Source organism: Papio anubis, chromosome 2, assembly GCF_008728515.1.
Source record: "Papio anubis isolate 15944 chromosome 2, Panubis1.0, whole genome shotgun sequence".
Classification (NCBI taxonomy): domain Eukaryota; kingdom Metazoa; phylum Chordata; class Mammalia; order Primates; family Cercopithecidae; genus Papio; species Papio anubis.
In genome coordinates, this window is record NC_044977.1 from 91,489,817 (window position 1) to 91,734,548 (window position 244,732).

Sequence of the window (244,732 nt, forward strand, 5' to 3'; positions counted from 1 at the left end):
CCCCCTGGAGCTGTGCTTCGGGCTGGGTATGCACTTTCGCCATCTCTTCCCCAGCCCAATCCTGTCCCGTCCCTGAGACTACCCGAGAGTCCTCCACAGCCCTGAAGAGGGGAATTTGGTGCTCCTGCTTGTGCCCTCCAGTCTCTCTGTTGATGCTGGAGCCTTGGGATCAAGCGGCTGAGTTGATGGTAATTTCCACGGCGCCCATGACGCTGAGGGGAAAAGGCTATAGGCTCCTTGGTCCAGAGTTGGATACCCGAAGATCAGATCTCTCTCATTTGCTTCTGCCATGCACCCAACTTCGTGAGCCCCCTTCCAATGATAGTTTAAAGCACCAAATCTCTTACCTTTCCCTGGCCCTCGTATAGGTGTGGGATTGGGGGCACAATAAATATTTGTGGGTGAAGTGATCTGTGTCTGGTTCCTGGGGCGAAGGCAGTTTCCGGGGGGCAGGAGTAGGGTTGGGGTGGGGGCGCTCTCCGCCCGGTGTTGCGCTCCTGCCCAGAGTCCGCTCCGGCCTTTCCTTCCTGCCGCGATTCCCAACTTTGCTCAAAGTCGCGAAGACTCTAAGCTGTTGGGGGGACTGCTGGACAGACCTGGGGACTGACAGAGGGCCTGGAGAGAAACGGGCCAAAGACCCACAGGCAGAGTTGACACGGAACCCCAAAGGAAGGAGGAGGGCTCGGGCCCGAGACCGTTCACCTCCCCTTATCCCTTGTTCTCCTCTTCAGGATGGAGCTGACCTCAAGGGAAGGAGGGAGGGGACAGCCTCTGCCCTGGGAACTTCGACTCGGCCTACTGCTAAGCGGTGAGAGGACCTGGTGGGGACTGGGGGTTGTGGAATGTGATGGTAGGTCCTGGTAGTTGCCCTTGGGGCACATGAGGTGCGGCCACCGGATAGGAACTCAGCAGAACTGGCTGAACTACTGTCCCCAGTGCTGGCTGCCACACTGGCACAGGCCCCTGCCCCGGATGTGCCTGGCTGTTCGAGGGGAAGCTGCTACCCCGCCACGGGCGACCTGCTGGTGGGCCGAGCTGACAGACTGACTGCCTCATCCACCTGTGGCCTGAATGGTCCCCAGCCCTACTGCATCGTCAGTCACTTGCAGGTGTGGCTGGGGACAGGGTGAGAGGCTGAGTCAGGGTGGGGCTGGCACTACCTGAGGCACTGATTCTAACTCCCATCCAACCCAGGATGAAAAGAAGTGCTTCCTTTGCGACTCCCGGCACCCCTTCTCTGCTAGAGACAACCCACACAGCCATCGCATCCAGAATGTAGTCACCAGCTTTGCGCCACAGCGGCGGGCAGCCTGGTGGCAGTCAGAGAATGGTGAGGCCATGGGTGGGGCAAAAGTGAGCAGGCTGCCCACCAGTAACTTTGAGTCCTTGACTTTAGACTCCTGTCCCAGGTATCCCTGCAGTCACCATCCAACTGGACCTGGAGGCTGAGTTTCATTTCACACACCTCATTATGACCTTCAAGGTGCCTGCATATCTGGGAGCCTGCCCGAACCACCCTGCTTGGCTCTCCATTGCCCCTGGACAGAGTCTCAGCTCCTTAACCCAGCCTCCTTGAGTGTGGATGCAGGAGGCTCCTTCATCCCTTCACACCTTCCATTTGCCTCCAGGCCTTTGCACATGATCTTCTGCCTTTCCAATCCCAGGCTGGGTCAGGTGCTGTCTCCTTGAGCCCCATGAACCCTGAGTCTCCCCATTAGAGGTGGCCACCCTTGCTGGTCATTATCTGGCTTCCACCAGTTACCCCCACTCTCTGTGAGCTGTTTGAGGGCAGTCTTGGGCTGAGCAGGGCTCTTGATAGTCCTAGATTGGGCTTGGGTCCTGGTGCCTGCTGATCAGCTATGCCCCTCTACCCAGACATTTCGCCCTGCTGCCATGCTGGTGGAACGCTCAGCAGACTTTGGCCGCACCTGGCATGTGTACCGATATTTCTCCTATGACTGTGGGGCTGACTTCCCAGGAGTCCCACTAGCCCCTCCACGGCACTGGGATGATGTAGTCTGTGAGTCCCGCTACTCAGAGATTGAGCCATCCACTGAAGGCGAGGTGAGGACTGGCATCTGGGCTGGGGGCCGGAAGCTGGGGATGATGGGCCTGAGGCAAGGTTCAGTGTCACTATGAACTCCCTGCCTCTGCAGGTCATCTATCGTGTGTTGGACCCTGCCATCCCTATCCCAGACCCCTACAGCTCACGGATTCAGAGTGAGTGCTCCACCCTTTGAGCCTGGCACAGTCCGTGTCCGGCTAGGGACTATTTGGGGCCTCAGTAACTATTTTGGGTGCTTCCTAGGGCAGGTGCCAAGCCCAGTTTAGCTCGGGTGGCAGTATACAGGAGGTCTTTCAAGGTGACCTTGGCAGCTGAGCCCCTAGGTGGGCAGGGGGCAGCAGGGGCCTGCCTGGTCAGTTGGCCCCCGTTGCCCCCACCTCAGACCTGTTGAAGATCACCAACTTACGAGTGAACCTGACTCGTCTACACACATTGGGAGACAACCTACTTGACCCACGGAGGGAGATCCGAGAGAAGTACTACTATGCCCTCTATGAGCTGGTTGTACGTGGCAACTGCTTCTGCTATGGACACGCCTCAGAGTGTGCACCCGCCCCAGGGGCACCAGCCCATGCTGAGGGCATGGTGAGGGGCTTCAGACGGTTGGGATAGGGCTAGGGGCAGGGGCGGACATGGCTGAGCAGTGCTGACAACCTGCCTGCCAACCTCCATAGGTGCACGGAGCTTGCATCTGCAAACACAACACACGTGGCCTCAACTGCGAACAGTGTCAGGATTTCTATCATGACCTGCCCTGGCATCCGGCTGAGGACGGCCATAGTCATGCCTGTAGGAGTGAGTGAGATCTTGGCCTCCATAGCTCCAGCACTGCAGCCTGGCTGTGCCCTGGGTAGAACCTAGAGCTGGTTGGTCAAGCCCCTAAAACCCAGGCTGTATCCAAAGAGTATGCAGGCCTTGATGCCCCTTGGGACCCCCTCAATACTCCTCTACAGTCTGCTCTGGGTAGGGAACCATTATGATGCTGAAGCCTTGAAGTCCCTGAGCCCCTACCCACAAATTCTGGCCTGTGATAGGGATCTAAGGTGGCCTACTCCTTACCCTTGTGACCTGATTCCTCAAGTGGCCTTTGCCTTGCCCTTCCTCCCCTGCCAGAGTGTGAGTGCCATGGGCACACCCACAGCTGCCACTTCGACATGGCTGTATACCTGGCATCTGGCAATGTGAGTGGAGGTGTATGTGATGGATGTCAGCATAACACAGCTGGGCGCCACTGTGAGCTCTGTCGGCCCTTCTTCTACCGTGACCCAACCAAAGACCTGCGGGATCCAGCTGTGTGCCGCTGTGAGGCTGGGATTGGGCAGCGGGAGAGAAAGCTGAGCCTGGGGCAGGAATTAGAGAGCTGGACTGCTGTCTAGATTGCAGGGAATTGGGGTTAGGGGCTTGGGATAGAGCTAGACCAGGGATCCAGGGTGGGATCCCTTAGGCTTAGGAGAGGACTGGTAATGAGCTAGTTGAGATAGGGTGAGTGACCTTGTATCTCTTTTTGCCATCAGCCTGTGATTGTGACCCCATGGGTTCTCAAGACGGCGGTCGCTGTGATTCCCATGATGACCCTGCACTGGGACTGGTCTCGGGCCAGTGTCGCTGCAAAGAACATGTAGTGGGCACTCGCTGCCAACAATGCCGTGATGGCTTCTTTGGGCTCAGCATCAGTGACCCTCTGGGCTGCCGGCGTATGTGTCTCTTGCCCTAACTTCTATGCTGACCTTTAACCCCTGTCCTCTTACTCCTGACTCAGCTGAACATGAGCACTGTCACAGTTCCCCAAAGTGCTGATGGTCCTTCTTCCCTGCAGGATGTCAATGTAATGCACGGGGCACAGTGCCTGGGAGTACTCCTTGTGACCCCAACAGTGGATCCTGTTATTGCAAACGTCTGGTGACTGGACGTGGATGTGACCGCTGCCTGGTGCGATTGGAGGGGGCTGGAGTTCTAGGGGCATGATTTGTCCTTAGAGCACAGGGCTGGGGTGTGATATCTATGCCAGTGGATGGGTGCTGAGAGCTTAGGATCCAGTTCTGGCTGAGAAGCCTCAGGTCTGGGACGCCAAGGGTATGGGCCAGTGGTCTGGGGGGCATGTTTTCACTGAGGAGTGATTGAGGCTAAGATGTGTGGTTGGGATTTCCTGCTGGGTGGCGAGGGGGTCTGGAGGTCTGTTTCTGGCCCCCAGCAACTCCTTTCGCGCAGCCTGGCCACTGGGGCCTGAGCCACGACCTACTCGGCTGCCGCCCCTGTGACTGCGACGTGGGTGGTGCCTTGGATCCCCAGTAAGTGTTGTAAAGGGAGCCTGGGAAGGGATGGGGAAAGATCCTGAGCAGGAGAGGAGGTCCTTTTTGAGTAACCACAGAGTTCCTTCCAGGTGTGATGAGGCCACAGGTCAATGCCACTGCCGCCAGCACATGGTCGGGCGACGCTGTGAGCAGGTGCAACCTGGCTACTTCCGGCCCTTCCTGGACCACCTAACTTGGGAGGCTGAGGACACCCGAGGGCAGGTGTGGGGCCTCCCGCTAAGCAGAGGGCTGGATGTGGGTGGACACATCTATGACTGGAGAGGTAGGGTTATGGGCAGTACCTTGTTGGGGGATAGGGGTGATATCTAGCTTTGGCAGGAGGAATGGGGCTTGGGGCTGGCTGTGGCAGAAGAGGCAAAGCCTCACCTGAGCCTCCATCCCTGGCTGCATTATCTCCCAGGTGCTCGATGTGGTGGAGCGCCTGGTTACTCCTGGGGAAACTCCATCCTGGACTGGCTCAGGCTTTGTGCGGCTACGGGAAGGTCAGGCCCTGGAGTTCCTCGTGGCCTCTGTGCCGAAGGCCATGGACTATGATCTGCTGCTGCGCTTAGAACCCCAGGTTAGACACTGTTATCTAATCTGGAGCTGAACCTCTGGATGTGGAAGCATCTCCTCCATCATCCCGTTTTCCCAGGTCCCTGAGCAATGGGCAGAGTTGGAACTGACTGTGCAGCGTCCAGGGCCTGTGCCTGCTCACAGCCTGTGTGGGCATGTGCTGCCCAAGGATGACCGCATCCAAGGGACTCTGCAACCACACACCAGGTGAGAGCACTGGTGGTAGCACTCACAATGGCAGGGAGTTGTGGGGCCAGCCCTAAGCTCCCTGCAGGGCACCTGGAAGACCCCACAGCTCATTCATCTGTTCCTTCTTTCAAATACCTCCAGAATGCTGGTTGCCAGGCTCTGTTGGGCATGGCTCTGTTCACAGAAAGGAAGCAGACAGATCAAGGCCTGCTCCCTCAGGGGTCTAAGGCCCAGAGGCCAAGGCAGGAATTAATGGGAAATCACCTGGTGTCACTATCAGGAGGGCTCACAATGGTGGTGGTAGAGTGGTAGTGGTGGGGCTGTGGCATCACAGCACTCTAGGCAGTGATGTGCCTGGTCTGATTAATGTTTTATTACACTTTGGGTAGTATTTGTTTCATGTTTCATGTTTCTTTTTTTTTTTTTTTGAGATGGAGTCTTGCTCTGTCACCAGGCTGGAGTGCAGTGGTGCAATATCGGCTCACTGCAACCTCCACCTTCCGGGTTCAAGCAATTCTCATGTGTCAGCATCCCGAGTAGCTGGGACTACAGGCGCATGCCACCACGCCCAGCTAATTTTTTGTATTTTAGTAGAGATGGGGTTTCACCATGTTGGTCAGAATGGCCTCAATCTCCTGACCTTGTGATCTGCCCGCCTCGGCCTCCCAAAGTGTTGGGATTACAGGTGTGAGCCACCGCGCCCAGCCCTGTTTCATTGTTTCATGTTTTGTTTATTTGTTTGTTTGTTTGTTTTTGAGACCGAGTCTTGCTCTGTCACCCAGGCTGGAGTGCAGTGGCGTAATCTTGGCTCATTGCAAGCTCCACCTCCCGGGTTCACACCATTCTCCTGCCTCAGCCTCCCAAGTAGCCGGGACCACAGGCGCCCACCACCACGCCCACCTAATTTTTTGTATATTTAGTAGAGACAGAGTTTCACCGTGTTAGCCAGGATGGTCTCGATCTCCTGACCTTGTGATCCACCTGCCTTGGCCTCGTAAAGTGCTGGGATTACAGGCATGAGCCACCGCACTCAGCCTATTGCTTTTAGTTTTTGACCATGTAAATATTCAAACAGAAGGAAAAAGAATAACATACTGAACCTGGCTGTGCCCATTATAGACATTTTGCCAACTGTGACTTGTGTTTTTTTTTTTTGTTTTTTTTTTTTTTTTGAGACGGAGTCTCGCTCTGTCGCCCAGGCTGGAGTGCAGTGGCCGGATCTCAGCTCACTGCAAGCTCCGCCTCCCAGGTTCCCGCCATTCTCCTGCCTCAGCCTCCCGAGTAGCTGGGACTACAGGTGCCCACAACCGCGCCCGGCTAATTTTTTTTTGTATTTTTAGTAGAGACGAGGTTTCACCGTGGTCTCGATCTCCTGACCTTGTGATCCGCCCGCCTCGGCCTCCCACAGTGCTGGGATTACAGGCGTGAGCCACCGCGCCCGGCCGTGACTTGTGTTTAGAAAAAAAATTCCTCTAGACCAGGCATAGTGGCTCATGCCGGTAATCCCAGCACTTTGGGACACTGAGGCAGGAGGATCACTTTAGCCCAGGAATTCAAGACCAGCCTAGGGAACATGGCGAGACCTTGTCTCTACAAAAAATAAAATCAGCTAGGCATGGTGTTTTGTGCTTGTGGTTCCAGCTACTTGGGAGGCTGAGGTGAGAGGATCTCTTGAACCTAGGAGGTCAAGGCTGCAGTGAGCCGAGGTTGCGCCACTGCACTCCATCCATCCTGGGCAAGAGAGACTGCATCTCAAGTAAATAAATAAATAAATAAGAAAAGAAAAAGAAAAAAGATGAGGGATTGAAGAACAATTTTTGGGATGGGATAAAAAATCCCAAGTATGAGTTTGCAGCACAATGGGAAAGGAAAGCCTTGGAGACAGAGAGAGGGGGTGATGTAGTGTTGATGAAGAGGAGCAGCTGTTGTTGGCTGTAGATTGGGGTCAGAGGAAGTGTGAAGTGGTTATTGAGGAGAATTGGCAAGTTCCTGGGGTTTCCAGGCTTTATGAGTATTTCCAGTGAGTCTGCACAGGTGGATGTATGATTCTAGAGGGCCACCTTTACGGGACTATTCTGTGCAGATTCTTTGTTGGGGTGCCCAGCTGTTTGTTGGCCTAGCGCAGCCCAACCCAACCCACTCATAGTCTCTGCTTTGGCTGATGGTCTGGTTGCTGGGAGTAGGATGGGAGAGGCCCAGATGATTTGTACAGGGCCCCTAGATGACCCACTGCACCTGTCCCCACTTGCCCCCAGGTACATGGTGTTTCCCAATCCTGTCTGCCTTGAGCCTGCTATCTCCTACAAGCTGCATCTGAAGCTGGTACGCACAGGGGGAAGTGCCCAGCCTGAGACTCCCTACTCTGGACCCGGCCTGCTCATTGACTCGGTGAATAATCTCCTCTTCCCCACACCAACCAAGATGGCAGAGCCTGTGGTGTGGGACTTGTGGGATAGCAGGGATCTGTGGCAGAAGAGGCAGGCCCATGGTGGTGCCAGGGTGGGCAGGCTTGTGGCAGTGCTAAGGCAATGCCTATGTGGTCCCAGGTCTGAACTGCGATCTTCCTTGCTCACTCCTTCAGCTGGTGCTGCTGCCCCGTGCCCTGGTGCTAGAGATGTTTAGTGGGGGTAATGCTGCTGCCCTGGAGCGCCGGGCCACCTTTGAACGCTACCAATGCCATGAGGAGGGTCTGGTGCCCAGCAAGATTTCTCCCTCTGAGGCCTGCGCGCCGCTCCTCCTCAGCCTGTCCACCCTCATCTACAATGGTGCCCTGTGTGAGTGTCTGTGATGTGGGTTGATGGGGCAGAGGTGGGGACCCAGCCTGACTTGGCCCAACCCTCCTCCCCACAGCATGTCAGTGCAACCCTCAAGGTTCACTGAGTTCTGAGTGCAACCCTCATGGCGGTCAGTGCCTGTGCAAGCCTGGAGTGGTTGGGCGCCGCTGTGACCTCTGTGCCCCTGGCTACTATGGCTTTGGCCCCACAGGCTGTCAAGGTACTCTCCTGCCTCTTGTTCCCTCCTATGCTTCTCTCTCTTTCCCATTACTGTTCTCTTTCTTCTTCTGGACCTGCTGCTTCTTTCCTCAAACTAAGTCTTGGACCCTCTACTCTCAACCTGGGTCAGTTGCAGTTCTCTTCCATTTCTTGACCTTCCCACCTAGACTCCCACTACCCACATTCCCCTGAGACCCTCCCCAACCCACACTCCCCTCCGACCCCGTCCCCTGGCTCTGTCTCTGCCTTGCTCCTAGCCTGCCAGTGCAGCCCCGAGGGGGCGCTCAGCAGTCTCTGTGAAAAGACCAGTGGGCAATGTCCCTGTCGAACTGGTGCCTTTGGGCTTCACTGTGACCGCTGCCAGCGTGGCCAGTGGGGATTCCCTAGCTGCCGGCCATGTGTCTGCAATGGGCATGCAGATGAGTGCGACACCCACACAGGCGCTTGCCTGGGCTGCCGTGATCACACAGGGGGTGAGCACTGTGAAAGGTGAGCCTGGAGTAGCTATGAGTGGGTTGGTTGGTGGACAGGCTTCCCATGAATGACACATTTCTTCTTCCTCCTCCCTGCAGGTGCATTGCTGGTTTCCACGGGGACCCACAACTGCCATATGGGGGCCAGTGCCGGCCCTGTCCATGTCCTGAAGGCCCTGGGAGCCAACGGCACTTTGCTACTTCTTGCCACCGGGATGAATATTCCCAGAAGATTGTGTGCCACTGCCGGGCAGGCTACACGGGTAAGTGGATAGGGGGCAGGCGTAGGATCAGGGTGAGTTGGCTGGACTGAGCAATCACAGCTTCCTCTTGACTGTGGGCAGGGCTGCGATGTGAAGCTTGTGCCCCTGGGCACTTTGGGGACCCATCAAGGCCAGGTGGCCGGTGCCAACTGTGTGAGTGCAGTGGGAACATTGACCTAATGGATCCTGATGCCTGTGACCCCCACACGGGGCAATGCCTGCGCTGTTTACACCACACAGAGGGTCCACACTGTGCCCACTGCAAGCCTGGCTTCCACGGGCAGGCTACCCGACAGAGCTGTCACCGTGAGTATGAGTGTGGGAGGGCATGGCTGAGTTGGGGTTCTGCTTCTTGGCCTCCTCTTGACTACTGTGCTCGTCTTGGTTGGCATAGGCTGCACCTGCAACCTGCTGGGCACAAATCCCCAGCAGTGCCCGTCTCCTGACCAGTGCCACTGTGATCGAAGCAATGGGCAGTGCCCATGCCTCCCCAATGTCCAGGGCCCTAGTTGTGACCACTGTGCCCCCAACTTCTGGAACTTCACCAGTGGCCATGGTTGCCATCCTTGTGCCTGCCACCCAAGACAGGCCAGAGGCCCCACCTGCAATGAGGTATGGGACCCTCCTGCAGATCCCTGGTTAGATGGGGTCAGGTGTCTTTCTTGTCTCGTGGGCTCAGCCTCTGATAGAGGCTCTGACCCTGCCTTGTTCCCACCCCAGTTCACAGGGCAGTGCTACTGCCGTGCCGGCTTTGGAGGGCGGACTTGTTCTGAGTGCCAAGAGCTCCACTGGGGAGACCCTGGGTTGCAGTGTCGTGGTGAGGGAGCCAGCAGGGCCAGGGTGGATGGAGGGCTTCCCAGAATGCCCCACAGTGGCCCTAACTCTGTCCTCTGCTCTTTCTTGCAGCCTGTGACTGTGACCCTCGTGGAACAGATACACCTCAGTGTCACCGCTCCACAGGTCACTGCAGCTGCCGCCCAGGCGTGTCTGGTGTGCGCTGTGACCAGTGTGCCCGTGGCTTCTCAGGATTCTTTCCTGCCTGCCATCCCTGCCATGCATGCTTCGGGGATTGGGACCGAGTGGTGCAGGACTTGGCTGCCCGTACACGGCGCCTAGAGCAGCGGGCACAGGAGTTGCAGCAGACGGGTGTGCTGGGTGCCTTTGAGAGCAGCTTCTGGCATATGCAGGAGAAGCTGGGCATTGTGCAGGGCATCGTAGGTGCCCGCAACACCTCAGCTGCCTCCACTGCACAGCTTGTGGAGGCCACAGAGGAGCTGCGGTGCGGAAGGACCTAAGAATACATGGTGGGATGGGGCAGAGGCCCAGTGGACCAGGGCTGAAGCCTGTCTAAACAGTCCCCTCTCCATCATCGCAGGCGTGAAATTGGGGAGGCCACTGAGCACCTGACTCAACTGGAAGCAGAGTTGACAGATGTGCAGGATGAGAACTTCAATGCCAACCATGCACTAAGTGGTCTGGAGCGAGACAGGCTTGCACTTAATCTCACACTGCGGCAGCTGGACCAGCATCTTGACTTGCTCAAACATTCAAACTTCCTGGGTGAGTTGTTAGCCAACTAGGCAGGTGGACCAGGGTCAGTCTTCAGCTGACTGTCTGCCTTTGCCCAATTTAGGTGCCTATGACAGCATCCGGCATGCCCATAGCCAGTCTGCAGAGGCAGAACGTTGTGCCAACACCTCGGCCCTGGCAGTACCTAGCCCTGTGAGCAACTCGGCAAGTGCTCGGCATCGGACAGAGGCACTGATGGATGCCCAGAATGAGGACTTCAACAGCAAACACATGGCCAACCAGCGGGCCCTGCGCAAGCTCTCTGCCCATACCCACACCCTGAGCCTGACAGGCATAAACGAGCTGGTGAGGTACAAGTGTTGGGTGAGACAGGTGGGTGTAGATGTTCCTCCCACAGGGCCCTGACTTGTTCTGTGCCTGGCAGGTGTGTGGGGTACCAGGGGATGCACCCTGTGCTACAAGCCCTTGTGGGGGTGCCGGCTGTCGAGATGAGGATGGGCAGCCCCGCTGTGGGGGCCTCAGCTGCAATGGGGCAGTGGCTACAGCAGACCTAGCACTGGGCCGGGCCCGGCACACACAGGCAGAGCTGCAGCGGGCACTGGCAGAAGGTGGTAGCATCCTCAGCAGAGTGGCTGAGACTCGTCGGCAGGCAAGCGAGGCACAGCAGCGGGCCCAGGCAGCCCTGGACAAGGCTAATGCTTCCAGGGGACAGGTGGAACAGGCCAACCAGGAACTTCGAGAACTTGTCCAGAGTGTGAAGGACTTCCTCAACCGTGAGCCTCCCATGTGTCCCAGGCCATGTGGTTGTTCCTTTGGCAACTCCCTGTGTCTGTATCTCCCTTGGTTCATACTTGAGCCTTAGGGCCTACACTGGATTAGTGTTTATGATCCCTTGACTGGCTCCTGAGTCCTTGCCCATATGTGGTCCCAGGTCCATGTTCTTGAGTCTGAGCCCCTTGTATAGTCCCTGTCCTTGTGATTACATCCTTATGGCTGGTAACAAACCCCTATCCCATGTACATGTCCTGAGTCCACACCCCAAAGCTATATCCTCATGCCCATGCTGGAGAATCTATGTTCTTAAGCTCTTGCTGTGTCCCTATAGAGGAGGGGGCTGATCCTGATAGCATTGAGATGGTGGCCACACGGGTGCTAGAGCTCTCCATCCCAGCTTCAGCTGAGCAGATCCAGCACCTGGCGGGTGCGATTGCAGAGCGAGTCCGGAGCCTGGCGGATGTAGACGCGATCCTGGCACGTACTGTAGGAGATGTGCGTCGTGCCGAGCAGTTATTGCAGGATGCACGGCGGGCAAGGTCTGACCCCATCCCTGGCCCCTGACACCTGGTTTTGATACCTCCAGGTTCTGATTTCCCCTTTTCCCCAGGAGCCGGGCTGAGGGTGAGAAACAGAAGGCAGAGACAGTACAGGCAGCACTGGAGGAGGCCCAGCGGGCACAGGGTGTTGCCCAGGGTGCCATCCGGGGGGCAGTGGCTGACACACGGGACACAGAGCAGACCCTATACCAGGTGAGGTCTTCCTAGGACATCAGTGGGATAAGGTTATGGGCATGCACCGTAGATCTGTGTAACCTTTGGCTCACCCATGGCAGGTACAGGAGAGGATGGCAGGTGCAGAGCAGGCACTGAGCTCTGCAGGTGAAAGGGCTCGGCAGTTGGATGCTCTCCTGGAGGCTCTGAAGTTGAAACGGGCGGGAAATAGTCTGGCAGCCTCTACAGCAGAAGAAACGGCAGGCAGTGCCCAGGGTCGTGCCCAGGAGGCTGAGCAGGTGGGTTGAGGCAGAGCCAGCTAGAGAAGGTAGGGGTGGAAGATGGGCCTCCACTGAGCTACCACTCTAACCTAACCCTCTACATCTGCAGCTGCTACGGGGTCCTCTGGGTGATCAGTACCAGACGGTGAAGGCCCTGGCTGAGCGCAAGGCCCAGGGTGTGCTAGCTGCACAGGCAAGGGCAGAGCAACTGCGGGATGAGGCTCGGGACCTGTTGCAGGCTGCTCAGGACAAGCTGCAGCGGCTACAGGGTGAGATATGGGGCAGGTGGGCACCAGAGACACAGGACTGCAGGAGACCCCTCTAAACTGACACCTGCCCTTCCTAGAACTGGAAGGCACCTATGAGGAGAATGAGCGGGCACTGGAGGGTAAGGCAGCCCAGCTGGACGGGCTGGAGGCCAGGATGCGCAGCGTGCTTCAAGCCATCAACTTGCAGGTGCAGATCTACAACACCTGCCAGTGACCCCTGCCTAAGGCCTACCCCAGTTCCTGGCACCGCCCCACATGCATATCTGCCTATGCACTGAAGAGCTCTTGGCCCGGCAGGGCCCCCAATAAACCAGTGTGAACCCCCACTGTGTTGTCTGGACTCTGATTTGGGGCGGGTGGGGGAGTCTCCAGGGGAACCTCCAGGTTGCCCCTAGCAGGGCCCATGCAAGGCTAACCCATCCGAGCACCGCCCCCTTCCGCTCGGGCCCGCCCCGGAGCTGCCTGCCAGTCTCCCCGAGCCCATTCCCGCCGGAAGTGCGTCAGCAGCTTGGCGCTCCGCCTCCCGCGGCCTTAACTAGAAGTCGAAACAAAACAAGCCGCTAAGGCGGTGGCGGCGGCGCCGGGACGGGGGAGGGGCGCGCCGGAACCGGAACCGACCTGACGCCGGAACCGGAACGGAGAGCGGGTTGCCAGGGCCCGAAGAGGGCTGGCTGCGGCGGTCTCGCTCGGTGAGTGGAGCGGGCTGCAACTCGCCTGCTTGGCCGCAGCGGGGAGGCCGCAACGCGCTGCCGCGGCGGCCTGTTCAAGGTCACGGGCCGTGCCAGCCCCTACCCCTAGTGTCCCGCAGCGTGCCAGCCCACTGATGCCGGCGGGGCCGTTACGCTATGCCTGTGGCCAGCCTCCCACCTGGGAGAGGACTGGCGGCCAGCGAGGGCAGCTTCCTGGAAGTGGTGGTGGCGGGCTCGGGGTTCAGAGGCTGAAGCTGGGTTGCAACTCGACCGGGGCGCTGGTCTGTGGTCAGTAACCCCGCGCTGCCATTTCAGGCCGGCTCGGGTCTCTAGACAGCCCCTTTCCCGCCTCGACGTCTCCGGGGCATGGGGGAGGGACGCGACCTTCGGCTGGGGCCTGGGTGAGAGAAGGAGGCGTCGGTAGCAGGTGTCATTAAAGATCCAGTCCACCAGTACCACATCTGACCTGTAGAAAGGTATCCTTCCATCCCTCCTTCCTCCTTTACACACTTAGGGGAACACAGACTAGTCATTATCTGTCCTGCTACTGGTTCAGGCCAGGCTTGAGGCTGCCAGGGGTCCTGGATCCATGGTCCTCCCCAGCCTCATCTCAGTATCTAGCTTCAAGACCTTCATTTCGGAGGGGGAAACAGTCCGGAATCTACTGGTGGGTCTGTGGGAAATTGTAGTGGTCCCTGTGTCTCAGAGCTCATGAGTGAAGGCATCTGGGAAGGAAGGTGATGATTTCTGTTCCAGTCTCAAACTGGATTCCCATCCTGCCTTAGTACTGGAGCAGGGTTGTTGCTGAAGAGGTAGTGTGACATCTAGATACACTTTTCAGTCACTTTGTGCTTGGGACAGCAGCTGGGGAGAGGACTTTCTCTTAAAATGAAGAAGAACCAAGCAGTACATAGGAGCAGGTTCTTGCTAAGGGTGGGAGCTGGCAGGAGGCAGGTGGAGTGCCTTAGCCCCAGGACTTTTTCTGGGCAATGGCAGAACCTGGGTTGAGCCTGTTTTCAGCCACAGAGCCTGGTCCTCTTGTGGCTTGTCTCCTTTCCTGCCTTCCTCCTCCACCTTCTATTTCTCCAGTGGTGACTAAGCAGCCAGTGAGAGTGAAGGAAAAGTGAACACCCTGCTCGGAGTGCCAGCCTTGTGAGCTGGAGCCATGGCTCCTCTCCAGATTGGTGGAGTAGCCTGGTCCCAGGCCATGACTTCCCTTGACCTGGTGCCCCCTCAGTGAGGCTTCCAGCTGTGTGGGACTATTATGGTGGGTATCTGTGAAGCTTGGCCAGAAGTGGTTGCTGCTACTTGCATTATTTATTACCTCTTCAAAATAGCCTGAGAGTGTCCAGGGATTCTTCAGAGATGAGAAGATACAGCTCTGTAGCATTAGCAGTGTCCTGGGTTGCTGAGCCCTGGCTGTAGCTAAAGAGCAAGTTGTTGGGTCTTGGCAGTGATCACTGGCTCTTTTCCATTAGGCTGTTGGTTCCTTGCTGGAGAATTTGGCCACGAAGAGTTGCCAAGATAGCTGGGCCAGGAAGAAAGCGCCGCAGCCCTGACCCAGACGCTGTTGCCGGCCCCGGGGCACTCTGGCTGTCGACCAAGCGGCTCAAGATGTCTGGCGGGGCCAGTGCCACAGGCCCAAGGAGAGGGCCCCCAGGACTGGAGGACGCAACTAGTAAGAAGCAGCAGAAGGATCGAGCAAACCAGGAGAGCAAGGATGGAGATCCTAGGAAAGGTGGGAGTGGCATTCCCAGAGTGCTTGTGGCTTTCTTTCCGTCCCATTTTATTAAGTATACAGATTGGGGTTTGGGAGATGACTTTTTTGCTCTTCTCTCTGTCCTGGTCTGATGATGAGAGAAGAAGGACCCATGATAGGCTCAGTAGAGCTTCAGCTTTGAAGCCTGAGTACTTGGCTAAGATCCAGAAGATGGTGCTGTTGGGGGGCTTGCCTTCTTTCTTTTTTAAATTTTTTTTCTTTCTTTTTAACCTGTTCTTTCTTTATTTCCTTGTTTTTTTTTTCTGAGATGGAGTCTTATTCTGTTGCCCAGGCTGGAGTGCAGTGGTGCAATATCGGCTCACTGCAACCTCCACCTCCTGGTTCAAGTGATTCTTCTGCCTCAGCCTCCCAAGTAGCTGGGATTACAGGTGCATGCCACCATGCATGGTTTTTTTTTTTTTTTTTTTTTGAGATGGAGTCTCACTCTGTCTTCCAGGCTAGAGTGCAGTGGCGTGGTCTTGGCTCACTGTGGGCTCCGCCTCCTGGGTTCGAGCGATTCTCCTGCCTCAGCCTCCCAAGTAGCTGGGATTACAGGCACGCACCACCACGCCCAGCTAATTTTTGTATTTTTAGTAGAGATGGGGTTTCACCGTGTTTGCCAGACTGGTCACAAACTCCTGACCTCAGGTGATCTGCCCACCTCGGCCTCTCAAAGTGCTGGGATTACAGGCATGAGCAACTGTGCCTGGCCCCCTCCTTTTTTTTTTTTAAAGAGGCAGGGTCTCACTCTTGCACAGACTGGAGTGCAGTGCAGGTGTGATCGTAGCTTACTGCATCCTCAAAGTCCTGGACTCAAGTAATCCTCCTATGTCAGCCTCCCTACCATGCTTGGCTAATTTTTCTTATTTTTTTTTTAGAGACAGGGTCTCGATATGTTGCCCAGGCTGGTCTTGAACTTCTGGCCTCAGGTGATCCTTCTGCCTCAGCCTCCTGCGCAGCTGGGATCACAGGCTCACGCCACCATTCCCGGCTGTTCTTTCCTTCATTGTCAGGGTCAGCATCCACTCCTCGGGAGGAGCAGACCAAAGAGGGTCAGTTATGAGTGAGCTTTTTGGGTGCTAGTGAAGGGGAGGGATCACTTACAATTTGGCTCCCATCTGAAGCAGTTTCATTAGGGCTGGGTCTCTGTTACCTGCTTATCACCATCAGGAGCTTGTGAAGACCCTCATGATCTCTTGGCTACTCCCCCTCCAGAGTTGTTGCTCGATTGGAGGCAGAGTGCAGAAGAGGTGATTGTCAAGCTTCATGTGGGAGTAGGTCCCCTGCAGCTGGAGGATGTAGATGCTGCTTTCACAGATACGGACTGTGTGGTGCGGTTTGCAGGTGTGTCCATCTGCCCTGAGCACAATAGTATGTTTGAATCTTTTGATATCTCCTATCCTACCTCACGGACCCTGCTCTGTCTCCAGGTGGTCAGCAGTGGGGTGGTGTCTTCTATGCTGAGATAAAAAGCTCTTGTGCTAAAGTGCAAACCCGCAAGGGCAGTCTCCTGCACCTGACACTGCCCAAAAAGGTGCCTATGCTCACGTGGCCCTCCCTCCTGGTGAGTTCTAGTAGTACAGGGTTGGGTAGGGATAGCCAGTGTAGTCGACAGGGCCTGACTGCTGTATCTTTGGCAGAAGAAACCTCTAGGGACCCAGGAGCTGGTGCCGGGGCTGCAGTGCCAGGAGAATGGGCAAGAACTGTCTCCCACTGCCCTGGAGCCAGGCCCTGAGCCCCACCGGGCTAAGCAGGAGGCCCGGAACCAGAAGCGGGCCCAGGGCCGTGGTGAGGTAGGCTCAGGGGCTGGCCCCGGGGCCCAGGCAGGGCCCAGCGCCAAGAGGGCTGTGCATCTCTGCAGAGGGCCAGAGGGGGAGGGGTCCAGGGATGACCCTGGACCCCGGGGTGATGCCCCACCCTTCGTGGCTGACCCGGCCACCCAGGTGAGAGTTGGGCACCTGTATGGGTGTTAGGAAATGGGGGGAAAGAGTGTGCACTGGAGTGGGGGCCACCTGGCAGAGCCCAGGCTGATTCTGCCCACAATCTTGCCATTGATAGGTTGAGGCTGATGAACAGCTTTGCATACCACCGGTGAACCCCCAAACCTGCCTCCTGGGCTCAGAGGAGAATTTAGCCCTTTTGGCAGGAGAGAAAGCAGTGTCTCCTGGGAATGACCCAGTCTCTCCAGCCATGGTCCGGAGCAGAAACTCTGGGAAAGATGACCGTGCCAAGGAGGAGATGGCAGTGGCAGCAGATGCTGCAACCTTGGTGGATGGTAAAGGTGGGGGTGGGCAGGCCTAGGTTGGGTTGCAAAGCTTGTAGGTGGTTAGGGAGTAGAGTAGCAATAGGCTGGAACCTGTCCTGGTTGGAGCTGAGCCATGGTCTCAATATAGAGCCCGAGTCGATGGTGAACCTGGCATTTGTCAAGAATGACTCGTATGAGAAGGGCCCGGATTCAGTGGTGGTGCACGTGTACGTGAAGGAGATCTGCAGGGACACCTCGAGAGTACTTTTTCGTGAGCAGGACTTCACACTCATCTTCCAGACCAGGTGGGTGGGCAGATGATGGGGCAAACAATGCCTCAGGTGGGACAGTATGTCTCATGCTCCTCCTCTTGTCCTTCCTCCTATCCTGCTGTGCCTCTGCAGGGATGGAAACTTCCTGAGGCTGCACCCAGGCTGTGGGCCCCACACCATCTTCCGTTGGCAGGTGAAGCTCAGGTGGGTGGTGCCCGGCCCCACCACTGTGCCTGTCCTACTCCCCCAGGCTCCATCTCCCTGGCTTATCTATCCTGATGCCCATTCCTCCTAAGTCCCTGAGTTCAGCCTTTTCCCACAGGAATCTGATTGAGCCAGAGCAGTGCACCTTCTGTTTCACGGCTTCTCGCATCGACATCTGCCTTCGTAAGAGGCAGAGTCAGCGCTGGGGGGGCCTGGAGGCCCCGGCTACACGAGGTCTGCACACGAGCTCCCTTCATTGCCCAGTTCCACGTGATCAGGACCCAAACCCCTGTCACATGCTGCTAACCACCAGCCCTCTCATTCCCCCTTTTTAAGGTGCAGTGGGTGGTGCAAAGGTTGCCGTGCCGACAGGTCCAACCCCTCTGGATTCAACCCCACCAGGAGGTGCTCCCCACCCCCTGACAGGCCAGGAGGAGGCCCGGGCTATGGAGAAGGATAAATCCAAGGCACGATCTGAGGACACAGGGCTAGAGAGTGTGGCAACCCGCACACCTATGGAGCATGTAACCCCAAAGCCAGAGACACACCTGGCGTCGGTGAGAATTCTGGGATGAGAAGGACGAAGAATGGAGGTTGGAGAGTCTTGGAGCTGTTCTCTCATGTCCTCTTTGCTCCCCCAGCCCAAGCCTACATGTATGGTGCCTCCCATGCCCCACAGCCCGGTTAGTGGAGATAGTGTGGAGGAGGAGGAAGAGGAAGAGAAGAAAGTGTGTCTGCCAGGCTTCACTGGCCTTGTCAATTTAGGCAACACCTGCTTCATGAACAGCGTCATTCAGTCTCTGTCCAACACTCGGGAACTCCGGGACTTCTTCCATGGTGAGGGCAGGGCCTGGAGTCTGGGGAATGGGCAGAGAGGGTGCCTTTGTCCCTCACACCTTTGCTCCGCTACTATTCCTAGACCGCTCCTTTGAGGCTGAGATAAACTACAACAACCCACTAGGGACTGGTGGGCGTCTGGCCATTGGCTTTGCTGTGCTGCTTCGGGCGCTGTGGAAGGGCACCCACCATGCCTTCCAGCCTTCCAAGTTGAAGGTGATCTGTGACCACTGTCACCCTTGGCTGCAGGGGGCGGGGAGGGCCAGCCAACCGGGTGTGCAGTGGGTGCTAGGGCTTTGTGTTCACACTTTGGCTCCTGTATCCAGGCCATTGTGGCGAGTAAGGCCAGCCAGTTCACAGGCTATGCGCAGCATGATGCCCAGGAGTTCATGGCTTTCCTGCTGGATGGGCTGCACGAGGACCTGAATCGCATTCAGAACAAGCCCTACACAGAGACCGTGGACTCAGATGGGCGGCCCGATGAGGTCAGGGTTAGGGACAGAGGGTGGGCATGTCTCATGAGCATCCCAGCCCCCAGGCCTCTTTGGTTCTCACCACTCTGCCTCTCAGGTGGTAGCTGAGGAAGCATGGCAGCGGCACAAGATGAGGAATGACTCTTTCATCGTGGACCTATTTCAGGGGCAGTACAAGTCGAAGCTGGTGTGCCCTGTGTGTGCCAAGGTGTGATGGGCTCCCCTGGAAAGAGGCGCTCTATTCTGGTCATGTTAGGTTCAGAGGCATGTGCATCTTAAGGTTTGGGCAAAGAAGTTGGCAGGGAGGCCTTAGGATTCTATACGGGCTGAAGAGCCCACTTAGGTAGGCTTCCTGACTGAGGGAAAAGTGATGTTAGAGCTCAGAGGTGTTGTGGCAGGGTTGTGGGCACATGGGGTGCAAGTGTGAGGCAAATTCGTAAAGTGGCTAAGCTGAGTAGGGCTTTGAGTGCCAGAAAGGAGGATTGTTATCTCCTGGTGGTCCTCCTGCCCCATCTAGTGTCCTGAAGCCTGAGAGTTTGCTGGTTGGCTGTGGAGGCCTTGAGAGCCATCAGAAGCCCTGGAATGGGCTCTTTGGGCATGAACATTTTGTCTCCCACTCTGTGTGCAGCTACCCAGTGCCACCTCTACATCCACAGGTCTCCATCACTTTCGACCCGTTTCTTTATCTGCCGGTGCCCTTGCCACAAAAGCAAAAGGTTCTCCCTGTCTTTTATTTCGCCCGAGAGCCCCACAGCAAGCCCATTAAGGTGAGAAGTAAGCCCCTACCCTCTGGGCTGTTCTAGAGAACGTGGCCCACCTCCCTCACTGACTGCCCTTTTTGCCACAGTTCCTGGTGAGCGTCAGCAAGGAGAACTCCACTGCCAGTGAAGTATTGGACTCCCTCTCTCAAAGCGTTCGTGTGAAGCCTGAGAATCTGCGTTTGGCGGAGGTACCTTTGTCTTTCCTTGGGCTATTATATATATGGATGTGTGTGTGTACTCACCATAGACACGTGTGTATAGTCATTGGCATCTACAGACATACACATGGGCTGGGCACAGTGGCTCACGCCTGTAATCCCAGCACTTTGTGAGGCTGAGGTGGGCAGATCACTTGAACCCAGGAGTTTGGGACCAGCCTGGGCAACTTGGTGAAACACTGTCTCTACAAGAAATTAAAAAAGCAGCTGGGCGTGGTGGTACATGCTTATAGTGCCAGCTACTTGGGAGGCTGAGGCAAGAGGCTCACTTGAGCCCGGGAGGTGGAGGTTGCAGTGAGCAGAGATTGCACCACAGCACTCCAGCCTGGGTGACAGAGTGAGACTCTGTCTCAAAAATAAATAAATAGATAAAAAATAAAAATAGGGCTGGGCATGGTGGCTCATGCCTGTAATCCCAGCACTTTGGGAGGACAAGGCGGGTGGATCACGAGGTCAGGAGATCCAGACCATCCTGGCTAACGTGGTGAAACCCCACCTCTACTAAAAATACAAAAAAAAAAAAAAAATTAGCCGGGCATGTTGGCACATGTCTGTAGTCCCAGCTACTCAGGAGGCTGAGGCAGGAGAATCGCTTGAACCTGGGAGGCGGAGGTTGTAGTGAGCTGAGATTGTGCCACTGCACTCCAGCCTGGGCGACAGAGCAAGACTCAAAAATAAAAATAAAATAAAAATAGACATACAAATGAGTATGCCTGTGACTGTACAAAAACAGGTGATGTGCTGTTATTTTGTCTGTGCAACAGAAGTGCCTTCAGTTCCTAGCCATTATCAGGGTTTATTCCCCTTTGTGGTGGTGGATCCCAACTGCATTTCCCTTTTTAGACAAGGAGCTTGAACTGCAGGACTATACCTATGTTCGCTCTGCTTCTCCCTCTATCCTGCTGCTCTCTCCTTTTATCCCAGTTGTGTGTGCTAGCTCTCCCCAGGGGTTCCTAGCCTTTAGCCGATTTTTTCAGGGGTAAGAGTTGGGAGGAGGCTCTTTGAATATGGACCCTCCGTGATAGTATGTTACAGTCTTATAAGGCTATTCTAGTTATAGCAGGGCAGAGTCCCTCAGTGTGGAGAGCTGGTGTGGTTGATATCTGCCTCATACCCGGTCTTTCAGGCCCTCTGATGCATCAGGCTCCTTATGGCATTGGACACTGAGATGGGTGCCAGTAGAGGCTAAGCCTATTTGGGCCTACAGACCTCACCACTGCCCACATAGACCCACGGCCGGGCCAAGCCTTCTTAAACTCTGGGGCAGGGCTAGGGAAAGGGCTTATCCTCATGTGGGATCTGTGTGTTCTGTGTCCTCAGGTAATTAAGAATCGTTTCCATCGTGTGTTCCTGCCCTCCCACTCACTGGACACTGTGTCCCCATCTGATATGCTCCTCTGCTTTGAGCTGCTATCCCCAGAGTTGGCTAAGGAGCGGGTAGTGGTGCTAGAGGTGCAACAGGTGAGTGGGGGCCAACCTGATGGCATAGGGCCCTGGTGGGTGGGGTACTCCTGCCTGGTCTTGCTGAGCCAGACGACCCACCCTAGCGCCCCCAGGTGCCCAGCGTCCCCATCTCCAAGTGTGCAGCCTGCCAGCGGAAGCAACAGTCGGAGGATGAAAAGCTGAAGCGCTGTACCCGGTGCTACCGTGTGGGCTACTGCAACCAGTGAGGACCCCCATCGTCTCCCCAACCCTTTATTTCCACCTTCCATGTGCCACCCTGCTCCTTCCCTTCACACCAAGGCACATGTGCTTAAGCTTTCTTTTTTTTTTTTTTTTTTTTGAGACGGAGTCTCGCTGTGCTCCCAGGCTGGAGTGCAGTGGCCTGATCTCGGCTCACTGCAAGCTCCGCCTCCCGGGTTCACGCCATTCTCCCGCCTCAGCCTCCCAAGTAGCTGAGACTACAGGCGCCCGCCACCACGCCCGGCTAGTTTTTTGTATTTTCAGTAGAGACGGGGTTTCACCATGTTAGCCAGGATAGTCTCGATCTCCTGACCTCGTGATCCACCCGCCTCGGCCTCCCAAAGTGCTGGGATTACAGGCTTGAGCCACCGCGCCCGGCCTGTGCTTAAGCTTTCTACTTGCCTACTTTACCAGGTTCTGGGGGAGGCAGGGCTGGCATACCCAGTTCCCAGGGACTATGACTAGCCCCCATTATGGAGTTATAGGAGATGGGGCTAAGGGCCTTATCCTTGTCTTCCTCTTCCCCTCAGGCTCTGCCAGAAAACCCACTGGCCTGACCACAAGGGCCTCTGCCGACCTGAGAACATTGGCTACCCCTTCCTGGTCAGTGTACCTGCCTCACGCCTCACTTATGCCCGCCTTGCTCAGCTGCTAGAGGGCTATGCCCGGTAAGTGCCTAGTGGTTGGACTAGAGTGGTGTAGGTGGGAGCAGAGGTGCTAGATGGGCTGGTCAGAAGTCCTACTTGCCTTGCTGTCTGTTGCCAGGTACTCTGTGAGTGTATTCCAGCCACCCTTTCAGCCTGGCCGCATGGCCTTGGAGTCTCAGAGCCCTGGCTGCACCACACTGCTCTCCACTGGCTCCCTGGAGGCTGGGGACAGTGAGAGGGACCCCATTCAGCCACCTGAGCTCCAGCTGGTGACCCCTATGGCTGAGGGGGACACAGGGCTTCCCCGGGTGTGGGCAGCCCCTGACCGGGGTCCTGTGCCCAGCACCAGTGGAATTTCTTCTGAGATACTGGCCAGTGGGCCCACTGAGGTTGGCTCCTTGCCTGCTGGCGAGAGGGTGTCCCGACCCGAAGGTAAGATCCAGTGAAAAGCTCTGGGAGCTGGGGAGGAAGGTAGGGGAGGATGGGGGTGGGGCTGTTTAGGACCTCGTGGGCCTGGTGAGGCCCTGATGGGCAGGGAAGCTTTGATTATCATGTTCTCACACAGCCGCTGTGCCTGGGTACCAGCACCCAAGTGAAGCTATGAATGCCCACACACCACAGTTCTTCATCTATAAAATTGACTCATCCAACCGAGAGCAGCGGCTAGAGGACAAAGGTGTCTGAGGCTGTGGGTGAGAGCCATGGGGTGGGTTGAGCTGGCTGTTCTCCACAGCTGCATGACCTGTCTCCCTGCCAATCTCCAGGAGACACCCCACTGGAGCTGGGTGACGATTGTAGCCTGGCTCTCGTCTGGAGGAACAATGAGCGTTTGCAGGAGTTTGTGTTGGTAGCCTCCAAGGAGCTGGAATGTGCTGAGGATCCAGGCTCTGCCGGTGAGGCTGCCCGGGCCGGCCACTTCACTCTGGACCAGTGCCTCAACCTCTTCACACGGCCTGAGGTGCTGGCACCCGAGGAGGCCTGGTGAGAACAGAGCAGCAAGCAGATAAGGGGGCAGGATGGAGAAGAGAGAGACTTGCTGGTCCTGACCCAACCTCTGTTCCCACCAGGTACTGCCCACAGTGCAAACAGCACCGTGAGGCCTCCAAGCAGCTGTTGCTATGGCGCCTGCCAAATGTTCTCATCGTGCAGCTCAAGCGCTTCTCCTTTCGTAGTTTTATCTGGCGTGACAAGATCAATGACTTAGTGGAGTTCCCTGTTCGGTAAGCAATGGACCTTGGTAACTGTGGGTGGGGTGTGAGGACCAAGGTGGGCATCCTGAGCACCTGCTGCCTGTCTCACCCCTCCCTGACTGGACCTGACCTGCAGGAACCTGGACCTGAGCAAGTTCTGCATTGGTCAGAAAGAGGAGCAGCTGCCCAGCTATGATCTGTATGCTGTCATCAACCACTATGGAGGCATGATTGGTGGCCACTACACTGCCTGTGCACGCCTGCCCAATGATCGTAGCAGTCAGCGCAGTGACGTGGGTGAGGGCACACACAGCCAGCAGGATAGATGGTAGGGGTGGTGGTGCAGACTTCGTTCACACTCTTCCCACCCTGCCTTAGGCTGGCGCTTGTTTGATGACAGCACGGTGACAACGGTAGACGAGAGCCAGGTTGTGACGCGTTATGCCTATGTACTCTTCTACCGCCGGCGGAACTCTCCTGTGGAGAGGCCCCCCAGGGCAGGTCACTCTGAGCACCACCCAGACCTAGGCCCTGCAGCTGAGGCTGCTGCCAGCCAGGTGAGGCATGTGGGTGGCTTTACAGAATAGTGGGGGACAGCTTACAGACTGCGGGGCAGGGTTGGGGATATAGCTTCCTCTCCTCCAGCCACAGGCTCCTTGAGCCTTGGGATTCATGAGAATTGCAGAGTTCCCTTAACATCAAAGCTTTATCCAGAGGCATCCCCATGCCCTGGGGACACTAACATACAGGTACACTAACATGATGCCACTGGCAAGCACATTGGCACCCAGTTGGCACAGGTCAGGCAACTGCTCTGAACCTCACTGGGCACTGTGCTATGAATGGACTATAACTGATACTCTCTAGATTTCCTCTGCACATTCCCCACATGCTAGCCCACACACCCTCACTTGTGATGTCCCTGAGTTCTATTGTGCACTCAAGACAAGGCCTATTTGGGCTGGCCATGGCTTCTGGTGGCTGTTATACTCTCTGAGGTAAGCATCTGTCTTTGCTGAGCCTTCAGGATCTTCTGTCTCTTTTAGTGACATTATGTGCCATAGGCCCAGTTGGTGGGCGTAGGCACATCTCTTTTCTGGACTGGCCGCCTCCTTTCTGGCTCCATCCTCTCTTAAGCCTTCTCTGTCAAGGATTAGAGAAGTCCCTGCAGAAGACTGGTCAGGATCTGGGGTGTGGGTGGGAAGGAGCAAGGAGATTGCTCTGGGATTGGCACCCTGTTTCCTATAAATCAGTGTCCTCTGGAGAGGCCTGGACTGAAATACTAACCAGATAACTCCCCTCCCACCTCCATGCGGAGCTGCACGTGGATTGAAAGCTGTTTAGGGTAGGCCAAAATGCTGTCAAGATTTACTTATACTTGTGCTCTTAGTCTGGACAACCCTGAGGTTGGCTGCCTGCCTTCTTCCTTGCTGCTTGATCTAGAATGCAGAGTGTTAGCCCCAGTCACCCCAGGTGGGACTATCATGGCTAAGGGTCTCAGGGACACTGGGTCCTCCCCACCCCTGGGGTGCTGATGGCCGTTTCCACATACCCTAGGCTTCCCGGATTTGGCAGGAGCTGGAGGCTGAGGAGGAGCCGGTGCCTGAGGGGCCTGGGCCCCTGGGTCCCTGGGGGCCCCAAGACTGGGTGGGCCCCCCGCCACGTGGCCCTACCACACCAGATGAGGGCTGCCTCCGGTACTTTGTCCTGGGCACCGTGGCGGCTTTGGTGGCCCTCGTGCTCAACGTGTTCTATCCTCTGGTATCCCAGAGTCGCTGGAGATGAGCTCGCCTGCAGGCAGCTGCTGTGAGCTGGCCTACCTGCCTGCCCCAGGCCATGCCTGCCTTTGTTGTGGGGAACACCTCTGGGCTTTGGGCCTCAGCTTGTGCATCTGGTGGGAGAGGGTGGGGAGGCTGTGGCCCCTGCACGGGCAGAGCATCGTAGGGTGTGTATCCATCCAGCTGTTTGTCCATTCATCCTGCTGCTCTGACCCTTGGCCTCGGGCTTGGCCTTGCCCAAGCTACTTCCTGTACTTAAAGTGTTAATAAAGCCAGACTATTCAGGCCCAATCTTGTCTCTCTGTCTGAACGCCGCTGCTGTCTGCGCCTGCCTTGGGACCCTCCCTTGGGTGCCAGGGCTCCAAGCCAGCACCCCCGGGATGCCAGGCGGCATGCTGGGCAGCCCCCAACCCCTGTCCTCGTATTCTGTTGCAGGGACTAGGCCCTGGCCAGGCCCCCGAGGTGGCCCCCACGCGGACAGCCCCTGAACGCTTCGCCCCCCCTGTGGATCGGCCAGCCCCCACCTACAGCAACATGGAGGAGGTGGATTAGCAGGTCCCTGGCTGATGGGGGGGACTGGGTTTGGGACACCCACCACAGAGGGCCAGCTCCTTGCCGCTTCTTCTCTAACCCAGAGGACACTGGCTCTGTCAACAGGAAGCTGTGGGGTATGATTTGGGTGTGGAGACCTCTCAGGTTGGGACTTCTTGTTAGCTTGGACCCCTGACCAGTGGGCTTTGGCTTCTCCAGCCACCTCCAGTGCTGTGTGATTTGATTCTGTTGTACCTTCAATTCTTTCTGACCCGCATTATAAACATTATAATTTTATTCTAAAAATTGTAATTTTTTTTTGCATTTTGGAAGTGATTGCTGCTGTTTAAATATATTTTAAAAATAAATAATAAATAAGTAGACTTAGTGACTGTGATCCACCACGTGCTGGGGCCACCTCCCCTCCCCATCATTTGGAGAGAGAGAGTGTGTGTGTGTGTGTGTGTGTGTGTGTTTATATATGAGAAACCCTGAAGGTGCTCTAGTCTGAAGGGAGATGATGGGGTCCCAGCTCATGTCATGAAGCCCCCAGTGCTATCAGCTCTTTGGAGTCTACCTGCTGTTCTTTGATCCCACATAAGAGGCAGCTGTGGTAAGCATTGTCAGGATCTCAATATGGCCAAGGGACAGAGTAGTATATGAAACACTGGAGCTGACGGTATGGAGTAAAAGGTGCATTAACCACAGCAGCCTGGGGCTGAAAGCCAGACAAGTCAGGGAGGACTTGGGGGCAGAAGTACTGGGAGATCTTCCTCCTCCTCTCCTGTTCTCAGCTTTTTCTTTGCTGTAACTTGAATACCATCTGCATCCCTGCGGGTAACAGAGCAGGAGGAAAACTGCTGTGGGGTAGATATTGCTGCCCTGAAGAGGACAAGCAGAGAGGACCAGAGTGAATCTTGTCTGACTTCTATTGGAGGCAGGGTGCTGGGGCCTGCCAGCCTTAAGAGTCTTCCCTTAAGAGTCCCTGAAGCCTTCTTTCTTTGGCCAGGCGTGGTGGCTCACGCTTGTAATCCCAGCACTTTGAGAGGCCGAGGCGGGTGAGTCATGAGGTCAGGAGTTCGAGACCAGCCTGGCCAAGATGGTGAAACCCCGTCTTTACTAAATATATAAATATTAGTCGGGTGCAGTAATTCCAGCTACTCTGGAGGCTGAGGCAGGAGAATCATTTGAACTTGGGAGGTGGAGGTTGCAGTAAGCCAAGATTGCGCCACTGCACTCTAGCCTGGGCGACAGAACAAGACTCCATCTCAAAAGAAAAAAAAGTTTCTGAAACTGGCCAAGTGTGGTGACTTATGCCTGTAATCCTAGCACTTTAGGGTGAGGTGGGAGGATAGCTTGAGCCTAGGAGTTCAGAACCAGCCTGGGCAACATGGTGAAACCATCTACTAAAAATATAAAAATTAGCTGGGTGTTATGGTATGCACCTGTAGTCCCAAATATTTCAGAGGCTGAGATGGGAGGATTGTTTGAGCCCAGGAGGTTGCTGGACCCTACCTCTGTCCATTCCACGACTAGGCCTTGCTGGCTGCTGCCTGGTTTTTTCCACTTGGTCATCTTTCTCTTGACTTTCCTGGAAGGAGTGCCAGGGGCTCATGCAGGTAGGCTAACCTCCAGACTGGGCCCATACAATTTAACATTTCTGCTCTGTGCAAGTCATAGACATCTAGGGGACTAGCTGGACATCCACTGGTACTACCACTTGTGGCATTCTTGGTGGCACTGGTGGGGCTACTGCCTCATCCTATGACTTGTAGCCATGGGGTCCACAGTGTATCATGAAGTAACCAGAGAAGGGAGTGCAGATCTTGATCTCATTGAGGGGGCCATCACCAGACCTGTAGGACTTGGTGATGGTGCTACAGTTAATCTTTTGGCAGCATCAGCTACTGAGAAAATGGTGGCAGTGGCAGGCACTCTGCATGGGTTTGCTCATCACCTTTATGGTGGGCTGGGCACTTGCAGCTTCAAATTTGGTGAAAGGCTGGTGTGGCTATGGCTCTGCTTCTTGGTACCTGTCCTTAGCACCACTAATCTGCATCCCTGCTTAACTCCTGCACCTGGCCTTTCTCATGCAGTGCACTGTAGGGCTAGGCATCTGGCTGGGGCCACCGGAACATGGAGATGTGGGAAGCCCCAAGACAGCATTGGACCTGGATAGTGTTACAGCATGTGGCCCTGGTCAGCACCTGCTATGTGATCATTAGGTGGTGTCCAGATGTAGGCCCAGACTTGGAGCTTGGTCATTAATGGGATGTGGGCACAAAAGACACAATATAGATACAGACTAGTCAGGATCCTGCCTATTCCTTGAAGGTCCATAAGTATGAGCATCACCAATTCCTGCAAGAGCTCTAATCTCAAATTTGGGGATTTCCACCATCCCACCACCAGCTGCTCATTCTCTGCAACCCCGTACCTCAGTCCCTTTTTACACACACAAAGTCTCTGTTCTGTTTTAGCCAGCAGATCCTGAAAGTCCAGTGAGACTGTGGGGAGATTCCCAAGCACAACAGCTATAATCATGAAGATTCCATCTCGTTTGTCCCACCCTCTCCCAACTTCAATAAAATATCCTCTCTCAAAGGCTTGCAGAGGGATTTCAAGGTCTAATTTGCTTGGGGTTTCCCTGATAATGCTTTGGCAAGAGGCAAGAGGGTAAGTGTGGGATGATATTTTTTTTTCTGTTTTTCTTTTTTTTTTTTTTGAGACAAGAGTCTTACTCTGTCCACCAGGCTGGAGTGCAGTGGTACAATCTCAGCTCACTGCAACCTCCTCCTCCCAGGTTCAAGCAATTCTTCAGCCTCTCCCTCCTGAGTAGCTGGGATTACAGGCGTGCACCACTATGTCCAGCTAATTTTGTATTTTTAGTAGAGACGGGGTTTCACCATGTTGGCCAGGCTGATCTGGAACTCCTGGCCTCAAGTGATCTGCCCACCTCGGCCTCCCAAAGTGCTGGGATTACAGGCCTGAGCCACTGCGCCAGGCCAAGATTTTAAACCAAATCATCACAGAACTTATGTGAGGTCCCTCCTGGCCCAGACCCATCCCTTCCCTTTCCTGGCCAGCTGTGTCCAAGTGGGCACGTGAAAACGGGCGGACTTATGGGGTCCCTGGATCGGTCATTCCACACATTCTCTGCGATGGAGTGTGGATCAGGGATTTCCCGGGCTTCATTTTGCTCAACTGTTTCCATGACAACCCCAAAGTTGTGGCGTCAAAAGCGCGACAGGGACTCGCATTTGCCCCCGAGGACAATTACTATATTGAGATGGAGTTCCCAGGGCTGAAGTAGAAAAGTCAGAGCAAAACCACGCCTGTGTCTTCCTCCTGCCTCGGGGCCGAGCACCTTCCTCCCAGGTACGTGGCAAATATCTCCGAAAGCCCTGCCGCCCGCCAACACCCCTTCAAGTGCCCAGTTCCACGGAGGCGGAAGCGAAGCCCCCGGAAAGGCCGGTTTGTCCGCCCTGTGTTCTTTAAATGGGGTAGACGACCTTGGAGCGCCCCGCCCCCTACCGCCAAGGAAGGACACCATTGGCTCTTCCCGGAGGCTTCGCTCTCATTGGTCAGCGAGTGAATGCCGACCTGCAGACGCGGTCCTAAGTTTCTTTTGGTTTCCGGTGTCTCTGCGATGGCGGCTCTGGACTCCCTGTCGCTCTTCACTGGCCTCGGCCTGAGCGAGCAGAAGGCCCGCGAGACGCTCAAGAACACGGCTCTGAGCGCGCAGCTGCGCGAGGCCGCTACTCAGGTGCGAGCCCCTCTGCCTCCGGCCTGGTTTGCGTACCAGGCTGCAACGCAGCGCGGGGCGGGGTCCAGATCCCGACCTGCCCCACTTGTCCCGCTCTTTCACTGAGCGCTGGGCTTCTCTCTTGACCCCTCTGACCCCAGGCTCAGCAGACCCTGGGTTCCACCATTGACAAGGCTACCGGGACCCTGTTATATGGCTTGGCCTCCCGACTCAGGGATACTCGGCGTCTCTCCTTCCTTGTAAGCTACATAGCCAGTAAGAAGATCCACACTGAGCCCCAGCTAAGCGGTGAGACCCCTACCTGTCCTGCCAGTTCGCACCAATGCCTCCCTTCAGCCAAGACCCCTGTCTTCCCTTTTTGCCAAGTCCTCCAGTTTCTTTCTAGACACCTGGTTCTGCACAGGCACTGAGGCATGGAGGGGGTGGCCTATGGTGAGACTGACAAGGAAACTGTCTGGGTCTGAGGGGGATCCACTCTCGACACGTGCTTCTTTCTTCCCTGTGTCCTCTAGGGTAGTGGTGCCAGGGCTTAACTTTTCAGGAGGCCAGACTGTCCTTCGAGTTTCATGAGATTACGACCCTGTCTGTCCACTTCTTGGAGCAGAGATGCCACAAACTCACGGGCTCTTTTTTCTCAGCTGCCCTTGAGTATGTGCGGAGTCACCCCTTGGACCCCATCGACACTGTGGACTTTGAGCAGGAATGTGGCGTGGGTGTCATTGTGACCCCAGAGCAGATTGAGGAGGCTGTGAGTCTTTCCCCAGGCATCGTCTGCCTCCCCAGTCCTGGCCATGGAAAGGAGTGGCTCAGTTTCCCTCCCCAGGAAGACCCAGAGTGAGGGTGTGGGTTCCCAGAATATCTCTAAAGGTGGCTTTCCTGAACCACATGGTTTGGCTTTCTGCAGGTGGAGGCTGCCATTAACAGGCACCAGCCCCAGCTCCTGGTGGAACGTTACCATTTCAACATGGGGCTGCTGATGGGTGAGCAGGGCCTGGAAGGGGGCTATATTGTTCTCTGTGGTCATGCCTTTTCTTCTGGGCACAAGTGAGAGGGAGGTGGGGGAAGGAACAGGAGTGACTTAAAGTGGTCTGGCTGGGCTCAGGCTCTGGTTCTCGCAGTCAGCCAGGACCTTTCCTTGGAAAGGAGGTCGGGGGAGAGTACTCTTTGCTTTTCTGCAGCTCCTTGTGCCTATGCTTCTAGGAGAGGCTCGGGCTGTGCTCAAATGGGCAGATGGCAAAATGATCAAGAATGAAGTGGACATGCAGGTGGGCATGCTTCATTAAGCTGAAGCTGGCAAAGACTGGCATGAACAGGGCCTGGAATCCACTAAGGGATAAAAGGCAGGAGGGCTGGGCACGGTGGCTCACGCTTACGATCCCGGGACTTTGGGAGGCCAAGGCAGGAGGATTACTTGAGCCCAGGAGTTCAAGACCAGCCTGAGCAACATAGTGAGAACCCATCTCTACAGAAAATTTAAAAATTAGCCAGACATGGTGGTGTATACCTGTAGTCCCAGCAACTTGTGGGGCTGAAGTGGAAGAATTCCTTGAACCTAAGAGGTCAAGGCTGCATTAAGCTCTGATTGCACCACTGCACTCCTTCCTGGGGTACAGAGTGAGACCCTGTCTCAAAATCAACAACAATAAAAAAGGTGGGAGGGGGCTGGGCATGGTGGCTCACGCCTGTAATCCCAGCACTATTGGGAGGCTGAGGTGGGCGTATCACCTGAGGTCAGGAGTTCGAGACCAGCCTGGCCAACATGGTAAAAGCCCATCTGTACAAAAAGTACAAAAATTAGCTGGGCGTGCTGGCGGGCACTTGTAGTCCCCGCTACTCAGGAGGGTTGAGAGGGGAGAATTGCTTGAATCCAGGAGGCAGAGGTTGCAGTGAGCTGAGACCGCGCCATTGCACCTCCACCCTGGGCAACAAGAGCAAGACTCCAGCCTGGGCAACAAGAGCAAGAGCATTTTAAACTAGCAGACCCACATGAGAAGTGGTGGGCTGGGCTAGGTAGGATCTTTCAGTCAGTGCTGGTAGATAGGCCAGGAAGCCTTGGGTGGGTGGGTAGGATCAGTCAGGGGCTCCTTGAAAGAGGATACTCCTGTCCCTGCCTGACTCTGGTCTTTGCTCAGGTCCTCCACCTTCTGGGCCCCAAGCTGGAGGCTGATTTGGAGAAGAAGCCGAAGGTAGGGCTGGGCATGGCCCTGAGTCCCTGAGGGTGAGGTGAGGTATGGTGAGACTTCAGGCTGGGGAAGGAAGTGTCTGACCACAGTGATTCCAAGACCCTGTCCAAGAGAAAATTTGATGCCATTTTCTGAAGCACCTGGGGCTTCTTTCAGGTGGCAAAAGCTCGGCTGGAAGAAACAGACCGGAGGACAGCGAAAGATGTGATGGAGAATGGTGAGAAGCTTGAGGCTCCTGTCACGGCATTCAGCTCCCTGACTTCTGAACCTCCTCAGAAGAGTCCTTACAGGCTCCTCAGGCCCTTGGCTTACTCAGTACCCTGACTTCTGTCTCAAGACTGGGATTCCTGGTGTTTCCTTTGTTCCCTTTGCCCAGAGACTGGCATGAGAGGCCTCAGATGTCTGGCTCTAGATCTCTTGTCTCTGGAATTGAGGGAAGAGGGGTCTACTCAGTTCTGTTCTGGCTGTAGGATATGGTAAATATATCCAGAGGACAAGTTTTCCTTGTTTTGTTCCCCACAGGTGAGACTGCTGACCAGACCCTGTCTCTGATGGAGCAGCTCCGGGGCGAGGCCCTTAAGTTCCACAAGCCTGGTTAGTGGGCATGTCAAAACCCTAGGGAGGGCTGGATCTTGGCAGCAGCTCCTATAGTCAGGCCCCTAGGGTCGGAGGCTTTGGCTGCAGCCTGGTCCTTAGGCTTATTCTGGTTCTGGCAGGTGAGAACTACAAGACCCCAGGCTATGTGGTCACTCCACGTACCATGAGTCTACTAAAGCAGCACCTGGAGATTACTGGTGGGCAGGTATGTGGGAATGTGGTCATGTGAGCTTGTGCCATCAAACACCTGCCTGAGTGCCTGGGCTGCCTCCATACTGCCCCATCTTACCCATTACCATGGCCTTCCTAGGAGGGAACTTCTGTTTCTTTAGGGTCATCTGAGCTCTGACTTTATTTCTCTTTTCCCATCCCCCTTATTTTAGGTACGTACCCGGTTCCCACCAGAACCCAATGGAATCCTGCATATTGGACATGCCAAAGCCATCAATTTCAACTTTGGCTATGCCAAGGTATGCATGTGTCTAGGCACCTGGCAAGCAAGATGACCACTAGAGGTTCCCATGAGTGGATACCATGTCCCTACCTTGCTGTCTGCTCCCAATAATGTACCCAGGTGGACAGAGACCACGGAAAGGAACCACATGTGTGACAGATACCTAGGAATCTATTGAGCTTATTGGAATAAATAGCTCCCTCCCTCTGAGGAGTCAGTGAGTTCAAATTTGGGGGAGTTGCCAGTGCAGTCCGTAGGCCTAGAAAGATGCTATGCTGTCTGTCCCAAGTTGGTGTAAGAGATGCCTTATCTAGACATTTAGATGCAGGAAGGTGAGAGAAGCTCTTGAAGGCATTTTAAATTCTGACATGAGGCCAGCTGGGGTGGCTCACGCCTGTAATCCCAACACTTTGGGAGGCTAAAGTGGGTGGATCGCTTGAGGTCAGGAGTTTGAGACCAACCTGGCCAACACGGTGAAACCTCACCTCTACTAAAAATACAAAAATTAGCTGGCCATGGTGGCACATGCTTGTAGTCTCAGCTACTGGGAGGCTGCAGGAGAAACCCAGGAGGTGGAGGCTGCAGTGAGCCAAGATCGTGCCACTGCATTCCAGCCTGGGCGAGAGAGTGAGACTTCATCTCAGAAAAAAAAAAAAAAAAAGATCTGACATGAGAGTGCTCTGTGAATATCCTAGTTTGATGAACAGGATTGTGGGGCTAATGGATGATATGGGAGTTCACAGGTGGTGCAACTTTCCTAGGCCAACAATGGCATCTGTTTTCTGCGTTTTGATGACACCAACCCTGAGAAGGAGGAAGCAAAGTTCTTCAGTGCCATCTGTGATATGGTGGCCTGGCTGGGTATGGACTGGACAAAGCCTAGAAGAGCTGGTGGTTAGTGGGCCTCTCCTTGGACCATGGCCTGCCACTGGGTGTTTCTGGCTGGCTGCTCATACTTTGTCTCATTTTGCTCCAGGCTACACACCTTACAAAGTGACGTATGCCTCTGACTATTTTGACCAGCTATATGCGTGGGCTGTGGAGCTCATCCGCAGGTAAGGCCAGGGCCATGACGTAGAGCCAGGCAGGCTGACTAGGTCACAGCCATGCTGGGCACTCACACCCCTTCCCCACAGGGGTCTGGCTTATGTGTGCCACCAGCGAGTAGAGGAGCTCAAAGGCCATAATACTCTGCCCTCACCCTGGAGAGACCGTCCCACGGAGGAGTCACTGCTGCTCTTTGAGGTGGGGTCCTAGAGGAACATCTGGGTTTGGGTGGGCCAAGGTGCTCAGAATGAAATGCCCCTGTGCTTAGAGACAGCCTGAGTCCTTGTTCTCCTCAGGCAATGCGCAAGGGCAAGTTTTCAGAGGGCGAGGCCACACTACGGATGAAGCTGGTGATGGAGGATGGCAAGATGGACCCTGTAGCCTACCGAGTCAAGTATATACCACACCACCGCACAGGGGACAAATGGTGGGTGTAGAATGGGGTGGGATGGGGGGGCTGCGGAGCAGGACGATGGGCCATGGGATAGGGCAGAGTAGGGCTGGATGGTAGGGCCCACTGCCTATGCCCCACAGGTGCATCTATCCCACCTACGACTACACACACTGCCTCTGTGACTCCATCGAGCACATCACTCACTCACTCTGCACCAAGGAATTCCAGGCCCGGTGAGGGAGCTGGGTCCATGGGGTGGTAGGGCCAATGGAATTCCAGCAGCCCTTCCTGTGGTCTCTGCCTGGTTCCAGAGCTGGCCAGTCCTAACCCTACTCTCCCACCCCAGACGCTCTTCCTATTTCTGGCTTTGCAATGCACTGGACATCTATTGCCCTGTGCAGTGGGAGTATGGCCGTCTCAACCTGCACTATGCTGTTGTCTCTAAGAGGAAGATCCTCCAGCTTGTAGCAACTGGTGCTGTGCGGTAGGTGTGGCTGTTTGGCTTATGAAAGGTTAATGGCATGCACTCCCAAAGGCCTTCTCACCAACCTTCTTATCCACAGGGATTGGGACGACCCACGGCTCTTTACACTCACGGCCCTGCGACGGCGGGGCTTCCCACCTGAGGCCATCAACAGCTTCTGTGCCCGGGTATAGCCCAGCAGGTTGGGTGGACAGATTGAGGGTTAAGTGTGGCAGTTTGTGATTGTAGCTGTGACTGATGCTGAACTTTCCTGCCAGGTGGGAGTGACTGTGGCACAGACCACAATGGAGCCACATCTTCTAGAAGCCTGTGTGCGTGATGTGCTGAATGACACAGCCCCACGAGCCATGGCTGTGCTGGAGTCACTACGGGTCATCATCACCAACTTTCCTGCTGCCAAGGTGGGCCTGCCTCAACATGTGTACTACACGTGTGTGTATGTGTATGTGTGTAGCTGGGGATACACTTGGCTCTGGGCATGGGGGTCCTCATGCCGAGTATGACTCATACCTGTCTCCTGCTATAGTCCTTGGACATCCAGGTGCCCAACTTCCCAGCTGATGAGACCAAAGGCTTCCATCAGGTTCCGTTTGCACCCATTGTCTTCATTGAGAGGACTGACTTCAAGGAGGTAAATGGTGGGGGTGGAGGGTCCCGTTTGCTGCTGAGTCTGGTCCTGGGAACCTTTCATCTCCTTATCTCTGTCAGTCCATCTACTTCCTGCTTCAGATGAACCAATCCTTGCCAGACATGGGGGTAGGGAAGCTTCACCACTTGTTTGACCCTTGCAGCCTCTTGTGTTTACCCCACTTCCTATGTCTAGGAGCCAGAGCCAGGATTTAAGCGCCTGGCTTGGGGCCAGCCTGTGGGCCTGAGGCATACAGGCTACGTCATTGAGCTGCAGCGTGTTGTCAAGGTGAGAGCCAGCTGCAGCCTTCCTACTGCAGTGCCTGCTGGGGCCAGGATGTGAGTGTAGCCTGCAATCCTGGTTGTGGTTCCCAGATCTAATTGCTGCTCCCCTCCCCCTACTTCTAGGGCCCCAGTGGTTCTGTAGAGAGTCTGGAGGTGACCTGCAGACGGGCAGATGCTGGAGAGAAGCCAAAGGCCTTTATTCACTGGGTGTCACAGCCTTTGATGTGTGAGGTTCGCCTCTATGAGCGACTGTGAGTGAACAGAGATGGGGTAGGGGCAGGTACCAGATGCACATTGCCTGCTGTGGCTGTCCAGCTGGGGGTATGACCTTCACTCTGGCTGCAGATTCCGGCACAAGAACCCTGAAGATCCTACTGAGGTGCCTGGTGGATTCTTAAGTGACCTGAACCTGGTAGGTTCATGAGGTTTAGGGTTTGGGAGGTAGGCCTTCCTGGTTGGATGGTTGCCTGAGTTCCCTGCCTGCAGGCATCACTACACGTGGTGGAGGCAGCATTAGTGGACTGCTCTGTGGCCCTGGCAAGACCCTTCGACAAGTTCCAGTTTGAGCGTCTTGGATACTTCTCCGTGGATCCAGACAGCCGTCAGGGAAAGGTGCTTGACTTTACCCATTTGCCCTCATCTACAGCAGTGACAGTGGCTGCCATTCACTGCGCCAAGTGCTCTGCATATATTCCCTTAGTTAATCTACACCACCTGAGGGAGTTGGTATTCATATTCTACTAATGGGAAACTGGTACTGAGGATAAGTCTATGCACAAAATTTTGTATGAAGGCTGCCTTTTTTTTTTTTTTTTTTTTTTTGAGACAGAGTCTTGCACTGTTGTTGCCCAGGGCTGGAGTGCAATGGCGCTATCTCGGCTCACTGCAACCTCTGCCTCCCAGGTTCAAGTGATTCTCCTGCCTCAGCCTCCTGAGTAGCTGGGATTACAGGCGCCTGCCACCATGCCTGGCTAATGTTTTATATTTTTAGTAGAGACGGGGTTTCACCATGTTGGCCAGGATGGTCTGAAATTCCTGACCTCATGATCTGTCCGCCTCGGCCTCCCAAAGTGCTGGGATCACAGGCATGAGCCACTGTGCCCGACTTTTTTTTTTTTTTTTTTTTTTAATTATTATTTTTTGGGGCCTGGCATGGTGGCTCACACCTATAATCCCAGCACTTTGGGAGGCCAAGGCGGGCTGATCACCGGAGTCAGGAATTCGAGACCACCCTGGCCAACATGGTGAAACACCCATGCCTACAAAAAAAAAAAAATATATATATATATATATAAAATAATTATTTTTAATATCTTTCATTAAGGGAGCTAATAACCTTTCTTTTTATTTACTTTAGAGACGGGGTCTTACTCTTGCCCAGGGTGGTGTGAAGTGCTGCAATCATAGCTCACCGTGGCCTCGAACTACTGGGCTCAAGCTATCCTCCTGCCTAAGTCTCCTGAGTAGCTTGAGACTACATGTGCACACTACCATGCCTGGCTAATTTTAAAATTTTTTGTAGAGGCGAGTTCTCACTACGTTGCCCAGGCTGGTCTTGAACTACTGGCTTCAAGCAGTCCTCCTGTGTCAGCCTCCCAGAGTACTGGGATTATAGGCATGAGCCACTGTGCCCAGCCACACTGCCATCCTTTTTTTTTTCCTTTTTAATGGAGTCTTGCCCTGTTTCCCAGGCTGGAGTACAGTGGCACCATCTTGGCCCACTGCAACCTCCACCTCCTAGGCTCAAGCCATTCTCCTGCCTCAGCCTTCCAAGTAGCTGGGATTACAGGCACATGTCACCATGCCCAGCTAATTTTTTTTTTCTTTTTTTTTTTTTTGAGATGGAATCTTAACTCTTTTGCCCAGGCTGCAGTGTAGTGGCACAATCTCCGCCCACTGCAACCTCCGCCTCCCTGGCTCAAGCCATTCTCTTGCCTCAGCCTTCCTAGTAGCTGGGATTATAGGCACATGCCACCGTGCCCGGCTAATTTTTTTTTTTTTTTAGACGGAGTCTTACTCTGTCACCCAGGCTGGAGTGTAATGGCACAATCTCGGCTTACTGCAAGCTCTGCCTCCTGGGTTCACGCCATTCTCCTGCCTCAGCCTCCGGCGTAGGTGGGACTACAGGCACTCGCCACCATGTCCGGCTAATTTTTTCTGTTTTTTAGCAGAGACGGGGTTTCACTGTGTTAGCCAGGCTGGTCTCGATCTGCTAACCTCGTGATCCGCCTGCCTCCCAAAGTGCTGGAATTACAGGCGTGAGCCACCGCGCCCGGCCTAATTTTTGTATTTTTAGTAGAGATGGGGTTTGGCCATGTTGGCCAGGCTGGTCTCGAACTGCTGACCTCAGATGATATGCCTGTCTCAGCCTCCAAAAGTGCTGAGATTACAGGTGTGAGCCACTGCACCAGCCCACCCTGTCTTTCTTACTCCTTAAAGTAGGGGGCAAACATGGTGGTTGTTATAATCCATATAAAACTACACCCTAGACCCCCACGGTGGTTGTTATAGTCCATATAATACTACAGCCTAGAGCCCCATCCAGTCCCTTACCCAAAGTCACAAAGTTATTGAGGACCTGGGTCTCCTGACCCTTAGTCCCTTGGCTTCTTTGGCTTAAGAAGGAAGTTAGGGGGAGGTGTCTGGGGTGAAACCTGCCCAGGCCTCCCTGGCCTTGTTCTGGGTTGATGGTCATCCTTTCCCTCTGTCCTCCAGCTTGTTTTTAACCGAACTGTCACACTGAAGGAAGACCCAGGAAAGGTGTGAGCTGGAAGCACTGAACCTACCTCATCCTGGAGGTTGGGGCTACCTTCGCCACCCCAAATTCTATGTCAATAAAGAACAGCTAAATTCTCCTAGAGTCTGTGTGTTACCTCTGCGCTTCTAGCATCTGAGGGCCCTGGAGACATGCTGGGGGTGGTGGTGGTATGGTTGGGGGACGGAGTTGTGCCTTTTGCACATTTTGTCTGTGAGAATGGGCTTTCCCAGAACAGAGTGGTACTGACAGCTCTGAAAGGACTGGTGCACTTTTTGGTGCTTAAAGGCAGCGGGGGCCTGGGTGGGATTCATACCCTCCGCACCTGATCTGAGGGAATGGAGGGCTCTGGGGTGTTTGTCCATGGTTAGGACCTCTGTGCCAGAGGGATCTAAAAGGTTTGTTTCTGCTGGTTGAAGAAGAGAGTCCTAGCTCCCAGTGTGATCATTCAGCATATAATTCTTTTTTTCTTTTCTTTTTTTTTTTTTTTTTGATGTGGAGTTCCACTCTGTAGCCCAGGCTGGAGTGCAGTAGCTCGATCTCGGCTCACTGCAACCTCTGCCTCCTGGGTTCAAACGATTCTCATTCCTCAGCCTCCCAAGTAGCTGGGATTACAGGTGGGCGCCACCACTCACGAGTAATTTTTGTAATTTTAGTAGAGAAGGGGTTTCACCAAGTTAGCCAGACTGGTCTGGAATTCCTGACCTCAGGTTATCCACCCAGCTTGGCCTCCCAAAGTGCTGGGATTGCAGGCGTGAGCCCCTGCGCCCAATTAGCATATAATTCTTTTTTACTTTTGAGACAGAGTCTCACTCTGTTGCCCAGGCTGGAGTGCAATAGCGTGATCTCAGCTCACTGCAACCTCCGCCTCCCAGGTTCAAGCAGTTTTCCTGCCTCAGCCTCTTAAGTGGCTGGGATCACAGGCATGCATCGCCACACTCGGCTAATTCTGTATTTTTAGTAGAGACGGGGTTTCACCATGTTGGCCAGGCTGGTCTCGAACTCCTGATCTTAGGTGATCCACCCGCCTCGGCCTCCCAAAGTGTTGGGATTACAGGCGTCAGCCACCGCGCCCGGCCCATTCAGCATATAATTTTTGAGTGCCTACTACGTGCCAGACACAGATGAGGCATACGTGCTGTGGTGCCCTTCCAAGTTCACGGGAGGGGAAATGGGTGACCATGCACTGTATGGGAGAGGTCTCCCTGGGGCTTGTGCAAGACTGGAAGAGGTTCCTGACCCAGCCTGGGCCTCAGAAAAGATTACTCTAACGAAGTGACTTCTGAAGGGAATCACGAAAGACTACGGGGAGTTTGCCAGGATAAGAGGAACAAGGGCAAAAGCTCCGAGGCAAAAAGAGTCTGGCTGGAAGCCCTCTGGGGGCAGTGTGGGCTGCTGCTGAGGCCTGAGTGTGCCTGCAGCTTTAACGCCTTCCACATTTTCCCTGTATACAAACACTAGGCTACCCGGGGGCCCGCTTTAAGGTGGACCCAACTGCTGAAGGCTGAACTCAGATGGCAGCAGATGGCGGGAGTTCCAGATGCTGAGTCCTCCAGGAGGTGAGCAACCTAGAGGCTTTCCAGGCAGGGCACGCCTGGGGACGCCAGGCCCAGGACAGAAGTTTGTGGGGTCCACCTTAAGCGAGAGGCCGAGCCTGGCCAGGCCCCGCCCCGCGTGGGGGTGCTCGACCAAAGGAGGCTCTGGCGGGCGACGGAAGGTGGGTCCAAGGAGCTAGCTTGGAGCCCTAGCCTTCCGAGGCTCCACTACTAGGCCAAGTCACGGCCCTAGCTCCACCCCACATGGAGGGACGTCCATGGGCGGAGCGAGCCGTCCATACTCTATGATCCACCATCCGCTCTAGCAGCCAGAGGCGCGGCCAGCCTCCCCTGCTGAAGCGTTCACTTTAAGTCTGGCCGGGAGGCAGTCCCAGATCTCGCGGGACCGACGCCCCGATTCTCGCGAGAGGAGCAATCGACTCCTATTGGCTGTGAGGGTTGAATGTAAGATGGCGCCCAGGGAGCTGTGAGGAGAAAACCCTGTCGGTCTTGGAGCGACGACGGCAGAACCAGGGTCCCTGGCGGTGCGGCGGGGCCGGCGGGTAGAGCGGAGGCGGCGGCGGCGGTGACGTCGCCGGGTGAGGGCTCCAGTGCGGGCGGGGATGCGGCGAGGCTGTGGGCCTGAGTCGGGGAGCCCACCCCACACAACGGCGGGCGGGGGCGGGCGGGCCGCTACCGCTGGGCCCTGGAGAACTCGGGGCGGCTCCGGAGCCGAAAACGTTCCTGGGCTCGCGCACCCCGCCTTGTGGGTGGGGGAGGGGTGGGCCGGAGATTTGGGTGGGCGCGGCGCGAGATCGCGCGCTGGTGCGGGCGCGCGGCTGAGCCTGTTTTTACGCGCGGGCGCGCGCGCGCTGTGCGGCTCTCGGTGCGCGTGGCCGCCGACGTGCGCGTTCCCGGGCCGGATATCTTTCCTCTAGGAGCTGTGGCCCGTGGGCAAGAGCGGCTTTCCGTGGCGCGCGCCCTTCACAACCCCCCCAGTTTTGGGGCGCGCGCTCTGATGTTGGGTGGCGGTGCCACCTCGAGAGCGCGCAGGAGGCTTCTGCTGAGCCGAGGGCCGGCCGAGGCTCGTTGTGCGGGGAAGGTTGAGGATTGGGTCCTTTCTGGTCTGGTGACGTTCCCGGGCATCCGTGGCCTCGGCCTGGAAAGAAACCAACCAGCTTTGCTGTCTGACTTGCGGCTCCACTCCTCTGTGAGCGGGGCGAGATTGCCCGTTCTCCTCAAAGAATGCCGTTACTTGAGGCCCAAGTACGGTGTGGGTGCTTGGGTAGGGTGCTTCTGCTTCGGAAACCAAGCCCTGTTGGCTTGAGAGGGCAGTGAGCCCCTTCGGATTTCCTCACCTTGTACTGGGCTTTGTGCCGGGCAGGGAAGGTTAATATTAGAAGGCCCTTGAGTGGTAGCTGCTTATCTTTCATTAGAAATTAATACGTCCATAAGCGCAATTCATACACGTCACCACTGTGCGCTCCGGAAGGGAATTCTCTTATGTGGACCATGTGAACTCCGAGCTCTAAAATGCCAATTTAAATCCTTAAACGCAGGCTTTTCTTTTGCGTAGGTGGGAGGGGCTTACTTTAGTCTGTTATACTAAGGGCCCACCTTTGCCTCAGCCAGAAAGTTGACCTTAAAACAAAATTGAACAACCTGAGAATCAGTGCTTTGCCTTTTTTGAAATTGCAGAAATCTCCAACAGAAATTACTAAAATCTGACAGTGTATGACTGTAAAAGTCACTTTTGATGTAGGATTTCAGTCCTTTTCAGTTCTTTTTTTGACCCTGCCACTGTGTTTTAGTGTCAAGGAAGTTCTAGGTTTGTCCTAGAGAAATATGCACCTCTATTTTCTAATACAAAATATCTGCTAGTTTATGATTTACAGTCTTGCTCCATTAAGCTTAAGGAAAAGGAAGCTAACAGGAAGTAAAATTAGCCATCAGATTTGATAATGGTGGGGTAGTTCTTTCTAATGTACTGTATTTTTTTTAAGAACAAAGTTAAAATTATTAATAAAAAGAGGCTGAGGATGGAAGGAACTTTTTTGTTCTATCTTCTTCAGAATATTAGAAGTCTTAAGAACTCAGGACAAGCAGCAGAAATACATGCAACATGGTGACTGGTGAGTTAAAATTGTTCATATGCTGGAAGTATGTGTGCACATTTTTTCTGGTAATACTGAAGCATTACAAATCCTGTCAGTTATTCTGCGTGCTGTCTTCCAGAAACTGTTAGGTGCTGTAAAATGAAGATGTGGGAGAACAGCATCTTTGAACTCAGCCAGTTTGCTACTTGCGCAGTTTTCTCCTGTTAGGATGTAAGTCAGTGGAACCCGCATATTTAAGCATGGCAAGGCATCAGCTTTTAAAAGGACCTAGATGGTTCAAAGAAAAGCTGTAAAGTTTTTCTAGGATACACTTAAAATTTTGATTTTTTTTTTTTTTTGCGACGGAGTCTCGCTCTGTCACCCAGGCTGGAGTGCAGTGGTGTGATCTCGGCTCACTGCAGCCTCCTCCGCCTCCCAAGTTGAAGTGATTCTCCTGCCTCAGCCTCCCGAGTAGCTGGGACTACAGGCTTGTGCCACCATGCCCGGCTAATGTTTGTATTTTTGGTAGAGATGGGGTTTCACCATGTTGATCAGGCTGGCCTCGAACTCCTGACCTCGTGATCCACCCGCCGTCGGCCTCCCAAAGTGTTGGGATTACAGGTGTGAGCCACTGCACCCAGCCAAATTTTGATTAGTTTTTTAGGCTTGCTTGTTCTGGGTTATCTTTGTTTTTAACTATTAAGTTTGAGATCTTCCTTAAATTGGTGTTTATAAATAATGTTTCTCCAAGTTTGTCAACTAAGATTTACTTATTAGATGTCTTCCTTCGGGTCCTCTCTGATGAAGTATTCGTATACCTCTTTGAGAACCTCTGCAGTTCCACATCCTCTCTCCAGCTTATGTTGTCATTTCAAACTAAAGATCAAATAGTGGCTTAATTTTCTTTTAACTTTGAATTGCTCTAGGAAAGTAACCAAAGTCAGGGGCTCTGGACGTGACTGTCTTTCTTTAAGGCAGCTTCAGAATCAGGGATGTCTTTCCTTACTTTGGATATGCTTTTTTTTTTTTTTTTTAATATACTTTCTTTTAGTTTAGTTGTGGTTTATATTTGATGTGCCGTGCTTCTTTCTTGTCTGGTTTTTAAATGACCACTCTTGATTTGTAAGGGTCTCTGATTTCTGAATTCTGAATTAGCTTTAGAATTAGGTGTTACATGAATACCTGTTCTTTTCTTTTTATTGTTGTTATTTTTTTGAGACAGAGTCTCGCTGTGTTGCCTGGGCTGGAGTGCTGTGGTGAGATCTTGGCTCACTGCAAGCTCCGCCCCCTATGTTCACACCATTCTCCTGCTTCAGCCTTCCAAGGAGCTGGGACTACAGGTGTCTGCCACCATGCCCTCCTTATTTTTTGTATTTTTTAGTAGAGACAGGGTTTCACTGTGTTAGTCAGGATGGTCTCGATCTCCAGACCTCGTGATCCGCCCACCTTGGCCTCCTAAAGTATGGGGATTACAGGCGTGAGCCCCTGCGCCCAGCCTAATACCTGTTCTTTTCTGTTATTCTGTTGCCCTACATTTTGTTCCAGATGTTTTAAGTCCTCTCCAGACTTCACTTAAATGCTTCCTTTTTATTTTTTCCTAGTTATTACATTAGATTGTGATTTCTGTTATTAAATTGATGTGGCTGTATGAAGACATGATAGATTAATTTCTTCCTTTGCTGAAAGAGGGAAGGAATGCTCCTTTCGTCTCACTCTTCAGGCAAGGGCCAAACTGTAGGTAGAAATGGTGGCTGTGTCAGAAGGCTGTTTTTCTCTTTTTTTTTTTTTTTTTTGAGATGGAATTTAACTCTTGTCGCCCAGGCTGGAGTGCAATGGCGCGATTTCGGCTCGCTGCAACCTCCACCTCCTGAGTTCATGCCATTCTCCTGCCTCAGCCTCCTGAGTAGCTGGGGCTACCGATGCCTAACACCATGCTCGGCTGATTTTTTTGTATTTATAGTGGGGACGGTGTTTCACTATGTTGGCCAGGCTGGTCTCGAACTCTTGACCTCGTGATCTGCCCACCTCGGCCTACCAAAGTGCTGAGATTACGGGCCTGAGCCATTGTGCCCACCCATGTTTTTCTCTTTCTTAAAATTTGTGAAATATTTACCCATCCATGTAAATTTAGGCGATCTCTGTACAATTTAATGAAAAAGTATAAAGTAAATGCTGGCGAAACTACTACTTTTTCAAGAAATAGAACAATGCCAGTATCCCTGAACCCTTTGTGGGTCCCTTCCTGATCACAGCTTCTCAGGCCTTGCAGACAGCTGTTATTCTGTGATCACATTCTTTTTCTTTTTACCTTTACCATCTCCGTAACCCTTGACATAGTTTAGATTTGTTTCTTTTTGAGTTTTATATAAATGGACTCATACTGTATTATGTTGTCTTAATACAGTGTTTCTGAAATTTGTTCACATTGTGTGCAGCTGTTCATTCCCATTTTTTTATGTAGTATTCTGTTGTATGAATATACCATAATGTATTTATCCATTCCACTATTAATAGATGTCTGGGTTGCTTCCAGGTTTTAGCTATTAACAGTGCTGCTGTGAACATTCTTCTATTAAGTACCCTTGTTAAAAAAAAGTTCCTTCATATACACTGATGGGTAAAATTGCTCGGGTTCATAGAATGGATATTTTCAGCTTCACTAGATAATGCAAGTGGTTGTGCCAGTTTACAGTCCGTCAGTATTTGGAAAAAATACAAATGTTAATTTCCCGATTGAAAATAGAACCATGGCCGGGTGCATTGGCTCACGCCTGTAATCCCAGCACTTTAGCAGGCCAATGCGGGCAGATCACCTGAGATCAGGAGTTCCAGACCAGCCTGGCCAACATGGTGAAACCTCCTCTCTACTAAAAATACAAAAATTAGCAGGCATGGTGATGGGCGCCTGTAATCCCAACTACTCGGGAGGATGAGGCAGGAGAATTGTTTGAACCTGGGAGGCAGAGGTTGCAGTGAACTGAGACTGCGCCATTGCACTCCAGGCTAGGGGACAGAGTGAGAATGTGTTTCAAAAAAAAGAAGAAAAGAAAATAGAACCGTGATGAAAATGCCCCTAAACCAGGGACTCCTCTGGCATGGGGCAGATAAATGGCCTAATGGAATAACTTCTATCACAAACCCTGCAGTTGTCTAGTATCCTTAAAAATAGAAATAGGGGGCTGGGCGTGGTGACTCAAACCTGTAATCCCAGCACTTTGGGAGGCTGAGATGGGCGGATCACAAGGTCAGGAGATCGAGACCATCCTGGCTAACATGGTAAAACCCCATCTCTACTAAAAAAAATACAAAAAACTAGCTGGGCGTGGTGGCAGGCACCTGTAGTACCAGCTACTCAGGAGGCTGAGGCAGGAGAATGGCATAAACCCGGGAGGTGGAGCTTGCAGTGAGCTGAGATCCTGCCACTGCACTCCAGCCTGGGCGACAGAGCAAGACTCCGTCTCAAAAAAAAAAAAAAAAAAAAGAAATGGGGTGGAACACAGTGACTTGTGATTGCAATCCCAGCAGTTTGGGAGGCCAAGGTGGGAGGATTACTTGAGCCTAAGAGTTGGAGACCAGTCTGGGCAAGATAGCAAGACCCTATTTCTGCAAAAAAATAAAAATAGCTAGTTGTGGTAGCATGGGCCTGTAGTCCCAGCTACTCGGGAGGCTGAGACAGGAGGATTGTTTGAGCCAGGAGTGTGAGGCTGCAGCGACCTGTGAACGTACCACTGCATTTTATCCTGGGTAATGGAGCAAGACCCTGTCTTATTAAAAAAAAAAAAAAGACAAAAGGCTGGCTGCAGTGGCTCAGGGCATGTAATCCCAGCACTTTGGGAGGACTAGGGCGGCCGGATCACCTGAGTTCAGGAGCTCAAGAACAGCCTGACCAATATGGTGAAACCCCGATTCTACTAAAAATACAAAAAAAATTAGCTGGGCTTGGTGGTGTGCGCCTGTAGTTCCTGCTACTCGGAAGGGTGAGGCAGGAGAACTGCTTGAACCCAGGAAGCGGAGGTTGCAGTGAACCGAGGTGGTGCCATTGCACTCCAGCCTGGGCAACAAAGTGAGACTTCATCTCAAAAAAATAAAAATACAAACAAACAAAACCCAGGCAAAAGAATAGAAATATGTCAGTCCTGGATGGGCGCGGTAGCTCACGCTTGTAATCCCAGCACTTTGGGAGGCTGAGGCGGGCGGATCACGAGGTCAGGAGACTGAGACCATCCTGGCTAACACGGTGAAACTCTGTCTCTACTAAAAAATACAAAAAAAAAAAAAAAAAAATTAGCTGGGCGTGGTAGCGGTCGCCCGTGTTCCCAGCTATGCGGGAGGCTGAGGCAGGAGACTGGCATAAACCTGGGAGGCGGAACTTGCAGTGAGCTGAGATTGTGCCACTGCACTCCAGTGCAGCTGAGATCACGCCACTGCATTCCAGCCTGGGTGACAGAGTGAGACTCTGTCTCCAAAAAAATAAATAAAATGAATACATTCACATGGAAAAAAAAATCAATTTCCATTGTAAGGAGTCATATTTGTCATATAAACATATGGAGTTATTTCGAAGAAGCATGGAAGACATACTTCTTTTTTTTTTTTTGAGATGAGCCTCCACCTCCTGGGTTCAAGCAATTCTTCTGCCTCAGCCTCCCGACTAGCTGGGACTACAGGCGTATGGTACCCTGCCTGGCTAATTTTCGTATTTTTAGTAGAGACGGGGTTTCACCCCTATTGGCCAGGCTGGTCTTGAACGCCTGACCTCGTGATCTGCCCACCTTGATTTTCCAAAGTGCTGGGATTTACAGGCATGAGCCACTGCACCTCGCCTATTTTATTTTTATTTATTTATTTATCTATTTATTTTTATTATTTTTTGAGACAGAGTCTTGTTCTGTTGCCCAGGCTGGAGTGCAGTGGTGCGATTTCGGTTTACTGCAACTTCTGTCTCCCAGGTTCACACCATTCTCCTGCCTCAGCCTCCCTAGTAGCTAGGACTACAGGCACCATACCTGGCTAATTTTCATATTTTTAGTAGAGATGGGGTTTCACCATATTAGCCAGGCTGGTCTCAAATTCCTGACCTTGTGATCTGCCTGCCTTGGCCTCCCAAACTGGTGGGATTACAGGTGTGAGCCACTGCGCCTGGCCTATTTTATTTTATTTTTTTTGAGACAGAGTTTTGCTCTTGTTGCCTGGGCTGGAGTGCAGTTGCGCAATCTCGGCTCACTGCAATCTCCGCCTGCTAGGTGCAAGCAATTCTCCTGCCTCAGCTTCCCGAGTAGCTGAGGTTACAAGTGCCCGCCACCATGCCTGGCTAATTTTTGTGTTTTTGGTGGAGATAGGATTTCACCATGTTGGCCAGACTAGTCTTGAACTCCCAACCTCAGGTGATCTGCCCACCTCAGCCTCCCAAAGTGCTGGGGATTACAGGCGTTAGCCGCTGCACCGAGCCCCATGTGAATGTGTTCAAACTGGACTAAGCTATGAAGAGCCATTGTTGGAGTAGATGTGAACCTTGAGGGGCCTCAAAGCCTAAGGAAGAGGTAAGGTTCTGAGGCAGCTCAGACTTTCTTCTTTTAATCCATCACGGATTGTTGACTCACTGCAGAGCCATACAGGGGGCCCAAAAGAGGTATCAGGGATAAGAAACCCAAGAAAGCGTGAGGATCTTCCCTTGGTACCTAAACGGAAAAAAGAAAAAAAATTTGCAAACAGACCTATAGAAATGTAATAGACTGTTGTTTTGGAGTAACCTTTGTCCATGGTACCATCTTATGTTCTAGTAATAAAATAATAAAAATAATAACTCATGTAGTGAAGAATTGCCATGCATCAGGCACTATGTTAAGCTCCAGTAGAAGGAAATACAGAGGAGCCAGGCGCAGTGGCTCACTCCTGTAATCCCAGCACTTTGGGAGGCCAAGGATCATGAGGTCAGGAGATGGAGACTGTCCTGGCTAACACGGTGAAAACCCGTGTCTACTAAAAATACAAAAAAATTAGCCAGGCATGGTGGTGGGCGCCTGTAGTCCCAGCTACTTGGGAGGCTGAGGCAGGACAATGGTGTGAACCCGGGAGGCGGAGGTTGCAGTGAGCCCAGATCGCACCACTGCACTCCAGCCTGGGTGACAGCAAGACTCTGTCTCAAAACAGAGAAAGAAGGAAATACAGAGGAGATATCAGTGATGAATTTGAATTTATACCAGCAAAAATGTCCAGGGTCTGTTTAAGGGAGTGCTGGTTTTCCTTTATTTATTTATTTATTTTACAAAGCAGCTATATTTAAAAGCATTTAGAAGTAAATGCTTCTTTACAGACCTCATACACCCCAAGAGCATTAGAGTATGTTCTGTTTTTGTTATTAGTCTCATCAGAGTCCCAGAAATTGGGAACACTCAAATATCCTCATGGCTGCATGTTTTTCAGAAATACTTTATTTAATATCTTGACTGCTTCTCACTAAGTGTTTTACTTGGAGCTAACTAAGAATCTTTTGTCTCTTTTAGAAGTTTCTCTATTTATGTTTATTACAAAGGCTCAACTTTTGTGTCTTATGAGCAGCATCTTGAAGTTAACTCTTCATTATTTTGTACAAGTTTTTGGTATTTTATCATTTAGTTTCTTTTTCTTTTTTTGTTTTTTTTTTTTTTTTGAGATGGAGTTTCGCCGTTGTTGCCCAGGCAGGAGTGCGGTGGCATGGTCTTGGCTTACTGCACCCTCCGCCTCCCGGGTTCAAGCAATTCTCCTGTCTCAGCCTTCCGAGTAGCTGGGAGTGCAGGCGCCCGCCACCACGCCCAGCTCATTTTTTTTTGTATTTTTAGTAGAGACGGGGTTTCACCATGTTGGTTAGGCTGGTTTCAAACTACTGACCTTGGGTGATCCACCCACCTTGGCCAAAGTGCTGGGATTATAGGCATGAGCCACGTCGTTCAGCTGGTTTAGTTTCTCTCAGATTTTGAAAGAAAATCATACTATGATCAACCAGAATTGTTTATGTGTCTGTTACCATTCCTGCACTATAGCCACTGTGTAGAAAAAGATGAGTTAGTTATTTATCTATTCATTTTTTGAGACGGAGTCTCGCCCTGTCACCCAGGCTGAAGTGCAGTGGCACAATCTCACCTCCCGGGTTCATGCCATTCTCCTACCTCAGCCTCCCAAGTAGCTGAGACTACAGGCGTCCAACACCACGCCTGGCTAGTTTTTTTGTATTTTTAGTAGAGATGGGGTTTCTTTTTTTTTTTTTTTTTTTGAGACGGAGTCTCGCTCTGTCACCCAGGCTGGAGTGCAGTGGCGCGATCTCGGCTCACTGCAAGCTCCGCCTTCTGGGTTTACGCCATTCTCCTGCCTCAGCCTCCGGAGTAGCTGGGACTACAGGCGCCTGCCACCTTGCCTGGCTAGTTTTTTGTATTTTTAGTAGAGACGGGGTTTCACCGTGGTCTCGATCTCCTGACCTTGTGATCCGCCCGCCTCGGCCTCCCAAAGTGCTGGGATTACAGGCGTGAGCTACCACGCCCGGCCGAGACGGGGTTTCACTGTGTTAGCCAGAATGGTCTCGATCTCCTGACCTGGTGATCCCCCCGCCTCAGCCTCCTAAAGTGCTGGGATTACAGGCGTGAGTCTTAGATTAATACAACTTGTGGAAAATTCAGAGGAGTATTAAACAGGAAGAAACTTAAATACTCTGGTTCCATCATCCAGGCATAACTACTGTTAGCATTCCTTTTTTTTGTTTTTTGTTTTTTGAGGCGGAGTCTCACTCTTTCCCCAGGCTGAAGTGCAGTGGCGCAATCTCAGCTCCCTGCAACCTCCGCCTCCTGGATTCAAGCGATTCTCCTGCCTCAGCCTCTAGAGTAGCTGGGATTATGGGTGGCTGCCACTATGCCCAATTAGTTTTTGTATTTTTAGTGGAGATGGGGTTTCACCATGGTGGCCAGGCTGGTCTCACAATCTTGGCTGGATGCTATGGCTCATGCCTGTAATCCTAGCACTTTGGGAGACCGATGCTGTGGATCGCTTGAGGTAAGGAGTTCAAGAACATCCTGACCAACATGGCGAAATCCCGTCTCTACTAAAATACAAAAATTAGCTGGGTATGGTGGCGGGTGCCTGTAATCCCAGGTACTTTGGAGGCTGAGGCAGGAGTATTGCTTGAACCCAGGAGGCGGAGGTTTCAGTGAACCAGGATCATGCAACTACACTTCAGCCTGGGCGACAGAGCAAGACTCTGTCTCAAAAAAAAAAAAAAAAGAATTTAGGCTGGGCATAGTGGCTCACGCCTGTAATCTCAGCACTTTGGAAGGTGGAAGCAAGTGGATTACCTGAGGTTAAGAGTTCAAGACCAGCCTAACCAACATGGCGAAACCTCGTCTCTACTAAAAATACAAAAATTAGTCTGGTGTGGGCCAGGTGCAGTGGCTCACGCCTATAATGCCAGCACTTTGGGAGGCTGAGGCGGGTGGAACATGAGGTTAGGAGTTCAAGACCAGCCTGGCCAAGATGGTGAAACGTTGTCTCTACTAAAAATACAAAAATTAGCCAGGCATGATGGCAGGTGCCTGTAATCCCAGCTACTCGGGAGGCTGAGCCAGGAGAATCGCTTGAACCCAGGGGGCGGAGGTTGCAGTGAGCCAAGTTCGTGCTACTGCACTCCAGCCTGGGTGACAGAGTGAGACTCCATCTCAAAAAAAGAAAAAAAATTTAGCCAGGTGTGGTGCTGAGTAGTCCCAGCTACTCAGGAGACTCAGGCAAGAGAATTGCTTGAACCCGGGAAGCAGAGGTTGTGGTGAGCTGAGATCATGCCACTGCACTCCAGCCTGGGTGACAGAGTGAGACTCCATCTCAAAAAAAAAAAAAAAAAAATTAAGATAGTGATGGTTTCCCTATGTTGCCTAGACTGGTCTCAAACTTTTGGGCTCAAATGATCATCTTGGGCTCAAATGATCATCAGCCTTCCAAAGCATTGGGGTTACAGGCTTGAGCCACCATGCCCAGCCTGTTAACTTAATTGCTTGCTTATTTACTTATTATCTATGAATAAATGATAGAGTCTCACTGTCACCCAGGCTGGAGTGCAGTGGCATGATAATAGCTCACTGCAGGCTCAAACTGCTGGGATCAAGCCATCCTTCCGCCTCGGCCTCCCAAGTAACTGGGACTACAGGTGAGAGCCACCATGCTCAGCTTAGTATTGACATTTTCTAATGGTTTTATGGAATGTTTCTTACCTCAAGCTTGTTTGTCTTTTAAATTATTACTATTATTTCTAAGAGATAGGATCTCACTGTGGTGCCCAGGTTGGAATGCAGTGGCTGTCCACAGACAGGATCCTGCTACTGATCAGTATGGAAGTTTTGACCTGCTCCATTTCCAACTTGGGTCGGTTCACCCCTCCTTAGGCAACCTGGTGATTTCCTGCTCCCATGAAGTCACCATATTGATGCTGAACTTAGTGTGGACACCCGATTGACATAGTGCACTACAGCCCAGAACTCCTGGACTACTCAAGCAATCCTCCTGTTTCAGCCTTCTGAGTAGCCGAGACTGCAGGCATGCACCATCATCCCAGCCCCCTTCCCCCCACCTTTTTTTTTTGAGACAGAGTCTCACTCTGTCTCCAGGCTGGAGTTCAGTGGTGCGATCTTGGCTCACTGCAACCTCCACCTCCCAGGTTCAAGCGATTCTCCTGCCTCAGCCTCACGAGTAGCTGGGATTACAGGCATGCTCCACCATGCCCAGCTAATTTTGTATTTTTAGTAGAGACGGGGATTCTCCATGTTGGTCAGGCTGGTCTCAAACACCCAACCTCAGGTTATCTGCCTGCCTTGGCCCCGCAAAGTCCATGGTGTTAGGATTACAGACGTGAGCCACTGCACCCGGCCTTTTTTTGTTTGTTTGTTTGTTTGAGATGGAGTCTTGCTCTGTTGCCCAGGCTGGAGTGCTGTGGTGCAGTGTCGGCTCACTACAAGCTCCGCCTCTCAGGTTCACACCATTCTCCTGCCTCAGCCTCCCAAGTAGCTGGGACTACAGGCACCTGCCACCACGCCTGGCTTATTTTTTGTATTTGTATTTTGTATTAGCCAGGGTGGTCTCGATCTCCTGACCTCATGATCCACCCGCTTTGGCTCCTCCAAAGTGCTGGGATTACAGATGTGATCCACCGCTACCAGGCTTTTTTTTTCTTTTTTCTTTTTTTTTTGAGACGGAGTCTTGCTCTGTCACCCAGGCTGGGAGTGCAGTGGCCGATCTCAGCTCACTGCAAGCTCCGGGCCTCCGGGTTCACTGGGCCCCTCCTGCCTCAGCCTCCCGGAGTAGCTGGGACTACAGGCGCTCACTGGGCCGCTCGGGCAGGTTTTTGTATTTTTTTAGTAGAGACGGGTTTCACCGTTAGCCAGGATGGTCTCGCTGGATCTCCTGACCTCGTGGATCCCACTGGCCTGCCTTCAGTGCTGGGATTACAGGCTTGACATCAAGGCCCGCCTTTTTTTTTTTTTTTAATGAAAGGCTTAAAGAATGATTTTGGCCGGGCGCGTAGGCTCGGGGTTTTTCCGTAATCCCAGCACTTTGGGAGGCCGAGGTGGGTGGATCACCAGGTCAGGAGATCAAGACCATCCTGGCTAACATGGTGAAACCCCCCGGGCTCTACTAAAAAATACAAAAAAAAAAACTAGCCACAGGTGGCGGGCTTCGTAGTCCCAGCTACCGGAGGCTGAGGCGGAGAATGGCGTGATCCGTGGGAGGCGGAGCTTGCAGTGAGCCGGTGATCAGCGCCACTGCACTCCAGCCTGGCGACACAGCCGGTGACTCCTGGCCTCAAAAAAAAAAAAAAAAAAAAAAAAAAAAAAAAGAATGGATTTTGATGGTTTATAGCAAGTAACTTTTTGAAGCTTTTATATTTTCTGACAACCGAATATCTAGCTTATTTGCCTGTTTGCTCAGGAAATAAATTTGTATTTGGACTAGCATTTCTTATAGTAACTTTTTAAAGGTACTATTCTAGAAATACTGACTGGTAGGATTTATTTGGAGATGACATAGGCAGCAGAATGATTTTTATCATATCTTTGGAAACTTGATTGACAAAAAATACGTTCTGGACTTTGGTATGAAATGTTGTATTCTAAAACTAAAATATTGATTAAATAGAAGTTTTTTTCACTTAGCTAAATGTTTGTCTAAAATAGAGGACATGTTGCTGGGGGCAGTGGCTCACGCCTCTAATCTTAGCACTTTGGGAGGGTGGGCAGATTGCTTGAGACGAGGAGTTTGGGACCAGCCTGGCTAACATAGCAAAACTCCATCTCCACTGAAAATACAAAAACTAGCCTGGTGTGGGGGCAGGTGTCTGTAATTCCAGCACTTTGGGAGGCCAAGACGGGCAGATTACAAGGTCAGGAGTTCGAGACCAGCTTAGTCAACGTGGTGATACCCTGTCTCTACTAAAAATACAAAAATTTGGTGGGCATATTGGCGTGTGCCTGTAATCCCAGCTACTTGGGAGACTAAGGCAGGAGAATTGTTGGAACCTGGGAGACAGAGGTTACAGTGAGCAGAAATCATGCCACTGCACTCCTGGGCTACAGAGCAAGACTCTGTCTCCAAAAAAAAAAAAAAGAAGGCTTCGGCCAGGCATCGTGGCCTACGTCTGTAATCCCAGCACTTTGGGAGGCTGAGGTGGGCAGATAGATCTCTTGAGCCCAGGAGTTTGAGAACAACGTGGGCAACATGGCAAAACCCTGTCTCTGCAACAAATACAATAATTAGCTGGGCATGGTGGCACATGCCTGTAGTCCCAGCTGCTTGGGCGGCTGAGGTGGGAGGATCGATAGAGCCTAGGAGGTTGAGGTTGCAGTAAGCCAAGATTTTATACCACTGCACTCCATCCTGGGCGATAGAATAAGACCTTGTCTCAAGAAACCCACAACAGAAAATCGGGGGTGTGGAACTTTAATTTCCTGATCTTACATAGAACTCCATAGATACTCCAATTTTTTTGTTTTTTAAGACGGAATCTCACTCTGTTGCCTAGGCTGGAGGGCAGTGGTGCAGTTTCAGCTCACTGCAACCTCCATCTCCTGGGTTCAAGTGATTCTCCTGTCTCAGTCTCCTGAGTAGCTGGGATTACAGGCATGTGCCATCATGCCTGGCTAATTTTTATATTTTTAGTAGAGGCAGGATTTCACCATGCTGGCCAGGCTATTCTCGATCTCCTCCTGCCCTCAGGTGATCCACCTGGCTCAGCCTCCCAAAAAGTGCTGGCATTAGAGGCCTGAGCCACTGCACCTGGGCAATACTCTACAAGTGAGTCTACAAGTAGAGGCATAAAGGTTTGATGTGATTGGTAGGGTTTGGTGAGAGGAGGGTGATTTTTAGTTTTTTATGTATAATTTGTTTAGGCTTTTTTTTTTTTTTTTTGAGATGGAGTTTCACTCTTGTTGCCCAGACTGGAGTGCAATGGCATGATCAAGAACCAGAGGTCAAAGCATACTTAGCTGCTTTTACTTTTTATTTTATATCTTTTTTTTTTTTTTTTTTTTTGAGACAGAGTCTGGCTCTGTAGCCCAAGCTGGAGTGCAATGGCGCGATCTCGGCTCACTGCAAGTTCTGCCTCCCAGGTTCACACCTTTCTCCTGCCTCAGCCTCCCGAGTACCTTGGACTACAGGCACCTGCCACCACGCCCGGTTAATTTTTCTATTTTTAGTAGAGATGGGGTTTCACCGTGTTAGCCAGGATGGTCTCGATCTCCTGACCTTGTGATCCGCCCGCCTGGGCCTCCCAAAGTGCTGGGATTACAGGAGTGAGCCACCGTGCCCGGCCTTATTTTATATCTTTTTATACTATTAGAACAGTTTTTCTTAGTTAAGTTTCATATCCCTTTCCCCAACCTCTGAATAAACCTTCAAAAACAAAACAAAAACTAGGTGGAATTCTATACTGAGTACTGTAGAAAGCTTGTTTCTAGTAAGAAAAGTTGGTGAAATTATCTTTTACACTTAATATCAGACTTGAGGTGAGGTTTAAGCTGCCCCTTCTGAGTTTCTGAAACTTGAAAGACAAGAGTGAGGAGAAATAGGGTTACTAGGAGGATCATAGACACTGGCTTTACTAGGCAATAGTCATGAAGGTTTTTCAGTTCTGTAAACTTTGTTTGCGGTGTTTTGTTTTTTTTCTTGTTTTTTTTTAAATTATTTTTTGTTGTTTTTTTGTTTTGTTTGATTTTGAATTCCCATCTACTCCATCGGGAAACAGTGTTTCTTTGTATTGGTGTTTACTCATTTGTCTTTTCCCAGACTTGAGACAAAAAAAGGTTTTTGCTGCATGCAAAAACTTTACTTTTGTACCTTAAAAAAAAGAAAATTGCTTTTTGTAGTAGCTTTGACAATTTTATCAATCTCAGTATATTGTGTAAATACAACTGACAGTTGAAGAAAATACATTTTAGGAAATGTAAATTCCAACTGACCTGCTGCTCTTTTGTAATGGAGGTGAAAAACTGAAATTATGTACCAGCATGGTAGAGGACCTGTTAATGGCTGCTCATATAATCTCTCCTTTGTCTCCTTTTGAGCAGAAGGGTATGTGTGATTAGATATTAGAATTTCATAACTTTGTAATGTTACCGGATCTTTATTATGAAAGATGCCTGTTTTTTTTTTAGGTAGAGTGTCACTCTGGTGCCCAAGCTGGAGTACAGAGGCACAATCTTGGCTCACTGCAACCTCTGCCTCCTGGACTCAAGCAATTCTCCCGCCTCGACCTCCTGAGTAGCTGGTATTACAGGTGCCTGCTACCACGCCTGGCTAATTTTTGTATTTTTAGTAGAGACAGGGTTTCACTTTGTTGGCCAGGCTGGTCTTGAACTCCTGACCTCAGGTGATCTGCCCACCTTGGCCTCCCAAAGTGTTGGGATTACAGGTGTGAGCCACCGCACCTGGCTGAAAGATGCCTTCTTAAGGAAATCCCTACTGTGATGCTGTTAACAAAGGGGAACTTTGATACATTTTGTGCAAGTGTGGCAAATGAGTGCTTTCGGATCACCTAAGCCAAGTAGCCTTCTCTGAATCTGTAGTTAGGCAAAGTGTGCTTGGCTTGATGCTCTCCTTCTGTGTGACGTGGACATCAACAACTTTATTATTATTTTATTTTATTATTAGTATTTTTTTTACAGATGAAGGTCTCTCTAGGTTTCCCAGCTCAAAGACCTGGGCTCAAGCAATCCTCCCGCCTCAGCCTCCTGAGTAGCTGAGACTACATATGTGCACCACTGTGACCAGCTGATAACTTAATTTTTTTTTTTTTTTAAGACAGAGTTATGCTCTGTCGCCTAGGCTGGAGTGCATTGGAGTGATCTTGGCTCTCTGCAGCCTAGATCTTTGGACTCAAGCAATCCTTCCACCTTAGCCTCCCTAGTAGCTGGGACTACAGGTGCATGCCACCACACCCAGTTAATTTTTGTATTTTTTTGTAGAGATGGAGTTTCTCCATGTTGCCCAGGCTGAGGTGGAAGGATTGCTTGAGTCCATGAAGCTATGGATATTACAGAGAGAATCGGGTGGCTCACGCCTATAATCCCAGCACTTTGGGAGGCCAAGGCGGGCAGATCACCTGAAGTCAGGAGTTTGAGACCAGCCGGGCCAACACGGCAAAACCTAGTCTCTACTAAAAATACATAAATTAGCTGGGCATGGTGGTGGGCACCTGTAGTCCCAGCTACTTGGGAGGCTGAGGCAGGAAAATCACTTGAACCTGGGAGGATGCAGTGAGCCGAGATCGTGCCACTGCACTCTAGCCTGGGTGACAGAGGGAGACTCCATCTGGGGAAAAAAAAAAAAAGGCTGGGCGTGGTGGTTCATGCCTGTAATCCCAGCACTTTGGGAGGCCGAGGCGGGCAGATCACGAGGTCAGGAGATCGAGACCATCCTGACTAAGATGGCGAAACCCCGTCTCTACTAAAAATACAAAAAAATTAACTGGATGTGGTGGCGGGTGCCTGTAGTCCCAGCTACTCGAGAGGCTGAGGCAGGATAATGGGGTGAACCCAGGAGGTGGAGCTTACAGTGAGCTGAGATTGTGCCACTGCACTCCAGCCTGGACAACAGAATGAGACTCTGTCTCAAAAAAAAAAGGAAAAGAAATCATAATTCTTCCTGTTCCACATTGAATTTCAAATGTAGCAGGTATATATGAAGCAACTAACATGGGTGAGCTGTTCGGAGAGAACCAGGACATAGTCTTGTCTGCCAAGAATTTAGAGCCTAGGTAGAAGAAAGTAGATGCTTAACCCACATATTTTATATCTGTAACGTAAGGTAGAGCATCTGGTCAGTCTAGTATATCTAGCCTGATTGCTCAAGGGAACAAATCACCTTTCCAGACATTCAGAATTATCGGAGAATCCTTTTTGGCAAAAACGTTTGCTTGGTTTCTGTTACTCTTTCATCCTGCTGCTCCTTTTATTCTGAAGGTCTGGCTGATCAAGGGAGGATGGTACAAAGGTAGCAGCGACAGGGGTCAGCAGTCCACAGATTGCACACTTGTCCCTCAGGTAATGAGAGTTAACTGTCTACATCTGCAGGTTAATTCTTAAGGTAAATAAATACCTGATGAAAACTTGTAGAATTTATTTCTGAATTTTAGTAGTGACCTGGATATTTAAAGCACTATATACCTTTTTTTCCCAGAATTATTTTAATAGTATTAGTTACATTTATGTAGTACTATCTATGTGTTAGGTGATTTTCTAAATGCCTTATTAAATCCTCATGTCAACTGTGAGGTAAGTACTATTGTATCCCCATTTTACTCACAAGAAAACTAAGGTTAATTGACTTTTCTAGAGTTAAATAATGAAGGAAACATAAAGTTGGGATTTGAACCCAGGTAGCTCGGCTCCAGAGTCCGTACTCTTAACTAATAAGCTGTGTTGCAAAAGAATGTGAGCAGCATATGGCAAAATAAGATTTTTGGTTTTTCTGATGGGAGATAAAGAACATATCCTCTGCCTCTTGTGTCTTGCCACAACTAGGTGGCATACCTATCTCTGCTATAGGAAATGCTTGGAAATAAAACATATCCATAGGAATCCCTGCCCCTGGCTTCTTCCTCCTTGCTTGGTGTCCTCTCTGTGATGGTCACAGAGCAGTTTTGCATGTGACGTTTACTGTCCAGTGCTTCGTTCTGCACAGAAGATGGGATTGACCTAGTGCTAGGTGGGAAATGTGTTTTCAGCCTGTTTCATCCAGTATTGTGAAGCATGTGTTTGTTTTTTGTTTTCAGTGTGATAGTTTTATTTAAGAAATGTTAATGGAAATAATTTTCAAACATCCATTAATTGAAAAAATAAGGTGGTATAATAAAACTTTATTTTTTTATTGTATATGTATACGGCTGCCCTGAATATATTCCAGTTTTGTGCAAGGGTAATTGTTTCTGGGCATTTCCTGCTAAAAACAGTAACATAATTTTGACTTCTGTTTATTTCTAGGAACCCTAAGGACTCTGCAATATGAATAATTCCCTGGAGAACACCATCTCCTTTGAAGAGTACATCCGAGTAAAGGCACGGTCTGTCCCGCAACACAGGATGAAGGAATTTCTGGACTCACTGGCCTCTAAGGGGCCAGAAGCCCTTCAGGAGTTCCAGCAGACAGCCACCACTACCATGGTGTACCAACAGGGTGGGAACTGCATATACACAGACAGCACCGAAGTGGCTGGGTCTTTGCTTGAACTTGCCTGTCCAGTCACCACCAGTGTTCAGCCACAAACCCAGCAAGAACAGCAGATCCAGGTTCAGCAGCCACAGCAGGTTCAGGTATATGGGAAATGCTGAGGTGTAGCCTGTTTAATGTACTTTATTTGTTGTCAGTGTTTTAGTTAGTGGGATCATCACATGTGTATGGATGTTACAGGTTATTTTCATTAAGGGGGGACTCTGAAACTATTTAACACTAAGATTTTCAAAGTTAATGTGGACTAAAAATTTTTTCCTTTTTCTTTAAGTTTTTTTTTTTTTTTTTTTTAAAAAAACAAACCCCAGTGTTAAGGGCTGACTTTGAATAGATTGCAGCCAGGGATATGCTTAGCTACCTAGGAAACCCCAACCCAGAAGCAGGACATCTATGAATGGTTTAGCATCAGGTTCAACGTGCCTCGCGTGATGAGTGAGGAGGCGACCACCTTTCTGGCAGCACCCCTTTTCCCAGGATGAGGGGCTCTCTGCACCGGAACCCGTTCCCGGCACATGACCCCACTGGCGGCGATGTCAGTGATGGTGGGGGACTGGCTTTCCAAGGCCGACCAACACTCTGTGGTGCTGCCATGTCATTGTACCTGGGTTGTTTTATTTCTTTGTTTCTTCTTTTTTTGAGATGGAGTCTTGCACTGTGGCCCTGGATGGATTCTCCTGCCCCCACCTCCTGAGTAGCTGGGATTCCTGGTGCCCGCCAACACACCCGGCTAATTTTTTATACTTTTAATAGAGATAGGGGTTTCATTGTGTTGGCCAGGCTGGTCTTGAACTCCTGACCTCGTGATCCGCCTGCCTCCTCAACCCAAAGTGCTGGGATTACAGGCATGAGCCACTGCACCTGGCCACACCTGGGTTGGTTTTTTTTTTTTTTTTTTTGAGACAGAGTCTCATTCTGTCACCCAGGCTGGAGTGCATTCTTGCCTCCGCCTCCTGGGTTCAAGCTATTCTCACGCCTCAGCCTCCCAAGTAGCTGGGACTACAGGTGTGCGCTACCACCCTCAGCAATTTTTTTTGTATTTTTAATAGAGGCTGGGTTTCCCCATGTTGGGCTTGAACTCCTGACCTCAAGAGATATGCCTCCCTCCTCGGCCTCCCAAAGTGCTGAGATTACAGGCGTGAGCCACCCCCAGCGTTTTTTTTTTTTTTCTTTTTAAATGGAGTTTCGCTCTTGTTATCCAGGCTACTAGAGTGCAATGGCGTGATCGTGGCTCACTGCAACCTCCACCTCTCGGGTTCAAACGATTTTCCTGCCTTAGCTTCCCGAGTAGCTGGGATTACAAGCATGCACCACCAAGCCTGGCTAATTTTTTGTATTTTTAGTAGAGACAGGGTTTCACCATGTTAGCCAGCATGGTCTTGATCTCCTGACCTCATGATCCGCCCACCTCGGCCTCCCAAAATTCTGGGATTACAGGCGTGAGCCGTGGCACCCGGCTGAGGCTTCCTTTCTATTTGTGTCTTCCTGAGTAGAGACAGAACACAGGAGGGTTGGTCTTGGCTCATTACTGATAGTGTGACATTTGAAATTAATTTAAAAATGGAAAGGCTGATGTATTTCAGTGATCTTCATTAACTTGTGTGATTCCGTAACTCAGATTACCTATAGATTTCTAGGTTTGTGTTTGTTGTTTGTAAGCCACAAAACGGCCAAGTGCATTTGTGGATGCCTGTAATCTCAGCATTTTGGGATGCCAAGGCGGGCGGATCATTGAGTCCAGAAGTTTGAGGCCAGCCTGGGCAATATGGCAAAACTCTGTCTCTACAGAAAATAAAAAAAATTACCCAGGCATGGTGGTATGTACTTGTAGTCCCAGTTACTTGGGAAGCTGAGGTGGGAGGATTGCTTGAGCCCAGGAGGTCAAAACCCGCCTGGGCAACATGGTGAAACCCTGTTTCTACCAAAAATAGAAAAAATTAGCTGGGCGTGGTGATGCATGCCTGTGGTCTTAGCTACTTGAGAGGCTGAGGTGGGAGAGTCCCTTGAGCCTGGGAGGTGGAGGTTGCAGTGACCTGAGATCATGCCACTGCACTCCAGCCTGGGTGACAGAGTGAGATCCCATCTCAAAAAACAAAAAGAATAAAAATTGTAAGGCACAAAAAAATAATGCTAATGGATGATAAGCTTTCTGAAAGAGGAGAAACTACTACATTTGTTGAGAAGATAAAATGTTCTCCTTAATTTTTTGAGACGGAGTCCCACTCTGTCATCCAGGCTGGAGTGCAGTGGCGTGATCTCAGCTCACTGCAACCTCTGCCTCCTGGGTTCAAGCGATTCTCCTGCCTCAACCTCCTGAGTAGGTGGGATTCCAGGCGCCTGCCACTGTGCTGGCTAATTTTTGTATTTTTAGTAGAGACAGGGTTTCACCATGTTGGTCAGTCTGGTCTTAAACTTCTGACGTCAGGTGATCTGGCCTTGGCCTCCCAAAGTGCTGGGATTACAGGCGTGATCCACCGCATCCAGCCAGAGTTTTCCTCTTTAGAGGTCTTTATGTTAGACAACAGGCTCCTCCAGTTGCAAATCCAGTTTTCTTGCCTTTGTCTATTAGGGTCGAATTTCATTGTATTCTGGATGTTTTTTTCACACTAAGAAGACAGGCTTTGCCTCCCGGCCACTGCACTCTAGCCTGGGCAACAGAGCGAGACTCCGTCTCAAAAAAAAAAAAAAAGAAGACAGGAAAGGAACTGGAACGTGCTGGAGAGGCAGGAGTATGGAGAGGTGGGCCTGGTGAGATAGAAGGTTTTCTTTTCCTTCGTATTTTGTTTTTGTTTTTTTAGAGACAGGATTTAACTTGCCCAGGTAGGAGTGCTGTGGCATGATCATGGCTCACTGCAGCCTTGACCTCCTGGGCTCAGGTGATGCTCCCACCTCAGCCTCCCGATTAGCTGGGACTACAGGTGCGTGCCACCATGCTCAGCTAATTTTTTCATTTTTGGTAGAGATGGGCTCTCGTCATGTTGCTCAGGCTGGTGTTGAACTCCTGGCCTCCAGCAGTCCTCATGGCTGAGCCTCCTAAAGTGCTGGGATTACAGACATGAGCCACTGTTCCCAACTGAAGTAGGTTTCACTGTAGCCCCTCAAAAATGCAGCTGAGTATATTGGAAGGACATAGCCTCTCAAGCTTCAGTACTGGGTTTAAATTTGACTTGACCACTCAATTATTGACATGAGCTTAATCTTTACCTCCGGTTTGTTCATCAGTTGAATAGGGATAATACCATTTAATGAGACTGAACCAGATAATAAAGTATCTGGCATATGAAGAGATTTTTTTTGTTTTTTGGAGACAGGGTCTCATTCTGTCACCTAGGTTTGAGTGCAGTGGTGTGATCTTGGCTCACTGCAACCTCAGCCTCCTAGGCTCAAGCTATCCTCTCACCTCAGCCTCCCAAGTACATGGGACCACAGGTGCACACCACCAGCGCCTGGCTAGTTTTGTATTTTTGATAGAAACAGAATTCCACCATGTTATCCAGGCTGGGATTTTACTCTCCCTTTTTGGGCGGAGTCTGGCTCTGCTGCCCAGGCTGGAGTGCCCGGTGGCGGATCTCAAGCTCACTGCAAGCTCCATGCCTCCGGGTTCCACGCCATTCTCCGGCCTCAGCCTCCAGTGGCCTGGGACTACAGAAACATGCCCCTCGCCCGGCTAGTTTTGTATTTCTTAATAGAGGCGGGGTTTCACCGTGTTAGCCAGGATGGTCTCGATCTCCTGACCTCGTGATCCGCCCGTCTCGGCCTCCCAAAGTGCTGGGATTACAGGCTTGAGCCACCGCGCCCGGCCTACTCTCTTTTTTTTAAGATGGAGTCTCACTCTGTCACCCAAGCTGGAGTGCAATGGCACGATCTCGGCTCACTTGCAAGCTCCACTTCCTGGGTTCACGCCATTCTCCTGCCTCAGCCTCCCGAGTAGCTGGGACTACAGGCACCCACCACCACGCCCAGCTAATTTCTTGTATTTTTTGTAGAGATGGGGGTTTTACTGTGTTAGCCAGGATGGTCTCGATCTCCTGACTTCATGATCTGCCCGCCTCTGCCTCCCAAAGTGCTGGGATTACAGGTGTGAGTCACCGTGGCTGGCCTCTTTTATTTTTATATTTATTTACTTATTTTTTGAGATAGAGCCTCACTCTATTGCCCAGACTGGAATGCAGTGGCACGATCTTGTTTCACTACAACCTGCATCTCTGGGGGTTCAAGCTGGCACGCCCAGCTAATTTTTGTATTTTTAGTAGAGATGGGGTTTCACCATGTTGACCAGGATGGTCTTGAACTCCTGACCTTAAGTGATTTGCCCACCTTGGCCTCCCAAAGTGCTGAGATTATAGGCATGAGCCACCACACCCAGCCTTGTTTTGTCTTTGTAAAGAAGAAAAAGTACAGGAAAGGTAAGTAAAAGAAGGCTGGCCCAGGTATGGTGGCTCACACCTATAATTCCAGCACTTTGGGAGGCTGAGGTGAGTGGATTCCTTGAGCCTAGGAGTTTGAGGCCAGCCTGTGCAAGATGGCGAAATCCTGTGTGTAAAAAAGTACAAAAATTAACTAGTTGTGATGGCTCGCTCATGTGGTCCCAGGTACTCAGGAGGCTAAAGTGGGAGGATCACCTAAACCTGGGAGGTCATGGTTGCAGTGAGCTGTGATTGTGCCACTGCACTCCAGCCTTTTACACTAAGGACAGGAAAGGGACTGGATTGAGACACTGTCTCAAAAAAAAAGGAGAAAAGAAGACTGAATTTCTGGCTCAAATTATTCTGCTGTTATTTACACCTTTGACCTCCTCTTTCTTACCACAGCCGGCCAATTTTTGTACTTTTTTTTAGTGGAGATGGGGTTTTATTTGCCATGTTGGACAGACTGGTCTTGAACTCCTGACCCTAAGCAATTCACTTGCCTCAGCCTCCCAAAATTCTGGGATTACAGGCGTGAGCCATCGTACCTGGCCACTAGGCTAGTCTTGGGATTCCTGAGTTCAGGCGAGCCACCCACTTTGTGAGTGTTTGGATTACAAAGTGTTTGAATTATAGGCACAAGCCATTACACCTGGCCCTGCTTTCTTATAAGGTTAAAGAGTTTGGGGCCAGGTGCGGTGGCTCAGCCTGTAATCCCAGCACTTTGGGAGGCCGAGGTGGACGGATCACGAGGTCAGGAGATAGAGACCATCCTGACTAACACGGTGAAACCCCGTCTCTACTAAAAATACAAAAAATTAGCTGGGTGTGGTGGCGGGCACCTGTAGTCCCAGCTACTCGGGAGGCTGAGGCAGGAGAATGGCGTGAACCCGGGAGGTGGAGCTTGCAGAGAGCCGCGGTCACGCCACCGCACTCCAGCCTGGGCAACAGAGCGAGAGTCTGTCTCAAAAAAAAAAAAAAAAGAGACAGGTTGTTAGGGGATTCAAGTTTGGAGTGATTTTTGAGACTTTATGTTCAAGATAAACTGATCAGTGCTTGAACTTGGGAGGCAGAGGTTGCAGTGAATCGAGATCATGCCACTGTACCACAGCCTGGATGACAGAGCAGACTCTGTCTCAGAAAAAAGAAAAGCCACTAATCGAGATCAGTAACATCGTCTTTCTCCCTAAACTCTATGTAAATGAAAGAAGAAACATAAATATAATGACATCCATGAGACAGATTCACTATGATAGAATCATAAGAATATATGTTTTCCCTAAGTGACTAAAAAGATGCTTTTAAAAAATAAAAAATTCTGGCCAGGCCAGGCGTGGTGGCTCACACTTGTAATCCCAGATGTTTGGGAAGCTGAAGTATGTAGATGACTTGAGCCCGGGAGTTTGAGACCAGGCTGGGAAACATGGTAAAACCTCATCTCTACAGAAAAACACGAAAATTAGTTGAGCATGGTGGTGTGCACTTGTAGTCCCAGCTACTCAGAAGGCAGAGCAACTCCTTGGGCCTAGGAGTCCGAAGTAGCAGTGAGCTGTGATCACGCCGCTGCACTCCATCCTGGGCAAAAGTGAAAGACCCTGTCTCTATAAAAAACAGAACAACAAAGCATTTTTAAGTGTGCTGGAAAAAATGAATACCATTTAAAAACTACTAAACCTAAGAAATTGATAAAAGAGTATAAGTAGACAGAATTAGGTGATGAAAGGCCAGGTGTGGTGGCTCATGCTTATTATCCCAGCACCTTGGGGAGGGAGAGGCGGGCGGATCACCTGAGGTCAGGAGTTTGAGATCAGCCTGGCCAACATGGTGAAACCTCATCTCTGCTAAAAACACTAAAATTAGCTGGGCATGTTGGCAGGCGCCTGTAGTCCCAGCTACTCGGAGGCTAAGGCAGGAGAATTGCTTGAACCTGGGAAGCCGAGGTTGCAGTGAGCTGAGATCACGCCATTGCACTCCAGACTGGGCAACAAGAGTGAAACTGTCTCAAAAAGAAAAAACAAAATTTGGTGATGAATACATGTAGGAAAGAACTTTTGGGGAAAGTGGGGCAGTTCTTAGAGTGCCCTAAGCTGAGAAGTAGAGGATACACAGAGTAGAAGTCCACTGGGGTAGCTTTAGAACTAAAGGTTCGGAATTGACTAGAGACTTCAAAATACAGACATAAACCTATGTATACTTGGAGCTCACATTAGCTTGATGAGCAAGTTAGAGATACATTAGTTTGATGATAATTGTTACTGCCCTTTTGGGTACGAATCATAGGCTGAGTGCAGTGACTCATACCTGTAATCTCAACACTTTGGGAGACTGAGGAAAGGAGGATCGTTTGAGTTCAGGAATTCAAGACCAGCCTTGGCAACGTAGTGAGACCTTGTCTCTACTAAAAATAAAATTAGCTGGGTGTAGTGGTACACACCTGTAATCCCAGCTGCTGAAGAGGCTGAGGTGGAAGGATCGCTTGAGAATACTTTATTTCCAAAAAAAAAAAAAATTTTTCCCCTCATGGATCTGTATTTTAGCTAACCTTTTAGAGTGCTCTTTGTGGTCCCTTCGCCCACACAGGTTATCAACTATTAATGGAAGTTATAAGTGTAATTGGAGGAAACGTCCTTTTTTTCTTTAAAAAATAATTTTTGGCTGGGCGTGGTGGCTCATGCCTCTAATCCCAGCACTTTGGGAGGCCGAGGTGGGTGGATCACAAGGGCAGGAGTTCAAGATCAGCCTGTCCAAGATGGTGAAACCCTGTCTCTACTAAAAATGCAAAAAAGTAGCCGGGCATGGTGGTAAGCACCTGTAATCCCAGCTACTCAGGAGGCTAAGGCAAAGAACTGCTTGAACCCGGGAGGCTGAAGTTGCCATGAGCCAAGATCGCGCCACTGCGCTCCAGCCTGGGCGACAAAGCGAGACTCCATGTCAAAAAAATAATAATCATAAATAATAATAGTAATAATTTTCTACTTGAGGCATTTTTGCCTTATTCAAGTAATTCTAAAAGTCTTATCACAAATTTCTAACTTATGGGATGCTAGTGAGATATGGTTTGTGGTATATGGTACCTGCAAGAGTAGTTTTATTCCTTTCTACTTAAAATTTAAATTTTAGGCAAGTTTGGCCGGGTTTGGTTGCTCATGCCTGTAATCCCAACATTTTGGGAGGCCAAGGCGAGTGGATTGCTTGAGCCCAGGAGTTCTAGACCAGCTCGGGCAACATGGCAAAACTCCCATCTCTACCAGAAATACAAAAAATTAGCCAGGCATAGTGGTGCATGCCTGTGTTCCCAGCTACTCAGGAGACTGAGGCTGGAGGATCACTTGGAGCCCAGGAGGTGGAGGTTGCAGTGAGCCGAGATCGTGCCAGTGCACTCTAGCTGGGCAACAGAGCAGAGACCCCATCACACACACAAAAAAAGAAATTTTAGCCAAGCTTGGCTCTGTCATCCATGCTGGAATGCGGTGGCATGATCACGGCTCACTGCGGTCTGAACTTCCTGGGCTCAAGCAATCCTCCTGCTTCAGCCCACTGAGTAGCTTGGACTACAACTACTATGCCGAACTAATTTTTTTTTTTTTTTGAGGCAGAGTCTCGCTCCCTCGCCCAGGCGGATCTTGGCTCACTGCAAGCTCCGCCTCCGGGGTTTACGCCATTCTCCTGCCTCAGCCTCCGGAGTAGCTGGGACTACAGGCGCCCGCCACCTCGCCCGGCTAGTTTTCTTTGTATTTTTCAGTAGAGACGGGGTTTCACCGTGTTAGCCAGGATGGTCTCAAACTCCTGACCTTGTGATCCACCCGTCTCGGCCTCCCAAAGTGCTGGGATTACAGGCTTGAGCCATTGCGCCCGGCCAATGTTTTATTTTTTATTTTTTATTTTTTTGAGATGGAGTATTGCTCTGTCACCCAGGCTGGAGTGCAGTGGTATGATCAGAGGCTCACTGTAACCTCGACCTCCCATGCTTAAGAGATCCTCCCACTTCAGCCTCTTGAGTAGCTGGGACTACAGGCTAGAGAATAGAGTGGCACAATCATAGCTCAGTGAAGCCTTGAACTCCTGGGCGCAAGTGATCCTGCCATTTCACCCTCTGGAGTAGCTGTGACTGTAAGCATGCACCACTATGCCTGGCTAATATTTTTACTTTTTGTGGAGACAGAGGTCTTGCTATGTTGCCTAGGGTAGTCTTTCTCTGTCACTGAAGCTGGAGTGCAGTGGCATGTTCTCAGCTCACTGCAGCCTCTGCCCCACCAGGTTCAAGCTATTGTCCTGCCTCAGCCTCTTGAGTCGTTGGGATTACAGGTGCGCACCACCACATCTGGGTAATATTTGTATTTTTAGTAGATAGGGGGTTTAACCATGTTGGCCAGGCTGGTTTCGAACTCCTTACCTCAGGTGATCCACCTACTTTGGCCTCCCAAAATGCTGGAATTATAGGCATGACCCACCTCACTTGGCCTGATAAATGATTTCTAAGAAAAATGAATTAGTTGATCAGATAACTCATTTTAAAAGAAGAAAAATCAGCTGGGTGCAGTGGCTTCATGCCTGTAATCTCAGCACTTTGGGATGCCTAGGTGGGCATATCACTTAAGGTCAAGAGTTCGAGACCAGCCTGGCCAATGTGGTGAAACCTTGTCTTAACTAAAAATATAAAAATTAGCCAGGCATGGTGGCAGGCGCCAGTAATCCCAGCTACTCAGGAGGCTGAGGCAGGAGAATTGCTTGAACCTGGGAGATGGAGGTTGCAGTGAGCCAAGATTGCGCCACCACATTCCAGCCTAAGTGGCAGAGTGAGACTCATGTCTCAACAAGAAAAAAAGAAAAATCAGTTAAGAAATACAGTAAAGCATGAAGTATACGAGCTGTGATTCAGTGATAGTAACCAGATTTTTGACATTTTGTTTTAAGCAAGCCATATTATAATTTAAAAACATACTATGTGTTTAACACAACAGTAGTGGTTCTTTTTGTTTTTCCTTACCCTTATTTTTTTCTGAGATGGTGGTCTCACTCTGTCACCCATGCCAGAGTACAGTGACACCAATCTTGCCTCACTGCAACCTCTGCCTTTTGAGTTCAAGTAGTTCTCCCACCTTAGCCTCCTGAGTCGCTGGGGCCACAGTTGGCGCACAACCACGTCTGGCTAATTTTTTTGTATTCTTGGTAGAGATGGGGTTTCACTACGTTGCCCAGGCTGGTCTTGAACTCCTGAGTTCAAGCAGTTTGCCCGCTTTAGCCTCCCAAAGTGCTGAGGTTATAGGCATGAGCTACCATTCCTGGCCAGCAGTGATTCACAAATGGTGCTTCAAGAGACTCCTAGGGGCCGGGCGTGGTGGCTCACACCTGAAATCCCAGCACTTTGGGAGGCCAAGGCAGGCGGATCATGAGGTCAGGAGATCGAGACCATCCTGGCTAACATGGTGAAACCCCATCTCTAATAGAAATAAAAAACAAAAATTAGCAGGGCGTGGTGGTGGGTGCCTGTAGTCCCAGCTACTCGGAAGGCTGAGGCAGGAGAATGGTGCCACTGCACTCCAACTTGGGCAACACAGTGAGACTCTGTCTCAAAATAAAAAAAAAAGAGAGAGACTCCTGGTAACCTTCAAGCACCTTTTAGGGTTCCTCAAGGTCAAAGCTGTTTTTATTACAATGCCAATATGTTATTTGCCTTTTTCAGTTTCATTCTCTCCTGACCATGTGCTGGAGTTTTGCAGAGCCATGTGTGATGTATGATAGCACAACAGATTGAGTGCAGAAGCACATAGGAGAATTCAGTTACCTTATATTAAGTCAGCCACTAAAGAGGTTTGCAAAAATAGGTCGGGCGCAGTGGCTCACGCCTGCAATCCTAACACTTTGGGAGGCCAAGGCAGGCAGATCACTTGAGGTGAGGCATTCGAGACTAGCCTGGCCAACATGGTGAATACCCATCTCTACTAAAAATACAAAAACTAACCGGATATGGTGGTGTGCACCTGTAATCCCAGTTACTTGGGAGACTGAGGCAGAAGAATTGCTTGAACTCAGGAGGCAGAGGTTGCGTTGAGCTGAGTGAGCCAAGATCACGTCACTGTACTCCCCCCCAAAAAAAAACAGGTTTCCAAAAATTGTAAAACAATGCAATTCTTATTATAATTATTTTGGCAAATAGTCATTTTTCATAAGAATATGTTATTTATTTCTGTTAACATATAATGGCTTTATGTGTTTTTTTGTTTGTTTGTTTGTTTTCTAGAACGTGTCTTGTTCTGTCCCCCAGGCTGGCATGAGTGATGCGATCTCGGCTCATTGCAACCTCCACCTCGTGGGTTCAAGCGAGTTCTCCTGTCTCAGCCTCCCAATTAGCTGGGATTACAGGCATGCACCACCACACCTGACTAATTTTTGTATTTTTAGTACAGACAGGGTTTCACCATGTTGTCCAGGCAGGCTTCGAACTCCTGACTTCATGTGACCCTGCCTGCCTTGGCCTCCCAAAGTGCTGGGATTACATGCATGAGCCACTGCGTCTGGCTTTATCTGATTTTTAAAAAGACTTACTGTTATTTATTTATTTATTTATTTGACAGAGTCTCACTCTGTCACTTGGGCTGGAGTGCAGTGGCTCTGTCTCGGCTCACTGCAAACTCCGCCTCCTGGGTTCACGCCTTTCTCCTGTCTCAGCCTCGCGAGTAGCTGGGACTACAGGTACCCGCCACCATGCCCAGCTAATTATTATTATTAATTGTTTTTTTTTTTTGGGACGGAGCCTTGCTCAGTTGCCAAGGCTGGAGTGCAGTAGCGTGATCTAGGCTCACTGCAAGCTTCGCCTCCACGCTCACTGCAAGCTTCGCCTCCCGGGTTCATGCCATTCTGCCTCAGCCTCCCGAGTAGCTGGGATTACAGGCGCCCGCCACTATGCCCAGCTAATTTTTTTTTTTATTTTTAGTAGAGACGGGGTTTCACTGTGTTAGCTAGGATGGTCTCGATCTCCTGACCTCGTGATCCACCCACCTCGGCCTCCCGAAGTGCTGAGATTACAGGTGTGAGCCACCGTGCCTGGCTTAATTATTTTTTTTTTGTATTTTTAGTAGAGAGAGAGTTTCACTGTGTTAGCCAGGATGGTCTTAATCTCCTGACTTTGTGAGCCACCCACCTTGGCCTCCCAAAGTGCTGGGATTACAGGCATGAGCCACCGCGCCCAGCATGATTTACTATTTTTAAAATTCCTAGTTTTCGACCAGGCGGATTGGCTCGTGCCTGTAATCTCAGCACTTTGGGAGGCTGCGGTGGGTGGATTGCTTGAGGATACGAGTTCAAGACCAGGTTGGCCAACGTGGGGAAACCCCATCTCTACTAAAAATACAAAAACAAACAAAAAAAACAGCCAGGCATGGTGGTGAGCATCTGTAATCTGAGCTACTCAGGAGGCAGAGGTAGGAAAATCGCTTGAACCTGGGAAGCCAAAGTTGTAATGAGCCAAGATCATACCACTGCACTCCAGCTTAGGCGATAGACTGAGACTCTGTCTCAAAAAAAAAAAAAAAATTAGGGCCGGGCATGGTGGCTCACGCCTATAATCCCAGCACTTTGGGAGGGCGAGGCAGGCGGATAACTTGAGGTTAGGAATTTGAGACCAGCCTGACCAACATGGAGAAACCTCATCTCTACTAAAAATATAAAAAAAAAAGAAAAAAAAAAACCAACCAGGCATAGTGGCACATGCCTGTAATCCCAGCCACTCAGGAGGCTGAGGCAAGAGAATCGCTTGAACCCGGGAGGCAGAGGTTACAGTGAGCCGAGATGGTGCCATTGCACTCCAGCCTGGGCATCAAGAGCAAAACTCAATCTCAAATTAAAAAAAAAATTTTTTTTAAATTAAATTCCTAGTTTTAATTTAAAGTACAAGTAAATATTGCTAGATATAACCTATGTAAACAAGTTCTTTTGGGTCTTCAATAATTTTTTGACCAAATTCAAGTTTTTTGGTGACAGGGTTTCACTTTGTTGCCCAAGCTGGAGTTCAGTGGCACGTTCACAGTTCACTGCAGCCTCAATCTCCTGGGCTCAAGCAATCCGCCTTCCTCAACCTCCCAGGTAGCTAGGACTACAGGTGTGTGTCCATGCCCAGGTAATTAAAAAATTATTTTGTAGACGTAGGGATCTCACTGTGTTGCCCAGGTTGATCTTGAACTCCTGGGCTCAAGCAGTCTTCCTGCCTTGGCCTCCCAAAGTACTGGGATTACAGGCGTGAGCCACAACGCCCAGCCCCAAATTCAAGCTTTGACTAAGAAATCTTGAAAACTGCTGTTCTGCAGTAGTTGGCTACATAGTTTCCTCTTATGTCTTTGGCATATAGCCCTAGTTCTTAAATTTGACCATGTAATTACACTGGAGTACTTGATAAAACCACTTCTAGAATTTCGGAGTTAGTAGGTCTGGAGTGGTACCTGACAATTTGTATTTCTGAGTGCCTGAATGCTGCTGCTGTTGTTGGCATGGAAACTACATTTTGAGAACCACTGGTGCAAGGAAATAATATTTGACTCCATGGAGAGAAATAATAAACCTACTTATTTGAGCACCTATGATCTGTAATTAAATACTATTTTATGTCCACAACACTGTAGGGAAGTAGACATTCTCCCCTTTTATACTATACCTGAAGAAACTGTTTAGAGGTTAAATTTCCCCATGGATTCACAGGCAGAAAAGTGCAGCATCAATGGACGTATTCACATTGAAGTCTGTGATGTCAAAACCTGAGCTTTTTAAAAATTTATTATTATTATTATTATTTTTGAGATGGAGTCTCGCTCTCTCGCCCAGGCTGGAGTGCAGTGGCGTGATCTTGGCTCACTGCAAGCTCCACCACCCGGGTTCACACCATTCTCCTGCCTCAGCCTCCCTGGTAGCTGGGACCACAGGTGCCCACCACCATGCCCGGCTAATTTTTTGTATTTTAGTAGAGATGGGATTTCACCGTGTTAGCCAGGATGGTCTCAGTCTCCTGACCTCGTGATCCACCAGCCTTGGCCTCCCAAAGTGCCAGAATTACAGGTGTGAGCCACAGTGCCTGGCGTTTTTTTTTTTTTTTTGAAATATACTTAGTGACAGCTTTATTGAGATATAAGTTACCCATTTGAAATGTATAATTCAGGCCAGGCACATGTTTTGCATGTGGCTATGCAGTTTCATCTTTGGTTATCTTTTGTCATGTGTTTGCTGTTATTAGATAGAGCCCCTCATTCTCATTTTCTGCCTTCTTTTTTTATTTTTTTAGTGTTAGGGTTTCTGTTTCCCAGGCTGGAATACAGTGACATAATCATACTTCACTGCAATCTCTGCCTCCTGGGTTCAAGCGATTCTCCCACCTCAGCTTCCCGAGTAACTGGGACCACAGACACACGCCACCACACCAGCTAACTTTTGTATTTTTAGTGGAGATGGGGTTTTGCCATGTTATCCAGGCTGGTCTCAGTTTCCTGGGCTCAAGGAATCCACCTGTCTCAGCCTCCCAAAGCACTGGGATTATAGGCATGAGCAACTGTGCCTGGCCTCATTTTCTGCCTTCTTGTTTTCTACCTTTCTAATTCCTACCTGTGATTAGGGTAATTTATCTATGTGTCTGATGGTTAAAGCTGTTTTTAAAACATTGCATGCTGACATAATAAGATAGTAACTGCATTGTTATCAGAAACTTGTCATCCAGGTTATGGTAATATTGCTCAGATTAAATTATTGGGATTCTGTTTATTTAAATGCCTTTCCCATTAAAGCAAACATATGTTAAGTAAGCACTCTAAAGCAGTGGTCCCCAACCTTTTTTGGCACCAGGTACTCGTTTTGTGGAAGACAGTTTTCCACAGACATTGATAGGGGGTGGTTTGGGATGAAACCTTTCACCTCGCATCATTAAGCATTAGTTTTTTGTTTTGTTTTGTTTTGTTTTTAAAGACGGAGGCTCACTCTGTTGTCCAGGCTGTGACGCAGTGGTGCTCTGTCTGCTCACTTCAACCTCCACCTCCTGAGTTGAAGCTCTTCTCCTGCCTCAGTCTCCCGGGTAACTGGGATTACAGGCATGCACCACCATGGCTGGCTAATTTTTTGTATTTTTAAAAGAAGTTGAGATGGAGTTTCACCATGTTGGCCAGGCTGGTCTTGAACTCCTGCCCTCAAGTGATCTGCCCTCCTCTGCCTCCCTAAGTGCTGGGATTACAGGCATGAGCCACTGCGCCTGGCTAGGTATTAGATTCTAATAAGGAACATGCAGCCTAGATCCCCTCACATTTGCAGTTCACAACAGGGTTTGTGCTCCTACAAGAATCTAATGCCACCATTGATCTGACAGGTGGAGCTCAGTCAGTAATGCTCACTTGCTGCTTACCTCTGTGCTGTATCGTTCCGCCCACGAACCAATACTAGTTCTTGGCCCCGGGGTTGGGGACTCCTGTCCAAAAAATCAGGCTGGGGGCTGGGCAGCTCATGGCTGTAATTCCAACACTTTGGGAGGCCGAGGCTGGTGGATCACCTGAGGTCAGAAGTTTGGGACCAGCGTGGCCAACATGGTGAAACCCCTGTCTCTACTAAAAATACAAAAATTAGGGCTGGGCGCAGTGGCTCACGACTGTAATCCCAGCACTTTGGGAGGCTGAGGAGGGTGGATCACGAGATCAGGAGATCGAGACCATCCTAGCTAACACGGTGAGACCCCGTCTCTACTAAAAATACAAAAAATTAGCCGGTCGTGGTGGTGGGCGCCTGTGGTCCCAGCTACTCGAGAGACTGAGGCAGGAGAATGGCATGAACCTGGGAGGCGGAGCTTGCAGTGAGCCGAGATTGCACCACTGCACTCCAGCCTGGGTGACAGAGCGAGACTCAGTCTCAAAAACAAAACAAAACAAAACAAAAAAAATTAGATCTGGGCGTGGTGGCTCATGCCTGTAATCCCAGCACTTTGGGAGGTGGGCGGATAATGAGGTCAGGAGACCAAGAGCATCCTGGCTAACAAGTGAAACGCCATCTCTACTAAAAATACAAAAAATCAGCTGGGTGTGGTGGCACATGCTGGTAGTCCCAGCTACTCGGGAGGCTGAGGCAGGAGAATCACTTGAACCTGGGAGGTGAAGGTTGCATTGAGCTGAGATCGCACCACTGTACTCCAGCCTGGGCGACAGAATAAGACTCTGTCTCAAAAAAAGAAAAATCTCAGCTGGGTGTGGGGCTCATGTACACATGTAATCTCAGCTACTTGGGAGGCTAAGGCCAGAGAATAGCTTGAACCCGGGATGCAGCTGCGACTACCATATCACTCCAGCCTGGGGAACAAGAGCAAAACTCCATCTCAAAGCAGAAAAGAAAAAAAAAAATGGCCAGTCATGGTGGCTTAAGCCTGTACTCCCAGCACTTCGGGAGGCCAAGGCGAGCGGATCACAAGATCAAGAGATCAAGACGATTCTGGCCAACATGGTGAAACCCCAGCTCTACTAAACATACAAAAATTAGCTGGGCATGGTGGCACACGTCTGTAGTCCCAGCTACTCAGGAGGCTGAGGCAGGAGAATAGCTTGAACCCGGGAGGGGGAGCTTGCAATGAGCCGAGATCACACCACTGCACTCCAGCCTGGTGACAGAGTGAGACTGTCTCAAAAAAAACAAAAAATTGGCCGGGCATGGTGGCTCAAGCCTGTAATCCCAGCACTTTGGGAGGCCGAGACGGGCGGATCACGAGGTCGGGAGATCGAGACCATCCTGGCTAACATGGCGAAACCCCGTCTCTACTAAACAAATACAAAAAACTAGCCGGGCGAGGTGGCGGGTGCCTGTAGTCCCAGCTACTCGGGAGGCTGAGGCAGGAGAATGGCATAAACCCGGGAGGCAGAGCTTGCAGTGAGCTGAGATCCGGCCACTGCACTCCAGCCCGGGCAACAGAGTGAGACTCCATCTCAAAAAAAAAAAAAAAAAAAATTTAGCTGGGTGTGGCGGTGGTGTACCTGTAGTCCTAGCTATTTACTATTTAGCAGGCTGAGGTGGGAGAATCACTTGAGGAGTTTGAAGTTTAAAGTGGCCTATCATCTTACCACAGTACTCTAGCCTGGGCAACAGAGCAAGACCCTGTCTTTAGAGGAAAAAAGGGCCCCTTGTGGTGGCTCACGCCTGTAATCCCAGCATTTTGGGAGGCCAAGGAGGTTAGATAGTCTGAGGGCAGGAGTTCGAGACCAGCCTGGCTAAATGGCAAAACCCCGTCTCTAGTAAAAATAGAAAAATTAGCTGGGCATGGTGGTGGGCACCTGTAATCCTAGCTACCCAGGATGCCGAGGCAAGAGAATTGCTTGAATCTGTGAGATGGAGGTTGCGGTGAGCTGAGATCGCATTATTGCACTCCAGCCTGGGCAACAAGAATGAAACTCTGTTTCAAAAAAAATTTTTAAATGCCGGCCGTGGTGGCTCACGCCTGTAATCCCAGCACTTTTGGAGGCCAAGACGGGCAGATCACCTGAGGTCTGTAGTTCGAGACCAGCCTGACCAACATGGTGAAATCCCGTCTCTACTAAAAATACAAAATTAGCTGGGCGTGATGATGCATGCCTGTAATTCTATCTACTCAGGAGACTGAGGCAGGAGAATTGCTTGACCCGGGAGGTTGAGGTTGTGGTGAGCCAGGATCATGCCATCGCCCTCCAGCCTGGGCAACAAGAGCAAAACTCTGTCTCAAAGAAAATAAAAATGTTGGCTGTTTTGGCTCACGCCTGCAATGCTAGCACTTTGGGAGGCCAAGGTGGGTGGAGCAGTTGAGGTCAGGAGTTCAAGATTAGCCTGGCCAACATGGTGAAACCTCATCTCTACTAAAAGTACAAAAATTAGCTGGATGTGGTGGTACATGTCTGTACTCCCAGATACTCGGGAGGCTGAGGCTTCAAGAATTGCTTGAACCTGGGAGGTGGAGGTTGCAGTGAGTGAGCTGAGATCACACCACTGCATTCCAGCCTGGGCGACAGAGTGAGAGTTCGTCTGGAGGAAAAAAAAAAAAAACAAAACAAAGTTTTGATAATAGACTCCAGCATATCTGTAATCCCAGCTACTCTTGGAAGCTGAGGCAGGAGAATCGCTTGAACCTGGCAGGCAGAGGTTGTAGTGAGCTGAGATTGCGCCACTGCATTCCTGCCTGGGCAACAGAGAAAGTCCATCTTTTAAAAAAAAAAAAAAGTTTTGATACTTCCTTGTTAGACCCTAGTTAATTGTCTTGCTTGCTCTCTGGGGTGGATACATGTCCCTATGATTGTAATGTGCTGCTGGACAATTCTGTATTTAGTTTTACGTATTATGTCCTCAGAAGCCTTGAGTATGCCAGTGTTTTCTCACATTGTGCAGGGCCCCTGTCTGGGATCTCTTTTTTTACCTTCCTTGGATGCTGGATTTTCAGTGCTGCCTGGTTCACTCACTGATGAATCTTGTTGCTTACAGGTCCAGGTGCAGGTACAGCAGTCTCCGCAACAGGTCTCGGCTCAGCAGCTCTCGCCACAGCTCACCGTTCACCAGCCTACTGAGCAACCCATCCAGGTCCAGGTGCAGATCCAAGGCCAGGCACCACAGTCAGCAGCCCCCTCCATTCAGACCCCGTCTCTGCAGAGTCCCAGTCCCTCGCAGCTGCAAGCAGCTCAGATCCAGGTGCAGCACGTGCAAGCGGCCCAGCAGATCCAGGCTGCAGAAATCCCGGAGGAGCACATCCCACATCAGCAAATCCAGGCTCAGCTGGTGGCTGGCCAGTCTCTTGCTGGTGGTCAGCAGATCCAAATCCAGACCGTGGGTGCCCTTTCCCCACCACCATCCCAGCAGGGCTCACCCCGGGAAGGGGAGCGGCGGGTTGGCACAGCCAGTGTCCTCCAGCCAGTGAAGAAGCGCAAAGTGGACATGCCCATCACTGTGTCCTACGCCATCTCAGGGCAGCCGGTGGCCACCGTGCTGGCCATTCCACAGGGCCAGCAGCAGAGTTACGTGTCTTTGAGGCCAGACTTACTGACAGTAGACAGTGCCCACCTGTACAGTGCCACTGGGACCATTACTAGCCCTACAGGAGAAACCTGGACCATCCCTGTTTATTCTGCCCAGCCCCGGGGGGACCCTCAGCAGCAGAGCATTACCCACATTGCCATTCCCCAGGAAGCCTACAACGCAGTTCACGTCAGTGGCTCACCCACGGCCCTGGCAGCTGTTAAGCTGGAGGATGACAAGGAGAAGATGGTGGGCACCACATCTGTAGTGAAAAACTCCCATGAAGAGGTAGTGCAGACCCTTGCAAACTCTCTCTTTCCAGCACAGTTCATGAATGGCAACATCCACATTCCAGTGGCTGTGCAGGCTGTGGCAGGCACTTACCAGAATACGGCTCAAACTGTCCATATATGGGACCCCCAACAGCAGCCGCAGCAGCAAACTCCCCAGGAACAGACACCACCACCACAGCAGCAGCAGCAGCAGCTCCAGGTTACTTGTTCAGTAAGTGAAGACTTATCAGTAGGGTAGGCAGCCTGGTCCCTCGGGGCCCAGTGCGCAAAGAGCTTGCCTGGCAACCTCTGGCTTATTTACTGCTGTTACTCTTACAGTGATACAGTATTTAGTATTTGGGAGGAGAGGAGGAGAAACAGCACTTGAGGCAGTGCAACAGAAAAAAAGGTTTATCCTGGTACCTGGAAGTAAATGAGATGACCAGGAATTGCTTTGGAGTTTTGGAGAGATTTTGGGTTTAAGTACCATGGACACTTCTTTGTAATCTCTTCTCAGGAAGAGTAAAGTTATAGGTGTAGATGAATAGGATACCTCAAGTGTGTCCCAGGTGCTGCTTCCTTGTATCATAAGTAAATGGTTCTAGCGAAACACTTGTAGTTTATCACATAGATTACAAATATCACTGGAGAGGCTGTGAGATTGTTCGTTCTGTTTTTCATCTTTGGGCACACAGTGTGGGTGAATTAGAAAAGCTAAAATATCTGTTAATGAGCCTGTTAAAAGTGATAACCATTGGGAGGCTTGAATATGCCGTCTATGCGGTGGAACCTCCCAAGAGTGTTTTTGTGTTACTTGAAAACGGGCAGCCGGGCAAGGTGGCTCACGTCTATAATCCTAGCACTTTGGGAGGCCGAGGCGGGTGGATCGCAAGTCAGCAGTTCGATACCAGCCTGGCCAATATGATGAAACCCCATCTCTACTAAAAATACAAAAATTAGCTGGGCGTGGTGGCAGGCACCTGTAATCCCAGCTACTCAGGAGGCTAAGGCAGGAGAATCACTTGAACCCAGGAGGCAGAGGTTGCAGTGAGCCAAGATTGTACCATTGCACTCCAGCCTGGACAACAAGAGCAAAACTCCGTCAAAAAAAAAAAAAAAAAATATATATATATATATATATATGGGCCAGGCACGGTGGCTCACGCATGTACTTTGGGAGGCCGAGGTGGGTGAATCACTGGAGGCCAGGAGTTTGAGATCAGCTTGGCCAGCATAACCCTGTCTCTACTAAAAGTACAAAATTAGCTGGGTGTGGTGGCACACACCTGTTATCCCAGGTAATCCTACACGGGAGGCTGAAGCAGGAGAATTGCTGGAACCCGGGAAGCAGAGGTTGCAGTGAGCTGAGATCGTGCCACTGCACTCCAACCTGGGGCAACAGAGCAAGACTTTGTCTCAAAACAAACACACAAAAAAACTATTAGTGCTGGGTGCAGTGGCAGTTGCCTATAATCCCAGCAGTTTGGGAGGCTGAGGTGGGAGGAATGCTTGAGCCTAGGAGTTTGAGATCAGCCTGGGCAATATAGGAAGACCCTATCTCTACAAAAAATTAAAAAATATAGTCTAGTGTGGTGGCACACGCCTGTGGTCCCAGCTTAGATGCGAAGGTTGCATGAGCCTGGGAGGTTGATACTACTATGATCATGCTACTGCTTTTCAGCCTAGAGAACAGAGTGAGACCCTGTCTAAAAGAGAACCGATTGGTGAAATATCTGGTCCCGTTAGAGTGGGATATAGCGCCTCTGGTCTTACGGGACTGATGAAGGTTCTGTGCCTCAGTGATCATAGGCTCCTGGGAGTACATATGTATGTGGGAGCTGGCACAAACAAGTTAGATAAGGAACTGCACTTGGAAACATGGGCTGTAAGTGATTAAGCAAAGGTTGACCAGGTGGTTTCATAGAGGCAACATCATATTATCCTAGGTGGCATCGTTAAAGACCTGCTAAATATCTAGCTGTTGGGCCCAGAAATAGAACAAGACAAGATTTTTTGCTTTGTACAACTTAGAGTCTAGTTGCAAAAATAAGAACTTATGGTTTCTTTTCCTTTCAATTATTTATAAGGCAGAATAATTATGACATACAAAGACAAACTGGGAATTTAGAAATTCTAGGTTAAAAAGTCAACAGAGGCGTTTTTGTGGACAAAATGAGGTTTGAACTGTAGTTTGTTTATTTATTTTTGAGACAGTTTGTTGCTTTGTTTCCCAGGTAAGAGTATGGTAGTGATCATAATTCACTGTAGCTTGAAACTCCTGGGCTCATAAAATCCTCCCGCCTCAGCCTCCCAAGTAGCTGGGACTATAAGCAGACTGCCACACTCGGCATATACACACACACACACACACATACACACACGTGTGTGTGTGTATATATACATATATGTGTGTGTGTGTGTATGTATATGTGTATATATATATTTGTAGAGACAGGGTCTCACTATGTTGCCCAGGTTGCTCTTGAACTCCTGGCCTTAAGTGATCCTCTGCCTTGGCCTCCCAGAGTGCTGGGATTACAGGCATGAGCCACTGTACCCTGCCTTGAACTGTTGAACTGTGGTTTATAGTTTAGATAAACAAAAGAATGGGCCGGGCGCGGTGGCTCAAGCCTGTAATCCCAGCACTTTGGGAGGCCGAGGCGGGTGGATCACGAGGTCAGGAGATCGAGACCATCCTGGCTAACATGGTGAAACCCCGTCTCTACTAAAAATACAAAAAAAAAAAAAACTAGCCGGGCGTGGTGGCGGGCGCCTGTAGTCCCAGCTACTCGGAGGCTGAGGCGGGAGAATGGCGTGAACCCGGGAGGTGGAGCTTGCAGTGAGCCGAGATCGTGCCACTGCACTCCAGCCTGGGCGACACAGCGAGACTCCGTCTCAAAAAAAAAAAAAAAGAATGGAACAGCATGAATACAGAACCAAGGATGGACAGAAGGGACATGGCCTAAGGCAACTTGAGAAGGGAACTGTGGGAATGGAGTTAGTGTTGGGGGTGGGGGTGGGGGTGGGGTTGTTGTTTTCCCAAAGCAGAGTTGAGTTTGATCTAATCTGTGATAGGAAATCAGGAATTTCCTAGATTCGTGGTAACAGGAGGAACCAAGCAGATGTATGTAGAATTGACTGCATATAGGAGAAACCAGCCAGTAGATTTGTAATAGGTCTCTGTGCTCAGCTTTTGTTTACAGAGATGGAGCCCATTAGGCCTCCCCTAGCTCTCCTGGACCTGATGGTCCAATTGCAGGTCAGTGCCTCATTTGGTACTTAGTGGTCTCTGTTTATAATTTCCATGTCTGGGTCTTCCAGCAGGAGAAGATCCTTTCTGGAGTTCATTTTAGTGGGCCAGTGTTCTTCAGAGGCTGTATCTGTTTTGGGAAAGTCTTAGAGTGATTTACATGAAGTTATTATTACCAGAAATAGAAAAATTGTGAAGAATCCCAATTTTCCATCCTCAGGGAAAAATGCCAAGGGAAAGATGAGTTTGTCTATATATACCACAGATATCCCTCTGTCCTCCTATGCAGGCTCTGTGCTAGGAACTGGGGAATAGAGATGAGTAAGACAGTCTCTTCCACCCTTGGACCACTTTACAGCATGTGCGGAAGACAGTCAAGTTGAACCCTAAGGGGTGCTGGTGACAAAATGTGTTCCTTCATCTGCCACAGGTCCATACCTTTTATAAAAGCTCTTATATCTCCTGTCTTTAAAACCAGATATATGGTGAAATCTGACTTCCTCACACCCACCTCCATCTATTGCCCCATTTCTCTGTTCTACTTTATTCCCAGCACTCTCAAAAAGCATTATCTACACAACCTGGGCTCCAGACACTGTAAAATTTTCCCTTCAACTCATGACTAAATCTGTTCTTGTCAAGGTCAGCAGTGACCCCCCTACAGCCAGTTCAGACCAGCAAGTATGTATTTATCCTACAGCAACACACAACACAGCAGCCCATTATTGAGTCTTTTTTTTTTTTTTCTTTGAGATGGAGTCTCGCTCTGTCTCCCGGGCTGAAGTGCAGTGGCTCTGTCTTGGCTCACTGCAAGCTCCACCTCCCGGGTTCACGCCATTTTGCTGCCTCAGCCTCCCGAGTAGCTGCGACTACAGGCGCCCGCCACCATGCCCGGCTAATTTTTTGTATTTTTGGTAGAGATGGAATTTCACCGTGTTAACCAAGATGGTCTCAATCTCCTGACCTCGTGATCCACCCGCCTCGGCCTCCCAAAGTGCTGGGATTACAGGCGTGAGCCACCGCGCCCGGCCGAGACTCTTTTTCTTTAGACTTGCATGTTATTACACATTCCTGATTTTCCTCCTACCCATCTGAGTCTTCTTTATTCCCAGGAAACTTACTGGTGCCTTTTCCTGTCTCTGAATCATACATGTTGATGTTCCTTAGGGTTCAGTACTTGGCCCTCTTCTCCCTAAGGGATTTCTTTCCATTGCCATGGTTTCCAGCATCTCCAGATGATTCTTGCTGCTGCTGAAGATGATAATCACTGGTACTATCTGCCAGTACTACTGTTCTTGATATTTAACATATTCTTCTAATTTTCACATTAAATTTACGAAGTTTGTACTAATATCTCTATTTTACAGATGAGGAAACTCAGGCAAAGAGATTAAGTGACAAGGCCAAAGCCATGCTTAAAAAGTGGCAGAAGTGGCCAGGCGTGGTGGCTCACACCTATAATCCCAGCACTTTTGGAGGCCAGAGGCGGGTGGATCACGAGGTCAGGAGTTAAAAGACCAGCCTGGCCAAGATGGTGAAACCCCATCTCTACTAAAAATACAAAAACAAAAAATTAACCAGACGTGGTGGTTGGCAAGTATAATCCCAGCTACCTGGGAGGCTAAGGCACAGAATTGCCTGAACCCAGGAGGCAGAGGTTGCAGTGAGCCAAGATCGTGCCACTGCACTCCAGCCCGGGCGATAGAGTAAGACTCTGCCTCAAAAAAAAAGTGAGGCCAGGCACGGTGGCTCACGCTTGTAATCCCAGCACTCTGGGAGGCCGAGGCGGGCAGATCACGAGGTCAGGAGACTATCCTGGTTGACACAGTGAAACCCCCTCTCTACTAAAAATACAAAAAATTAGCCAGGTGTAGTGGTATGCACCTGAAGTCCCAGCTACTCAGGAGGCTGAGGCAGGAGAATGGCATGAACCCGGGAGGCAGAGCTTGCAATGAGTGGAGATCGTGCCACTGCACTCCAGCCTGGGCGACAGAGCGAGACTCTGTCTCAGAAAAAAAAAAAAAAAGTGGCAGAATTGAGATTCAACCCTGGATGGGCTGGTCCTGAAGCCTGCGTCTTAATCCGTGTGCTGCATTGACACATAAGTCCAAGTCTCTCGGCCATACCTTCCTCTGGAACCTTTTCCACATATTCAGCTGCCTACTTAGCATTTACTTGGATTTATTGACAATGCCTCAGATCTTCATTGGCACCACTTCTAAAACTGTCAAAAACTTCCCTGTCTCAAAAAGTGATGCTGCTCTCCACCCAGTTGTTTCTGGTTTGGAGTCATCTTTGTGTCTGCCTCCTTGCTCCTCACAGCCAGTTCATTAACAAGCCATTGGCTGGGCGCGGTGGCTCAAGCCTGTAATCCCAGCACTTTGGGAGGCCGAGACGGGCGGATCACGAGGTCAGGAGATCGAGACCATCCTGGCTAACACACGGTGAAACCCCGTCTCTACTAAAAAATACAAAAAACTAGCCAGGCGAGGTGGCAGGCGCCTGTAGTCCCAGCTACTCGGGAGGCTAAGGCAGGAGAATGGAGTGAACCCAGGAGGCGGAGCTTGCAGTGAGCTGAGATCCGGCCACTGCGCTCCAGCCTGGGCGACAGAGTGAGACTCCGTCTCAAAAAAAAAAAAAAGCCATGTTGCTTCTACCATCACACCTCTCAAAATCTCTTATATCATCTCCACTGCCACCACTATAGTCTAGGCCACCAGTACTTGCTTCCATTCTTGTTCTTCAATTTATTCTTCATAGAACAATGAGAATAATCATAAAATGTAAGATCATGTCACTTCCTAGCTTAAAACTCTCCAAGGGCTCCCATTATGTGTAGGAACAAATTTACACTACATTGTACAATACTCTGTATGAGTAACTTTCAAGCTGGGTTGCATTATTGCCTCCTCCATCCACTAATAGACATTTGGACACGTTTGGAAGAATTTTTGGAAGATGCTTGGGAATGTTAAATGACATTTAGTGGTTGGAAGCACACAGTAAAGGGGGCCTGCTACAGAAGCACTGCCTCCCATGCTCTGGCCACTGCCTACTTGTTCAGCTAGACTCCTGGATTTCCAGTTTGGGTAAATGGTGTTGCCATTGAACGAGGGAGGGAGGTAACTCAGGAGAATAGATCTGGGCAGGGAAGATAATGAATACTTTGTAGATGTTAGTTGGAGGTGGCTATGAGATGTTCAGTTGGAGATATATAGTACCCACTGGGCATATTAAGCAGGGGGTAGGGGCGGTAAGGGTTCTAGCTTGGAGGTACATAGCGGTCACTTTGACAAATACGGATATCCAAACTGGAAAAGTGGGTGAGACTCACCAGGGAGAACATGTGGTTGAAATTAGAAAGTGGGTCTATAGAGTAGTCCCATAGTTAACAAACACGTAAGGGCCTGGCAGAGATAAACCTAAAGCATACACAGAAAGAGCTGCCAGATGGCTGAGGGAGGTCCAGGAGAGTGACAGGAAGCCAAGCAGAATGCAAAGGACAATGTTGTAAGTGACATTTTTTTTATGTGCCAGAAAGGTCCGGTAGGTTAGGGCCAAAGCATCCATCGCATTTGACCCTTTCATTTCAGGTGTATGCGAGTGGGGAGTACAGGGAGGGTGGTAGTGCTGGTAGTGGTGGCAGCAGCTACTACAGGCCACCAAGAAGAGATTGCTCATTTCTGGGGTAGACAGAATAGTGATTGGAGCCCTGAATACAGCATCCAGATCAAAGGTCTATGGAAATCAGAGAATGAGTCCTCAGGTTAAAAGTAGAAGAAAGGGCAAGAATGTCTGGGCCCAGCTATAGACTTGGCTTTGAGCAAGACAGTAATTCATGACAAACTTTTTAATAAAACAGAGTAGGGGAAAGATGGGTTGCTTCCTGAGCTAAGAAAGTACTTATTGACTAGGTAAAGGGAGGCTTGGGCCTGTGGGTGGCGGGGAGGAGGGGACATCTGTGTGGCTCACTGAGAGGCTTCTGGTGCTATTGGGTCCTCTGGCCCTGAGCTCAGCTGCCCTCCTGGTCTGTGCTAGATGTCTTAGAGGGGCATGATGGTTGGCAGTTCATGGAACTGTTTCAAAGAAATGGTTTGAGTAATTTTTTTTGTGTGTGTGGTGATCATTGGATTAGCCAGTGCAGTTAAGGAGAAAAACTGATGCCAATAATTTTCTTCACAACACTGCAGATTGAAGCAGCTCTTTGCCCTAGACTGTAATTTAATACATGTCAGTATTCTGGGCCTGATGCAAAGCTGTGCACACGTTTTTTGAATTAGTGAGTGAGCGAAACTAGGGCTTTGGGTGATTTGAATTGATTTCTTACTGTTTTATTGCACCTTTGAGAATCCAAGCACATTCTTTTTTTTTTTTTTTTTTTTTTTTTTTTTGAGACAGAGTCTTGCGCTGTGTCACCCAGGCTGGAGTGCAGTGGCGCGATCTCGGCTCACTGCAAGCTCCGCCTCTCAGGTTCACGCCATTCTCCTGCCTCAGCCTCCGAGTAGCTGGGACTACAGGCGCCCGCCACCACGCCCGGCTAGTTTTTTGTATTTTTAGTAGAGACGGGGTTTCACCATGTTAGCCAGGATGGTCTCGATCTCCTGACCTCGTGATCCACCCGCCTCGGCCTCCCAAAGTGCTGGGATTACAGGCTTGAGCCACTGCGCCCGGCTTTTTTTTTTTTTTGAGACAAGAGTCTGGCTCTGTGACCCAGGCTGGAGTGCAGTGGCACCATCTTGGCTCACTGCAACCTCTGCCTTTCAGGTTCAAGCAATTCTCCTGCCTCAGCCTCCCAAGTAGGTGGGATTACAGGCGCATGCTACCTCACCTGGTGGCTAATTTTTTATATTTTTGGTAGAGACAGGGTTTTACCATGTTGGCCAGGCTGGTCTCCAACTCCTGACCTGAAGTGATCTGCCTGCCTCGGCCTCCCAGAGTGCTGGGATTACAGGTGTGAGCCACCTCACCCAGCTCAAGCACATTCTTTGAACATGTGGTGACTCAGTTCTTGCCCTTCAAAATCAGAATCCAAACTAAAAAAATGGAAAATCTTGGAATTTTATTTTTTTAGGGTGTAAGGATCTCTTTAGAATCTCCCCAGGCATGGTGGCTCATGCCTGTAAGCCTAACATTTCGGGAGGCCAAGGCAGACGGATCACCTGAGGTCAGGAGTTTGAGACCAGCTTGGTCAACATGGTGAAACCCCGTCTCTACTAAAAATACAAAAATTAGCCAGGCATGATGGCAGACACCTATAATCCCAGCTACTCGGGAGGCTGAGGCAGGAGAATGCCTTGAACCTGGGAGGCCGAGGTTGTGGTGAGCCAAGATCATGCCACTGCTCTCTAGTCTGGGTGACAGAGCAAGACTTTGCTCAAAAAAAGAATTTCAAAAAGTAGGAAATTGCAAAGTTGGGAGTCAAGACCAGCCTGACCAACTTGGAGAAACCCCATCTCTACTAAAAATACAAAATTAGCCAGGAGTGGTGGCACATGCCTGTAATTCTAGCTAGTTGGGAGGCTGAGGCAGGAGAATCGCTTGAACCTGGGAGACAGAGGTCGAGGTGAGCCGAGATCCTGCCATTGCACTCCAGCATCCAAAGAACAAGAGCGAAACTCTGTCCCTGCCAAAAAAAAAAAAAAAAAGAAATGCTGAGTCTCAGATCCCACCCTTTTCAATCACAATATACATTTTGATATAATCCCCAAGTGATTTGTTTGCACATTAAAGATTGTGGGGGCCGGGTGCAGTGGCTCACGCCTGTAATCCTAGCACTTTGGGAGGCTGAGGCAGGTGGATCACCTGAGGTCAGGAGTTCGAGACCAGCCTGGCCAACATGGAGAAACTCCGTCTCTACTAAAAATAAAAAAATTAGCCAGGTGTGGTGGCACACACCTATAATCCCGGCTACTCGGGAGGCTGAAGAAGGAGAATTGCTTGAACCCGGGAGGTGGAAGTTACAGTGAGCTGAGATTGTGCCACTGCACTCAAGCCTATACTACAGGAGCGAGACTCCATCTCAAAAAAAAAAAAGAAGATCGAGACCATCCTGGCTAACACGGTGAAACCCCGTCTCTACTAAAATACAAAAAATTAGCCGGGCGCGGTGGCGGGCGCCTGTAGTCCCAGCTACTCGGGAGGCTGAGGCAGGAGAATGGCGCGAACCCGGGAGGCGGAGCTTGCAGTGAGCCGAGATGGGAGGCTGAGCCAGACCCCCAGCCTGGGCGGCCAGAGTGAAGATCTCAAAAAAAAAAAAAAAAAAAAAAAAAAAGAAAAAGACTGTGGAAGCAGTGCTTTGAGCCAGTAGTTCTCAGCGGTGACCAAACATTAGAATTACTTTTTTACTCGAGGAGTTCTTTTGTTTTGTTTTGTTTTGTTTTTTATTTTTCCGAGACAGAGTCTCGCTCTGTCACCAGGCTGGAGTGCAGTGGCGCAATCTACTTGAGGAGTTTTTATACGATTGATACTTTGCTCCCCCTCAGAGAGATTCTGGAGTAAGTCTGGCTATTAGTGTTTTTAAATAAAAGATTTGACCGGGCACGGTGGTTCACGCCTGTAATCTCAGCACTTTGGGAGGCCGAGGCGGGCAGATCACCTGAGGACGGGAGTTCAAGACCAGCCTGACCAACATGATGAAACCCTGTCTCGACTAAAATTATAAAATTAGCTGGCCGTGGTGGTGCATGCCTGTAATCCCAGGTACTCGGGAGGCTGAGGCAGGAGAATCACTTGAACCCGGAAGGCGGACATTGCAGTGAGCCGAGATTGCGCCATTGCACTCCAGCCTGAGTGACTAGAGCGAAACTCCGTCTAAAAAAAAAAAACATTTAAAAGTGCAGCCAAAGCTGAGAATCACTGCACTAGCCCAGTTGCAGTGCTGCTTTTGCTGTCCCTGGGGCAGGAGGTAGAACTGCAAAGCTTCTTAAAAGTAGGACAGCAAGGAGTAGAGAAATATTTTCTTAAATAAATGAACTACACTTAACAATTTTCTGGCAATTTTGCTGAAGGATCTAATATAAAACACTATTGACACATTTTCATGGTTTCTTTCCTATAGGCTCAAACTGTCCAGGTTGCTGAAGTTGAACCACAGTCACAGCCACAGCCTTCCCCAGAACTTCTGCTTCCAAATTCTTTGAAGCCAGAAGAAGGGCTTGAAGTATGGAAAAACTGGGCCCAGACCAAGAATGCTGAATTAGAGAAGGATGCTCAGAACAGATTGGCACCCATTGGGAGTGAGTGTCTGGGAAGAAGAGTGGGCTCTGTCTAAAATGCAGTGGTACTGAAGTAACAGGAGGACAAAATGGCAGAAAAGTGGTATCCCCTATCTGGGGGAAAAGAGAGCAACATCTGTAATAGTATGTTGAATTCAGTCCTAGCAACAAGCAGTACTGACCCTGTGTACATAATAAGCAGGATGTGTGGAGTTTGCGCAAAACCAGGCATTTTTAGACATACGGGTTTCAGGAGTTGACCCTACCAGACCTGAACACAGTGGCTTCTGGGAGGAAATGGGAACCAGGTAGTAGGCACTCACTCAAGCCCTTCTTTCTTGGCATTAGGCTCATATACTCACATGATAGGCCAGTTCTGACATTACAGGCGTGAAACATTACAGTAGATACAAGTGACCATTTCTGTCCCAGCACCCTCATGGGCAGTATGTGTTCTGAGCCTTCCAGATATGGACCCCCAGGACCTCTATTCGTCCTGGGTTGCCAGGACCTCCATTCATCTTTGGGGCTTTCGTTGCAGGGCGCCAACTGCTGCGATTCCAGGAAGATCTCATCTCCTCTGCTGTGGCAGAGTTGAATTATGGGCTCTGTCTAATGACACGGGAAGCTCGAAATGGAGAAGGTGAACCCTATGACCCAGATGTGCTCTACTATATTTTCCTGTGTATTCAAAAGGTAGGAAACAGATCTTCATGAGAACATGTTTGAGCTGTGTTCCTGTTGGATGTTTGCTAGTTTAGTTAATAAAATGACAAACAAGAAGTTAAAATAAGGAAGTTCTCTTTCAGGTATATAATGAGTTTTAAAATGCACATTTTTTTAAGTTTTAAAAACCTACATGTTCACTTTAGAAAATAAGAGCCGGGGCCGGGCGCTGGTGGCTCACGCCTGTAATCCCAGCACTTTGGGAAGCCGAGGCAGGTGGATCACTTGAGGTCAGGAGTTGAAGATGACCAGCCCGGCCAACATGGTGAAACCCCTATCCACTAAAAATACAAAAATTCGCCAGGTGTGGTGGTGTACGCCTATAATCCCTGCTACTTGGGAGGCTGAGGCATGATAATCGCTTGAACCCGGGAGATAGAGGTTGCAGTGAGCTGAGATCACAGCATTGCACTCCAGCCTGGGTGACAGAGCGAGACTCTGCCTCAAAAATTTAAAAAAAAAAAAAAAGAGGTCGGGCATGGTGGCTCAAGCCTGTAATCCCAGCACCTTGGGAGGCCGAGATGGGCGGATCACGAGGTCAGGAGTTCGAGACCATCCTGGCAAACACGGTGAAACCCCGTCTCTACTAAAAAATACAAAAATCTAGCCGGGCGAGGTGGCGAGCGCCTGTAGTCCCAGCTACTCGGGAGGCTGAGGCAGGAGAATGGCATAAACCCAGGAGGTGGAGCTTGCAGTGAGCTGAGATCCGGCTACTGCACTCCAGCCTGGGCAACAGAGCGAGACTCCGTCTCAAAAAAAAAAAGAAAAAAAATAAGAGCCAAGCGAGATGTCTCACACCTGTAATCCCAGAACTTTGGGAGGCTCAGGCAGGAGGATCGCTTGAGCCGCAGGAGTTTGAGACCAGCCTAGGCAACATAGTGAAACCCCATCTCTACAAAAAATTAGCTGGGTATGGTAGTGCGTGCCTGTAGTCCCAGCTGCTTGGGAGGCTGAGGTGGGAGGATTGCTTAAGCCCCAGAGGTTGGGGCTGTAGTGAGTCATGATTATGCCACTACACTCCAGCCTGGGTGACAGAGTGAGACCCTGTCTCAAAAATGAAAAGAAAAAAATTAGCCGGGTGTGGTGGTGCACACCTGTAGTCCCAGCTGTTTGGGAGGCTGAGGCAGGAGAATTGCTTGAGCTCAGCAGTTCGAGGCTACAGTCAGCTATGATTGTGCCATTGCACTTCATTCAGTCTGGGCTGCAAAGCAAGACCTTGCCTCTTAAAAAATAAATGCATAAAATTAATAATAAAATAGGAAAACAAACATTATTCATCATCCTACTACCTAGAGAAACTTCTGTTATATTATTGGTAATTACCTTGACCTTTTTTTGTGTGTAATTCACAGAGCATTTATGTAACACTTTTCTTTTTGTTAAAGTAAACCTGATTTTCATGAAAGTAATTTATTCAAAACAAAGTCTTGTGCCAGCATAGAACTTTCCTTCTCATTGTTCCCTGCATTAACACTAAATACTTATTTGAAGGAGTCTAGCTAGAATAATATACCAATATAGTTACGTTTTCAGGACATCTGTGGTGAAGCATAACGGAAATTTGCAGACTGGCAGTTCAAGGGAGCAGAGGTGGATATTTTAGTGCTTGAAGGCTTTTGAGGAGAAATCACAGTATAGTAGAGTAGGGCTTACTGGTTGGGACTCATTCTGTTGGCCTAGTCTTGAGACATGTCTGCCTCCTAGTTTTTTCCTCTCTCGGTGGTCCTAACCTAAGTACTGTGTGAATTGCTTTACATGCTTTCATTCTGTGCTCTCCCCAGTCCTGGAAGGCAGATACCATCATCTCCATTTACAGGCAAGGAAACTGAACCCCAGAAATTAAAAGACTTGCACATGTTATTTAACTTACACAATATCTAATGGAAGACTGACCCTAGAGCCTATTCATGATTTTTGCTAACACAAAACAATGCCTTTCTTGGGTGAAATACCATTCACAACATCTGCCTTATTTACCGAACTCTCAAGAATGTCATGAGAATCAGTCACATGAGCTTAAGCGTACTATGGAAGTGTCACATGCTGGTGCCTTAGTTTGTTGAGGTGTGAATGGGTAGGGAAGGATAGTAGTACTGGTAGAAAAATATATTTATTTCCCCTGAAAGCCTTGTTCAGGAGACTACCAATAACTTCTATTAATTGTTTTTCTTTTAGTATCTTTTTGAAAATGGAAGGGTAGATGACATTTTCTCCGATCTTTATTATGTTCGGTTCACGGAGTGGCTACATGAAGTTCTGAAGGATGTTCAGCCCCGGGTCACTCCACTTGGTAAGAGTCTCCCTTGTCCTTGGATATCTTTCCCACCTGGATTTAAGAAAGATCAACAGCTTCTGTGGTTGGCTGTGAAAAGCATGTGAGTGAGGGGGATATAAATCCCAGACTGCAGCAGCATTGGCCACTGTGCTACTTGCCCTGATAGGGAAGAGGCACTGCTCACCAGAGAACCTTGCTGGTCCCAGTGTGGGAAGGACACAGGAACAAGCAGAACTAGTGGGATAGTTACTATCTTTTTTTTTTCTATTAAAATGTATTGATTAAAGTTAGAATAACAATTAAGAATTGTGGACAGTTTTATCTGTAGAGCATAATTTTTGCTTTACTCACAGGCAGTCTTCTGGACAGCATATTCTGTTGGAACAAAAGCATAGGTTATTCAGTGCTTTTCTTTGTTTGTTCTTAAAAAAAACATGGTCTTGGTATGTTGCTGAGATGGACCTCAAACTCCTGAGCTCAAGCGATCCTCCTGCCTTAGCCTCCTGAGTAGCTGGAGCTATAGGCATGCGCTACCATGCTCAGGTATTTTTGTTTTGTTTTGTTTTGTTTTGTCTGATACAGTCTTGCTCTGTAGCCCAGGATGGAGTGCAGTGCCATGATCTTGGCGCACTGCAGCCTCCGCCTCCTGGGTCCCAGTTCAGGCAGTTCTCCTACCTCAGCCTCCCGAGTAGCTGGGATTACAGGCATGTGCCATCATGCCCAGCTAATTTTTGTATTTTTAGTAGAGGCAGGGTTTTGCCATGTTGGCCAGGCTGGTCTCAAACTCCTGACTTTGTGATCTGCCCGCCTCGGCCTCCCAAAGTGCTGGGATTACAGGCGTGAGCCACTGTGCCTGGTCTATTTTTGTTTTTAATAGACTTTTTTGTTTTGAGACGGAGTTTCGCTCTTGTTGCCCAGGCTGGAGTGCAATGGTGCGATCTTGGCTTACTGCAGCATCCGCCTCCCGGGTTCAAGTGATTCTCCTATCCCAGCCTCCCAAGTAGCTGGGATTACAGGGGCATACCACCACACCCGGCTAATTTTTGTATTTTTAGTAGAGACGGGGTTTCATCATATTGGTCAGGGTGGTCTCGAACTCTTGACCTCAGGTGATCCGCCCACGTCGGCCTCTCCCAAGTGCTGGAATTACAGGCATGAGCCACCACCGTCAACTAATAGACTTTTTTTTTTTTGAGATGGAGTCTTGCTCTGTCATCTAGGCTGGAGTGCAGTGGCGCAATCTTGGCTCACAGCAAGCTCCACCACCTGAGTTCACGCCATTCTCCTGCCTCAGCCTCCCGAGTAGCTGGGACTACAGGCGCCTGCCACCACGCCAGGCTAATTTTTTAAATTTATTTTTAGTAGAGATGGAGTTTCACCGTGTTAGCCAGGATGGTCTCGATCTCCTGACCTTGTGATCCACCCGCCTTGGCCTCCCAAAGTGCTGGGATTACAGGCGCGAGCCACCGTGCCTGGCCTAGACTTTGTTTTTTAGAGTACTTTTAGGTTTCCAGAAAAATTTAGCAATAAGTATAGAGAATTTCCATATAACTCCTTAAGTGTATACCCTCACACGCAGTTTCTCCTATCAGTAACATGTTGCATTAGTGTGGTACATTTGTTACAATTGATAAACCAATATTGATACATTATTGTTAACTATAGTTCATAGTGCTATGAACTATATTATTGTGTTGTACATTCTGGTTTACATTCTGTATCTGCTGTACATTCCGAGTTTTGATAAATGTATGATGACATGTATCACCATCATGATGTCTTATAGAATGTTTCACTGCCCTAAAAAATACCTCTTCTGGGCTGGACATGGTGGCTCACGCCTGTAATCCCAGCACTTTGGGAGGCAGAGATGGACTGATCACTGAACATTGGGAGTTCAAAACCAGCCTGGCCAACACGGTGAAACACTATCTCTATTAAAAATACAAAAATTAGCTGGGTGTGTTGGCAGGCGCCTGTAATCCCAGCTACACGGGAGGCTGAGATAGGAGAATTGCTTGAACCAGGGATTCGGAGGTTATGGTGAGCCAAGATTGTGCCACTGCACTCCAGCCTGGTGATAGAGGAAGACTCCGTCTCAAAAATAAAAAACAAAAACCTTCTCACCTGTTTATCCCTCCCTCCCCCAGATACACTGGGAACCACTGATGTTTTTACTATTTTCATAGTTTTCCTTTTCTAGAATATCGTACATTTGGAATAATTCGGCATGTGGCCTTTTCAGATTTACTCCTTTCACTTTCCAATATGCCTTTAAGATTCCTGTGTGTCTTTGGCTGGGCACGGTGGCTCATGCCTGTAGTCCCAGCACTTTGGGAGGCCAAGGCAGGTGGAGCATGAGGTCGGGAGATGGAGACCACCCTGGCTAACATGGTGAAACCCTGTCTCTACTAAAAACTACAACAAATTAGCCAGGCGTGGTGGTGGGTGCCTGTAGTCCCAGCTGCTTGGGAGGCTGAGGCAGGAGAATGGCGTGAACCCGGGAGGCGGAGTTTGCAGTGAGCTGAGATCACACCACTGCACTCCAGCCTGGGTGATAGAGCGAGACTCCAAGACTCTGTCTCAAAAAAAAAAAAGATTCCTGTGTGTCTTTTTGTGGCTTGATAGATTGTTTCTTTTTCTCACTGAATAATACTCCATTGTATGGATGTACCACAGTTTGTTTACTCATTCACCTATTGAAGGACATCTTATCTTGGTTGCTTCCAAGTTTTAGCAATTATGAATAAAGCTGCTTAAACATTTGTGTACAGGTTTTTGGCAAAGGAATAGACAGATCAATGTTACAGAATAGAAAACCTGGAAATAGAGACACACAAATATAGTAAGTTTGTCATTGACAAAGGAGAAGGGAAATTCAATGGAGAAAGCAGAGAGAATAATCTTTTCAACAAATGGTGCTGGTGCTGGTGCAGGCTCTGCGCAGTGGCTCATGCCTGTAATCCCAGCACTTTGGGAGGTCGAGGAGGGTGAATCACTTGAGATCAGGAGTTCTCAAGTGATGACTGGTGATGACACCAGCCTGGCCAACATGGTGAAACCCTGTGTTTACTAAAACTACAAAAAATTAGCTGGGTGGCTGGGTGCAGTGGCTCAAGCCTGTAATCCCAGCACTTTGGGAGGCCGAGATGGGCGGATCACGAGGTCAGGAGATCGAGACCATCCTGGCTAACATGGTGAAACCCCGTCTCTGGCCAGGCGCGGTGGCTCAAGCCTGTAATCCCAGCACTTTGGGAGGCCGAGACGGGCGGATCACGAGGTCAGGAGATCGAGACCATCCTGGCTAACACGGTGAAACCCTGTCTCTACTAAAAAATACAAAAAACTAGCCGGGCGAGGTGGCGGGCGCCTGTGGTCCCAGCTACTTGGGAGGCTGAGGCAGGAGAATGGCGTGAACCCCGGGAGGCGGAGCTTGCAGTGAGCCGAGATCCAGCCAGTGCACTCCAGCCTGGGCGACAGAGCGAGACTCCGTCTCAAAAAAAACAAAACAAAACCCCGTCTCTACTAAAAACTACAAAAAACCAGCTGGATGTGGTGGCGGGCGCCTGTAGTCCCAGCTACTTGGGAGGCTGAGGCAGGAGAATGGTGTGAACCCGGGAGGCGGAGCTTGCAGTGAGCTGAGATCGCGCCACTGCACTCCAGCCTGGGCGACAGAGTGAGACTCCGTCTCAAAAGAGAAAAAAAAAAAAAATTAGCTGGGTGTGGTGGTGCATGCTTGTCGTCCTAGCTACCGTAGATGCTGAGGCAGGAGGATCGCTTGAACTCGGGAGTTCAAAGGTGCAGTAAGCTATGATCATGCCACTGCACTCTGGCCTGGGTGACAGAGCAAGACCGCAACTTTGAAAAAATAACAGTCTAGCTGGACACGGTGGCTCATGCCTGTAATCCCACCACTTTGGGAGGCCGAGGTGGGCGGATCACAAGGTCAAGAGATCGAGACCAGCCTGGCCAACATGGTGAAACCCCCCCCCTACTAAAATACAAAAAATTAGCCAGGTGTGGTGGTGTGCAGCTGTAGCCCCAGCTACTCAGGAGGCTGAGGCAGGGAAATCGCTTGAACCAGGAAGGCAGATGTTGCAGTGAGCCAGGAGCGCGCCACTGCACTCCATCCTGTCGACAGAGCAAGGGTCCGCCCCTCCTTGGGTGCAGTGGCTCATGCCTGTAATCCCAGCATTTTGGGAGACCGAGTCAGGTGGATGACTTGAGACCAGGAATCCGACATCAGCCTGGCCAACACATAAAACATCTTCTCTACTAAAAATACAAAAAATTGGCCGGGCGCGGTGGTTCACACCTGTAATCCCAGAACTTTGGGAGGCTGAGGCGGGTGGATCATGAGATCAGGAGATTGAGACTATCCTGGCTAACACTGTGAAACCCTGTCTCTACTAAATACAAAAAATTAGCTAGACGTGGTGGCATGTGCCTATAGTCCCAGCTACTCGGGAGGCTGAGGCAGGAGAATCGCTTGAACCAGGCAGGCAGAGGTTGCAATGAGGTGAGACCATGCCACTCCACTCCAGCCTAGGTGACAGAGTGAGACTCCGTCTCAGAAAAAAAAAAAAAAAAAGACTAGCAGCTGGGTGTAGTGGCTCACACCCATAATCCTAGCACTTTGGGAGACCAAGGTGGGAGGATCACTTGAGTCCAGGAGTTTGGGACCAGCCTGGTCAACAAAGTGAGACCCCCATCTCATTCATAATAAACGTCTAGTCTGGGCCTGGCTCACACCTGTAATACCAGCACTTCGGGAGGCCGTGGTAAGAGGATTGCTTGAGCCCAGGAATTCAAGACCAGCCTGGGCAACATGGTGACATCCTATCTCTACCAAAAAATAAAAAACTACACACAAACACATATTAAGTATCTGACCAGATACCTCACCAAAAAAAATATATTGATGGCACATGAGTATATGAAAATATGGGCTGGGTGTGGTGGCTCACACCTGTAATCCTAGCACTTTGGGAGGCCAAATGCAGGTGCATCACTTGAGGTCAGGAGTTCAAGACCAGCCTGACCAATATGGGGAAACCCCATCTCTACTTAGAAAAATAGAAAAATTAGCCGGGTGTGGTGGCACGCGCCCGTAATCCCAGCTACTTGGGAGGCTGAGGCAAGATAATCACTTGAACCCAGGAGGCAGAGGTTGCAGTGAGCCGATATCCTGTGCCACTGCACTCCAGCCTGGGCAACAGAATGAGACTCTGTCTCAAAAAGAAAAAAAAAGATGCTCTCGTCAGGTGTCATCAGAGAGTTGCAAATTGAAGTAATGAAATACTACTGTACATTTATTAGAATGGCTAAAATTCAAAACACCAACAGCACCAAATGCTGACATGGATAGGGAGTAACGTCATTTATTGCTTGTGGAAATGCAAAATGACACAACCACTTTGGAAGACAATTTGGCAGTTTCTTACAAAAGTAAACATTGTTGGCCTTATGATGCAGCAGTTGCATTCCTTGGCATGCAAAGAAGTTTAAAACTTGTCTTCATGCAAATATCCGAGTTTTAATCCCTGTTCTGCCATTTATTAAAATGTGTGCTGCTTAACCCTTAAAAAAGAAACTTACTGGTTAGACAAATTTTTTGAGTGCCTACTATGTGCAAGGCAGTATTCCAGGTGCCAGAGAATATGATTAATACAGCAGTGAAGAAAATGGAGCTTGCACTACAGTAAGGTGAGACAGTGTATAAATAAGTAAGTTAACTCCAGTACTTTGTCTTTTTTTTTTTTTTTCCCCCTTGTTTTTTGTGGAGAGCGAGGTCTCACTATATTGCCCAGGCAGGTCTCCAACTCCTGGGCTCCAGCTATCCTCCCACCTCTGCCTCCCTAAGAGCTGGGATTATGGGCATGAGCTACTGCACCTAGCAACTTAAGTACTTTGGAGAACAGAACACAAAGGAATGGAAAGGGTTAAGACTATTACAAGGGAGGGCTATTGTTGGAACAGAGACATGAGTGACTACATCACTCTACATAATTTAGAAGTTTTCAAGCTAAGTATGGATATGCAGAGTTCACTTTTTAGTCTGTTACTATGGATAAATAAAATAAACAGAATAGATTAATGAATTCCCCCATGTACCCATTTTCCATGGCAAATCTTTTTTTGTTGCTGTTTTTTTGTTTTTGAGACGGAGTCTCACTCTGTCGCCCAGGCTGGAGTGCAGTGGCACCATCTCGGCTCACTACCTCTGCCTCAGGTTCAAGTGATTCTCGTGCCTCAGCCTCCCAAGTAGCTGGAATTACAGGCGTGTGCCACCAAGCCCATCTACTTTTTATATTTTTAGTAGAGACGGGGGTTTCACCATGTTGACCAGGCTGGTCTCAAACTCCTGACCTAAAGTGATCCACCTGCATCAGCCTCCCAAAGTGCTGGGATTACAGGCATGAGCCACTGAGCCTGGCCTGTTGCTGTTTAATTACTTTTTGTTTGTTTTTAAGTTTATTTTTTCCATTTTAACCTTTATGTATACCACCACCTGTTTCCCCTCTCCTGTACTGGAAGTAAATTCCAGATACTTTATCCATACTTTTTTTTGCCTGAAGCCTCCGAATAGCTGGGATTACAGGCACCTGGCCAGGCTGGTCTCGAACTTCTGGCCTCAAGTGATTGGCCCACCTCGGCCTCCCAAAGTGCTGGGATTTCAGGCATGAGCCACGGGACCCAACCTATCATACTTACTTACTTATTTATTTACTTGTTTGTTTATTTGAGACAGATTCTCATTCGCCTAGGCTGGAGTGCAATGACAGGACCTCGGCTCACTACAACCTCTGTCTCCTGGGTTCAAGTGGTTCGCCTGCCTCAGCCTCCCAAGTACCTGGGATTACAGGCATGTACCACAACACCTGGCTAATTTTTGTATTTTTAGTAGAGATGGAGTTTAATTTCACCATGTTGGCCAGGCTGGTCTTGAACTCCTGACCTCAGGTGATCTGCCCGCCTCAGCCTCCCAAAGTGCTGGGATTACAGGCGTGAGCCACCGCTTCTGGCCTGGTTGTGTCTTTTAATATTTACTTTTTATTTATGTATTTATTTGTTTTGAGATAGAGTCTCACTCACTTTGTCGTCCAGCCTGGAGTGCAGTGACATGATCTTGGCTCACTGCAACCTCCGGCTCCTGGGTTCAAGCAATTCTCCTGCCTCAGCCTCCCAAGTAGCTGGGACTACAGGCGCACACTGCCACACCCGGCTAATTTTTTGTAGTTTAGTAGAGACAAGGTTTCACCATGTTGCCCAGGCTGGTCTTGAACTCCTGACCTCAGGTGATCCACCCGCCTCGGCATCTCAAATTGCTGGGATTACAGACGTGGGCTACGGAGCCTGGCTCATACTTTAAAAAATAATTTTAAAAAATGACTGGGCACGGTGGCTCACGCCTGAGTTCCCAGCACTTTGGGAGGCCAAGGCGGGTGGACCACGAGGTCAGGAGTTCGAGACCAGCCTGGCCAATTATGGTGAAACCCTATCTCTACTAAAAAAAATGCAAAAATTAGCTGGATGTGGTGGTGGGAGCCTGTAATTCCAGCTACTCGGGAGGCTGAGGCAGTAGAATCACTTGAACACAGGAGAGGCAGGGGTTGCAGTGAGCCGAGATCGCACCATTGCACTCCAGCCCAGGTGACAGTGCAAGACTCAGTCTCAAAAATAAATAAACAACAAAAAAAGGTAAATCCATAATGTAATTAAAATCTACCCTTTGTTAGGCCGGGTGCAGTGGCTCATGCTTGTAATCCCAGCACTTTGGGAGGCTGAGGCGGGCGGATCATGAGGTCAGGAGATCGAGACGGTCCTGGCTAACACGGTGAAGCCCCATCTCTACTAAAAATACAAAAAATTAGCTGGGTGTGGTAGCGAGTGCCTGTAGTCCCAGCTACTTAGGAGGCTGAGGCAGGAGAATGGCGTGAACACGGGAGGCAGAGCTTGCAGTGAGCCGAGATGGTGCCCCTGCACTCCAGCCTGGGTGACAGCAAGACTCCCTCTTAAAAAAAAACCAAAAAAAATCTACCCTTTATTAAAATGTTTAATAGTCTTACACATTTCATTATTTTGATTTATCTGAATGAAGGTCAAAATTAAGTCTACATATTGAATTTGGCTTTTTTTTTTTCTTGAGACAGAGGCTTGATCTCGGCTCACTGCAACCTCTGCCTTCCAAGTTCAAGCGATTCTCCTGCCTCAGCCTCCTGAGTAGCTGGGATTACAGGCGCGCACCACCACACCCAGCTAATTTTTATATTTTTAGTGGAGACAGGGTTTCACCAGGTTAGGCTGGTATCGAACTGCTGACCTTGTGATCCATCCGCCTTGTCCTCCCAAAGTGTTGGGATTAGAGGGGTCAGCCACCATACCTGGCCTTTTTCTTTTTTTCTTGAGATGGAGTCTTCTCTGTCGCCCAGGTTGGAGTGCAGTGGTGCAATCTCGGCTCACTGTAACCTCCCTCCTGGATTCAAGTGATTCTCCTGCCTCAGCCTCCCGAGTAGCCGGGACTACAGGTGCCTGCCACCACAGCTAGCTAATTTTTGTATTTTTAGTTGATACGGGGTTTCACCATGTTGGCCATGCTGGTCGCGAACTCCTGAGCTCAGGCAATCTGCCTGCCTCAGCCTCCCAAAGTACTAGGGTTACAGATGTGAGCCACCTTGCTTGGCCTTAATATTTACTGTTCATCTTAATTTCCCTCTCCCTTTTGTCTTACAGTATATTCATGAAAGAAACTAGCCTTTGAAATTGTCGCACAGTCTAATTTTTGCTGATTGCTCGCTGTGGTGTAGTTTAACATATTCTTTTTCCCCATGTATCTACAGTTGATTGGTAATTGAATATACAGATTGATTCCAGATTTTTGTTTTGTTTTGTTTTTGGCAAGATTACTTCATAGTTGGCCTTTCTTTGATCACAATGCCCAAATGTCTGAATCCACTGATTCTTTATGGGTCACAGAATAGTATTCTAATGTTATTATTACTTAATAATTACTTGGAATATAATGAAAAACTTTCCCTCGTTTTTTTTTTTGTTGTTTTTTTTAAAGAGACAGGATCTCAATTTATCACCCAGGCTGGATTGCAGTGATGGGAACACGGACGGCTCACTGTAGCCTCAACCTTCTGGGCTCAAGCAGTCCTCCCACCTCAGCCCTCCATGTAGCTGGGGGCTACAGGCATGTGCCACCATGCTTGGCTAATTTTTGTATTTTTTGTAGAGATGGGGTTTTACCACGTTGCCCAGGCTGGTCTCGAACTCCTGAGCTTAGGCGATCCACACACCTCAGCCTCCCAAAGTACTGGGATTACAGGCGTGAGCCACTTCCTGGCCCTAACTTTCCCTGTTTAACTCTTTAGAGTCATAATGGTATAGATTGTATAGAAGAGGCAGAGTTAACGGCTTTTTTTTTTTTCTTTTTTTCTTTGCTTAACCAGTTTTCACAAAAATGAGTTAGTTCATCAGCTTCCCTCAGTGATGTCCAATTAAGGTTTTCTTGTTTACAAGAGTCATTGTGAACTTACAGATTTAAACATATTTAATGAGATTCAGCTGATTGCAGTCATCTCTACTGATGTACAAATGTCCCATCATTGGCGATTAGGAGCCTCTTTAAATTGACCCCTAAGTCCTTTCGACATGACTCTAATAGTCTTTCTTAATTTCTGACTTAACAGAATGTTTCAGTCCCATCTTGGACATTTCTTGTTCTAATGTAGAAACCTTCAGTTCTGGAGCCTGGTTGCTTTTATTGGGGCCTGGTATTTCAGTGCCTTACTTCAGTGGGCAGAACTAGAAATTGTTTTTAAAGATAAAATACATCATTTTGGTGCTTATAGTTCAGATTCAGAATTATAAGGCTACTACCTAGGTTTTTTTAATCTATAGCCCCTTACTTCCATGTAGAGTCAGTAGAGTCTGTTTTATTTTATTTTGATTTATTGTTTTATTTTGAGACAGGGTCTTGCTGTGTTTCCCAGGCTGGAGTGCAGTGGCACAATCTTGCCTCACTGGAACCTCTACCTCCTGGGCTGAAGCAATCCTTCTACCTCTCAGCTTCCCAAGTAGCTGGGACTACAGGTGCACACCACCACACCTGGCTAGTTTTTATATTTTTTCATAGAAATGAGGTTTTGCCATGTTGCCTAGGCTGGTCTGAAATTCCTGGGTTCCAGTGATCCTCCTGCCTTGGCCTCCCAAGGTTACACCCATGAGCCACCATGCCCGTGCCATTTTACTTTTTCTTACAGGGTCTTGCTTTGTCTCCCAGGCTCAAGTACAATGTTGCGATCATAGTTCACTGCTGCCTTGCCCTGTTGGGCTCGAGCTGGGACCCAGGCTCGAGCGGTTGCACTCAGCTTTTTTTTTTTTTTTTTTTTTTTAATTTTTGTATTGACGTGGTCTCCCTGTGTTGCCCAGGCTGGTCTTGAACTCCTGGGTTCAAGCAGTCCTCCTACCTTGGCCTCCCAATGTGCTGAGATTATAGACATGAATAACCACACCCAGCCAAGTTTATTACAAATTGTAGAGAAGAGAATAAAATTAGAGAAGTGACATCAGAGGGAGCAAATGGCAGAGCAAACCCAGAAAAGTGGAACATGCCAAAGTATGGCAATAATTGTTCCCAGGAGAACAGTTATTTAAAAAAAAAAAAAAAAAGAAGGCCAGGTGTGGTGGCTCACGCCTGTAATCCCAGAACTTTGGGAGGCCAAGGTGGGAGAATTGCTTGAGCCCAAGAGTTGAAGACTAGCCTGGGCAACATAGCAAGACCTCATCTCCACTAAAAATCAAAAAAATTAGTCAAGTGTGATCGCGCACACCTGTGATCCCAGCTACTAGGGAGGCTGAGGTGGGAGGATTCCTTGAATCCTTCTTTGCTGAGAAGGGCCGTTTTCTGCTCATCCTGGATCTTGGGGGCTTCAGATACGTCTAAGAGCAGAAAAGCTTTTCCCATTGCCACTGGGTCACAAAATAGCTGAAAAGTATACAAAAAATAGAGTCAGAACTGCCTTGAAGAGATGGACGTGCACTACTCTAGTTAGAGAGCCAGCTTTGTTCTGGCAAGAGCACAGAACACAGAAGAGGAGTGTATTGGGCAGAATGTTCTTTTTTCTGCTTCCAGTAAGTGTCATAACACTGTGCTTGCTTGGAGAATCCCAAAACCCTGCAGGAAAATACTGTTGCCTGCTGCTATTTCATTATGCACTCAGTGCACAAACATGTGCATACTGACTGACTTCAGCACATGAAAGGGGCCTTGGTGGTCATGTCAAATGTTATCTTTCTTTGGTGCAGACCTGGCTGACCAGGGTTCTTGTTCAGATTATTGACCTTTGTCCATGCCTAGCTCTGGGTTCACTTATGAACCAGGGTCTTACAGTAACACCAGCTCTGTGGGGGGATCTTGTAATAGTTCAAATACTGTCATATTGGCTAGGCGTGGTGGTTCACGCCTGTATTTCTAACTGTTCAGGAAACTGGCAGGAGGAGTCTTTGAGCCCAAGAGCTCAAGGCTGCAGTTAGCCATGATTGTGTCACTGTACTCTAGCTGGGGTGACAGAGCAAAACCTCATCTCTTTTTTTTTTTTGGAGACAGGATCTCATTCTGTCACCCAGGCTTAAAGTACAGTGGTGGATCACGGCTAACTACAGCCTTGACCTCCCAGGCCCAAGGAATCCTCCCACCTCAGCCTCCCTAGTAGCTAGGATCACAGGTGTGTGCCATCACACTCGAATAATTTTTTTGATTTTTAGTGGAGATGGGGTCTCGTTATGTTGCCCAGGCTGGTCTTCAACTCTTGGGCTCAAGCAGTTCTCCCACCTCAGCCTCCCAAAGTTCTGGGATTACAGGCGTGAGCCACCATGCCTGGCCTTCCTTTTTTTAAAAGACTGTAGAAGAGACCCTGTATCTTAGCAAAAAATAATAATAATTTTTAAAAAAATCCCCCAAAGAGTATCAATCTCCTGTTTATCTAGAGAATTAATGACAATAGCCTTGCTTTTTTTTTTTTTTTTTTTTTTAATTGAGACGGGAGTCAGGCTCTGTCGCCTAGGCTGGAGTGCAGTGGTGCAATCTCAGCTCACTGCAAGCTCTGCTTCCAGGGTTCACACCATTCTCCTGTCTCAGCCTCCCGAGTAGCTGGGACTACAGGAGCCCGCCACCACACCCAGCTATTTTTTGTATTTTTAGTAGAGACGGGGTTTCACCGTGTTAGCCAGGATGGTCTTGATCTCCTGACCTCATGATCCACCCGCCTCGGCCTCCCAAAGTGCTGGGATTACAGGCGTGAGCCACCGCACCCGGCGGCTGGCCTTGCTTTTTAGAGACGGTTGAAACGAGAGAATACTTGGTAAGGCAAACGGGTGTGCATGCCAGTTCTTTGGGTCCTGGACCACCTTTGAAAATATGCAAAGCTCTGTACACTCTCAGAGAAGTATGCATATATGCAGAGTTTGGTTTATAGTTTTCTGTCCTTCACTGTCTCTGAGGGCAGTCTTTTTGCCCTGTGTTAGCCTTGGATTAGAGGGTAACAACAATCATGTAAGGCTGTGGTTCTCAAATGTGGTGTTAGAAATACTTATCATCAGGTTCCACTTCAGAAACAGGTTGGGACCCAGCTCTCTGTGTTTTAACAAGCTTTCCAGATGATTTTTGCCACACTTTAGGGAGAGTCCCCTGATGAAATTTGTACTCCTATGTGGTCCTTATGCTTCACACCTCCCATATTGTGCCTTTGAGAGATCACCTGCCATCCTCTTGTTGTAACAGTACTCTATTCCTCCTAGGCTATGTCTTGCCCAGCCACGTGACTGAGGAGATGCTGTGGGAGTGCAAGCAGCTTGGGGCTCACTCCCCCTCCACCTTGCTGACCACCCTCATGTTCTTTAATACCAAGTAAGTGTTCTAGAGGCTCCACTGCTGGCATCTGTCCAGTGAAGAGTGTAGAAACTATCCAAGAGGCCTTCTGAATTCCTCTGACATATATTTGAGAAACTGGGCTACTGAAAGCCCTAACCCCACTTGGCTGCATTTTGTTTGGTAACCAGTAAGGCAAACACCCTTGCCAGTCCCCTACCATCCATCTTGATGTAGCTCCTGCACTGGATACTGGTTGGGTACAAGCCTGCCCAGATCTTGGGAATGTGGGTGGTGGCTTCTCTGAAGCACCAGTAGGCAGAGGATGAGTCATGGTATCCTCCTGGCACCCCTCCCTCTGCCTTGCATTTTACTTGTGATCCAGGTACTTCCTATTGAAGACAGTGGACCAGCACATGAAGCTGGCCTTCTCCAAGGTCTTGCGACAGACAAAGAAGAACCCCTCTAATCCCAAGGATAAAAGCACGAGTATCCGGTACTTGAAGGCCCTTGGAATACACCAGACTGGCCAGAAAGGTAGGGAAAGGAGGCAGGGATGGTAAAAACAGGTGCTGCTTGTCCTGCCCTTGTGCCTGTGAGGCTGGTGATAAGTGTAAAGGTTGAGATTTGCTGGATAAAATTCTCCACTCCCTTCTCACCAGCCAAAAATTCCAAACTTCCCTCCTAGAAGCAGAGAAGCCCCAGAGAGAATAGCTGCCTCTTCCCTTAGTAGTCACTGCCCATGCCTCATACCTTCCCTCCCCAGACCCTGTATTTCCTAGTTGGGCTGGCTGAAAGCCTAAGGTTCCTGATTTGGGTCTGAGGTAAGGCAGTCTGATGCCAGGTCTGTGGTGGTGGGGATGTGTGTTTTATAGTTACAGATGACATGTATGCAGAACAGACGGAAAATCCAGAGAATCCATTGAGATGTCCCATCAAGCTCTATGATTTCTACCTCTTCAAATGGTGAGGAGGCTTTATTGTGACTGGCCGTCCATGTGTGTGCATGTGTGTTTATGCATGTGCATGTGTGTTTATGCGTGTGCATGTTCACTTGTGTGATAGCTTATCACACGGGAGAGGCATTCTCTAGTCCCAAACCACATAAAAACACTTCCAGAAAGCTAAATGTAGAAGCACCCTTGCCCTGGCTTTTCAAATGTGTGTGATGTGCCTAGCACTGATAGAAAAAGGGGTACCAGGTCCCTACAGTCAACTTTCATGAAAAGGATATGAAGGTACAGAGAATCTACCTTCATCACATATTGAGCATGGCCCTGCTTCCTGACCTTGACCTTTTGTCACTGCCACCATTAATCTAGGTGAGACTTCTCTCAGCTTTTTCTCCTTTTTGCCCATTCAGTGGTTTCTCATTACATAATAATTCTTTTATGGCAGACAGCTCCTTTCATGCACTCCCCCTTGCTAACCTCGTATCTGTGGAGCTTAGTTCCCCAGCCACACTAGCTCCTCTTCACTCAAGGGCATCATATTATGCCTCTTCTCAACTTAAACACAGCTTATCAGGGAAGCATTTCCACATTCCCCACCTCTTCCTGTGGCTGTTTCCTAGGTAGCACTTATCACTGTTTGTTATTTTGTATTTGTGTAACTTTAATTGCTACCTGTGTCCCCTCCTATCTGTAAGCTCCATGAGGTAGGAAATACTGTTGCTGCCCATTATTTTTTAATATCAGCACCTGGTGCTGACCTGGCACTAGTAATCCTTAAATAAATCTTAAATGGATGGATGAATAACTGTTAGAGTATACAGGATGCCAAGTACTTAATGGAGGTACAGCACGGTTAGGGGGAGGGGAGTGAACCCAAGTTAAGGACCCCAGTGTAATGGCCATCATTAGTGGGTAGAAAACACAACATGAGGCTGGGCACAGTAGCTCACACCTGTAATCCCAGCACTTTGGGAGGCCAAGGTGGGTGGATCACCTGAGGTCAGGAGTTCAAGACTAGCCTGGCCAACATGGCGAAACCCCATCTCTACTAAAAATACAAAAATTAGCTGGGCTTGGTGGCACGTGCCTATAGTCCCAGCTACTCAGGAGGCTGAGGCAGGAGAATCACTTGAACCAAGGAGGCGGAGGTTGCAGTGAGCTGAGATCACCCCCACTGCACTCCAGCCTGGAGACAAGATGCCACCTCAAAAACAAAAAACAAAACACAACATGTGCAAAGACTTGGAGATAGACCCTTTGAGCAGTGAAGTTGGCTTCAAGTAAGATAAGGATGGACTCACATGAGTCCATGGTAGCCATAGGCTGGTGCATTCAGAGATGGATCACAGGTGGTATGTGGGAAGGAGGGGCAGAGGGGAAGCAACCCAACATTTGGGGGATTTGCAGTAGTCCCAAAGGAGGACCAGGATGTAGTGTGTGGTGGCTGCATGGAATTCAGTAGCTGTGCCACAATACCTCGGGACCTTACTGTTTGCAGACAGCATCTGTCTGGGAGGTTCAAGGTGGGAGGGTTGAAGTTGTGTTGGTGGTACCCAACTTTTACTCACATATTCTTCAGCCCCCAGAGTGTGAAAGGCCGGAATGACACCTTTTACCTGACACCTGAGCCGGTGGTGGCCCCCAACAGCCCAATCTGGTACTCAGTCCAGCCTATCAGCAGAGAGCAGATGGGACAAATGCTGACCCGGATCCTGGTGATAAGAGAAATTCAGGAGGCCATCGCAGTGGCCAATGCAAGCACTATGCACTGAGATGCCTTGGCCATAGTGCAAGAGAAAGCAGCCAGGAAAAACCAGAGAGACTTTCACACTAAAGAAGAGGCCTCCATTTTTTCTTTTTTCTTTTTTTTATTGGTGTAGTTATGAAGCCTTTCAGGCTGCTTCTGTTTAAAATGTAAAAGAAAACTTTGCCCCCTTTGCATCTTCATAAACCTGCTGCGGCAGACTCCTCAGCCGATGGTGACTCTGGGTTTCCTTGAGATCATATGTCCTAGAAAGTTGCTGACTGACTCTTTTTTTGTCTGGGGCCTGGGGAAAGGGCTTGGACTGTTAAATGTGGCCCCTTTCCATCTTCAAGAGAGATGGAATTAATGATGAATGGACCCTGCAAGGGAATCTCCCCAGCTGACTTCCACTGGGCTGACAGACTTTGCTGACCACAGGGGAACGATGTTCTTTTCTTTCTTCATGCTCAAACATAAACTTAGCATCTTAATGGAAGAAAAATGAGGGGAACTTCAATTATGATTTATTAAAGACAATTTCTATTACACCCTCCTTTATGACAAGTGACATTTTAGATGTTAAAGTAAAAACTTTACCATGCCTTTTTTTTTTTTTTCTTTTTTCTTTTTTTTTTTTTTTTTTTGGCCTAACATTGAGGCCTTAAAACCTGAGGCTCCTGTGCCTGATGGAATTCTTGTAACATACACTTGTGTATCATATAAAGATACCACTCTGTTTCTCTTAATGTATTCTTACTCTAGTTGTTTATTAAGAATGACAAGCACGTCTTTTCAACATGCTAGTGAACAACGCCTCTTTATTTTGGGGAGGAGCCCGGCGGGACAGTGGAAGTAAAGCCTTGCCTGTTAATTGAACTGGCCGGGGTCCTGCGGGGAGTGGGGTGGGACTTGAAATCAGCTCCTCAGTGAGGAGGCCAGTGTGTGCTGTACGCATGCGCTGTTTCTTCAGCGGCAGCTCCGCCCCTGCCGCAGCGAAGCGGGTCTGTTCCGGCCGCGCGTACTACGACCTGACGTCAGCAACGTGCGCGGCGCAGTGACGAAGTCGGCTGGTTTATATTGGCGCGGCCCAGACGGTAGAGGTCTCTGCGGCGCGGTCCTCGGAGACACGCGGCGGTGTCCTGTGTTGACCATGGCCGACTACCTGATTAGTGGGGGCACGTCCTACGTGCCAGACGACGGACTCACAGCACAGCAGCTCTTCAACTGCGGAGACGGCCTCACCTACAAGTGCGGGCCTATGGGGCTCACCTGGGCGAAGAGAGGGGTGGCATGCTGGGTGAAAAGGCCATATGGGGGCTTCCGTGGAGCCTTCTTGGGCGTAGGCGCGGGGGACAGGTTCCGGGAATTGGCCACCCACCTCCGGGGCTCACTTTGAGACATCGGGAGCGGTGCTTGGGATACGGAGAAACATCTCAATAGTGCTTGGAATTTCAGGCTGGAGACTCCATGCTCCAGACACATGGAATTGCCAGGGTGCCAGGAGCACTGATGACAGCTCGGTGGCATAAAAGGTCCCCTGTCCCCGCTTCCACCTTGTACTATGTCTGTGACACACAGGCTCTGTCAGTGCCACTCTCTGCTCACATGGGTTACGAGTTGATTGATATATGCGGGATGGAGTCTCATGCTACCCTATGCCTGAGAGCTTTACTCCCAATTCACTCCCTTCCCTCGCAGTGACTTTCTCATTCTCCCTGGGTACATCGACTTCACTGCAGACCAGGTGGTAAGTATGATCAGGAATTGAGTCCTGAACATCAAGGTGAGCTAAGGTGCTACTGTCACCTGGTCTCTGGGCTACCTCACCAGATTGGGCTTGGGTGTGGATTTTATGGGATGTTACTGGTTAGCATGCAGGTCATACAAAAGTGCCTTTTTCTGGGGGACTCAGTAACACCTTGAGGAGTAAGAGATGCTTTCCCACACTGGCTGACCTTTGTCTCCTCAGGACCTGACTTCTGCTCTGACCAAGAAAATCACTCTTAAGACCCCACTGGTTTCCTCTCCCATGGACACAGTCACAGAGGCTGGGATGGCCATAGCAATGGCGGTGAGCCCCATGGGGTGTGGGGGAAGGAGCAAGGATGCCATCGCCTTTCCCCAAAGGCATCCAGTCCTGCCTCTTGTCACTTAGTATTTCTCTTTTTATCCTGTAGCTTACAGGTGGTATTGGCTTCATCCACCACAACTGTACACCTGAATTCCAGGCCAATGAAGTTCGGAAAGTGAAGGTCAGAAGGGCAAAGATCATTAGCAAGCACTCCTGGGAATTGCACTGAGGTGGGGTGGGGTGGGAGTAGGGGTTTATTCTATTAATTTAGTATTCTTTCTTCCCACCATGGGGTTCAGTTACTGAGAAGACCCTGAGATTCTGTTTCTTAAAGCAGCAGCAATAGACCAGGTGGACAGTGCCTCCAGCCTACCCATGTCTCCTCTAAGATGTGTTGGTGTGATTTGGTCTTGTGGCATTGCCAAAGGGAGCGTTAAGCAGAGACCCCATGCTTCAGATCAAGAGCCTGATGAAAGTAGTTCAAAGATGCGATACCTTTCTCACCATCCCTTTCCAGAAATACGAACAGGGATTCATCACAGACCCTGTGGTCCTCAGTCCCAAGGATCGTGTGCGGGATGTTTTTGAGGCCAAGGCCCGGCATGGTTTCTGCGGTATCCCAATCACAGACACAGGCCGGATGGGGAGCCGATTGGTGGGCATCATCTCCTCCAGGGATATTGATTTTCTCAAAGAGGAGGAACATGACTGTTTATTGGAAGAGGTGGGTGCCACTGTCAGAGTAGATCCAAGCTCTGGCAGCCCAGGTTGAAGACAAGAGGTTTCTGTTGTCTGTATGACATCTCTGATAGCCTCTCCCCTCTGGGAAAGAGAAGGGTCAGGCCAAGTTTCTGACTCCTTCATTGGGTTTCTGCATCCTTTCTCCACCAGAGGCTTTCAAACTGCCCAAATGCTTGCTAGTATTCATGCTTTGTTTTTTTAAACCCCTAAGGTAGGGGCAGTGCTCGAGGTCTGCCCTCATTTTCTTGCCATTGTTCCTGGGTGGTCCTCCTTATTCCATAGTGTAAGAGGTTGCTCCCTGTGCCATGTTGCCCTTTCTACTCATCCCTCACTTAATACCATACTGCTTAGGAACTATTGGGATCCCTTGAGGAAGGGTGATTTGGATGTGAATGTATGAACGTGGTGGTCCATAGAACTTCACCTCTGAATTAGGCAGGGCATGTAGAGGTGACTGGCCATAGGCCAGGAGCAGTGGCTTACCCCTGTAATCTCAGCACTTTGGGAGGCCGAGGCAGGCGAATCACGAGGTTAGGAGTTCAAGACCAGCCTGGCCCACATCGTGAAACCCTGTCTCTACTAAAAATACAAAAAATTAGTTGGGTGTGGTGGCGCCTGCCTGTAATCCCAGCTACTTGGGAAGGAAAGAAAAAAAGAGTTGACTGACCATAGTCGATGACTGGCCCTTCGCATCTCACCTCCTACGTAGATAATGACAAAGAGGGAAGACTTGGTGGTAGCCCCTGCAGGCATCACACTGAAGGAGGCAAACGAAATTCTGCAGCGCAGCAAGAAGGGTAAGTCCTAGAGCTGGGAAAGGGCCTGGAACTAATGCTCAGGGTCCTGATCCATGTCCTGCCCTGACCACAGGAAAGTTGCCCATTGTAAATGAAGATGATGAGCTTGTGGCCATCATTGCCCGGACGGACCTGAAGAAGAACCGGGACTACCCACTAGCCTCCAAAGATGCCAAGAAACAGCTGCTGTGTGGGGCAGCCATTGGCACTCATGAAGATGACAAGTATAGGCTGGACTTGCTCGCCCAGGCTGGTGTGGATGTAGTGGTTTTGGTGAGCTGCTACACAGGTGGGTTGGGGCAATAGGGGCAGCTGCCACATCACAGTCTGAGACTTAGTTCCTGTCCCAGGACTCTTCCCAGGGAAATTCCATCTTCCAGATCAATATGATCAAGTACATCAAAGAGAAATACCCCAATCTCCAAGTCATTGGAGGCAATGGTAAGGCAAGATTGTGCCCTGAGGGATGTGTGATGGGAGTGGATAAGCTGGGCTCCCACCTTAACCTTCACCTGAGCGTTTTCCTTTCATTCACCTTAGTGGTCACTGCTGCCCAGGCCAAGAACCTCATTGATGCAGGTGTGGATGCCCTGCGGGTGGGCATGGGAAGTGGCTCCATCTGCATTACCCAGGAAGGTAAGAATATAGTTTGATAGGGCCCACATACCTTGGAGCCAAGCACTCTTATGGGAACAAGAGTCCTCCAATAGGGGCAATCCTGGGGCCAAACTGACCTCTTGGATGGGTGACATAGCTGGAAGCAAGACAAGGTCTTGTCATCCTTCACCTGCCACTCCCTTGCCTAGCCTGGCCTTCTTGCTCCTGCTCTGCACCTTCTCTAAACTCTGGTCTGTTTGTTTTATTTAGTGGCTCCCAAGATCCCTCCAGACATAAAGTCCCACAGCCCCAAATGCCCTTCTACTGTCACAGGTTGCTATAGTAAGTCCGGCCCGGCCCACTGGCCCGGCCCAGCTGCCCACTGCCCGGCTGCTTGGTTGACGTAGCTGTAGCTCCCGGGGTTTGTGGTGCTGATGGGTGGGCAGGGCCAACTGATACACAGACCATGGTTTGTGGGGGGTGCTCAAGAACATAGCTCCCCTCTTCCTCCTGGGGTGCTGATAGGGCAGGACTTTCCTAGGCAGGCCCTTTCCTGCCCGCATCTTCTGCAGTAGGCATGGCTCAGGGACCAACTCCTTTGTGTGGTCCTTGCTCTTCCACACAATTGCCTGCTGCACACCACAACCTGCTCTCCCACACAACCACTGCCCTTACCTTGCCTGAGCTGCCCACCATTCAGGAAGGGCTGGGCCGGACTTCAGTGCCTCTGGGGACTAACTGCACGGTCGGGGGCTTTCCCGGCTGCTAAGACTGCATGTGCCTGAGGCTGTCCTGGGCACTGCACACATGCACGCGCACATGTGGGGGTGAGTAGAGGGCAGCACAGCAGTTTGTACTATTTAAGGCACATGGGGTAGCAGCCATCCCAGACATGTCTCTTCCTCATCCAACCTGCAGTCCTGATGCAGATGTAGCCAAAAGCTCCTGGGTCTTAAATGTGGCCACAGGGTCCACTGCCTGTCCCCATTAACCCTATCCACCCATGTGTTCCTCCATCTCAACAGTGCTGGCCTGTGGGCGGCCCCAAGCAACAGCAGTGTACAAGGTGTCAGAGTATGCACGGCGCTTTGGTGTTCCAGTCATCGCTGATGGAGGAATCCAAAATGTGGGTCATATTGCGAAAGCTTTGGCCCTTGGGGCTTCCACAGGTGAGGCCCAGTACCCGTGAAGGCCAGTGGGACGTCTCCCCAGTGCTGCTTAGGCTTTAACCCAGCACTCCATCTGTCCACAGTCATGATGGGCTCTCTCCTGGCTGCCACCACTGAGGCCCCTGGTGAGTACTTCTTTTCCGATGGGATCCGGCTAAAGAAATATCGTGGTATGGGTTCTCTTGATGCCATGGACAAGCACCTCAGCAGCCAGAACAGATATTTCAGGTGGGACAGGCAAGCCAGTTACCTCACCCTAATCCTACACTGACAATCTCATCTCTGCTGTGACCTTGCCCGTGTCTCTGCCTCTCCCTGCAGTGAAGCTGACAAAATCAAAGTGGCCCAGGGGGTGTCTGGTGCTGTGCAGGACAAAGGGTCCATCCACAAATTTGTCCCTTACCTGATTGCTGGCATCCAACACTCATGCCAGGACATTGGTGCCAAGAGCTTGACCCAAGTCCGGTGAGCTTGGGAAGCTGGGACATGGGTAGAGGGGCTGGTCCAGTGCCAGCTACCCACATTTGACCTCTGCCCCTCTTCAGAGCCATGATGTACTCTGGGGAGCTTAAGTTTGAGAAGAGAACGTCCTCAGCCCAGGTGGAAGGTGGTGTCCATAGCCTCCATTCGTAAGTCACCCTGTCCTTGGTGGGGCCTCTGCCATGCCTCATGCCTCCTTTCTCCTGCCCTCACCTCACAGGTCGTCTTTCTGCCTGCAGGTATGAGAAGCGGCTTTTCTGAACAGGGATCCAGCACACCTCCCTCGGTTTTTTCAATAAAAGTTTAGAAAGAAAAAAGTGATGCCTGATCTTTCACCAAACAGGTGGGGCTGTGTAGATGCGACTACCACAGATGCACACAAACACAGCACCCTCATTTCCAGGGGGAGCCTCAGGCCCTGAGATAAATGTGTTCCAGGTTCAAAAAGTTCTTCCTGAGGCTGCTCACAAAACAGCTCTGACCAGCTGTGGCTCCTGGGGTTTCAGTCTCACACTGAGCATCTGACTCTGGCTCCCGAGGGGTCAAAGGGTCAAAGAACAATCCCTGGGACTGGCATACACAGGGCATCCTGCTAGCCCATAGCTTGGCCATATAGGACCAGATCAAGACATATAAATATTCCCTAACTTGAATCTCTCTCAGCCATGCACATTGGCTCACACCTGTAATCCCAGCACTTTGGGAAGCTGAGGTGGGCGGATCACTTGAGGTCAGGAGTTTGAGACCATCCTGGCCAACATGGTGAAACCCCATCTCTACTAAAAATACAAAGATTAGCTGGGCGTGGTGACGCATACCTGTAGTCCCAGATACTCAGGAGGCTGAGGCAGGAGAATCACTGGAACCTGGGAGGGGGAGGTTGCAGTAAGCTGAGACTGCGTGACTGCACTCCACCCTGCGAAAGAGCAAGACTCCTTTTCAAAAAAAAAAAGCAGGGTATGGTGGTAGGGGCCTGTAATCCCAGCTACTCAGGAAGCTGAGGCAGGAGAATCGCTTGAATCCTGGAGGTAGAGGTTGTAGTGGGCCAAGATCACACCACTGCACTGCAGCCTGGGTGACAGAGCCAGACTCCATCTCAAAAAAATAAAGTCAGCTATTTTGTGAGAAAAGTCATTGAGGTCCTCTCAACTCTGCATGTGAGGAAGTAGCTCTAGAACAGGTAAACATACTACTACCTGGCTTCTGAAAAACTAAGGAATCCTAAGTAATCTAGATAAAAAAGTCACTCCTTGGTTTCTTCACATTCCCCTCCAAGAGCCCAGTGAGCCATCAGCTCCTGGCCAGCAACACACCTGATACAAAATGGGAGAAGTGTATAAATTATTACGTTGATAAGCAAGGTAAGTGCCAAAGGGTAGATAAGAGTGAAACCATCGGGAAGCCTGGCAGAGTGCAGTCAGCAGGACAGTTCACGGTGGTTCATTGAGCAGCTTGGCCCAAAGGTTTGAGTGAAGTCCCTCCTGGTGGAGGGATGAGAGCAGCTCCAGTTACTCGGCCTTCATGACACAGGAAGTTGAAGGTGGCACAGGCATTGGGCTGCAAAGAAAAGGCCAGCATCAGCCTGTCTAGCATCAGGCCTGTGCTCCCCGCAGCATGCCCCAGTCCCGGGACTCACCGTGTCCTGCACTTCCACAGCAATGCCCCGCTGCCTCATGGCTTGAAGCACCTGGGACTGCAGCCTCTCGGTCCGGTCTCCAGTCCCCACCACAACAATCTCTAGGGAAGGGAGAATGTGGCTAGTCTACAGTTCTGTTGAGATGCTGGGGTGGGGTCGCCTTTTGGGGCCCAGAACACCTCTGTTCTCCCTCCCCTCCCCCAGTACCTATCCGGGGCTCCAGCATCCAGAAGAGGGAAAAGCTCTCTTCGGTGATGTCCTGGTGGGATCCCACCTGTGCAGGGAGGAGGCACATTTAATACGACAAATCCACGCAGCCTCTCCCCACCTCCATCCACTACAGGACATAGAGGAAAGCCAAGTTTACAGGGACACAAGCAGGGTGAGGCCCTGTGACTCTGGGCCTCAGTTTCCTCACTGCAGGCCAGGACTCACGTTCCATTGCACCACCGAGTGCGGGAGCAGAGCGCAGGGCCCGAGCACGCGGTTTCCGTTTATCATGAAGCCGCGGCTGTTGTAGCTGTCGATGTACATGGCCTGAGCGGCCTCGCGTTGTAGCAGAGAGATGTGAGTCCGCTGATACAGCTCGTCATCCGCCGGCGAGAGTCGATGCCCGCGCCGCGGGGCCCTGCGGAAGAAAAGGGTCAGGGGAGTGGGGCCGGGCTGCGCCGCCCGAGAGGCCGGAAGGTGCGGGGCCGGCGGTCGCCGACCCTACGGGAGGGATGGTCGAGGGCGCGGGGTCCAGGCTCACCAGGGAAGCTCAACGGGCGGACAGCGCAACGAGGGTCGCGCTCGATACAAGCTACGCAGCGCGAGAGCGGTGGCCATGGCTGAGCGACGCGCGGCGAAGTCGTCACCGGTGCCGTTAGTCACCAGGTTGGCGGGGCCCTGCGGAGCCTGACCCAGCGAGGCTGCAGCGCCCCCTGCGTCCTGGAGGGCACCGCACAGCTCGGCCGGCCCAGCAGGCGAGTGTTATCTGTCCGAGGAGGCCGAGTTCCCCGACCTCCGGCGCAGCTCCAGTGTCAGCACCTGCCGCCCTCCCCGTCCCGGGCCCTTGCCCACCGTCCCAGGGGAGTGGAACACCTGGTAGCGTGTCCGCCCTCAGGGCGTTGCCTGGGTCGCAGCCGCGGCCTGGCCCCCGGGCTCTCAGCTATTAAGCCGCGCTCCCGGGGCGGGGCGGTCGCCCACTTAGTCCTGTCCCAAACACCTGGCCAGGCGGTCGGTGCCAGACTTCTAGCCCCTAATCCCAGCCTTTGGGGCTTCGGGCACCGTGGGCGGGTCAGTCGACTCAAGTTTCTCCGGCTCAGCGCCGAAGCACACCCCGCCCTAACCGCCACCCGCGCGACCGTTGGCCTCTCCACCGCCCCCGGAGAGGGGCGTGGCCGAGCGTGGATTGGCTTCTCGGGTGCTCCAGGGGGCGTGGCCAGATGGTTTCTCCTTAAAATGGCTCCAAGTCTGCAGGCAGCCAGAGCAAGCGGAAGGGCAAGCTGTGGTAGTGTTGGGCTGACCGTTCGGCTGGGCCAGACCAGGCCGAACAGGACCAGACTTGAAGTAGAAGCGCGTGGAGCATCACCTTGTCCTCGTTCACTCTGCTCGCGTCCTGGGAGTCCCCCGTCCCCCGTCTTGATCCAAGTCAAGGGCCTACTGGCGCGAGAGTCGCTGGCGCCCGCGCGGGGTTTGGGCTTCTCGGCACGCCGGCTCTGTCGTGGCCTCAGGGGAACATTGTCGCGTTCGCTACCCGCGGGGCCGAGCGAGCGGGAAGCTCGGCTCAGTCGGGGCCTGGTGGTGGGTCCCCTGGGGCCAGTCGCAATGGGTTTCCGGGGGTCCCGCTGCTGCTCTGTGGACCCCTTCGGCTCCTGGTGCTCTGGGCGCTGGCAGCGTCACCGGACAAAGGCCACGAGCGCGGGGGTGTCCCCGAGGCGGACGCGCGGGTTTACTTCCTCTCCGGCCCCACGGGCGCGCTTCCCTCCTGGCGGATTCCGAAGCCCGCCCCACCACCGTCACCGCATCAGTGGCCCAGGCAGGCTTCGTGGGACCAACAGGGCTAATCCTGCCCCGCGGATCTAATCCGGATCGGGACCCGGTCCCAGGGGAGGCCCCCACCTCCCCTTCTATTGTTCTGGGGCCCAGGTGAGCGTCTTGTTCCCTCTAGACTCGGTTTCACAGCCTACTCCCGGGTCTTCCTCCTGGGAGTGGGGATGGGCGGGTTCTGATGTGGCCCCAGGGCGAGTGACCTGGGGGCAGGAGCTCTCCCGCCACCTCCGCCAACGGCTGGACAGCGGGCAACGGAATCCCAAAAGCAGCTGTTGTCTCCAGAGCATTCCAGCTGCGCTTGGATTTCGTCCCCTGCTCTCCTGCCTGAGCAGCGCCCTGGCCCAGATGGGGTGCCCCTGACCCCCAGACATAATTTACTGAGCCGCTTGGATCTCAGTTCCTCTCAGGTGCGCCCTCAGGCTGGAGGTGATGGGTGTAGAGGTGGGAGAGCCGAGGCTGGTGGCCATCTCTGGAACCCTGGGGAGCACTGGCGAGGGAGGGTGGACCCAGGACCTCCGGGTAGGAATGCAATGGTAGTGAGTCCCCGAGGGCTGCCTCAGCCCGCATTTCGCTAAAGATAGCCCTCTACTTCCTGGGGAAAAACCACCCCAACCGTCTTCGTGGATGAGAGTATCTAAAGTCCTCAGTTTGGCTGAGGGTTCCCAACCCTGCCAAGCAGTTGTCTCCAGGTTATGCACCTTCAGAATGGAAAGCGCTTTGGAATGACACGATCACTCCCGTTGAGTGGGCCCCCGAGAAGCCATCGGGAATGTCGTGTCCGCCCAGTGCTCTTTCGGCGCCTCCCAGCAGGGCCTCAGCCCTGGCCCAGAAAAGGGCCTTGCCAAGCTTTTCCTGCCCCTGGGTTTCCCTGCTCTCCGGATTTCCCAACACTCTACTGAGTTAGCTTCTCTATTAAAAGGAATGGGGGTGGGGTGGGTGGGGGGTGAGTATGTTACAGTGAAATGAAAACATTTGGGAATCTTTGTGGGAGAAAGAAAAAAGCTTTCCTATTGGTAGAGGAGTAAGATATTCCAACTGAGGCCTATTTTTCTACTTCTTATGGTCGCATTATTTGGTTGGCCTGTAAATGGCTGTTGCCTAAAACAGGAAGCGTAAGGATCCTTGTTAAAGCACACCAGGTTAAAGGAGTCACATTAAAAGCTGGTCATTCTGGGCCGGGCTTAGGGGCTCACGCCTGTAATCCCAGCACTTTGGGAGGCCGAGGCAGGCGGATCACCTGAGGTCGGGAGTTCGAGGCTTGACAAAACTTGGAGAAACCGTGTCTCTATTAAAAGTATTAAAAATACAAAAGTAGCCGGCCATGGTGGCGCATGCCTGTAATCCCAGCTACTTGGGAGACTGAGGCAGGAGAATCACTTGAACCCGGGAGGGGGAGGTTGCGGTGAGCCAAGATCCCACCACTGCACTCCAGCCTGGGCAACAGGAGCGAAACTCCGTCTCAAAAAAAAAAAAGCTGGTCATTCTGGAAGGCATCATGATGGTTGTAATTTCTCAGGTATCAAAAGAAGAAAACTGGCAGTTGTATCAAGAGTGCGCATTTATTGGGCATAAAGACGACCTGGGCTGGGTGCAGTGGCTGACTCCTGTAATCCCAGCACTTTCGGAGGCCAAGGCGGGCAGATCACGAGGTCAGAAGTTCAAGACCAGCCGGGCCAACACGGCGGAACACGTCTCTACTAAAAATATAAAAATTAGCCGGGGTGGTGGCAGGCGCCTGTAATCCCAGCTACTCGGGAGCCTGAGGCTGGAGAATCGCTTAAACCCGGGAGGCGGAGGCTGCAGTGAACCGAGATCGTGCCACTGCACTCCAGCCTGGAAGATAAGGGCAAGCCTCCGTCTCAAACAAAAGAAAAACACTCATATCTCAAACGAGAAAATGCTTGCAAATAACCTGAAACCGCGGAACACTATTCTTTTTAAAACGATGTTTTAAGTAGATCGTGAAAGTGGCCTTAATGTTATACTGCCTTATTCCAGTGACAAGTATTCATCATGTGTAAAATGGGAGAAATGAAATGTTATTAACACAAAGATGTGAGACATCGATGAGAAGAGACGGTACCCTGTCTGATCCCCCACCGGGTCGCGAGGATCCTTTTCCTGGTTGAGACCTGGCCACAGGGAAAGAACCCTAGGCCCGGGAAGGACTCCCGAGATTTCAGATCTAGGGCCTGGCTGTGCAAGTGGACAGCGCGGAAGGGGCGCTGGGGGTGGTAGGTCGAAAGCAGCCGACACGGCTCCTGCTGGCGGAATCTGTCCTCTTACGCGGACCGCCGCCGCATACCCGCCCCAGCCAGTCGGTCCTTTCCGGAAGTTCACCTCCCTAAATTCTTTTTCCGGTTCCGCTTACTCCTTCCGGTCACCATGGCGACCAGGCGCCTTGGGGTTGGGGAGACGCTGGGGGCCCTCAACGCGGCCCTGGGGCCTGGCAGTCCGGTATGGATCAAGGAGACGCGCACCCGCCACCTGCGTTCCCGAGACTTTCTGGCACCGCACCGCGCGCTGCAGGCGCGCTTCGATGACGGCCAGGTGGGCGTGAGCCGGGCGAGGCCGTGCGGCTGGGAGCTGGGTCCCGTGCCGTGGCGCGCTCACACGCCCATTCTCCCGCAGGTACCCGAGCATTTGCTCCATGCCCTCGCCTGCCTGCAGGGTCCCGGTGTGGCCCCGGTGCTGCGCTGCGCGCCGACTCCCGCGGGTCTGTCTCTCCAACTGCAGCGGCCCGCGGTCTTCGAGCGCGTCCTCAGCGCCGTGGCCGCCTATGCCACGCCCGCCTTGCCTGCCTTGCCGGGCCAGCGCGTCTTACTACACTGCCCAGCCCTGCGCAGCTCCCCTTGCGCACTCCGCTTGAGCCAGCTGCGTACGGTGCTCGTGGCTGATCACCTGGCGCGAGCTCTGCGCGCTCACGGGTGAGCGGGGCCTCAGGGCCGGAATGGAGAAGGTGGGACTACCGGGGACCTAGAGAGCGAGCGGCGTCGCCCTTGGGGACAGCGGCTGGAGGTGGGAAGTCTTGGCGAGCTGGACCAGCTGCTCAGGCTGAGGCGACCGCCCTCCCTTCCCAGGGTGTGCGTGCGCCTAGTGCCAGCTGTGCAGGATCCGCACATGCTGACCTTCCTGCAGCAACTGCGGGTGGACTGGCCCGCTGCCTCGGAGAGAGCTTCCTCCCACAGCCTGAGGAGCCACGCCCTTGAAGAAGTTATCTCTGCTCATGACGGGAGGACACTGTCCCCTGGCATCCTAGGCAGACTGTGTCTGAAGGAGCTGGTGGAAGAACAGGGCCGCACAGCTGGCTATGACTCCAACCTGGACAACTGTCTGGGTAGGACCTGTAGCCTAGCAAGGCCAGAAAAGGCAGGAGCGGGTGGGGGTGGGGACATCTCCGCTTCTTGCCAGCCTCAGCACCTGTCTGTTCTCTTTACAGTGACTGAGGATCTCCTGTCTGTGCTAGCTGAGCTGCAGGAGGCTCTATGGCATTGGCCAGAGGACAGCCACCCAGGCCTGGTTAGTGACTCCCAGCCCTGTAGGTTCTCCCAAACCAAGTATACTGTACTTCCACAGTTATGATTGTCCTCCCTTAGGCTGGGTCCCCAGATACTGGTACAGACAGCTGCCTGGTTGTACATGTTGTTAGCTGTGAGGAGGAGTTCCAGCAACAGAAGTTGGACCTGCTTTGGCGGAAGTTGGTTGACAAGGCTCCACTCAGACAGGTGGGTTAATGATGGAGCTCCCCACCACCTAACCCCTAACCTCAGGGGGCCCTTGAAAACCCACCGAGGGGCTTGTTAGCTGACAGGTCCAGAAACTGACACTTGATCTTGGGGGAGTTGCTGGACTTGAGAGGGCATGTGCAGCAGGTGCGGAAGCTCTGGGGAAGGGGGGGCTCTGTAGACACATCCCAAGAACACCAAAGACCAGGTTGAGAAGGCTGAACCGTGCGTAGCCTGAGGAGCTGGGTAGAAGGAGCCACTCAACCTGGCAGTTCCAATTTGAGAGAATATGGGCTGAGTAGAGGCACCAGATTTGGGCTCCTCAAGGGACTTCCTGGAGAGTAGTGCCAACTAGGCTGAGCCCCTGCCATCTTCCTGACAGAAGCACCTGATCTGTGGCCCTGTGAAAGTAGCTGGTGCACCTGGCCCTCTGATGACTGCCCCTGAGTACTACAAGTGAGTGAGGCTGGGAGGAACACCAACCTTAGCCAGGGTAGTGTGGGGGGACTCTTCACCCACGACCCTGCCCACTGGCCTCTCTTCCAAACACAGGTTCCGGCATGCCCAGGTGTGCAAGGCCTCAGCACTGAAGCATGGTGGGGATCTGGCCCACGGTATGCCTGGGAAACCCTGGCTATGTTCTGGGTTAGGGGCAGGTTTTTTGCATCCCTGCCTTTGCCTGCAGACTGACCAATCCTATACTCCCTCAGATCCAGCCTGGACAGAGATCTTTGGTGTTCTCTCTGTGGCCACCATCAAGTTTGAGATGCTGAGCACAGCCCCACAGAGTCAGGTGAGCCTGGGGGCCTGACAGGGCCAGTGCTGGGGTACCGGGTGTGGTGGCTGCCTTCTCTCTGCAGCTGTGCTCCTATTCCCTAGCTCTTCCTGGCTCTGGCTGACAAGAACATCTCCACAAAGGGCACAAAGAGTGGCACCTTTGTCATGTATAATTGTGCCCGTCTTGCCACACTCTTTGAGAGTTACAAGTGTAGTATGGAACAAGGTCTGTACCCCACTTTTCCTCCTGTGAGCAGTCTGGACTTCTCACTACTACATGATGAGGTGAGTGTCCCTCCCGGTAGCTGGCACAAAGGAAGCCTGGACTTCCCCTCCCAGCACCTTTCTCCCCCACAGGGTGAGTGGTTGTTGCTCTTCAACAATATCCTCCCCTTTCCGGATCTGCTGAGCCAGACAGCAATGCTGGACTGCACAGCCCCAGGGCTCCACATCACTGCACGCACAGAGATGGTGAGGCACAAGCAGGACACTCTACACTCTATTCTTTATTCTGGCCTGGGGCACAAGAGCAAAGAGATGGACCAGTGACTCAGTCTCTGTCTCTAGATATGCAAGTTCCTGGTACAGCTCAGCATGGATTTCAGCTCCTACTACAACCGAGTACACATCCTAGGGGTGAGCGCACAGCAAAACGGGTTTGGGACATGCAGAGAGGTACAGGGTAAAGACAAAGGAAGCAGAGGATGAGACCAGTAGGCCCCTTCTCTTTCAGGAGCCTCGACCACACCGCTTTGGTCAGATGTTCGTCCGCCTGCAGCTTCTGAGGGCTGTGCGTGAGGTGCTCCATACTGGCCTGGCTATGCTGGGTCTCCCTCCACTGAGCCACATCTGAGGCCACAGAGGCTCCAATATTTGGGAATGTTCACAAAGTCATCAACTGGAAAAAAAGCAAAAACCCACGGCCAAAATAAATTGGTACTGTTACAAAGTTCTGTCTTGTCATGGGGAGTGGGGCATATTCTTGGCAGCACTCCACTCACCTTCAGTTCCTGGACCGATGTCAGGAACCCGCGGCCGCCACCTCCTCCCCTCAAGGCATGCTGAGCATGGGCACAGACAGCCCATCCCTGCTCCATGCTGTCTGCGAGCAGGCCCCATGCCCAGCACACCGGCCACCGTGGGATACCTCAGTCATACCAGTTGTAAACCTCAAGCCCCTGACCCCCAAGGGCACAGCGGTGGCCAAACTCAGGGCTCACAGGCCAGCAGTCCATGTCAGCCACATCTGGCACATGGTACACAGTGCTATTCATGAAGGTGGGTTCACCATGCCCCAGACGCCAGAAGGTCAGCCGTTGATCAATGGAGGCTGAGACCATGATACTTGGGCTTAGGATCTTGAGGCCTGTCACATGGGCAGCATGTGCACAGGGGACACAGTATTCCTCTAGCACACGCAGCTGGGGTACCAGCCCACCCTCTCCCACAGCCTCTTCTAGCTCTAGCATCTCCACAGCAAGCACGAAGACATGGAGGGATCCATCTTCACTGCCACTGGCCACAAGATGGTGGCCCTCACGGGTGGGCAACGTGTGCAGGCTGTTGATACCACAGCTGTGGGCCTGCACAGTCAGAGAGGGGGTGCCAAGCCCTGAAGGAAGAGGGTAGTTGTCAGGGCCCCGCCTGTCACATGTGTGAGGGCTATGTGACAGGTGAGGAGGGGTAGCCATGGTTGCACATTAGCTACTCACGGTAGGGAAGCCCAGGATCCACTGGAGGCTCCAGGACAGTGGAGCCATGGTCTAGCACGGTGGTGAGATCCCAGAAAGCCAGGTTGCCATCAGTAGCTGCGCTGCACAGGAGGAGCCTCCTGGAAGCCAGGAAAAGACAGCCTGGTCAATGACAGAGATGAAGCTCAACAGGAACCCCCCCACCCAGCCCATGCAGGACCATCATCCAGCCCCTCTCACCGTCTCTGGTTGGGTGCCTCATGTGTAAAGGAGTGGACCTTGAGGACACATCGCTTATGGTGGAAGGTTTCAGCAAGGAGCTGCAGAATCCGCCCGGAATCCTGCAAGAGAAAGAGCCTGGGGGGCGGGGGGTGGCCTAGCTCAGAATGCATCCTAAACAACCTTACTTCCTTTGTCTCCCGCCCCACTGGGCCCTGTGCTCTCACCTTACAGCCCCATCACTACAGGCTGCAGCCACAAGGGGGCCAAGGCTGGGCTGGTCAAGTTCACACACAGCAAGGGACATGTACCTGCAGGGACAACACGCAGCTGTCAGGTGGAGCCTGCAAGCCTGGGAGCATCTGCATGACCCATACCACACCCTGCCCAGGAGCATATATTACCTGGTCTCTGGATCTGCCTTGACCATTCGATGCCGATTGCGTTGCCGGTCCCAATAGTCATCTAGCCGGTGGGACGAAAGGTGCATGACATGGCAGGCAAGGCGGCTTGGGGTGCTGGGTTCCGGAGTAACCATGATGCTGAAGCAGTGCATCTCAGCCCGTCCCCCCGCAGACACCACATGGGCAGTTAGGCCTGGCTGAGGATCCTGAGGGCCACCTGGGGTGCCAATGCCCCATACAGCCACAGCACGTACAGAGGAGATGTGGTTACAAACAGCTGTGAGTGCATGGGCTGAGCCTGTTGTTGTAGGGAGTGCTAGGACACAGACAGTAGTGTCCTCACTACAGGTGATCACAATGTCAGTCAAGTCAGGTCCCTCACTGCCAGGCTCCAGGTCGTCAGGCTGCATGAAGCTGGGCACTCCATATTCAGGCCCCAGGGTAATGGTGCCCACACGCTTTACACAAGTGATCTCACGGCCATGCAGACCCTCCCGGAGAATCACATGTGGCCGAGTGCAGCCACCCAGAGCCCTGTACAGCATGACATCCCCATCCTTGAGGTAAGCAAAGGCCATGGCCGCCTCAGTATCAGAGAATGCCCACGAACGGTGCCCTCCACCACAGTTGACAATGTGCAGCTTCTCGTGTGACCGGGGGCTCCACACCACAAACTCATTGGCATGGAAACCCAGGATAACCATGCTCCCATCGGGCACTATACGGAGCCCAGCTAGCCAGTTCATGCCTCGACAGGACTTCTGCCTTAGGACTGGCTGGAGCTGGCCATCTCGTACAAATAGCTGGTAGTAGGCGCCATCGCGCCCTGTGGTATACACATAGCCACCATGGCATGTGACTGAGGTCACACCCTGCTTCCCATGCAGAGAGGGCAGGGTAGACACTGGGCCCAACCCAGTGAAAGCATTCCCACCCCCACTGCTACCACTACCCACTCCAGGTGCCCCAGCACCAGCCCCAGTCTTGCCTCCCACCCCAGGGTCCTTGAGCAGACCTGGTCTGGAGGGGAACAGTAGCACAGAGCCCCGGCGGTCACCACACACCAGGAAGTCACCTGGGGGTAGGAAGGCACTGCATGTGTGCCATCTCTGCTTGCTTGGGGGTAGCAGGTACCGACAACGTTCCTTGACAAAGATGGCCTTGCCAGAGGGTGCGGCTGAGATCTCTAGGCAAGCTACTACCCCACCAGGGCCCGATGCCAGCAACAGGAGCTCCTCATAACCACGCAGGGCCCAGCTCAAGCTGTGCACCTTCCCAGGAAACAGGGTCTGGTCCACAGCAGCAGTTGGAGTGTTGATGGGGACAATCTTGACACAACCTTCCCCATTGGCCATAGCACACAATCCAAAGCCCTCAGGACCAGGAGCTGCCTCCAGCAGGCAGTAGGACTGGAAATGTTTATCCTCTAGCAGTTGCTCCCAGCACTTGACCTCGACGTCATAGAGATACAGGGCCCCTGTATCAGTCACTGCCAGCAGTCGCCAAGAGCCAGCCAGCGTCACAGCCTTGAGGGTACCTGGCCTACTACGGGACTTGAAGCAGAGAGCCGAGACCCCCAATCCCCGGTACCCACGCCTTACCAAGTGCCACAGCCGAATGCCTGAGTCATCACCCCCAGTGATCACCCAGGCCTGCCTCTCATGGGCAGCTATGGCCCGGATCCCACGTCCCTGGTGTCCCCGAAAGGCCTGGAGGATCTCACCTTCATGGCTCCACACCAAGCAGACACAGTCCTCTCCTGCACTGATAAGGTAATTCTCTAGGAGCTTGACCTGCCATACACGGGCGCTGTGCCCAAAGCAGTGCCCAATATTCTGCACCCGACCCCCAGGCACTCGCAGGTCGCCCACCTTCCAGATACGAACGCTTCGGTCTTCTGAAGCTGTAGCCAGCAAACCCTTGCTTTCCAGGTATGACATGCTGAAGATGATGCCCACGTGCCCACTGATTCGTCGGTCAGGTGCTACAGGTTTGTTGTCTGCTAAGGCAGTTGCTGGGTACCAGACCAAGAGCTGGTTGGAAACAGCACCTGCCACTATGGTCAGCTCCTTCCAGGCGTCTCCAATCAGGCAGGCTGAAGAGAGGGTGCACCTGTCTGTGCAGGGCACCTCTTGCAGGATGCACCCTACTATAGGATCATATAGGACCACTGAGTTGTGGCCCAGGGCCAAGGCTATATTTCCCTCAAGCCAGCGTGCATCCCAAATCCAGTCAGACATGTTCCACAGGCCAGAGCGCCAAAGCTCCCGGAAGTGGCCCTGTCCCCAGCTAATTTTCACAACTCGGAGTCCCTTGCTTCCAAACACAGCCACCATGGCCTCTAAGTCAAAGTCTCCATTAGGCTCTGGCCGCACCCGGAAGCCATGGATAAGATAGTGGCCAAGCAGGTTCTGTACTCGCTTTATCATCCGCAGATGCCCACCAAAGTCCAAGCTGTACACCAGGACATCGGGACCCTCACCTAGACAGAGGCAAAGAGCCATGTCAGAGCTATGTACCTAACTCTCATGACCTACAGGGAAGAGATGGGGATCAGGGAAACTTCTCGGCATGTAGCCTATGAACGCATCAGGACACACAATCCTGCAGCTTGAATCTTAGAAAATCCTTGGTTGAGAAAATCCTCAGCCGGGTGCGGTGGCTCACGCCTGTAATCCCAGCACTTTGGGAGGCCAAAGAGAGACTCCGTCTCAAAAGAAAAAAAAAGAAAATACTTGATCTCGGCCAGGCGCGGTGGTTCACACCTGTAATCCTAGTACTTTGGGAGGCCAAGGTGGATGAATCACCTGAGGTCAGGAGTTCAGGACCAGCCTGGCCAACAAGGTGAAACCCCATTCTATTAAAAATACAAAAATTAGCTGGGCATGGTAGCAGGTGCCTGTAATCCCAGCTACTCGGGAGGCTGAGGCAGGAGAATCGCTTGAACCCAGCAGGTGGTGGTTGCAGTGAGTCGACATCGTACCACTTCACTCAGCCTGGGTAAAGAGCGAAACTCCGTCTCAAAAAAAAAAGGGAAAAAAGAAAATCCTTGGTCTCAGCTTCAGCTGGACTTTAAGTGCTGACTTTGTGTTTCCCTCATCAGTCACTCTTTTTTTTTTTTTTTGAGACAGAGTCTCACTCTGTCGCTGAGGCTGGAGTGCAGTAGCACTGTGTCGGCTCATTGCAACCTCCATCTCCAGGGTTCAAGCAACTCTCTTGTCTCAGCCTCCCGAGTAGCTTAGCTGGGATTACAGGGGCCCACCGCCATGCCTGGCTAGTTTTTTTTTTTTTTTTGAGACAGAGTCTTGCTGTGTTGCCCACGCTGGAGTGCAGTGGCACGATCTCGGCTCACTGCAAGCTCCGCCTCCCGCGTTCACGCCATTCTCCTGCCTCAGTCTCCCGAGTAGCTGAGACTACACGCGCCTGCCGCCACGCCCGGCTAATTTTTTGTATTTTTAATAGAGACGGGGTTTCACCATGTTAGCCAGGATGATCTCAATCTCCTGACCTCATGATCCGCCCACCTCGGCCTCCCAAAGCGCTGGGATTACAGGCGTGAGCCATGGCACCCAGCCAGTTTTTATATTTTTAGTAGAGACAGGGTTTCACCATGTTGGTCAGGCTGGTCTTGAACTCCTGACCTCAGGTGATCCACCCACGTTGGCCTCCCAAAGTGCTGGGATTACAGGTGTGAGCCGTTGTGGCCGGCCTCATCAGTCACTTTTTTTTTTTTTTTTTTTTTTTTTGAGACAGAGTCTTGCTCTGCCACCCAGGCTGAAGTGCAGTGGCATGATCTTGGCTCTCTGCAAGCTCTGCCTCCTAGGTTCACGCCATTCTCCTGCCTCAGCCTCTCAAGTAGCTGGGGCTACAGGCACCCGCTACCACGCCTGGCTAATCTTTTGCATTTTTAGTAGAGACAGGGTTTCACTGTGTTAGCCAGGATGATCTCAATCTCCTGACCTCATGATCCGCCCGCCTCAGCCTCCCAAAGTGCTAGGATTACAGGAGTGAGCCACCACACCTAGCCTCATCAATCACTCTTGATGTTCAGTTCGACCACAAATTTCTCAAACTCAGAGTCTCCTCCTCACCTCACTTTTTTTTAATTAAAAAAAATAATAATAGAGATGAGGCCTGATACAGTGGCTCACGCCTGTAAACCCAGCACTTTGGAAGGCAGGAGGATCGCTTAAGCCCAGGAGTTTGAGACCAGCCTGGGCAACATGGTAAAACTCCGCCTCTAAAAAAATTATGCAAATTAGCTGGGCATGATGGTGCACGCCTGTAGTCTCAGCTACTTGGGAGGCTGAGGTGAGAGCATCTCTTGAGCCCAAGAGGTGGAAGTTGCAGTGACCTGAGATTACACCACTGCACTCCAGCCTGAGCAACAGAGCAAGACCCTGACTCAAAAAAAAAAAAAAAAGTAAAAATGAGAAAGATTTTGACAATGCAAAAAGAAAATAAAAGACGTAAAATGAGAAAGTCTAATCCAGTGGTTCTCCGCAGGGGGCAGCTTTCCCCACAGGAGACATCTGGCAATAGCTGCAGACAGTTTTGGCTGTCTCCAGGGGTTGTGCTACTGGCAACTAAGGCCAGGGATGATGCTAAACATCGTACAATGCACACACAGCCTTCAAACAAAGAATCATCTGGTCTAAAAGGTCAATAGAGGCAAGACTGAGAAAACCCCGATCTAATCTAACCAGACTGGGTAAGTGTAAGGGGAGGACAACTTGAGGACACAATATTTAGAATTAGGATTCAAGGATAAGCAGCAGTTAGCCAGAGGAAGGCAGGCAGAAGAGGGGGACTGAGAGATGGGGAGGCCGCGGATGGGAGGGTTTGCAGCTTTCTTGGTGGAGAAAACAGCAAGTATGATTATCCTGAGGTAGGCAAGAGCATTGAGTATGGTAGATGGAACAGGAAATGAAGAGCTCAGGAATAGGCTAGAGAGGCCAGGTGTGGTGGCTCATGCCTGTAATTCCAGCATTTTGGGAGGCTGAGGCAGGCAAATCACTTGAGGTCAGGAGTTTGAGACCAGCCTGGCCAACATGGTGAAGCCCCATCTCCACTAAAAATACAACAATTAGCTGGGCATGATGGTGGGCACCTGTAATCCCAGCTACTCTGGAGGCTGAGGCAGGAGAATCACTTGAACCTGGGAGGTGGAGGTTACAGTGAGCCGAGACTGTGCCACTGCACTCCAGCCTGGGTGACAGAGCAAGGCTGTCTCAAAAAAAAAACCCAAAAAAACAGAATTGTAGCTATATAAAAGTCACTCTGGAAGCCACAGAAGTGAATTCACTTGCAGTTTCTTAAACTTCATTTCCCAAGTTATTCCCCACCTTAAAACCCTTCAATAGGTTCTCCCCACTGCCCTTAGGGATAAAGTCAGATCAAGGCCTGAAACAATGTGGCCTCTGCTGGCTTGTCCAGCCTCCTTTCCTCCCAGGCTCCATTCCCGCTCTAACTTCACAAGAATTCCCTCCTTCCCCCATAATGACAGATTCTTCCAGCCTCAAGGCCTTTGGTATGCTTACCCTCTGCCAGGAACTCACCCCTTTTCCTAGTTCACTCTTGTGGTTCTTTGAGTTTCTGCTTAGCTGTTCCCCCTCCAGGGGCCTTAGGAGTTTAGCTTGGGGTAGGAACTCCAAGCTCCAAGAACCCCCACACCAGATCGAAACTGGATCATCCCCATCCCACACACACACCCTCTTAGGACTGGTGACAACTCACTCAAGGCCTGACCGCCAAGGCCCTGCCTCAGGACCCTTATACAACTCAGTAGGACCAACAAAGGTCATTAGCGGCTTCACATAATGACTGTTCGAGACCAGCCTGGACTCTGACACCTCAAGTCCCAGGCCTCGCCTGTCCTTTGCGACCCGGTTCTCCTTGGAGGGACGAACCTCCACACCTGATTTCCTGGACCTCAACCATCTCAGGAGAGGTCTCAGGCCCCGCTTCCCCGGGCACCGCCCCCTACACGTAAAGGTCTCATCCGCCATTTTCCGCGACGCCATCCTCCTCAGAGTATCTCCACCCCCACCTTAGCGGGAAGAGATTCATCCCGCCCTCGAGAGGGCACACCCTTGCCCTCTCCCGGCCCCGCCTTCCCCAAGAGGCCACACCCCCGAGGGGCCTCCTTCTCCACCTCCCGGCTCTGCCTGGTCTCCGTGGGAGAGGCCAAGCCCCCGCCTATCTTCTAGGAGGGAGCACACCCCCTCAACCCTCCGCTCCCGTGCCTCCGCCTCCGCGCGGCCGCGTTCCCCTGCACCATCCCGGGGTTCCACCCGCCCTTTCCATGCGGGCTGAAGTTTATGAAGCGCCGCAGCAGCCACGTCAGCTTTGTCTCTCGGGCCCCGCCGTCCTCAGGTTGGCCCTCGTCCCCGCCGTCTCCTGGGCTCCCTTCTCACCTCCGACCGGCCTCAACCTGCTGCCCGTCCTCTCCTCAGGGCATCCCTTTGTCCCTGTGGCACCGCCCCTGGCAGGCGCTGTTTCTTTCCCCCTTTCCCCCTGGCGTGCCTCAAGCCAAGCCTCACCCGCCAACAGCCGGTCCCCCACGCACTCCAGACCCGTGACTGGGAGGAGTATAAGCTCCGAGGTTGCCAGCGGGCACACGTAGTCCTCGAGAGCGTCCATGTCGATCCTCGAGGTGCTGAGGCAGCCACGGCTAAGAAGGGAACTGAACTCTCGCGAGAACGAGCCTTCCCGGCGCGCCGCGCTGCCCATCAACAGCGCCCTCAGCTACAGGTAGCAGAGACCAGGGCGCCCGCGGCGGTTGTCCAATAACGACCCTTCGTCCCACAAAATCCAGTTCATGATTGGCGGGGCCCGCGGAGGGGCAGCCCTTCCCCCGCCCCCTCACGTGACGCTTGCAGGGCGCTCCTAACTGGCAGCCTGCCGCACCTGGTGCGGACTCCCTCCCGCCGACCCGGAGCTTGTCCGGCCAGGCGGCTCCAACCTTGTTTTTTTATTTGACGGGGCAGATGGGGTCAGTACACAATAAATAACATTAATATAGGAACTGCGCCGTATTGCGGCTGGCGGGGTGGGGCAAAACATTGGCCAGTCTGCAACAGGACAGAGGGACAGTCGGACCCCCGATCTTGGGCAACTGGCGACCTGCGGCTGGGAACCGGGGCTAACTTTTCCCTCAGAGCTCCACGCGCGTATCGCGGTAGGCCCGGTCCAGAGCCCACTCGGGCTGCGATTCGGCGCCCCCTTCTCGGGCCAAGCGGGCCATCTCCTGTTGGAACAGCGCTTGCCGCGCTCGGCTAGGGTCCACATTAATCCAGTTGTTGGCAATCCACTTGGTGCCGCGCGTGACCAGGCAGCCCCCGTGCAGCGAGTAGTCGTCCACGTCACCCACCCAACCTAGAAGAGGAGGGTGACATGAGATCCTAGGCTGGGCTGGCCAAAGCTTGGCCTCATAGGGACCAAGAGCATGACCAAGGTGGGTCCAGCTGTGCATTCCTTGTGTAGCAAACACCCAGACCCAAGGCTTCCTTGGGGGCTCCTCATCTCACCCCACTAATGTGTAGTCAACACCACTGGCCCTCTGAAACCAGCTTTCTTGCTATTGGGCCTGTTCATATCCCTTCCCACCCTGGGTTGGCAAGGGACATGTGTCCCAGGCCCCAGGGAGTAGGAAGTCTGGGGCATCAGGGAATGATAGTGATGGAGATAACCCAACAGGCAGTACAGGTCCTGGGGCGGTCTGCTAAAGCCACTAAGGATGGCCTTTGGGAGGCACCAGGAGCAGAAAACCATTTGGAAAGCAGCCAGAAACAGACCTCCATTGTGGCAGATGGGGACTGGGTAAAGGGAAGCTGTCCTCAGGGCACCCCCCAGGCCTGGCCATAGACCCTCACCTTGCCCATCAGGCAGGTAGTTGTACCAGAAGACTGCTGTGCCCTGTCGGGGCTTGACACGCAGGTTTCCCTTGTCACAGTGCCTCCGTGTGTCACGGAGGTCCACGTCATCCTGAATCAGACTCTGGGGGCAGCAGGGTGGTGGGGTGTTCAACCTGTCCCCACTATGGCCAGGCCAGCCAAGGGTGACCAAAGGGAAACCAACCAGATATGCCCAAGGAATCATTTGGGCCCACATCCTTAGACCTGGAGAGGTGTGTACTTCACTTGCCCAAGCCCCTGCCAGCCCACAAGAGTAATAGCGCGGTCGACCCTTACCATTTCATCGTAGGTTCTGTTATCTGCTACAGGGAAAACAGTCTCACCCCCACCGGTGACGTTGTTCAAATAAAACAGCACTGTCATGTAGCTGTAAGGCAGGGGGGCCACTGAGCAGGTCCCCAGTTGTGGATGCTCCCGGGGGCTTACCTGTGGGCAGGATAAGCTGCCCAGGTTCCTGTTGCCAGGGACCAGGACAGACTAGGATGGGTGACAATAGGGCAGGCCAGTGCCAAAATGTCCCTAGCTCCTCCTTCCCCCAAACCCAGTCTCTTACTGTGAGTTGCAATGGTTTTTTGGCCAAGATCACAGGTGCACTTAGCTAAATGCCATGGCCCTGAGCAAGGGCCTGGCAGGGAAAGGCAGGCTAGCAGAAGCAACAGGGCATGCTGAAGGGCTCCTTGGGAATCAGAAGGGGCTGGTCCAGAACAGCCACCTGAAGAGGAAAGAACTGCCTTGACAGGGGAGGGAGGCACAGCTTCAGCTTCTCTAAGTGGAATCAAGATCCACACCTGGGGGAATGGGCAGGACAAGCTGGGGGCCCAGCCTTGCCCCTTGCTTCAGAACTCTGGGGGCAAGTTTTGGTGTCTGTGGGTACTTCAGTCTGTGTTGACTGTTGACTCCAGTGGACACCATGGCCAGTAGCCACCCCTATCCAGCCATTTGGTAAATAGCTTGTGGGGAGAGGTGAGGGCATCACTGACTGGGATAACCAGGCAATCTCCTGGCCCCATGCCAAGGGGCATGCCCACAGTGCAGGGCTGTGCCTGTGTCATGGGCGTTCCTGGTCTGGGGATTGAAGGCAGCCCCCAGTTGGGAGATACTTGCCGGCAGGAGGTCTCGAAGGGTACAGACTCGTTGGCTACCAGCTTGGTATGGGAGCAGATGGTCTCTGGGTACACAGGCCCACTGTCCACGTGGGCATGGTAGTGGCCCCCCTCACCATATCGAACAACCTGCAGCGGCTCGCTGAGCTCCACGATCTCAGGCGACAGGCGAGTGAGGCGCAGCACCCTGGTGGGCAGCAGGCATTTGGCTGGGCAGCCCAGGCAAGGTGGTGACCTGAAGGAGCTGGCCAAGGTGGACCCTGGGCCTGCCACAAGCTCTGCCCCTACCCACCTCCCCTGGAAGTCCCTTAAGCCATCTCAGACTGGCCCTGTAAGAGCAGGAAGAGGTTACTCATGATGAGTCCTTCTCCCTCAGATGCCAAAGACAGAGACACCTGCTGTGTGGAAATGATGACATTTCCACTAAATAAAGGGGCAGGAGTCCTGAGGTCCTCCTTCCGTGGAAGGAAGTTGTTTATTTAAAAACCCTTGCCTGCTCTGACAGAAGGGGTCCTGTGGGCAAAGATAAGGGGTCATTTATCAGCAGAAAAGAAGTGCTCAGTCTCTCTAATCCCAGTGGCCCACTGTGCGCCTGCGCAGAGGGCTAATTTGCCTTTGTTAATTGCCTGTCTTTCAGTGGGTCCCAATCCTGGTCTAACAAATGGAACTTAATCCCAAATGGGTTAATACATTCTGTCTTCTTGGCCCCAGACAAGGGCTTCTGTGGAGGCCCTGCCCAGTCTTCTCCCCCTGCTCCAGTGAGAACAGTTTCAGGTGCTCACCTCTGGCGGATGGCACGCATGACGTGGTGGGCACCCTCACCCTGGTAGAGCCAGGTATGGTGGCTGTTCCGCACCAGCTCACTGGACTCTGCCTTGTGGCTCCTCATGTACTTGTGGAAGTCTCGAAGGTCCATGTTGGAGAACTCCTGCAGACTCAGCACTCCTGCACAGGGCACCCACCATCAATGCTCGCCAAGCCCATATTGGGACGCCACAGTGACAGGCTGCACTTCCCTACCTACCCCAAAGGCAGCAGCAGCCCCTGACCTCAGGCACTGAGGGGCCATGTACACTTGTCCCCCATCTGGACTTTTGGGTCAGATGAACCTGGTTTCTGTCACAACAGGCTTTACGGGAAGACCCAGAGCAGTTCCTTTTCTCAGTTTAAGCCCTAATTTGGCCCTAAGAAGGAAGAGGCCCACCCCCTATTAGAGTGGCCAGAGAAGGTTCTCCAAAGGAAGCTTGAGCCATATGGCCAGGGCCCTGGCATTCCAGCCTGGCTGTATAGAGTGGTGGCCACTCTCCAGCCTGTGGAGGGTGAGGAGAGAGCAGGCAGTGCTGGGCCTCATCCAGGGCCTTACATACATACGTCAGGGTACAAGTAGGGCCAGTCCCCAGGGAGTTCCTCATGACCTCAGGTCTCATCCTGAGTGGAACCTACCTCACCAGTCCTGCCTGCTGCATTACCAGCCCACATTAGCAATGAAAGTCAGGCCACCCCCTCTCATGAAAACATTCTCCACTGCCCCTGCTCAAACCATTAAGCAGGGGCTCCATCTTCTTGGGGTTCTGGAAGAGTAGCTGGTATCTTTGCTCCATGTTATTCTGGCTGACCTGAGGACGTCACCTTCCACTCTTTGGCCCAGATTCCTCTGAGGGTGGGGGACATTCGAGGGCTGTGAGCCTGTCACCACCTCTGTTCTGGGGCCTGTAGCAGTATGGCAGCCATCCAGCCACAGGTCATGGCCAGATTCTTCACTGGTTCACCAGCCGCAAAGCGACTCTTCCAAGTCCTTTTTAACTGCTGTATCTTCCTTTCTTGGTCCAGAATTTGGGCATGAGAGTGATGATCACACCTCAGAAACCTCCTGAGAGTTATTACCAGAGGGGGCACCACTTGCCTGACAGCTTCCCGGCCCACCCCTCCCCAGCAGTTAGCACAGTTAGCAGCACTACCACTTCAGGCGCTTCAGCATGACTCCAGGTGGACAAGAGGAAGGCAAGGGAGATCTCATTTAGACCAGGGAGGCTGTCTGCTGGGATGGACCTCGTGTCTGGCTGGAGAGATGGATGGAGCAGGGTAAACAGCCAAGCTCTAGCTGGCCTCACTGTTGCCTTGCTCCTGCTCCACCCACTCTGTTTTCTGCCAACTAGCAGCCCTACTTCCTGTCCTCAGGCTCTCAACTCTGCCTGATGTTATCAAAAGGGTCGCTAAGAACTGCCCTCACAAGACCGTCACCAAGGGGAACGGGGGGCCTGGCTGCCTGCCTACTTCCCAGGCAGGGGTAAAAAGCAAGGCTGGGACCTTGCCTCCCCTCTGGCCACTATAAAGGGGTACAGAGAGGCTGCCTGGCTGTGGGGGAAGGGCCCAAGTTTTGAAAATGGTGCACCTGGGAGTGGGCAGGAGTCTCGCAGGGATAGGACTGTGCAGAGGTGTGAGCTCACCGTCACCATCAGGGTCGGCCTTGATCGCGGTGTACATCTCCTGAATGCTCTCTGGAGTCATCCACCATCCATTTCCCAGGCGAGTCTGGGCCAGGACCTAAAGCATAAGAGGGTCCCTCAATGGGTTACCCCAATGATGGAGAGCCAGCAGAGAACAGATGGCCCAGTGCTTGTTGTGGAGCAAAGTGTTCAGGTGAGGGCATGGATGAGGACACAGGGCAGAGCCCATTGGGCTGAAGTGAGTGCAGGTAGAAAGGTACAGAGCAGGCTGGGCGTGGTGGCTCACGCCTGTAATCCCAGCACTTTGGGAGGCCGAGGTGGGTGGATCACGAAGTCAGGAGATCGAGACCACGGTGAAACTCCGTCTCTACTAAAAATACAAAAAAATTAGCCGGGCGTGTTGGTGGGCGCCTGTAGTCCCAGCTACTTGGGTGGCTGAGGCAGAATGGTGTGAACCTGGGAGGCAGAGCTTGCAGTGAGCTGAGATCGCGCCACTGCACTCCAGCCTGGGCGACAGAGCGAGACTCTGTCTCAAAAAAAAAAAAAAAAAAAGAAAAAGAAAGAAAGGTACAGAGCATCTGAGGAGAAGGCTGGGGGCGGGGGTCAAGAGGCATCGGGCCATTTGCGTTCCTGGACTAAGGGCCTGTGGCCTTCATGGAGAGCACTGTTGGGTGGCAGCAGAGTGAAGGACAGGCCTGTGTCCCACTCAGATGCTCCGGGTGAGATGGGGAAAGCCAAGTCCTGGGTGTGAAGGGAGAACAGGCACCAGGGAGAGACCTGGTTAGGGCATGACCACTAGGCCCCTCAGGAAGACCAGGCTCAGTGGGGTGTTCTGTGTGGGCAGTGCCCCCACCACCACTCTGCCAGACTTCTCTCAGAAGCTTGGCCCTCCAGCCTGGCTGTAGAGTGTGTGAGAGGTATGCAGAGAGAGAGGCAGGCTGCTGGCCACCTCAAAGCTGCCACCCCATCCACCATGAGTTCTGTGGGGTCCCCAGCCATGACAGTAAGGAATGCAGGCTACAGAAGGTCCATCCCTTGAAAACTATGGTAATAAATGCCATCAACCTCAGGTGGATTCTCCTGCCACCTTCTGAGGTTCCCAGCATAGCCAGGGGCTCTCTAGAGGGAAAGGGGACCCCCCAGGTCTGGGTATGCCCAGGCAGGTCTGGGTGGTATTTGACTCTTGGGACCAGGTCTGGGTGGTGTCTGACTCTTGGGACCAGGGCTGGGCTGGACAAGTGACCTGGCCACCAGAAAGGTGATTCTGGGCACTCCCACCCTGAGCCTACTCAGGTCCCAGGATTCCAACCTCGCGGAGCTGCAGGTGCCCATCACGGTTCTGGTCCAGCAGCTGGAAGAGGTCCAGCTGGCTGACCTGCATAGTGCTCATTGCCTCTTCATACTCTTCAGTGGGCAGGATCTGGCTGCGCTGTAACCCCTTCATCTGCGCCAGATGGATGATGAGCCGACACTCGTCATCAGTCAGGAAGCCGGGGATTTCTGCCAGAAGAGGAGGTGGGTGAGGCCAAGGACTGAGCCAGCGCGCCGGTGCACCTAGTACCTTCCTCCCTGCAGGGTTCCTGGGGTACTGCATGTCCCTCAATGGCCACCAAGTCTGGAGGATGGAGGACTTTACAGACCCCTTGATTCTGACTTGTCAAGATTGAGTTGTCCTGCAAAGGCTGACTGGCGTTGGAAATGTGGGACCTCTCTTGATGATGAGAGCACACATTTTCCAGGAGAGCCCTGGGAGGTGAGCCAGAGCTAACCTGGATATGGGCTGACCCATCTTTGGGTTGGGACTGAAGGCTAGAGGGTGGTCCTGAAGGGCAGAGGGTTGATTGCTACTTCTTACTGGGTATAAATGTTTAAAATGGGGATATGGTGGCTGCTTCTTGCTTTCATTTTAACTTTTCAGCATTATTCAAATAAAAAAAGCACAAGACGTCCAATGCTTTAGGCCAGTCCAAGGGCCTTCCCCTCCAATTTCCTGCGTAGATGGGTGCTGGCCATCTGACCAGGGCCGAGTTGCCCAATGCTGGAAGATCACTGAGGGTTACTCAGGTTTGGGGCAGATACTGCTCTCTGAAAAGATATCCCAGGGTATCCTTTGCTTCCTCAATTCCTTCCCTGGTACAAATGTTCACTGAGTGCCTACTCTATGCTTCTACACCCCTGAGTAAAGATTAGTCAGGTCTGGGGCTTGGCTTCAGTGGCTGGCTGCCTGCACACCAGGCATAGCTGGTAGGTGGCTTGGTGGAGCTAGAACCTGAGCCTCACATCTAGGGAGCCCACATTCTGGTAGCCCCAGACACTTCCAGAGTGGGAGCATGGGCCCTGCTTCCTTCCCTTGTTGCTGGGAGAGAGGACTTCACTGAGGGACAAGAAGCACACAGAGGAGCTGATTGGAGGAAGGGCGGCACTGCTACCTGCGGAGTGGCCTGCCGCTTCTCTCAGTTACACTTCCAGCACAAAGTTCCAGCCATTGCTAAGAGGAAGGAAAATGGCCGCTCAGCATCAGGGTTGGAGCTTTTAAAATTTTATTTTATTATTTTTTGTAGAGATGGAGTCTCCCTATGTTGCCCAGGCTGGTCTCAATGTCCTGGGCTCAAGCGATCCTTCCACCTCAGGCTCAAAAATGCTGGGATTATAAGCATGAGCCACCACACCTGGCCTGGAGTGGTTTTTAATAGTAATTACAACAGAAAATACTTAGGTAGCACAAACTCTGCCCAAGGCACTGTCCTAAGTACTTCATACATATCAACTCCTCAATCCTTATACTTACCCTAGAAGGCCAGGCCCCATTAATTCAACCGTCCTATCTAAGAGGAAACCCAAGCACAGAGAAATAAGTGCCTTGCCACGGGCCACCCAGCATGCTGTGTTCCAGAAACCATGCTCATGACCAGATTCAGCTACTAGGAGCAGGTGACCCTGATGTGATAACATTGAGGATAGGACAAAGGCCCCCACTAGTGGCCTGCATGATCCTGTTACCCCAGCAAACCCAGAAAGGGTGTGATCCAAGGGGAGACAGCCCTGTGGAACAATGGGTTAGATCAAATTGCAAATCAACAGAGTCACCTCCTGATTGCTTAACTCAAAATTTTAAAAGAAAGAAAAAGGAAGCCAGAAAAAGGAAACACAGGCCCAGGTTTCTTCAGTTTATTAGGTGCCAGTAATCCGCAAGCCCAGTGGAGATGCCTCCAGCCTCTACAGTCCCCTGCTGTGTGCTAATCAAAAACAAACAGCCCAGTCAGCATGTTGGGGCCTCACCAGGTGGGTCCAGGCACCTCGGAGCTGTACAGACCCCTGCAGGATCTCCTCTGTTGGCTCCTGGGGTGCAGGAATAGCCCTATAAAACCCTCAACCTCAGTTCATTAAGACCAAGGCACAGAAGGCAGTGATGAAGCGAGGGCTGTGGCTGCTGGTAACGCTGGTGATGCTGTGGGGTGAAGGCAGGGTCAGGGGCTCCCTGGGGCTGCATGAGGTGCATGCCCATTCCCCAAGCCATGGCCCTATGCCACGATATTGGCTATACAGATGCTGCTGCTCAACTTGCTGGACCACGACACAGCAGCTGAGGCCATCCAGCAGTTGGTCAGCTGGCTGCCCCTGCTTGCCCGGGAGTGCCACACCGATGCCTGCCTCTTCCTCTGCTCTTTGCCCCTGTATGCCTTGACAGGTAGGACAGGGGCTTCCAGGTGCATGACCCTGGAGGGCTCCCTCAGGGCCCTGCTCTGGTGACTCAGGTCTTCAGTAATCCTTGCTGAGCACCTATCAGGGCTGGGCACTGACAGGGACAGGGAGGATAATGGATCGTTTTATTAGAGTGTTCCAGACAGAGGGAACCAGGTGCCCTTAGGCAGGAGACCACCAATGGTGGTCAAGGGCTCTTGAATGTCAAGACAGGGCAGGTGGACAAGTCACTTCAGGCTGGGGGTTGGGGGCAGATGGGCTGGGACCTCCTCTCCATTGAGGTGTGGAAGCTCTGTCTGTCCAAAGAGACCCTGGCAAGAGATGGAGCAGAGGCCCTTTTGGTGGCCTTTTCTCCCAGAGAGTCCAGAGATCCCAAGGCTGTTTCCTCTTCCCCAGCCTAACCTATCCTGTGAACAACAGTTCCCTCCCAGAGCCTCTGGGTGGCCATGTCAGCAGAACTCAGGATCAAGGCCTTGTACTGTTTGCCAACCCCAGCCCTGGCTGCGGTGCCCTGAAGGCCTTTCAGGACAAGAGGGAGGGCCCTGCTTCCTCACTTTAAGATGGAGAGTAAAGGCCCAAGGTGCAGGCTGCCTCTCGCAGACACTGGATGGCCACAGAACTGGAGGGCGAGGTGCACTGGAAAGCTGGCAAGACACTTGAGTGGGAGGAGGCGGAGGAGATAAGACAGAAGCACTGGGAGTGAAGAGGCAGAGCTGAGGACTGAGATGTGGGGAAAGTGGAAAAGCCAGGCTACAGGGCTGTTGCTAGGCGACCAGTGTCGTTGCCCAGCAACCAGAGAATTCCAGGCCACTAGACAGGGGTAGGAACATGGAGAGGTTCCAGATGATCTGGGTGCCCAGCCTGTGGCAGTGCAGCCCCCAACCCTTTCCCCCAAAGGGTCATCTACCCCTCCCACAGCCTGTGCGAGGCCATGCAGGTCAGCTGCGAGCCCATCATGGCCTGCTACGGCTACCCCTGGCCAGCCATCCTGCGCTGTGGACGCTTCCCCTTGGGCCATGATCTCTGCATCACTGCCGTGGCCAACAACAGCTCCCGCCTGGACTGCCCATGTGAGTCTGCACATGGCTGGTCTCCACCTTGCTCTGCCCCACCCCTTTCAAATGATTCCCCAGGGGATCAAGTAAACTGTACTCAATGTCACCTACAGCAGGCATCCCTCTCAAAAAGGGTAAAAAAGAGGGAAAAGTGGGAGGGATCAGCCCCCTCCACTCCCTCCTCACTCCACCCCAACCACAACCACAGGTGCCTCGCCCTGCCCCTCTTCCCAGCACTGCGTGCCAGCTGCAGGGACTGCAAGTTGCAGGATGCAGGCTCCTCCAAGGAGGTCCTGGGCACTCTCTGCACCAGTGACTTTGATGAGTCCTGGGCCTGTAGCTTTACACACCTCTTCCAAGTGCCTCCAATGCAGCTCCTGGCTCGGTGCTGAGGCAATGTAAGAGGGAATACCCAAATGCTATGCCTGGTTACAACGAAAAGAAAAAATTCCTTTACAAGCATAGGACATTGCTAAAACAAAAAAACGAAGCCAAAAATTCTGCTGAGGAAGGTGGCATCCTAAGAGCCTGATTCTAAGGGCAGAGCATCAGACAAGACCAGGTGGAGGGGACTGGTGGATTAAACACTCTTGGGGGTTTAGGGAGGACTCCTAGAGGCCCATCTCCTCACCAGCCCCTCTGTTCCCACTCAGCAGTGAAGGTCAGGTTCTCCAGGCACAACAGTACTTCCTCTGGCCCCTGGGACTGCGACCTGTACTCCAGACTAGAGGTGCTGAAGACAGGACCACTGCCCCCTGCAGAGCTGCAGCCCACCCTGCAACAGTGGCTGCAGCTGGATGTCACATGCGTGTACATTCTTTTCCAAGGAAGGCACACAGGGACCTATGTGTTGAGTGGGAAGATGGAGGGCTGCTGGCTCTTGGTAACGACGGCCTTTGCCTGGAGCCAGGGCCACCAAAATTTTTGGCTGGCTGTGCGCCATTGGCACCCTCACCAGTGCCAAGAATAGGGGCTAACCCTGCCAGGGAGAGCCTGGGACTTTGTAGCCATGGCCTCTGCAGTGGTCATGCAAATTGTGTGTGCTCCCATGGAAACACATACAACCCTCTTTCTGCTGCCTCCCAAGGAGATTTACAAACCAGAATCCAGAGAGGCACAAGTCTCAAACAGGGTGGAAGTACACCTTCCATGGACACAGCTAGGGACTGCTTCTTGAGCAGGTAGTCCTCTGTCCGGCCAAGAGGTCAGACAGGCTCCCTGGCAGCTGTGTATGCTGGGTAGGGAAAACCACCTTCTGTCCTTCCCAGGCCCAGGATGACAGCCTGGCTAGTGACCTGCTACTACTGGCCATGTGCCTCAGAACCCCAAGCTGAGTCTCTGGGCAGTGACATAGCCTTGGGCTATGCTCACCTTGGTCATGATGCTGTTTGTCAAACCCCGGACAGACTCAATTATACCTGATTAATCTTTACTGGGTCCGTAGCTTTGTCAAGCAGCAGGCCTATGAAAAAGCAGGGGTGTGTGTGGCAATGCAGAAGCCTGAGCTTAATTCCTTAAAAACTTGAACTAGCCAGGAGCAATAGCTCACGCCTGTAATCCCAGCACTTTGGAAGGCTGAGGCAGGCAGATCACGAGGTCAAGAGATTGAGTCCATCCTGGCCAACATGGTGAAAACCCATCTCTACTAAAAATACAAAAATTAGCTGGGCGTGGTGGCGGGTGCCTGTAGTTCCAGCTATTTGGAAGGGTGAGGCAGAAGAATCACTTGAACCCAGGAGGCGGAGGTTGCAGTAAGTTGAGATGGTACGCACCTGTAGTCCCAGCTACTTGGGAGGCTAAGGCAGGAGAATTGCTTGAACGCGGGAGGTGGAGGTTGCAGCGGGCTGAGATGGCACCACACTGCACTCCAGCCTGGCGATAGAGAGAGACTCATCTCAAAAAAAAAAAAAAAAAAAAAAAGCAACCTTGAACTGATAGGCACACTAAAATTCTTTCTCTACTTTTGGGCTTCCAGTGTTTATCATGAACACCACAGTCTGATGTAGCTGCCTAATGGTTTTCTTTTTTTTTTTTTTTTTTTTTTTTTTATGCCGGGGCCTCCTTTTGTCCCCCGGGGTGGGTTGTCGGGCGGCTGCCCCCTCCCCCCCCCGCGCTCAAGCAATTCTCCTGCCTTAGCCTCCCAAGTAGGTGGGCGTCTGTGTTCCCGGCTCCTCGCCCGGCTATTTTTTTGTATTTTTAGTAGAGACGGGGTTTCACCATGTTAGCCAGGATGGTCTCGATCTCCTGACCTCGTGATCCACCCGCCTCGGCCTCCCAAAGTGCTGGGATTACAGGCTTGAGCCACCGCGCCCGGCCATGGTTTTCTTAAGCTGAAAAAGAATACATTTAGAAATCCTATGATAAAGCAGTCATGATTTTAAAATAAATTGTTTTGTATACTGGTAGCAATTATTCATTTACCTCAAATCGTTAAGAAAAATGGATTAAAACTCTTGCTGGCGATCGGGCACGGTGGCTCACACCTGTAATCTCAGCACTTTGTGAGGCCGAGGCGGGCGGGTCATGAGGTCAGAAGATCGAGACCATCCTGGCTAACACAGTGAAACCCTGTCTCTACTAAAAAAATACAAAAAAAATTAGCCAGGCGTGGTGGTGGGCGCCTGTAGTCCCAGCTACTCGGGAGGCTGAGGCAGGAGAATGGCGTGAACCTGGGAGGTGGAGCTTGCAGTGAGCCGAGATTGCACCACTGCCCTCCAACCTGGGCGACAGAGCAAGACTCCATCTCAAAAAAAAAAAAAAAAAGAAAGAAAACTCTTGCTGGCCACTAGTAGTATCCCCTGCTGCCTTTGAAGAGAGTGCCAAGTCAGAAGGGTATGTGGAGGATGCTTTAAGCCAGCAGGCAGATGCTGGACTGGGTTGAGAGCACCCAGTGAACTCCTCCAGCCAGCCAAGGATTAGCGGGAGGCTGGCCGCGGTGGCTTACGCCTGTAATCCCAGCACTTTGGGAGGTCGAGGTGGGAGGATCACTTGAGGTCAGGACCAGCCTGGCCAACATGGTGAAACCCTGTCTCTGATAAAAATACAAAAATTAGCTGGGCATGGTGGTGGGCGCCTGTAATTTCAGCTACTCAGGAGGCTCATGCAGGAGGAGAATGGCTTGAGCCCAGGAGGTGGAGGTTGCAGTGAGCCGAGATCACACCACCATACTCCAGCCTGGGCAACAGAGTGAGACTGCATCTCAGAAAAAAAAAAAAAAAAAAAAAATCAGCGGGAGATACAACTCTGGCCATTGGACACATAGCTGGGACAAATCAATCCTCTTACATATGCAGCTCACCTTTGTGGGCAGAGGCACAAATGACACAAATAAATACAGAAAATAGTTTCCAGCAGTCCTAAGCATTTGAGAACAAAACCCAGCAGGTTGATGCAACAGGGTGCCTGGGAACATTGTAAGATGGGTTTGAGGACAAGAGGTCTCTGAGGATGGAATGTGTGAGCAGAGGTCTGCTGGAGCTGAAGGCACTCTCTGTGGGAAGAGCCAGGTCTAAGCCTTTTAGTGAGGGAACAGTACGTACAAAGGCCCTGAAGCAGCAGTGAGCTTATGGTGTCTTAGGATCAGCAGGGAGTAAATGGAGTTGGGGTTGGGGGCAGGAGATGCATCTAAGAGGCGAGAGGGCAGCCAGGCGCGGTGGCTCACGCCTGTAATCCCAGCACTCTGGGAGGCTGAGGTGGGCGGATCATGAGGTCAGGAGATGGAGACCATCCTGGCTAACACGGTGAAACCCCATCTCTACTAAAAATACAAAAAATTAGCCGGGCGTGGTGGCGGGTGCCTGTAGTCCCAGCTACTTGGGAGGCTGAGGCAGGAGAATGGCGTAACCCGGAAGGAGGAACTTGCAGTGAGCTGAGATCGCGCCACCGCACTCCAGCCTGGGCGACAGAGCAAGACTCTGTCTCAAAAAAAAAAAAAGAGGCGAGAGGGCTTTCAGGCATCAAATGAGACTTAGAAGTGAAATGGAAAATGTTGGAGACTTTTAAGAGAGTGATGAGCTGCTGGGCACGGTGGCTCACGTCTGTAATTGGGAGGCCGAGGTGGGCGGATCACCTGAGGTCAGGAGTTTGAGACCAGCCTGGCCAACATGGTGAAATCTTGTCTCTACTAAAAATACAAAAAATTAGCCGGGCGTGGTGGGTGCCTGTAGTTCCAGCTATTTGGAAAGTTGAGGCAGGAGAATCACTGGAACCTGGGAGACAGAGGTTACAGTGAGCCAAGATGGTACCACTGCACTCCAGCCTGGGCGACAAAAGTGAAATTCCGTGTCAAAACAAAAACAAAACAAAGGGAGCGATGAGATCTGACCTGCTATGACAGAATCAGTGTGGAGTGGGGCAGGATGGCGGGAGAAGTAGGCCACATGTAAGAAAGCAATGTCCCCAGAGAGGTGGCAATGGTTTGGAAATGGAGCACTTCTCTTCTGAACAAGATGGTGCCCTCAGCTGACACCCAATATTCCAAATCCTTTATTTCCCTACCAAGGGAAAATGACCTACCAGTCATGGAGGTATTTGCCAGGAGCTCAGTTTGGGCCTTTTGTGGCCCAGGTCCCAGTTGCCAAGTGTCTTTAGGAACAGGGGTGGGAAACAGGAAATATTTCTCAAGGAGAGAGACTGGGGGTTGCATGGGGTCTTCCCTGAGAAGTGCTAGGGTTCCCTTCTACAGAGATGGAGGCACCTTAGGATGGACCCCAGTTCCCTTGCCCCAACTCACATCTTGAGCATCCACTCTTCGATCCCAGGTATCTTGGGTCCCTGAGGCTGGCAGATCACAGGTTTAGATCCAAGAACAGCATGGCAGAGGGGGCAGAATCTATAGCAGGCCCACTCTTCTCGGGCCCTGCTTGACCATTTAGAATGACTGGGTAGCAGACCAATGGACAGAGGGACAGGCAGGCCCAGAAGACAGACACTGCTGCTGCTGGGGATGAGGCATCCTTTTTTGTAGTCATCCAATACCACAGTATTGAGGAACTGCCCCACCATGACCACCCTCTCCCCTCTCACACATCTGGACTTCTTTTTTATTTTTTATTTTTATTTTTTTTTGAGACGGAGTCTCGCTCTGTCGCCCAGGCTGGAGTGCAGTGGCCGGATCTCAGCTCACTGCAAGCTCCGCCTCCCGGGTTTACGCCATTCTCCTGCCTCAGCCTCCCGAGTAGCTGGGACTACAGGCGCCCGCCACCTCGCCGGGCTAGTTTTTTTTTTTTTATTTTTTAGTAGAGACGGGGTTTCACCGTATTAGCCAGGATAGTCTCGATCTCCTGACCTCATGATCCGCCCATCTCGGCCTCCCAAAGTGCTGGGATTACAGGCTTGAGCCACCGTGCCCAGCCACATCTGGACTTCTTGTAATCACTGATTACAATCTCTTGGTTATGCCTTTTGAAATTTGTCTGCAGAAACAGAGATCCATCTGATGGCTTAACCAGAACCAGTTTACCTTTTGTCAAATTTCCTCTGCTTTTTGTAGTTTGCTCTTGGTGACTTCAGATCTGGGTTTCTCATTCTATGCCTTTTTTTTTTTTTTTTTTTTTTTTTTTTTTTTTCTGTGATGGAGTCTCACTGTCACCCAGGCTGGAGTACAGTGGCATGATCTTGGCTCACTGCAACCTCCACCTCCCAGGTTCAAGTGATTCTCCTGCCTCAGCCTCTCGAGTAGCTGGGATTACAGGCATCTGACACCATGCCCAGCTAATTTTTGTATTTTTAGTCGAGACGGGGTTTCACCATGTTGGTCAGGCTGGTTTTGAACTCCTGACCTCAAGTGATCCACCCGCCTCAGCCTCCCAAAGTGCTGGGATTACAAGCATGAACCACCAAGCCGGGCTCATTCTCTGCTTTACAGGACAAGCTGCTTATTAGGGAGACTTTGGCTTCATGGCTCACTTAACCTAACATGAATATGAATTAGATATATACAGATCCCAGGAAGGCTACTGAGAGAAAACACTGCCTCCTCAGATGTGTCTGTTCATAGTAGTGTAGTAGTAATGGGGTGAGTATTAGTCCCTTTCCTGGACCCCTCTTTCCTGACAGTTATCTTATACTTCCCACAAGTCTTTGCTCAAATTTTTTTTTTTTTTTGAGATGGAGTTTCATTCTTGTTACCCAGGCTGGAGTGCAATGGCACAGTCTTCGCTCACCACAACCTCTGCCTCCCAGGTTCAAGCAATTCTCCTGCCTCAGCCTCCCAAGTAGTTGGGATTACAGGCATGTGCCACCACTCCCTGCTAATTTTGTATTTTTAGTAGATGGAATTCCTGCATGTTAGTCAGGCTGGTCTTGAACTCCTGACCTCAGGTGATCCACCCGCCTCGGCCTCCCAAAGTGCTGGGATTACAGGCGTGAGACACCGAGCCCGGCCTTGCTCAAATATTTTTCTCAGGCAGGTCCACCTTGGCTACCTTATTAAGGGTTCCAGCTAGACACGGTGGTTCTAACCTGTAATCCCAGCACTTTGGGAGGCCGAGGCGGGTGGATCACCTGAGGTCAGGAGATGGAGACCATCCTGGCTAACATGGTGAAAGCCCATCTCTACTAAAAATGCAAAAAATTAGCCGGACATGGTGGCACATGCCTGTAATCCCAGCTACTTGGGAGGCTGAGGCAGGAGAATCGCTGAACTCGGAGGCAAGTGAGGCCGGGTGAGCTGGAGATCATACCATTGCACCTCCAGCCTGACAACAAGAGAGAAACCTGTCTAAAAAGAGGGTCAAGCGCTGTGGCTCTGCCTGTAACTTACACTTTGGGATGCAAGACGGGCGGATCACGGGCGTCAGGGAGATCTATTATCCTAGGCATCACGGTGAAACCCTTCATCTCACTGTAAATAAAAACTAGTCGGCAGTGGCCACTTGGAACCCAGCTACCGGGAGGCTGAGGTGAGGTATGGAACCCGAGTATGGAGCTTGCAGTGAGCTGAGATCTGGCCACTGCACTCCAGCCTGGGTGACAGAGCAAGACTCCGTCTCAAAAAAAAAAAAAAAAAAAAAGAGTTCCAATCCCAGCTGAACTTCTGCCTTACTGTCTGCTATTTTCTTTTTGTCTTTTTTTTTTTTTTTTTTTTTTGAGACAGGGGTCTCTCTCTGTTGCCTAGGCTGGAGTGCAGTGGTGCAATGTTGACTCACTGCAACCTCTGCCTCCTGGGTTCAAGTAATTCTCATGCGTCAGCCTCCCAAACAGCTGGGATACAGGTGTCCGCCACGACACCCGGCTAATTTTTGTATTTTTAGTAGAGATGAGGTTTCACCATGTTGGTCAGGCTGGCCTTGAATTCCTGACCTGAAGTGATCCGCCTGCCTCAGCCTCCCAAAGTGCTGGGATTATAGGCATGAGTCACCGCGCCCAGCCCTGTCAGGTATTTTATGTTGGCAAAAGGAAAAAAGAAAAAAAATCTGCCTTACTTGTTTGCAATCACATATCACCATCTGAAACACCAATGTATATATTTTTTTGTCTGTTTCCTCTTCATTTGAATGTCAGCTTCAGGGTTTTGTTTCATTGTTTATATTTAGTTCAATGCTGTGTTCCCAGCACCTAAAATAGTGCCTGGCACAGATTTCAACTTTATTCAATAGTAACAGTAATAACAACCACCACCTTTGGATGCCCCTCCCACAACAGGACTGACAGCATAATCTATTTCCCTATAAACAGCATGCGTATGACATCATTCTGACAGGTCTAGGCATAATCCCCAACCAGGACTCTCTGCTTGGAGGTAATGACATGTGCTCAAATGTTCTACTTTGGCCCCAGCTCCTAACCCATTCCATCCCCCCGCAGGCAGGAATGGCCCTGGGTTTGCAAATATGTTTGTCACGGAGGCCAGGTACCCAGGGCTGGGCTGTACAAACACCCTGGACAAGGTCCATGGGACTAGGGGTCCCCATCTTGTTGACACTGGTGGCCTTTGAAGGACTCTGGGGTCTTCACAGCTCTCACTGTGGCTTTGCTGCGCAGGCCTTAGAGGCAGGCTATGTGGGTTCTAATCCTAGCTTCACCACTAAAGTAACCGTGTCAGCCTGGCCAAGCCACAGCAGCTCTCTGTGCCTAACTTTCTCCCCCACTGGTCTGAGGGTAGGATCTACACCCACATCACAGAGGGGTTGCAGGAATTAAATGAAATAATCATACGAAGGCAAGCACATAACGAGCTCAGAAACAATGAGCTATGTTGTGGCTCCAAGTGAAGTCACCCTAGAAGGCTTTGCCCATGATGGCTGAACAAAGACTTCACGGTAAGAAGAATCTCAGAGCGCTGGCAGCAAAAGCTGAGCCTCTGACTGGTGCTCCGGTGGAGGAGGCTAGTGGGGGGGCACCAGTTTATCTACATTTGGACAGCCTGCTTCTCATCAGACCACAAGGCCCACTTGGGCAGTGGGATTTTCCCCAGAGGTCCTGAGGTCGGCAGAAAGCTGGTTATCAGTCTCCCACCTTCCCCCTAGTTCTAGAAGGTGACAATTAATGGTGGCACGGAAGACAGCTGCAATGAAATGTTTAGACACCAGCCTCAGGCTCACTCTGCCAGCCCTGTGATGGAATAATGGACTGCAGGGAGTAGGGATAAGAGGGAGTGTTACCCTATTGCGAGGACGGGGAAGGTCCTTCACTTTGGTAATCCTCTGGAAGGGCTGCTTTGAAGCAGCCATTTTCAAAATAGAGGTCACGTGGTCACAGTGAGCCTCAAGGTGGCCACCAAACCGCAGACCCTGGCCCTTCGCAGGAGTATCTGGCGGACTTACCGAAGAGCAGCGGCTTGAGGCTGAGGGTTCGGATGAAGTGATCCCTGTCGGTGACCAGCTGGACCTTACGTTCGTGCCCCACCTAAGGGAAAGGCGCACAGCGGGCAGCTGGGTCGCCAGACCGCGCTGCCCAAGAAGGGCCAAGTCACCCCGGCCCGGAGCGCGACAGCAGACGCGTGAGTGGGAGCGCGCGGGACCGACGCAGAGCAGCGCCGGGGGCAGTGTGGGGACCCGGGTTGAGTGCCGGTCCTTTCGGGCTCAGCCGTGCAGGGCCTGGAGCGCGGCGGGGCGGGGAGGTCCTCACCTTGATGCCCTCCAGCCGGGTGAGGGGACCTAAGGTGGGCTCGGGCCCGGGGCCCTGGGCGCGGTGCTGGGGCCCGGGATCGCTGCTTTCGTCGCCATTGCTGTAGTGCACGAAGAGCAGCAGCGCCAGCACGTTACCCAGGTACAGATGCACGAACACCATCAGCACCAGGAAGTAGGCGCGCGAGCAGATGCCACGGGGCTTGCACAGCGGCCGCACTGGTGCGTCCTCGCCGTCGCCCAGCCCAGCCGCCGCCTGCGCCTTGCAGTGGTCTGGCGGCGCCCACTGCGGCCTCGAGGCCTCCCCTGTCACCGCCGCCGCCGCCATGGCACCCAGGTCGCGCGCGCCTCAAGGGGAGGGGCCGCGGGGTGCCCGCGCTGCGCAGTCGCCCGGACAACGGCCGCCAGGCCCGCGAGCGCCGCGGTAACTAGGAGACGGTGCCTGGGGGTGCTGAGCCCGCCCGGAGCCGCTTGTGTCCGCGCGGGGCTCGGCCTCCCTGCGCCTTAAGCTTCTCTTTCCAAGCTGGGTTGTTGTCGGGCAGAGCTGTACACTCCCCAAGTCAGAAGCCAAGGCCCCAAGTGTAGACGCAGACAAGAGCGGCACCATTAAGGCATACACTACTGGGAGCTTCTTGGTGCCTGCGTGAAGACGCCCTCTTGCCTCCGGGAACAGTATCGTCTGCATCTTCTGACTCCAGGAGCGGGGCTGGGGAGCGCAGGGCGGAGGAGGCAGCACTGGGATGACTTAACAGTGCGGCATTTGGGGGCGCCACGGAGGCCGGTACTGCGTAAGCGGCGATAGGGTAGGACCCACAGTCTCCTTGCAAGCGTTCTTGGAGCTCGGTTTGGCGGTCGGTCCGGATCTCCCGGGGAGTCCTGCCGGAGTGAGGCAGGCCTTAGGAAGAAGCTGCCTGATGTGCAGGGTTGCATAGGCAGTCAGAGAGTGCATCCTGGAGGAGCCCTGGCATCAGGAAGGTGAGCCCCCCATGGCAACCCGCAGGAATGAGCCAGTGCTCAGGTGTATGAAACACTCCTTGCATCAAAGCTGGCACGTGTGAAGAGGCGGGAAGGGACTCTTCCACAACCGAGACACCATTACCTCAGAGAAAAACTAAACAGATTATCACCAAAGACGGGGTGGGGGGAAGACATACCTACCAGTGGTCAAGTGCCAAGGAATCCCTGCTCTTCGAGAGCTGGTTATCCTCAGGAAGAGATTACTACACGCCCTCAGGGCAGACGCTGACCCCACTCCCTGAGGTGGACTTGCAGGCAAGAACAACACTTTTAAGGCAGGTCACACTGGTGGTTTCTCCCTACCCTGGTAAGACGCCCCTACCTCTTCTCCCATCTCCTCTCCCTTCCCCACAGCAAAGCATAGTCTGCATTTTCTAGTCCCCTCAAGTCAAGGCAGGCCAGGGGCTCCAAGGGCAGGCCCACCTCTTTCTTCCAAGATTTTTTTTTTTTTTTTTTTTTGTGACGGAGTCTCACTCTGTCGTCCAGGCTGAGTGCAGTGGCGCGATCTTGGCTCACTGCAACCTCTGCCTCCCAGGTTCAAGCGATTCTCCTGCCTCAGCCTACCGAATAGCTGAGACTACAGGCATGCGCCACCATGGCGGGCCAATTTTTTTTTTTTGTATTTTTATTATTTTTTTATTTTAATTTTTTTTGTTTTTGTTTTTTTGAAATGGAATCTTGCTGTGTCGCCCAGGCTGGAGTGCAGTGGCACAATCTCAGCTCACTGCAAGCTTTGCCTCCCAGGTTTACGCCATTCTCCAGCCTCAGCCTCCCAAGTAGCTGGGACTACAGGCACCCGCCACCACACCTGGCTAATTTTTTTTTGTATTTTTAGTAGAGACAGGGTTTCACCATGTCAGCCAGGATGGTCTCAATCTCCTGACCCGTGATCTGTCTGCCTTGGCCTCCCAAAGTGCTGGGATTACAGGCATGAGCCACCGTGCCCGGCTTTTTTTGTATTTTTAGTAGAGACACGGTTTCACCATGTTGGCCAGGCTGGTCTCCAACTGCTGACCTCAAGTGACCTGCCCATCTCGGCCTCCCAAACTGCTGGGATTACAGGCGTGAGCCACACCACCCAGCCTTTTTCCCAAGACTTTACACAGAGTGGCTGTTTTCACGATTCAAGCACATGTGGGCATCCACTAATCCAGCCACCCTCAGGGACCACTTTGGTCAATCTCCTTAGGATAGGATAGATGAACACTGCTTCACAAAAGGAGAGTTTCTGTTTCCAGACAGAAAGGGAACAGGCAGCAATGGGAGGTCTTGTGGCTTAGCCAAGGCTGGGGTGCTAACTACACACACCAGCAGCCCAGTATTTCACTTCAGATGGAGTGGGAACTTACAGCTCTGAAGGCAACCAGGGAGGCCTGGACTTCTGCAGTAGAGGTGAGAGGCTGCTGGGCAGGCAGTGATGACTGCCCCTCCCACTGGGTAAAATGAATTACCTTTTTGAGATCGAGTCTCGCTTCTCTGTCACCCAGAGGCTGGAGTGCAGTGGCCGACTTCTTCTCGGGCTGCAAACTCAGCCTCCTGGTTTACTCATTCTCCTGGCTCCAGCCTCCCAGTAGCTGGGATCACAGGCGCCTCCCCTGCCACCGCCACCGCCAGGTTTTTGTAGGCTTTTTAGTAGGTAGAGATCGGGTTTCGTTCAGGAAGAATAGGGATGGTCTCGATCTCCCGACTCCAGATCCCATCTGCCTCGTGCCTCCCCCAGCAAAGTGCTAGGATTACAGGCTTGAGCCACCAATGCCAATGAATTCTAAAATAAAATGTAATTGCTGCTAAAGTTAGGTGTTGAATAGAACAGAGACGTTATCTACTATCCTGAGTTAACACAGGAAATTGCCTTCATTGTAATATAGGGGGCTAATAGGCATGGGAGAGTAGGAAATTGTAGTCTGGGAGGAAGAATGAGTAGATTGCAGGCGTGAGTTGCAGGTGGAGAGATTCACGTATTCTCCAGCCAGTCAGAGTTGTTTAACACTCCTCAACTCAAAAAGAAATGTTTCTGATTCGAATAGATGAAAATTCTATTACCAATTTAAGACTGTTCAAATTCCCTGCAGCTTATCATTAATCCACCCTAGTTAGGCCAAAAGTCTCTCAATTTCTGAGTAGTAGTACGATAGAAACAAGTCAGATTTTCTAAAATCATATGAATCACTTAAATTCTTTTTTTTTTCTTTTTTTGAGACGGAGTCTCACTCTGTTGCCCAGACTGGAGTACAATGGCGCAATCTCAGTTCATTGCAACCTCCACCTCCCTGGTTCAAGCGATTCTCCTGCCTCAGCCTCCCAAGTAGCTGGGATTACAGGCGCTGTACCACAACGTCTGGCTTTTTTTCTTTTGAGATGGAGTCTTACTCTGTTGCCCAGGCTGGAGTGCAGTGGCACAATCTCGGCTCACTACAACCTCTGCCTCCCGGGTTCAAGCAATTCTCCTGCCTCAGCCTCCCAAGTAGCTGGGACTACAGGTGCCCACCACAATGCCCGGCTAATTTTTGCATTTTTAGTAGAGACAGGGTTTCACTATGTTGGCCAGGCTGGTCTCAAACTCATGACCTCAGGTGTTCCACCCACCTCAGCCTCACAAAGTGCTGGGCTTACAGGCATAAGCCACCGCATCCAGCCCAAATCTCCTAAATTCTTAAATATAATAAATACCAACCAACAGAACCACAATATTACCAAGGATCTCATGGTTTTCACATACCTTTTTTGGAATGAAATTGAGACTATTTCCCTCTAGCCTTTTTTTCCCCCCCTGAGACAGAGTCTTGCTCTGTCGCCCAGGCAGGAGTGCAGTGGCTCGATCTCGGCTCACTGCCACCTCCGCGCCTCCTGGGTTCAAGCAATTCTCCTGCCTCAGCCTCCCAAGTAGCTGGGATTACAGGTGCGTGCCACCACGCCCGGCTAATTTTTTTTTTTTTTTTTTTTGAGACGGGGTTTCACCGTGTTAGCCAGGCTAGTCTCGATCTCCTGACCTCGTGATCCGCCCGTCTCGGCCTCCCAAAGTGCTGGGATTACAGGCTTGAGCCACCGCGCCCGGCCACGCCCGGCTAATTTTTATATTTTTAGTAGAGATGAGGTTTTACCGTGTTGGCCAGGTTGGTCTCAAACTCCTGACCTTGTGATCCGCCCACCTCAGCCTCCCAAAGTGCTGGATTACAGGCATGAGTCACCGCACCCGGCCCCTCTAGCCTTTTAAAAACTAGAATTTGATCACCATAAAATCTGTACTTTGCTTAACCTATTTTCCTGAACTCCATTCTTACACCTATTACCTGAGTTAGGCCTATCACTAAGCAAAGGTACTGATAGCTCATTGCCAGAAAACAGAAAGCAAGGAGGTTGCAGGGCTGCTCCACCTGCTGTCAGCTGTGGGAATTTCACAACCACATCAGAAACCAGAATTTCTGTCTTTTAAAAGCCTGGTCCTTTGATGCCATGGCAGTACACACTACCAAATCCAGGCCTTCTATTTATCTGTGTTCTTTTTTCTTTTTCTTTTTGAGACAGAGTCTCGCTCTGTCACCCAGGCTGAAGTGCAGTGGCCCAATCTTGGCTCACTGCAAAGCCCGGGCCCCAGGTTCACGCCTTCCTGCCTCAGCTCTTTCCTATAGGGTTGGGATTACAGGTGCCTGCCACTACCCACACTTTTTGTAGTAGAGATGGGGCTTCACTGTGTTAGCCAGGATGGTCTGATCTCCTGGTCTTGTGACCCGCTCTGCTCGGGTCTCCCAAAGTGCTGGGATTACAATTTCGTGAGCCACCATGCCCGCCTTTTTGAGATGGAGTTCTCTGTTGCTTGAGGCTGGAGTGCAGTGGTGCAATCTCAGCTCACTGCAACCCTGGGCTCTTGGGTTCAAGGTTATTCTGCCTCAGCCTCCAGAGTATTAGATTACAGGTACCCACCACCATGTCTGGCTAATTTTTGTTTATTTTAATAGGAGACAGGGTTTCAACATACATGGTCAGGCTAACTGCAAACTCCTGACCATACAGGCAGATCCGGCCTCCCCCACCTCCCCAGTGCTGGGATTAATGTGAGCCACCGCGCCTGATTGTTAAGAGAAGGCCCTGTTTCTGTCAATGACTGAGCAGTGCAGGATTACATACATTGCAGCACTCATCCCCAGGTGGCGGTGGCAGGTGGCAGTGAAACAGTCCAAACCCGATCCTCCTAGCTCAGTCTCCCAAGTAGCTGGGATTACAGGTGTGCAGCACCACACCCAGCTGATTTTTATTTATTTATTTTTGTAGGAAGAGGTCTCCCTATGTCATCCAGGCTGGTCATGAACTCCTGGAGCTCAAGCAATTCTCCAGTCTCAGCCTCCTGAAGTGCTGGGATTATAGGCATGAGCCACCACGCGAGTCCCCTAGCTCTCATTTTAAGTGGCTGTGTAATGTGGATGATGACAGCACCTACCTCAAGCGGCTGCTGTGAGGACTAAATGGGTATGTTCTCAGTTAATGTGATTGTCTTGTGAGGTCCCACTTCTATCCCTTTCTATCCCGCCCCAAGCGGAGCCCATTATACAGGAGATGCTCAGATGCTTATTGTGTGGACCCCTGTGGGCTACATGGAAAATCCCTCCTCTTGACTTCGCTAGAAGGTGCTATCTTGTCTCTTTTTAGGATTGCCAAGGCTATGGTACCAAGGCCATAGTACCCTGGCCCCAGTCGTCTGCAGGAGTGGCCCTGAGCATGGGTGGTCCTTCGCTCCTGGCCTAGCTGCTCCAGTACAAACATTCACTAGTGGACTGGGCGCAGTGGCTTATGCCTGTAATCCCAGCACTTTGGGAGGCCAAGCCAGGAAGACAGCTTGAACTCAGGAGTTTGAGACCAGTCTGGGCAACATGGCAAGACCCTGTCTCTACAAAAAAATATAAAAATTAGGGGAGCAAGGTGGCACACACTAGTCCCAGCTACTCGGAGGGCTGAAGTAGAATGATGTTTGAGCCCAGGAGTGGAGGCTGCAGTGAGCAGAGATCATGCCACTATACTACAGTCTGGGCAATAGAGCGAGACTGTCTCAAAACAAAAAACATTCACTAGTGATCAATTCCGTGTCCCCCATGGACCGGAAGCTCCTGGAAGGTAGAGCACATGAATCACTTGCATACCACTGTATGCCCAGGTGCCAAGCGTAGGGCTTGGCACACCTGAGGTCCACAGGAAGAGCTGCGGAGTTCAGACTGGCAATGTATGAGGTCTGTTCTAGCCACAGGTGCCCTGTGCTTGTTGCCCACAGCTATGGAGCCTCCACTCTACCCCTGAGCTACTTACCACTGACACTATTGCCACTTCTGACACCACAAATGTGGACCCCTTAATCCAAACCCCATTTCCTGTCCTTCACCCTTGAGATTAGACTCTACACTTGTTTCTGCCCCAAGTTGTCTCTTCACAACCCTTAGGGCTCCCGTGAAGCTAAAGTTCGCCCTGCCATACTCCACAGCCCTACATTCCCATGTCTACTTTGGAGGGGCCCAGAGGTCTTAGAATGGGGGGGGGTTGGGACATTTATATCAGCACCCTACCACAACCCTGGGATCTGTTTGTGATGGGGAATGATTCAGCCTGTACAACCCAGGGAAGGAGAGGAGAGCTGAAAACTGCCAGGATTTACTACTTCATTCCACAGGGATCACAGGTGCCCTCTCCCCGAACAGCCAGAAAGGGAAAACAGAGCCGAATTTGGCCACTGGGGCCTCCCCAGCCCTCTGGAAGAAGGGGCTGACTGATAGGAAGGCACTCCTCTGGTGTTCACTGGCCAGACCCCTGTGGGCTCAGAAGACTACCTAGACCCCATGAAGAAACACTCTGGACACATTTTTATAATCAGAAACTTACAGTTTATTGTGAATAAACCACTCAACTTTGAGCAGATGACATTGCCTCAATTAACTTTTTCTTTGAAGAAAAACAAAGAGATATGGTAAATTCATGAAAATACTGTGTCCTTTCTCTTCTACCCTTTGTAGGGCAGAAAAATTCTGCCTGACCTTTCCCATCTTCCTGATGATGTTGACAAACAACAGACACTGGGGACACAGGATGGGGCTCTACACAGGCCAAGAGCTACAGGCTACAGTCTGAGCACAGAAAACCCTGCAGCTCCAGCATCCAGGGCCACAGCTAGACACAAGTGCAGAATCTGGCAGCCCTGCAGCCCAGACAATGCCCAGGGTGTGATTTAGGGTGCAGAGCTGCAACTCAGATCCCGTGCCATGGCAGTATCACAGGAAGGACTTGATGGAGAGGTAAAGGCTCCAGATGCCAGGATATTTATTCCTTGTGCCAATACAGCATTCACACCTGACCTCCAGGTCCTGCAGCAGGTACTCTCCTCGTTCAGTTAGCGCCCCACTGTTCCAATTCTGGGTTCATCCGCTATACTCCTAATTTGTTCTCCCAATCCACCCCACAGTCTCTCCCTTGCTGGGGACAACACAGGAAGAGACAAAACCTGAGGAAGGAGAAAGGGAACCTGCAACCAGCCATGGACCTCATGATTCCATGAGTCACAGCTATCCTGTGTCTTTAAGAATGACTGTTTTATAGCTTACATGGTACCTGGGAAATTGCTGACTTGCAGGTGAAATATATGAATACCAAATAATTTCTATCATAATATTCACAGATCTCTGTATATCAGCTCTCCCTGGAGGTCAAGCAGGTGTGGGAGAGTATAGACTGCTCTGCCTGCCCTAGAGTGGAAGCATTGAACAAAGCCACAAAAACCCCAGAGATCACAGATCTAACTTTTCAATGGCCCACAGGACCAGGTTCAGGACAGGTAGGACACCAGGCAAACCACTTGTTCCCTTGCACTTCACTGTGCGAAAACTGGTCTGTTCCTCTGGCCAGACCCTTCTTAGTACAGGATCTGAGACCACAAACCAAGGAGTCCCATGGCCTTGGACTCCCAGACCCTAGGATGGTATCCCTCTGACAGCTGGAACCAGGCAAGGGGGAACACACCTCAGCCTCAGAGCAGCCTCTGGACACGCTCCAGGTAACATGAAAATAACCTGTGAAAACGTGGTCCCCGTACCAGAAAGGCCAGTGCCCTAGGGAAGGCTATCCTGAATTCTGACCCTGATGTTTGCCAAAGGAGAGTGCAGCAAGACAGTGTCAAGTTTGGCCAAATGTGACCCTGCTCAGAGCTATACCACTTGAATACTGGCACAAAAGAAAGGACACCAAGGTAAAGCAAATTTATTTGGGAGGAACAATTCCCTTCAAAAGTAGATCCCTATCTTTAGGAGACAAAAGGAAACGCTGTGATGAACCTATGCCCCCTAGTTTGGGGGGCCACAGGCCCACCCCCATTCTGCTGTGGGCTCTAGCCTCAGTAGCCAGATCCAGGTAAACCTCAGTTTCAAGAATAAAGGTGAGCCACAGACATGCAGCACCACCAGAGACAACAACACCCTGTGGCAAGAAGACCATGTTCTGAACTGTCTCCGTACCACCATGGTAAGGCAGGAGGCATGCTGTGACTCCTTGTGCTCCGTGCCCACTGCACAGGCCAGTTTAATTCCCTGCCATCTGCCACCCATGCTCTTCCTTTAGGACTCCAACTCTGGCCAAACAAATGTGAATCTGGAAAGCAGAGGCCCAGGGCCCTCTTGCAGTACAGACATTTTCAGGTGGGTAGGCAGCATATGTTACATTCTAAGTAAAAGAGCTAGAGGGTAAAACACTCCAACGCCAATTTATTTTCAAAAAGGGCTCTGTGTTATCCTATAGTTTGCCTTTGTTTTTTTTGTTTTTTTTTTGTATAATTGTACAACCTTTGAAAGTTACATAAGTTGTAATGATCTAATACTATTAATAGCCATTCAGAAAACACATTCCCTCCCTCCCAACAACCATCCAGGGGGAAATAAAAGTCCTGAAAAGAGGCCAGTTCAACATGGCCTCTACCCTGGTAGAAACAAAAAGTGAAAAGAGAAGAAAACAGAAATCAACTAAGAGGTGTTGCCAGTGTCTCTCAGGAGTGGGGCCCTGGCTGTCGCCTGGGGTCATGAAAGGCAGAGCCTGCAGCATGCAGTATGGCAGCCGGGAGACCTTGTGGCCACATCTTCCTCACCCCGGCACATCCACATCCCAACTTAGGTGTCATGGAAATCTTTCAGCAGGGTTCTCCTCCGCTGCTCCGCTATATGCATCTGGTTCTCCAAGTCCTGCATCAGAGAAACAAGGTGTATGCTTGCATGGCCCTGGCCTGGGAGCAAGGAGTAGCCAAAGCCACAAACACCCTCCAGGACCTCCAAGGAGTAAAAAACACTGCCCTTCCCATTCTTAGCAGCAGCTTCCAATGCACAAGCCAACAACCCTTTCACCTATTACCAGGTCAGTCCTCCTTTACCTGCAATATAGAATCCAAGAGGACAGTAGGCACTTACCCCTCTGTCATAGCTGTCTGCACGCTCCACTTTCCATGAGAGGTTTTCGATCTCAGCCTCCAGCTGAGCCTGCTGGTATTCAAACTGCATAGGCAGAGCAGGAGGGTCAAAAGGTGAGTGGGCTATGGCTGGGGCAGGGCCTGTACACAGGGTGGGCACACGCAGCACCTCAGGCTCAAGAACTACAGACAATCCTGATACTGTCCTCAGAAAGCAGTGTTATTCCCTGTGCCCAGAGCCAGAATCCAAACAAAAGGCTATCCAAACAGCAAGGCCACACTCACCCTCCACCCCTAAAAGGTCCACTCCACCCTCCACACTCCCAAAGGAAGGGGAAGAATTTAAGTCACTAAAGAGAACACTCCCAACATGAAAGGGAATGGATGCTGTAAAAAATAAGTCAAACGAATATACTCAGACACTATCACTTCATTTTTTTCCAGTCCTTCTGCAAATCAAGAGCCTTAAAAATACTCAAACTTACTTAGTAATTATACATCTAAGAAGATACAGCTTTATGCACAAAAATGTTCCTCAATGTACTATTTATAGTAGCGAAACAAAGAATAAATGTCCCAAGTGATGGTACAATCATGATGACACATTTATGCAATCATTAACAAAATGGTATTTACCAGGCGGGTAAATCATAACAGCTATAACAATAAACTTTATAACAATAAAATATTGTTTTTTATATATATAAAACCTTGATTATATATACACAATATTAATTTTAAAAGGCTGGAAAATGCTGACAGTGGTAATTTCTTTCCGGACAATGTAAATGCTTTTCTGTTTTCCAGCATTTAAACAAAAATGTGAATTACTAGTTTATTAACATTTATTGTTACTGGTAGTAACAATAAATTCATATTCAAATTCAACTCTAAGATGAAGAATTAAACAAGGTATAAAACAGTCAAATATATCTTAAGGACATGCATGCTAAATATCCCTCCCAAGCATGGGCACTAGTGGCCTCCCACTGGCCACAGACCTTTTTAGCCAATCGCCCTTTAAATATAGTTGTTCAGAGGATTAGGTGCATGTGTCTTACATTACACAGAATAACAGCACCTGAGATATATTTTGGAGGTGCCCAGAGTAGAAGTGGAATTTTGCAATTAGAGTTTTGTTTTAACTTTGCCCTCCCAATGACCAGGGGTCTGGTCCTCACTCTCCTGCAAAGTGCTGGTAGAGAAGGGCACCTTTGAGGCTAACAGGACAGAGTAGAAAAATTGCTTTGCCTTACCAGCTTCTTCCTGGGTCCGGACTCCATGTAATATGCATATGGGTAGGTGTACTGCAGGGTGTATCGACACTGCAACAGGAGAGAAGGGACCTGTGTCTGTGATTCTAAGCTACCTGCATCTCAGGTGGCTCTTACAATTCCTACCCTCCACATGCAAATGAGCTTAGCTCTATAGGTATGGGCCTGAAAGAAATTATACCAAGCCAAATAGAGATGAATTGTGAAAAGATATGGGGAAAAAACAAACAAACAATGGTCACAGAACACCCAGTTTCTTTTACAAAGTGATTACCAGCAGCTGCCTCAATAGCTTTTCCCTCTTGAGTAGGACATCAGAGTCAACACATCTATCTCAATGCTTAGCCAAAGACAACCTTTTTTTTTTTTTTTTTTGAAACAAGGTTTCATTCTGATGCCCAGGCTGGAGTGCAGTGGTGCGATTCCCACTCACTGCAAACTCCGCCTCCCAGACTCAAGCGATCCTCCCACGTCAGCCTTCCAAGTAGCCAGGACTACAGGTGTGCATCACCACACCAGGCAAATTTTTGTATTTTTTTGTAGAGACGGGGTTTTCTCATGTTGCCCAGGCTGGTCTCAAACTCCTGGGCTCAAGCAATCCATCTGCTTTGGCCTTCCAAAGTGCTGGGATCATAGGCGTGAGACACTGCACCCTGCCCAATCTTTTTTTTTTTTTTTTTCTTGAGACAGAGTCTTGCTTTATCACCCAGACTGGAGTGCAATGATCTCAGCTCACTGCAGCCTCCAACTCCTAGGTTCAAGCAATTCTCGTGCCTCCCAAGTAGCTGGAACTACAGGCATGTGCCCCCATGCCCAGCTAACTTTTGTATTTTTAGTAGAGACAGGGTTTCACCATGTTGGCCAGGCTGGTCTCAAACTCCTGACCTCAAGTGATCCGCCCACCTCGGCTTCCCAAAGTGCTGGGATTACAGGGGTGAGCCACCACGCCCGGCACTTCAGACAATCTTTTATTTTCCTTTGAGTGATGCATACACAGGACAAAAGGAGAAGAAAAGTGCTCTAGTTTTCCCTACAGGCAGAGGCAGTGCAACACTCTTATAAATCCCCTGGACATCCAGCAGAGGACTAGGTCCTTGATGGGCACAGCACATGAAGATGTGGATCCACAAGCAGAAGCAAGAAAGGCTGCACAGGGTGCTAAAATACTCTCTTTCAACAGGGCTTCCCACTTTCAGAGGTGGTGACAGAGCCAGGCACTGGATCAGGGATAGGATGAGTGAAGTGGTAGATACCTTGGCCAAGAGCTTGGCAGCATTCTGTAGGTACTGCCAGTCGATCCATGTCCCCAGATTGTTCATGACCCTCTCCTGAATCTTCTCGTGAATCCGCTGGTATGTCTGTGCCTCAAGCTGCAAGCTTTTGTTGTGGTTTTCCCACTACAGGGCACAGAAGGGGAAAACCACACGAGTCCCACGAAGGTGCAGAGGTCTACACAAGAGTTCAGGATAGACACCTTGCTGGCAGGACATGGCCATAGGCTCCTGTAACTTATTCCCCAAAGTGCAAGAGCAGGTCTTCTTCAGTCCATCCTTCTAACCTGTCCAGAACAGCCGTATGCCTACCAGATCACTCTACCCTTCTGGGTCAATGGGACTCCAGCCCTGACGACTATGCAAAGCTAGGCCCCTGATGGTCTACTGTGATTAGAGACCATTATGCATGGTGCTCTTTGGGCTTCTGAAGGGCTCCCTGGGAGAAACTGCTTTCCAAATTTGACTACTAAGATGATACTATGGGAACAGATTGTGAGGACAGAAAGAAAAAAATAAATAAAAATTAAAAACATTGAAAAAAGAAAAAAAAAAGATGGCACTAGATGGAAAAGACTGTCTGATGGCCCCTCATTGTCCTTCAATCCATCATTCAACCAAGGTCAGTACCAGGTCCTTCCCTGTTGGCTGGAGATATACCCTGTAGAGCTTGAAAGGCACATCTACAGAGCTAGCACCCAGGGATACCGCAGGAGCTCCATTCACTGACTTCTATGTGCACAGGCTGGCTCTGTCTACCAGTCCCCTGGGAATCCCACCAGCAGGCCAAGTGGAAGAAGCCTACCCTGTAGGGGAAGGTACAGGAGAGGACACCTACCCTCTCAAAGTAGAATAAGTACTTCTTGAGGGCTTCCCTCGCCTGGGCTTGTTGGCTCTGGTTCACAATGTCAGGATTCTCCTTGTAACGACTACACTCATAGTATTCACTGCCATGAGTCTTCCAATCTCCTAGACACATCCAGCAGAAGTCTGTGCAGAACAGAGGAAGAGTCATTTACATCTACAAGACAACTCCACTTTCCTCTATAGGCAGAGGAGAAAGACAGTCAGACCCTGCTCCCAAAGGGGTCACCTGAACAGAACTTCCCAAGGGGGCCTCTTTCTTGAAGGAATGTGCACCTCTCATCCCTGTCACATCCTACTGTCCTTGTAGTCTGTACTTGCTGATAGGAACAAAAGCCTATGGATAATTTCTATTCCATGAGCACATGTGCCATGTGTTTTATTAATCTAATACAGGCAGATGCTGACTGTACAGACTACTGGTCTGCTATGTCAATGCCACTATGAGAAGCAGGAACTTGTCCAACTGAGGCCCACCTGACTGTCTAAATGCACATCATCAGTACAAACTGACCTCCCTACTGCTTCCTACCCTCACACTTGTCCTAGAAAGATTTTTGTATATGAAGCTAAGAATAAAGGCTTTTCCCCTTTTTCTTCTATTTTAAAGAACACATTTTTTTTTTTTTTTTTTGAGACGGAGTCTCGCTTTGTTGCCCAGGCTGGAGTGCAGTGGCGCAATCTCGGCTCACTGCAAGCTCCGTCTCCCGGGTTCACGCCATTCTCCTGCCTCAGCCTCCCGAGTAGCTGGGACTACAGGCGCCTGCCACCTCGCCCGGCTAATTTTTTTGTATCTTTTTAGTAGAGACGGGGTTTCACCATGTTAGCCAGGATGGTCGCGATCCTGACCTCGTGATCCGCCTGTCTCGGCCTCCCAAAGTGCTGGGATTACAGGCTTGAGCCACCGCGCCCGGCCAAGAACACATTTCTTATTTTTCTTTTTTTTTTTTTTTTTGAGACAAACTCTCACTCTGTCACCCAGGCTGGAGTGCAGTGGCACGATCTCGGCTTACTGCAACCTCTGCATTCCAGGTTCAAGCGATTCACTTGCCTCAGCCTCCCGAGTAGCTGGGACGACAGGCGCCCGACAACATGCTGGCTAATTTTTGTATTTTTAGTAGAGATGGGGCTTCACCATGTTGGCTAGGCCGGTCTCGAACCCCCAATGTTCAGTGAGCTGCCCATCTCTGCCTCTCAAAGTGCTGGGATTACAGGCATGAGCCACTGTGCGTGACAAATAACACATTTCTATAAAACCTAGAGCTATCCAATGGTTCATAATCAGAACTATGATTCTGCTTTTGTGGTAGCTCACACCTGTAATCCCAGTACTCTGGGAGGCCAAGGCAGGTGGATCACCTGAGGTCAGGAATTTGAGACCAGCCTTGCCAACATGGTGAAACCCCCGTCTCTATTAAAAAAAAATACATACATATATATATACACACACACACACACACACACACACACACACACACAAATTAGCCAGGTATGGTGGCACGTGCCAGTAGCTACTTGGGAGGCTGAAGCACGAGAACTGGTTAAACCTGCAGGGCGGAGATTGTGAGCTGAGATTGCACCACTGCACTCCAGCCTGGGTGACTGAGATTGCACCACTGCACTCCAGCCTGGGTGACAGAGCAAGACCTTGTCTCAAAAAAAAAAAAATGCTTTTTTTTCCTGTATGTTTAAAGAATTATTGTTAGATGCTCAAAGAATTATTGCAGTCGAATGGAGAGAAGCCAACCATAGTTCTGTTGGATGAACAATGGCCTGTTGATATTCTGCATTCCATGAGCACATGGGCTATGTGCCTTGTTATATCTTTGTCAAGCCTGCTATGAGAAGCAAAACTTGTCTAAGTGAGGTCCTCCTGGTTGTCTAGAACACACAATGTGTGTTCTAATAATACCTTATTCGATTTTATATCTGGCCTATTCTGCCTCTTCCAGAGACCCTGACAGGGTAATTCCTGTTTCTCAGGATTCAATCTCCTGGGATAACTTGGCTTACTGACTTACCAAAAAATGAGGCTCCTGAATAATTTTAGGGAAGCCAAAGCAAAACCCGGAGACCCAGAGGTTGTTCCATTTCTCTCCTGGGAGCCTTCACCTAATAGTGGCAACACTGCCCTCTCCTTAATTAGCTAGGTGTGCTTGCTACCATTTTAAACAATATAGGCCGGGCGTGGTGGCTCATGCCTGTAATCCAAGCACTTTGGGAGGCCAAGGTGGGCTAATCACGAGGTCAGAGTTCAAGACCAGCCTGGCCAACATGGTGAAACCACGTCTCTAACAAAAATACAAAAAATTAGCTGGGTATAGTGGCGGGTGCCTATAATCTCAGCTACTTGGGAGGCTGAGGCAGGAGAATTGCTTGAACCCAGGAGGCGGAGGTTGCAGTGGGCCGAGATTGCACCATTGCACTCTACCCCCGGAGACAGAGTGAGACTCCATCAAAAATTAGCTGGGTGTGGTGGCATGTGACTGCAATTCCAGCTACTCCAGAGGCCCAGCAGGATAATTGCTTGAACCTCGGAGGTGGAGGTTGCAGTGAGCCGAGATCGCGCCACTGCACTCAGCTCTGGGTGACAGAGTGAGACTCCGTCTCGAAAAAAACAAACAAACAAACAAACAAAAAAACCACCACATTCCTTAGGGTTGCCCATATAGGTGATATAAATATACAGCAAAGAAAGAGAGGCCGGGCGCGGTGGCTCAAGCCTGTAATCCCAGCACTTTGGGAGGCCGAGACGGGCGGATCACGAGGTCAGGAGATCGAGACCATCCTGGCTGACACGGTGAAACCCCGTCTCTACTAAAAAATACAAAAACTTAGCTGGGCGAGGTGGCGGGCGCCTGTAGTCCCAGCTACTCGGGAGGCTGAGGCAGGAGAATGGTGTAAACCCAGGAGGTGGAGCTTGCAGTGAGCTGAGATCCGGCCACTGCACTCCAGCCTGGGCGACAGAGCGAGACTCTGTCTCAAAAAAAAAAAAAAAAAAAAAAGAAAGAGATGGCAGTTTTTTTTGAGATGGAGTCTCGCTCTATCACCCAGGCTGGAGTTCAGTGGCACAATCTCGGTTCACTATGACTTCTACCTCCTGGATTCAAGTGATTCTTGTGAGATGGCAGTTAACTCTGGGTGTCAAGCGATATGGACACCCATGGGGCTTCTCAGGCACTAGAAATGTGGTGGGTGCTGGGGTGTTTGTCATTATTCTTTAAACTCTATGTGTCTTTTGCATTGTTCTAAGTGTATGATACACTTCTCTCTCTCATATATATACAAAGAAAAAGAGAGGGAAAGAGTGTGGCCCCGCTGGGTGCGCTGGCTCAAGCCTGTAATCCCAGCACTTTGGGAGGCCGAGGCAGGTGGATCACAAGGTCCGGAGATCGAGACTATCCTGGCTAACATGGTGAAACCCCGTCTCTACTAAAAATACAAAAAGAAATTAGCCGGGCGTGGTGGCGGGCGCCTGTAGTCCCAACTACTCCAGAGGTTGAGGCGGGAGAATGGCGTGAACCCGGGAGGCGGAGCTTGCAGTGGGCTGAGATCGCACCACTGCACTCCAGCCTGGATGACAGAGCTTCTCTATCTCAAAAAAAAAAAAAAAAAAAAAAAAAGGGGGGGGGGTGTGGCCCCATGGAAGAAATATGCCACTAGCCATGGCCTATCTTCATTCGGCACTGCAGAGTCAATGTTACTGTCTAAGTCCCTGCCATGACCACTCTGATTAAAAGGGCTCCTGGGGCCGGGCACGGTGGCTCACATCTGTAATCCCAGCACTTTGGGAAGTCGAGGCAGGCAGACTGCCTGAGGTCAGAAGTTCGAGACCAGCCTGGACAACATGGTGAAACCCCGTCTATACTAAGAACACAAAAATTATCCAGGTGTGGTGGTGGGCGCCTGTAATTGCAGCTACTGGGGAGGATGAGGTGGAATTGCTCGAACCCAGGAGGCAGATGTTGCAGTGAACCAAGATTGCGCCATTGCATTCCAGCCTGAGTGACGAGCAAAACTCCATCTTTGGGAAAAAAAAAAAAAAGGCCAGGCACGGTGGTTCACGCCTATAATCCCAGCACATTGAGAGGCCGAGGCAGGCGGATCCCCTGAGGTCAAGAGTTTTTTTTGTTTGTTGTTTTTTTTTTTTTTGAGACGGAGTCTCACTTTGTCGCACAGGCTGGAGTGCAGTGGCGTGATCTCGGCTCACTGTAAGCTCTGCCTCCCGGGTTCATGCCATTCTCCTCCCTCAGCCTCCTGAGTAGCTGGGACTACATACAAGCGCCTGCCACCATGCTCGGCTAATTTTTTGTATTTTTAGTAGAGACAGGGTTTCACTGTGTTAGCCAGGATGGTCTCGATCTCCTGACCTCGTGATCCGCCTGTCTCGGCCTCCCAAAGTGCTGGGATTACAGGCGTGAGCCACTGCGCCCGGCCGAGGTCAAGAGTTTGACACCAGCCTGGCTAACATGGTGAAACCCCGTCTCTACTAAAAATACAAAAAAGTAGCCAGGTGTGGTGGTGAGTCCCTGTAATCCCAGCTACTCAGGAGGCTGTGGTGGCAGAATTGCTTAAACCCAGGAGGTAGAGGTTGCAGTGAGCCAAGATCATGCCACTGCACTCCAGCCTGAGCGACAGAGTGAGACACTGTCTCAAAAAATAAAGAAAAGAGGGTTCCTGGAAATAGCATTTGCACAGGCCCTTGCAAAGCAAAACTCTCGGTCAGGCGCAGTGGCTCACTCCTGTAGTCCCAGCACTTTGGGAGGCCAAGGTAGGCAGATCACCTGAGGTCAGGAGTTTGAGACCAGCCTGGCCAACATGGCAAAACCCCGTCTCTACTAAAAATACAGAAATTAGCCAGGCGCAGTGGTAGATGCCTGTAATCCCAGCTACTCGAAAGGCTGAGGCAGGAGAACTGCTTGAAACCAGGAGATGGAGGTTACAGTGAGCTGAGATTGCATCACTAAACTTCATGGGTGACAGAGTGAGATTCCTTCACACACAAAAAAGAAACTCTCAGACTCTCAGGGGCTCCTGATGAGCATCAAAGCAGCTGTGTAGGAGAGACCCACTTGGACATATTTTCTACTTGAAGGGATTCTGTTTCTTCAGCTGACCTGGCTGGGTGGCATACAAAACCAATGGGTTCTAGCTATGTAAATTATTCCTGATGGATGAAGGAGGTCTGAAAGGTTAAATCAAAACCCCCACTATTGTAAAACAGCAAGGGAAAACCATTATTTTACTACTTCTGGTAAAGGTATCTACAAGGTAGCACAGATAAGCCCCAAGCTACTTACCTGCCTTGGCAAAAAAGTGAAAGTAACACCCTGAAATCATCTTCTTGGATAACTGAGGATCATGAGGATTACCCCAAAGTTGACGTCTGACTATATGTGTTAGCAAGATAGCAGTGGGATTGTAAGAGGGACCAAAAAATATAAAATAAAAAAAAAAAAAGCTACTTTATGCCAGTTACTGTGACTGTTAAGTGACTGTGGCTCTTCTATGTTTTGTCATTTCATGGCAGAAGTACTCACTTAAATAGTAACGGAGACCCAACCACAAGAAAGTGCCACTGGGCCTTACACACCAAGCTTGGAACTCACCGTGTTTACACTTGGAGCATTGCTGTCAGAGGGAAACAGAAGAGAACACGTTAAGGGCACACTGACCAAAGGTTCCAGGTCACACATACAAAGTGCAGAGGCTTCTGCTCACCATGTGATTGCAGCCTCCATTCTTCTCAATGCAGATGTTGCACTTGGGACACTGAGGAGACAGAAGGGTGCCATTAGGCTCACATACCACCAGGTTGGTTTTAAGACAAATTACACAAAGCTCCTGGCACCTGTGCCCAGTTGCTCATCATGCGAGCACTTCTGGGGAGGAGCATCTCACTTAAATGTGGCAGGTCACTGAGGCTGGAACAGTAAGTCAAGGAAATGACGTCAGCATATTTGGCCTTGAAACGCTTCAAGCACCAGCTGAACCCCACTAAGTCTTCCACCATCTGCCCCTGCCACGAAGCTGCTCAGATTAAGCACAGGTTGAATCAGCAGAAAACCTGCCTTCTTGAGAGGACTGGCAAAGCAGCACAGGAGCTGCCACAATGGATTCAGTCATGGTCAGCTTGCCTGAACTTCTGCTTCGAGAAGAGGGTAAGGAAACCACATCTAAAACTCCTCTCTACCATTTGAGAGATGCCAGCAACCTGAAGCAGCAATGCAGAGACCAGTCTGATGCTGTGATCTCCCACTGCTATGAAGTCGACCATGTTTAATAATGTTGTTATTAAAACTGTGCTTGTGAGTGCATACTCTGCGAGTGACTGACAAAGGGTACAGTGGCCCCTAGAGCCCGCGGACCATACTTTCCCACGGGAAACTTCAAAATGAGTATCGTGCAGGTCTGAGCTTGCATTACAGCCTTACTATGTATCAAGTATGACTATCAACCACCTCCTTTTCAGAGCTGTTAAAGACTGGTAGTTCTCTTCTAATTAGTTCCCCCTTTTCTGGCATTTTGGCATTTCATAATAATAAAGAAAAAATGCACCCAATGCATCCTGTGATAACCTGCTACAAGCTGCCAACTCTGCATGAAGGTCCCCAACCCCTAGTCCTCAGGAAGGGCCCTGGGGCTCTGGGTATTCTGCTCTCAGATGGCAAATCTCCAAGGCTAGGCCCTGGGCAGCAATAAGAGGGCAGATCCATGAGAGGTGAAATACAATCCTTACGTCTTTAGTGTGAGCACTAATGTAGTTGGCTGTTTCAGAGTCGTCTGCACACTTCGTGAGCCATTTCCGGATCGTGGCACAGTCTGTGGGTGCATGATACATCTGACGACACTTGAAACTTAAAATTGGAAAAGAAAAACATTCAAATATTCATTAAGTCAGGGTCCCATGTTTAAAATTTTCCTTTTATCCAAGTTAACAAATCATGAATTAGAGCTTTTCTTTTTTTTTTTTGAGACGCAGTCTCGCTTTGTCGTCAGGCTGGAGTGCAGTGGCACAATCTCGGCTTACTGCAAGCTCCGCCTCCTGGCTTCACATCATTCTCCTACCTCAGCTTCCCAAGTAGCTGGGACTATAGGCGCCCGCCACAACACCTGGATAATTTTTTGTATTTTTAGTAGAGACGGGTTTCACCGTGTTAGCCAGGATGGTCTCGATCTCCTGACCATGTGATCCGCCTACCTCAGCCTCCCAAAGTGCTGGGATTACAGGCGTGAGCCACTGCGCCCAGCCTAATTTTTGTATTTTTAGTAGAGATGGGGTTTCACCATGTTGGCCAGGATGGTCTTCATCTCTTGACCTTATGATCTGCTTGCCTCGGTCTCCCAAAGTGCTGGGATTACAGGTGTGGGCCATCCTGCCTGGTCTAGAGCTTTTCAAATAGGTAAAGTTCTCTCTCAAGGCCCATGGAACCTTTACTTACTCATGAGTTATACTGAAATACTGCATGAATGTCTCTTCAACTTAAGCCTTTGTAAGACATGCTCTAACATGCACAAATAAAATGTTTCTGTAGGCCGAGTGCAATGGTTCATGCTTGTAATCCTAGTACTATGGAAGGTCAAGATGGGAGGACTGCTTGAGCCCAAGAGTTTGAAGCCAGCCTGGACAACATGGTGAGACCCCATCTCTACAAAAAATGAAAAAACTAGCCAGGTGTGGTGGCATGTGTCTGTAGTCCCAGCTATTAGAGAGTCTACGGTAGGAGGATTGCCTGAGCTCTGGAGGTCAAGGCTGCAGTGAGCTGTATTTGCATCACTGTACTACAACGTGGGCAACTGAGAGAGACCCTGTTTAAAAAAAAAAAAAAGGATTGCTTTAGACCAGGAGTTTGAGACCAACATAGGCAACATACGAAGACCCTGCCTCTACAATCTTTTTTTTTTTGAGACAGAGTTTCGCTCTTGTCACCCAGGCTGGAGTGCAATGGCATGATCTCGGCTCACTGCAACCTCTGCTTCCTTGGTTCAAGTGATTTTCCTGCCTCAGCCTCCTGAGTAGCTGAGATTACAGGCTCCTGCCACTACACCTGGCTAATTTTTGTATTTTTAGTAGAGATGGGATTTCATCATGTTGGCCAGGCTAGTCTTGAATTCCTGACCTTAGGTGATCCACTCGCCTCGGCCTCCTCAAGTGCTGGGGTCACAGGTGTGAGCCACTGCACCTGGCCTCTACAACAAATTTTTAAAAATTAGCCGGGCATCTGTAGTTTCAGCTACTTGGAAGGCTAAGGCAGAAGGATTACTTCATACCAGGGGTTTGAGGCTGCAGTGAGCTATGCTATGTATGTTAAATATCTTGTTTAAACATCTTGTTTACCAACCCCCAAGATGTCAAACACAGAGCTATGACTCTCATAGGGCATGGTGAGGTGCTCTGAGAAGGACTCCCTAGCTCAGACCTAAGGCAGGATTGAGATCCATTTCTGGGAGTCTCATCTGATTTCCCAGCCAGACATGCACACAAGGATGCACAAATGCCAGAACTTGCAAAATCTGTAGGGTCATGATATATCTGATGACACTGAAACTTAAAACAGAAGAAAAAAAAAAAAAGACTCCAATATTCGTCGGGCTAGGCTTCCATATTTTCAATTTTTCTTTGGTGGAGGCCAACAGTACTTTGTGGCTAGAAAAGGCCCTCAGGCAAATACCCAGGGAAGTAACTTCATAAAGTGGGACACAAGGATAAAGAACCATTACAAGGAGTCTCTCTGAATCGCTGTGATCCTGGTGGCTGCCTGATTTAAAATGAAAGAACCACTACATTAGTGATTCTTAATCTTCGGTGTCAATAATGTTTTGAAATACAGGCATGTGCGCACACACACATCTCATTTTCCAAGCAGTTTCTCTGAAGCCCCACCATGAATATTCCAGGGAGGTATGATTAGGACAGATCTGGGCCTAAATTATGGTTCTACTATTTACTAGGTTTACCTTGTACCTTGATATCTTCATAGAATATAAGGGTCATAGCCAGGCGCAGTGGCTCAATCCTGTAATCCCAGTACTTTGGGAGGCCAAGGTGGGCAGATCACGAGGTCAGGAGTTTGAGACCAGCCTGGCCAACATAATGAAACCCTGTCTCTACTAAAAATACAAAAATCAGCCAGGCATGATGGCATGTGCCTGTAATCTCAGCTACTCAGGAGGCTGAGGTAGGAGAATTGCTTGACCCTGGGAAGTGGAGGTTGTGGTGAGCAAAGTATGCACCACTGCACTCCACCCTGGGCTACAAAGCAAGACTCCGTCTCAAGAAAACAACAAAAAATGAGAGAATGTAAGGGTCATATACAGTTGTGATAATGCAAGGTAAGTGATCAGGATAGTAGTGTCTGTCATCTGGTAAGCCTTCGGTAAACTTTAGTTATTCCCATGGTATCTACTGAATGAAGTGAACCTTCAGTAGATGTAGAATATATTTATGACTTAGTTTTACAAAAATTAGCCAAGAAAGGCCAAGACAGAGAAAGATTAAAATGCTGAAGATTATACCTTTCAAACACAGTAATATGTGATTAGCTATAAAGATAGATACATCCCACACAATCTCTGGGCCATGAGACTTAGTAGCATAAGCCACAACACATTCTCCAAGAACCTGTGTCAACTCCTTGCCTCCAGACTGAGCATGTATTGAAGACCTAGTGGAATATGAGATGCTGGGCATAAACCTACCCACTTGGAGCACAGTTGCTCTGTTGGCTCAAAGACCCTGCCTCTTCCAGTGCCGCCCTCACATGGAGCAACAGCAGTGGTGCTTTGGAGGATGGGGCATGAGCCCAGGGCTGCTCAGCACTCACACTCACTCTTACCAGAAGACCTCGTTGCACCGATTGCACTGTACTCGGCGAGCTCTAGGCTCTTGTACCCGAATAACCATGGGGCAGTCTGCACCAGGGCACAGCTGGAGCTGGTAATGACTCTGTGAACACACCAAGAGGAAACAATGAGGACATCTCTTAGTTGCTGTCTAAAAATCAGAACCCCCTGAATATTCAAACACTTTCTGTTCTCCCAGCTGATGACTTATATCAAGGGGTTATATAAATTCAGAAAGGATGTTGTGAAAACCAAACATAAGCCAGATATTAAAGAGGAACTTAGGACGTCTAGCTTAAACCAGGTAGCAACTCACTGGAATGATCTAAGGTTATATAGAATTGCACCAGGCATGGTGGCTCCTGCCTGTAGTCTTAGCTACTAAGGAGGCTGAGGTGGGAAGACTGCTTGAGGCCTGAAATTTGAGGCAGCAGTGAGCTGATTGCACCAATGCATTCCAGCCTGGATGACAGCAAAACTCTGTCTCCAAAAAAATTAAAAAATAACAAATAAAGCCGGACACAGTGGCTCATGCCTTGTAATCCCAGCACTTTGGGAGGCCGAGGCAGGCGGATCACCTGAGGTCAGGACTTTGAGACTAGGCCAACGTGGTGAAACCCCGTCTCTACTAAAAAACACAAAAATTAGTTGGGGCCGGGCGCGGTGGCTCAAGCCTGTAATCCCAACACTTTGGGAGGCTGACACGGGCGGATCACAAGGTCAGGAGATCGAGACCATCCTGGCTAGCACGGGAAACCCTCGGCCTCTTACTGGGTAAAAAATAAATACAAAAACTAGCTGGCGCAGGTGGCGGGCGACTGTCCCTACCCACGCCACGTCCCCGCCCCAGTGAGCTAAGATCCCGCCACTGCACTCCAGCCTGGGCGACAGAGACCGGGCTCCCCAAAATTAGTTGGGTATGGTGGTGCAAGCTTGTAATCTCAGCTACTCAGGAGGCTGAGGCTGGAGAAGCACTTGAACCTGTGAGACAGGCTGCAGTGAGCTGAGATCGTGCCGCCACTGTACTCCAGCCTGGGCGACAGAGTGAGACTCCATCTCAAAAAAAAAGAAAAAAAAAAGTATCTCTGAGGAGCTCAATGACCCTCAAAGGCAGCAAACAGCATAAAGAACAAGGCCTTCTATTTATCCTGTGGCATGTGCATGACAAGAACCAGACCATAAATTAATCTGGAAAGCTTAGGCAAAAAAGACAAATACGAAAGTTATGCTGCATTGGGTGGATGGCTTGAGCTCAGGAGTTCGAGACTAGCCTGGGCAACATGGTGAAACACCCATCTTTACAAAAAACACAAAAATTAGCTGAGTTTGGTGGTGCATGCCAGTAGTCCCACCTGCTCGGGAGGCTTAGGAGGACTGCTTGAGTCTGGGAGGTCAGATGCTGCAGTGAGCCATGTTTGTGCCTCTGCACTCCAGCCTGGGTGACAGAGTAAAACCCTGCCTCCCCCCCAAAAAAAAAAAAGAAAAAGAAAAGAAAATTATATTGCATGGAATCAGCAGGCCTAGCAAATGGCCTAATAGAGGGAAAGGACTACAAAAGTGACCATGCTGGAATCCTGGACAAGTTTTCCAATTACTCAAAAAGTAATACCCCTTCTCTCTGCTCAACCACACAGGGAACCGAATATAACAGCAGCTCCTAAATATGCCTAATTTATATTCATCCACTGAACACACAATAGCTTCTTTAAGCCACTGTGTACAAGGTGGGGATGTGTGTCTATGGAAGAGAAAATCAAGACTCAGAATTAAAAAAAAAAAAAAAAGAGAGGCTGGGTACAGTGGCTCACGCCTGTAATCCCAGCACTTTGGGAGGCTGAGGCAGGCAGATCATGAGGTCAAGAGATTGAGATAATCTTGGCCAACATGGTGAAACCCCATCTCTACTAAAAATACAAAAATTAGCTGGGAGCGGTGGCGCATGCCTGTAGTCCCAGCTACTCAGGAGGCTGAGGCAGGAGAATCGCTTAAACCTGGGAGGTGAAGGTTGCAGTGAGCCAAGATTGCGCCACTGCACTCCAGCCAGGCAACATAGCAAGGCACTGTCTCACAAGAGAAAAAAAAGAGTGGTCACAAAGCAAGGAAGTATCCAGGTTTCACACAATGGTGTGTCTGACTCTAGGGCCTGTACTCTTCACTATCACTCTAGTGGTTTTCAAACTTTTTTAAACCTATGGAGCTCTTTCTTCGAACACTATCACTTAATGTCACCCTAGTCTATAAAGTAAGTAATGACCCTTTGATGGAAGGTAGGCCCAGGAAGACAGAAGGCAGAACAAAGGCTGGCCATACCTCCACATAGTCCCTGAAGAGGTAGCGCCTGTATTTCTCTCTCAATTCTTCATTGGGAAGCAATGGAAACACGAAGTCCTCTGGTGTACGGAGTGGACAGTCCTGAGCCATACAAGAGACTCCTGTTGAACAAAAATAACCTGATGGGGCCAGGTGCAATGGCTCATGCCTGTAATCCCAGCACTTTGGGAGGCCAAGGCAGGCAGATCACCTGAGGTCGGGAGTTCAAGACCAGTCTGACCAACATGGTGAAACCCCGTCTCCACTAAAAATACAAAATTAGCCGGGCATGGTGGTACATGCCTGTAATCCCAGTTACTCAGGAGGCTGAGGCAGGAGAATCGCTTGAACCCAGGAGGCGGAGGTTGTGGTGAGCCGAGATCGCGCGATTGCACTCCAGCCTGGGCAACAAGAGCGAAACTCTGTCTCAAAAACAAAAACAAAAAGAAAAACAAAAACAAAACCAAAAAACCAAACAGGCCGGGCGCAGTGGCTCAAGCCTATAATCCCAGCACTCTGGGAGGCCGAGACGGGAGGATCACGAGGTCAGGAGATCGAGACCATCCTGGCTAACATGGTGAAACCCCGTCTCTACTAAAAAATACAAAAAACTAGCCGGGCGAGGTGGCGGGCACCTGTAGTCCCAGCTACTTGGGAGGCTGAGGCAGGAGAATGGCGTAAACCCGGGAGGCGGAGCTTGCAGTGAGCTGAGATCTGGCCACTGCACTCCAGCCTGGGCGACAGAGCCAGACTCCGTCTCAAAAAAACAAACAAACAAACAAACCATCATGGACAACCATACTGCAGAAGACACAATGACACAATTTGCCCACCCAATTCACTCAACAAATCCGAGTTGCATAAAAGAAACCCTTCAAGCAACAGAATTTATTCAAAGAGAAATTAGCATATTTTCACGGCAATGAAACTAAAACATTATCCCAAATGATATCACTAATGGCACCATTAAATAACAAAACCATTTTAAAAATCCTTATTTACAGTTCTTGACTAACAACTGAGTTTTGTGATGTTTAACATTATTTATAGGTGATTATCACCAATTGTGGGACTCTGCAGATATCAATTAATGTGATACTAATTTGTTTCAGTATCATCAAATTTGATTTGTGCTATGTTACCTAAATAGCAGCAAACTCCTGTGGGCATTTCTGAGTTATGGTTGCCACTTGTGGAATTAAGGTAGGCATTTTAAAGGACGGTTCTCCCAAAAGGTGAGAGAAGGTTGCTCTGCACTCATGTTAACATTTACAACAGTGTATTTAGTTTTCTCATTTTGCTTGCTGAGGACTGGGGAAACCTTTGTCACTGTTTGTATTGATGTATTTGAAAATCATTAGTTCTGATGATAAAAATCTCAATCAGGCTCAGAAGAAAATACTCAGTTTACTTGAGTACATGAAAAAGCAGAGTCAAAGATAAACACTTAATGCCAGCTTTTTATAAGTTCTGTGGCAGACTCACCCACGCCCACGCCGTCCTTGATGAGAACTGAGCAGTGCTGCTCCCAGCAGCTGCGGCAAAACTGGTGCTGACAGGCCAAAGAGAGTAGGTTTTCCTTTCGCACAAACTGCATACACACTGCACAGTGGTGAGGGGGATGGGATGTGGGAACCTGGAGAGAAATAGAGCCACGTGAGCCAAAGAGGAGTCAGGTCCAGGAGGCCATAAGGGTACCTCATGCAGCCGGGTGCATGGGAAGTGATCCTTACCCTGCAACAAGTATCAGCATTCAACTGCAATGTGTGGACTCTGAGTCCCAAGGGTACTAAGCTAAAAGTATACAACAGGAAGGCTTCCTGAAGGATGTAGCAGCTGGGCTGGGCTTACAGAATCACCAGGCTTCAGAGGCAGAAAGAAGGCTGAAATGAGAACTTACGGTGGTTTATAATGGCGGACTGAAAAACTCAGGGTTTCAGAATTGCCAAGGTCCTTAAGAGGTCACTTAGTCCAACTTCTTTTAGAAGCTATCAGGTTTCTTTTGTAAACTACCCCTGTTAAGCACAGCAGAGTTGCCCCTCACAACTTCTAGAAACCCAGTCACAAAGGTTATTAGAGGATAAGTCTATAAATCGTCCAATGGTCAACATTGTAATTTTACTTGTCAAGGACAGTGGTTTCACTATATCGATGTGCCCAAACTACAAAATACTACAGCCTTTACTAAGTTACAACTCATCCTTAATACACCAGATGTCACATGTAATTAATATGGGGAGGTGGCAGGGGGATGTGGAGACACCTACTAGGGAAGAAACTCTTCTAGAATGTGTGCAAATAACAGTATAGCATGTACTCCTGAATCCACATTACGCTACACAAACTGGCAGAGAAAGACAATCTGGGGACCTTGGCTAAAACCACGAACCAATGGAAAAGTCCACTTATAAGAACATTAGCTTCTTTTTAGTTTACTGGAAATATAAAAAAACAAGTTGAGGAAAAGAACTGGATTCTCATGTTTATCCATTTTGCTTCTGGAAACCTTTGTCTTAAGAGGCTGCAGAAATTATGTGGTGATCTGAGCCCCAATTCTGCCTTCCAAGATCTCTTTTAGCATGGCCTTCATTCAAAAAATATTTGACAAATGTTCGTTTAGCTCCTAGATACACAGGAAATTGCTATGCATTATTAAAATACAGCTTCTATGGTAGGGGTGGTAAAACAATATGAGTTAATCACTATAACACACGTGTAAAAGTTTATAGATATAATTAGGTGAGTTTCCAGAGGAATGATCCAGGAGAAAGGCTTTGTCAAAGAGGTGGCTTAGATTCTTTTTTTTTTTTTTTTGAGGCGGAGTCTCGCTGTACTCCCAGGCTGGAGTGCGATGGCGTGATCACCGATACTCTGCTTCCGCCTCATACCGATATCTCCAGCCTCAACCTCCCAAAACAACTGAGACTACAAAGCGCCCACGCCACCGCGCCTGGCCACAGATTTTGTATTTTTAGTAGAGCGAGGTTCACCATGTTAGCCAGGATGATCACCGATCTCCTGACCTATAAGTGATCCACCGTACCGACCTCCCAAAGTGCTGGGATTACAGGCTTGGGCCACCGCGCCCGGCCGGCTTAGATTCTTAGATTCCTTTTTTTTCCTTTTGATAGAGTCTCTGTCACCCAGGCTGGAGTGCAGTGGTGCAATCTTGGCTTGCACCAAGTGGTGCAACCTCCACCTCCCTGCCTTCAATCGTTCAAGCGATTCTCTTGCCTCAGCCTCCCAAGTAGCTAGGATTACAGGTATGAGACGCCATGCCTGGTTAATTTTTGTATTTTTAGTAGAGATGGGTTTTCACCATGTTTGCCAGGCTGGTCTTGAACTCCTGACCTCAAGTGATCCGCCCACCTCGACCTCCCAAAGTGCTGGGATTATGGGCCTGAGCCACTGTGCCTGGCCGGACTGGGGTCTTTAAAGGTGAATTCCCTCTCTCTAAGCGAAGGTGGAAACAGAGTCTGGACGTTCTAGGAAGGGAAGGCACAAACAGAATAGAAGACATGTGCGGTAATCTCAGAAACACCAAGGCACCCACAAAGAATGGAGTGCAGGCTGAAAGTGCAGAGAGGAAGGTGGGGCTGGAGAGGGCCAAAGGACAGGCAATGATTTAGTCCCTAACTGTAAGGAAACTTTTCAAACCGTAACAGAAGATTTAAGTCAATACTAGAACAAATACTGTGGGCATGTTGAACTATAAACAAAGCAAAGATAGCTTTTTTTTTTTTTTGAGACAGAGTCTTGCTTTGTCGCCCAGGCTGGAGTGTAGTGGTATGATCTTGGCTCACTGCAAGCTCCACCTCCCAGGTTCACGCCATTCTCCTGCCTCAGCCTCCCGAGTAGCTGGGACTATAGGCACCCGCCACCACGCCCGGCTAATTTTTTTTTTGTATTTTTAGTAGAGACGGGATTTCACCGTGTTAACCAGGATGGTCTTGATCCCCTAGCCTCGTGATCCACCCGCCTTGGCCTCCCAAAGTGCTGGGATTACAGACGTGGGCCACCGCGCCTGCCCAAGCAAAGATAGCTCTTAACGACACTGCAAGCCAAAGCAAGAACAATGTGCAATCATGAGAAGCCTCATTCAAGTAATAGACACTCACATGTTTTGATGGATTAGGCTGAACTCGAGCCTCAACAAGCAGTTGAGCAGAATTGGACTTGAATCTACAAAACAAAAAGCAGAAATGAAGGGAATCAGAAGCTAAAGACATTTTTACCCCTGAACAATAACAGGACAGACAAAGATGTTTAGAGCATCTTTGTCTCTACTTTCTCATAGAACCAAGCCTCCTTTTATCTCAGTACAAAGACTTTTTTCCTCAAGACAGAAAATGCAAAATATAAAGGAATAATAAAAAATATAAAGCCTGATAAATTATGCTACATTTAAGAACCTCAATTCATCAGAAGACACCAAAGTCAAAAGCCAAGCCATAAGCTGGAAGATAATTCAATATATAAACTTCTAGGCCAGGCTCATGCCTGTAATCCCAGCATTTTGGGAGGCTGAGGGGGGCAGATCACTTGAGGTCAGGAGTTTGAGACCAGCCTGGCCAATATGATGAAACCTCGTTTCTATTAAAAATACAAAAATTAGCTGGGCATGGTGACACATGCCTGTAGCCCCAGCTACTTGGGAGGCTGAGGCAAGAGAATTGCTTGAACCTGGGAGGCAGAGGTTGCAATAAGTCGAGATTGTGCCATTGCACTCCAGCCTGCAAGACAGAGCGAGACTATCTCAAAAAGAAAAAAAAAAAATTCTATATATATGGCTGGGCGCAGTGGCTCACGCCTGTAATCTTAGCACTTTGGGAGGCCGAGGTGGATAGATCACTTGAGGTCAGGAGTTTGAGACCAACCTGGCCAACACGGTGAAACCCCATCCGGGTGTGTTGGCTCATGCCTGTAATCCCAGCTACTTGGGAGACTGAAGCAGGAGGATCGCTAGAACCTGGGAGGTGGAGGTTGCAGTGCAGTGAGCAGAGACTGCACCAGCCCGGGAGACAGAGCAAGAGTCTTGCTCTGTCTCCAAAACAAAACAAAACAAAACAAACATACACACATACACACACACGTATAACTGGCAAAGGATTACTATTCAGGAAAAACAAAAACTCATATATATATATATAACTGGTGAAGGATCAGTATTCAGAGTAAACAAAAACTCCTAAAAATCCATTTGGTTCTAGGAACTGGACATGGGAGAAGGGGGAAGGATCCATTTAGAAGAACAACATAATTCAATAAAAAATGGGGAGAAGACTTAACAGGCATTTCAAAGGAGGAGGCAGCAAAAATGGCCATTATATATGAAAAGATTCTCAACCTCCTTAATAATACAGGACATTGAAACAATTAGATGCCATTTACAGCCACCAAATTGCAAAACTTTAAGTCTTACAGTATCAGGAACACCTATATACTACTGCTGAGCATGTAAAGTGGTAAATCACTCTGGAAAACAACCTGGAATTATTTAGCAAAGGCAAAAATAAACGTATGCTATAGCCAATAATTCCTTTTCTATATTTAACTCCAGAAAAATTATGTGACAGTAGGAGTCACCTACAATAATTTTCCATTTAAACAGAATTATCAAGTGGCAATAAAGTGCCACACAAAGCCCAGGTCAACAAATTTCCAAGATATTAGGAATTGGAGCAGAAAAGACTTATGTCTCATCTATGTGATTTCTACCTAGTCAGAATGCTTCCCTCAACTATCCTTATTGAGGGGCCCATTTTATTCCTAATTCCCACACTAGTCTTTTAAGTCTCTTTTGCCATCCAAACCTCCACTCCTGAGTTATGCTGAGAGTTTAGGCAGTGAGAGATATCCTATTGCCAGAACCTATGTGGTTCCCGAGTTTTGGGCAGTAGTATAATAATAAGGCAGCAGAAGTTCATCTGCAATTTCATCTAAATGTATTCCAACTCAAGTACACAGGATGAGAGCAGTTAGTGAATCAGGAACACATTTGCTCTTTCCTGATTGTGCTGAGCTGTTCCAGCTGGTATGTCCTTCCCAGTTGTGTTCAGCCTGGAGAAGGAAAAGCATGACCTTCCTCTGTAAATTCTACTAAAAATACAAGAATTAGCCAGGCGTGGTGGCAAGTGCTGGTAATCCCAGCTACTTTGTAGGTTGTGGCGGGAGAGTTGCTTGAACCCTGGAGGCGGAGGTTGCAGTAAGGCAATGTCGTGCCACTGCACTCCAGCCTGGGTGACAGAGTGAGACTTTGTCTCAAAAAAATAAAAATAAAAAAAATCATACCATATGAGAAAGGAAAATTTACTGCAGTGTGAAAGAGTAGGAATGGTAACAAGTACTTCTCACCAGAGGGAATTTTGCTCCCCACGAGTTATTTGACAATGTTTGGAGACATTCTGATTGCCAAGGACTTAGAGGTGTGGCAGAATAGAGCCCAGGGATGCTGCTAGACATCCTACAATTCACAGATCAGGCCCCCACAACAAAGAGTTATCTAGCCTAAAATGTCAATAATGCTGAGGATGAGAAACACTGTGCGAGACAAGGGCACATGCCTCCAAGGGTGAGCATAAAAGATTCCTACAGAGGATGCAGAGGAGGAGGTGTCCCTTTTCCTGACAACTTATAAGACATCTTGAGACTCTAAGGTCTGTATCTTAAGATCTCTAGTTCTGGAGGAGGTGGAAAGAAATACTCAAATACGCTGCTGGTAGAGGTGGTGGGTGGTAAAGCAGCCTGTTTTTTTTTTTTTTTTTGAGACGGAGTCTCACTCTGCCACCAGGCTGGAGTGCAGTGGCGCAATCTTGGCTCACTGCAACCTCCGCCTCCAGGGTTTAAGCGATTCTTTTGTCTCAGCCTTCTGAGTAGCTGGGACTACAGGAGTGCACCACCACGCTAGGTTAATTTTCATATTTTTAGTAGAGACAGGGTTTCACATGGTGGCCAGGCTGATTTTGACTCCTGACCTCAGGTGATCCGCCTGCCTCAGCCTCCCAAAGTGCTGAGATTACAAGCGTAAGCCACCACGTATGGCCAGCAGCCTACATTTTCTAAAGGAAATATGACTTGTACTATGATACAATCCTCAAGTTGACATATCCAAAAGAAGTAAAAGATGTTGGCATGTGTTACCTAGAAACGCACTGATTAAAAATTAACAATGGGAAAGAAAATCTGAATTAACTTCACTGTGCAACAAAAGAGGTTTGGAAAAAGCATGGAATATCTACGATAGAATACTGTGCTAGTATAAAACTGGGGTAGAAGAATATACTGAAGACACAGGGAAAGTTCACAACATATTAAGAGAAGAGGATGGAAAACAGAATCCAATGTTTTAAAAATATATCATGCAGGCCGGGCGCGGTGGCTCAAGCCTGTAATCCCAGCACTCTGGGAGGCCGAGACGGGTGGATCACGAGGTCAGGAGATCGAGACCATCCTGGCTAACATGGTGAAACCCCCTCTCTACTAAAAAAATAACAAAAAACTAGCCGGGCGATGTGGCGGACGCCTGTAGTCCCAGCTACTCGGGAGGCTGAGGCAGGAGAATGGTGTGAACCCGGGAGGCGGAGCTTGCAGTGAGCTGAGATCCGGCCACTGCACTCCAGCCTGGGCAACAAAGCAAGACTCTGTCTCAAAAAAAAAAAAAAAAAAATTATACCATGCATATTGGAATATAGTCCAAAATGTAAACAATAATCACCATGGAGAGCAGAGCTATGGGCAATGTTATCTCTCCTCCCCCAAATACCTTACCTGTCCAATATCTCTGAAACTTGCCAGTGGAAATTAACTAATATAAGTTTAGCAACTGAATGAGATACCTAGAAAGAAGAAAGAAAAAAAATCGAATTATAATTGCATTTTCTTTTAAGGTGTTTCACATTTTGAGAACCGCATACATTCATGTCTATGCCAAGCCCAGACTGGATTACCAAATTCCTCCTCTTGGTTCTCTGCTTTGTCTTTTAAGTTCAGACTCTTACAATCTTAGTGATTTCAAGAATCTCTTTATTTTTGATCTTTGTTTTCATTAATAAACCTTTCAAGAAAATTAATTTCATTTGAAACTTAAAGACACTCATTTTACAATAACAACCTAGCATCTATTAATAACATAAACAACAGAGCTGGGGTTTCCTTCATGTCATATATGTTCCCTCAAGCTGCTGTAGGAGGTTGTACACCAGAAGCACATCTCTATTAAGGCCTGTTACTTGTAGAAAATCCCCAGGTCTGGGTTTGCATAAACCCTACAGAAACACCAGAAAACAACCAACAAAACATAAAAACCCAAAACTCAGTTTAAAATCACTGAATTCCCAGCAGCCAATGAGTCCTAGTTGCAAGGACAGTTTCAAAATTTGTGGGCAGCCTTTCTGGCCTCTATATGTTCTTAGGAGACATTTAAAGCACATGGTTATAGCTACTAAAGAACCTTAGAAGGTGGTTGAGCTAGCAATTCTATTTCTGTAAAGTCTCCCTGAGGAAATGACAGAGGATATGTTTACCACAGGATTATTTACAATAGTAAAAAATTAGAAATAACCTAAATATCCAACAAAAATGAGTTAAATAATATATGACAGATCTATGCAATAGACTACTACGTGGTTATTTTAAAAGATTTAGTTTATTGACATAGAAAGATGTTCTTTTTTTTTTTTTTTTGAGACAGTCTTTGTCACCCAGGCCGGAGTGCACTGGCTGACCTCGGCTCACTGCAACCTCTGTCTCCCAGGCTCAAGTGATTCTCCTGCCTCAGCCTCCCGAGTAGCTGGGATTACAGGCATGCGCTACCACGCCCAGCTAATTTTTGTATTTTTAGTAGAGACAGGGTTTAACCATGTTGGCCAGGCTGGTCTTGAACTCCTGACCTCAGGTTATCCGCCTACCTTGGTCTTCCAAAGTGCTGGGATTACAGGTGTGACCCATTGCACCCGGCCACTATTTTTTTTTTTTTTAAATAATGAGCTGCGCTATGTTGTCTAGACTGGAATACAAGGCTATTCACAGGCATGATCAGTGCACACTACAGCTTTGAACTCCTGGGCTCAAGTGATCCTTCCACCTCAACCTCTCGGGCACTACAGGTGCATATCACTTCACCCACCTTAGAAGCTCATATTTTAATGTTAGGTTAAAGAAGCATATAAGCATCTACATGTTATAGTCGTAATTGAGACGTAAGCTAGTTACAAAACACCCTAAGTGTCAAGACTTGGGTGAGACCACAGAAGACTGGGATGTGTTTGGAAGCCTTAGATCATCAGGCTTCCCAGAGAAAGCAATACACACCATGAGGGTTCTACTAAAGCAAGGAGAAAGTAGGAGCATATTTACAGTTAGGGTGACAAGAAAACACACAGAACATTGTCTGCTCACTGGACTGAGTCCTTAAACAAGAGCTACCATGGATCCGTAAGGTAGTAGGTGTCTGGTCCACAGATAAGAACTGCAGCAGAGGAAAGACACACAGTGACCACCACATGATCCCTCCTTCTAGCACTCAAGTCACTCCTGAAAGGAGACAAGTGAGCACCTACTAAACAAGGGCACATCCCAGTATATAATGAGTGTCAAAGGCTATGCAATCAGTGAGTGCTTCCTGTCCTATAGTCCAGGTACATCTGGAGAAAAATCAAGGACTCAAGACAGCTTACTTCGCTCAGGATGGGGGTCCCTATTTTCCTTCCAAGGTAAGTGGCATCTGACCCATGCATGCTGCCACAGTATTTTCTTGCAGAAGCCCATGTAGACTTTAGGCCTAGGTTTCCCAAATTATGGCTGGTATTTCTTCTGTGTCCTCAACAAAGCTATTCGTCCCCAACAGACCACTATCACAAAATGAGAAGAGAGACAAGACATCTTGTTTAAACTTTAACAACTGCTGAAATACAGCCTTTGGATACAAATAGCTTTTTAATTTATTTTTTATTTTATTATTATTATTATTATTATTATTATTATATATTTTTTGAGATGGAGTCTCACTCTGTTGCCCGGGCTGGAGTGCAGTGGTGCGATCTCAGCTCACTGCAAGCTCCGCCTCCCAGGTTCACGCCACTCTCCTGCCTCAGCCTCCCGAGTAGCTGGGACTACAGGCACTTGCCTCCATGCCGGGCTAATTTTTTATAGTTTTAGTAGACACAGAGTTTCCCCATGTTAGCCAGGATGGTCTTGATCTCCTGACCTTGTCATCTGCCCGCCTTGGCCTTCCAAAGTGCTGGGATTACAGGCGTGAGTCAGCACGCCCGGCCTATTTTATTATTATTATTTTTGAGATAGGATCTCACTATGTTTCCCAGGCTAGAGTGCAGTGGCGTGATCGCGGCTCACTGCAACCTCCACTTCCTGGGCGCAAGTGATACTCCCAGCTCAGCCTCCTGAATAGCTGGGACTACAGGTGCAAGCCACCACGTCCAGTTAATTTTTTAAAATTTTGTAGAGACATGGTTTCTCCATGTTGCCTAGTTTACTCCTCAACTCCTAAGCGCGAGCAATCTGCCTGCCTCGGCCTCCCAAAGTGCAGAGATTACAGGTGTGAGCCACTGAGCCCAGCCCTTTCTTTTTTTTTTTGAGACAGAGTCTCCCTCTGTCGCCCTGGCTGGAGTGCAGTGGTACGATCTTGACTTACTACAACCTCCGCCTCCCGGATTCAAGCAATTCTCTGCCTCAGCCTCCCAAGTAGCTGGGATTACAGGCGCCCGCCACCATGTCATTTTTTTTTTTTTTTTTTTTTTTTTTTTTGAGACGGAGTCTCGCTGTGTCGCCCAGGCTGAGTGCTGTGGCGGATCTCAGCTGCTGCGAGCTCCGCCTCCTGGGTTCCACAGCCATTCTCGCCCTCAGCCTCAGTAGCTGGGCTACAGGCCCGCCACCTCGCCCGGCTAGTTTTTGTTAGTATTAGAGGCAGGGTTTCACCATGTTAACCAGGATGGTCTCGTCTCTGACCTGCGTGATCCACCGCCTCGGCCTCAGTGCTAACAGGACACAGGCTTGAGCCACCTTGCCCGGCCTCTTTTTTTTGAAAGAGTCTCTCTGTTGCACAGGCTGGAGTGCAGTGTAGTTGCAATCCCGGCTCTACAGAGATTCCACCTCCCAGGTTCACACCATTCTCCTGCCTCAGCCTCCCAAGTAGCTGGGACTACAGGCGCCACCACGCCCAGCTAATTTTTCTTTCGTATTTTTCAGTAGAGATGGGGTTTCACCGTGTTAGCCACGGTGGTCTCGATCTCCTGACCTCGTGATCCGCCTGCGTCGGCCTCCCAAAGTGCTGGGATTACAGGCGTGAGCCACCGCACCCAGCCAATTTTTGTATTTTTAGTAGAGACGGGGTTTCACCATCTTGGCCAGGCTGGTCTTGAACTCCTGACCTCATGATCCACCAGCCTCAGCCTCCCAAAGTGCTGGGATTACAGGCATGAGCCACCGTGCCCAGCCTATTTTTTAAAATAGAGATGAGGCTATGTTGTCCAGGCTACAGTACGGTGGCTGTTCACAGACACGATCCTACTACTGATGAGCACAAGGGTTTTTTGTTCTGTTTTTCACAGACAGGGTCTTGTTTTGTTGTACAGGTTGGAATGCAGTGGCATGATCATCGCTCACTGTAACCAAGAACTCCTGGGTTCGAGCAATACTCTCACCTCAGCCTCCCAAGACGCTAAGACTACAAGCCCATACCACCACCCCCAGCTAATTTGTTGTTGTTGTTATAGAGAGGAGCTCATTATATTGCTCAGGCTGGTCTCAAACTCCTGGTCTTGAGTGATCCTCCTGCAGCACAGGAGTTTTGACCTGCTCTGTTTCCAATCTAGGTCAGTTTACCCCTCAAATAGTTTTAAAAAACATGAAGTGGGGCCAGGTGCAGTGGCTCACACCTGTAATTCCAGCACTTTGGAAGGCCGAGGCGGGTGGATCACAAGGTCAGGAGATCAAGACCAGCTTGGCTAATATGGTGACATCCCGTCGCTACTAAAAATACAAAAATTAGCTGTGTGGTAGTGGGCGCCTGTAGTCCCAGTTACCTGGGAAGTTGAGGCAGGAGAATCGCTTGAACCCAGGAGGCGGAGGTTGCATGAGCTGAGATCACATCACTGTACTCCAGCCTGGGCGACAGCAGAGCAAGACTCCGTCTCAAAAACAAAAAACAAAAAACAAACAAAAAAACACCATGGAGTGATACTGCTTTAGATGAACTCCTTGCTGGAAGCTTTTCTTTCTTCTCATACCCAGAGGGGCCCAATCAGCCTTACACCATGCTTTCTGTTCTGACTTCCACATGTCTCATTATACATGACCACCAAGTCCTAGCAAAGATACTACGCCACCTAGGAAACTCAGAGGAATTCTGACCATGTCCAATAGCTGCCACCTTTTTTTCACTACAGCTGGGCACTTTACGCTAAGAACAGGGGTCAGGTTGACTTACAGATCCACAAAGCCCAGAAACAGATGGCACACTGAGTAGCCACTCAACAAATGCTCATTATTTAAATGATATGTCTTTAACCTGTGGATTTAAAATAAAATTTTGCTGTTTCATTAGAAAGGTCAAGAAAGTTTAACACTGATCTCTTGATTTCAACAGCACTAACAGCCACAATGAAGCCTCAGAATTAACACACTAGGTAAAGCTCACCTACAGATAACAACATAACCCTCTACTAAAGCCAAGAATTTCCTGATGACTATAAGTCTGCTAATGACCAACTCAGAATACCCCAGCAGAGCTGAGTTCTGGTGAGAACAAATAATTGAAAGGGAGATAGGCCTACCACTTTATAAAATGGACAGTGGAGAGGTGTAAATCTATTCTTTTAATGGCAACAGCCAAGAGTACATCAATATATATAGGATAGGCTAGGCACGGTGGCTCGTGCCTATAATCCCAGCACTTTGGGAGGCCGAGGCGGGCAGATCACTTGACATCAAGAATTAGAGACCAGCTAAGTTGTGGCCAACATGGTGAAACCCTGTCTCTAATAAAAACAAAAAATTAGCTGGGCATAGTGGCAGGCACCTGTAATCCCAACTACTTGGGAAATCAGGAGGCTGAGGAAGGAGAATCGCTTGAGCCCGGGAGGTGGAGGTTGCAGTGAGCTGAGATTGTGCCACTGCACTCCAGCCTGGGTGATAGAACAAGACTCCATCTCAAAAAAATAAATAAATACACACACACACACACACACGTCAGCTCTATGCATCTCCCAGCAGCCTTCTGTAAGAGACACTACTGGGACCCCCACATCAAGGTGGAGGTGACTGCCAGGCACAGTGGTTCATGCCTGTGGTCCCAGCTACTCAGGAGGCTGAGGCGGGAGAATTGCTAAGCCCAGGAGTTTGACACCACAGCCAGTCTGGCAACACAGCAAAAGCCCGTCTCTTTTTTTAAAAAAAAAAAAAAAAAAAAAAAGGGCCGGGCGTAGTGGCTCCCTTCTGTAATCCCAGCACTTTGGGAGGCAGAGGCAGGCTGATCACCTGAGGTCAGGAGTTCGAGACCAGCCTGGCCAACATGGTGAAACCCCGTCTCTACTAAAAATATAAAAATTAGCTGAGTGTTCTGGTGGGCGCCTGTAATCCTAGCTATTTGGAAGTTGAGGCAGGAGAATCGCTTGAACCCAGGAGATGGAGGTTGCAATGAGCCGACATGGTACCATGCACTCCAGTCTGGGAGAAAGAGTGAGACTCTGTCTCAAAAAAAAGAAAAAAAAAAAGTAAAGAAGATAATTACCTGTATTAGGTTGATAGTATATAGAAGATTGGAGACTCTCTCCCTCAAAAATCTACTACGAATCTGATGAAATTCTGAGACCACTAATTAAAGGGAAAATGTAGTGTCACTGCACCTCATCCAGTAAAGGACACCAGGAAGGATCTATAGGAAAGCCAGATTCCCCAGAGCCCTCTGGGCAAAAGCAGCACAGAGATGGAGAAAAACAATGAGAAAATGATACTCTAGAAAAATATATTCTAAAAAGGTAGTCTCAGCAAGGAGGCCACCTTCTGCCTGATTTGGGTCACAAGAGAGAACTGACTGAAACCCCATCTCAACCCACCAGCAGTTTTCCAGAGGAACCAGTGGCCACCTTGAGCCATCTTGGCCTCCTGGCAGAAGGGCCAAGACAAATCTTCTAAACAATATTAAGCCAGATTAAAGGTAAAAATCTGTCTGAGTGACAACAGCTGAGCTTTCTAAGGAACGAATTAATATTCACACCATCCGTCTTTTTTTTTTTTTTTTTTGAGACGGAGTCTCGCTCTGTCGCCCAGGCTGGAGTGCAGTGGCCGGATCTCAGCTCACGGCAAGCTCTGCTTCCCGGGTTTATGCCATTCTCCTGCCTCAGCCTCCCGAGTAGCTGGGACTACAGGCACCCGCCACCTCGCCCGGCTAACCCTCTTCCATTCTATTTTTTTGTTATTTTTTAGTAGAGACGGGGTTTCACCGGGTTAGCCAGGATGGTCTCGATCTCCTGACCTTGTGATCCGCCTGTCTCGGCCTCCCAAGGTGCTGGGATTACAGGCTTGAGCCACCGCGCCCGGCCTAACACCATCAGTCTTTAATGCTCGGAAGAGCTCAACGATACATTTAGAATCTATCACAGTCAACACTTTCACAACTGAGTCCTTCACCCCGTCCCCTTGTTACCCTTTATAATTTGTTCAATTGTGGAGAGAAAACCTTTCAGTAGAATCAAGATGAGCTCTTGCTGGGCTGTTTTAATCAAGGAGCTAACAACCTGTTGGTAGTTAAGACTAAGTATTATCAAGACAACTTATAAAGAAAAGGCCAAATCTTTTCCAAAAGAAAAATGGATCCAGGTAGTAACCAATGTAAGCCAAAAAAAAGACTAATGACTTGGAAGGAACACATGTGACCAATGCAGTGTTCAGAATAAACTTGCAGTTCTATTAGATCAACAGGTAGTCAAAGGATTAAAAGTCTTATATATCTATGAATGCTTTTTCTTTTCTGTTGAGATGGAGTCTCATTCTGTCACCCAGGCTAGAGTGCAGTGGCGCAACCTTGGCTCACTGCAACCTCTGCTTCTCAGGTTCAAGTGATTCTCCTGCCTCAGCCTCCCACGTAGCTGGGATTACAGGCAGTCACCATCACGCCCAGGTATTTTTGGTATTTTTACTAGAGATGGGATTTCACCACATTGGCCAGGCTGGTCTCAAACTCCTGACCTCAAGTGATCACCCTGCCTCGGCCTCCCAAAGTGCTGGGATTATGGGCATGAGCCACCAAGCCCGGCACTATGAATGCTTTTTCTATTTCTAGAAACATTAACTGAGGAAAAAACTAGAAATTAAGAACTAGAAAGTTTCCTGTCCAAAAGGAGTCTCAAGATAATTACTGAGTAATCTGAGTCTCTGATTAGAGAGATAAAAAAGGTATCTATTGTTCTCTCCATCTCAAGGGCCAAAAAAAGGATGCCATTTAATAGACACCCTCAATAGGCCAAAGAGGGTGCCATTCATTAGGCTACTGTTTCCAGCAAACCCATTCTCCAATTCATTTCCACTATTCCCCAGAGGAAATCTCATCCCTGTTTAAAGAGCAAACCCTAAGATGGTAGAATTTCTTTGACAGTCACTTTGTACATTCACAAAACCATGAGTAAAGAATAGTTACGGGCTGGGTGTGGTGGCTCAAGCCTGTAATCTCAGCACTCTGGGATGTCAAGTTGGGAGGATTGCTTGAATTCAGGAGTTTGAGACCAGCCTGGGCAAATAGTGAGATCCTGTATCTACAAAAAATCTTTTTTTTTTTTTTGAGACGGAGTCTCACTCTGTTGCTCTGACGGGAGTGCAGTAGCATGATCCCGGCTCACTGCAAGCTCCGCCTCCAGGGTTCACACCATTCTCCTGCCTCAGCCTCCTGAGTAGCTGGAACTATAGGTGCCCGCCACCATGCCTGGCTAATTTTTTGTATTGTTTAGTGGAGACGGGGTTTCACCGTGTCAGTCAGGATGGTCTCCATCTCCTGACTCCCAAAATGCTCAGACTACAGGCGTTAGCCACCACGCCCGGCCTTTTTTTTTTTTTTTTTTTTTTTTGAGATGAAGTGTCGCTCTTGTCCCCAGGCTGGAACATAATGGCGCGATCTTGGTTCACTGCAACCTCTGCCTCAGCCTCCTGAGTAGCTGGGATTACAGGCGCCTGCCACCACGCCCAGCTAATTTTTGTATTTTAATAGAGACGGCGTTTCAACATGTTGGCCAGGCTGGTCTCAAACTGTGACCTCAGGTGATCCACCCGCCTCGGCCTCCCAAAATACTGGGATTACAGGCATGAGCCACCACACCCAGCCAAAACATTTTTTTTTTTTTTATTAGCTGGGCATGGTGGCATGTGTCTGTAGTCCTAGCTACTTAGGAGGCTAAGGTAGGAGGATAGCTTGAGCCGAGGAGGTGGAGGCTGCAGTGAGCCGTGATCACGCTACGACACTCCAGCTGAGGTGACACAGCAAGACTGTGTTTCAAGAAAATGAATAATGGCTGGGCGTGGTGGCTCATGCCTGTAATCCCAGCACTTTGGGAGGCAGAGGTGGTGGGATCACGAGATCAGGAGATTGAGATCATCCTGGCTAACACGGTGAAACCCTATCTCTACTACAAATACAAAAAATTAGCCGGGCATTGTGGCAGGTGCCTGTAGTCAGTCCCAGCTACTTGGAAGGCTGAGGCAGGAGAATGGCGTGAACCTGAGAGGCGAAGCTTACAGTGAGCCGAGATCGCGTCACTGCACTCCAGCCTGGGCGACAGAGCAAGACTCCGTCTTTAAAAAAAAAAAAAAAAAGAAAATGAATAATCATGTTTAATAATTATAATACTTTTGAAAGTTTATGGAGTCTAACTGCCAAAATCAGAAATAAAAAATTCAGATTATTTCTGATTTTAATTCAATTTGGCTCATAATTTGATAAGATGTTGATTTCAATTGATGAATTTCAATCTATTCAGAATTGCCGGCTGGGCACGGTGGCTTACACCTGTAATCCCAGCACTTTGGGAGGCCAAGGCAGGCAGATCACCTGAGGTCAGGAGTTCGAGATCAGCCTGGCCAACATAGTGAAACCCTGTCTCTACTAAAAATACAAAAATTAGCTGGGCATAGTGGTGGGCCCCTGTAATCCCAGCTACTTGGGAGGCTGAGGCATGAGAATCAGTTGAACTCAAGCAGCAGGGGTTGCAGCGAGCCAAGACTGCACCACTGCACTCCAGCCTGGCTGACAAGAACAAGACTCCATTTCAAAAACAAAAATTGCTGACAGTAGAAATACTAAGATATTCTGTATACACATACACCAGGCAATATAAACTCCCTTGTTGCCAAACTGAAACATTTCTCATACCTTATCTTGCTGATAGAATCAGACACTTAACTTCCCTCTGCCTTAATGACCCCCTCATGATTTCTATGATGTCTTTTGCAGCACTTGTTGAGGTACTCTGTGCTCTTCCTCTTGTATCCCCATCTTGTCAGTGGAGGGCACCACATTCCCACTCCTCTCAAGGTAGGACTGTTGGCCTTTTCCACCACGTCTCACTCTTCCTTAACCACTTTACCCTCTCCCATCATCACCACTCCACTGTCCAATCTCTAGTTCTTCCTCTCCTCCACACTCCCATCAGAAGGGCCTCACTCACATGCAAAGGCATCTTAATGTATATCCCTTCCACTCCATCATCCTTAGGATGAGCTTCTTGACACCCTTACGCAACAGTAATAACACCACAATTCTTGCAGATCCCTTAACTCCTGCCAGGATCAGTTCCTACCTTGTTTAAAACCCGTCACTGCTCTCCAGTATTGACAGGACAAACTTTATATGCCTTAGTAGAAGACAGTCTTCAGGAATCACCACCTAATCCCTCCCCACAGCAATTCACTGAATGATTCCAGAACCCCAATATGTTTCTCGTAACTGTCAGCTACCAATAACGCCCTTCTTTGTAGCGTACATTTAGAAATTAAAGAACATACTTCTATAGAACCCTGTGTCAAAGCAGGAATCAAAAGAGAAATTAGAAAATGTTTTGAACTGAATAATGAAAATACCACATAATGAAATTTGTGAGATGCAGCTAATATGCCTACATGAAAATTGAAAACTGTAAACGTATATGCTAAAAGAGGTCCAAAAATCAAAGACATAAGGATCTAACCTAAGAAGCTAGAAACATTTAGTCACAGCTGTGTATTATAACTAAAAAAAAGGGAAGCTAGAAAAAGATGACTACGTTAAAATGAAGTAAAAAGAAGAAAACAGTGACAATTAAAAAGAGAAAGAAATAAAATCCAAAGCAAGTAACAGCAAAAATTAAGTCTAAAAATGGATTCTTTAAAAATATCAGGCCGGGCGCGGTAGCTCAAGCCTGTAATCCCAGCACTTTGGGAGGCCGAGATGGGCGGATCACGAGGTCAGGAGGTCGAGACCATCCTGGCTAACATGGTGAAACCCTGTCTCTACTAAAAAAAAAAAAATACAAAAAACTAGCCGGGCGAGGTGGCAGGCGCCTGTAGTCCCAGCTACTCGGGAGGCTGAGGCAGGAGAATGGCGTAAACCCGGGAGGCGGAACATGCAGTGAGCTGAGATCCAGCCACTGCACTCCAGCCTGGGCGACAGAGCGAGACTCCGTCTCAAAAAAAAAAAAAAATCAACAAAGTTGATAAAACAGAACAACTAGGAAAAAAGAGAAAACAAATTACCCATAACAGAGGTAGAAGATGGACCACCCCCTACAATTCTTTACAGTAAGACATTAAAAGGGAAATAAGAAAATGTTATGAACAACCTAATTCTAATAAAATTGACATCTTAAATGAAATTAACATGTTCTTTGAAAAATACCAACAATGACACAAAATGAAAAAGAAAAACTGGCAGCTGTTTATCTAGTAAAGACATGGAATTCATGATCAAAACCCTTCCCACCAAATTCCAGGCCCAGGGATTTTACTGGTGAATTCTATCAACACTAATTTTACAAAAATACTTTTAGAAACTACAGAAGACAGGGACATTTCTCCCAAACTCATTTTATGAGGTTAGCATAACCATGATAAAACATAACCAAGAAAAAAAATCCCAATATTTCACAGACATAGACACAAAAATCCTTAATTTAAAAATTTGCCATTGTACTGCAGCCTGGACAACAAGAGCGAAACTCTGGGAAACAAACAAACAAACAAAAAAGCACTAATAAATGAATTTATTAATTTACTAAGGTAAAAAAATACAAAGTTGGCCTGGTACACTGCCTCACGCTTGTAATCCCAGCACTTTGAGAGACTAAGGCAGGCAAATTGCTTGAGCCCAGGAGTTCAAGACCAGCCAAGGCAACATGGCAAAACCCTGTCTCTACAAAAAGTACAAAAAATCAGCTGGGCATGGTGACATGCATCTGTTGTTCCATCCACCTGGGAGGTTGAGGTAGAAGGATCACTTGAACCTGGGAGGTTGAGGTTGCAGTGAACCATGATAGCTCTACTGTACTCCAGCCTGGGTGACAGAGGAAGACACTGTCACAAAATAAAAATTAAAAAAAAAAAAAAAAAGAGAAAGAAAATACAAAGTCAATATATACAACAACCAAATGTTAGAATTCAAAGAAAGAGCCAAAAAAGTATTTCTATATAGCAGAAAATTAAAAAATTAAATGGGCGAATTTTAATACTTTATTTTATTTAACCTAATATATCCGAAATTGTATTATTTCAACAGGTAACACATAAAAAAGCATGATAATCTATTTTTATCCTTTGTTTCATTCTAAGTCCAGTGTGTATTTTAGACTTATGGCACGTCTCAATTCAAACTGACTGTATTTCAAATCAGCAATGGCCACACATAGCTACCATACCGGGCAGCACAGCTACAGATTTTGAACACAGCAATCAAAACCAATCAAAATGAAAATCCCAATCAAAATCACAAACTTTTAAACAAAATTAAATAGTTGATTGTAAAATCTGTAGAAATGTAAAGGATCCAGAATATCCAAAGCAATCTTGAAAGAAAAGAGCAAAGTTGAAAGACTTACTATAGTAAATTCAAGACTTACTATAAAGTTACGTACAGTAATCAAGACCGTGGAGATACTGGACTTCATCAAAATTAAGCTTTTATTCTTCAACAGACATCATTTAGAAAATGGAAAAGTAGGAAGTAGAACTAGATGGAGTAAAAAAAGATGAAAAAAAGAAAAAAATGGGACAGACATATAGATCAACAGAACAAAACAGAGTCTGAAAGGAAACTCATACACGTATGGTAAATTTTCAACAAAGGTGCCATTGTAATTCAATGGAGAAAAAAAGTATTTTCAACAAATGGTTCTGGAACAATTGAATAATTGTTTATACAAAACAAAACACAGAACATAGACCATTACTTCATACCACACAAAAATTAACTCAAAAGAGTTCACATATCTAAATGTAAAACCTAAAACTATAAAATTGTTAGAAGAAAACACAGAAGAAAATTGTGACCTTAGTTTAGGCAAAGATTTCTAGATATGACACTAAAAGCACAATCCTTAAAAGAAAAATTTAAAAAAAAAAAGAAAATAAAGATAAACTTGACTTCATCAAAATTAAGCTTTTACTCTTCAAAAGACACCATTTAGAAAATGGAAAAGTAGGAAGCAGAACTAGATGGAGTAAAAAAAGAGAAAAAAAGAAAATGGAAGAGACAGGTAATAGGATGGGAGAAAGTATCTGCAAATCATACATCTGAAAAAATTATTCAAACTATATAAAGAATTCTCTCTTAGAACTCAATAAGGCACAAAATGCAATTTTTAAAAACAAAGTATTTGAACAGACATTTCACCACGAAAAATAAATGTATGAATAGCAAATAGGCACGAGGAAAGATCATTAATTACATTAATGATTAATGACACTCATCATTAGGGAATGCAAATTAAAACCACAAGATACTACACTTCACACTCACTGGAATGATTATAACTGCAACCCTTACATAATGCCAGTAGGCATGTAAAGCAGTAGAGCCACCTTGGAAAACAGTTTATTTCTTAAAATGTTAAACATGGCTGAGCGCGGTGGCTCACGCCTGTAATCCCAGCACTTTGGGAGGCCAAGGCAGGCAGATCACAAAGTCAGGAGATCGAGACAATCCTGGCTAACACAGTGAAACCCCCAACTCTACCAAAAACACAAAAAATTAGCCAGGCATGGTGGCGAGCGCCTGTAGTCCCAGCTACTCAGGAGGCTGAGAGGCAAGAGAATGGCATGAACCCGGGAGGTGGAGCTTGAAGTGAGCTGAGATAGCGCCACTGCACTCTAGCCTGGGCGACAGAGCAAGACTCCGTCTCAAAAAAAAAAAAGTTACACATACACTTACCATGTGACCCAGCAATCCCACTCCTAGATATCTATACAAGAGAAATGAAAACACATGGCCATATTAAGCCCTGGACATGAATGGTCACAGCAGCATACTGTGTAGTAGCCCAAAATTAAAAACAACCCAATGTCCATCAACTTATAAATGAATGGGTAAACAAAATGTGGCATATCCATACAATGGAAAATCATTATTCAGCAAATATAAGAGAACACACTACTGATGCATGATACAATATGGATGAACCTCAACCATTAAGCTAAGAGAAAGAACCAGGCAACAAAAGACTACATATTATATAATTCAAATTGTATGAAATTGCTAGAAAAGGCAAAACTATTGAGACAGAAGATCAGCAGTCACTTGGGAACGGGAATCAACTGTAAATGAACACAGGGGAATATTTTAGGTGATGAAATGTTCTAAAACTGGGACTGTGGTAATGACTACATAGTTGTTTACATTTAGTAAAACTCAAATAATGGTACACTTTAAAATGGATGAGTTGGGCCGGGCATGGTGGCTCACGTCTGTAACCCCAGTAATTTGGGAGGCCAAGGTTGGTGGATCACCTGAGGTTGGGAGTTCCAGATCAGCCTGACCAACAAGGAGAAACCCCATCTCTACTAAAAATACAAAATTAGCATTAAAAATACAAAATTAGCCGGGCGTGGTGGCACAAGCCTGTGATCCCAGCTACTTGGGAGGCTGAGGCAGGAGAATTGCTTGAACCTGGGATGCAAAGGTTGCAGTGAGCCGAGATCGTGCCATTGCACTCCAGCCTGGGCAACAAGAGCAAAAATTCCGTCTCAAAAAATAAAAAAAAAAGAAGGCTGGTTGCAGTGGCTCACACCTGTAATGCCAGCACTTTGGGAGGCCGAGGCTGGCAGATTACGAGGTCAGGAGATCGAGACCATCCTGGCTAACACGGTGAAACCCCATCCCTACTAAAAATCCAAAAAAATTAGCCGCGTGTGGTGGTGGGCGCCTGTAGTCCCAGTCACTCAGGAGGCTGAGGCAGGAGAATGGTGTGAACCTGGGAGGCAGAGCTTCCAGTGAGCCGAGATCGCGCCACTGCACTCTAGCCTGGGTGACAGAGCAAGACTCCGTCTCAAAACAAAAAAAAATAAAATAAAATAAAATGAATAAAATGGATGAGTTTAATGGCACGTAAAACTTCAGTAGAGCTGTTTCAAAAATGAGTTGACTGATGGACAGATAAATGATGAAGCAAATGCAGCAACAGATTAGCAATTATATAATCTAGATGGTACAGTATATGAATGTCCACTGTACAATTATTCAAAGCTCTTTAAAATTTTTCATAATAAAAGGGCGGAAAGTTTGTCAAATTTAATTCAATGGCAATCACTCACATTATCAAATGTCACAATATACGAAGGGTTGACCCTTACATTACTGCATCAGATAGTATACTTTGACTTTTTATTTATAATCCTCAGAATAACAAATTCTGCTATACAGTTTTAACACAGTTTTCACTAAGGTTAGCTGACCATATACACTATAGAGTACAGTCTAATAGTGCTAGTATAAAGTCATTTCCATATAGACCTATAATGCTGATAACTTTACCATATTCTTTGGCTTTCTTTTTTTTCCTCTTTTTTTTTTGAGATGGAGTTTTGCTCTTGTTGCCCAGGCTGGAGTGCAATGGCGCGAAGTCAGCTCACCGCAACCTCCACCTCCCAGGTTCAAGCGATTCTCCTGCCTCAGCCTCTGAGTAGCTGGGATTATAGGTATGCGCTACACAACGCCCAGCTAATTTTGTATTTTTAGTAGAGATGGGGTCTCTCCATTTTGGTCAGGCTGGTCTCAAACTCCCGACCTCAGGTGATCCCCCTACCTCAGCCTCCCAAAGAGCTGGGATTACAGGCATGAGCCACCATGTGCAGCTTTCTCTGGCTTTCTTGATCTCCCTGACCAAGGCTTCTGAGTATTCCACTGGATGTTCTGCTCCCATTCAGTCAGCTCCTTAAATATCACTTTTCCACAGGCACAGCTTTTAGGCCTGCCTTCTCACTCCCCGGACTATCTTTGGGCAATCACATTTGTGCCTGACCCTTAGTATGAACATTAGCCCCAAAGATAAGAACTCTCTCATTTTACCGGGAGCTAGGGAAGGAAAGTGTATGAGCAAGGTAGAGAAGTGGGGGCAAGCAAAAAGTTTATTGAAGAGTGAAGGGTACCCTCAAGTTTCTGGGTAGTCCAGAGAAGGTTTTCACAGAGTCAAAGATGGGGTCTGAGCAGAGACTAAGTGCAGCCCATCTTCCCACTTTCCCTGAGTCCTCCAAACCTGCACCACAATGGGTGAGACGCTACTGGGGAGCTCTCTTTCCAGCTTGAAGTGAGCTCTCTCTCCTCTGTTCTCATTTACCCTACACACTGCTCTGCATTACCCGTAGCCCTCAATCCAATATGGCTATGTTTTGCCATTGCATTTACAATGTCAATACTCTCAAATGGCTTCCAGATCTTTACTTCAGAAAGCATGTGTTACATGCATGTCAAAAAGGACTTTGTTTATGGTCATTTGTATTTTCCAAAGGTCATGAGCAAACACCTTCTGTCATGCTCTATAGTCTGTTTTTGACTGAAACTCTAAAATGCATATACTATAGAGGATGACAGAATGTGTTTTTTCATGACCTTTGGAAAATACTATCTGACACAGGCCCTCAAAACATGTTCAGTAGTTACCACTTGGTTACACTGGCCTGGAAACCTAGAGTAGACAGCTGCTTGGGAGTCAAGTTCTCCTTTCTGCTTTTTAAATGAAGAACATAGTAAATGTGTCACACAATTCTATGCCTGCTTCACAAGCAGGGCTGAGGAATGGAGGATGAAGACCAGGGGGAAATCCAGGCTGTGGGCCAATAATGCTAAGATTTTCTCACAGAGATGTAATGAAGTGAATATGAATGATTTAGTCGCTGTTACTGACATGGTTAGCAGCATGCAAATCTACAATTTCAGCATTTTGTTCTGGAGGCACTTTCTTCCACAGTCTAAAGGTGTTAAAGACTACAGAACTGAAATCAAACTGTCAGCTTAGAATGGAGACTACTTTATTAAGATAAAACTTTGAATCTCTGTGTCCTCTGACCCACTTGCTACAAGGAGACGGCTGCAGGGTTTCAGGATCTTAAGTAAGGCAACTCCAATAGCAATTTGCTTGTGGGCTTAGACTAGCAATTCTGTGACTTGCTGCCCAACTTCTGTTTCAACTTTATTCACTGCAAGCAGATTGTGATATCATTTTTCAGATCACAAATCCCAAGTCCACCTGAAGTTTGTTAATAACAGCCACAATTTATTTTCCGATTTCTACCAAGTCCCTTCCCCTCCACCGCATTCAAGCAAGTCTCTACCAGAAGTTTAAATTAGTCACTGGAACAAACATTTGAGTGCCCTGACCACAAAGAACTTAAAATATTAGAGAGAGATAAATTCCTGCTACTGAAGGAAATGGTAAGCACATATGACATTTAGGACCCTTTCTAGTACACAACCAATATCTATTTTCAGAAAAAATGTTTTGCAAGTTCCAGGAAATTTAACAGTTATTATTTGACACCCCAGAGCACTTGGATAGTGCATGTTTATTATTCAAAATAGTGCACAGAACATACTAATTTTATATACGGATCAAGGCACATGCTAAAATAGCCCCTGTTCCTGACAATAGTTGCCCAAGGATATCCATGAACATGATCAGTTGCTTCTTTATCTTTTTAGTCTTCTCTAGCTGGTTCAAGCTCTCCAGCCCTCAAGGACAAGTTAACAACATAGCTTGCAAATAGACTTTTCCCCCAGAAAAAAGAAATCCAGCAGCCCACCAAAACTGTCACCAGCCCTTCCCACACTTACCAGTGCCATAGGGAGGATGCAGCTGATGGCAGTGAGCATCAACGGCCTGAAAAAATACAGGTGGTAGTTTCAATTTTTATTTAAAATTCTTGCTTGCCAACTGCCTGAAATCTTTTAAGGCTACATGAATGGGTCTTCATGCCTCAGCCTGCCATTTCGTGGTCCAATCACTTTTGTTAACAAACACTAGTGGTCACTCATTAAAAAGCAGAAATGAAGAAAGGGAGTGAACTGTGGGCCAGCTTCTGGGCCTGGGCTAGAATGGGACATGATACAGGAAAATCAGCCTAAAGAGATCAAGACGGATGGATATGGGTCTGGGGGCGGGGGGCAAGGGATGATGCGGAGGGAGGCAAGAAAGTACTAAAGGGACAAGAGGAAGAAAGAAGGTTAAAGCACAAAGATAAAGCAGTAAGTAAACACCAGCCTACAATGGGGCAAAATTAGCATCAGTAGTGGTGGTGGTAGTCAGTCTCATAGGGCTTCTGACCCTAAACCAGGCTCACCCCTGAAGTCTAATTTAAGTGGTAGGATTTCATTTCTCCCATACTTCACACCTAAATATCCTCAGCCTCTAAAAGGCCCACTCTCTGGCACCTGATCCTAATTTTGCCCATTCCACTTTTCTTTACAGGGACATGGAAGGAGGGCTGACTTGTAACTGAAGTACCCAAATGTTATATATGTTTTTAAATCTGATTAATAAACACAAATTTGAAGACTTCTCACCAGCCTAACCTTGATTCAGTCCTAACTGCTGTGGACTCTAATAATCAAAATCAATACTAAAAAAACCAAAGACCTCACTCAATATAAGGTTATTTATACAAAATATAATAATGTAAAAATATTAAAGTAATCACTCCTTGACCGTAAGGGTATATATTTTAATTACAAAAAACTTCAAACATCTACCAAAGTGAAAAGTATAATGAAACCCATTACCCAGCTGGTGGCCAGACCCACTATGCCTCCATTCCAGCCCTCCCCTCCTCCCTCCAGATTATTGTGAAGTTAATCCCAGCCAGCATATCTTTTAGGGTGCATTTAATGGAAACTTTTTGAGAAGTACTTAGTACAAAGGGCTGGTTATTGCCCCTTCTAGAACTCCAACAGACTTCCAGGGGAATGCCACATAGGCAGGTTATGTCCAGCAAACCCAACCAAAAGAAATGCAGATAGGAGGTGATATCAAATGAGCTGCACAGAGTAGGGCTAAAAGCTGTGTCCATTCCTGCAGCCACAGCCCATCCTGTCCAAAAATTACTTGAAACAATGCTCTGTCTCAGCTACTGCTACCGTGAGAAGGCAAAGGGAGGGAATATCAAATAACCAGCTAGGTAGTAATATCCAAGTACTACCAATAAGATGGTAGTACCATCTTCTCCAAAAGGAGGGCACTTCAGAGGCCAGCATATCTTAATGAAAAAGCCAGATTCCAACAGCATGTTTCAATGACAGAGCTGGTACCTCATCGACTGCTTTCCTTAGCTACCCCTTTACGCTAGAAACATATAACCTTATTTTTATAACCTTTCTGTTTATATAAAACTACATAAACAGGAATAGAATGAAAGCCCATTGAGGGCAGAAATTTTTTTGACTGATTCCTTCTCTCCACACCTAAGAACCTGGAACAATACCTGTGTTAGCATTAGGTCCCATACGCCAACATCACTCTCTGCCTGTCTCCGGTGTGCCTGTGGTCCAGACTTGTCACCACACCCACATCCTCCGCAAGAGCGTATGAAGGTGCCAAGGCCTTCCAAGCCCTCAGGGATACACAGGGATACAGGAGAGGCCAGACACAGCTTCTCTGAGACAGGTTTAAAAAAGTTGGAGGGCTTAGCAGTCTCTCGAGGGTTGCAAGAAGGGCGGAGATGCTGACAATAGGTTGGAGGAGGCTAAAATCAGGTATATGAGTTAGGGAGAGGAACAATAAGGAGATCAGGCTGGAGCCTGGAGAATCCACTTTAAATTTTTCAACAGAGCAAAATAATCAAAGTGGTGCTTTTAGCGGATGTATCAGAAAAATAAAAAGTGGAAGTAAAGGAGGGGGTAGATATTAAAGGCAGAGAGATCTTTAAGTTATTTGAAAAAGAAGAGATCAGCTGGGTGCAGTGGCTCACACCTGCAATCCCAGCACTTTGGGAGGCCGGGGCAGGCGAATCTCCTGAGGTCAGGAATTCAAGACCAGCCTGGCCAACATGGTGAAACTCCATATCTACTAAAAATACAAAAATTAGAGTCAGGCATGGTGACTTACGCCTGTAATCCCAGCACTTCGGGAGGCTGAGGTGGGCAGATCACCTGAGGTCAGGAATTCGAGACCAGCCTGACCAACATGGAGAAACCTCATCTCTACTAAAAACACAAAATTAGCTGTGCATGGTGGTATGTGCCTGTAATCCCAGTTACTCGGGAGGCTGAGGCAGGAGAATGGCTTGAACCTGGGAGGCGGAGGTTGCAGTGAGCCAAGATTGTGCCATTGCACTCCAGCCTGGGCAACAAGAGCAAAACTCCATCTCAAAAAAAAAAATTAGCTGGGCATGGTGGCAGGCACCTGTAATCCCACCTACTAGAACTCCTGACCTCAAGTGATGTGCCCGCCTCGGCCTCCCAAAGTGCTGGGATTACAGGAGTGAGCCACCGCATCCGGACTTGGCTCACTTGTGCTCTCTCTCTCTCTCTTTTTTTAAAATCTCAGCTTACCACAACCTCCACCTCCCGGGTTCAAGCGATTCTCCTGCCTCAGCCTCCCGAGTAGCTGGGATTACAGATGTGTGCCACCACACCCAGCTGTTTGTTTTTTTTTTTTTGAGAAGGAGTCTCACTCTGTGGCCCAGGCTGGAGCGCAGTGGTGCGATCTCGGCTCACTGCAAGCTCCACCTCCCGGGTTCACACCATTCTCCTGCCTCAGCCTCCAGAGTAGCTGGGACTACAGGTGCCTGCCACCATGCCCAGATAATTTTTTGTATTTTTAGTAGAGACGGGGTTTCACCATGTTGGCCAAGCTGGTCTCTAACGCCTGCCTCGGCCTCCCATAGTGCAGAGATTACAGGTGTGAGCCACTGCGTCCAGCCTAGGTTTCTTTTTGAGGTAATGAAATGTTCTGGAACAAGATGAAGATGATGGTTGCATAACATTGTGAATGTACTAAATGCCACTGAATTGTATACTTTAAATGGTTAGTTTTAGGTTATGTGATTATTACTTCAAAAAAAAAATTTTTTTTTGAGATGGAGTCTCTGTCAGTCAGGCTGGAGCACAGTAGCACGATCTTGGCTCACTACAAGCTCCACCTCCCAGGTTCACGCCATTCTCCTGCCTCAGCCTCCTGAGTAGCTGGGACTACAGAAGCCCGCCACCATGCCCAGCTAATTTTTTTGTATTTTTAGTAGAGACGGGGTTTCACCGTGTTAGCCAGGATGGTCTTGATCTCCTGACCTCACGATTCGCACACCTCGGCCTCCCAAAGTGCTGGGATTACAGGTGTGAGTCACTGTGCCCGGCTGATTATTATTTCAAATTTTTAAAGGGAAGAGGGGCCAGGAAAATGAATCCTAAGCTCTGTGTACACAAACAGAACATATCATTTTAGGGCGATCGACGAGAGATAGCTATTACTCCAGACTCAAGGGCCCCCGGATGATAAATGAGATCAGCCAAATCTCACACTCTAAGGGTCCTATTTCTCTCCAGTTTATCTCATTTCTTAAAAATAAGGGTTTTGGCCAGGCGCCCCTGTAATCCCAGTACTTTGGGAGGCCAAGGCAGGTGGGTCACCTGAGGTCTGGAGTTCAAGACCAGCCTGGCCAACATGGTGAAACCCCATCTCTACTAAAAATACAAAAATCAGCCAAGTGTGGTGGAGCATGCCTGTAGTCCCAGCTACTCAGGAGGCTGAGGCAGGAGAATTGCTTGAACCTGGGAAGCAGAGGTTGCAATGAGCTGAGATCACACCACTGCACACCACCCTGGGGGACGAGCAACACTCTGTCTTAAAAAATTAAATAAGTTTCTTCTGTTTTTATGTAGGTTTGGTTTTTTTTTTTGTCTAAAGACTCAGTGGGGACAGGGATGACTAGTCTATATACAGCTTTTTTATTAATCCCCCCATTTGCAGCACTTATCTTCCAGCATTCATCAGTCATTTCAGAGTCCATGGTCTTTTCAAAATTTGGACAAACTGGCTCACATTTTGCAATGATGTCCCCATACAACACCCCACTCCAACCCATTTTGTTTGTTAATATTAATTTACATGTGCCTTTACTTTCATTTTCATGGTATTTAAAAATGGAAGGGCACTCCCAAATTTACTTTATCCCCTTTAATAATCTCTCTCCTCCTGCTCTCTTTGGTCCTCCAGACAACTGTTGATTTACTTTATGATGGATTAGTTTGCATTTTCTAGAATTTTATATGACTGACATATAAAGTTTTTGTCTCTCCCCTTTGGGTTTCTTCATGTGGCATTTTTTTTTTTTTTTTGAGTTTTATCAATGATGCTTACATAAGTAGCTCATTATTTGAGCTGAGAAGTATGCAGTTCTATGGATATGCCACTGTTTGTTTATTCATCTGTTTGAGCAACTCACATACTGAGTTGCTTCCAGTTTTTGGCTATTGCAAATAAAACTAAACAGACATCTAAATACCAAAACAAACAGAAGAAGCAGGGTTGGGGCAAAGGCATGTGCAGCCAACCATCTTGAAGTAGCAGTGTTAATAAATTTGCAAAAGAAAATCTGGTGTATTCTACTACAGTATCATAAAATTCACATTGTATTTAAGATTACAGATACCATTAGTCATCTCTACATCATCAAAAAGGACAGCCTGGTCAACATGGTGAACCCCTGTTTCTCATCATCAAAAAGGGCATAGAACCCACTTTTATCTTTTTTTCACTAAAGAATATTCATTTCTTTATAATTATTGCTAAATAAACTTCTCTTTTAAACAAGATCATAAAATACAGTAGGACTTTGCACAGTGGAAACACTAAAAAGTTGGTTTGTACACACATGAAAATAAGTTAGAATGTTCATATGTACTGACAGTTAGGAGAGAAAGGAAAAATATGAAAAAAATTTTTTAAAAAGTTAGAATGGAATTTGTCCAGTAGTTTCCAAGTCACCTGAAGCCTCTTTTGAGAAGATTAGGAAGGAGTGAGGACAGGAGTCTTGCCAAAACCACTCCTAAGCTCAAACTGAGTTGTGCTGTTTCTTCCTCTTAGCTTTGCCCAGGTCCAAGGAAAAAGGCAGGATATAAAATATCATATATTTTCAAATTCAAAACCTCGCAGAGGACCAGTGCTGATGGTGGGGCCAGGGGAAAAGAAGATAGCCCCCACCCCAGGGGCTAGACCTTCTCTTGAAAATTAATGAAATATAAAGTTACATTTAGACATCAAAAAGACTATGGGAAGCCTATCCAACTTGCAAGTATAGCTGAGCAATTTATATCCTACTTCTACTGTTACAAAACCAGTACACTCCAAATGCTGGACACGTCCTTTCAGTAGTCAAAAGAAAGCAAGCACTCCTCCCTCTTCACTTGAATAACCCAAACCATTTTACAATTTTCCTGCACTTCCACGCAAATGTAATGTAAAATGCCTTGGTCTAGCCCCTTGAGATTCTGTGTGTGTATATATATATATATACACAGTTTTTGTTTTTGAGACGGAGTCTCTCTCTGTCGCCCAGAATGGAGTGCAGTGGCATGATCTCAGCTCACTGCAACCTTGCAACCTCTGCCTCCCAGGTTCAAGCGATTCTCCTGCCTCAGCCTCCCAAGTAGCTGCAATTATAGGTGCCTACCATCATGCCCAGCTTATTTTTATATTTGTGTAGCGACAGGGTTCACCATGTTGGCCAGGATGGTCTCAAACTCCTGACCTCAAGTGATCCGCCCACCTCGGCCTCCCAAAGTGCTGGGATTACAGGTGTGAGCCACTGTGCCTAGATTGTTTCATTACAATTATATGAAGTTCAGGTTTCTATATGAGAATTGCTAAAACTAATTCTGATATATACCATAAGCTGGGAATCATATATCTGTTAGGTTTATACCATCTTTTTTTTTTTTTGAGATAGAGTCTCACTCTGTTGCCCAGGCTGAAGTGCAGTGGTATGACTTCAGCTCACTGCAACCTCCGCCTAACGGATTCAAGCGATTCTCCTGCCTCAGCCTCCCAAGTAGCTGGGATTACAGGCACCTGCCATCACGCCCGGCTAATTTTTTGTATTTTTAGTAGAGACGGTGTTTCACTGTGTTGGCCAGGCTGGTCTCGATCTCCTGATCTCTGGATCCACCCACCTCGGCCTCCCAAAGTGCTGGGATTACAGGCGTGAGTCACCGCACCCAGCCAGGTTTATACCACCTTTATTTGGAGGTCAGCTGGCTTCAGGAAAAAGTACTTTGAAGAGAATGTCTTCTGTTTACAAACTGGAGCACACAGAAGTAGAGGTTTGGAGTTAAATTTTCAACTGTGCATTTATTGGCCTGGGCTTAGACACATTAAAAAGCAACACTTACTAAGAACATAACATAACCAGGCATTTCCGCTATGTGCTGTTATGTAAAGAAAAAATATAGACCTCTATCTCAAAGAGTTTATATCCTAGCTTATAACTAATTGGTAAACATTGTAAGTACACACCAAGAAACAAGCATAGTGGTACAGAGGCAAGAGTGACAGATTGGGGATCCGGGAGGGATTCACGTAAACAAGGAGAGGGTCAATCCTCTATTTCCAGGTTGATGGATGGTGGTACTAACAATTAAGATAGAGAATCCAGGAAACCAAGCTTGACGGCATTAGAAAGATTTCTTGTAAAAAGAGGTAAGGTTATCTACAGACTTCTGGAAAGGATGGCGACAGAATTAAAGAGACTGTTACCGGCCTAAAATAAGGAATAAAAGACATGAGAGCTGGTAGAGCTGACCAGGAAAAGAAACTGCTACTCAAAGAGAACAACTTTTCCAGATAGAGACCACACTTTCTTCACAATTATAAGAACAGCTCTGTTTTCCTGTTAAAATCTCCAAACAAACCTCTTGCTCATCCTGCCTGTATTTTTCTCTGTTTATGGTCAATAACATGGTCACTACTGTGAAATCATTCATGGTTTTTTTTTTTGAGATGGAGTCTCGCTCGTCGCCCAGGCTGGAGTGCAGTGGCGCGATCTCGGCTCACTGCAAGCTCTGCCTCCCGGGTTCACGCCATTCTCCTGCCTCAGCCTCCCAAGTAGCTGGGACTATAGGCGTCTGCCACCATGCCCGGCCAATTTTTTGTATTTTTAGTAGAGACGGGGTTTCACCGTGTTAGCCAGACGGTCTCAATCACCTGACCTCGTGATCCGCTCGCCTCGGCCTCTCAAAGTGCTGGGATTAAAGGCGTTGAGCCACTGTGCCTGGTCTGTTTTTGTTTTTCTGAGACACAGTCTCGCTCTGTTGCCGAGGCTGGAGTGCAGTGGTGCGATCTCAGCTCACTGCAATCTCCGCTTCCCAGGTTCAAGCGATTATCGTGCCTCAGCCTCCCAAGTAGCTGGAACTACAGGCATGCACCACCATGCCCAGCTAATTTCTGTATTTTTAGTAGAGATGGGGTTTCATCATGTTGGCTAGGCTGGTCTTGAACTCCTGACCTCAGGTGATCTGCCTGCCTTGCCACCCAAAGTACTGGGAATACAGGCGTGAGCCACTGTGCCCGCTGGAAATTATTAATGTTTATAAAGATTTGTGATAGAAAAGGAACTTCATGTTTTGACAGTTCATGTCAGTTTAAGAAATAAAGTAGGGCAGATACATTTCAGGAGGAGCAAAATGCTCCTCATTCTGCACCTTTTTCAAATCTTTCCTATAATTCTTCCCTCTTCGGGGAAGACAAATCTAATCCTTCAAATTTTCCTAGAGCAGCAAGGGCAAAGAAAAAGCAAAAAATAAATAAGTAAATAAATAATTAGATTGGAGCAAGGCAAAATCAAAGTACGGAGGTATCTCAAGAACAAGAACCCCCAAAACAAGTGAACACTAAGTAGTGCTATTAACATAGGCATAAGATCAAACATTGTAGTCAACCACAAATACAGGTACAGACAAGCTATTATTTCCCTGTATCTTTTTCCTGGTTCCAATTCAAAGTTCATTTTGTGTTATTTTTGCTTTTCTTTCGGTGGGCCCCAGGAGAAGGGAACCAGAGGCTCTAGGGGAAGGTAAAATAATCCAAAGTATATGACCCAATATCATATGCACACTCAGAGGCACCAGTCAGCAATATATTGTCCAGAACCATCCTCAATGTGTAGCCTCCTACCCTATGATTCAAGACACACAACCCTGAGAATGTGTTTTAAGGAACCAAGACAAGAAATATTCCCATCCCTCCGCTTTTGCCCCACTTCTACTATGACCAAGCAAAATCGGTTTGAACATTCATGTTCCAGGCACTTTATCTGCATCATCATCACATTTAATGTTGTGAAGGAGGTGTCATCATTATTTTACAGATGATGAAATTCAAGCATAGAGATGCTGAGGGACTTATCTGAGATGATATTATATTAAATGGAAAAAATGGGACTGGAACCCAATCATGTGACAACTAGCCCAGACTCTGGACAAGGCCCATCAGACACAAAAGTCATATCCATAAAGACATTCACAACAATGTAACCAGTCCCCCAACAACTGTAATACATAGGTACTCACTTAATTGCCCAACGGAGAAAGATTAAGCAAATTACGGTTCAAAAACAAGATGGCATGCTACACAGCCATTTAAAGTATTTGTGAGAATAAAGTAAAAACGGGGAAATGTTTGAAATATACATGAAAAAAACAGAATGCATAAAATACATGTACCTACTGATTATTATAATGCAATGTCTACCAGGGCAGAGATTTTTATCTGTTTTGTTCAGTTATTTTTCCTGTTATGTGCCTGGCATAGGAACATAACAGGAAGCATAGTAGGTTCTCAATAAATATCCAATATTGGTTGAATGAATTGCTGAACAGTAATGCTACATATGAATATGGACAAGAACTGAAGGATGATAAGTAAGGAAGAAAACTTATTTTAGGTTAATGAAAACATGAATGATACTATTTTCTTAAATATTATAGTAACATCTTGACAAAAAAAATTTATAAACTCAAGATTAAAATATAAACGTCAAAAAAAAATAACAAACACAAATACCGTATCATCCCTTGATTACACATGACTTCCATGGTTCCTGAGGTAGAGAGAAAGCAAACAAAAAGACTAGAATGAAAGCTGGCCTTGAATCTGATAAAGAGCTTCTTTTCTGGAAGCTGATGAGCATGTTTTGTATGGTATCAGGTACACAGCGATGACAATAACCTTTCTAAGCTGGCAAGACAAGGACAACTTTGCACCATTTTTATTTAGGCCATTCTCAATGTCACTCTGGACATTTCTCATTGCCTTTAAAAAATGAATTTACACATCAGTAAACACACCTTAGACTTCCAGACTAAAACACTGTGAAATATGTTAACGAACCTATTAACAGCCAGCTATTTGAAATGCAGGAATTTAACCTAAGTTCTACTTAGATAGAGGTATGCAAAGAGCTCACATCAGATCACAAAAATAGAAATCAGAGGGCCGCTCAGCACACAAACATTCAGTGTAACCAGGCCCAGCTTGAAGATACTTTCCCATGAGTAGTAGCAACAATAACAACAACAACAACAACAACAACAAAAAAAAACGATTATTCGTCAATTAATGACTGTAAGTAAATAAAAATAGAATGATCTTAAAATTCAGCTATATCAGAATAAAAGAAAATCGATTTAATAATTAAAGTTTTCACCAGATACTTGTTATCTTTTAACTTGGCATTATGTAAGTAGTTAGTACCAATTAAGAAAATGGCTAAAATAAGGTACTTTGTTGTTATGAACACCAATTGATCATGTTACAAGTGAAAAGGGCAAAAAAGCCAGGTTGTTTTGAACACAGGACTATACAGACTTCGGCACTTAAGAGTCAGAAGCCCTGACAACTCATTACTATTCATCCACAAAGGGGAAAAATTGTCCACAGCAGAATCTTAGATTTTCCAGTCACATTTTGCTAAAGAGCAAACACTAGATTTTAAAACAAATTCACAAAAGAGTATGGCAGAATAGAGTGTTCTAGGAAATATCTTCACAGCTTTGCTGCAGTTGATACAGCAATTCATAAAGCAAGAAGAAATGTAGTAAAAACACTTGTAATAATTGGCATATTCCTCCAATCGTATCTGGGAAACAGGCTTAAAAAGTGAGCAACAGGGCCAGGCGCAGTGGCTCGCACCTGTAATCCCAGCACGTTGGGAGGCCAAGGCAGGTGGATCACGAGGTCAGGAGATCAAGACCATCCTGGCTAACAAGGTGAAATCCTGTCTCTACTAAAAATACAAAAAAATTTAGCTGGGCATGGTGGCGGGCCGCCAGTAGTCCTAGCTACTCGGGAGGCCACAGGAGAATGGCGTGAACCCAGTAGGCAGAGCTTGCAGTGAGCCGAGATCACGCCACTGCACTCCAGCCTGGGGGACAGAGCAAGAGTCCGTCTCAGCTAAAAAAAAAAGTGAGCAATATAGTTCACTATGCCACACATGCGCTGAATAAGTTTTAAAAACCTATTTAAATACCTATTTAAAATCCTAGGCCGGGTGCGATGGCTCACGCCTGTAACCCCAGCACTTTGGGAGGCTGAAGTCGGTAGATCGTCTGAACTCTGGAGTTTGAGACCAGCCTGGGCAACATGGCGAAACCCCGTCTCTACCAAAAATACAAAAAAAGAAAAAGAAAAAAAAAATTAGCCGGGCATGTAGTGCGCACCTGTGGTCCCAGCTATTTGGGAGGCTGAGGTAGGAGGACTGTTTGAGCCTGGGAGGTGGAGGTTGCAGTGAGCCAACATCGTGCCACTGTACTCCAACCTGAGTGCCAGAGTGAGATGCTGTCTCAAAAAACAAACAAACAAACAAACAAAGTCCCATAAAAACCTATTCCTATAGGTTACAAAACCTATTCCTTTCCTCCAACAGTAAAGATGCTTGAGGCTACAATCATAATCCTCCTTTCTACCTATACATCTCTGACCCTCATTCCAGCCCAGAAGATAACCCTCCCAATCCCATGCCCATTGCCCTATGGAGCCAGGACTTCTGTAACCTGCATTGCCCTTCTACACCACCTTCAAGGTCCTCTGGCCTCAACACAAAGCTCAGGTAGCTCACTACACCTCCTGGACTAGATCTAGTTCAAAGTGGCCTACTTCTTTCCCCTCCTGAAGCAATGGGGTGGGTCCCTGAACAATATGCACTTCTCCTGCCCATACCCTTAACATGATGCTAAGATGAGGGCACAAGGAGAAAGAGACTCTTGACCCATCACAAACCAAAGCCAGCTCCACAGTCATGATCCTGCCTGGGCTTTGTCTGGGGCTCTACCAAGGCTGAGCTGCTTCCTGAGCAGCTTGTCAGCAAATATCTCAAGAGTTCCATGGAATGGTAATTAAAAGGACTCACTGAATAACTGAAAAAAATTATTGGCTAACTACTGTATATTTTGTAATAAAAATGCTTATGGTTACAAGAAGGACCTCTTTCATCTATAAAGACAATAAAATAATCTTTGTATAAGCCTCCTATAAAAATATAGTGTAGAAAAAGGTAACTTTGTTTTCTTTAAAGACTCATACATGATCACTAAAAATACTTATTCCCTAGAGATCCCCTCCTCCTACAATACAACACCTCACTTGGCAATCATTTAATCTCATTTGACTATTCCATTTGTTATTTGTGTAGGATAGTTCATTCTCAAATAATGCTTCTGTTTTGCCACTATTTGAATACCAAGTTTCCCTACCTCAGTAACAGATAAGTATTTTCTCTGTTCTCTATCCTGAGCCCTTGATCTGATTTTCTGGGCACCTTCCTCTCTCAATAATGACTTTACTCATAGACTGGTCCCAGAACACATACAGGAAGTTACCCTCTGACACCAGGGCCCTCATTAAACTAGAAATCCAGTGTCCCAGACAATTGTGATTTTTTTCTTTTTTTTGAGACGGAGTCTTGCTGTGTTGTCCAAGCTGGAGGGCAGTGGCACGATCTCAGCTCACTGCAAGCCCCGCCTCCCGGGTTCACACCATTCTCCTGCCTCAGCCTCCCGAGTAGCTAGGACTACAAACAAGCGCCTGCCACCACGCTCAGCTAATTTTTTGTATTTTTAGTAGAGATGGGGTTTCACTGTGTTAGCCAGGGCTCTCCTGACCTCGTGATCCACCCGCCTCGGCCTCCCAAAGTACTGGGATTACAGGCGTGAGCCCACCGAGCCCGGCTGAAAATTGTGATTTTTCTACTTAAGACACTTTACCCAGCTAACTCAGGAGGCTGAGGCAGGAGGATCACTTGAGGCCAGGAGTTTGAGATCAGCCTGGGCAACATAGTGAGATTCTGTATCTTTAAAAAAAATTTTTTTTTGCAGCTTTTTGAGTCCACTTAAAAATTTTTTCTTTATTTTTTGAGATGGAGTCTCACTCTGTCACCCAGGGTAGAGTGCAGTGGTGCGATCTCGCTTCATTGCAACCTCCGCCTCCCGGGGTTCACACCATTCTCCTGCCTCAGCCTCCCAAGTAGCTGGGACCATGGGCGTGTCACCACACCCGGCTAATTTTTTGTGTTTTTAGTAGAGATGGAGTTTCACCGTGTTAGCCAGGATGATCTTGATCTCCTGATCTCGTGATCCACCCGCCTTGGCCTCCCTAAGTGTTGGGATTACAGGCGTAAGCCACCATGCCCGGTCAAAATAAATATTTTGGGGTTTTTTTGTTTTTTTTTTTTTGAGACGGAGTCTCGCTCTGCCGCCCAGGCTGGAATGCAGTGGCCGGATCTCAGCCTCCCGAGTAGCTGGGACTACAGGCGCCTGCCAGGTTGCCCGGCTAGTTTTTTGTTTTTTTTTTTTGTTTTTTTTTTTTTGAGACGGAGTCTCGCTCTGTCGCCCAGGCTGGGGTGCAGTGGCCGGATCTCAGCTCACTGCAAGCTCCGCTTCCCGGGTTTACGCCATTCTCCTGCCTCAGCCTCCCGAGTAGCTGGGACTACAGGCGCCCGCCACCTCGCCCAGCTATTTTTTTGCACTTTTTAGTAGAGACGGGGTTTCACCATGTTAGCCAGGATGGTCTCGATCTCCTGACCTCGTGATCCGCCCGTCTCGGCCTCCCAAAGTGCTGGGATTACAGGCTTGAGCCCCCGCTCCCGGCCTTTTTTGTATTTTTTAGTAGAGACGGGGTTTCACCGTGTTAGCCAGGATGGTCTTGATCTCCCGATCTTGTGATCTGCCCGTCTCGGCCTCCCAAAGTGCTGGGATTACAGGCTTGAGCCACCGCGCCCGGCCAATTTTTTGTTAATTAGCTGTAGGCACCTATAGCCCCAGCTATTTGGAAGGCTGAGAAGGGAGGATAGCTTGAACCCAGGAGTTTGAGGGTGCAGTGAGCTGTGATCATGCTACTGCACTCCAGCTGTGAGATAGGGCAAGAGCTCATTTCTAAAAATTTTTTTAAAAATAATTTTTAAAAAGAGACTTCAAATCCCAAATGGCAGTGAAAGGCTTAACTTTATGATATGCTATCAATCATCCACATGCAACTGCCTGGACACACAAAATGAGTACACAGACATGAGAATCAAGTAAAAAATTTAAGCTACTCCTCAAACTTGGATAGTTTTTACTCATAGACTAGAATTTGTAGGACTATAATTTTCAATTACATACACACATAACATCTTCTACAAGCCACAGAACCTAAATTATGTGAAAAAAATTAAATATTTCAATATGCCACAGAATTGTGCAATCAGCACTACGAGCAATGGGACATCAGCAGTGATCTGGGTGACTGTCACTATTGATCACACTTTCAGAGACATGTGCAACAAGAGAACCAGAGTAGCCGGAACACCATTAGGTAAACTAAGCACTTAAATTATTCCCTCTCATCCTCAAAAATTATTAATTACAAAAATAAAAACAGGCCAGGAGTGGTGGCTCATGCTTGTAAAGGAATTTGGGAGGCTGAGGTGGGAAGACGGCTTGAGGCCAGGAGTTTAAGACCTTGGCAACATAGCAAGACCCCATCTCTACCAAAAAAAAATTTTTTTTGTTGTTTTGAGATAAGGTCTTGCTCTATAGCCCAGGCTGGAGTACAGTGGGGCAATCTCAGCTCACTGCAACCTCTGCTCCCAGGCCCAAGTGATCCTCCCACCTCAGCCTCCTGAATAGCTGGGACTACAGGCACATGCTACCATGCTCTGCTAATTTTTGTATTTAAAATATAATTTTAAAAATATAAATAAAAACAATGCTAGTTTGCATCTGGCCTCAAAGAAAAAAAAAACTGTATATGATTTCTTCTCCTTTACTCTTGACCAAGCTGCTTTTCTGTCCAGTTTCTTTGGTCAGGTTCCTGAACCACTTAAAACACCAGAGTTCCTTTATGTGTAGTCAAGCCAACCAAAAGAGCCACAACCTTTTTTTGCCCAGCCCCAGAAAGTAAATGGTGTTAACATGTTTTTCAGTGAAGTGTAGAAGGGAAAAGACAAACTCTGTCTTCTATCAACATCTAAATTTTTGTGGATTATTTTCCTCTTTGATCCATTTTCTCTTTAACCCTTTCATACTGTTTCAGCTCTCTTCCTTCTCTTATTTATTCCTTCATCTCTGTTCCAAGTTCTTTTTGCTCTTACTCTTCTCAGTCTTAAAGGCCAGATCAATACCCTTTCAATTCATTTCCAATAGGAAAGAAAATGTATCAGGGACTAGGAAATCTAACTCACACCAATAGCAGCAGCTGCTACTATCACCAACAATAAACAAAATCAACAAGTATCCAAGCAATTATTCAATACCTACTGTAGATGAAATTGTGTGACAAGAATGATGGAGGAGATAAGGTACAAGACAGTTACTGCTCTCCAAGAACTGACAATCTAGTTGGAGAGATCATGCCAAAATGTGTGAACAGTTAAAACGTAAAGCAGTCAGAAGACTGCAGTACATAATCTAAAAAAATAAACGAGCTGTATTGTTTGGACACAGATCAAAGGCAGGCATGGCCACTGTGCTCTAGGGGCTCTCAAGGAAACTGACTCAGAGAAAGCACGAGCTAGACTCTGAGGACCCCTAAGGGCAGTAAGAGATGAGGTGGTGAAGGGAAAGCTTTCCAGGAGGCTGACCATGTATAAGAAGGAAGAATATAAAACAGTAAATTTTATGTTACATATATTTTACCACAATTAAAAAAAAAAAAAAAAAAAAAAAAGGAAGGAAGGAAGGAAGGGAGGGAGGGAGGGAGGGAGGACAGGTGCTTGGGCCCCTCAGCTGTCTCTAGCAAGGCAGAAAAAGCCAATACAGAGGGCTTGACAATCTGAGAATTCCTGTGTATAGACAGGAACATCCTTGTGAACTTGGTCAACTGACACTGTCCAGAGCAGAGTCACACACTACATAATTCCTAATATTATTTTTTCTAACCTAACATTATGAACATATCCTTTTCTTATTTTAAATACCAACATTGTATATAACCTGACAGTATGACTAAAGCAAAAGAAACTATTGATCAACAAGAGAGAGGTGTGCATGGTGAGGAAGAAAAACCCGATTATTGTTTCCTATCAGGGAAATGCCCTCTGGAGGCAGGGGTCCAGCAGCTTTGCTATAGCCATAGTGCAGAAATTCCACACCCAGAGGATCCATAGGTCCCCATTCTTCAGAGTTTTCTGCTCAGCACAAGAGAGGAAGTCTACAATCACTTCTAGAAATGAATCACAAAAAAAAAAAAAAACCTTAGCTTTCAGCTTCCAGCCAGTTGCTAATAAAGATCTGAGTATCTAAATCCAAGATATTAACCTTTGCCAACCATCTGGGGGGAAAAAAAATCCCTAAACTAGTAGATAAAGCAAATTTTATAGAAATCATACAAGGCACACCTTAGTTACTTCTGTTTAAGTACCAATAAAATTTATTTGGTTGACATCATGCCAAGGTGCCCTTTTGACCTCAAATTTAATCAGAAACAAAATTCATATAAGAATTCATGAAAAGGCCGGGCGCGGTGGCTCAAGCCTGTAATCCCAGCACTTTGGGAGGCGGAGACGGGTGGATCACGAGGTCAGGAGATCGAGACCATCCTGGCTAACAAGGTGAAACCCCGTCTCTACTAAAAAATACAAAAAATTAGCCGGGCGCAGAGGTGGGCACCTGTAGTCCCAGCTACTCGGGAGGCTGAGGCAGGAGAATGGCGTGAACCCGGGAGGCGGAGCTTGCAGTGAGCTGAGGTCCGGCCACTGCACTCCAGCCCGGGCGACAGAGCGAGACTCCGTCTCAAAAAAAAAAAAAAAAAAAAAAAGAATTCATGAAAAAAGATTAGCAAAAACACTAAAGTAAGAGAAATATTTCCAATTTCCCATAATGGCCAGTGTTAGAGAAGGAAACATGCTTGCTGGGAAACTGTCAAAATGATCATAAAAAATATAAATAATGAGGATAATAACTGGCCTAAGGTGCAAGACATCCAAAGGTATGTTTTAGCTTACGTGTTAAAAAATAAAATGCTTGCTGGAATAATCAACTTTGTTCATTCTTTACAATTCCCATACTAACACCCCCTAAATCAATGAAATACAAGCTATAAGAAAAATATATTAAAATCAGTACATGAAACAAATGAGCTCATTAGCCCAAAGGCAATGATTATTCAGGGCAAACCAGAGGGATCTGGATACTCTCAAGACATTTATCAGTCACTCAAACACAGTCATACAGAAGATGGTGATTCTGATGCTTATTGTATCAACCTCATAAAATTCTTGAAAACTCACTTCCTGAAACAAGTGCAAAGTTGTGCAATTCTGCTACTATACATTTCTGGTATGGTACATCTTTCTTGAATCTGTCCCACCCCTCCTTTCTAATTCTTACTAATTTGGGAATCTGAGGACCTTAAATATGCATATATTAGAAAACAAAGCAAATGTAACAAAATGTCCAAATGATGACGACATACATTTGGTTTCAAGCTACAAGGCCATTCAATTAGTCTGGAGGAGACATTAATTAACAACAGCTCATCCTTAGATTTAACTGGAGGGGGATTACACTGGAGTTTACAACACTGCTCACCTTTAGGACAGAAGCTAAGCTGGTCATGTGCTCATTGAGGGCACCCTCAGATTCCTTGTAGGTCAAGCAAGTGAACTGGTACTCCTCGGGATCAAAGGCATCAGCCCCCTGCTGCTCCACATCGCTGGCTACTCCCACGTAATAGTCCTCTATGTCCCCAGGATCTTCATCCTCTTCTTCTTCCTCTTCCTCACAATTTGGGTCATAGTCCTCTTCATTGCTGTCAGACCCCTGGCTATTCATGTCCACTGACATCTTAGCATCCAGCCAAGTTGCAGATCAGGAAAGCAGTTGCTTTTTCCCCCTCCCCCTAAAACTACCGATTTCTCAAATGCATTAGTATTTTTGTCTTCTAAGGGAGGAAAAAAAAAAAAGTGTTACTTTTTCCCCACGACAAGTAGTAACAGAAACAGTTCAAGAATCAAAATGGGACAGTCCTGGCCCTAATCTCACTATAGCTTATTCCAACTCTGGTATCACATGGGGAATCTCACCATCATCCCCCTGGCCCAGGCCTATCAAAGGGAAATCCTTCCCTGGAGAGATAGAAGCAGCTGATAAATGGTAACTTCACATGAAAGGCCTGGCATGACAGGGCAAGGCCATCTGCTCCATGTCAGAAAGTCAAATTCCAATGAACTTGTTATTCTTCCCAAAGTCCTTAAGGGAGAAGCACATCCCCATAGCTGGCCGCCCAGAGGGGAGGCGACATAAAGGTTTAACTACCAAAGTTTAAAATTTTGCGTATCATTCTTCCATTAGTATTGATACAGACAGTACATAAATAGGAACACTTCCCGCTATAATATGTAGAAAAAGAAGACCACTGTTTCACAGACATTACTCTTAGGTGTCTGAAAGACAGGTGCATAGTTGGTAAAGAAAGAAAAACAAAAACAAAAAAAACACATAGGTCTTCAACATCCTCCTCTACTCTGCAAAGCTGACTGAACTTTCAGGTTTAAAGAGTTCTACTGGCCGGGTGTGGTGGCTCATGCCTGTAATTCCAGCAATGTGGAAGGCTGAGGCGGGTGGATCACTTGAGGTCAGGAGTTCAAGACCAGCCTGGCCAACATGGCGAAACCCCATCTCTATTAAAAATACAAAATTAGCCAGGTGTGGTGGCATGCACTTGTAATCCCAGCTACTTGGGAAGCTGAGGCAGGAGAATCACTTGAACCGGGAGGCAGAGTTTATAGTGAGCCAAGATTGCACCACTGCACTCCAGCCTGGATGACAAAAGTGAAACTCCATCGGCCAGGTGTGGTGGCTCATGCCTGTAATCCCAGCACTTTGAGAGGCCGAGATGGGTGGATCACTGAGGTCAGGAGTTCGAGACCAGCCTGGCCAACATGGTGAAACCCTGTCTCCACTAAAAATACAAAAAAATTAAGCGGACATGGTGACAGGCACCTGTAACCCCAGCTACTAGGGAGGCTAAGGCAGGAGAAACGCTTGAACCCAGGAAGCGGAGGTTACAGTGAGCTGAGATTGCACCACTGCACTCCAGCCTGGGCAATAAAAGCGAAACTCCATCACACACACACACACACACAAAACAGGGAAACTCCATCTCAAAAAAGAAAAGCCGCAGACAGTAAAATGTTAATTACATATAAACGAAAAGAGAATACTAGTTGAGAAAGCGAAACAGTCACAAATCCTAACTTCAACTCACAGAAGATTGTGGCAAACACCCATTAACTTTTCTTTTTGAGACGGAGTCTCATACAGTGTCACCCAGGCTGGAGTGCAGTGGCTGCTCTCACTGCAAGCTCCTCCAGGTTCACACCATTCTTCCTGCCTCCAGCCTCCCGGTAGCTGGGACTACAGGCTCACCACCTCACCGCTAGTTTTTGTATTTTTAGTAGAGACGGGTTTCAATCGCAGCTAGCCAGGATGGCTCATCTCCCGGACCCGCGGATTCGACCAGCCTGCGTGCTAGATTACAGGCCTGGTTTCACCGCCGCCAATCCTTTTCTACACAACTACTATCTCATCTGATGAGCTGCAAGGAACAATATCAACTAGTGATTTAAATCCAAAACTAGGCCAGGTGCGGTGGCTCACGCCTGTAATCCCAGCACTTTCGGAAGCCGAGGTGGACAGATCACGAGGTCAGGAGATCAAAGAGCATCCTGGCCAACGTGGTGAAACCCCATCTCTACTAAAAATACAAAAATTAGCTATACATGGTGACACGTGCATGCAATCCCCAGCTACTTGGGAGGCTGAGGCAGGAGAATCACTTCAACTAGGGAGCTGGAGATTGCAGTGAGCCGAGATCCTGCCACTGTACTGCAGCCTGGCAACAGAGCGAGACTCCATCTCAAAAAACAAAAAAAATCTAAAACTAATAGAACCTTAAAGTCCAAGAGCATTTGGATTTAATAGTATGTAAACAATTTATTTAAACAAATCTTGATTAAATACAAAAGCAAATATAAAATCTACTTGAAGTAGGTAATCTGTCCGGAAAAAAACAACGAACCATAATCTAAAACAAAGACTGAGGGCCAGGTGTGGTGGCTCACAAGTATAATCTCAGAATTTTGGGAGGCTGAGATGAGAGGATCCCTTGAGGCCAGGAGGTCAAGACCCCCCTGAACAACCTAGTGAGACCATGTCTCTACAACACATTAAAAAAAAAATAATCCCAGCACTTTGGGAGACCGAGATGGCCAGATCACCTGAGGCTAGGAGATTGAGACCAGCCTAGCCAACATGGTGAAATCTCATCTCTACTAAAAGTACAAAAATTAGGCTGGGCGCGGTGGCTTATGTCTGTAATCCCAGCACTTTGGGAGGCTGAGGCAGGCAGATCATGAGGTCAGGAAATCGAGACCATCCTGGCTAACACGTGAAACTCCCGTCTCTACTAAAAATACAAAAATTAGCTGGGCATGGTGGCATGCGCCTGTAATCCCAGCTACTCAGGAGGCTGAGGCAGGAGAACTGCTTGAACTTGGGAGGTGGAGGTTGCAGTGAGCTGAGATTGCACCACTGCACTCCAGCCTGGGCAACAGAGCGAGACTCAATCTGAAAAAATAAAAAAATAAAAAATAAATTAGCTGGGCATGGTGGTGCACACTTGCAATCCCAGCTACTTGGGAGACTGAGGCAGGAGAATCACTTGAACCAGGGAGGCGGAGGTTGCAGTGAACCAAGATCGTGCCACTGCACTCCAGCCTGGGCAACAGAGTGAGACACTGTCGCAAAAAAAAAATAAAATAAACAAATAAATAAAATAAAATAAAATAAAATAAGACAGGCATAGTGGTCATGCGTCTGTAGTCCTGGCTACATGGAAGAACTGCTTGGGCCTGGAAGGTCAAGGCTGCAGTGAGATCATTCCACTGCACTCCAACCTAGGCAACAGAGAGAGATTCTGTCTCCAAAAATAATAATAATAATTCAAGTAAATGCTCTTCTCCTTAAAAAAAAAAAAAAAAGGCCCACGTACAGTGGCTCACATCTGTATCAGTGGGTCACATCTGTATTACAATGCCCACACTTAGGGAGGCTGCGGCTGGAGGATCATTCAAAACCAGGAGTTCCAAACCAGCCTGGGCAACACAGCAAGACCCATGTCTACCAAAAGGAAAAAGAATTTGTAACCAGTCTAAAACACTATGGAGTCCTGAGATATGGTATCACTCTGACACCCAGTCTGGGATATAAAAACATGATCATGGCCCACTGTAGCTTCCAACTCATGGGCTCAAGAGATCCTCCTGCCTCAGCCTCCTGAGTAGCTGGGACTACAGGCATATGCCACGCCCATACCTAATTTTATTTTTTGTAGAAACAGGGTTTTACTACGTTACTCAGGCTGGTTTCAAACTCCTGGCCTCAAGCGATCCTCCTGCCTTGGCCTTACAAAACGCTGGGATTACAAGCAAGAGCCACTGTGCCCAGCATAGAGTCACATTTTTATGTAATAAAAATATTGGCCAGGCACGGTGGCTCACACTTGTAATCCCGGCACTTTGGGAGGCTGAGGCAGGTGGATTACCTAAGGTCAGGGGTTTGAGGCCAGTCTGACCAACATGGAGAAACCCAGTCTCCACCAAAAACACAAAATTAGCTGGGCATCATAGCACATGCCTGTAATCCCAGCTACTCAGGAGGCAGAGGCAGGAGAATTGCTTGAACCCCAGAGGTGGAGGCTGCAGTGAGCCAAGATTGCATCATTACACTCCCGCCTGGGCAACACGAGGGAAACTCCAATTAAAAAAAAAAAAAAAATCAGTATATCTAAGTTGATATGTTAACTATAAATGCTCCCATTTCTAAAAATTAAAAAAAAAAAAAAAAGGCCCTATTAATTATGGGGCAATAAAAATAATGTTTGCAGTCTGACCTTTTTTTTTTTTTTTTTTTTTTTGAGAAGTCTCGCTCTGTCACCCAGGCTGGAGTGCAGTGGCGCAATCTCAGCTCACTGCAACCTCTGCCTTCCGGGTTCAAGCAATTCTCCTGCCTCAGTCTCCGAGTAGCTGGGACTACAGGTGCACGCCACAACGCCCAGCTAATTTTTTTTGTATTTTTATTAGAGATGGGGTTTCACCATGTTGGTCAGGCTGGTCTCGAACTCCTGACCTCATGATCCACCCGCCTCAGCTTCCTAAAGTGCTGGGGTTACAGGCATGAGCCACCATGCCCAGCCAGCAGTTTGACTTTTAACAAACTCTTCTGCATGGCAGAGCCATATAATCACAACTAAAACTATGGTGTTTTTTCTTTAGGAGAAAAAGTTAATCTTTAAATTAAAGATACCTGTAATTCTTGGCGATCTCTCAGGCAGATGTCACCCAAGTATTCTACGTAATATGACTTCCATCTAAAATGAAAAGAATTACATTTTTAAAACTGGCATACTGCTTTTGTAAGTTTATTTTTTTTTTAAAGCAAAGGTATTTTAAAGGACAAGTAACAAGGGACAGTAACTATTAAATTAATTATCTTCTTTTAAGTGCCAACAAAAATCCATGTCATAATTACACTGACAAGAGTTACCTGACCTTCTAAAAAAAGAAAGTATTCAGCTAGGCATGGTGGCTCATGCCTGTAATCCCAGCATGTTGGGAGGCCAAGGCAGGTGGATCACCGGAGGTCAAGAGTTCAAGACCAGCCTGGCCAACATGGCGAAACCCCATCTCTACTAAAAATACGAAAATTAGCTGGGCATGGTGGCGGGCACCTGTAATCCCAGCTACTCGGAAGGCTGAGGCAGGAGAATCACTCGAACCAGGGAGGCAGAGGTTGCAGTGAGGTGAGACTGCGCCACTGTACTCCAGTCTGGGTGACAAGAGACTTCGTCTCCAAAAAAAAAAAAAAGTATTCTAAGTAAACAGGTAGGAATAATTTAACCTCAATTCTCTCTCTCAGTTTGGAAGACTGTTTATTTTTTCTTTTGAGACAGGGTCTCCCCTCTGTCACCCAGGTTGGAGTGCAGTGTTGCAATCTCAGCTCACTGTAACCTCCACCTCACCCAGCTGAAAGGCCGCTTCTTCACTCCAATACTTCTGTCCTTCAGATTCTCTACAGCAACTACCACAATTTCAATCCTAAATGTTATGTAGATGTTGACAAAGCAAATTGTAACTGACTTAAAATTGAATTTTTACTATAAAATCACCACCACTGTGGTAATCTAACACAGAATAATGCTAATATTTCAGATCTCACTTTACTTATGCTGTTGTGGCTCATTTATGTCACATTACTCATAAATGTTGTGGTGGTACATGCTTGTAGTCCCAGCTACTTGGGAGGCTGAGGTGGGAGGATCTTGAGCACAGGAGGCTGAGGCTGCAGTGAGCCAAGATCACGCCACTGCACTTCAGTCTAGGCAACAGAGTGAGACCCTGTCTTCAAAAACAAAAAAAGTTCCAGGACCAGGTGTGGTGGCTCACGCCAGTAATTCCAGCACTTTGGTTTGGGAGGCCAAGGTGGGTAGATGGCTTTAGCTCAGGAGTTCAAGACCAGGCTGGGCAACATGGTGAAACCCCATCGTTACAAAAAACACAGAAATTAGCCAGGAATGGTGGCGCATACCTGCAATTCCAGCTACTCGGGAGGCTAAGGCAGGAGAATTGCTTGATCTGGGAGATGGAGATTGCAGTGAACCAAAACTGTGCCACCGCACTCCAGCCTGGGCAACAGAGCGAGACTCCGCGTCAAAAAAAAAAAAAAAAGAAATTGCCCACAGGCTTCTTACCAACCAGATATTTAGGTGGGGAAAACTCCACACTCCCTCCAAAAAAAAAAAAGAACACCATTTCATACTAAGTGTTCTAGGTACAGATTTAAATGAAAATTTAATTTTTAATCATCTCAAAGTTAAATATCCAAATTCTACTTGAAAAAGTGGGCCGGGCACAGTGGTTCACACCTGTGATCCCAGCACTTTGGGAAGCTGAGGTGGGCAGATCACAAGGGCAGGAGTTGGAGACCAGACTGACCAACACGATGAAATCCTGTTTCTACTAAAAATACAAAAATTAGCTGGGCGTGGTAGCGTGCGCCTGTAGTCCCAGCTACTCAGAAGGCTGAGGCAGGAGAACCGCTTGAACCCAGAAGGTGGAGGTTGCAGTGAGCCAAGATCGCACCACCGCACTCCAGCCTGGGCGACAGAGCAAGACTCCGTCTAAAAATAAAAAATAAATAAATAAAAAGTAAAAAGTGATCTTGTCCTGACAGTACTTTTTTTTTTTTTTTTTTTGGAGACAGAGTCTTGCTCTGTTGCACAGGCTGGAGTGCAATGGCACAATCTCGGCTCACTGCAAGCTCCACCTCCCGGGTTCACATCATTCTCCTGCCTCAGCCTCCCAAGTAGCTGGGACAACAGGCACCCACCACCACGCCCGACTAATTTTTTGTATTTTTAGTAGAGATGGGGTTTCACTGTGTTAGCCAGGATGGTCTCGATCTCCTGACCTCATGATCCACCCACCTTGGCCTCCCAAAGTGCTGGGATGACAGGCGTGTATCACCGGCCAACAGTATGTATTTCTTTAGTAACATAACTGACAGTAACATTTTTATTTCCTTTGAAACTTAAATATTATCCCTACATCCCAGACAGAAATGGCATAATAGACATTATTTTTGGAGTTCAAGACCAACCTGGGCAACACTGCCAAATGCTGTCTCTACCAAAAAGTCTTAAAAATTAGTAGGGCATGGCCGGGCACGGTGGCTCAAGCCTGTAATCCCAGCACTTTGGAAGGCCGAGACGGGCGGATCACGAGGTCAGGAGATCGAGACCATCCTGGCTAACACGGTAAAACCCCGTCTCTACTAAAAAAATACAAAAAACTAGCCGGGCGAGGTGGCGGGCACCTGTAGTCCCAGCTACTCCGGAGGCTGAGGCAGGAGAATGGCGTAAACCCGGGAGGCGGAGCTTGCAGTGAGCTGAGATCCGGCCACTGCACTCCAGCCTGGGCGATAGAGCAAGACTCCGTCTCAAAAACAAAACAAAACAAAAAAATTAGTAGGGCATGGTGGCACACGCCGGTAGTCCTAGCTGCTCAGGAAGTTGAGAGAGGAGGATTATTTGAGTCCAGGAGATTGCAGTGAGCCATGATCACGCCACTGCCCTCCAACGAGCCAGGTAACAGAGGCCCTGTCTCTAAAAAAAAAATTTTAAGGGTCAGGTACAGTGGCTCACGCCTATAATCTCAGCACTTTAGAAGGTCAAAGCGGGAAGATCGCTTGAGCCCAGCAGTTCAAGACCAGCTTAGGCAACCTACTAAGATTCCTGTACCCACAACAAATTTAAAAAATTAGTCAGGTATGGTGGTACATGCCTGTGGTCGCAGCCACTTGGGAGGCTAAGAAAGGAGGATCACCTGAGCCCAGAAAGTCCGGGCCGCAGTTAGCTGTGATCGCCGCCACTGCACTCCAGTCTGGTGACAGCAACTTTGTCCCGCCCACCAAAAAAAAAAAAAAATTCCTCCAGAGCCAAAGTCACATGTTCAGGGGACCTGACAACCATCCTGGGCTTGCTGACCACGCACAGAACACATAAGTTTTAGTGAGTCTGATGACGTTTACTCCAGATATGATCACTAGCGCTGAATGGTCATTCCTAACTACACCTCCGAAGAAAAACTACTTGGCACAAAACTAGAAATCAGCAATTTCGTTTCAAAATCCTACACTCTATATCTGTCTTTTCTAATACGGTGACCACAAGGCACATGCGGTTATTTAAATTTAATTACACTTAAAAATTAAGTAAAATTTAAAATTTAGTTTCTCAGGTGCATTAGCCTACAGATCAAATGCTTAACGGCCACGTGTGGCTAATAGCTATCATGTTGAACAGCAAAGGTATAGAAATGTCGCTATGACAGAAAGTTCTATGGGACTGGGCAATGAACAGTACGAAGGCGAAGTCATCCAAGAACGCGGCCGCCCAAGCAGCTTCAGGCGAGGCGGCGACACAGTTCCGGGGCCGCACATCCCGAGGGGCCGCGGGCTCCGGGATATTCGCGCGGACGCGGAGCCCACGAGCTGGGGATAGCCTCCACAGGCGGGCGTTAAACCGCGCGGGCAGCGCTGCGAGAGCTCCCAAACAGGACTCGAGCGGGGAGCCCCGAGGCCGTGCGTTTCCCCGCCGCGCCAGACAGGGAGGGCCTAGATGTGCCGGCGCTGGTTGGTCAGAGGCGGTGGCCTCTGACCTTTCCGCGAGCTGAGAAGACGGCGGGAGGAAAAAAGACAGAGACAACGCTGGGCGCCCGGCGGTCCCTCCGCTGACGGCGGGTAATGCTCGGACAGCGAACCGGCGGTGGGGGGTGCCCGGGCCTCCCGGGCGACGGCGAAGGCGGAGTCCCGGCCCGGCCGGGGAGGCTGGCTGAGAGGCCCCCCCAGCTGCCCGCCAAAGTAAACAACGCCGCGACGTGCGCTGCGCACTTACCGGGAGCTGCGGCCTCGCGGCCGCTGAGCCCGGACGAGCCAGACCGAGTCAGGCCGGGCCAGAGGGACTGGATTGGGGAGAAGCGGCGGCAGAGGCGGCGGGCCGACGCCGGTCAAGCCCGTGCTGCTTCCTCCAGAAGAGTCGTCCCCGCAGCTCCGGAAGTACTTGGCGCCGTTGCGTCACTTCCGGATCGGGGTCGACCCACGGTCGCTCAGGTCGCGACTGGCTCCTGGTTAGAGGGCTCTTTAGCGCCGCCTCCTTGCAATTTAGCTCTCTGACCCATAGTCTGACTAGGGTACGGCAGGTGCCGACCGCGTCTGGAGCCACCGTTCGCCTACCAGCGTCTCCCATTGAGATGTTCTTAACCAACGCGTTTCTCACCGCCTTGTCATTTCACTGTGTACTCCGGGATCGGGCACGGAGAAGACATCCTGGCGTCGGTGGAATGTCTAAAGAACCATTGTTTCCCGGCCGTTATCTGGTCTGAGGGGAGCTGGGCCGGGAATTTCTGCCTACACCCCGAGGCGGTCGCCGGGTGGCCCCAGAGCCGCAACCATACCACGCTTTCGCTTCCCCCGCCGCGGCCTCGTTCGCCGCCCAGTTCGACTTACCGTCAACGTGCAAGGTTAACTGCCTTGCTTGCAGTTTCTTTTCACACTATAGGAGTTGTCATCATGACTTCCAGTTACCTTCTGGGACCGGTTGTCAAATGGTGTGGCTAGAACTCAGATTGTTGCTGCACCACAGTGGAAATGCCAATGTGAAGCCGCTGATGTTAGGAAGGCTCCAGGGTGTGCAATTCCATAGACAACAAATCAAATCATTTCCAACCATACTGGACTCGCGTATATACGCATTTAAGACACCTGTGCTGGCCGGTCGCTGTGGCTCATGCCTGCATTCCCTGCATTTTGGGAAGCCAAGGTGGGAGGATCGCTTGAGCCCAAGAATTTGATGTAGTGAGACCCCTCCTTCTTTCTACAAAAAAACAAAAACAAACAAACAAACAAAAAAACCTAAAAATTAGCTGGGCGAGGTGGCACACGCCTGTGCGTCCCAGCTACTCAGGGGGCTAAGGTGATATAGGATTGCTTGAGCCGAGGAGGTCAAGGCTGCAGTGCGCCGAGATTGCACAACTGCAGTCCAGCATCGGTGATAATGGACCCTGTCACAAAGCAACAATAACAAACCATACAATGTAGAAAGCCATTGAAAATCATGCCGGGTGGCCGGGCACAGTAGCTCACGCCTGTAATCCCAGCACTTTGGGAGGCCGAAGAGGACAGATCACGAGGTCAGGAGTTCGAGACTAGCCACACCAGCATGGTGAGAGCAGGCTTTACTAAAAACCAAAGTGCTTCCGACATGATGGCGAGCCTGTAGTCAGCTACTTGGGAGGCTTAGGCAGGACAATTGCTTGAACTTCGGCTTGGCCCGGAGGTTGCAGTGAGCAGAGATGGCCTTGCTCACTCCCAACTAAAGGCGACAGAGTTTAAGACTCCGTCCTCAAAAAAAAATTCCGGGTGGGACTGCTCTGCCTGTGGGTAGCAATTCCTTTTTTTAGTGAGTCTTGCTCGCAGGCTGGAGTACAGTGGGAGAGCCGCTATCTCAGCTCTGCAACTCCACCTCCCGAGACTTCAAGTGATTTTCCTGCCTCAGTCTACCAAGTAGCTGGAACTGGCGTCACACTACAGCAGCCAGCTAATTTTTTTTTTCTTTTTTTTTGAGACGGTCACCATTTCTCTCGCTCAGGCTGGAGTGCGGTGGCGTCTCGGCTCACTGCAAGCTCCGCCTCCCAAATTCCGCGCCATTCTCCTGCCTCAGCCTCCCCAGTAGCTGGGACTACGAAGCGCCGCCACTACGGCCGGTAAATTTTGTGTATTTTGGTACAGGCGAGTTTCACTGTGTTAACCCGGATGGTAATTTTTGTATATTTAGTAGAGACAGGGTTTTACCATGTTGACCAGGATGGTCTGGATCTCTCGACCCCGTGATCCGCCCTCCTCGGCTTCCCAAAGTGCTGGGATTACAGGCGTGAGCCACCGCTCCTGGTCTCCTTTGTTTATTTACTTCTTTAATAAACTTGCTTTCACTTTACCAAAAAAAAATAAAATAAATCATACTGGGTGGTGGGGTATGGTGGCTCAAGCCTGTAATCCCAGCACTTTGGGAAGCCAAGGTGAGAGGATCGCTTGAGCCCAGGAGTTGGAGACCAGCTTGGGAAACATAGTGAGATTCCATGTCTACAAAAAAAAAAAAAAAAAAAAAAAAAATGTTTTGGCCGGGCGTGGTGGCCCACGCCTGTAATCCCAGCACTTTGGGAGGCCGAGGCAGGTGGATCACTTGAGCCTGGGAGTTGGAGACCAGCCTGGGCAACACGGTGAAACCCCATCTCTACAAAAAATACAAGTTAGCTGGATGTGCTTATATACCTACTTAGGAGGCTGAGGTGGGAGGATCACTTAAGACTCAGGAGGTGGAAGCTACAGTGAGCAAGGGATCCGGCCACTGCACTCCAGCCTAGGGGACAGAGCCTGAACCTGTCTTCAAAAAAAAGGGGAAAAAAAATGCCGTACTAAGGCACCTATTGACAAGGAAAGGTATTTGGGATATACTCAAGTGATAAAAATAGGATAGGGGCCAGGCGTGGTGGCTCACACTTGTAATCCCAACATTTTGGGAAGCAAAGGTGGGTGGATCGCCTGAGGTCAAGAGTTCCAGACCAGCCTACCAACATGGCAAAACCCTGTCTCTACTAAAAAATACAAAAATTAGCCGGGCATGGTGGTACGTGCCTGTCATTCCAAGTACTCGGGAGGCTGGGGCAGGAAGAATCACTTGAACCTCGGAGGTGGAGGTTACAGCGAGCCAAGATCGCACCACTGCACTCCAGCCTGGGCAACAGAGTAGCTCCATCTCAAAAAAGAAAAAATAATGCATTGAACCGGGGCTGAGGAGCTTTGCAGTGAGCGAGATCGTGCGCACTCCAGCCTGGGGGACAGGCTCTGTCTCAAAAAAGGCCCGGGCGGGTGGCTCAGCCTGTAATCCCAACTTTGGGGCCCGGAGACAGAAGCGGATCCAGGTCAGATGGAGACCATCCTGGCTAACACGGTGCGAAACCCCGTCTCTGCAAAAAATACAAAAACTAGCCGGTGAGGTGGTGGGGCACCTGTAGTCCCAGCTACTCGGGAGGCTGAGGCAGGAGAATGGCAAACCGGGAGGCCAGGCTTGCAGTGGTGAGATCACATGCCACTGCCTCCCAGCCTGGGCTGACAGAGGCGAACTCTGTCTCAAAAAAAAAACAGGTCATGTGATGCATGCTGTAATCCCAGCTACTTAGGAGGCTGAGGCAGGAGAATTGCTTGAACTCAGGGCAGAAGAGGTTTGCAGTGAGCTGAGATGGCTCCACTGCACTCTGCCTGGAGTGACAAGCGAGAGACTCTGTCTCAAAAAATTTAAAAAATAAATAAATAAATAAATTCAGTACATGTCTCTATTTGTAGCTATCCACATACACATTTACACAAAGCTTTTCATTAGTAACAGGCTATTGCAAATATCATTCTGCTGCTTTTTTCACTTAGTAGAAGGTGCTATTACTATCCCCATTTCACAAAGAAGTGATCAAACTAAAATTCTTTTTTTTTTTTTGAGACAGCGTCTAGCTCTGTTGCCCAGGCTGGAGTGTAGTGGCACAATCATGGCTGACTGCAACCTTGACCTACCGGGTTCCAGCGATTCTCCTGCCTCAGCCTCCTATGTAGCTGGGATTACAGGCACTCACCACCATGCCTGGCTAATTTTTGTATTTTTAGTAGAGACGGGGATTCACCATGTTTGCCAGGCTGGTCTCGAGCTCCTGACCTAAAGTGATCCACCAACCTCTGCTTCCCAAAGTGCTGGGATTACAGGCGTGAGCCACCATGCCAGTCCAAGCTAAAATACTAACCCTAGCCATCTGAATCCAGAGCCTGCCCTTTTGACAGTGCTGTAACCCTTCTGAGTTTCTAACAGTATAAATGTATCGTATTTGAGCAGTCTCCAATTGCAAGTCATCTGTTTCCAATTTTATTTTGTTTTATTTTGAGATGGAGTCTCACTCTGTTAGCCAGGCTGGAGTGCCGTGGTGCAATCTCAGCTCACTGCAAGATCCGCCACCCGGGTTCAAGCAATTCTCCCACCTCAGCCTCCTGAGTAGCTGGGACTACAGGTGCATGCCACCATGCCTGGCTAATTTTTGTATTTTTAGTAGAGACGGTGTTTCAGCATATTGGGCAGGCTGGTGTCAAACTTCTGACCTTGTGATCCACCCGCCTCGGCCTCCCAGTGCTGGGATTACAGGTGTGAGCCACTGTGCCTGGCTATCTGTTTCCAATTTTTCACAATTATAAAGAGTGTTACAGGCCGGGCGCGGTGGCTCAAGCCTGTAATCCCAGCACTTTGGGAGGCCGAGACGGGCGGATCACGAGGTCGGGAGATCGAGACCATCCTGGCTAACACGGTGAAACCCCGTCTCTACTAAAAAATACAAAAAACTAGCCGGGCGAGGTGGCGGCGCCTGTAGTCCCAGCTACTCGGGAGGCTGAGGCAGGAGAATGGCGTGAACCCGGGAGGCGGAGCTTGCAGTGAGCCGAGATCCGGCCACTGCACTCCAGCCTGGGCGGCAGAGCGAGACTCCGTCTCAAAAAAAAAAAAAAAAAAAAAAAAAAAAAGAGTGTTACAGTGAACACCCTTGGATGTACTCCTTTTTTTTTTTTTGAGACAGAGTTTCGCTTTTGTTGCCCAGGCTGGAGTACAATGGCGTGATCTCAGTTCACCACAACCTCTGCCTCCCGGGTTCAAGTGATTCTCCTGCTTCAACCTTCGGAGTACTGGGATTACAGGCATATGCCACCATGCCCAGCTAATTTTGTATTTTTAGTAGAGACAGGGTTTTTCCATGTTGGTCAGGCTGGTCTCAAACTCCCAACCTCAGGTGATCCACCCGCCTTGGCCTCCCAAAGTATTGTAATTACAGGTGTGAGCCACTGCTCCTGGCCCTCTTTTTTCTTTTGGGATGGAGTCTCCCTCTGTCACCTAGACTGGAGTGCAGTGGTGCAATCACTGCAGCCTCAATCTCCTTGGCTCAAGTGATTCTCCTGTCTCAGCCTCCCAAGTAGCTGGGACTATTATAAGCATGCACCATCATGTCTGGAGAATTTTTTTTAATAGATATGGGGTCCCATTATATTGCCCAGGCTCGTCTCAAACTGTTGGGCTCAAGCAATTCTTCTGCCTTGGCCCCTCAAAGTGGGATTATACGTGTGAGCCACAGCCTGTAGTTCTTTTTGCATAGTTGTGAACAAGTTTTATATTTTATTTCTAGAAATGGAAATAAAGAAGTTGCTCAGTCAACTCCTATGCTCATTTTATATTGTAATAGATACTGTCAAATCACAATTCTTTTTTTTTTTTTTTTTTTTTTTGAGACAGAGTCTCACCCTGTCGTCCAGGCTGGAGTGCAGTGGAGTGATCTCGGCTCACTGCAAGCTCCACCTCCCGGGTTCATGCCATTCTCCTGCCTCAGCCTCCTGAGTAGCTGGGACTACAGGCATCTGCCACCACGCCTGGCTAATTTTTTTTGTATTTGTAGTAGAGACAGGGTTTCACCCTGCTAGCTGGGATGGTCTCGATCTCCTGACCTTGTGATCTGCCCACCTTGGCCTCCCAAAGTGCTGGGATTACAGGCGTGAGTCACCGCACCCAGCCGAAATCACATTTCTTAAATGCTTTGTTCTTTCAGACTGGTTAAAGGCTAAGCACCAAGTTGTTACATATGGTGAGTGAAGAGGACCACAATATCTGTGGTCAAGGAGCTTTGTTCTAATAGGAGATGCAGAAATTAGTAGAATAATTCAACAATAAGTATCAAATTACTACTATGAGTGCACTGGATGGAAATACAAGAAAAATAAAAATAAAAATTATCACCGTGAGCCAGGCGTGGTGGCTCACGCCTGTAATCCCAGCACCTTGGGAGGCTGAGGCAGGTGGATCACGAAGTCAGGAGATCAAGACCATCCTGGTTAACACGGTGAAACCCCATCTCTACTAAAAATACAAAAAAAAATTTAGCCAGGTGTGGTGGCAGGCGCCTGTAGTCCCAGTTACTGGGGAGGCTGAGGCAGGAGAATGGTGTGAACCCGGGAGGCGGAGCTTGCAGTGAGCCGAGATCGCGCCACTGCACTTCCAGCCTGGGAGACAGGGCGAGGCTCCGTCTCAAAAAAAAAAAAAATTATCACCGTGAGGAGTGCTGCATAGGAGAGTTGGTAGTCTCAGTCCTCAGCCTCTCTTCCATCTATGCTCCTTCCCCAGTGATCTCATTCAACCTCTTTGCCTTAGGACCTCCCATACACTGACGACTTCCAGGTTTTTGTTTCTAATCCTACCAAATTTCCTATACTTCACACTCAGTATATTCAGTTATCCATTCAATACCTCCATTTGGATGTCATATTGGCACTCAAATTTAACATGTCTTAAATAAAACAAAATTATCAACTTTACCTCGAAACCTGCCACTCCCCTAGTATTTCCCAGCTCAATACCACTATCTCTCTCCATTTATTCAAGCCAAAAATTCACAAGTTTGGCCAGGCATGGTGGCTAACACCTGTAATCTCAGCACTTTGGGAGGCCAAGGTGGGCAGATCACCTGAGGTCAAGAGTTCAAGACTAGCCTGGCCAAGATAGCAAAACCCTGTCTCTACTAAAAATACAAAAATTAACTGGGCATAGTGGCGGTCACCTGTAATCCCAGCTACTTGGGAGGCTGAGGCAGGAGAATTGCTTGAACCCAGGAGGTTGCAGGGAGCCAAGATTGTGCCACTGCATTCCAGCCTGGGTGACAGAGCAAGACTCCATCTCAAAAAAAAAAAAAAAGAAAGAAAGAAAGAAAAAACAAATCACAAGTTTTCCGTGAGTTTTCCTCTTCCAAATTTCACATTCAGTCTACAAGCAATTCCCATGAGCTATACCTCTGAGATATGTCCTGACTTTAGCACTTACCACTACCTGAAGCTCTAATCCAAGCCACCCTCCATGTGTCTTTGGATGTGAGCAGTAGTCCCATAACTAGTCTCCCTGCTTTAAAATATTTCTTATTTTTGTAGAGACAGGATCTCACTCTGTCACCCATGTTGGAGTGCAGTACATTTTATTTTTTATTTATTCATTTATTTTTATTTTTCGAGGCAGAGTTTTGCTCTTGCCACCCAGGCTGGAGTACAATGGTATAATCTTGGCTCACTGCAACCTCCACCTCCTGGGTTCAGGCGATTCTCCTGCCTCATTCTCCCAAGTAGCTGGGGCTACAGGTGCACCACCATGCCTGGCTAATTTCGTATTTTTAGTAGAGATGGTGTTTCGCCATGTTGGCCAGGCTGGTCTCAAACTCCTGACCTCAGCTAATCTGCCCTCCTTGGCCTCCCAAAGTGCGGGGATTATAGGCATGAGCTACCATGCCCAGCCCAATACATTTTATTTTTATTCTTTTTCTTTTTTAAAAAATGTTTATTCTTTTCAAGATAGAAGGTGGGATTTTTCCTTTTTTTCTTTTTGAGACAGAGTCTCGCCCTGTTGCTCGGGCTGGAGTGCAATGGCGTGATCTTGGCTCACCGCAGCCTCTGTCTCCTAGGTTCAAGCGATTCTCCTGCCTCAGCCTCCTGAGTTGCTGGGATTACGGGTGCCTGCCACCATGCCTGGCTAATTTTTCTTATTTTTAGTACAGATGGGTTTTCACCATGTTGGCCAGGCTGGTCTCAAACTCCTGACCTCAGGTGATCCACCCACCTCAGTCTCCCAAAGTGCTGGGATTACAGGTGTGAGCCACCTCAGGAGATCAAGACCAGCCTGGCCAACATGGTGAAACCCCATCTCTACTAAAAACACACAATTAGCCGGGCATGGTGGCGCATGCCTGTAATCCCAGCTACTTGGGAGGCTGAAGCAGGAGAATCGCTTGAACCTGGGAGGCAGAGGTTGCAGTGAGCCAAGATGGCACCATTGCACTCCAACCTAGGCAACAAGAGCTAAACTCTGTCTCAAAAAAAAAAAAATTTTTTTAAAGCACAAAACGTGTCATTTTTCTTTTCAACATCCTCTAAAACTTACTTTTTTTTTTTTTTTTTGAGACGGAGTCTCGCTCTGTCGCCCAGGCTGGAGTGCAGTGGCGCGATCTCGGCTCACTGCAAGCTCCGCCTCCCGGGCTTACGCCATTCTCCTGCCTCAGCCTCCCGAGTAGCTGGGACCACAGGCGCCCGCCACCTCGCCCGGCTAGTTTTTTGTATTTTTTAGTAGAGACGGGGTTTCACCGTGTTCGCCAGGATGGTCTCGATCTCCTGACCTCGTGATCCACCCGTCTCGGCCTCCCAAAGTGCTGGGATTACAGGCTTGAGCCACCGCGGCCGGCCTCCTCTAAAACTTTCTATCACAGTCTTTGGCCTTACGGACCAACAAAGGGTAGTCTAGAGCCAGACAGCTAGGATTAGAATCCCTTGACCAGATACAGTGACTCATACCTGTAATTCTAGCACTTCGGGAGGCTGAGGTGGGAGGATTGCTTGAGTCCAGGAGTTCGAGACCACCCTGGGCAACAAAGGGATACCCTGTCTCAAAAATAATTAATCAAAATTGAGGCTTGGGGGAGTGGGTCATTCCTGTAATTCTAGCACTTTGGGACGCCAAGACAGGAGGATCACTTGAGCTCAGGAGTTCAAGACTAGCCTTGGCAACAGAGGGAAACCCCTCTCTACAAAAAATACAAAAATTAACCTCAGCCGGGATGGTGGCTTATACCTATAATCCCAGCACCTTGGGAGGACAAGGCAGGTGGCTCACCTGAAGTCAGGAGTTTGAGACAAGCCTGGCCAACATGGTGAAACCCTGTCTCTACTAAAAATGTAATAAAAAAATTGAAGCCAGGGTGGTGCGGGAGGGAACGCAATCTCCACCTAACAGGAGGCTTGAGGCAGGAGAATCATTTTAGATCCTGGGAGGCGGAGGTTGTAGTGAGCCGAGATCATGCCACTGCACCTGCAGCCTGGTGATGGGGCCGAAAGCAAAAACCCATCTCAAAAAAAAAAAAAAAAAAAAGCATGGTGGTGCAGACACCTGTAGTCCCACACTAGGGAGGCTGAGATGGGAGAATGGTCGTGCCCAGGAAGTGTAGACGTTTAACTCACACTGCCATGCACTCCAGCTTAGGACAGAGCAAGATCTCTGTCTCAAAAAAAAATTTAAAATAATACTTTAAAGAGAATCCCAACCCACATCTTCCTATCCATGACCCAGGCAGTAAACCCACCCTCTCTGTGACTTAGTTTTTCATTTGTGAAATTAGGAGGCCAGGTCGGAGTGCCAGGAGCCAGCCTGTCCCAGCACTTTAGAGCCGAGGCGGAGTGATCACGGTGGCTCGGGGATCGGAGACTATCCTGGCTGGACGATGAACCCCGCCCTACTAAAAATACAGCAACCAGCCGGGCGCTGGAGTGGTGGGCGGGCTCTGCAGTCCCTGTGCCACTGGAGGCTGGGAGGGCAGGAGAATGGCCTGAACCTGGGGAGGGTTGGCTGTGAGCTTTGGTGAGTATGCTCCAGACGCTCTCTACTGTACCCAACCTGTGACAGCCAGACTCCAAAAAGAAATTAGAAAATAATAGCAGCCTCTATTGAGTGAGAAAAGCAAACTAGTATTTATAATATAGCCTTTTATCAATGAAAACAGTTTGTGTAAGTGTGTGTGAGTGTGTATAGGTGTATATATAAATATGTATGTTAACTCATTGAAAGGGCCCTGAAAGATATGTACAAAATGCTAATATTTTATTTATTGATTTATTTAATTTTTTTCTGAGGCCTAGCCTAGGAGACAAGGGTAGGTGACAGAGCAAGACCCTGTCTCAAAAGACCCTAGGTGACGCTCTGTCACCTAGGCTGGAGTGCAGTGGCGCTATCTTGGCTCACTGCAAACCCTGCCTCCTAGGTTAAAGCGATACTGCCTCAGCCGGGCACAGTGGCTCACACCTGTAATTCCAGCACTTTGGGAGGTTGAGGCGCGAAGATCACCTGAGGTCAGGAGTTCAAGATCAGCCTGGCCAACATGGTGAAACCACATCTTTACCAAAACATACAAAAATTAGCCAGGCATGGTGGCACGTGCCTGGAATCCTGGTTACCTGGGGGGCTGTGACAGGAGAATCACTTGAACCTGGGAGGCGGAGGTTGCAGTGAGCCAAGATCCTACTACTGCACTCCAGCCTGGGTGAAAGAGTGATATTCTGTCTCTGTCTCACAAAAAAAAAAAAAAAAAAAAAAAAGCAATCCTGCCTCAGCCTCCCAAGTAGCTGGAACTACAGTGGCGTGCCACCCTGCCTAGCTAATTTTTATATTTTTGGAAGAGATGGGGTTTTGCCACGTTTCCCAGGCTGGTCTCAAACTTCTAGGCTCAAGCAATCCTCCTGCTTTGGTCTCCCAAAGTGCTGGGATAACTCACTGCACCAGTCAAAATGCTAATACTTTATATTCCTATTTTTTCAAATTGGGTTCTTTAATCTATCCAGAATATGTATTTGGTAGGAGATGGGATTTAGATTTATTTTTTCTAATTTGATAATTTGTTTTTCTTTTGAGATGGAGTTTTGCTCTTGTCGCCCAGGCTGGAGTGCAATGGCACGATCCTGGCTCACTGCAACCTCTGCCTCCCAGGTTCAAGCAATTCTCCTGCCTCAGCCTCCTGAGTAGCTGGGATTACAAGCGTGCGCCAACATGCCTGACTAATTTTCATATTTTTAGTAGAGACAGGGTTTACCCATGTTGGCCAGGCTGGTCTTAAACTCCTGACCTCAGATGATCTACCCGCCTCCACCCCCCAAAGTGCTAGGATTACATGCATGAGCCATGGCACCAGGCCTAATTTGATTATTTTTAATCCCAACACCACGTATTAAATAGGTCTTTTTTTTTTTTTAATAGAGTCTCACTCTGTTTCCCAGGCTAGAGTGCAGTGGTGCTATCTTGGCTGACTGCAATCTCTGCCTGCTGGGTTTAAGCGATTCTCCTGCCTCAGCCTCCCAAGTAGGTGGGACTACCGGCACATGCCACCACACCCAGCTAATTTTTGTTTTTTTGTTTCGTTTTGTTTTATTGAGATGGAGTCTTGCTTTGTCGTCAGGCTGGAGTGCAGTGGCGCAATCTCAGCTCACTGCAACCTCTGCCTCCCAGATTCAAGTGATTCCCCTGCCTCAGCCTCCCAAGTAGCTGGGATTACAGGCACACACCACCACACACGGCTAATTTTTTGTATTTTAGTAGAGACAGGGTTTCACCATGTTGGCCAAGGTGGTCTCGATCTCCTGACCTCATGATCTGCCCACTTCGGCCTCCCAAAGTGCTGGGATTACAGGCGTGAGCCACTGTGACTTGCCTAATTTTTGTATTTTTGGTAGACGGTGTTTTACTATGTTGGCCAGGCTGGTCTTGAACTCCTGACCTCAGGTGACCCTCCCACCTCGGCCTCCCAAAGTGCAGGGATTACAGGCATGAGCTACTGCACCTGACCTTTTTTTAGAGACGGAGTCACACTCTGTTGCCCAGGCTGGAGTGGTGGTGTGGCTCGATCTCACCTCACTGCACTCTCTGCCCCTCAGGCTCAAGGGATTCTCATGCCCCAGCCTCCCAAGTAGCTGGGATTACAGGCACATGACATCATGCCTGGCTAATTTTTGTATTTTTAGTACAGACAGGGTTTCACCATGTTGGCCAGGCTTGTCTCAAACTCCTGACCTCAAGTGATTTCCCGCCTTTGCCTCCCAAAGTGCTGGGATTACAGGCGTGAGCCATCGTGCCTGGCCTGAATAGGTCATTCTTTATTCACTATTTATTAACACCTTTATCATCATCTAAATTCCCTTGTATACATGGGTTTGTTATCTGGGCTCTTCGTTCTATTTTGAAGGTCTGTTTGCCTATTCCCGGTTCAATACTACAATGGGTTTTGTTTTTTTTTTTGAGATGGAGTCTCGCTCGTCGCCCAGGCTGGAGTGCAGTGGTGCGATCTCAGCTCACTGCAACCTCTGCCTCTCGGGTTCACGCCATTCTTCTACCTCAGCCTCTCAAGTACCTGGGACTACAGGTGCCTGCCACCACGCCCAGCTAATTTTTTTGTATTTTTAGTAGAGATGGGGTTTCATTGTGTTAGCCAGGATGGTCTCCATCTCCTGACCTTGTGATCCACCCGCCTCAGCCTCCCAAAGTGCTGGGGGATTATAGGCGTGAGCCACTGTCTGCCACTACAATGTTTTTTTTTTTTTTTTTGGCGACGGAGTTCGGCTCTGTCGCCCAGGCTGGAGTGCAGTGGCCGGATCTCAGCTCACTGCAAGCTCCGCCTCCCGGGTTTACGCCATTCTCCTGCCTCAGCCTCCCGAGTAGCTGGGACTACAAGCGCCCGCCACCTCGCCCGGCTAGTTTTTTGTATTTTTTTAGTAGAGACGGGGTTTCACTGTGTTAGCCAGGATGGTCTCGATCTCCTGAGCTCGTGATCCGCCCGTCTCGGCCTCCCAAAGTGCTGGGATTACAGGCGTGAGCCACCGCGCCCGGCCGACACTACAATGTTTTAATTGTAGCTTCATGGTTTCTGTTTTTAAAAAATTTTGTGTTTTATTTATTTATTTATTTATTTTTTGAGATGGAATCTTACTCTGTCACCCAGGCTGAAGTGCAGTGGTGAGAACTCAGCTCACTGCACACCTCCACCACCTGGGTTCAAGGAATTCTCCTGTCTCAGCCTCCCAAGTAGCTGGGACTACAGGCGCCCATCACAATGCCAGGCTAATTTTTATATTTTTAGTAGAGACAGTGTTTCACCATGTTTGCCAGGCTGGCCTCAAACACCTGACCTCAGGTGATCCGCCTGCCTCGGCCTCCCAGTGTTAGAATTACAGGCATGAGCCACTGTGCCCGGCCAATTATTTATTTATTTTTTGAGATGCAGTCTCGCTCTGTCACCCAGGCTGGAGTGCTCTGGCGTGATCTCGGCTCTCTGAAACCTCTGCCTCCCTAGTTCAAGCAATTCTCCTACCTCAGTCTCCTGAGTAGCTGGGACTACAGGCGGGTGCCACCATGCCCCTATGTATTTTTAGTAGAGATGGGGTTTCACCATGTTGCCAGGCTGGTCTTGAACTCCTTACCTCAGGTGATCCACCTGCCTTGGACTCCTAAAGTGTTGGGATTACAGGCGTGAGCCACTGCAACTGGCTGGTTTCTTTTTTCTATATGGTAGAACAAGATGCCTTGGTTGATTTTTTTTCCTTCAATCAGCTTTCTCAGGTTGAAGTCTTTATTGGTCTTTTTCAAAAATTTCTGGCTGGGCGCGGTGGCTCACGCCTGTAATCCCAGCACTTTGGGAGGCTGTAGGCGGGCGGATTACGAGGTGAGGAGATCGAGACCATCCTGGCTAACACAGTGATACCCCATCTCTACTAAAAAAAAAAAAAAAAAAAGAAAAAAAAATGGCCGGGCATAGTGGCTCAAGCCTGTAATCCCAGCACTTTGGGAGGCCGAGACGGGCGGATCATGAGGTCAGGAGATCAAGACCATCCTGGCTAACACGGTGAAACCCCGTCTCTACTAAAAAATACAAAAAACTAGCCGGGCGAGGTGGCGGGCGCCTGTAGTCCCAGCTACTCGGGAGGCTGAGGCAGGAGAATGGCGTGAACCCGGGAGGCGGAGCTTGCAGTGAGCCGAGATCCAGCCACTGCACTCCAGCCCGGGCGACACAGCGAGACTCAAAAAAAAAAAAAAAATTAGCTGGGCGTGGTGGCTGGCACCTGTAGTCTTAGCTACTCGGGAGACTGAGGCAGGAGAATGGTGTGAACCTGGGAGGTGTGAGCTGAGATTGTGCCACTGCACTCCAGCCTGGGTGACAGAGTGAGACCCCGTCTCAAAAAAAAACCTTAGATTCAGTTTGTTTTTTGTTTTTTCTTTTTTTTTGTATTTTGTTTTGTCAATGGAGTCTCACTACACGACTCACTGCAACCTCAACATCCTGGGCTCAAGGGATCCTCCCACCTCAGCCTCCTAAGTAACTGGGACATGCACAACCATGCCAAGTTAATTTTTTTCTTTTTTCTTTTTTCTTTTGAGACAGAGTTTCACTCTTGTCTCCCAGGCTGGAGTGCAATGGTGCAGTCTTGGCTCACTGCAACCTCCACCTCCCATGTTCAAATGATTCTCCTGCCTTAGTCTAGAGAGCAGTTGGAATTACAGGTATCTGCCACCACACATAGCTAATTTTTGTATTTTTAGTAGAGACAAGGTTTCACCATGTTAGCCAGGCTTTTCTGGAACTCCTGACCTCAGGTGATCTGCCTGCCTCAGCCTCCCAAAGTGCTGGGATTATAGGCATGAGCCACTGCTCACAGCCAATTTTTTTTTTTTTTTTTTTTTTGTAGAGACCAGGTCTCACTATGTTGTTCAGGCTGGTCTCGAACTCCTAGTCTCAGGCTATCCTCCTGCCTTGGCCTCCCAATGTGCTGGGATTACAGGGCATGAGCCACCATACCTGGCCATGTTTCTTTTTTTTAATTGTTTTTTATTTTTGTGGAGACAGTATCTCACACTCCCATCCAGGCTGGAGGGCAGTGACATTTTATTTTTTATTCTTTTTGTTTTTTAAAAATTAATGTTTTTTGGGCTTGGCACGGTGGCTCACGTCTCTAATCCCAGCACTTTGGGAGGCCGAGGCAGGCAGATCACAAGGTCAGGAGTTGGAGACCAGCCTGGCCAACATGGTGAAACCCTGTCTCTACTAAAAATACAAAAATTAGCCTGGCGCAGTGCCATGCATCTGTAATCCCAGCTACTCGCGAGACTGAGGCAGGAGAATTGCTTGAACCCCAGGAGGCGGAGGTTGCGGTGAGCTGAGATCTGGCCACTGTACTCCAGCCTGGGCGACAGGAGCAAGACACTGTCAAAAAAAAAAAAAAAATCAATGTGTTTTTCAAATAAGAAAATGGAGGAGGCTGGGCATGGTGGCTCACGCCTGTAATCCCAGCATTTTGGGAGGCTAAGGTGGGTGGATCACGAGGTCAAGAGTTGGAGACCAGCCTGGTCAACATGGTGAAACCCGTCTCTACTACAAATACAAAAAGTAGCTCAGCATGGTGGCGAGCGCCTGTAATCCCAGCTACTCGGGAAGCTGAGGCAGGAGAATCCTGTGAACCCGGGAGGCGGAGCTTGCAGTGAGCCCAGATCTTGCCATTGCACTCCAGCCTGGGTGACGGGGCAAGACTCTGTCTCAAAACAAAAAAAAAGAAAAGAAAAAGAAAGTGGAGGCTTGGCCGGGTGCGGTGGCTAACGCCTGTAATCCCAGCACTTTGGGAGGCGGATGCAAGTGGATCATGAGGTCAGGAGACAGAGACCATCTTGGCTAACACGGTGAAACTGTGTCTATACTAAAAATGCAACAAATTAGCTGGGCATGGTGGCAGGCATCTGCAGTCCCAGCTACTCGGGAGGCTTAGGCAGGAGAATTGCTTGAACCCAGGAGGCAGGGAGGTTGCAGTGAGCTGCAGTTGCGCCACTGCACTCTAGCCTGGGCTACAGAGCAAGACTCTGTCTCAAAAAATAAAAATAAAAAAGAAAGTGGAGGCTGGGCGCGGTGGCTCATGCCTGTAATCCTAGCACTATGGAAGGCTGAGGTGGTTGGATCACTTGAGGCCAGGAGTTTGAGACCAGCCTGGCCAAGATGGTGAAACCCTATTTCTACAAAATACAAAAATTAGCCGGATTTGGTGGTGCATGCCTGTAGTCCCAGCTACTCAGAAGGCTGAGGCAGGAGAATCGCTTGAACCCAGGAACTGGAGGTTGCAGTGAGCCAAGATCACGCCCCTGCACTCAGCCTGGGTATCAGAGTGAGATTCTAAAGGAAAAAAAAAAGGTCGCCAGGCGTGGTGGCTCACGCGGAGGTTGCAGTGACCCGAGATCATTCCACTGCACTCCAGCCTGGGCAACAGAGCCAGACTCCATCTCAAAAAAAAAAAAAAGGCCAAATTTTTTTTTTTTTTTAAAAAGATGGAGGGCGTCTTGCTATGTTTCCCAGACTGGTCTCGAACTTGAGAATTGCTCAAGCAATTCTCCCATCTTAGCATCCCAAAGTGCTAGAATTACAGGCCTCAGTCACCACGCCCTTCCCACATATAGCAAACTTCAACATCAATGATCATAAAGATAACTACAGATTTCAGATTTCACAAATTTATTTGCTTGCCATATCTTCTTTCTTCGTTTTATTTTTTGCTTTTTAATTTTCATGTGTTCTTTTTTGCCTTGGCTTCCCAAGAAGCTGGGATTACAGGTATGAGTCACCATGCCCAGCCATGCATAGCAAACTTCCTACGTTTTGTTTTGTTTTGTTTGAGACAGAGTCTTGCTCTGTCACCCAGGCTGGAGTGCAGTGGCACGATCTGGGCTCACTGCAAGCTCCGCCTCCCAGGTTCACACCATTCTCCCACCTCAGCCTCCCGAGTACCTGAGACTACAGGCACCCGCCACCACACCTGGCTAATTTTGTTTTTGTACTGTTTTAGCTAGAGATGGTCTCGATCTCCTGACCTCGTGATCCACCCACCTTGGCCTCCCAAAGTGCTGGGATTACAGGAATGAGCCAACTTCCTACGTTTTTGTTTGCATAGTTGAGTGATATTGTTTCATCCTCCTGCTTGGATGCTAGTTTGACTGAGTATGAGGTTCAATTTTTTCTTTTTTTTTTGAGATATAATCTCTCTGTGTCACCCAGGCACGAGTGCAGTGGAAAGATCTTGGCTCACTGCAACCTCTGCCACCTGGGTTCAAGCAATTCTCATACCTCAGCCTCCCAAGTAGCTGGGACTACAGGTACCCGCCACCACACCTGACTAATTTTTGTATCTTTTTTTTTTCCGGAGATGGAGTCTCCATGTTGTTGCCTGGGCTGGATTACAGGAGTCTGCCACCACACCCACTAATTTTTGTATTTTTAGTAGAGATGGGGTTTCATCATTTGGTGAGGCTGGTCTCAAACTCCTGATCTCGTGATCCTCCCGCCTCGGCCTCCCAAAATGCTGGGATTACAGGTGTGAGCCACTGTGCCCAGCCTAATTTTTGTATTTTTAGTAGAGACTACGTTTCACCATATTGGCCAGCCTGGTCTTGAACCCCTGACCTCAAGCAATCTGCTGCCTCAGCCTCTCAAAGTGCTGGGATTACAGGTGTGAGCCACTACCTGGCCACAGGAACTGTTTTTGTTAATGTCACCAATGAATTCCTTTTGGCTATATTCAGTGGCTATGTCTACCTATCAGGCATAGTTGATGCTCTTTCCTTAGGGGTTCCAGGACCCAGTGACCCAGGGTCACTTCTATGTTGTTTTCTCTTTTCCTAGTCCCTTTTCATCTTCCTAATCTCCTAACAGTGTAAGGACGAAAGGCTCCATCTCTGAACTTCGATTTTATTTATTTATTTATTTATTTAATTTTTTTTATTTTTTGAGAAAAAAAAAAAAGTTCACCGCGCCCGGCCTGAACTTCTATTTTAAATCACCACTGACTCCCTGGGTGATCTAAATTGGCCGATGACTGTCAAATTTCATTGCTAGCCTAAGGCTCTCCTCTGAATGCCAGACTGAAATGTCTCTGTCTAGGCCGGGCGCGGTGGCTCAAGCCTGTAATCCCAGCACTTTGGGAGGCCGAGACGGGCGGATCACGAGGTCAGGAGATCGAGACCATCCTGGCTAACATGGTGAAACGCCGTCTCTACTAAAACATACAAAAAACTAGCCGGGCGAGGTGGCGGGCGCCTGTAGTCCCAGCTAGGCGGGAGGCTGAGCCAGGAGAATGGCGTGAACCTGGGAGGCGGAGCTTGCAGTGAGCTGAGATCCCGCCACTGCACTCTAGCCTGGGTGACAAAGCAAGACTCCGTCTCAAAAAAAAAAAAAAAAAGAAATATCTCTGTCTAATAGAAATTTCAAACTCAACATGTCCAAAATTTGCTTTCCCCCTCTACTAATCTGCTCCTCCCCAATCTCCCCTGACCTAGGTAAAGGTGACTCCTCTCTAGTTGCTAAGGCCAAAAACATTAGCGTATTTTTGTTTGTTTGTTTTTTGAGACAGAGTCTCACTCTGTCACCCAGGCTGGATGGAGTGCAGTGGTGTGATCTTGGCTCACTGCAACTTCTGCCTCCCGGGTTCAAGCGGTTCTCCTGCTTCATCCTCCTGAGCAGTGGGATTATAGGTACATGCCAGCACGCCGGGCTAATTTTTGTATTTTTAGTAGAGAGAGAGTTTCATCATGGTGGCCAGGCTGGTCTCAAACTCCGACCTCGTGATCCACCTGCCTGGGCCTCCCAAAATGTTGGGATTACAGGTGTGAGCCACTGCACTTTTGGCCCATAGATGCTTTTTTGAGGCGGGTCACCAAGCTCTATCACCAGGCTGGAGTGCAGTGGCGGGATCTCAGCTCTGCTGCCGGCTCAGCCTCCCGGGTTCCTTGCATTCGGCTGCTTGCTCCCGGTAGAAAGCTGGGACCGCCACCTCGCCCGACTGGTTTTCTATTTCTTAATAGAGGCGGGTTTCACCGTGTTAAGCCAATGTGGTCTCCTGACCTCATGATCAGCCGTCTAGAGCCTCCCAAAGTGCTGGGACGCAGGCTTGAGCCACGCTTGACCTCTTTTTTTTTTGAGACGGAGTCTCGCTCTATGTGCTTTGGATCTGCAGTGATGGCAATCTCTGACTCCTGCAAGTTCTACCTCCCGGGTTCATGCCAATTCTCCTGCCTCCAGCCACTCCCAGTGGCGGGACTACAGGCGCCAGCCGCCACCCACCTTGGGGCTATTTTTTTAGTATTTCAGTAGAGATGGGTTTCACCTGTGTGTTAGCCCAGGGTGGGTGGCCTTGATCTCCTGACCTCGTGATCCACTCTCGGCCTCCCCAGGCTGGGATTACCTTGGCGTGAAACCATAAGCCTTCCAGCCCTCAAGCAACTCTTCTTTCCTTTATATTCTTTTATTTATTTATTTATTTATTTTTTGAGACAGAGTCTCACTCTGCATCCTGGGCTGCTTGGAGTGCAGTGGCGTGATCTCGGCTCACTGCGGCGTCCACCTCCCAGGTTCACACAATTCTCCCTGCTCAGCCTCCCCGGTAAGCTGGGACTGCAGGCACTGTGCCACACCTGGCTAATTTTTTTGTGTTTTAGTAGAGATGGGGTTTCTGCCATGCATTTAGCTAGGATGGTCTCGATCCCTGACTTCCATGATCCACCACAGCCTTGTGCCTCGGTCTCCCCAAATGCTGGAATTACAGTGAGCCACTGCGCCTGGCCACCTTATATCTTATTAATTGACAACTTAAAATGTTTTTTTTCTTTAGAAAATATCCAGAATCTGGCCACTTCCTTTTTTTTTTTTTTTTTTTTTTTTTTTGAGACAGAGTCTTACTTTGTCACCACAGGCTGGAGTGCAGTGGTGGTGCGATGCTTGGCTCTGAAGTTCCTGCCTTCACCAAGTCCTACGCATTCTCCTGCCTCAGCCTCAGTAGCTGTGCTGGATTACAAGGCGTGAGTCCTGTCACTTAACCTCTGGCCACTGTTTACTACCTCCTCTGTTATGCCCTGGTGCGAGCCAACATCTCTGGCCATGGCTTTTAGCCTCCTTAAGGCTCCCTGTTTCTTCTTGCCCTCTGGAGTCTATTTTCACCCAGCAATCAAAGGGGGATCCTGATAACGATGTCAGACTATGTCGCTCCACACTCAGGACCCTGCAATGACTTCTCCGTCCTTCAGAGGAGAGACAGTGGTAATATCTCAGTTCACTGCAACCTCCGCCTCCTGGGCTCAAGCGATTCTCCTACCTTAGCCTCCTGAGTAACTGGGATTACAGGCATAGGCATCTGCCACCACGCCTGGCAAGTTTTTGTATTTTTACTACAGACGGGATTTGACCATGTTGGCCAGGCTGGTCTTGAACTCCTGACCTCAGGTGATCCACCTGCCTCGGCCTTCCAAAGTGCTGGGATTACAGGCATGAGCCACCGCGTCCGGCCTTTAACTTTTTTTTTTTTTTTTTGAGACAGTGTTTTGCTCTTGTTGCCCAGGCTGGAGTGCAGTGGCACAACGAGTCATAACACCAGGCCCAAATCTGTCTTCTAGTGCCTCCGAAACCCCTGTCGCCTCATCAGCTACTACCCTCCCTCTTCCTGTGGTTTTTCAAACATGTCAGGCACAGACCATCTCAAGGCTTTTGCACTTTTTCTTCTGAGCGGA

General features: G+C 49.2%; 12 protein-coding genes and 2 long non-coding RNA genes across 81 annotated transcripts; 9 read left to right on the forward strand and 5 right to left on the reverse strand.

The window, feature by feature from the left end:
- Positions 1-110: 110 nt before the first annotated feature.
- LAMB2 (laminin subunit beta 2) lies at positions 111-12,743 on the forward strand. 2 transcript variants are annotated; one of them, XM_009200786.4, is made up of 33 exons: positions 111-188; positions 732-808; positions 937-1,109; positions 1,195-1,330; positions 1,410-1,483; positions 1,876-2,064; positions 2,157-2,220; positions 2,448-2,650; positions 2,740-2,860; positions 3,179-3,367; positions 3,580-3,759; positions 3,882-3,994; positions 4,274-4,353; positions 4,446-4,578; positions 4,778-4,936; positions 5,012-5,139; positions 7,377-7,509; positions 7,703-7,895; positions 7,972-8,115; positions 8,372-8,603; positions 8,687-8,850; positions 8,932-9,156; positions 9,245-9,462; positions 9,571-9,667; positions 9,757-10,129; positions 10,226-10,410; positions 10,484-10,725; positions 10,805-11,153; positions 11,486-11,693; positions 11,765-11,906; positions 11,990-12,166; positions 12,258-12,417; positions 12,495-12,743. In XM_009200786.4, exons 2-33 carry the CDS (start codon positions 733-735, stop codon positions 12,629-12,631), a joined length of 5,397 nt encoding a protein of 1,798 aa, XP_009199050.2. In that variant the 5' UTR covers positions 111-188; position 732; the 3' UTR covers positions 12,632-12,743. The 2 variants fall into 2 exon arrangements, with proteins under 2 accessions (XP_009199050.2, XP_003894494.2); XM_003894445.4 differs by lacking the exon at positions 111-188 and adding an exon at positions 519-644.
- Positions 12,744-12,927: 184 nt separating this feature from the next.
- USP19 (ubiquitin specific peptidase 19) lies at positions 12,928-26,087 on the forward strand. Of its 38 annotated transcripts, none has more exons than XM_031663347.1 (28): positions 12,971-13,106; positions 13,422-13,582; positions 14,585-14,844; positions 15,744-15,917; positions 16,036-16,209; positions 16,296-16,429; positions 16,506-16,808; positions 16,924-17,146; positions 17,259-17,415; positions 17,515-17,586; positions 17,705-17,820; positions 17,923-18,143; positions 18,228-18,423; positions 18,506-18,639; positions 18,750-18,908; positions 18,994-19,104; positions 19,553-19,663; positions 19,744-19,845; positions 21,196-21,336; positions 21,423-21,541; positions 22,089-22,226; positions 22,324-22,637; positions 22,771-22,881; positions 22,970-23,186; positions 23,273-23,425; positions 23,532-23,692; positions 23,774-23,952; positions 24,953-25,464. In XM_031663347.1, the coding sequence occupies exons 3-28, from the start codon at positions 14,721-14,723 to the stop codon at positions 25,178-25,180; spliced, it is 4,272 nt and encodes a 1,423-aa protein (XP_031519207.1). In that variant the 5' UTR covers positions 12,971-13,106; positions 13,422-13,582; positions 14,585-14,720; the 3' UTR covers positions 25,181-25,464. The 38 variants fall into 38 exon arrangements, with proteins under 38 accessions (XP_021790099.2, XP_003894495.2, XP_021790101.2 ...); XM_009200798.3 differs by lacking the exon at positions 12,971-13,106 and having other exon boundaries at positions 13,403-13,582; positions 15,744-15,794; positions 15,879-15,917; XM_009200802.3 differs by lacking the exon at positions 12,971-13,106 and having other exon boundaries at positions 13,403-13,582; positions 15,744-15,794; positions 15,879-15,917; positions 16,081-16,209.
- A 2,881-nt stretch (positions 26,088-28,968) lies between these two features.
- On the forward strand, positions 28,969-38,401 carry QARS1 (glutaminyl-tRNA synthetase 1). 4 transcript variants are annotated; one of them, XM_021934417.1, is made up of 24 exons: positions 28,969-29,470; positions 29,611-29,758; positions 30,109-30,218; positions 30,375-30,450; positions 30,671-30,735; positions 31,603-31,656; positions 31,810-31,870; positions 32,176-32,247; positions 32,370-32,455; positions 32,634-32,720; positions 33,466-33,598; positions 33,681-33,759; positions 33,841-33,949; positions 34,048-34,178; positions 34,286-34,378; positions 34,492-34,629; positions 34,709-34,796; positions 34,887-35,030; positions 35,156-35,260; positions 35,453-35,545; positions 35,665-35,792; positions 35,887-35,953; positions 36,028-36,153; positions 38,257-38,401. In XM_021934417.1, exons 1-24 carry the CDS (start codon positions 29,300-29,302, stop codon positions 38,305-38,307), a joined length of 2,415 nt encoding a protein of 804 aa, XP_021790109.1. In that variant the 5' UTR covers positions 28,969-29,299; the 3' UTR covers positions 38,308-38,401. The 4 variants fall into 4 exon arrangements, with proteins under 4 accessions (XP_021790109.1, XP_003894499.2, XP_021790111.1 ...); XM_003894450.3 differs by having other exon boundaries at positions 33,466-33,565; XM_021934419.1 differs by having other exon boundaries at positions 29,330-29,470; positions 29,983-30,218.
- Positions 38,402-39,976: 1,575 nt separating this feature from the next.
- QRICH1 (glutamine rich 1) lies at positions 39,977-107,089 on the forward strand. Of its 4 annotated transcripts, none has more exons than XM_031663350.1 (11): positions 40,027-40,430; positions 41,904-41,963; positions 58,409-58,738; positions 76,508-77,539; positions 87,615-87,792; positions 88,313-88,467; positions 90,673-90,787; positions 103,577-103,685; positions 104,032-104,183; positions 104,522-104,612; positions 106,179-107,089. In XM_031663350.1, exons 3-11 carry the CDS (start codon positions 58,430-58,432, stop codon positions 106,369-106,371), a joined length of 2,334 nt encoding a protein of 777 aa, XP_031519210.1. In that variant the 5' UTR covers positions 40,027-40,430; positions 41,904-41,963; positions 58,409-58,429; the 3' UTR covers positions 106,372-107,089. The 4 variants fall into 4 exon arrangements, with proteins under 4 accessions (XP_031519209.1, XP_031519212.1, XP_031519210.1 ...); XM_031663351.1 differs by lacking the exon at positions 40,027-40,430 and adding an exon at positions 40,723-41,097; XM_031663349.1 differs by lacking the exon at positions 41,904-41,963 and having other exon boundaries at positions 39,977-40,430.
- A 116-nt stretch (positions 107,090-107,205) lies between these two features.
- On the forward strand, positions 107,206-112,515 carry IMPDH2 (inosine monophosphate dehydrogenase 2). 2 transcript variants are annotated; one of them, XM_009200820.4, is made up of 15 exons: positions 107,206-107,591; positions 108,042-108,090; positions 108,313-108,414; positions 108,521-108,595; positions 108,932-109,138; positions 109,865-109,952; positions 110,026-110,225; positions 110,303-110,393; positions 110,493-110,588; positions 110,820-110,891; positions 111,575-111,718; positions 111,802-111,946; positions 112,040-112,183; positions 112,264-112,347; positions 112,438-112,515. In XM_009200820.4, exons 1-15 carry the CDS (start codon positions 107,494-107,496, stop codon positions 112,457-112,459), a joined length of 1,617 nt encoding a protein of 538 aa, XP_009199084.1. In that variant the 5' UTR covers positions 107,206-107,493; the 3' UTR covers positions 112,460-112,515. The 2 variants fall into 2 exon arrangements, with proteins under 2 accessions (XP_009199084.1, XP_003894503.1); XM_003894454.4 differs by lacking the exon at positions 110,820-110,891 and having other exon boundaries at positions 107,416-107,591.
- Positions 112,516-113,522: 1,007 nt separating this feature from the next.
- Positions 113,523-115,795, reverse strand: NDUFAF3 (NADH:ubiquinone oxidoreductase complex assembly factor 3). The gene is made up of 5 exons (XM_003894458.5): positions 114,586-115,795; positions 114,270-114,462; positions 114,042-114,108; positions 113,835-113,935; positions 113,523-113,755 (listed from the first exon to the last, which is right to left on the reverse strand). The coding sequence occupies exons 1-5, from the start codon at positions 114,660-114,662 to the stop codon at positions 113,639-113,641; spliced, it is 555 nt and encodes a 184-aa protein (XP_003894507.1). The 5' UTR covers positions 114,663-115,795; the 3' UTR covers positions 113,523-113,638.
- Positions 114,670-116,908, forward strand: LOC108584084. Its single transcript, XM_021934425.2, has one exon. It carries the CDS (start codon positions 115,278-115,280, stop codon positions 115,899-115,901), a length of 624 nt encoding a protein of 207 aa, XP_021790117.2. The 5' UTR covers positions 114,670-115,277; the 3' UTR covers positions 115,902-116,908.
- On the forward strand, positions 115,814-121,319 carry DALRD3 (DALR anticodon binding domain containing 3). 7 transcript variants are annotated; one of them, XM_009200814.3, is made up of 13 exons: positions 115,814-115,964; positions 118,265-118,418; positions 118,500-118,795; positions 118,949-119,205; positions 119,308-119,387; positions 119,465-119,593; positions 119,976-120,049; positions 120,146-120,207; positions 120,304-120,386; positions 120,473-120,655; positions 120,728-120,841; positions 120,938-121,006; positions 121,104-121,319. In XM_009200814.3, exons 4-13 carry the CDS (start codon positions 118,989-118,991, stop codon positions 121,221-121,223), a joined length of 1,131 nt encoding a protein of 376 aa, XP_009199078.1. In that variant the 5' UTR covers positions 115,814-115,964; positions 118,265-118,418; positions 118,500-118,795; positions 118,949-118,988; the 3' UTR covers positions 121,224-121,319. The 7 variants fall into 7 exon arrangements, with proteins under 7 accessions (XP_009199078.1, XP_021790114.1, XP_021790115.1 ...); XM_021934422.2 differs by having other exon boundaries at positions 120,473-120,841; XM_021934423.2 differs by lacking the exon at positions 115,814-115,964 and having other exon boundaries at positions 117,652-118,418; positions 120,473-120,659; positions 120,734-120,841; positions 121,104-121,168.
- Positions 120,858-129,694, reverse strand: WDR6 (WD repeat domain 6). Of its 2 annotated transcripts, XR_643754.4 has the most exons (7): positions 129,227-129,645; positions 122,685-125,166; positions 122,508-122,591; positions 122,302-122,418; positions 122,083-122,201; positions 121,372-121,982; positions 120,858-121,268 (listed from the first exon to the last, which is right to left on the reverse strand). XR_643754.4 is itself a non-coding variant. In XM_003894457.5 (6 exons), the coding sequence occupies exons 1-6, from the start codon at positions 129,414-129,416 to the stop codon at positions 121,519-121,521; spliced, it is 3,456 nt and encodes a 1,151-aa protein (XP_003894506.4). In that variant the 5' UTR covers positions 129,417-129,694; the 3' UTR covers positions 120,858-121,518. The 2 variants fall into 2 exon arrangements, 1 of the variants encoding a protein (XP_003894506.4); XM_003894457.5 differs by having other exon boundaries at positions 120,858-121,982; positions 129,227-129,694.
- On the reverse strand, positions 129,643-148,676 carry P4HTM (prolyl 4-hydroxylase, transmembrane). 2 transcript variants are annotated; one of them, XM_021934424.1, is made up of 9 exons: positions 147,977-148,676; positions 147,673-147,754; positions 135,460-135,650; positions 134,151-134,247; positions 132,486-132,648; positions 131,581-131,890; positions 130,877-131,026; positions 130,559-130,682; positions 129,643-130,061 (listed from the first exon to the last, which is right to left on the reverse strand). In XM_021934424.1, the coding sequence occupies exons 1-9, from the start codon at positions 148,301-148,303 to the stop codon at positions 129,841-129,843; spliced, it is 1,665 nt and encodes a 554-aa protein (XP_021790116.1). In that variant the 5' UTR covers positions 148,304-148,676; the 3' UTR covers positions 129,643-129,840. The 2 variants fall into 2 exon arrangements, with proteins under 2 accessions (XP_021790116.1, XP_003894509.1); XM_003894460.4 differs by having other exon boundaries at positions 130,877-130,967; positions 131,705-131,890; positions 147,977-148,303.
- Positions 137,303-140,531, reverse strand: LOC103882081. Its single transcript, XR_643756.4, has 2 exons — positions 138,407-140,531; positions 137,303-138,163 (listed from the first exon to the last, which is right to left on the reverse strand). It is a non-coding gene; the product is annotated as an uncharacterized LOC103882081 (long non-coding RNA).
- Positions 146,707-154,890, forward strand: LOC110742578. 2 transcript variants are annotated; one of them, XR_002520386.2, is made up of 3 exons: positions 146,707-147,848; positions 153,262-153,456; positions 154,646-154,890. It is a non-coding gene; the product is annotated as an uncharacterized LOC110742578 (long non-coding RNA). The 2 variants fall into 2 exon arrangements; XR_002520385.2 differs by lacking the exon at positions 146,707-147,848 and adding an exon at positions 148,838-148,950.
- Positions 154,834-225,066, reverse strand: ARIH2 (ariadne RBR E3 ubiquitin protein ligase 2). 14 transcript variants are annotated; one of them, XM_031663366.1, is made up of 17 exons: positions 224,405-224,561; positions 220,258-220,321; positions 215,482-215,833; positions 198,268-198,313; positions 180,744-180,811; positions 177,095-177,158; positions 174,462-174,612; positions 172,977-173,098; positions 170,660-170,769; positions 167,563-167,680; positions 166,545-166,595; positions 166,433-166,454; positions 160,798-160,949; positions 159,942-160,085; positions 158,671-158,739; positions 157,416-157,499; positions 154,834-157,193 (listed from the first exon to the last, which is right to left on the reverse strand). In XM_031663366.1, the coding sequence occupies exons 4-17, from the start codon at positions 198,304-198,306 to the stop codon at positions 157,122-157,124; spliced, it is 1,266 nt and encodes a 421-aa protein (XP_031519226.1). In that variant the 5' UTR covers positions 198,307-198,313; positions 215,482-215,833; positions 220,258-220,321; positions 224,405-224,561; the 3' UTR covers positions 154,834-157,121. The 14 variants fall into 14 exon arrangements, with proteins under 14 accessions (XP_031519226.1, XP_031519225.1, XP_031519223.1 ...); XM_031663365.1 differs by having other exon boundaries at positions 166,364-166,454; XM_031663363.1 differs by having other exon boundaries at positions 158,671-158,760; positions 166,364-166,454; positions 224,405-224,519.
- On the forward strand, positions 223,997-225,723 carry LOC103882080 (ARIH2 opposite strand lncRNA). The gene is given in 5 exon segments (XM_009200823.4): positions 223,997-224,644; positions 224,647-224,803; positions 224,805-224,856; positions 224,858-225,026; positions 225,029-225,723. Coding segments are annotated over 5 exon segments (867 nt in total). The 5' UTR covers positions 223,997-224,253; the 3' UTR covers positions 225,127-225,723.
- The last annotated feature ends 19,009 nt before the right edge of the window (positions 225,724-244,732 follow it).

What these genes read in the sequence shown, in the direction of transcription:
- LOC108584084 (XM_021934425.2), top strand. Translation starts at nt 115,278, where the DNA reads ATGGCTCCAAGTCTGCAGGCAGCCAGAGCAAGCGGAAGGGCAAGCTGT.
- ARIH2 (XM_031663355.1), bottom strand. Translation starts at nt 215,736, where the DNA reads ATGTCAGTGGACATGAATAGCCAGGGGTCTGACAGCAATGAAGAGGAC. An exon ending in ATGGAGGCTGCAATCACATG is followed by an intron (nt 166,455 to 166,544) that starts GTGAGCAGAAGC and finishes TCCCTCTGACAG; the next exon opens with CAATGCTCCAAGTGTAAACA. An exon ending in CTGCCAAGCTCTTGGCCAAG is followed by an intron (nt 158,761 to 159,941) that starts GTATCTACCACT and finishes TCACAGACACAG; the next exon opens with GTCCCTTCTCTCCTGTTGCA.
- WDR6 (XM_003894457.5), bottom strand. Translation starts at nt 129,416, where the DNA reads ATGGGCAGCGCGGCGCGCCGGGAAGGCTCGTTCTCGCGAGAGTTCAGT. An exon ending in AAGGCAGATCCAGAGACCAG is followed by an intron (nt 122,592 to 122,684) that starts GTAATATATGCT and finishes TTGTCCCTGCAG; the next exon opens with GTACATGTCCCTTGCTGTGT. An exon ending in TGTAGTGATGGGGCTGTAAG is followed by an intron (nt 122,419 to 122,507) that starts GTGAGAGCACAG and finishes CCCGCCCCCCAG; the next exon opens with GCTCTTTCTCTTGCAGGATT.
- NDUFAF3 (XM_003894458.5), bottom strand. Translation starts at nt 114,662, where the DNA reads ATGGCCACCGCTCTCGCGCTGCGTAGCTTGTATCGAGCGCGACCCTCG. An exon ending in GATGCTGGAGCCCCGGATAG is followed by an intron (nt 113,936 to 114,041) that starts GTACTGGGGGAG and finishes TCCCTTCCCTAG; the next exon opens with AGATTGTTGTGGTGGGGACT. An exon ending in CTGTGGAAGTGCAGGACACG is followed by an intron (nt 113,756 to 113,834) that starts GTGAGTCCCGGG and finishes TTTTCTTTGCAG; the next exon opens with CCCAATGCCTGTGCCACCTT.
- DALRD3 (XM_021934421.2), top strand. Translation starts at nt 118,254, where the DNA reads ATGGCGACCAGGCGCCTTGGGGTTGGGGAGACGCTGGGGGCCCTCAAC. An exon ending in TGGTGGGGATCTGGCCCACG is followed by an intron (nt 120,208 to 120,303) that starts GTATGCCTGGGA and finishes ATACTCCCTCAG; the next exon opens with ATCCAGCCTGGACAGAGATC. An exon ending in ACCGAGTACACATCCTAGGG is followed by an intron (nt 121,007 to 121,103) that starts GTGAGCGCACAG and finishes CTTCTCTTTCAG; the next exon opens with GAGCCTCGACCACACCGCTT.
- LAMB2 (XM_009200786.4), top strand. Translation starts at nt 733, where the DNA reads ATGGAGCTGACCTCAAGGGAAGGAGGGAGGGGACAGCCTCTGCCCTGG. An exon ending in GTGGATGTGACCGCTGCCTG is followed by an intron (nt 3,995 to 4,273) that starts GTGCGATTGGAG and finishes CCTTTCGCGCAG; the next exon opens with CCTGGCCACTGGGGCCTGAG. An exon ending in CCCTGGGTTGCAGTGTCGTG is followed by an intron (nt 9,668 to 9,756) that starts GTGAGGGAGCCA and finishes TCTTTCTTGCAG; the next exon opens with CCTGTGACTGTGACCCTCGT.
- USP19 (XM_009200789.3), top strand. Translation starts at nt 14,721, where the DNA reads ATGTCTGGCGGGGCCAGTGCCACAGGCCCAAGGAGAGGGCCCCCAGGA. An exon ending in CGTGTGGGCTACTGCAACCA is followed by an intron (nt 21,542 to 22,088) that starts GTGAGGACCCCC and finishes TCTTCCCCTCAG; the next exon opens with GCTCTGCCAGAAAACCCACT. An exon ending in CTGGCACCCGAGGAGGCCTG is followed by an intron (nt 23,187 to 23,272) that starts GTGAGAACAGAG and finishes TGTTCCCACCAG; the next exon opens with GTACTGCCCACAGTGCAAAC.
- QARS1 (XM_021934417.1), top strand. Translation starts at nt 29,300, where the DNA reads ATGCCGACCTGCAGACGCGGTCCTAAGTTTCTTTTGGTTTCCGGTGTC. An exon ending in CAACATGGGGCTGCTGATGG is followed by an intron (nt 30,451 to 30,670) that starts GTGAGCAGGGCC and finishes CTATGCTTCTAG; the next exon opens with GAGAGGCTCGGGCTGTGCTC. An exon ending in GTAGCAACTGGTGCTGTGCG is followed by an intron (nt 34,630 to 34,708) that starts GTAGGTGTGGCT and finishes TCTTATCCACAG; the next exon opens with GGATTGGGACGACCCACGGC.
- QRICH1 (XM_031663349.1), top strand. Translation starts at nt 58,430, where the DNA reads ATGAATAATTCCCTGGAGAACACCATCTCCTTTGAAGAGTACATCCGA. An exon ending in AGCAGCCACAGCAGGTTCAG is followed by an intron (nt 58,739 to 76,507) that starts GTATATGGGAAA and finishes TGTTGCTTACAG; the next exon opens with GTCCAGGTGCAGGTACAGCA. An exon ending in ACACCAGACTGGCCAGAAAG is followed by an intron (nt 104,184 to 104,521) that starts GTAGGGAAAGGA and finishes TGTGTTTTATAG; the next exon opens with TTACAGATGACATGTATGCA.
- P4HTM (XM_021934424.1), bottom strand. Translation starts at nt 148,303, where the DNA reads ATGGCGGCGGCGGCGGTGACAGGGGAGGCCTCGAGGCCGCAGTGGGCG. An exon ending in ATGCGTGCCATCCGCCAGAG is followed by an intron (nt 131,891 to 132,485) that starts GTGAGCACCTGA and finishes GCTGCCCACCAG; the next exon opens with GGTGCTGCGCCTCACTCGCC. An exon ending in GAGATTGCCTGGTTATCCCA is followed by an intron (nt 131,027 to 131,580) that starts GTCAGTGATGCC and finishes TCCTGCCCACAG; the next exon opens with GTAAGCCCCCGGGAGCATCC.
- IMPDH2 (XM_009200820.4), top strand. Translation starts at nt 107,494, where the DNA reads ATGGCCGACTACCTGATTAGTGGGGGCACGTCCTACGTGCCAGACGAC. An exon ending in CCAAGTCATTGGAGGCAATG is followed by an intron (nt 110,394 to 110,492) that starts GTAAGGCAAGAT and finishes CATTCACCTTAG; the next exon opens with TGGTCACTGCTGCCCAGGCC. An exon ending in AGCCAGAACAGATATTTCAG is followed by an intron (nt 111,947 to 112,039) that starts GTGGGACAGGCA and finishes CTCTCCCTGCAG; the next exon opens with TGAAGCTGACAAAATCAAAG.